General features: G+C 46.2%; 1 protein-coding gene across 1 annotated transcript; it reads right to left on the bottom strand.

Moving 5' to 3' along the window:
• Positions 1-60267: 60267 nt before the first annotated feature.
• Positions 60268-226228, bottom strand: LOC119181007 (GTP-binding protein Di-Ras2). The gene is made up of 4 exons (XM_037432161.2): positions 225860-226228; positions 68371-68528; positions 63985-64164; positions 60268-60696 (listed from the first exon to the last, which is right to left on the bottom strand). Exons 2-4 carry the CDS (start codon positions 68506-68508, stop codon positions 60412-60414), a joined length of 603 nt encoding a protein of 200 aa, XP_037288058.1. The 5' UTR covers positions 68509-68528; positions 225860-226228; the 3' UTR covers positions 60268-60411.
• Positions 226229-252386: the final 26158 nt, after the last annotated feature.

Raw genomic sequence — 252386 nt, 5'->3', positions numbered from 1 at the left:
GGATTGTCATGGAAGAAGTGCTCAACTGCTCACGGAGCTGTAGGCACAGCAGTGCGATTGCTGTAAGGAGTTTCAATCCTCGTTTTTTTTGTCCTTGTTTTGAGAGCTGGCGTAACGTAAGGAAGAGAATAGATTCTCGGAGCATCGTGTTCTTACTACCAAGCACTCTGAATCTAGGCAATGTTTCAAGCTGGCTAATGTTAGCTTGGTCAGAAACCCGGATAATTACCAGTGTACTTTCGCACTACTGATGAGATGTTTGGCGAATGACGTTGCACCATAGTTTTTGCATGACGGCGCTTCATGGTCCGGAGTCTAGCGTTAACAGTTCCTGAACTGGAGTGTGCATTTTTGCGAGGCTTCGCTTTGAGAGCGTTCCTTTCGCAAGGGTGCTACGAGCATCCTACGACTGTCCGCGCTAGAGGCGCTATGCCACAAAGCGTGGCTGACCTTGGCATGTGGGTATATACAGGCTTGTATATACATAGCTATTTTCGGGTTCCTCTTGTGGTGTTTGATCACATTCATGATTTCAGAGTCTGCATGCTTTCTGAATGCCTTTTCCTAGTGGAGTCTTTTTTTTTATATTTTTTTATCAAGCATAAGCACTTTTGCCGTTGCTTGGTTAATAATTCACACCTAGAAGGCTGGTTGCAGAGGCCTCACACGCCAGCTTTACCGATCCGTTAAACTTTCATCACAACCAACATATTCTTGACACCACTTTATTTCTGTGTTATACCCGCAAATCGCTTGCTGCCACCGCCCGTTTGTCGGCTTACGATCTTCATTGACAATGTGTTCGTTGCAATTTGTTGTAGAGGCCTTGTTTTGTGGTGAGAACATTGGGTCATCCCTTACGCGACCAAACATGTTTAAAGTGCAGGTTGGGAGAAGGCAGGGTTGGTCCAGTTAGGAGTGCGTTCCTCGCGTAGGTGTTTTTCACATGCATGGTGGTAATGCCACCGCTCCGCCAATCTTTTTGTGGGTAACAAAGTAGTGCAAGTTTCCCGCTGATCCTGCGTCATTTCTGCAAGAAGGTGAAAGTGATGGCTAAATGTACTGTAATCCTTGCAAAAACGACCTTGTAAGATGTGTTTATAAAGCAGTCTGCTACGGAAAGACAAGAAAGTAAAGAAAGAATGGATGAATCGAATGAGCAAACTCAATGATTTGTGTTTCCTCAGCCTAAAACAGGAATCGCAAATGTAATTTTGTTTGAACACATTTTTTCTTTTTGATGCAGAAAGGCAGAAACATTTTTTATGAGTATGCATGCATTTGCAAAGTGTAGTCACATCCAGGCATTGCATGTAAACGTTCTCTGACAGGTGAGGTCTCCGTCTTCAGAAACGGTGAGATTGCACAACGCGGCTGCAACGTAGCCACATCCAATTTTTCAATGTTAAGCTGAAATTTGCGAGCATGTCTTCGTGGTTCGTTTCGTTCCGCTTCACGAAATTGATGCTGTGAGCCTCTGTCATCTCAGCAGTCTGTTCGGCGAGTCTGGCCCGGTAATGTTCTCGTTGGTTTACTCGTTTGGGCTTACGTTCACCTATTGTTGCTGCTTCTAGTTTGTACTTGAGTCAATTACGCTTAAATCTAATGCTATCACTGAAAGGGGGCATCTGGATTAGGCATGGCTGACTCTGCAGGCATATTCTTTATCTCAAGGGGCATTGCCGGACTTCAGTTCCGTAAAGCTTGGCTATAAAGCTTTTAGCATAACAGTTATTCGAAACATTCGCAAATGTGAGGAGCGCACGGTACTTTTGGAAACTTTTGTAGGTGCTTCGACAACTTTGTGTATATGCTTGAAATGATTCCTAACATGATTGCGTTTTCAACACTGTGAGCAGTGCACCTAGGGGAGCATGAGTGACATTCTTTTTTATGTTGTGCAGTGTTGGTGTGCTGCTTTCTTGTTTCTTCTTTGAGAATAACGGGTCTCCAGCGATAAATTCGCAGATACTTTGAACATCGGGTGTTTTCTTTCATGGTGAGGAGCTTCAGTCTTTCTGGCTGTTGTCGCAATGGAGTGTTCTTGCATTTCGGACGCGCTCGGGCGGACAGAAATCCAAGCTGGCCTTGGAACCGATACTTGTTTCTAGGGGAACGAAGAGTTGGGTGGACACATTGACGATAGCTCGTGCGAATGGTTGCTTTGCAAAAGGTGAAGTGCCGAGCATCGGTTGTCTTGATGGACTAGGTACAGAAGCGCTCACTCATAAATGGATGCAACGGGTACTGTGTCGCAGTGCCCGAAAAACAATGTGCAACTGCAAAAGCTGGCGTTGGAGAAGCGCTTTTGTGTCTCGTCTTGTGTGAAAGCACTGCGATCTGAACATCTCAGAGGGGACTAGAGTCGTATACGCCTAGTGACTCTGCAAGGAGTCGGGCCTGTGCTAGTCTAATGATCTGTTAGCGGAGCTATTCACTCGACAGCATCAAGCCAATGTGGAGCCATAACTGACCCAACATCATGGCACCACTGGCCATGCTGGATTTAGACAAAATATGTTGACCTGCTTTACAAGTGCAGAGACTGTGCACGTTTCTGAAGCAAGGCCTACTTTAGACTTATATTGGGTTTTGTGAAAACAGACATTTGAATACAACAAATTTTTTTTGCTAGACATTGGCATTGTACGAACTAGTGTTGGTCGCCACATTACAGGTACGATTAGTATTGATAGAATATGGCGTTTTAGGTACTTCTTGACAAAAATTAGCTTGCATCTCTAGCATGGCCTTACAATGGACCACTTTGGGTTTTGTTTGTTACATGTCTTACTGTAAGGGCTCGGTGTGTATGCTTAATGCTAGCACTTTGTTGGGCTTGCGTAGGTCCTGGCTAATTGCCGCTCAGAAGATGAGGTGGATCAAGATTGGGCTTGATTTACAGCATATCTTGCATCATGCACTCAAACTGTTTTACATTGCCAATATTGCTGTTACGTGTAACTTACTTTTTTTCTTCCAAGTCCTGCCATTCGAAGTGCGCCGTGTTGAATTACTGTTGAAGCTTTATTTCGGCTGAGAATGTGCTTGTGCGAAATTCTTGCTGTTGCCACTTTACAGACGTCAAGCAAAAAATAGCTAAGTGTGAAGGTCGGATGCTGCTGCGATTTTAGAGCTCGGAATTTTTTCGACATTCGCTTCCGAGGATGTTTCTTTGGTAACTTCCATCTGGAAAAAGAAGAGCTGCTTACAGAATCACAACAAGGCATCGAGAACTTGCATGATTGAAAAATGGAAAAGTTGAGTTTTTGATCGATTGGGTTATTCAGGATCAGCTTAATAATTGATGTCTTGTTCCAGATGATTGGCCCCATTTTGATTGGATAAGTTAGGGGTGTAGTGCAAAAAAAAAATGATTAGGGTAGGAGCCTTATTTTACACACGTACCTGGACACCTTGCCTCCTCGACTGACAGTGTGCCTGTTGCATGATAAGAGGCACAGCTTGCTAATTTTGTTCTTTAATCTTTTTTTTTTTTCGAGTTCTGCCCATGTTCTTGATTCGTCGGGGTAATCCCAAACTACAGTGCAATGCTTTGTTATTGGCACCATCGAGCTGTTATTGATGGTCTTCCCCTTTTCCCACGAGGTGTAATTCAATTTTCAGGCTTGCCTACATTTCACTGTGTGCACGTGAACCCAAGGAGCAGCAGTGCAGCTGTGGAGAGATCGCGAGTCGCGACACCTTTTTTAGGCATAGCTGCACGTTCGAAGCCACCGAGAATCTGTTTGACATGATCAGCATCTTGTTCCGTTGTCACCAGTCCTCCAGATTTGTCATACACTTGGAACTGATATCAGCTTGCGAACCCTGCGCTTGGGAAGTTCGTCGAGATTTTCTTTAATTAAATATTCATGGTAATGCATGCATGCTGTACTGCTCTAGCGGTAGCACGCAAACAGTGTTGGCGAGTCAGTTTTGTTGTGTCACTTGCGTTACGGTTCTTTGCTCACACGAATACTTTACCATCTTCTTTAGAGAGCGGTCGACTTTGGAACCTATCGACTCCTGCGTATCTACAAGCACGCAAAGTCTGTCCCAAAGCTGGAAGCTGTACTGCCTAGGCAAGCAGACAGCTGAGCAAAGTCAAGCAAGTCGCTTGACAAGTGGGTGTAACGATAAAGGCTTTATTGCTGTTACGATAAAGGTTGGAGAAATTCACGAGGCATCTGATGTTCAACTCAAATGCTTTTAATGGGACTATCTTCGGCCTTTGGAAGATGTGACTCTCGAAAAGCGATGCAAATGTGTAGTTACACCCGGCCGCTACCATAAAACTGCACGTTTGTGGCCGGCTTTTAGCTGCCGTGACATACTTTGCGGCACGTCTCATTAACAGTTCTGTGGAACATTGAATTTCTTGTTTAATTGTGGCGAACAAAATTGTTTTTGCTTGCCCTGTACTCCTTGCAAGGTCAGAAAGCAGCACTGTTCATAAAACAGTCAAAAGACTAAGGCAAAAGGAACACACACATGACAGTAGAGGCACGTTATGATGCTTTCAGGTTTGCGTGTTTTATGAACACCATCAAGAAGAACCAACTAACCCGAATCAAGGTGCTGTCACTAGGAACTAAGTCTGACATTCACATATTTTGCCCACTCTCTCCCGAGGCTGCCTCCGACTTTAACCCGAGTTCCAAGTTGTAACGGGCTTTTCGTACTCCATTTGTCTGTATTTCACAATCTCTTACAAGGATGTGTGAAGCTTTGGTCGTTGAATAGTCCATCTGAATTCAGTATAAATTTTTTTGGATTCTGTGGATATCGACAACTGTAGAGGTAAGCTTGTGACAGCTCAATGATTATCCGTCTCTACTGGCATGCTGTGTTAACACTTTATCTCGGCCACTGCTAAGCTCTTTGGCTGGAGCGGGCATATTCAGTGAGTGTTAGAAGAAGCACATTTTTCATTGGTGTCATCAAGATGAAATCTATTGTGTGAGCTTGAACCTCAGTGTTAGGCCCGATTGTGTAATCCGAGAATTTTTTCCTTGCTGACAGAAGGCCGCATTGAAGTTGAAGTTTGTACAGACACATTGAAAAAAACATCAGTGGAGTGTTTTTATGAGATTTTACTTTCACAATTTTTGCCATCTATCGGGGACGCTAGTGTTTGAAGAAGGCTTTGGCATTGTGCAAACATGCCAGGGTGCGTGCATACTTTATGAACAGTAGAATGGCATCTATTATAGCATCACAAATGTGTACCAAAAAGGGTCATCTTGTCATACTTGCCACTATTGCGCATGGAGATGGTATCAATCTGCTGTGGCACCACTTGCTCCGAGAGAAATTGTGTGCACTCTGTTTTTTGTGTTCAGAGGAAATGTATTGCCAATCGCTAGTAGTAGCTGTTATTTCTGTCGTGTCTACAAGTTTTGTACGTCGGAAGGAAGGCATTTTGACATTTTGTGAAGTCTCTAAATTGAAATTGAGTACCGAGTAGCATGCTAAAGCTTCGTACAGGCTGAAAAAAGTGTCTTTCTGGCTTTGTCAGATGGCTGTACAGATGGGACTCCTCAGAGAAGCAAAAACACGAATGTTGTGCATTGTGCTATTATGTTTGCCTAAAGCTTGTTATTTCACCATTTAGTTTCATCTAGTGTCACAACTGAACCTTAGCCAACTTTAGACGTGGTCTTTGCAGTAATTGATTGACTGTTGAAAGTTTCAGCTTTTGCGAAAGTGACGCTAGCGTAATGGTTTCATTAAATGGCTTAGCCCTGTACAGTCTATTCTGGCAATTCAAATAAAAACCCTTCTTCTGCATGTAGAGGATTGCTTGGTTGTGTGACCCAAGCATTGAATGACATCTGCTTTCTGTGTGTGTGGTATGCTGTGTGCATGTGCACGTTTTCTCTCAAGTGCTATTGGTTAGGCACAGTCAAAGTATGCATGTTCATGTTTCTGGGACATCTTTTTAAACTCTGCTGTAAAAATTGTGAGGAAAAAGAAAAAGACATGTGTACACGCTTATATTTCGATTGAACGGCCCACTGAGATGTTTGCTGAAGCTCTTGGAAGGAATACAAATTTTGACATGGGAATTCGTATTTACAAAAGAAAACCTCTGTTCGACAGCTTTTCTTTTTGGTTATTCAGTGCGGTTGACGGGAGGGAAATTAGTGACGACTTTTAGACACATCGGTTAGTTCGTTAAGTAACATTGTGCAAGGGTAGCATTGTAAAACAATAGCTTTCAGGTATATTGACACTTTTTCGAGATTTTGCATGCATCGCTACTGAGCACGCCAGCAAATGCAGCTGCCAACATTTATGACACTGCTGGCAGCACCAACATCATTTATCTACAACAGATTTGGTGCCGATTCCCATTGAATGTCACTGTTGCGATTATGCAAGAATGTTTGAAAGTTGGTTTAGACTGCAAAATTACTCTTGTAAACAAAGCTTCAATGTCCTGCACACATTAAGAACATCCAATGTTATAGTCAAAAAGTAGGTCTTGAAATGATATGATGCGTTGTCTACGATGCCAGATTCACACGCACTACACGGCTTGCTGTTGGGGTGTTAAATCAGCTGGATGTTACGAAAGCATTTTCTCATTCTTAGTGCCGTTCCCAAGCCCTAAAGCTAGAGCAGGGCACATTTAACCAGATGCGACCTAACCGTAAGCTAATATTTTCAATTTATAGGAAGTCACTATGTCTAGATTATGCCACATAATGATTGTGCATAGAGTGCCGTAGTTTTTCTCTTCTACAAACACTGTAACATCGTGATTGCCGTCTACGTAGTGGATCTTTTACAGAGCCCACGAACTACATCTACTCTGCCCATTAACCACGCTGAGTATCTGCACTGCGGATCCCTTTCTAGCATTGGGCGCTATCCTCGCATATATATATTCGTCATAGACTGCACACGTTCATGTTATCGTATTTTGACTGCCCCATACTGACAAAGCTGTACTGTGATATTACAGGAAACTCCAACTTGTGGAGAGCACTGGAGTTCCCCCTAACGTTTAATCCTCTCGAATCCGTCTTGTCGTCACCATGCTGCCGTCCCAATAGCCTCGCCACACGAGCTGAGCACAGCGTCTGTCTGCTGGCATGAGTGGTGCTTACGTGCACACGCTGCAAAACAAATTTTAACGCTGCGTACGTAGAGCCTGTCACAGTGTCGCGTACGCAAGAACACTGTGCTTTGCATAGCACACATGAGCAGAAGTGCACGCACCCTCTGTGCAAAATGTGCCGCTCTTACCGCAGGTTGCTGTTGCGAGCACTACATATGCGTTACTTAAACTTGCTAGTGTTGTGGCGTTTGGAGACGACTTATGGTTGTGCGCCCCGGGCTGTCACAGCTGCCTTACACTCTGGTTTGCGTGCATGGTGTTCTTCTCGAAGCTGTGGCGAGGGTGTTGCGCGACTTTGCTTTTCCCGATGATGAGTATGTGGGGCCCTTGTATGGTGCAGTGTTGACGAACGTAGCAGTGACTGCTGTTGTACATCTTGACTGTGCATTAGGTATAGTTGAACCTTTACGCAACGAATTACTCGACATAACAAATTACCTGACATAAAGAAATAGTCGCAAACCTTTTTGCAGCATCTGCACACAGAGGATGCACACTTATAACAAGTATCACATGTGATTAATGTGATTAAGGTGTACTTGTGTTGTAGGCAAATTTAAAGACGAGGCTTGGCCAATACTAGTTGGTTTTTCCACATTTTATGATGCGGCTCTTATTTTGTATTTGTTAAAGAACTGGTGTGCAAAAGCGATGCCTGTGCAATAGCTTAATAGTATTAACGACCGATGGTCACTTGCTCAGTGGAGGTCAAAATTTTTGCTCTCTTTTATGGTGTACCCTGCTGCATGCACAATGCACACCAAGGCAGTGTCACGACATTATCGATTTTGTAGACATTTTGATCACTTTTTTGATTCTGACTGATTTCACCAGTCATGCCAATAGCGTCGGGTAGATTAAGTTTCAACTAAATACAAGGGCTCTGCTGCTACATCAAGTTTGCGTGTCGCATCGGCAGTATTTTCAGTGGGCTTTCAGATGGTTTCTATCGAATCTTTACTGTCGCATACGATCAGTGTTGCCATTGCATATTTTGAAGCACTCCATCGCGATGCCATCAAGAGCCATGTGTTTAACATTTGACTGGTGTACCTGTCCTGTGCTTATGTGATGTGTTTTGCATGTGTTGTGTGTGTGTGTGTGTGTGTGCTAGGGACTGTAGTGTGCAACTGTAGAGGCATGTGTATGTGACGAAAGCAATGCTGCATGAATTACATCTGTTTCAATGGATGCAAATTCTTCTCATATTGTCACCTTGCATACAATTTGACGTTGACAAATATCAGGTTTCTCGTGAGCCATTTGATATGCTAACCAAGAAGAGGCATTTTTTTAACACTGTTTCTGAACTAATCCACTGGTAAGCACTTTTCTTAATGCTGGAGGCTTGATTAACAAACCTGTTTTGTCACTTGGTCTTAGCGGACTATTGAGCCAAACTTTGTGCACCGAAGATTACATTTTTTTGTGTGTGTGCTGGCATTTTCAACTTCGAGTCATTGTCGGTCCCAATGTAGTATTATTTGTTTATTTTTATTTGTTGACTCGGGTGGTGAATGGAAATGTCTGCAGACAGAATTTAGCAGTATTGCAGGCATTTTTGTGAAGCAACGGCAATAAGAACACCTGTTGCGATGTGATGTTTGCGGCATGAAAACCGCATAGGGACAGATCAAATGTAGGATGGAAGGCCTCACTATGCAAAGCATAGTGATGTACCGCAAAGAAAATTGTTGAATGATATGCCGAGCAACTAGTCAGATGAACTCTGAGCAGTGAAATTAATATGATACGTATCCATCTGCAATTGAAAAAAAAAATGCCCACTGTGCATACTGAAAGTGCTTGAAGTAGCCCGATAGTGCAGTATGTGAGAGTAGGGCCAACACTTATTTGATTATGTAGCAAACAATACCAAAAAGGACATCATAGGAGTTGGCTCTTGGCAGTATTCTAGATTCAAAGACTGCCGTGTTTTGTAGGGACAACTACGTAATTTATTTGACATGCAAATCTGACATGACGAAGTACAAGCTCGATGCAAATACGTTGTCCAGATGGGCTTGAATGGCCTGCGGCAATAAGAATGATCAGAGCAGAGGTGAAATCAAAACTATATACGTCAAAGAAAGTAGGCATCAAAGTTTGTTGAAAGGTCCAATCATATTATATTACGTGTAAGCGCGAATGATTTTCTTTTTGGCTTATCCTGTGCTTTTGCGAACTGTAAGGCACTAATTGGTACAAGAGGGCATGAAAGTTGGTGTTTGTTGCAGAGGTGTTTTGTTGATCCATTAGAAGAACTTGTGTATTTATTTGGGAGTTGGTAGCATTTCCTCGTATTCAGGTCATTTTAAGGCCTCCAGGGCTGCCTTTGAGCTCTACATATTCTAGTTCTTGCTTGTACCTCATAGCCTATTAGTGTAGTGGTGAGCTGTGCGGAAACTATCGATTAATGGCAAGACAGTGTTATTTTGATGAATTGTGGAGCTTTTCCTGGAATCGTCATTGCGTCTTGCAGCTTGGTAAAATCTTTCATTATATGCATGTATCGATTTTTTTTTTTTGTGCTTTGAGTGACAGGCTTGAATGCATGCTAATTACATGCTTGTAGTTCAACGAGTAGTAGTTGGTTTGATGTCCTAACAGCCATGGTGTTTTCGATGACAATGGGAAAAATTATTTTACCTAGTGCAAACCCAATTAATGGCTTGGAGTGCCTGAGTTTTTCTCGGAATGTTGGAATGATTGTTGGGCCACAGCAGAGTACCATGTGACCATGCCCAAGATTTGCTCGTAGTTTGTTGGTTGGCGATTTTCCGACGTGTCGGACTGAAACTAGTTTTTTCAATATCAGTGCATCGTGAAACTCATCTTGCATAAGCCTTGTGGTCTGCAATCTCTGGCTGTAAACAGCAGCGCGCTGCTTCAAATTGACGTGTCATCCCTAATGCTGGGAGCTGTAAGTGCTGTTCATTGTGTGCCGACTGCTTACCTTGTTGTCCATTTTTCCTTTTGTTGGTACAAAATTATTGATAAAAAGTTTTCACATACAAGGGTTTGGTTGCTTCGTGCCTCTTCTACGTCTCGCACTAAAAAAATCAAGCTAGCTCGGTGTTGCTAATAACCTGGCATTGTTCAAGTGTTCTGATGTTTGTCGTGGCGATAAGTTGATTATGTCTTGGCTGCGAAAGTGCTTTCTCATTGAGTAGGCTCTGTGTTGATCAGCAGTGCTTTTCGTACAAGGTTGCTGGAAGGTACGTTTTTGACGCTCACGATGGGGTGGTAATGGCGTCAGAACTCTATGTCTTGGCCTGTGTGGTTCTTTCTGGGCTAAGTACGGTGTTGGGAGTTTTTTTTCTCTGCATATATTTGAACCCACCCGCATGCGGAAAAGCCTGTGCAATCTTATTTTTTTTTGTCATGTGTACTGTTTCAAAGAGATGTGATTGTTACTGTAGTGGAAAAAAAATGTAGGCAGGTATGTTGCTTCAAACTCATTTGGTTGAACCGCATTCTTCTTTTAAAGCTCTTGTCGCGTTGCACGTTCTTTATATAGAGCATGATAGAACTTGATTTTTGGAGCAGGAATGTGTACAGTGGACGCGTCTTCCCTAAAACGGCCGAAGGGGAAACTAGAATATTGTGAAAAAAAAGTGTTACAGTGATGTAGGGGACGTCACTTTTCTGGGGAAACGTCGCATTGCTGTCAAAAAAGCTTTAGGTGCTGGAATTTTGCAGTGGCCACACGCAAATCTAATAGTGACAAGTGCCCACATCAGGCATCATATCGGTCTTGTTATTATGACGAAAAAGAAAATTAAACACGTTCTCGCATCGTGTATACCGACGAAAATGCTCATTCACAAAATATGTCTTAGTTGATGCCTGCTGTCGGCCATTGCGATGCCGGTTGCATTGTGTTTCTAGTACTTGCTACCCTCAATGGCACCTGCTTGCTGGCCAGCCAAGTGAAAAAGCATTATTAACAATAGTTTTGTAAATGTGTCGCCGAATGGTTTCCCCATGAATGTGAGCGTCCCCTGTACACGTTTCAACAACAATAGAACCTCGCGGTGTAAGTGTGCGATTGTGTTTGTTCCGTTGAGAAGCGGGAGAGACTGTACATACAAAAGTTTAGGTGATCGGCAAAATGGGGGAGAGCCAGAGCAGTACTATTGGTCTGTTGTAGTTTTGTCTCGCGCTTCAAATGATAGCATGAAGAAAAAACAAATGTGTCAACGACGGTTAAGCAGGTTTGTGCTTTCTTATTGAATGTTGTTTTTACTGCCTCAGCTGTGAATTGCCAAGACATGTGTTGTTTGTACTAGTAAAGAGTATTTGTGTGTTTATTCTATAGGATGAGCATTGCGGCCTCCCCTACAGGTAGTGGTGAGGTCGGGGGTCGGCCCGCTACAAGAGCAATCAGTTTTCTTGCGAGTTTGTGTCGTTGTGGGCTCCTTCGTTTACGTGTCCGAGGTGTCTTCAGCAGACTCTCGTATGTGCGTTAGTTAGGCAGCACGTGACGAATTCGATTGACAGGGGGAAGAGAAACACTTTAATGCCTCATCTGTAATGTCACCCCCATGACTGAACTTCTTTTCTCGACAGAAGACAAAGTAACGCATTACTCCTTTTTTTTTTACTCCGCAACTCTTTATTTTTTGGGTGCTTGGTACACCACAAGGCGCAATTTGCATTCATCGCTGCTGTGCTCATGGGGAAGTTCCTTTGGGATCATTGCTCCTAATTTTATAGAAACGGCAGAGACACTCGTCGTGCCGACTCTGAAAAAGAAGACAACTGAAAGCGTTGTCAGTTGAGTCGGCTCAGTGCGACACCCTCGCAGGTTGAGGCGACCGTCCAAAAGCTAGCAGGCGACCATTTCTGCAACTGTCTATGTGTTTTACACTGTCGCTTTCAAAAAGGTGGCGCCCCCTCCCACATTAATGGTTGTCAGCTGCAGGTCGACTGGTTGCCTGAAGCCTGTACCAGTGTCGCATGTCCCACCTACCATCGCCAGCGTTTTACACAGGAAAAAAGGACATACTTTTTGCAGTGACTTAACATTTTGCCGCACATGGAGACAAAGAGCCAGCGTTTAAAAAAAATTTGCATGACAGCACAACCTCGGACCAGTTCTGCTCGGTCATTTAGAAAAAAAAGAACGACACTGTTGGATTTCCATAAATAAAGACAAACTTCATTATGCAGCCTCCTGTCTAGTTTCTTAAACTGCCGTGCTGTGCCGCTTAGAGATACGCAATCGTGCTCAATACGAATTGCAACATGGTGCTGCCCATCGTCAAAGTTGCAGGTGGTGGCAACATAGAGAGCCATCTATTACTTGAAGCTGTTTTGACTATAGTTGTATTTGTAATTTCACGCTTAGCGGTGTTTCAGTGCAGGTTCGGTGCTCCTTCAATCATCGCTATCATGGTGCTGCGATATTGAGCACCACTCGTTCATTCAGTGTAGATGCGTTTTCGAAGTATTTTGGAAACCAGACACATTGCAGGAAGCCCTTGTGCAGAAATATGTATTTGCTTCGTATTTGTGATCCAAAATAAGCAGTCCATCATAATGTATTCCAGTAATGCAATTTATATTTGCACCTATAACACTGCTAGTTCACTGTAATAGCTTCACGTTGACCAGATCTTCAGCATTATATTTAATACTCTAAGCAATATATTTTTTTTTCTACATGTTCCTACTTCAAGGATTTAACTTGCTTAAATGCCTTCAGTAAAGATTGTAGAGTTACTCAAGAAAACACACTCAATTAGAAACCAACAGTCTGCTGCACTATTGACGAAACAAAGTTTCTTGGTTCTAGGGACTCAAGTTGACGGAGGTAGTGACACATCATGCTCGATAGGATGAACACTTAGTCACCCTTTGCGAAGTAAAAAGAAAAGCATTGTTCAGTAGTGACAAAAACAACTTCAAGTTTGAGTGCGCTGACAGTGGGAGGTTTTGAGGGGTTTCAACACCCCACACACCCCCCAATAAGAGTTTACATTCGTCGTGTGTATACATAGAAAGAGATGCACAAGCAGCCCCGAACGAGGGTAAATCGGTTCATTCTTGTTCCCACAGGAACATTTTGTCTATTGTTTACATTATACATTCCTTGGCATTGTTGTCTGTTGGATCTCATTAATATTGTGTCAAAACATTGAAAAATGAGCCCTTGGGTACACACTTCTTTCCCTTATTCATTGATGAGGGTCTCGTACTGGCAAACTTGGTGCCGTTTGGTTGTATACGAGGGATATTGGTCTGCTGCCCGCTCGTAACAAGTTCACGTGTTACGTGACGCCACACAGGCTCATAAAAGGGTGTTCCACACTCGCCACTAAGGCTACAGATGGCGCTGTTTGACACTCCCACGTTTAAATTCACATATAAACCCAATAAAGTGGCTGGGGGTATGGTCGCTGTGACAGCTCAGTGGTTAGAGCATCGGACGCATTATTCGAAGGTCGTAGGTTCGTTTCCCGCTCACGGCAAGTTATTTTTCAACCACTTTTCTTTCTTCTTGTTTACATTACATTGGTTCTAATAACTTCCCGTATACATTCCTTGGCATTGTTGTCTGTTGGATCTCATTATTATTGTGTCAAAACATGGAAAAACGAGTTCTTGGGTATACACTTCTTTCGCTTATATATATATATATATATATATGTATGTATGTATGTATATATATATATATATATATATATATATATATATATATATTTATTTATTTCCGACCAGACGACGGCAGTTATGGAACGACGGCTAAGTACAGTAATGGTGACGTTACCTCCGAACTGTTAGTCACCATCGACGACCTCGAGGCTGTTGCGCTGATAGACACTGGGGCAGACTACTCCGTATTCAGTAGCGTCCTCGCAAAGAAGTTGAAAAAGGTGCTGACATAGTGTACCGTACCTCACATACCGCTGGAGGGCACTTGATCCGCCCCGTAAAATTGTGTACAGCAAGAATAAGAGTTAAAAGGATTTGTGTACGCCGGCAGTTTTATTGTCCTCCCGGAGTGTTCCCGTGAACTGGTATGGACTTCTTGCAAGAAAAGAGCGTAATAATTGACTTGCAAGAATTTAAAGTTTCGTTTTCTACAGAAAATGCAGTCGTAACGTGCCATACGTAACAACCAGTCATTTCACCTCTCCTTGTTGTTGACGAAGGTGTGACAGTACTGCCACGTTGCAGTGTGACAGTCCTTCTGAAAAGTGACGTTTTCCGTTGTTATTGTGGGTTAGTGAATGGTGTAAAGGGTAGGAAGGTGGTGATGGCAGGAACGGCAGGTTCTCATTAGGGTAGCTGGCTCCTCGCTGTCGTCCGCATAGCTGATCTTTGCCAGTGAGGAGACGCGTTAGTAGAGGTAGAACGAAGATTTATTGACATTACGGAAGAAAGATAGGAACTGTACAAGGATCCAGAAGATCCCGCAATATGTATAACCGAAAGTCTGTTCATGATTCAGCTCATGATTGCACTCAAGATTCAGCACTATTTACAAAATGCTTCGGCTTTTATAGCCCGCCGTCCAAAGGAGGCGCTGATCATTCTTGCCACAAAGCAGGGGACGAAGTCTTTGTGGTCCACCCAACAGAAAGGGTGCAGATATTGCACCACTCGGCTGGGCGAAACGGTCCGATGGTAACAGGAACGCACCACACAAACAGGCACCTGGCCCACACTTTGAAGGCACCGCAGGGCGAGGAAGTAGAGCCCGGACAGGGAAAGTTGAGCTCCTCCGGGGAGGCCGCTAACCCGACCGTCAGCAGCGGCCCACGCTGCTTTCAGCTTCGGGCAATCCAAACGCTCGATTTCGGTGAACGGCTTCGACGTGTTCCCACGCTTCCGGGCTGTCGGTGCGCTGAGATGGCCTCGCGTAGATGACAAAAGCCGAGTCAAGAGGTTGACTTATAGAGACCCGCCACAGTGGCGCCGTTCACCCGCTCTTCGAGCCCGTTCAACAAAAGGCTTGCCTCGCGAAGCTTCCGTTGAGACCCGACTGTTTCCTGGAACATCTACGAGACAGCGTCTTGCAGCCTGGGCGCCGATTGGTTCGAAAGCCTCCCTAGTAGACCGGCTTACGCACAATGGCGTCTGACCAGACGAATTGCCGGACCAAACGTAACAATGTAAACATCGGACTTCTGATCGAAAAGGGAATATGCGTGGCGCGAGGTCTGGTGAACCTTCGTGACGGATGTGTGAATGTCCTATTGACGAACTTTGGCAATGAAGTACAACACGTGGCGAAGGGGACAGCCATAGCGTCCCTGCACGAATATGTGCAAATAGCCAATGTTTGTGCTCTTGATGAAGTCCCGCCAGCTTCTGCGACAGTCAACACCATCCTTAAATCACTATACCTTGATGAAGAGCTTTCCACGAGAGCAGCTTGAGAACCTGATCGAAGAATTCGCGCAGTGCTTTTCCACTTCATCGAAAGTTGGACGCACTCCCGTGGCGAAACACTGTATTGTAGTTTCAGAAAACGTTAGACCCGTGCATCAGCGTCCATACCGAATAGCCCCAAGAACGGGAAGCGGTTAAGAAACAAGTGCAGGAAATGTTGAAGGACGACGTAACACAGCCATCCAGTATAGTTCGTGGGCATCACCAGTGGTACTGCTCAAGAAGAAGGACAAAAGCCTGCGATTCTGCGTTGACTACAGAAAACTGAACTTAGTCACGAAGCGGGATGTTTATCCACTACCAAGAATCGGCGATACTTTGGATAAGTTACGCAATGCTAATTTGTTTTCAATCGTTGGATTTGAAGAGTGGATAGGGACGAATTGAAGTGGATGAACGAGATCGCGAAAAGACGGCTTTCGTGACATCCGATGGACTCTACGAGTTCATAGTGCTCCCTTTTGGTTTGTGTTCCGCTCGAATTACCTTCCAAAGGATGATGGACACTGTCCTCTCCGGCCTCAATTGGCAGTCATATGCCTCGTCTATCTAGATGATGTAGTAGCTTTTTCTTGCACCTGAGCACGTGCACCGACTGAGAAAAGTAGCGGATGCCATCCGCGCGGCAGCATTGACTACCAAGCCGGAAAAATACCACTTTGGCTTTCGCGAGCTTCGGTTCCTCAGGCATTGTTAGTGCTGAAGGCGTCCGCCCAGATCCGAAAAAAGATTAGAGCAGTTTAAAATTTTTCGAGGCCACAAGACAAAAAAAAAAAAAAACAAACCGTGAGACGATTCCTGGGACTGTGTGCATATTACCGACGCTTCGTCGAAAACTTCGCCAAGATCGCTGAACCGTTGACCCGGCTAACAAAAGAGAGTGTGCCATTCGTATGGCGGGAAGAACAAGACGAAGCTTTCGCAGAGTTGCGACACCGTTTGCAGTTTCTCCCTATGCTTGCACATTTTGAAGAGGACGCTGGCACAGACATCCATACCGACGCGAGTAACGTTGGGCTTGGCGCCATGCTTATTCAGTGGCGAAATGGGCAAGAAAAAGTTATCGCATACGTGAGCCGCACGCTATCTATGCCGAGTTATATTACTCCGCGACGGAAATAGAATGGCTCGCCCTCATATGTCATCAGTAAGCTCCACCCATACTTGTACGGGAGACCGTTTCCAGCAATCGGCGATCATCATTCGTTGTGTTGGCTATATTAAGGACCTTTCAGGAAGGCTAGCTAGATAGAGTCTGCGTCTGCAGGAGCATGATATCACCGTCATCTACAAGTTCGGCCACAAGCACGATTACGCAGATTGCCTATCACGTGCACCGTAAAGTCTTCATCGTCTGATCAAAAACTAGATTACCCCTTTCTTGGAGCTCTTAACGCGTCCGAGATAGCTCGTCTTCAGCGAATAGACCCGGAGTTGCTCCCGCTTATCCGGTACTTCGAGGGTTAGCAGAGTGAGGTACCACGAGTTTTTGTCCGTGAATAAACCTCCTATGTCTTCCGGAATGACGTACTCTACAAGCGTAACTTCGAGCACAGTGGTGAGACGTTCCTACTTTTCGTACCATCACCACTGCGAGCAGAAATCTTGGAAGCGTGTCATGATGACCCGACGGCTGGCCGTTTGAGTATTAGTCGGACTTTGGCAAAAATCCGTCAGATATATTATTGGCCTAAATTAATGGATTTGGTGCACCACTATGTCAAATCATGCCGAGATTGCCAAAGACGCAAAACACCACCATCTAAACCCTGCGGGTTTGTTGAAACCGATAGAGCCACCAAAGGGGCCATTTCAGCAGGTGGGAATGGATTTACTAGGTCCGTTTCCTTTGTAATCATATGGAAACCGCTGGATCATTGTAGCAACAGACTACATGACCCGATATGCTGAGACGTCATCCCTCGCGAAAGGCATGGTAAGTGAAATAGCCCAGTTTTTCGTCACTCAAATCGTACTACGACATGGGGCACGGAAAGTGGTCGTAACTGACACAGGAACAGCATTCACTGCCCGTTTGATAAAGGCTGTAATGAAACTTGCGCATACTGATCATGGGAGGACTACAGCCTATCATCCGCAAACAAAACGATGAACTGAAAGGCTCAATAGAACGCTCGCTGACATGATCACCATGTATGCGGACATCGAAAATCGTACATGGGATATTATTTTGACTCGTGCTACCTTTGCCTACAACACCACAGTGCAAAAGACGATTCATTTCACACAAATCCAACTTGTCTACGGTCGGATGGTAACGACGACACTAGACGCGATGTTACCTGTTGATGATTTGAATGAGAGTGACCAGGACATTAATTTTAAGACCCACCTTTCTGCTCTCCTTGTCTAACTGCGTAATCATGAGTTGAAATTCGTTCCCTGACTTACTCAGCAACAACCTCGGAAGAGAGCAGCGTTTCGAGATAGGTAAAAGTGCACTCAAGTTGGGTGATTCCACGAGAGATCGACACGGGTCCAGAAGTTGATATTTTAGATTTCATTGAGTATTTTATTTTTCGTGCACCTCTCACCAGGTAGCCCGAAAGTTAACTTCGTTTTATGATTAACGGCAGAACTTACGAGAAAACAAATATCAAACTTCACCAACAGGGAGGCACCAATTTCGTCACCTGTCATTTTCGAAAATTGCAGATGCTATAAAAAGACAAATATTTTTGTTTCAAGGAAGATTTTTTTTTTTACCTGAAATGCATGTTTAATGAAGAATGAATTCATACGGTTTCAAGTTTGTAGACCTTAAGAAAATAGCTTTTAAAAATGTCTTATTTTGCAACAGTTTAAAATAAGTTACGTATTCCCCATTTTTTTTCTCCTAAAGTAATGCAAGCAGCGTTTTCAAACTTGACACGTTTTAATGATATAGTGTGTTCATTAGGTGCATAAATTATTGCTGCCGTAGGGCAAATGCAAATTTTTATATATTGCCTCAATGTTCTCATATTGGCAAAAGTGTACTCCAGTGAAATTTGAATAATAAAAAAACCCCATCTTCGGTTTTTCTTAAAATCTCGTAAATAGACAACCAAAAGCCATCATACAGTAATATAGAAAAACATGTTGCATTATTTTGTTTTTAGTGACAATATTCGTGGTACGAATCAGAGATTTTCGAGAATGCGCTCATAAGTTGAGAAATCTAGAAATCGGAACGGAAAAGCGGCAATAAGCTTCAAACGCGAGTAAACGTGACCGCATTTGGAGAAGAAAGGCTGTTTTGGCAGATTTGGAACACGGTATTCTACAGTATCTGGATTCACTCTTATACGTAGAGCACCGAGACTTCTAATATGTGGTGCCTCTCCATTACTGACACACAGATGGAGCTGCTGTGACGGCCATGTGTTTGCAACACGTTAGGTAAGAGAATTGAATGTTGAATGAGTTCATAAACTATTCACAACACATTTTTATCATTTGGGGCACGAAGACTGCCGCATTAGACTGAAGAACACGCTTTAGGGCAAGTTGTAATCCGTCGTCTGCTCTACAAATGAATTGCTGTGCGCCGCATCTCGGAGGCAATGCTTTAGATCATATGGTTCAAAGTAGGGACAAAGATTACGCCTCCCGTAATTTTATCGACAAAAACATTGTGAAATTCATTTTAACGTACTATACTTCAGTTTTGCATTCGCACTGTGGATACTTGCGCTCAAGTATCTCAGTGCGAATGCAAAACTGAAGTATAGTACGTTAAAATGAATTTCACAACGTTTTTGTAGTACGAATAGAACCGTACTACGAAAGATACTGAGTTACTACATGTGCTCTACATGTGCCCTACTCTTCGAAACAGTTAATCCCTCATACGCATCGGGACGATGCGTTTCAGGAAGGGGACTATTGCCACAAGTTGCCTGGCACCTTCTATACTCAGGCCAGTTCCTGTTTTTGTATATTTCGCCCCGCAGCGGGCAAGCAAAGCGCTCACTTAAACGCTAAACTGCGCGTGTCACCATACCACGTGCTGAAGAAGACTGGCGGCTCGTAGAATGACCGGCACGAGACAAAAAGGGTTTAAGAGGACGTCGACGAAGCTTGTACGAGTAAGCGTAGTACTTCTTCGCCAGTTGAGTAGCGGGCACAGGTTCGCTTTAAATAAACAGTTGTTTTAACTGAAGGCGCTGTATTTGTTGGCTACAATATATATTGCCACCTGGCCATGAACTGCGGCGAGCACGAGCCCGCATCCAGGAGAAACAAACAAAGAAGTCGTTTCTGGGACAGTGCGTGCTCTCACCGAGGGTTTTTTGGTTGTGTTGCGTCACTGACCTGCGCCTCTGCGACTACACGGTATTCCTTACCCGATGTCTCTCTTTTTTACACGCGACAATATATAGTAACAATGCACCAGATCTATAATAGATAACACCTCTGATCGATATGTGAGGTTTAACATCCCAAAACCACCATATGATTATGAGAAACGCCGTAGTGGAGGGCTCCGGAAATTTCGACCGGTTCAGCCTTTTCACTTCCATCGAAAATGGAGCCGCCGCAGCCGGGAATCGATCCCGCGATTTGCGGGTCAGCAGCCGAGTACCTTAGCCACTGGACCACCGCGGCGGGGCGATAAAATCTCTGAATCAGATAAAAGCAAGCAGGGTCCCTACATAATCGTCAGACTCTGGAGTTTTCCAGGCATGTAACGCCACCTGTCAAAGCAGTTTTGGGTTGTTCATAGTCCGACTCCCTTTAACAGTTTTCTGGGCAACAGGTGCAACTATAGCGTGTGCGAAACAACGATTGAGTTAAATATTAGGTTCCTTTGCGCCTTGAACACCCAGAAAAAGAGCCACCAATTTCTCTCTGCTAGTAGGACGCACAACCGAACCGCCATGAAGTGCTTGCTGGAGCGCTAAGCTTTTCAGCTCCTTACTTTTTAGGAAACCGCGCCTCAACACCACTCGTTCGTCGTTCGGAGAAGACGAAGAAGTGTGTTTTGAATAGGAGCTGCTTCTGCTAACTCCGGCGTATTTCAGTTGTAATTTAAGTCTGTTGATCAGTTTCCGCTGCTCCCTTGGAGGGGATGGAAGTAGACCACCCCGGGCGCCTGCCGGCACCAGCAGCGTCAGCGGCGACCGCTTCCAGGAAGCGGATGGGACAAGCGAGCGACAGCGACAGTGAAGATACTCATGCTTACTATCTCAGCAGTGAGGACTTCTCAGATGACGGTTTCCAACCTGTGCTGAGCCGCAAGGCGAAGAGAAGGAACATGAGGACATCCTCATCCTAAACCATTCAAACTGTAAGTGAAGCGCCAAAATCGAACACTTATACCATCCTGTTTATGCCTGCGCTTCCTACCGTCAGCATGAAACGCCTTAACAGACAGTCTGTGTCGAGGTCTCTGGAAACGCTCGTGCCAAATGAGATCACGGACATAAGAGTGAACGCCAGAAAGAATATACTGGCTGTGGACGTTTTGCACGCAAGTGCGTTGGGCGTTCTGCGCAGTGTAACTGACTTGGACGGCAACCAGGTGCATGCGCTCTCATGTTCCCTTGGGATGTGATGTAGTAACCGGCGTGATCTACGACATTGATGTCGCTATTTCCAATAAGGACTTACAACTTCTTGTCAAGTCAACAACTGATACTCCAATTGTTGATGTCACCCGGCTAGGCAAGTCTCGCTGTGTGAAGATTGCGTTTAAGAGCACATCACTCCCCTCTCATGTGAAGGTGGGGTACTTCAGACATGCTGTGCGGCCTTTCATTCCAAAGCCTCTCCAGTGCCGTAAATGCATGAAACTTGGACATGTGAGCAGCGTCTGCGAGAATTCGGTGGTATGCCACCGCTGCGCCGAGCACCATGAAGCGGATAAGTGCGTTGCAACTGTCAAGAAATGCTCTAATTGCAATGGATCCCACGAAGCCACATCGAAGGACTGCCCGCGGATTCAGAAGGAAATTGCCATCTTGAAGGAGATGGTGCGCGATCACTCATCTTATCGAGAAGCCGCAGCTAAAGTCAGAAGGCGTCGTTCACGTCGACGTCGGTCTTCGAGGACGCCCGCTACCTCCTCGACACGTTTGCGTGATCCCTCATCAGTACCACCTCCTTTGCCTCCCAGACCACATGCCGTGGGAAAGGCTCTAAAGGACAAAGCCAGTGAGCATACCCTAACTGCGACAGAGTGGCCTGCACTTCAAAGGGAAGCAGCATCAAGCGAACCGAAGGAGCTTCATGACGGCCAGTCCGCGCTCCCGGTTCGAGATCTTTCCAACCAAGACAGGCAAGTGACTGCAAGCGTCCCGGTTCGAGATCTTTCCAACCAAGACAGGCAAGTGGCTGCAATCGTGCAATCATTAATTGCCACGATTCGCACGCTACTGAGCAGCATACAATCTCCGTCTGCTAAGAGTGCACTGCAAATACTGGATGCACTGAATCCAGTTCTTGCTAACTTCGTATACGCACAATGGCTCAACAAAATCTCCACTTCCGCACTGAAGTTAAAAGTGTGTCGATGTTTCAGTGGAATGCCAGAGGCATGAAGTCCCGTATCTCGGACTTTCGCCAATTTGTTCGGGCCAATCAATTCCCTATACTTGTCATATGTGAACCAAACGTATCAACGCCTTATAGATTGTCCGGTTATGAAGCTTTTTGTTCAGCCGCTTGCGAAGAACGAAGCAAAGTAATTGTTTACATTCGCACAGACTTGACTTATATTTCGCACCCAATAAGTTCAAATGACGACAATCAGTACGTGTGTCTTCGTGTGAAGAAGAATGCAGTTTCGTTCACGCTTATTGGTGGATATATATCTCCGTCATCGCGATTTGACTGCGACAGATTAAAAGACATCCTAATGAGAACCGATGGGCCTTGGATCATCACCGGTGACTTCAACGCCCATCACATGCTTTGGGGGAGCATTAGGATGAATGCCAGGGGCCGGAACATTGTTACATTCGCTTCCGATTACGACCTTTCCATCATGAACGATGGTACCCCCACATATCTGCGGGGTCTCACGTATGGCAGTTGCCTTGACCTGACATTGGTGTCACGGGGCTTCTCTCACAAAGTTAAGTGGTTTTGCGATATTGAGACTCATGGGAGTGATCACATACCCACCTACGTGACGATCGATGGTATCATAAAAAATTTCTCTTCTGGTGTTGCAATTGGCACTGACTGGTCGATGTTTACATCGCGTGTTGAGAACGCTTGCCAAGAAGGCCTCGCCTGCAGCCTGGAAAATACCATAGTGGAAGCTATGCAAGCGTCCAAATGTAAATTACCATTTTCGTCTAAAGTAACACAGTTTGACATCGAACTGGAAAAATTACGAGCTATACGAAGGCGTGCTGAACGACGATACAGACGCACAAGATCAATTTAAGATCTGAGGGAAGCAAGGCGGCTCCAGAAAAAGATTCAACGACGCATTTACAAACTGGAGAGCGAACGCTGGAAAGCATTCTGCGAATCTCTAGACCCTCATAAACCGCTGTCATATATCTGGAGAACAGTTCGTGGTCTTCGCTCCTCTCCACAACAACGGCACCCTTTTAAAGCTTTGGCACTCCATCATGGAAAAACAGAACTCGAGGTGGCTGAAGACTTTTGCACGAGAGTTGCCGGGAATATTGTGAACGAGAGCATCGACGCCGTGATCGTTCCTGAGACGCGATTACCAGAAATGGACATTTTGTTCACCATGGAAGAACTGGAAGTTGCGTTAGTCGCTTCTAAGCGCATGTCATCGCCAGGTCCTGATGGTATTACTTATAGTGCGTTGGGACGCCTTGGACAAAAAGCTAGAAAAGAACTTTTAACATGCTTCAACAACTCCTGGCTCAACGGCAGTGTTCCCTGAGAATGGAAAATTAGTCGATTAATACCACTTTTAAAATCGGGAAAATCACCATTGGACTTGACAGCGTATCGCCCTATTTCCCTCGCAAGCTGCCTCGGAAAAGTGATGGAAAGAATGGTTCTATTTCGTCTCGAGTGGTACTTGGAGCGATACACCAAATACCCTTCTTGCATGGCAGGCTTTCGTCGGGGCCGCTCCTCCATTGACTGTGTCCTTGATTTATCGACATTTGTTCAACAAGAAAAGTCGCAAGCGCATATCAGTGGCACTCTTTCTTGACGTGAAGGGTGCATATGATAATGTAGCTCACGATGCCATCCTCACTTCTCTCGCAGCAATGGGCATTGGTGGACGAATGTTTCAATGGATAAAAGATTATATAACTGGCAGGGGTTTCTTTGTACAAACATATGAGGGTACAACTGCCCAACATTACACCTACTGCGGAGTACCTCAGGGAGTTGTTTTAAGCCCCACATTGTTCAATGTTGCCCTCATTGGTCTGGTGAAGGTTCTGCCAAAGTCGGTGTGCCTATCCATATACGCCGATGATATTTGCCTCTGGAGTGCTGCAGTTACTCGCCCTCAGGTGCGTGCACGAATACAGCGGGCAGCAACCCTCACAACAGCCTACCTTCAGAAACAAGGCCTAAATATATCAACTGCGAAGTGCGCGTTGATGGCGTTTACACGCAAACCAATGACGCCATACCCTGTTTACATCAATGGGCAGAGTGTCAAATATGCACGGGCGCATCGTTTCCTGGGCATAATAATCGACAGAAGTCTTTCGTGGAGCCCACATTGTGCGTACTTGAAGAAGAGACTGCTATCTATTGTGCATATCATGAAATTCTTGTGCGGTAAAGCATGGGGAACTTCTGTGGCCTCCATGCTACAGCTGTACAGGGCCCTATTTCTGGGTCTATTGCGCTACAGCTTGCCGGTACTGACTAACACTTGCAAATCGAATACTCATTCATTAAAAAGTTTGCAGGGTCAGGCACTGCGTATCTGCCTAGGACTGCCCCAATGCGCTTCTACTTATGCCACAATCATGCTTGCCAAAGACCATCCGGTCAGGACATATATAGTTGTGGATTGCCTCAGAGCGCACATTCGACATGCTAGCCGTGTCCCCGACCACCACTTGGCACTTCTACCTTCCGGAAGACCACGTGCTACGTTTTCAGACGTCATAGCCAAGCACCTAAACAGCATTCCATCAGGCTATACGCCAGCTGCGAGAACGGCATGCCCTTTGTGGTGCCTTGACCAGCCGCAAGTACGTCTAGAAATTCCTGTAATCAAAAAGAAAAGCAGTCACTCCAGAGTAGCATTGAAGCAAGCAACACTGCTATTATTACATGAGTTGTACTTAGACCGAACGCAGATATACACTGATGGGTCCGTCTCATCCAGCAGCTCATCAGGTGCCGCTGTAATTCCGGCTTCAGAAATGACAATCAAGTTTAAGTTGTCGCATATGACTACATCTACGGCATCAGAGCTTGCTGCTATAAGGGCTGCTTTACAATATCTCGTTCAAGAACGTCCAGGAAAATGGGTCATATTCTGTGATTCGAAGGCAGCGCTTCAGAGTTTGCAGTCTGCCATGCGTAGGAGGAGCCATGACCAACTGGTACAAGAAATAAGACATTGCCATCATGAAGCTCTAGCACGAGGGCATGATATTATATATCAATGGCTGCCTGGACATATCGGTATTACCGGAAATCAATTAGCCGATGATGCAGCCCGCTCAGCCCATGAAGAAACCCGTGTAGTCCCGATTCCTCTATCAAGGAATGATGCAGCAAGACAACTTTACCTGCTGGCTCGAGATCTCACACGCACGTTCTGGTCGTCTACCAGCTTCCAAAGGTGTCAATTTTATGAACTGGATCCTTCGCTCAAGCTAAAGCTACCATCACAACTTTCCCGCTCCGATGCGACACTGTTATGCCGCCTTTGGTTGGGTGTTGCATTCACAAAGGTGTACTCCTTTCGCATTGGTATGGCAGACACTCCTACATGTGACTACTGCGGAGATGAAGAGACCATCGAACACGTCCTGTGCAGCTGCGCTTGCTACGACACACAGCGATGCCAGCTACGGATGGTTTTGAATCGACTTGACCCCGGACCGTTTTGTGTGCAGAAGATACTAGGACCTTGGGCATCTGCCTCAGTTGCGCAGAAAGCAACTAAAGCACTGCTACTTTACCTTAAGTCAACAAACCTGAGCGACCGCCTGTAAACTGTGTGTGCTCCCCGAGTGTGCTCGTGATTGTGTCTACCTTCTCATCTTTCTGCAACCTCTTTTCTCCCCTTTATCCCTTCCCCAGTGCAGGGTAGCAAACCGGATGTGCGTCTGGTTAACCTCCCTGCCTTTCCTTGTATTTTTATCTCTCTCTCTCTCTTGCGCCTCAACACCAACAAATTAAAGAAGGGGGCTCTATACTGTTCTATTGGCCTCGAAATCTGCGAGTGGCGCCCTCTCGCATGTGACGTCAGCGCGGGGATTCCACTCGCAACTACGTTTCAGCAGACGCTGCTCCTGTGCGCGGATCGTCTGCTTCTGCCGGAGACCTTAAAAACGAACAGCCTCGCGAGGGTCAACTGACGCTGGCAACGAATGTTTTGGGGGGGGGGGGCAGTTATGAACTTGTTCTAGTTGCGGCCTCATCAACAGGGCCAAGAAATCTCCCAGATGTCCTACGAGCATGCCGTTGCCTTTGACCGTATTGCTGGTGAGAAAGTGAAACGGTGTGTGAGTGTTCTCGCTCGTCACACACACACACACACACACACACACACACACACACACACACACACACACACACACACACACACACACACACACACACACACACACACACACACACACACACACACACACACACACACACACACACACACACACACACACACACACACACACACACACACATGTAGGCAGGCATGGTGGTTGAGTGGTCGTAGCGTTGCATATAGTTTAGTATTATTGTTGGAGCACCAACAAACTGTGCCTTTAATCCTGATGAAGGCCAGACTCTAGGCCGAAACGTCGAAATAAACCACGTTGTGACCGCTCACGGAGGATCTACTGGACTATATATATATATATATATATATTTATTTATTTTATTTATTTTATTTTCAGATTTACTGCCAGCCTTTAAAAAAGGCCTTTGGCAGGAGCGGGCAGAACAAATAAAAGAATGCGAGAACATACGCAAATACGTCCACAAAACAACCGCAACAATGAGCGGGAACAAAATAAAAACAAAAAATATACAATTACGCAATCAACAAAGTGACCGCAGGTACTTTTAACAACTTGTTAGGTACCAAGCCAGACCTACACTGATAAAAACTATTAATAATATACAAGACATGACTGGAAAGAGCAGGAGAAATCTGGACCGAGGTGCACGGCTAAACAAAACAGAGCTACAATGTGACACACGCAACATCAACAACAAAAAAAGAAAAAAAAACATCAGAACAACATTATTGTTTCACAATCACATATCAGTTTGCAGAAGTCGCGATACTAGGAAAGCGGAGTGACGACCAAGATACCGAAAAAAATTACAGATAATCTGACAATGCTTTAGCAAAAGAATTTAGTGTAGTACAATCAATTACATTGGATGAAAGTCGATTCCATTCACGCGTTGTTCTCGGAAAAAAGGAGTTTTTGAATGTGTCTGTTTTACAGCTAAAATCCTTTATCTTTTTCGTGTGGTGTGATCGCGTCGAGCGCTTACCAACCAGGTCGATAAAATTACTCTTGTCTATTGTCAGCTTATCATGATAAAGGGAGTACAAAAACTTGAGCCGTTCAAGCTGACGTCTCTTTTGCAATGTATCCAGCTCTGATTCTTCCAAGATTGAAGTTACAGATACTTGCCAGCGATAGCAATTATGAACAAACCTGATGCCCTTCCTTTGAACGAGTTCTAGTTTATCAATGTTGTTTTTTGTGTACGGATCCCATATAACTGATGCATATTCGAGGGAGGGCCTAATGAAAGTTTTGTAAGCCAGTAACTTTATTTCCTTGGTTGATTTTCGCAATGACCTTCGAAGGTATCCAAGTTTACGCATGGCTTTATTTGTAATATACGAAATATGTTCATTCCATCTAAGGTCCGAGGTAATAATTACGCCTAAATATTTGTACCTTTCTACAACGGAAAGAGTGTGGTTATCTATGGAATATGGAAAGCTTAGGGGATGCTGTTTACGCGTTATTGACATGGCTACCGTTTTAGCCTTGTTAACACTCATTTGCCACGTTGAACACCAAGTTTGTATTTTCGCTAAAGAAGAATTCAAAAGAACTTGGTCGCAGCGGCTTTGAACTTCATGATAGAGGATGCAGTCATCTGCGAATAGTCTAATTTTTACTGGTATATCCTGTACTATGTCATTAATGAACACAAGAAAGAAAAGTGGCCCAAGCACCGAACCTTGAGGTATACCGGATATAACTGTCTCTGCTGGAGAGCACGTACCATCAATTGTTACACATTGTCGTCTTAAATTTAAGTAATTTTTTATCCATGACAGAAGTGTATCGTTCTTCAGTATGGGTTGAAGTTTTAAGAGCAGCTTTTGGTGCGACACGCGATCGTACGCTTTTTCAAAATCTAGAAAAATAATATCTGTTTGACCTTGCCTGTCAAGGGTTTTGGCGAGTTCATGTACTGTTTCTAATAGTTGTGTTACGGTAGATAGACCTTTTCGGAAGCCGTGTTGCCTGGGGTCAATAAGTTTGTTTTCTTCTAGAAATGTTGATAAGTGCTTGAACATAATATGTTCCAATATTTTTGCACTTGTACACAAGAGGGTGATAGGTCTATATGAAGTAACCAAATGTGGAGTGTTTGATTTAGGTATAGGCGTAATTTTACCGTATTTCCAGTCTTCTGCGATCTTAGATTGGGATAAGGATTTGTTAAATATAAGATGCAGATAATGTGAGCTCCATTCAGCGTACCTCACCAAGAAGTGGTTATCAATACAGTCTATTCCGGGTGTTTTTTTACGATCAATTTGAAGCAAAAGAGAAAGGACACCTTCCTGGGATATCGAAATGTTGCTTATTGGGGGAATGTTCTCGAACTGGTTGACTGAAGGTGTAATTGTGTCATCTTTCGTGAATACTGAACAGAAGAAGTCGTTAAAAGACGTTGCAATGGTGAGTCAGTCAGTGACGGTTTCCCCGTTAACTACAATGTTAGAAATTGACTTCTTATTTGGGGAAAAATAGCGCCAAAATTTTTCAGGAGACGAGAGAAGAAAATTTTTCATAGTTACTTTGTGGTAAAATTCTTTAGCCTTTTTAATGCTTTCTTGAAGGCGTTTGCGCATTGACACAAGTTTTTCACTGTTAGCTAGTGATGGAGACTTGCGATGCTGTTTTCTTAATTTTTTTGTCTTTCGTCCCATACGCACTATTTCTCTTGTAATCCATGGATTAACCCTATGGCTGAAAATTTCTCTGAAGGGCACAAATTGTTCAATGCACGACAAAACAAGTGATTTAAAAAAGTGCCACAAGTCTTCGACAGAGCAATCATTTGACTCGTAAAGGGAACAGAATGTTGGAAACGACATGTCTAGAGCGTCAATAATGTCCACATCTTGAGCACGTGAAAAAACTGAAACCGACCGTCGGTATTTCTCTGTTTTGATGATACGATTTCCAGGGATCGACAAGAAAACCATTTTATGATCTGAAATTCCTCCCATTACTTGTACATCAACGTTTCGACTTGCAATACTCTGGCTAACAATAAAGAGATCCAAGAGTGAGCTCTTGTCTTTCTGAATGCGCGTGGGTTGTTTGACTAATTGCGTTAAATTATGAAAGAGCATAAGGTCCACAATGGGTTCCACCGCACAGACGAGTGGCTGCGGAAAATCACCGGACCAGTCGATGGACGGAACATTAAAGTCTCCAGCTATCAACACATTGCTTGTGTCACATCTGCTAGAACACAGGAATTCATTCAGCTTTTCGAAGAATGTGTGATCACTATTTGGGGGGCGATAGAATGCGCCTACAGACAAATTTAGGTCGTGTAAATAGAGTTTGATAATAACACATTCAACGCCCGGTATATCGGTTTGCCTTATCACTTGCAATGACTGTTTTACCATAATAGCAACGCCACCACCACGCGTGTCTCTATCTTTTCGATAAATCTTGTAGCCAGGTGATGTAACTTCTTCATCGCTTATATCATAATTTAACCACGTTTCGGTGATTATCAGGATGTGAGGGCGATGGGTCATTACAATACTCTCCAAGTGTTCAAGTTTATTCATGACGCTACGAGCATTTAGGTTCAGGCATATGAGGGGTTTGCCATCTTCAATTTTATTTCATTTTTTGCGTACTTGGCTACCCCCGCCCTTCTTTAGGGGAATTCTTTTGATTTCTTGGCTACCCCGGCCCTTCTTTACGGGAATTCTTTTGTTTTCAGTGTTATTCCATTCGAACAGCTCGCCATCAATTTTAATTTTGTCGTATTTCATTGTAACCTTTCCGCCTGCCTTTCTAATTTCAGAAGTGCTTTCCCACAGTTTTTTCGTTTTTCTCTTGTGACTAGGGAAAAATCTTCGGAAACTGATATATCAGTACCTTTAAGCTTAAAGCAGTTAGCCAGCACTTCCTCTTTTTCGCGGTAATCAAACAATTTTAATATGACCGGTTGGTTTTTGTTTGTTTGCTTGCGCCCAAGTCTGTGCATTCGTTCTATTGATCTCAGCTGTACGCCAAGCACATCCTTAACCACACCTTTAACAACAGCATTAGCAAGGGCATCCGCGGTTTCCTTTTCATCCTCAGGTACACCGAACACAATAATATTATTGCGCCTACTGCGGTCTTCTAAGTTAATCACTTTGTGTTCCAAATATTGGACAGTTTTTTCCAGGCTTGACAATTTCACATTTACTTCTTTAATGTCCGAGGCCACAGCTTCTACCTGCTTTAATTTTGTTTCTATCGCCTCAAGCCTAGTTTGAATGTTCCTCTGGCCAGTGAGGAGCTCATCAAGAAGTTCCTCAACCGTAGGGCCTGGGTTGGACTCGATGTCCCCACATAGCATCAGTAAAGACACTACAAAATTCCGAATGACCAAACAAGCCAAAAAGACACTTTGTGGGCACGTCAGCTGAATCAAACAACGATTACTGGTTTTGACAGAATAATACTTGTTACTGACCTGTACAAAAAAGAGAAACGGATTTGGCATGTTGCTCACAGGCCAGCCGACGTGCCCACTGAAGTGGTAGGATGGGGACGGTCTTCTTATATGCTGCTCCGTTGATGTCGATCGCCCAGGGGGCGGTGTCCACCAGCGGTTGTCGGCGAAAGTCGTTCCATGTGCGCATGCGTCTTCAGTCTTCGCTGCCGCGATGACTAAACGTAGTGCATCTTGCTGTGCGCCGGCCTCCGATGATATGCCGAGCAGCAGGAACTGTACAAAAAAGAGAAACGGATTTGGCATGTTGCTCACAGGCCAGCCGACGTGCCCACTGAAGTGGTAGGATGGGGACGGTCTTCTTATATGCTGCTCCGTTGATGTCGATCGCCCAGGGGGCGGTGTCCACCAGCGGTTGTCGGCGAAAGTCGTTCCATGTGCGCATGCGTCTTCAGTCTTCGCTGCCGCGATGACTAAACGTAGTGCATCTTGCTGTGCGCCGGCCTCCGATGATATGCCGAGCAGCAGGAACTGTACAAAAAAGAGAAACGGATTTGGCATGTTGCTCACAGGCCAGCCGACGTGCCCACTGAAGTGGTAGGATGGGGACGGTCTTCTTATATGCTGCTCCGTTGATGTCGATCGCCCAGGGGGCGGTGTCCACCAGCGGTTGTCGGTGAAAGTCGTTCCATGTGCGCATGCGTCTTCAGTCTTCGCTGCCGCGATGACTAAACGTAGTGCATCTTGCTGTGCGCCGGCCTCCGATGATATGCCGAGCAGCAGGAACTGTACAAAAAAGAGAAACGGATTTGGCATGTTGCTCACAGGCCAGCCGACGTGCCCACTGAAGTGGTAGGATGGGGACGGTCTTCTTATATGCTGCTCCGTTGATGTCGATCGCCCAGGGGGCGGTGTCCACCAGCGGTTGTCGGCGAAAGTCGTTCCATGTGCGCATGCGTCTTCAGTCTTCGCTGCCGCGATGACTAAACGTAGTGCATCTTGCTGTGCGCCGGCCTCCGATGATATGCCGAGCAGCAGGAACTGTACAAAAAAGAGAAACGGATTTGGCATGTTGCTCACAAGCCAGCCGACGTGCCCACTATATATATATATATATATATATATATATATATATATATATATATATATATATATATATATATATATATATATATATATATATATATATATATATATATATATATATATATATATATATATATATATATATATATATATATTGTAGTGAAGAGGAATGCCCACTACTGCAGCGACATCGACACGTTGGCGCGAGGCATGAGCTAAGACTGCCTGGTTGCAGCTGCGACGCTGCCCGTATACTCGGCCTGCTCTTGCTGCTTCTGCACCGACGCATTTACATTATATTTTTGGGGAGAGTGCTGCGGTCTTCCCCAGTCCTGGAACTGCGTAGCCGAAAGCTGCCGTCCGTCATGCCTGACGACGCTGTATTCACACCCCCACCGGCTTCGCCACGCAGGGGCTGTCCCGGTGCCCAGCTCTTGCGAAAACCAGACATCTTCAGCGGCACCGATGAGAAAGACGTTGAGGATTGGCTGGAATCTTATGATCGAGCCAGTGCTACTAACAAATGGGACAATCCCGCGAAGCTTGGTACCGTGATGTTTTATTTAACGGATGTTGTCAAGCTATGGTACAGAAACCATGAGGCGGATATCCCCACTTGGATGACCTTCAAAGCCTGCATCGCAGATGCTTTTGGACGCCCTGGTGTGCGGAAACTTCGCGCAGAACAACGTCTACGAAGCCGGTCCCAACAAACTGGTGAGACATTCACCAGCTACCTAGAGAACATCCTCGACCTCTGCCGGCGTGTCGACCCGACGATGGAGGAAACTGACAAGGTACGACACATCATGAAAAGCATTTCCGACGACGCCTTTCAAATGCTGCTCTCGAAGAACCCTGTCACTGTCTCTGAGCTTATCGAGTTGTGTCAGTTTCGACGAGCTCCGACGACAGCGTCTCCTCAGGCGACGCCCTAACGGTCGCGGATGACACTCTCTCAAGCCTAACCACCACCTCTGACCTTGAGTCCCTGCTATCGCAGATCAAGGAGTTTGTTCGTGCTGAAGCCGCTCGTCAGCTATCGCTGCTATCGAGAGTCGGCCAACCCCAGTCACCTCTTCCAGCAAACCTTCGCCAGGCCATCCAGGAGCAAGTTTGCGTGGCTCTGCCATCTGCACGTGACGCTTCATCGTTGCCGACCCCCGTTGCCTGTGCCGAGGTAACTGCACCTCTAAGCTATGCTGATGTGGCCGCTCGACCACCTCTTCAGACTTTTACGTCACTGCCATCACCCATGCCACCACGACCTACTCCTCGGTTCGCTCAGCCAAGGCCCCTCCAGAGTAGTGGACAGTGGCGTACAGTCGACAATCGGCCAATATGCTTTGCCTGTGGCCTACCTGGCCACATAGCGCGATACTGCTGTCGACGCGTCCCTATCTACCACCACCAGAGCTACCACCAGAGCTTCGAACCTACCCCTTATGTGTCACCGCGCCCTTCGTTCGCAGAATTTCAGCCTCCTGACCAGATGTCATCGTACGCCGACCACCGCCCTCCTGTTAACCGTCGCTCGCCATCACCTCGACGCCGCTCGCTATCCCCGATGCGTCGTCGTCCTTCATCGCCGGAACGGGAAAACTGATTGCCGCAGTTCCAGAGGCAGGAAATGCGTCGCCCGCGAAAAGACCAAGGCCTCTCTCTTCCCCAACGAATGTTCTCGACGTATATGTGGACGGCGTCGCTGCACTCGCTCTTGTCAACACTGGTGCCGCAGTTTCAGTGATCAGTGCCAGACTCTGCCGCTTGCTCAAAAAAGTTATGACGCCAATAGCATGTATATCACTTCGTACAGCCAGCGCAGAGCACGTCACGCCAGCCGCTGCCTGTACTGCTCACATCGCGATTAATGGCCTCATCTATGTCGTCGAATTACTAGTTTTAGATTGCTGCTCCCATGATCTCATTTTTGGTTGGGACTTTCTCTCCGCTAATAAGGCCGTCATTGACTGCTCTCGCGCTGAGGTAGAATTTGAAGTGTTTGGCGACGCTCCGTTAAATGATGCTCTTGAAATCGGGGACAAACTATTTGTTGCTGAAGATATCATCATACCGCCGCACTCTTTCGCCCTTACCATGGTATCTTGCAACTCGCTCGCCGAGTCGAGTGCCCTTTTCACGCCATCTGCCCTTTTCGTTCGCCACAAGTGTTCGCCGCTACCTTATGCCCTTCTAGAACTTCATGATGGCGTCAGCAGACTGCTCATCTCGAACCTCTTGTCATGTCCTGTAACACTACTGCGGGGTGAGTGCGTCGGGCGGGTTTACAGCCTCAACCCTTCTGCAATTTTTGACATGTCGACTTGTCCTTCGCCAAACACGAAGTCGCCGGAGTGACTTTTGCCTGTTCGCCGCAGACTACTAGGCCTGACGTACTCAGCAGCCCCATCGCCGACACGTTAACCATTTCGCAACGTGCTCAGCTGCTACGACTGCTGGAGAAGTTCCGTTCTTCCTTTGACTGCCAGCATACTCCCCTCGGCTGCACGTCCGCTGTGTGTCACCGCATCAATGCGGGTACCAATGCGCCATTGCGTCAAAGACCCTATCGGGTGTCCGCAGCCGAGCGCCAGGTTATCGATGACCAAGTAGCTGACATGCTCAAGCGTGGAGTCATCCAGCCTTCGAATAGCCCCATGAGCATTTCCAGTCGTTCTCGTTAAGAAGAAGGACGGGTCAATTCGCTTCTGTGTTGACTACCGTCGTCTTAACAAAATAACTCGAAAAGACGTTTATCCCTTACCGAAAATCGACGATGCCCTTGACTGCCTCCAAGGTGCGGAGTACTTCTCTTCTATTGACCTACGGAGTGGCTACTGGCAAGTCCCTCTGGCCCCTGAAGATCAGCCTAAGACGGCCTTTGTCACACCTGATGGCCTTTACGAATTCTGTGTCATGCCTTTTGGGTCTTTGCAACGCCCCCGCAACATCCGAGCGGATGATGGACAATCTTTTGTGTGGCCTGAAGTGGAAAACATGCTTGTGCTACTTGGATGACGTAGTTATATTTTCACCAGATTTTCCAACGCATCTCTGCAGGCTAGATGAAGTACTGCAGTGCCTAACTGACGCTGGCCTTCAGCTCAACCTGAAGAAATGCCGCTTCGGCGCAAATCAGCTCACCATCCTCGGCCATGTTGTCTCTAAAGACGGTATTCTTCCTGACACCGCCAAGCTTCGGGCAGTTGCAGAGTTTCCTAAACCTGCATCTCTGAAGGATCTGCGCATCTTTCTTGGCCTCTGCTCCTATTTCCGCCGCTTTATTTGGAATTTTGCGATGATCACCGCTCCCTTGACTGAACGTCTGCGCAATGACTCGGAAAGTTACGCTTGGTCACCCGCCTGTGACGATGCTTTTGAAAACTTGCGCCGCCTGTTAACCTCGCCGCCAATCTTGCGTCACTTTGACCCGACTGCTCCGACCTAGGTACACAGCGATGCCAGCGGTGTTGCACTCGGCGCAGTGCTCGCGCAGCGCAAATCAGAATTCGAGGAGTACGTAGTCGCATACGCAAGCCGTACCCTCACCAAAGCGGAGAAGAACTATTCTGTGACTGAGAAGGAGTGTCTGGCAATTATATGGGCTCTAGGTAAATTTAGACCATACCTATATGGTCACCCCTTCGACGTAGCCACCGATCATCATGCGCTTTGCTGGTTATCCACATTGAAAGACCCCTCCGGCCGTTTAGCTCACTGGGCTTTGCGGTTGCAAGAGTTCGACATGCGTGTTGTCTACAGGTCTGGTCGACGTCACATTGATGCCGACGCCCTATCACGTTCACCTGTGTCCTAAAGCTCTGCATGTCTATCTGCCGTGAACGAAATGGTATCGTTCCCAGAAAACTGTGACATGGCGTCTGAGCAACGTAAGGATGACTGGATTAGCACTCTTCTGCGATTCCTTTCTGACCCGTCGACTTCTCCATCTTCTCGAACGTTGCGCGGTCAAGCGGCTCACTTTGAGGTCCGCGATGGCCTCCTTTATCGCAGGAACTACAAGTCCGACGGCCGAAAGTGGTTACTCGTCATACCTCGCCATCTTCGTGCTGAAATATGTTCAGCTTTCCACACTGACCCTCAGTGTGCACATGCGGGCGTCTTCAAAACATACGCTCGGCTTTCCTCCCGGTTTTATTGGCGAGGCATGTACACCTTTGTGTGCAAATACATTCAGTCATGCCCTCAGTGCCAACGATGCTGTGATGGTTGGTGGTTGATGGTTGTCCCGCACCTTCGTCGTCGTCGTTTTTCTCGAATCCTCACAATAACCCCCCCCCCCCCCCCACAAGAAAGTTGTTTCAGTCAAACAACTTTTCTCACAATACACAGTGATGAGGAATGAAAACAGGTGTCCTTTTTCCTCAGCGCTCACCCATGCCAGCAAAGCCTCTCAATTCAGCCCCATCTCCTTCCATAGCTGAACTAGCTTTCTCTTGTCGTCCATTCTCGTCTGCCCCACACAAACAACGTGAGGCTCTCAGATGTAACGCGAGAGCTTAGTCCTGTCGCGGACGCCAGATATTGTGATGGTTACGGACGTTCGTCACTATGTTTGCTTATAGCGGACGAGAAAGGATTAACACGAACAATTTATTTGATGGCACGGGTGGAACGGCTGACGGCGCACGGATACGCTACCGTGTGCAGGGCCGTTGAGTCGGACGTCACGGCCAACCCAGCAGTCAGGGTCGCAACTCCGGAGGTCCAGGATCAGGCCACGGCTCACGAGTACCACACCCGGTAGGTCTCGCCCATGAACCTGCTCCCGGCCACTGCACCCAGGCAGGAGCCGTTCTGCAGGCCCTGTCCTTGGACCTTGTACAGGCCGACGGACTCGATCTCGAACAGACACACCGGGGTTCGACCTGGCCGACACGTACGGGTCCCACGTCCGGCTCAGGAACGCTGCCAGGAACTCGTCCTCTCGAGCGGCGCACCGCTTTGTCTGCCTTCGTGGCCTCAACCCTCAAGCTCTTTTTCCCACGTTCCTTCTTCTTGGCCAGGGCACCGCCAGGTACCCTCGGGTGCACACCGCAGCTCATGAGCTCGCGGCCCGCGTCCGAGTCTGGCGCGTCGCTCGGTATGGCTCGGCACCGCTCGGCGATTCTCGATTCAGCCAGAACTCCCCTGGAACCTGGATCCTCGGCCACCCTGGACCTTGGACGGCTCCGTGGTCCGTGCACACACCCGCGTCTCGCCCGGCAGAACGTCTCGCTCGTCCCTTGCCGATGTGCGACGCTCTGGTGACACCAGCGCTTGATGGCATGTGTGCGGCTACGGAGCAGTCAACCCGCATCGGAGACGCGATGCTCCATGCGGGGAATGGCCAGCCCGTCCAGCGAACAGCTTGCGTCGAGACGCGATGCTCGGCGCAACCGTGACCATTAGCCAGGCCACCTACCTCGCTGTGCCGAACGGCTGACCGTGGAGACGCCTCGCCGAGATCCGCGATGCCCTCGGCAAGGAAGAGAACAGCAGGCCAGGCCGCGCCCCGAGAGGCAGTACTTGTGCCGGCGACGCCGCCCCAGCTGGTAGTTGGACGACAGTAGCGTGGACAGCCGCGTTCCCTGGCCGGAACCTGGATCGCCTGCGTCCGACGCTTCGGCCCGCTGTCTCCCGTCTGCCGCTGCTCCGGCTCGTTCCCAGCCACAAAGCTTACTGCCACGTAATGGTCCCACGTGACCCAATCATGGCACGCCACCTCTATGGGCCACCACAGGTCATCAGCTGATTCGCTGACACTCACGCGCACATTACACGCGCCTTTCCCCGCACTTCCGTCGTTGTCGTTTTCTTCACTCATCACAGACGCAAAGCTCTCCCTCATCACGCATCTGGTCCGATCCAGCCAATCCCTTGCCCAGCCAGGCCTTTCGACCACGTTGGAATTGATCTGTATGGGCCTCTACCATTCACGGCTTCCGGAAACCGTTGGATCGTTGTCGCTGTCGACTACTTGACGCCATACGCGGAAACAGCCGCTTTGCTGCTGCCACAGCACGCGACGTCTCATCTTTTCTCCTGCGGAACTTCATTCTGCGTCACGGCGCACCACGTGAACTTCTCAGCGACAGAGGATGTATTCCTCTCTGAAGTCGTCAACGCACTCCTTGCCGAATGCCGTATCATTCACCGGACTACCACCACCTACCATCCGCAGACGAATGGATTGACGGAAAGATTCAACCGTACCCTAGGGGATATGATATCAAAGTATGTTGCCTCAGACCACTCTGACTGGGACCTCATTCTGCTTTTTGTGACATACGCCTACAATACTGCTCCACAGGCGACGACGGGCTTTTCACCATTTTTCCTGTTATATGGCTGAGACCCTTCCGCCACACTGATACCATTCTGGCCTACCACCCCGATTCCTTCGAGTCTACGCCATCTTTGAAGCTGCCCGCCGCGCCTAGGAATGCCGTAAGCTCGCCCAGTCGTTCACAACCATTGACCAATGGAGACGAAAATCTCGGCGTGACGATAACCACCCGTACCCTAACTTTGTTCCGGACACTCTTGTTTGGCTTTGGGTTCCCGCTGTGCCTACAGGCCTTTCCTCGAAGTTTTTTTCAAAGTACCAGGGACCCTACCGCATTGTCTCGCAGACTTCACCAGTTAACTACATCGTCGAACCCGTTATGCCATCCACAGACCAGCGCTTTCGGGGACGTGAAATTGTTCACGTACAGCGGCTGAAACCTTATTACGACCCGCTCGTACTCTGTTCACCGTGAGTCGCCAGGATGGCTCCTTTTTCGACGGGGGATGAAGTGTAGTGAAGAGGAATGCCCACTACTGCAGCGACATCGGCACGTTGGCACGAAGCACGAGCTAAGACTGCCTGGTTGCTGCTGCGACGCTGCCCGTATACTCGGCCTGCTCTTGCTGCTTCTGTACCGACGCTGCTATACCGCTGTTTACCTTGCATTTACATTATAATATATATATTGTGAGCATTGTTTATGCGTCTCATCTTTTCATCTGTACATACTCATCATCACTAGTCAAGCTTAGGTTGTGGGGCACATACTCGAGTCAATAAAGAAGAGTGTTGAGGGTACTGGACGCCATCTTACAAGTGGTGAAGAGTGCTGCCCGATTCCTGCGTCCTCTCGCGCTCTCGGACAACCCCAGCGTCTTCTAGAACACATCCCTGGAGCTCCGTTCAGGCCGCCGCTTAAACAACCTGGGTTCGGTAATGTCGCAAGCCGACCGGCCCAGCGCAGCAGCTGCGCCACCACTCCCACCGCCAAGAAACCCTTCTCACTTGGTCACCAGCCCTCAAAAGGATCCTCCGCTGTTCGCAGGGCTTGCGGGTTAGGACGTCGAAGACTGGCTAGAGGAGTATGACCGCGTGAGTGCCATCAACAACTGGGATGAGCCTGCGAAACTCACCCACGTTGCATTCTACTTGAGCGGCGTCGCAGAAACGTGGTTTTTAAACCACGCTACAGATGTTTTGACATGGCCCGCCTTTACGCGCCAGCTCCGCCAGATTTTCGTCAACCCGTCGGTGCGCTCGGATATCGCCAAGAAAAGGCTTGGTGCACGTGTTCAACGCCCCGGCGAGTCTTACACTTCTTACATTGAAGATGTTCTCGCCCTTTGCCGCCGCATCGACAACCATAAGGCGGAAAACGACCGTGTGCGCCACCTGCTAAAAGGCATTGCGACTGTCGCTTTTAATGCGCTTGTGGTGCAGAATCCCCAGACCGTAGCCGATGTTGTAGCTACCTGTCAGCGCCTCGAGGAGCTTCAAACCACTCGGATGCAACCTGATATGCCTGATCTCAGCTCGAGTCATGACACATCAGAGCTGCGTGCATTGATCCACTCTATCATCCGCGAGGAACTTCATGCACAGATTTCACCTCACCCCCTTGATATCCGTACGACGCCACCTGCTACTAGTTTACGCGACGTCGTGAGGGAGGAACTGGCATTGATCACAGGCACACCAGTTCCGAGTTCACATCCTGTGCCCATGCCAAGTTATGCACACGTTGCTGCAACGACACCTGCGCCCCAGCAAAGCCTGGCCTCGATGACAATTTCACCAGTTCCGAGCTCATATCCTGTGGCCATGCCAACTTACGCTCAAGTTGCTGCTAGGACACCTGCACCCCAACAAAGCCCAATGCAGCTACCAGCAGCCGAATTGCATGGTTCGCTCAACTCACTCGCACCGCGACCATCTTCTTAGCCCTACAACGACTGGCGCACTTCGCGGCCGACTTGCTTCTATTGCGGAATCCGGGGTCACATTTCAAGGTTTTGCCGACGCCGTCAGTGAGACGAAAGACGAAGCTACGATAACTTTGAACGGGACGACTTCTACCCCACTGGGCCACCCTGTCTCCGACTGTATCAGAACAGCACACGTCGGTCGCCGTCTCCGCAGAACTTTGGTTCAGTTGGCAGTTCCCGTTTCTCACGTCGTCGCTCACCTTCACCGATGCGGTGTTCCTCTTCTCCTCTCCGACCTTCTACTTCAATTCCTGACCGCCAACTGGAAAACTAAACAGTGCAGCTTCGGGAGGGAAAGCTGCATGTTTCGGACTGCGTCAAACTCCTCCGGACCACCCATCGAATGTTTTATTAGTGTAAGATTAAGGTATACAAACAGACAGAGGCAATGGTAGACACCGGCGCATCACTTTCCGTAATTCATGCAGACTTTTGTGCCCGCTTGAAAAAAGTTGGGACGCCATACGATGGCCCTCCCCTTCGTTGCGCAGATGGAGTCCCTATTCAGCCTTCAAGTGTTTGCACAGTCCGCGTTTTCATAGATGGCATACTTCACCACATTCAGTTTCTTGTACTTCCTTGGTGCACTTACACAGTAACTTTAGTATGGGACTTTCTTTCTTTGGCATCAGCTTTCATATCGTGTCGTCAGCGAGTAATTGAAATGTCAGCTACTGAGAGTTCCTCCAATGTCGATCCATACAGCTTCCGTTTCGTTGCTGCCGCTGATTGTTTCATTTCGCCAGAAAATGAACAAATTCTCACGATCACTTCGGATACTATAGTTAACGGTGACGTGTTCATAGCCACATCAGTTCGCTCCAAACCTGCGGGGCTTACCATAGCACCTGGCCTTGTGCGGATTAGCGACAGTAAAGCATTGGTCACCGCCTTGAACCAAACTTATTGCCAGTGATGCTGACCCAAGGCACTGCTGTGAGCTGCTTGGCTGACAGTGAGCCTTTCTCGCTGGTTCCCCTTCACGCAGAATCAACGCCTTTATCTGCTACAACTGATATGAAGGCTACCACTGTTGCTTTAAATGACACCATAAGTCCTCACCTCACTGCAAAGCAAAAGAGAGACCTCTTAGACCTTCTCCAAAAGCACAGCCTTTTGTTTGACGTACATTCCAATGTTCTGGGCCACACCTCCGTTGCAGAGCGTGCACAGCATCAAAACCGAAGGCAGCTCCATTGTACGCCGCCGCCCATACCGTCTGTCTTCGGCGGAACGGCAAATCATTGAGGAAAACGTCACCGGCATGCTCAGACGGGATATTATTAGACCTTCATCCAGCTCTTGGTCGTCTCCTGTGGTGTTGGTCCGGAAAAAGGATGGCTCTGTCCGCTTTTGTGTTGATTACAGAGCGCTCAATAAGATCACGAAAAAAGACGTATATCCGTTGCCACGCATAGATGATGCCCTGGACTCCCTACAAGGCACAGAATATTTCTCCAGCCTCGACCTCCGATCTGGGTACTGGCAAATACCTATACGCGAAGCAGACAAGGAGAAAACAGCGTTTGTGACGCCTGACGGGCTTTACGAATTTAACGTCATGCCTTTTGCCTTATGCAACGCTCCAGGAACATTTGAGCGCATGATAGATACCGTCTTACGTGGTCTCAAATGGAAAATCTGTTTATGTTACTTAGACGACATCGTAATTTATTCTACTTTTCCTCAGCACCTTAAGCGTTTGCGAAGTTCTAACGTGCATTTCGAACGCTGGTCTACCGCTCAATACAAAGAAGTGCCACTTCGCCAGCACAAGCATCAAAGTATTGGTCACCTTGTCAGCAAAGATGGCGTTCGACCCGACCCCGACAAGGTTACTGCCGTAATTAGTTTTCCACGTCCGGGCAATCAAAAACAATTGCGAAGTTTCGTGGGCCTGGCGTCGTACTTCCGCCGCTTCATCCGTCACTTTCCTGCCATTGCGGGGCCGTTACACAAGCTTCTGACGTCAGGAACGGCTTTCACGTGGACTGACGAGTGCGAGTGTGCTTTCCAAGCCCTTAAGCGTGCTCTGACATCAGACCCCGTCCTCCGTCACTTCGATGAGAGTGCACCTACTTTCCTGCACACAGATGCCAGTGGCCACGGAATCGGTGCTGTCCTCCTCCAGCGCGATAAAACATCACATGGGCGAGTAGTTGCGTATGCCAGCCGCGCACTAACACCTGCGGAGCAGAACTACTCGATAACAGAGCAGGAATGTCTCGCTGTCGTTTGGGCCATCCAGAAATTTCGACCTTATCTGTATGGACGCCACTTCACTGTGATCACTGACCACCATGCCCTATGCTGGTTGTCCTCGCTGAAGAATTTGTCTGGGTGCCTCGGTCGCTGGATACTGCGTTTGCAAGAGTACACTTTTGACGTTGTATACAGGTCTGGCAAACAGCATCAGGATGCTGATGCTCTCTCTCGCTGCCCTCTGCCACTTTCATCTCCAACCACGAATCATCAATGCCCTTCAGGTGATCAAGCGGCTTCCTCTTCACCCACATTATCACCCCTGGCAGTTGCTGAGCCACTATCTTTAAACAGCAGCGCCCAGTTTGCCGAGTGCCAACGTGACGACCCCTACTGTAACCGCATCATCGGATACTTGAATGGCTTGTCTTCTTCACCTAATGCCAGAATACGTCGTCAGCTATGCCAGTTCAAGCTAGAGAACAACGTCCTGCAACGCTATACTTACAATGCGGATGGGCATCGGTGGGTGCCAGTACTTCCCCGTTCGCTGCGAAAACAAGTTCTCGAAGCATTGCACGACGACCCATCAGCTGGACACTTAGGATTCCAAAAGACCTACAACCGCGTTAGGAGCCGTTTCCTCTGACCTGGTCTTTCTACCTTTGTGGCTAATTATGTCGCTTCTTGTGCACTGTGTCAATGCCGGAAACGACCAACTTCTGCTCCTGCTGGCCTATTACAACCCATTCCATGTCCCGATACACCTTTTGTCGTTGTCGGAATAGACCTCTTCGGGCCACTTCCCGTAACGCCAGCGGGCCACCGCTGGATCGTCACAGCTGTCGACCACCTCACACGATACGCGGAGACTGCTCCTCTACGCACTAGCTCTGCATCAGACGTTGCCGCCTTCTTTTTAGAAGCCATTGTGTTGCGTCATGGTGCACCTCGCGCGTTGTTGAGTGACCGAGGCAAGGCCTTCCTGTCCACAATTCTCGATGAAATCCTAAAAACTTGTGGCACAGTTCATAAGACCACATCCGCTTACCACCCGCAGACAAATGGCCTGACAGAGCGATTCCACCGGACTCTAATCGACATGATATCTATGTACATCGGACCGAACCACGATAACTGGGACAAAATCTTGCCGTTCGTATCATTTGCACACAACACCGCTGTTCAACGAACCACCGGGTATTCACCTTTCTTCCTCGTCTATGGTCGTGCGCCGACATTCACCATTGACGCCTCTTTCTTCAACGTAACGACAAAAACGTCCACGACTACGCCAGAGCATTTCGTTTCCAGGCTCGCTGAGGCACGGCAACGTGCTCAACTCAACACGGAGGCCAGTCAACAAGGCCGCAAGCAACGCTATGACAGCTTTCGTCGAGACGTCACTTTCCGTCCAGGAGATGAAGTATTACTTTGGACGCCTGTTCGCACACCAGGAGTGTGTGAAAAGTTTCAGTCACGGTTTCTCGGACCTTACGTTATTTCTGAACGGACATCTTCTGTCAATTACCTTGTCACTCCCGTCGAGGGTTCCTCGGACCGTCGTTACCGTGCCTCCGAGATAGTCCACGTTTCACGTCTTAAACCCTTTGTTATATATATATATATATATATATATATATATATATATAACAAAGGACGTCTCCATTCATCCATCCATCCAGAGAACCCACACTGGCTGCCCAACGTGGAGCTCTTCGAACATCGGACGACAGTTTTCGCGGTTCGGTACAGGCTTTTGTTTGAGTCGGGAAAGAGTAGGACTAGGGTGCCTAGGGGGACTGCCATTGCTGCTTTCGGTGGTGCACTTTGTTGAAAGCGAGGAGATCGGTTTTGCGTGACGTGTTTGAACTTGTCGTCCCGATGAATTTTCAATTTTTTCTGCTCGCAAATTGATTTTTTTTGTCGTTGTTGTTGGTTTTCGACAACATTGTTCAGTTTGCACGAGAGCCATGCGTTCGGAATCATGGGGTGAGCAAAGCTTAGAGCACGTGAATTGTAGGCCAAGCCCCAAGCGAGTGAGTATGCAAGCCTCATGGGTGGGCCGATTTTTTGTAATTAGCTTCTTCTATTTCTTTGCACTCAGGTAGTCAGGCGTCGTTGCTGTCATATCTTGCAGATAAACGCCGGGGCGTCGTGACACCGTCCGGGATGGTGAGCGCCGATCGCTCGGTAAGTTGCTTTGTGCGGCGAGCGATAGGGCCACCTTACAGAGTGGACGTCTCCTTGCGGCTGCCTCTTCTGCGCCTAGGCTGGGTGCTGGATGGATGCTGGTTGATGTCGAGCGACTCATTAGGCCTAAGGCTCTGCGCAGCCACCTGTCACACGTGGCACAGATAGGAGGATCGTGGAATTGAGGTGTTGCACTCTGCTTCTCCCACTTTTTCTTTAACTTGCGATGCAGGAGTCAAGAAAATTGACCTTTATTTTATTTTTGAGCTGGGCATCTCGGTCGCCGCCGATGTATTAGCTAGCAGTACTGACCATCGCACCACGTGGGCGAGGATTCTAAGCTACCTTCTCTTTGCCCTACTGCATTGTTCTTTCGAGTGTTTCAAACGTACGCATCGTGAGAGATGTAACCCGTGTCTTCTCTGCACATTGTCAGTGCTGCTGCCTAGGAATGTGGTTGAGACATCGGGCGATGGACATGCCTGGGACCTGCGCAACTGCCTGCAGTCCGGAGCCCTCGTGAGCACTGGTCACAGCCGAAAAACGTGTCGGCGCGAGTGACGGTTCTTCGCGCCGACGACAACGTTGTGGTTGCTGGACCGGTACTGAGGTGAAGTCGTCGAGCCGGGTAGTGCAGCAGTGTCGACCGGTGGCGGTGTTGTGGTGCACGGACATTCTTTAGGTACACGTGTTGTTATTTTTTTTATTAGGGCTTGTGTAGCTGATTTCTTTCATGTTTTTTTTTTTCGGGATATGGTTTGAATTGAGGTTGCGAAATGTGGGGGTGCGGAAAGCCCCTTTCAGGTTGTTTGCGTTACGTGGCGCACGTGTCTTGCGCAGTAGCCATATTTTCGGGTCACAACTATTGAGCGGTATAGGTGGCGTTGTGTTCGCGAGCGTTGATCGCCACTATCATCATCATGATCAGATTGGTAGCACCTGCGGTGACCCCTGGCGGCAGGCCTTGGTGGCGGCACCAGTGAATTGAGGGTCTCTTTTGAGCGTGGCGTTTAGCGTGAACGGTTGTCTCTCGCGATGTGTTCCTGGTGCACGGCACACTGTGCCGTCTGCCGGGGGCCCTCGTGGCGGGTCAAGCGTTCGTGGCCTTGTGTATGTTATGTTGTTGAGTGTATGGTAATATTGTGTAAAGTTGTTTTAGCGTGTTTTAGCGCAGTTGATGTACAATTATTTGGCTGACGATATTGTCGTTATAAAAGAAGTTAAATAAACAGGTGTTCTTTGGTTTGTTCTGACCGCGTCTGCTGTGTCCGTTCACTCGAAGAGCGTGGTGCTCACTCGCCACATCGAGACCCCACAAAGGACGCATTTCACCTCTAGCTCATGCCGTATTATGGCAGGCATGAACACTAGCCACGAAAATGCAGCTCATGGCACCAGCGGGTTGCCGCAAACGAGCTGGCACACCACTAGGCCCGAGCATTCCTTCCCCGGGCGCTGTCTGCCGGCTCCTGAGACCACAGCTTTCAAACCACAATACCGGCCAACACAGATATACTGCAGCTATATCACCTACGAAGACAAACTTTGCGTCATCCCACTAAGAGACTTACTAAAGCCGAGGAGACCCGTCTGCGCAGGCTCCAAACCACGTCCTACAGCAGCAGCCCGGTCATCATGGCCAAAATAGACCCAGAACAATTCAGGGCAATGTGTAAATTCTGCGGTAGCCGCACTGACCTGTTTTACGTGGCCTGCCAGTGTTATAGAAGCATCGCGCAAATGACGCAGCCAACGTAGGAGGAGACTTTGCTGAGCCCAGCTCTCGAGAACCAGTGGAGACTTGTGGAGCGGGCGCGACTTGCAGCGCAATCCAACGGAATCCCGCAATCGGGACCCGGTCAGTCTTCTCTCGAACTACATTTTTGCAATAAATGTTTCATTCGTTCATTCACCGCGTGCAGCCTGCGACATGGCGAAGAGCTTCAGAACGACTCGCACTTCTTCGCTCCGGGCAGCCGACCTGGCTACCCGAGTGAACCCACAATACCGCTTTTCGCGGCACCGACAGATGAAGATGTCCGCAAGAAGTGGGAGTGCAAGCTTCACAAGAAGGATAAAACTTTCACAATTTCTGCGGCTGCATATGTGAACATGATTTTGAACCGCACTTAGTTCCGCACGACCACGTGCACGTTATAAACGGCAACTAAATGTGCATTCCGAGAGGGAAGCCGTCGATTGCTCCGGACGCGGTACCGACGCTCCTTCCAGGATGTCCATCGAATCTTTCCACCGCGACAAAGGCCAGATAGGAAGAGACCTGGGTGACAAGAGTATATCTGGAGAGTGTAGGTGGGGATGAGGGGGTCATCGGTGGCGGTAAGCAGCTCCCTAACTAGGTGCCGCGGAATACCCTGCAAACTTATCTACACTCTCATCGCGTCAAGGATGTTTTATTCACTTAACGTCTACGTTGCAAGAAATAACACCGGTGTAAGTTTCGCAATATCTGGGTCCTCAAAAAGTCATTTTACGTAACACAAAGTTTGTGCGTAACTAACTGATTTACCAACACATATTCACCATATACCAGAAATGTGCAAATAATGAGTAATCGCACGTGTAAGGTTGGTGTGCGTAGATAGCAGCACCGATGATATCGAAACTTGCAGTTAATGCGTGAAAAAAATACGCACAAACCGTAGGCTGGCGAGCCTTGTTAGCATGGATGGATGGATATGGCTGTACCCTTTAGATCGTGCGGTGGCTAGCGCCACCAAGCCGTAATACTTAATGAACCAAAATCTATATTTATTTATTTTTCCTTAAAAAGTGAGTTTGAGGATTCGTACTTTGCAGTGAAGAGTTTAACCTTCACTCGTGCCTTGACTTTAGCCACCAATCAGATAACCTCCTTCTAGTTAAGTCTACCCGCTTAAAGTCTATTTTGCCGTCCCGGTCCCTAAACCCCAGTGCTTTCAAAAATTCTGCGCCATCATCCTGAACTATAGGGTGAAGCCCTTTACAGAACATTACCAAGTGTTCGGCAGTTTCTTCTTCCTCTCCACACGCACTGCATACTGTGTCTACCCCTTCGTATTTAGCCCGATATGTCTTGGTTCGCAGTATATACTCCCGTCCTTGCCTCAAACAGTAGAGAACTACCCCGAGTATTATCATAGATCCTTTCCTTGGCAATTTCCTGCTTAAAAGTTCGATAGATCTCTAGTGCGGACTTCTTAATCATGCCCATTCTCCACATGTCAGTCTCCGTTTCCTTCACTTTCTTTTTAACCGATAGTTCTTTTTGGTTTGGCCACCTGCTGTTTTCTAAGTATTTACCAGTCAACTTCCTGGTTCGCTTCCTCCATTTTGTATCGACATTCTTCATGTACAAGTAGCTGAAAACCTTCCTAGCCCAACGCTCCTCCTTCATTTCTCTCAATCGCTTCTCATGAAAAGTTACATTGGCGCCATCTGATGGCATCCGTGCGAAAATGGGCTGGCTGTGCGAAGCTGTTCGTGCCATTACGTCTCTTATAGTTCACTACAGCCATGGCATAACAAGCTGTTTGCTCTGCCAGCGCCTGTATTTCGTTGAATGTTTTGTTGCGTGCTCAGCTGCTCATGTGCTCGAACTATTTTGTATCACTGAAACAAAATTACCGATTCGCTCCATGCAGCACTTGACGTCACACACACGCCGAGGCAAAATGGTGGTCACCGGTGGCGGGATGGGCTTATAGCCGGCGACATCTACAGGGTTTATTTAGTGCCGAAATATTCTTCTACAGTCCATTTTTTATACAAGTATAGGCACAATAGACGACTTACTTTCGTTTCTTTCTTTTTCTAAATACCCCAAATTCACGACTGAAGCAATGTACTTGTGATGTCGAGTCTCGTATGACCACCCCATATCCTCTTTAAGCGCATTCATTCCTTAAGTAAGTTTCTGCACAATGCCCAATTTTCCCGTATTGAACTTGAGATGCGTACGAGCAAGGAAACGACAACGCAGACGTCAGTTGAAACTGAAATTTGCTTTATTCAGTCTTTATTCAGGAGCAGCAACAACAACAAAAGCAAGAAATAACTGTTCACTATAGAAACGCAACGACACTGCACTGTTTGTTTCTTGTATGTACAGACAAGAATTGTTTGTGCAACTGCTTGATACAACGGGCGAAATCTTGTGTTTTACAGCACTGTACATGTTCAGGTGTTCGCTTGACACGGCAAAAATACAGACCATACGCGGGACAGGATAAAACTTTTTGCTTGGTGAAACACCAGACACAAGAAAATATATATAAATATGTTCTCTGTGTCGCCGTCGATTGGAGCGCCACTTGGATTTCTCTCAGCGTTACTCGTCATTCGATAAGCACCGGAAGTCAGCGCTGCTCTAATACAGCGCTGATCTGTAGTCTCACGCTTAGACCCCAACGAAATCGGTCGTATGAATTCCTTGGTAGTACATCACGTTCCCTCCATTGTGCTTTGTTTTGGAAATCGCCATTAATACCAGGCTTATCCCATGCCAGAAGCTATAACTCAGCACGGTGCTGTGGGCGATGAAAAATGCAAACTGACGAGGTGAATTATTAATTGGCTATGCTTCAAAAACGTGTCTTTTGACTTCGTAGCTGTATTCATCGAATAGTGATAGCTGGAACCTCTGTGCGAAAATTCGTGTTCACGTGTCTTCATTGACGGGAGCCTTATCTGTGCATGTCGATATTAAATGAATCATAACTCAAGAGTGAGTTGATTAGCGAATTCGATGGACCACTTTCCGATGGGTCTATACGCATGTCCGGCAGCGTAGGCGAGGCCTTGCACGTTTTTTTTTTTTTTTTTGCTACAGCGGGACGAAAAGAGCAAATAGAGTGACACCTTGCGTCGCAAGCGCGCAAATAATCCACCCGACAATGAATGTGCAAATTTGGGTCTCCGAGATCGCTTACCGGCGCCGACTTGGGAGGCTAAGTGCCACCGGTTTGAAATTCGGCGATCTACACTGGAGGCGATGTTCGGATCTAAAAAAAAATCCATTTGGCACAAGCTTTGTTATCATAGAGCGAGTGTAGGATGCCCGTTTAGCTGATTGTTCACTCAAGTTCATGTAACTAAGCCGCTGCTGGCATGCGCTAAACTAATTTTGAATGGGTCGTCAGAATCTCAACGGGGCACGAATTCGAAACTATGAACCGGAACGTTTTGTAAGGTAAGTTTGGACAGCTCAGTATCAAGTGCTGCGGGAAACGCCGTGGCGCCCAAACCCCAGCGATCTTGAGAAGTGCTCGCTACACTTCGCCTTGCGTCATTCTCTCTCGTCCTCGGACGAACGGCTTCGTATATCCACCACTGTACTCGTCGCCAGGTCTAACTATACTCGTGAAAACGGCGACGACATTTTCAAGTTATGGCGTTCTATGCATATTGTGGCGTCTAGAATAACGAGAATCCTTTTTTTCTTTTTTTTTTCGGAACTGTACATACTTTGGTGAGATAGCGGATGTTGAATGAAGAGATTGACACAGCCTATACAAAGAGACGTTATGGTCTTGTTTACTCGGAAACTTCGTCAGAAGGACTGATTTCGCAAAGACGCAATGCCATAAGAGCTGCAGATAACATAGTTCAATAATATGAGAAAAAATAACGTAAATATATCCCTTATGCGGAAGTCTCGAACGTAGTTGGCGACCATCTTCGTGTTGTTTTCCTCTTTCACTAGCGCTCAGTTAACAGTGACACTTACAATTGATATTCGTAGGTTCAGGTTTTTGCTTCTTCACTACCCTTAAGCGTGATATGTGTGCATGAGCTATGGCACAATTGTAGTATACATCAATGAAAAAGAAAAACCGAAAAACAAACTCAGAACGTGGTGCAAACCATAATTGGACAAACCTGCACGTAGTCTTTTGTTTTGGTTGACGTCTGCTAAGACAACGAAATTAGACAACGCAAAACTGAATGCACAAGGGACGGAGCGCAAGCAGAAGTAGTCAGGAAGAGCGTAGACTGTATTTATTGACATCCACTTCTGAAAACGAACATGCGCACTAAAGCACTGGCGACAGTATCACACACCATCTTAAAGGCATTTTATCAACCCCGAATGTTCACGATCTTTTTTTTTTATGTAGATAAACAGAATGTCCGCTAACACACTTATCTGGGCCAAGTCCCACAATCACAGACGCTTCCCGTATTTGCTGTCTACTTCTGTCTACTGTCTGTGCACCTCTTCATCTTGCGTTCCGTCCCTGTTTTCAAGTTTCACTGCCCTATATACCAAGTAGAACCCCACACCATCCAAATGCACTTTACTCAAATGCAAACACACATTTGTTTGCCTATACAAGATGTGAGCGACATCATCACATTGGGTGATCCGACACACTGTATCCACTGCAGACAGTGTCCTTTCGAGCATACTAAGTTCACAAATCACGCCTAATTCATTTCGCGAGACAGCAGGCATTGCCAGCGTGACGGCGTCCACGCGGAGCGCGTGTGACACTGCGCATTGACGCCGTCAAACAAGCCGAGTGTGGCAGTGTCGGTCACACTTGACTTGTTTCGAAACAAGCCATTCACACATTGGCGATACTTGGTGTTCGTTACTTACAACGACGGTACATAGAAAAAATGCGACGAAAAAAAAAAAGACATCTATTGCGAGAGTAGAAAAATCCGTGATGAGGACAAGATAACGCAAATATAAGTGATAGTTTCTAGCACGAAAGAATGATCTAATTCGAACAAAATACTGGAATGTCAGCGCTCTTATTATTTTTTTGCTCATACTCGTACTTTTACCTACATCACGAATAAATTAGGCATTTCATCAACACTTTACGCACATACAGCTGTTTGCTGTTTTTTTTTTGGTCGGAAACGGTGAGTAAATGATGACATAAAAATGATGAGCCCAAAGTAGTGATATTAAGGAAGTGTTCGGTCCAGCGAGCGATATTCACTTAGTTTTGAAGGTGAGCGTGATATCTTTGGTTACGCTGCAATTTTACGGCATTTATGCAAAGGACATTTTGTTTGATGACGTATCGAGTGACGTAACGTGTGAGCTGAGCTTTCTGCCGTCAGTTGCTAGAATAACAGCTGAACATGAAAAAAAAAAGCTGAGAACGCGAGATGGGTTTGGTACAGCCTTTGACACGCGTTGGTAGTGGAATTTTTTTCAGATGCCATAGAAATACTTCTCACGTTGGTCAAACTCTTATCGAACGGGTATTTATATACATGGTGGTTCGACCGAAAAACTGTGCAGCTGGACAGTGGATCACGGTGCGCTCATTGAGAACCTCAGGGAAGCAGTACAACTGTTCGGACTCTTTCTACGTCTTTGATCTAAGCGCGATTGAAGATGGATTAAGCTTTCGCGTTAAAGGGACATCGCGTAAAAGTGATCGCGAGTCAAAGCTCGCCATTTGTCTTTTTTTTTGTTTCTGTGTGGTCATTGTACTCGCCGTGATGGTCATCCTCGTTACATAAATGTAAAAAAGAAGAAAAAACAAATAAAGCCTTATTCTGTGTATGCGTCGCCATTGAGACGCCCAGTTCAGCACGACTCCACGCGTTAGCGCGCTCAAGATCACGGCGCCCAACAGTAACTCTGAAGCACTGGCAGCAGCAGAGGGAAAAACCAGAAATTACATGCACGAAACGCGGCGTTGGAACTTCTTTTTTCTGTCGGGATGTGGCCGTCACTTAGCACGATGCTTGCATTCAGTGCGCTGGTCTGTTCGGTCGTACGACCGCATCCTAACGACAGTGGGTCCCTGCTCCTATTTACGGACTGTCCACGCCAGTACGCCCAAACTTCCTCGGAAAAGCAGAAGTGAAAAAAAAAAAAATCAACGTACACTTTTCTGGACACTCTGAAATTCGGCTGTACTTGTCCGCCACTTTCCATGATGGTGGCATCAGATAATGTTTTAACAGGAACGACTGATTTGGGAACCTTTGTTTTCATTCTTTGTGGCGTGTGAAAACGGCTCAAAGTGCGCAAAAAAGCTACGAGTGCGCGCGTCCAAGCAAAGGCGAGCTTTCGTGCACCTAGTGCAGGCCAGAGAGTCACCCGAATATAGACAGCGCCAGTCGCCAAGCAACGTGGCGGCGCTCTCGCGAAAACCGTCTATAGACCAATCGGAGACGTGGCCGACCCTCTGGGGCCCAATCGGAGTTGAGACCTTTGCTCGCTGGGAAATGGTGGCGTGCTTGCGGAGCAGGGGCCTAAATCCGCACGCTGCCTCTCACATTTTACGAGGAGCAACGGAAAGAGCTGAAAGTAACCGCAGGTGTTTCAGAATGCGCGCCTTGCATATATTTCACAAATATAAAAACAAAGTACACAGACGAACATCAGCAGTACGCAGGAAACAGAGCGCGACTGACATCCTTCCTGTTAGCCATGCCGTCGCAGTTGCAGTTCGTATAGCACAACAGTAAGCGGAGACAAGTTGGATCGCGGCTCTATGGGCGACATGACGCTCGAAACAAGAAATGCACAAATAAAGGCGAGTATATTACGACGGAAAGGCCACCGCGTTTGCCAACTCTGGTATACGGGCGAGTTACGGCGTGTTTGCATTAGCCACGGAGCGTGCATCGGAGTATCTGGGACGATGCCGAACAGAAAAAAATGGCACATAAGCGAGTAGTAACTGTCACGAGAAAGCACACACTTGAAGAGCGAAGCGAAACGACAGCTTGCCGCGAGAGACCAACTGGAAGCTTTTCTTCTACTTCTATTAATTTTCTCGACAGAACGTCACAACTGGGTGAACACGGCCCTAGAGTGCAGGGGCCAGTCTCAGCTTCTCTGCTGAAGAACAGGGTGCCTTGACGCGCGTTACGGAAGAAGAATTACTGTATATGCCGCATTTAGGTACACTCTGCGACAGCTTTACCTGGCTGTAATGTGGAAGCTACACAGAACCTAAACCCTTGCCTGCAGGCGTTCCAAGAAGTAGGCACCTATTTTTATTTTCCAATTTTCTTCATAGTTACCTGCCTGATATAAGTAAACCTTTCTAGGTTATAAGGATAGAACAAGTTTGAGAAGCCGTTAGTGGATAATAAATAATTTACACTTCCAATTTTTTTTTTGCTTTCATTTCTTGGTCAGCACTACGTTTTCCGCACGCCTGTTGTATGTACACAAGGCGTCAACGAAGCCGGCAAGACCACGTGCGGCCGTAAACGTACCGCTTCGTTCTCCGGGAAATTTATAACTGGAAATGTGAGAAAAAGTGGTTGTCAAAACAGACCAAGCAAGCTATCTGCAATGTTCGAGCTAGGGATAAGGTGCTGCCAGCCAGAATTGTCGACGAGTACTGCGAGAACGGCGTTCTGCGAGCAAGCAAAACCGAAATCCGACCTGGAATCAGCTGCAAGCTAGCGGAATACTCGCTTAGTATCACAAATGTGCAGTATACCCGCCTCTGTACCCTTCGCTGCAGTTCCAAGATAAGTTGCCAAGTAAAGCAGAGCAGCGCATCTGCCTAACAAACGTCTCTAGCAACCATACGTTAAGAACAAGCAGACTATTGGACCGATTTTTGCATTTTTCGACACCAGCGCCACAGTGAACCGGTTTGTAACTAATCATGGACAGTTCAAGTTATTCACCAGTTTTCGGCTTGATGAACATCGTATATCGGCAACACAGTATGCATGTGACCTGCAAAAACGAAGTGCGACTTTGCCGCATAGCTGTGGCTGATAGCCAGGCCTGGCCACCCATACTCCTTACGTAAATATAGCATATATAGTAACTCTACTTCAGCGCATTTGATGCACCGTAAGAGTTTATAATACGTTCGAGCAACATCGTTGTGTGGGGAAAATTATGGCACACGTTTTAAAAAGGGGCGCCGTTTCTGGTTTTCATCTGTCTGCAGCAGCCCATCTGCTTGCTACAAAGGGGGCGCTGGGGGCAGGACAGAGGCCTACCTGCTGTGTCTTGGTCCACCGATATAAATATGCAGCAGATTCCTGCTTGTGATACAGAAGATGAAATAAAGCTTTTCTTCTTTTCTATTTTCTCGAAACAAGTGCTTGCTTTCATTCTTTCCAGACAACCCTCTTCTCTCTCTCTTTCTCACTTTTTTGTCTTTAGAGCACCTAGATCATCTAGTCGTTGAAAACGTCAAAACAGAGTCGTTCTTCACGCTGTCTTCGATAACTCGGCTCTATGCTGCATTTTTTTCTTTCTGCTGTCTCTTTTTGTGTTCACTTCACGTGTATTTTTCAGCCCAAACGAAACGTTCTTCAGTGAACCCAGGTCTGCAGTAAACCTCCTTCGTCATGCGGCCCGCGCTCTCTTTTTTGTTTTATATTTCTTTCTCCTTCTGCAAAAACAAATACTTAACCAATGTTGCAAGTCTTGAGTACTCAGCTTTCTCTCCTTTCCGACCGACTAAACCAAATGAAGCCCATGAAAAAGGGCCTATGACGAGAACTGCCCTCAGCCCGCAGCGCTGAATATATATGTATAGCTTATACGTCGTCTGCTACGTTGTCGTCTGCTACCAGTTGAAGTCCACATAATAAAAGGAACTGCGCAGTTAGCACTGCTTAAGCACGATGCACACTTTCACTTAGGGACGTGGAACATCTCATTTCGTGTTTTTTTTTCTTTCGAGGAAGCGACGGGGGTTTAAGAACACGTGGAAGTGGTGTGTGGTTGTAGTCTCAGAAAGTAGGCGTGCGCAAGAAGCGTGGACCCAGGCTGTAGCCGCATAACGAGCTCGCAGATATAAGTCATCACGGCCATTGCAGTATGTGCACCGTTTATGGCATCATGAACATTCTGCTTGCCGTACCATGCTATGTAATACAAGAGCTAACCTATATTGCGCCTTTTGTGTTCGCTTAACTGTCTCGCGGGCGGCTGGGCATTCTGAACACCTGCACAAAAACAGCAGGACGGCACTTTGCGCTTGGGATACTTTCTTTTTTTTTTCTCGGTACTATTGGTAGACTTACCGAGTTCCACTGGCCGCTCGGAGCAGGTGCTTTAGTGCGATGTTACGTTGCCGCTTTGGTCAGCTTTACGTAAGAGATGTTTCACATGCGGCGACTACAGCGAAAGACTACCGAATAGTCGTGGATTTTTCAATAGGCCGGATTCATTATGTACGCTCGTTGCCGCTTGAGGCTTAGCGCTGTTCACCACTATACAATACATGCGGGTTCCAGCACTTCCCCATTTAGTCCTGGTTTTGCTGTTTTATGGTTTTGGTTCACGTAATCAAGTTTTACAAACACGCTTGTGACACATCTGCCAGCTGGAAATATCAGAGGAGGCGGTAACAGCGTGCGAAATTGCGCATGCGTTGAGTTTAAAGTGTGACGTGCGTTAATCATACTACATTCGACCCGAACGTTACCACTTGGTCCGTTAGACCTAATTTCTCATCTGATCCACTCTCTAAAGCTCGTGGTCGTTTCAGAAGCTACAAAAATAGACAAAACAGTTGCTATATCCTATAATATCAACACGGTTAGCTCTTGCTTAGTAAGTAGTTAGGGTTAATTTTTTTCAAATGTGCTCAAACCAATCTGCGTTTCTGTATGCAGTATTCCACTCTGTTTTTCTGTGAACTATAGTTACGTTTAGCAATATATAACCAAAACGCTAGCGGCTGCATACCTGGTCTACTCTTCTGGCCTAGTAGATGAGCCCGTGGGGAGAGATGGTTCGAACGGACTCGCTCGTTTGTTTTTTGAGTTTTTGCATTATGTACATTTGCAACAAGACTCCGCGCATACGCGACACGGCTTGGCTTTCATGTGTGTATAATACATACTATATACGCCAGGTTCGGTCATCGTGGACGATCGAACACTGCTGGGGCAGCGCCTAATGTCCCCTCCTTTCAAGTGCGGCCCGACAACGTGCAACTACACATCATGGGTGGCGCGGCCGTCTCGCCATCGTTTACACCAAAGAAACATACTTCGCACAACTCGCCTACTCCCGTTCGCCTCTTCGAAACTCGAATACAGATCGCGATTTGTCAGCACCTGTCATTGGGCACCACGATGGGAAACGTTGTAGCCGGTTTTCCCGTCGTTGAGCGTGCTAAGAAGAGTATTCCGTGCAGCGTAGAGTGTCGTCGATGGCACCAAAACAGCGCTTCCGTCGCCTTCCACGAGGACGAACGGGCGCCAACATCTTGTGTCGACTCTTGTCGACCAATCCATCCGTTTCACTCGGTCGTCCGCGCGCCTCGCAAGCGGCGCCATTTTCGTCTGCTACGAGAGACGCAGTCGTCTGCTTTCAGAGGTGATTCGGCCGGTTCTACCGCAACGGCAGTTGCGGACGGGTCATACCTTGTGCCTAAAACGTCACGGGTGCGGCACATTTCTTTCCTAATGGCCGCCAACTGATGCACTGAAATGAATAACTTGACAACGAGCATGACCTGTTGGAGTCTACTTTTTTTTCCCTTTTTCTGGGGCATCCCAGTCGGCACGTGGCCCGTATGCAGAGCTGACTGACAACCACGAAGTTAAATGTACGCGTAGTGATTTTTCTTACAGTTCCTCTTAATGTGTTTACATACGGGTGCTGCAACGCAACGCATGGAAGCCTTGTAACGCGCAGCACAGAGACCGGTGGGGCACACCGTTGTGAATATGAGACTGCGAGTTCCAGCCTCGCCTTTGATATCGTTATTTATGGTCTGGCGTCTTTATTTACGCAGTTCGACCGGTACTATGGTGAGGAGCCGTTTAGCAAATTCCATCGCTTTGCTCAATCTTATTAGAGGAAGCGAGAGAATGGAAGCAGATTGATCACGCGACCGACTGGGAGAATGGTCGCTCGAGGAAGCCAGTCAAGTGATTTCGACGAATGTGTGGCGGCGCGCGGAATGGTCGAGAAATTTGTCCACTCAAGGTCAACGCAGACTTCGGGGGGGAAAGGGGCTGTCGCCTCATTTATTGTTCAAACATGCCGCAGGGGTTCAAAGTCTGCTTCGCGTAACCGTATACTCGTATAACGCTCTGTAAATATAGTCGTTTCAACGTAACAAAATGAGAAAATATACGTCGTCTATAAATTTCTCCGGGCTATGCGGTACAAAAAAGCACAGGAAAAAATATACGAGCCATCTACGAGCGAAATGCGTGCTGTTATCACACCAGAGGCAAGGGTGAACGGGAAAAACGCCCCCCTTTTGACGTCGAGTCGTGCGGCCGCTTGCCGAGCATGCAGGTAAATAGTTGTAAATAGCACGCGGAGTTTATTTATTTCGACGTCCGCAGAGGGATTATATGTCTTTACTGGATATGGTTTGCTGAGCGCAATGCCATCGCGGTGACGTCACGTCTTCTAACGTGCTACCTTTGGCGACGAAGTTCGAAAAGGCGATAATTCCTTTTGTTTAGACTACAAATGCTTGGGAAATGAATACACCGCGAAAGTGTCTGCGTACCTTCAATCAATATCGAGTTGAGCGATTATTATTATTCTTTTGTACACAGCGAAGGCTTCTTGTTGCGGACGCTTGGTATGCGTGCGTCCACATATTTATGTAACTTACATGTATTTGACCGGAAATGATGGGCCTGTTAAACCAAATAAGGTAGAGTCAATTTTTCCTTAATTTCCAGTTAAATGTAGCTGCGCACTAGTTGTTGGTGTTGCACATGTTGATTGTAACGGTCCGAGAACATTGCCGGCAATTGTATTGATGTGCAGATGTGGTTGACCCGCATGTAAACGCATGTATATGTAACCTCCTAAGAGGAGATACAATCGCACTCACCCCTAATCTGCCGCTCCGGCCCAGCAGTCGTTGACGCAGCTCGCTATAGGTAGCTCTTTCAGAAGATAAGCTTCATGACGTCACCGGCGATGACCGCCCTCTCCCGTTGCCCTTGCCTTCCTTCCCGTATCACTTATTCACCGAGGCACCGCGTAACCGTTGACACACCTCGCATTGTCGCGATAACTCACAGCGAATAAACAATATATCTCAACAGGTAACAATAGTTGTGATCTCGTCAACAAGGTACACACACCGTTGAACACAAACGCAAGTGCAGCAGACGTTTTCAGATCGCGCAGCGGTGCGGCGGCTGAGACGAGCGCCCCGGGGGGGCTCCTCGCCTTTCTCGTTCGTGGGTGCTTTCTTATTTAGAAAAAAACCTGCGAGTACGTTCTGGTCCGTAGCGTGACCAGGTAAGCACAAGGACCGTGTACCAAAAGTGTCAAAATGGAAAATGAAAAACGTTCGCTTCTTGTCTGTGTGTGCGTGTAAGTTTTAGCAAAATGCACGTAGCGTCCGTAACGGCACTGCGTACGCTGTAGCTCACGTACGGCCTCGGAAAAACGGCATTATTATAAGTGCCTTCCATCATGGGACGAGCGAAAACTTTGAGTGCGACGACTGCAATGGACAGCTTGCACGTGACTTCACAGACGCAGGTTCTTAACACACTGGGGCTCCGTCATGACGAGGTTTGACGACGTCGGAATATCGCAATGACGTGGCAGTTAAGCATCTACAATGTATTAACGATGCCGCTGTAACGTTTTCTTCTTGGCTAGTGTGAGTGTATAAATGAAGTCCATGCGTGCAACGTATTGATTACGTCAACAAGACATCGCAAATTTCGCGTCTCATCCTATTAGTACTCCGGCGTATTGGTTCCTGTGACGTCAATGCAAGCCATCTATAAGCATATTCAAACCACAGCACGACATGCCAGTATTTGCGTACGGCGCGAAAGGGGGGGAACGTCGCAATGCATGGACACCATTCTTCTTAGTGTTTTGGAGTATCGCTCTCTTTCTTTCCGGCACTAGTGATACTGGCAGCAGGATGTTGAAATTGTATTTTAAGCATGCCCCGACGCTTCTTAAAGCAGAACGAATACTGATCGCGGTAATTATAGGCCCCTGCGTTCGATCAAACAGCAATTGAAACACGCAGGCAGAACATAGAAAACTGGCATGAGCATCCCGTACATTTTGACTCTATCTCTGAGAACAAATATAAAAAAATGCCTTTCTGGACCTTGCCGTGGAGAAGAATAGGTTATAAAAAGAAAGAAAACTCCGAAATGACCGCCTTTCAAACTAGAATGTGTCGGCTTACGAAGCAAGACTGGTACATCGGAACATCCCATCAGAGCTCGGTAACCATTTGAAGCGTCACCCACATGAAACGTCTTTGCCTGCGTTCTTCGGCGTCGCAATTGCTAAAGCGACTATTTTGTACACATCCTAACTAACCGCTAGGTGAGCATGGTTGCTTCTGTTTGCCGAATGGGAAGGCAGCTCTTAAAGCATGCGCTCACTCAAGTGCTTAGATTTTCTTCCTCCTTTCCTTCAAGTAGCGACAACCAATGAAGCACCGCTGACGAATCTCATCGAGCCACGCTCGTTTCCGGCATCGATGTTCTCCTCTTCGTAACGCTGCTCTAGGCGTTCGCCCTGTAAAGTCCCAGACGCAACCTGGTGAGACAGCAGGAGACAGAAGGGGACGCGCGCGTCACACCTTGTCCATTAAAGCTTCCGTAGAACTGCAAGGTTCAAGGTTAGGAAGAACATGGCGGATATTGACTGCGCTGAAGAGTGGGCCAGGGAAGGAGAAACATTATGTACTGAAACAAAGGGGTGAAAAAATCTAGAAATTTTGGCAATGATAAAAGAGGCGGAGTGGCGATGCCTACAGACTAGGGGCCGTGTTAGCAAAAACCTCTTGAACAAAAAAAATCATAAGAGGATATTTGAGCCAATCACGACCTGACACTAGCAACACCGACCGGTCCATTGAAAAAGGCGCTTACGAAAGAGAAGTTTTGTGATGGAGCGCAGCTTGACGCTCGGGGAAATCCCGTCCATGTGGTTGTGCCCATGTGGTTTCGACAGGTATCCTAATGCCCCGAGGCCGCATGTGAAGGTTGGAACATATATGCGTTCATGTCGGATGAGTGTTTGTGTGGTGTGTTTATCGAGTGGTGGCTTCTTCGTCGGCGTCTCCTCTGGCGTCGGGGGGGTTTCCTCACATGACGAGACACTTGCCCTTGAGTTTTTCCTTGCGAAGCTGCGACTTGGTCTTCTTGGTGTCGAGCTGAAGCGAGACGGAACGGCGCTTCTCCATGTTGAGCAGCTCCTGGAAGAGCTCGCGCACGTTGTGGTTGGTCTTGGCCGACGTCTCGAGGAAGCCACACGACCAGCGCTTCGCCTGCTCCTGGCCGGTCTCGGGCGGCACCTCGCGAGACTCCGCCTCGTCGTACTTGTTGCCCACCAGCATGATCGGGATCCCCTCGGTCTCTCCGCTCTTCACCTGCGAGAGAACCAGTTCAGGGTGAGCACTGTACAGAGGCACCACACCTGAAGAGATACGTTGCACCGTTTCTGTTTTCTCTCCAAGGGACCCCTAGACCAATCGAAGTCCCTTCTTTTCTAACCTTCCTACTGGCGATGTATTCTCCTCGCCACTCATTTCTTCATAAAACACAGGGACAATCTCCTCCACCAAATGATAAGCTTGTCAAGATTTACAACGCTTCCGACAACTATCTTCAAGTTAGGCTTTCGGCTGCATGGGCGAGTTGATTGACATCAAAGGGATACATAACAGAGCAAACTTGGGAAAAAATGCCCCAAAAGCTAGAGGAAACAAAGGTTGGCGGCAGGCCTTTCAGCTTCCTGCTACCTTTTTCTCAAGCACTCGTTTAGGTCGCTTTGTATTCATCAACATCATCATCATCATCATCATCATCATGACTACGCCCACTGCAAAGCAAATACCTCTCTCGCGATCCACCGATCAGGCCGTTCTCGTACTTTCTGCCCCCCCGCTACACCCGCGAACTTTTTAATGTCATCGACCCACCCAACTTTCTGTGTTCCCTTCGTGCGTTTGTCTTCTCTGGAAAACCTGTCACTTACCCTTAATGACCAGCTGTTATCCTGCCTACGCGCTACGTGCCCGGCCCATGCCCATTTCTTCTTCTTGATTTCAGCTATGATATCCTTAACCCCGGTTTGTTACCTGACCCACTCTGCTCTCATCTTGTCTTGTAAGGTTACACCTATTATTTTCCTTTCCATCGCTCGCTGCGTCGTCCTCAATTTAAGCTCAATCCTCTTTGTAAGCCTACAGGTTTCTGCTCCGTAGGTAAGTCCCGGCCAGATGCAGCTGTTATATACGTTCTTCTTGAGGGTTAGTGGCAGATTACCATTCATTATTTGATAATGCTTTCTGAATGTGATCCATCTCATTCCTATTCGTCTAGTTATTTTACTCTCATGGTTCGGCTCCGCCGTTACTACCTGCTCTAAGTAAACATATTCCTTTACAAGTTCCAGCCCCTCTTCACATATCACAAAGCGTTGTTTTCTGCCGGTATTGCTGCACAATAGTTTACTTTGTGCATATTAATTTTGAGACCTACTCTTATGCTTTCTGTGTCCAGTTTAGTAACCAGGAGCCGTAATTCGTCCCCTCATTTACTAATCAAGGCGATGTCATCAGTGAATCGCAGGTTGCTAAGATACTCTCCCATAACTATTATACCTAACTCTTCCCAATTTAGGGCCCTGAAAACTTCCTTTAAACGCATGGTGAATAGCATTGGAGAGATCCTGTCTCCCTGCCTTACGCCCGTCTTTATTGGAATTCTGTCGTTTTCTTTGTGAACAATTATGGCGGCTGTGGATTCACTCTACATTTCTTCCAATAGGATTATGTAGGGTTCGTAGATCACCCGACTCCGTAATGCCTGCATGCATTACTGTCTCGACTGAGTCATACGCCTTCTCGTAATCTGTGAAAACTACGTATAGTGGTTGGTTGTACCGCGCATTTCTCTACCTGATTTCTTCTATGAATATTGTCTGTTCTGGATAGACCGTACGAAATCCGGCTTGGTCCTTCAGTTGATTGAACTCTAATGTCGCCTGATGTCACCGATTGAACTTTAATGGGAAAGCAGGGTGGGACACAATCCGCAACTGATATTCCATCAGGAGCGTGTACTTCCACATGAGGTGACGCGAACGGTTTGACGGCGTCACGAATAGCGCCGGATAGGTGGGACACTCCAGGTGTGAATGAGACGACGCATTCGTATCTTCGGAAGTTCTTAATAGGGCCCCTTAAGAAACAAGGTGGTTTAGGGGTTTTCACCTATGCGCGAGTACCCGCAAGAGAGCGTCAGTCTTCCTTGGAAAGAAACCACTGACACAGTAGGCTGTGCTACGGGCCGATGCGAAGCGCGGTTCGCTGAAACCGAAGTTTTGTTCCCACACGAAGATCATGCGACACGTACCATATGAAGTGTCTAACCTTGCAGCGCTTTCTCTGGACAGTGTGTAGAAATCCCTAAAACTGAATTTTGGGTCTGGATCCGGTCTCCTTCCATCGGTGGGATGAATGCGCAAAGCACTGTTCGATGGAGGAGATTACAACTGTAGGGCCGGTGAAAGTCGAAAACTGAAACTGAATGCGGCCCTTGCAGGCTTCATCAAGTTTATTTTTGTTTATTATTAATAAAACAAATACCTAGTGGCCATTTAAGGCACGCACACACTTCTTTTGTTGTTCTTATGAGCGGCGGCAGACGCCGTACTTGCGTTTCTGCACCGTTCGCAGGCAGGCCTACTGGCAAGCGAACACACGGCAGCGCTATCGGGCGCCTCTTTGAAGGCACGAGAGGAAAAAAAAAGCAAAACTTGCCCCCCGTATTCACAAACGCTCCTCGATTCGACTTCCAGCCTTCACTTGACAGAGTTGAGCACTGCGCCACCGCTCGGCTGAAAATGACACTGCGTTACTCAAAAATCGCAGCAGATTATTAGTGGTATGCAGTGACTTGACGTGCGTAGAGATGGCGCTCCCATTGGGTTTCTCAAGTGAAGGTGAAGCGTTGAGTGAAGGGACGTTCTAGAATACGGGGGTCAATCTCTGACGCTGCCTCTGCCTCAAGTGCGTAAAACACAAGTACAAGCAATACATGTCTGTTTTTAAGCAAAATAGGTCTACTAGCGAGAATTTCTTGCCCTGACAGTAGTTTACCACATCGCTGTTGGGTGACGCTAGTGGTCATTTTTTGTCGACTTTCAATATCAAGTTAAAATTGTAATTTTCTTTTTCACGAGACAAAAGCATGCTCGTTGCCGCCGGCGTGATGAATGATCTTCTCATTTGCGCCACAATCAGTAAAAGTTTCCCGAGCGGTAGAAAGTCCCTCTGATAGGGCTTTCATCTGCAGCCAACTTTGGCCTCATCTACCTAAGAAGAGACATTGCGCAAGGAGAGAAAGTAGTTGGAGAGAGGAGCACATGTCACGTATGTTAAGTGTTTTGCTTTGACCAGCGGTGCGCATGTGCTAGTAATGCGCGAGAATGGGGCTTGGTTATATATTTCCTCTTGAAGCAATGAAGGCCCTCAATCGGGGTCAGCGTCAGTGCTGTGCCCTTTCTTGTGCCTGTCATCCTTGCGCTTGTATTTTGCAAGCATTGGACCTTACAACAGAAAATGACAATGGAAGGGAGACAGAAAGGTAAGCCCTGCTGCACCCGATCCGCTACCCTGCGCGCGGGGAAGGGCGAGCAGCGTGTGAATCACCTCTCGTATGACTTCGAATATGGGCCTGAGCTCCTCCAGGCTCTGGGCCGAGGTGATGGAGTAGACGAGTATGAACGCGTGCCCCCTGGAGATGTTGAGCCTCTGCATGGCGGGAAACTGGTGGCTGCCCGTCGTGTCCGTGATCTGGAGCGTGCACACGTTCTTGTTGCAACTGATCACCTGCAACACAAACGCACAAACACTTCCATCAACACACTTCACACCTTTGTACTTGTTTGCTCGTTGTCCTCGTTAAAACTGTGGAGTGAATTACGCAATTAAAGGGATGCCATTTATACGAAAGATCTGGCTATCGGAGAGGGTTATAAACAGCCGAACGTTTATTAAAAAAAAAATCGGAGAAGTTTGCGCTAAGCAGCGCAAAGTTCGGCACAGGGCACTGGTTGAATTTCGGCTCCTGGTGCTTCACCACAAGAATCCCAACGCCGGCAGCAATTAGATCCAGCTTGCTCGGTCGAAAGATGGAGAGCCATTTAAGAGACGACGACGGGCGGATCAGCAATACACGCAAATCCTGCCAGTCTGAATGAATTGCGATCGCTGTCGCAGAGCCACGGTGTAAGAAACTGTGGCGGTTGCTATGGCAACGGCTAGGCTGCGGGCGCTCCTCAACGCGGAGGCGGCTGTGCTATCTTTAGGAGCGAAGCTCCTTAGGCTTGCACTCCGCCGTCGCCGCCGTCGAAGCTCCCTGCGCCGAACAAAATAACAGGTGCGCCCTGCCGCGGCGGCAGATGGCGCATGCATGCACCGCACGCACACTCGCTCAGTCGTTCCCGCCACTCAGCGAAGCATATGCTCTCCCCTCCCTACCGCCTTCATGAAAGCCAGGAGTGAGATCAGGTCAGATAGTCGTTTGAGTCTCGGTTGTATTCGTACACGGAATTGCCAGTTTTTAGCACACGTGGCGCGAAGCTATGGCAGTGGCTATGGCAAGTGCGCAGCAGAGTTTTTTTTTTTTTTTGTTAACGGATGTCTCACTACCAGCTTTAACAGCTTCGCTCTTAGGACAATAAAGATTTTTTGCTGTTTCTGCGTGCGAAAATGACAATCGCGTTATGAGGCTCAGGTTTATGAGAACACGGGAACTTGGAGAGATGAGAAATTCTCGAACACAGATGGGTGTAACTGGAATCAACGTTACGAATGTCTCTTTCAACAGTAGCTGGCAACCTAGGCGCGTGTATGCGCACGTCGCAGTGTATGAAGTTTACCACTGGCGTGGCAAGGCGAGGGGAGAGAGGAGGGTTCGCCCCCGCCATATTTAAAAAAATGCAAGTGTATAGAAACATGCACTCATACAAACGCACGCACGAACATGCATAAAGCATGGTTGGGACCTCCCCTCCCCAACCCAACTCGCAGAAAAATGTATGGTTGCACGCTATATCGAAGCACAACACATGCACGCGCTGAGGTTGGCAGTTCCATTCTCGAAGAGGACAAGACTCCGTTTTTCAAAACGTCGTCGGCTTGAGTGGCACCCTGTATTCGAGAATTTTTCCTTGGGGTTATGATGCGTGGCATGCATTAACGCAGTCCGAATTATTTTGGTCAGTCGGGGTTCTAAAAAAATAATAGTGTTGCAGCTACCAGAGTTAAGGTCAAATTAAGACGGCTCCATCGTTATTATTTTTTTTTCATGAAATTTTTGACTCAGCCTGCTAAGTGCATTGCGCATTGTGAAAGTGTTTATTAACATTGTCTCAATGTGCAATGCAATTAGCCGAGTGAGTCGAGTAGCACACGTCCATGATTTTGTTACGTTGTTACAAAAGCGCTAATGGCCGAACATTTGCTATACTAAACTATCCAATACTCATAATTATTAGCCAGCAGTACCCAAATTTGGCCAGTCCTGATATAATAACAGTATTTTCAGACACGAACTGTGGAAGATCACGCATTTCGTTTTTAATGAAAACTAACTAGTTCTCAATAATATTGTTTATAAAAAAAAACGAGTCCTACCACATTTTTTTCAGCATTCATTGTTTTAGAGCGTATATCAACTAGATAGAATTGATGGAGAGTTAGTATGTTCAACATTACATGACCGTAGTTTTTTTTTCTTTTCATACTTGCATACTCCCCGAAAGTATACGATATTGGAACATGTTACCAGAAAACTATGTTTCTATATATGATAATCATTATTTTATTTTTGATAGTTTTTAAAGTAAAGCATAATTGTCCTAGTTTTTTTCTTAGCTTTTTGATAGCTTTGAAAACGCCAACCTATTGTTTACTTTGATGTTAACCTTGTTAGATATATTCTTGCTGTTTGCCACGGCAAAACACGTAGAATGTGATACTGAACATGTCTCCTCTACGATATAATACCTGCGAGTAAATGAAGGTATCCTGTAAATAAATAAATACTTTAGGTATAGACATGTGCTTTTTGAGAGGGGCCGAAGAAGAGCTGCTCAAACCTCCGCTTGCTACCCAGAAAACGCTTCGCGCTAAAATAAAGATAATACTAATAAAGAAAGAATAAATAGTGGGTAGGCCTCAAAGTGAAAAAAAGGGGTGCGCGGTCTTCGAGCGGAGTGGAGTCCCACCGTGTTCGAGCGTAGCAGTTTCGATTTCATCCGACAGGCAGCGCCACTTGAGCAAGCGCCGCTACCGCGCCATCATCGGAGGCGAGAAAAAGTTGCGGAACGGAGGTCACCCCGAAGGAGAGGATATACCGGAGGAAGGGGGGTAGAAATATATGCACAAGCTACACATTAGTTAAACTTGCTTAAGTATTACCTAAATGACGAATTGAATGAAGAAAAGGATACACACTATTTGGGGAGAGTAACGCCGCCGTCGGAAGCAAATGCCGTGGCAGCGACGCCGGTCTCGCCGGCAGGGAGCGACTAGGGAAAAAAAGATCGAGCGCCTCCGAAGGTGGGACAGGTTGGCCCCTCCCGTCTGCCCGGACGATGAACTCCATGGCGGCGGCCCCTTGACCGCGAGGTCTAGGTTGTCGACCCTGGCTCGGAGCGCGGAAACGATCAGGCGCCCGCCGAAGTGGACCTTGCGGGAGTGTGTTAAGCGCACCGCTGCGAAGACGAGGACCAAACTGTGCGAACAGCTGTGCAGTTCTGTCCTCACCTTCTAAGCGGTGCGCGATAACGTAGTGATGAATAGTTACCAACTAGCCAAAACAAGCATCCTCCCTAATGCTAATGACCACAGGCACATGGGGGTCAGACGTTCTGTTGGGATAGTCGGTTTGCAGTTTTCAGACGTTATATAACTCTGCGAAAAAAAAAAAGGAGAACGCAAGTAAGACACAGTGCTTCTGGTGTTATGGGTGTTGTTTATTTGTGTCCTCATCTTATCGCGCATTTTAAGAACCTTTAACATCACCGGGGTTCAGCAGCACACATATAAAAAAAGACATGCAGAACGCAAAATAAAAAAAAATAAAAATAAGAACCTAAAATAAGCCAGCTCTCTTCCATGGCCAAAAACCGTATTGAGCCCCGCCATGGTGGTTTAGTGCTTAAGGCACTAGATTGCGGACTCGCAGGTCACGGGATAAAATACCGGCCGTGGCGGCCGCATTCGATGAACGCGGAAACGCTTTGAGGCCCGTATGCTTAAATTTAGGATGACGTCAAAAATACCCAGTGGTCCAAATATCTGGAACCTTCCACTACAGCGTCCCTTACATTCTTATTGCGGTTTTAGGACGTAAAACGCCAGGTATAAGTAGATATGCTACTTAATGAACATTTCAGTGAACTTATACTTTCGCCCACTCACAGTACGACAGACGTTAACAGGTCTGCTATCATGTGTGAAGCCAGCACGAAATGTGAAGGTGTCGCCAGCGCTCATTTCTTATTTTTAATATCTTGCTCCTCCCATGCTATCTTGTAAGCAAACGGTAAAAAACAAAACAATACATTTACAAATTGTTAGACTAAAAAATTCAAAGCCGCCTCACCCTAGCGTGCACTTTAGTGATTTATAGTCTGTCTTTTTTTTAATGTATTACATTGAAATAGCTTTTTTCCTCCTGATTCTGTTTTATTGTCTGGAAGGAGACTATTTCTCGTGGATCAACCCAGCAGAGATCCACAGCGGACATTGAACGGGCTATAGCTCCTTGCTACTGAGCTCGAAAGCACAGATTTATTTCAATTGCTGAGGCAGACGCACTCCACTGACAGGAAAGCGCAAAAAAAACTCAGTAAATTTTTTTTGAATTCATGTAAAGGGCTTTGCTGATTGAAATTAAACGCGTGCCCTGCTCAATAGGGGTCTCTCGGTGCTTCTTTTCGCATGAGGATGTTAAACACTAATCAAATCAATCAATCAATCAAAAATGCATCCTGGCGGAGGCTTTCGAGCAGCAGTGCGACTCACCTGTCTGTAGGTGTCCTCTATGGTGGGGATGTAGCTTTCCCTGAACGTTCCTTTGACGAAGCGTAGCACCAGGGAGCTTTTCCCGACACCGCCGGCTCCAAACACGACGACCCTGTAGTCGTTGCTCTGTTCAGGCATGCTCGGTCTCCTACGATGCTCTAGGTTCGAATCCCGCAAGGGGCAGCGAGGGGTTAGAAAGAAAAACAGGAGCAAAGTTGAAGGCGGAGGTGAAAAGAGGAAATGTTCTCGCAAGAAGCCTGGGAGCGACTCGAAAAAGGGGCTACTACGATCGCACCGGTGAGCAAGCTGGCTAATAATACGGAGGAACCAGCGCTAGCCACTTCCTTTTTGTTCTCTTTTCCCGCGCTTCTAAACTTTGATGTCACGCGCGCGCGCGCGCAACGTCCCCGCTTGCCCCAGAGAACGCGGAAGTGTGAGCTCGCCAAGATGCTGCTCGCCTTTTGACAGGCGTCGTCCTCGCCGGCTGAGCGCGCGCTTTTTTTTCCCGCGCTATCCCCAGTGACCTCCTTTCCACGCGCGTGCGCGTGCTTTCGGGGTTCCCGCGGTCCACACTTCTCCGCGCACCGGCTCCCTATTGAAAAGAACCCCCCCTCCCCTCTAACAGGGCGCGGCAAGCGCGACGACGCGCTCCGAATCTCCCCCTCTTCCCCATTGGTCGAGCCCGGGCAGTGACGTAACCGGCGGGCGCCTATCGGGCTGTTACGTTTCGCTCTAGCGCCCGATCGTCTGCCGGAGCGCTTCTCGAACTATGTTGGTGTCCGTGCGGTCGCTTGGTGTATCGTCGTGTACTCCCGTATTTCGTCGTTTTTATATTTCACCGCGAAAACTTCCGGCCATCGTACTGCTCCTCTCCTCCTACTTTTTTGTGCCTTTATCTTTTTAACCATACACGCGCCTTTTTTATTGGGTACAGCAGCTCTTTCTGTAGAAAATGAGGAGGAAAGAGAATTCTGCACACTCTTGACGACAGGGCTCCGGTTGTTGTGGGTCTGCCTTTTTTTTTTCAGGGCGAAGGCATCCCAGACTGCGCGGCGCCGCCTAGAATCTAATTTGGCGCAGCGCCCGCTATTGCACACGCGACGCTCAGTGCATCGCCAGACGATCGAGGATCGAGTCAAAGTAAAACGTCTGGCAGTTTGCAATCTATCGATTTTGTTATGTTAGAGGCGTGTAAAATAGTTTAAAAATTGGGGGATCCTTGAGCTTCGCCTTTTAGAATTGAACGCAATAGCGACATCCTGTCCTTTCGACGTACTTCAAACACTTAGTGCATGAAATCTTTTCGAACTTGCTATGCACCCACTACGTGGCTTTAAAGGGCCCGAACAGTGATTTTCTTAGACCCACTTTTTTTTTCCGGCGCGACAGAAAGCATACCCTTCGCAGTGTTCGTAGATGCAGTAGTTAATCCCAAAAGCACACAGTTATATTATAAGCAGAATTTTTTTTTATCTAAAAGGCTCTGAACACGGGTGAGCCCTTTCATCCAGCAACACTGAGAATTGATAGCGATGCCGGTAGCTTCTCTGGCGACTTGTACATGCCGTCGTTGTTCTGCTTTCACAGGAGTTCCTGTAACTTTCCTTAGGGCACTTTTATTCTGAGCTTTACGGCTGTTTTTGAAGTTAACAAGCCATTCCAATGAGACGTTGTGGCTTTATACAGCGTCTCTGTAATTGTACCACGTTGCATGCGCCTGTTGCGCCTGTGTTGTGGATGGCTCGTGCCGTCATCGTTACGAGCCAAGCCAATTCACCGATAACGTCACTGCGCACTGCGGACCAGCAGGGCAAGTCTTTTCCGAGACAAACTGCAGGTAGAAAAACCACGTCGCCCCAAAATCTTAGCGGTCCGGAAACTGCGGGCACTGTTTCATGATCACGCAAAAAAGTGAGCACGCAGAGCATGGGATCACTACGTCATGCGAAGGCAGCGCCACTTCAATGCACACTACTAACGCAAGACCCACATGTACATTTTTATGGAGTAATATATTTTACTATAAAGAAGGAAACAATATTTCAATACTAACAGAAAAAAAAACAACACCAGGCCTGTGCGGAAGGCGCAGCACAGTCACAGCGAAAGCTAGAAGAGCGGCCTTTCAGAGCCTTTTATAAACACTCATTGGGTAACTGCTGCAAGCACACTTGCTTGATGCCCACTACGGCATCATAATAAAAATTTTAGGGTAGTAGGCCGGCTTTCGCTATGCTATTTTCATCATTCTTCTATTAACCTCCCTGCCTTTCCTCTCTATTTATCTCTCTCTCTCATCATTCTTTTGAGAAGCGTGGTATCTGCTGAACTATGCGAGGAATTTTGTGCCAATTGTTCATGCAGTGGCTGGCGACGATGGGGAATCACGCCTGAAGTGGGTATGCGCCACAGTTAATAGCTGAACAAAAAGAAGCTGTTGAGATGGGTTCAAGCATTGGACGACCCACTCGTTACGCTATTCGCATTGTGCGACGACTGCTTGTTCTTTCGCTGTTTCAAAACGCTTTATAAGTCGTATTAACGCGATTGTTTTCCCGAGATCAAGCCTGCCTAAGGCAAGTTTGCCAACAAGCCCAAAGCACTGGAATGGCTCTGCGGTACAATGCTAGACTGGTACCCAGCAGACCCGGGCTCGAGTCTTATTGTTTCATTGGTACTAGGTTTTCTTTTTTTTTAATTTCGCGCGATGTGGTTACGGACACCAGCGGACAACTACGGCGCTGCGCGAGACCTGAGTGGTGATCTCACAACAGCTTTCGCTGTAAAATGTTGAACGTGTATATTAGTTTATGGTCACATGACAGGGCACATAGGATAATTGAAGTTTCTGCCACCAGGTGGTGCTACAGGCTATCTTCGGAATCTTCAACGAAGAAATAAAAACAAAACTTCACTCCTCAGAAGAAAAACAACGTTGGTTCCAGTCACTATGAGGGACAATCTTTCCATCCGTGCAGTCGGTTCGTTTCATGTTCGGGGCAGTTGTCAACCGGTCCCTTTAAGGGAATACGCGAAGTAACGCGTTTTCCTTTTGTAGAGGGCAACGTGATTTAAACCAGGAATTCGTTATGATAATCACATGTTCTGACGCCCGGTGGCAATCTACGCTTGTAACGTATTATTACTGTAATACTTCATGTTGTACAGTGAAGCATGCATACAGGACGCGTGTTTGTAAAGCGTGAAAGTTCTTTTCACCGTATTTCGTAGCAGAGGAAGTTATTTTCATTGTTTTCACAAGCAGACGAATGGCTGTGTGGTGGAACACCCGCTTTCTACTCAAGATACTCGGTTTCGATTGCCACTCGGACCCAGGATAGATCAGTATTTATTTTATTTGCATCTTTCTCGATTTTCAGCTACGCACATGATGATGATTTTTGACTCACGACCAACGACGATGTCGGAATTTTCGTGAAACGAGGTCTTCAATGCTATTGGGTTGGTTATTTTTTTTTCATAGACGTTTGACAACGTCTTATGACTTCCTTCTCAGTTTTTGTGCTAGTTCTGTTCTTTTTGCTGCCCTGAGGTATTTTTAAAAACCACGGTATCAGCTTTTCTTAACGCGCTCATGCAAAATGTCGGGACATTTCCGCGGCCTGTCTGCTCACTGGTTCCATTGGTAACACACGAGCTGCCTTTCATACGCTTTTAATACCTGACGTCACCACAACTAGCCAAACCGATGCGTGGAGTCCCCGGAATCGACACTGTTGAATGACGTCATACTAATTTGGATGCCAGTAGGTGAGTCATGCGATAGTTGCCGTTATTCTCGAAATACAATATCTTGTCAGGGTTCCCTAAACCTCATACTTGCTCAGAGCCGTCTGTATACACAGGAGCTTCGTATGGTGGTGTTTTTTCACAGACGTGTGAGAGAGCGTGTTATGACTTTTTCCACAGTTTTTGTGCCATAAAAGAGAAAGCTAATTTCTGACATCACGAAGACGTTCTGGAGCTGAGGCGCAAGCGTAGCGCCTATATATATATATATATATATATATATATATATATATATATATATATATATATTAGGAGGAAGAGGGGATATATGCAACCGGCACCCGCTCGCTCACACACACACACACACACACACACACACACACACACACACACACACACAGACAGACAGACAGACAGACACACACACACACAGACAGACAGACACACACACACACAGACACACACACACACACACACAGACAGACAGACACACACACACACACACACACACACAGACAGACAGACAGACAGGCAGACACACACACACACACACACACACACACACACACACACACACACACACACAGACAGACAGACAGACGCACACACAAGCGCGCGCGCGCAGACACAAGTTTCACGCTCAGCGCTTCTCGGGGAAGCATTTCAAGCTCGGTGCTGTTCGAAGAGCTTGAAGTGCTTCCTTTGTAAAAGGTACTTTGTTGTTACAAAATGCTTTATGCGGATAAAGCAAATGCAAATCAAGTATACTTTCGTGGACTTTGCAACGAATGCCCTCGTTATGTAGGCCAGAAAATGGCCTTAGCTACAAAGCACTTGGTCACCGTACTTTTCATTACGGAAGCGATAGCGGAAATCAGAGTCCGGTGAATTCTACCACTTAGGGTTCCTTAGCATGCATCACTACATCATTTTTGCTTCCATCGAAAATGCAGCCACCGCACATCGAGTAACCTACTGGGCCATTCTATAACTGGGATGTAAAATGCTTGCACTGAGCCCCCCCCCCCCCCCCCCTCTTTTTTAAAGTGGGGCTCACTGTTGACAGCATTGACTCAGATACCGAAGCGGCTTGGGTTTACAGCTGCCAAGTCCGAAGATGCGGGTCAGATTTTTTTTTTCCATACGGGCAGTAGTCGTACAGGAACGAAAGGCATTAAATTAAAAAAACAATAAAAACTAAAGGCTCCATTGTTCTAGTGTTGACACGAGCGAAGCCAGTGTGGAGCTGGGCTACCTTACTGGTTTCTCTTCGGTCTACGTCTTTTTAAGGGGCGAATCTCCTTATGGCGTGACCCGTTCGTCTCCCGTTATCCTTTGTAACCACCGGTGGCACATACCCGAGACAGCAGTCCCTAGAATGTCCACTGGATGGCGGCACTTGTATATAATGAATACATCATGAAAAGGGGTCAGATGGCGGTAGTTCGAGTGTACACTAATTAGACGCACGAACGGATGGACATGCAAATGGGCGGACGGACAGACAGAATGATGAGCGGACGCACGGACGGACGGACAGATAGATAGACAGACAGACGAACGAACGGACGGATGGAAGAAAGGACACCGGACGGACGCACTGACGGTCACACGAATGGACGGACATACAGACGGATGCATGGACGGAAGCAAAAAGGAATGGACAGGCGGAAGCACGGACAAAGTGACAAACACTTCGCCCTACCAATCATCATTCATTCTGTGGATATGCTGTGATGTTTTTTGTCGTTCTCTTGTCCATTTCTGCGGTATTTTTTTCTCCTTTTCTAATTCCCGTTTGCTTCCTGCATGTTTTTTTATGCAATTTTTCCCTTGCCATAGTAGCAGTGTCCGCACTTTATATTGCCGCCGAGAATATGGCGACAACATCAAAGGTTACATCGTGATAATATCATCATCAAGGTGCTCGAAGAACAAGAGGAAGAAGACTTCTCTTTGGGACGAGCGCGCGCTGAAAGTGCTACTATGGCATACGAGGGATTTTTTGCTTTACGACAAGTGACGACGACCGCACATGGCAGTGTACGACAAGTAGGCGCCAGGTAAAAATTGGGCACAACCCTAATACCTGACCAGGGTGTCTCCTTATGGAACAAACATGTCAGCGTTATTTTGTTCTTGCAAGAATTTTAGCACAGTGTTGCCCGATGAGAAATATGAAAAATTGCCATAAATGTGAAAGAAATAGCCAAAAAAGTAGCCAACTTGAGTTAAGGGTCATAAAAGTAACCAGAAGTAGCCACGCAATTGGGGAAAAACTGATTCTGCATTTCGATTGAAATGGTCAAACTGAAACGTATTTCGGCTAAAATAAAAACATGTGCAGCACAAACACTTCAAAATCACATTTGCTGAAATTCCCACACAAACTGTTGACTTAAGCGAGCGATTTATGCATGAAGACGTACTAGAGGAGTTGATATCTGGGTCAGCTGGTTCATGTTAAAGGGGCCAAAAAAAAAAAAAAAAACACTGACTTGCTTTAGATCGAAAAACTGCACTTTGAGAACTCTAATGTCCTATGTTTCACTGTCATAAGTTAATTATTAGCGGAAAAAATCACTGTTGAAGTTTGATTTTTGAGTTTCGCGCCAAAATCTCCGCGCGTGGCGTAGGAAATTTTAAAATGCTCACTCGGTATTCTCGTGACATTGGCTCGGTGAAATATTCTTAAAGCTTGCGTGCGAAGTCTCTCACACCCGCAGATTACAATGTACTTTACTTTTATGGATTGGAAGCTGCGCAGGACCCCCAGTAGACTCCTTCAAAATTTCTGACATCACGGTGGTTGGTGCTCGAATCTCAATTTGGCGTCGCAACCTGCATTTTCTTTTCGCGCGTTTCCTCGCCTACTAACCATCGTGTCACGTTAAAAGTGGTATTTCGAGATTTTGAAATTGCACTTTGGTAACGCGCGAAAAATTGACTTGCTCTTTAGTGTCCCTTTAAAGCAGGTAGCGCGAACAAACAATGACACAAGCAAAAAACAAGTACACGAGAGAAGCGCGGAGCAACACTGCTGTTAATCAGTTCTCTTCTTTTGCAATGCCTGCTTTAACATAGATTCCCCCAAACTAGTCCAGCTGTACGTTCTTGTTAGCAGTTGGAGAGGGGTGTGAGCATGTGCCTCAAGGGGTGTTTCCTTTGTCTCGTGCTTTTGCTGTCTTTTCTTCAAGTGACATTAACACGTAACGTTTCCGCAGTTAAAAAAATCACAGCATAACCACGGAGTGATTGACCATCATCTAAAGTCAGCGAGCACGCACTGCAGCCGTTTTCCGAGCCCTAAGCTCCACCGCTTTGTTTTCGTTGCTCATACTAGAAGCACCCAGACTGGCGGCAAAAGAGGAAGCCCGCCAGGAGCGAACACATTTTAATGCAAGAGCGAACACGGTGTCCTATCACACGGGAGCACGCATCGGAATCGAGCGAGCGCCACAGCACCATCTAGTGTGCAGTCCGAGTACTAACGGTGCGAGCGCAACAGTGCCATCTAGTAAGCGCCGTGAGTACTAGCGGCGGCTACTACAACGCGAGACTTGCCTACGTGTTAAGGATCTTTGCCCCCAAAAGAAATTACGCCATAACCGCAAAGTGAATGATAATGAAGGAGCTCACTCCGGAGCTCGGAAATCTGGTAACCCGTGAATCTTCATACAAAGACGTGCCCTATCAGGGGCAGCGAATGTCCTGTGTCTTGGAATGGTGGCAACTATGGGCATGTCAACGGATGCTGGTTCAGTCGGAACTCATGTTTTGCTTGCATAGCGTCGCTTGCCCAGCATGCCCTCTCATGCAAAAAGAGAGACACGCGCATCGCTTTCCATTCTGACCCTCTCATTTGCTCTGAAAGGAGCAAGGCTACGACGGTGGGATGGATGGGCAAGGCTTGCGAATAAGGAGCAAGCTCCTAAGAACGACTCTTTCAATGCGTTTGCAAGATTTTTCGTTATATAAATAAATGTTGCGACATTAGAGATACGTATGCGACATGATGAGTATGATTGAAATTACAGCTACTGGTAATAATAAGATGGATTTTTTAGCAATTTTCACTATTTATTCAGTGATGACCAATTCAAAATAACAGCTTGTACCTCAGCCTGAAAAATAATGTGAGCGGTTCTTCAATTATCCAGCAAGATTGTTTCATCAGCGAATTTCACGTCATTCTAAAGACAGCTCTAAAAAGCAAGGACTCACAAAGAAAAGCTGGCAACAAAGCACTCACTCGGAACCAATTGTGCGCACGCGCACACAGACAAATGTCAGCGCACACATGCCACAGGCATTTAAAAAAAACAACAACAAAAATCCCGGTGCTCTTCGCAAAGCCTGAAGTGCTTTTCCTGTAAAGGGTACTTTGCCGTTACAACATGCTTCACGCGGAGAAAACAAAACACATCAGCTATACTTTGTTTTCTTTACAAAAAGTACTCTTGTTGCGCTGATCACAAAAATGGCTTTGACTTCAAATCACTTCGTCATCGTACTTTTTGTTGCCAAAGCAATAGCAAAAACCGAAAGTACGTCATTGATGTCATGCTTTGGTGAAAGGTATTGCCGTTCGTTTATATCCTTAAGATTCTTTTTCACACGATCAAGACTATCGAATAATCAAGTGGGCCATTCTAATTGGGACGTGGTATGTTTTAATTAACTGCTTTTAATCGGTGCTTTTGTGGCCGGCTTTGCCTCTTCTCTACTTGCTTTACAGTGATGACTTGAAATACCAGATACCCGGTTTCTAATGTCGATCTGCATAGAACACCCTGTATTCTGAGCGCTTTCAATTGATGTTCACTTGCTATTGTGGCTCAAGGCCACGTCTATAGCAATGGCTGCAAAAAGGAGCCCCGTGCAACTGTTCCCACTGTGTGCCACCAATGTATACACAATGATTTTGTTTTTGTGAACGTGAGACGGTCTTTCATGGGAGGTTATGAAGGTGTATGTTTTATACTTATGAAACGCCTGCTTAGGCCGCTGCACCACGTTTTCCTTTAAAGTTGTCATCTGCGTAATCAAAGTGCCAATTGGAGTTTTAGGATTTGAAAGCTTGCTTTTGCTACTATGTAATGGCGTCGTATACACGAACACCAGCAGCTGAGGCCTTTCCAGGTATACATAAGTTAGCTCGAATGGAGGGAACATGGAAGTAGCCAGAAAGTAGCCAGAAAGTAGCCAAGATAACGTTTCTGCCACCACCAGCCTAAAAATACTAGCAAAACAGGCGCAACGTAGCTAAAACTCGAAACGCCGTTCGATCGCATCGTTTCCCAGTAATTGACACTGTCCCTGTCACGCGGTTGTCGGTGATGTGCCGTTTCTGGCGCGGCAATGTGATACTTTGTCGAGGACACTCGCCACACCACGTTGCGCAACAAGGTTTCCTTGTTGCCTTTACGGGAACGAGTAAGGGTCGTCGTGGCGTGCAGCAAATGAAGCGTTGCGCCTCTAAACACGTGGACGACGGTCCTATTGCAGGCGCGACTGGAAGGAAATGGTACCGTAGGTGCATTGCGCAGTGCAATATAAAGAGTGAAAATGTATAAATAAATGAAGAAAAAAAAGAAAGGAAGAAGGAAAGAAAGAGAGAAAGCAATCAAGAAATAAAGAAAGACTGGCAGTCCTGAAGGCATAGACAAGCTTCGCCTGCACCCATTTTTCCGGTGGTACAAGGGCTTCTAATTTTTTTTTCTCATTTTCGCAACGACGCTGAAATGCCGTAGGGAAGGCGCCTACACAGATCGAGCCAGCGCTAATCGAAATGTAAAGAGAGAAACCAGCAAACAAGCGATGAAACACAGGAGAAAAGGGGACGAGGCCAGGAACTAATTTCGGCAACGGCTCGTTTTCGCCGACACGACGAAAGGCTTCGTCCGCGCCCGATCGCATTGTCAGCTTACGTAAGCGGCGTCTTGGTTGTCGTTTATTTCAGATTGCTAGGAGACGATGTCCCGACGGAAACATCTATTAGTTCCTACGAGGTGGCCGCCTCCCGAAATGTAGGTCTCGAAGACAGCGTTGCACGCTCGCAAACAGAGATTACGTTGTGCATTTTTGCAGCGAGGCTGTTTAGCTCTCTCTTATACCATGTGCCGGTACCAGAACACTATCATCATCATAAACCAGCACGTGACCTCTTAGTCTTTTTTTTTCACGTTCCGCTTCGCTCCGAGGACACGTGCGCCCATTTCTCTGGCGTGGGATGCACTTGCCGTGATGGGTGAGGAAATGAGTATAGAGAGAAAGAGAGGAAAAAAAGAGATAATGAAGAATGACAGAAAAAAGACAGACAGCCAAAGAAAGAGGCAGCGAAAAAACGGGATATAAACAAACAGGCATAAAAAGAAGTAGAAGAAACAGTAAGCGAGCCATGTATAGTACAGCAGGAGTTGCAAAAGGGAAGTGGGGATGAGGGAGTAAGACACTGTAAATTGTTGTTTGACATAGTATATTATAGTGTAGGGTATATCAACAGGTGGTAAAAAATTTGGCAGATTTCCAATACCTGGGAATGGACGTTATGTGGAGCATGCGGAGAGAAGGTGACCATGTTGCACGCACAGACATATATTGAAGAGTTGAAGGTGTTTATATAACCAGTTGTTTGCACTTGCGCAACGATGCCAACTGGCACATGTGTATTAACAACTCTAGAAGCTGATTTAGAAGCGCTGATGCTCACGAAGATATTGGCCCTGGACACCGCCACATAAATCAACTTCAGCGCATGGCAACTAACCACACTTGACGTTAACCCAACGTGGCGGCTGTATTAATGGAGTAGGTATGTAGTGTTTATAAAATTGGGTAGGCAGCACTGCAGCCACTATTCGCGTTGCACGAAGATTAGCTTTAGCGTCTATTTTAAAAGCAGTTGCGAGACATGGCGTAGCTCTGTGGTAAAATGCTTCATTGCCACGCAAAATGCTTGGGTTTTATTTCAGCTGGGACCCTGACATTTATTCTTTGCATTCATCGGGTCGACGCTACTAATGTCGGGTATTTGCTAACGCTTGCGCGTTAAAATTGTCTATGTGTATTCTCGTCGTTCCTGGGTAGATAAATAAGTGTCAATCACCTGTAGCACATATCCGGATACCAGTGGCACATACCCGCCCGTGGGTATGTGCCACCGTCTGGCGGGAAGTGTTTGACGACGTACGCGACGGTACTGTGACATGATTTATGTCTTGACCAGCGCGTCATATTCGTCAAACCACCTTACCCTCCCATGCTAATTTTCGTTCACGCCAACTTAAGGGGGTGCCCACGAGTGCACCCGAACGTAAGCGGCTAGATGGATAAATAGATAGATACGCTCAACGTCGCCAAAGTTCGCTAAAAAATGCTTCGCATTTAAAAGTAGTGTGAGTGAAGGGTATACTGTCCGGTAGCTGGGTCCCGCCAAGCTACGTAAGTAGCTTTTAATCCAACGGAACCATCTAGCATGTATATACTGTGAAATAAGTTGAATCGAACTTAAAAATGAAAGAGAAGGAAAAAAAGGAGGCAACACCGCCAGCTCCACTGCTTACTCAATCTTGTCATCACTAGTGCTTAGCGTTCCCATTGTTTTTTGTTCTATTAGATGTGATGTGAAAATTCTGGCTTTTATTTAAGGGGCTTATGAGTAGGGTTTCCTGGTAAGGCAACATTTTTAGGGCAACAGCAACGACAAAAAAAAAAATGCCTTGGCCACTTGGCTATTTTTTGGCTACTCTCTTGGTCACTCGATTTGAAACAAGTTATCGACACCTTGTTGCGTAACCACCGTGGGCGTTGGAGAGGGCGGTGCTCCCAAAATGGCGTACGGCTATTTCATAACGCAAAAAAGTAAAGCAATTTGAGTTCGCGGATGGCACTCGAAGGAAAAAAAAAATGTTGCATGGGAACTCAGTTTGAAGACCTCTTATGAATGAACGCGGCTTTAGGCCACAGGTGGATGTGATGTAAAGAAAACCGAAAGCACTCTTTATCCGGAACGCTCTGCACTCATGAAGATTAGCAATCAGATGTCTGAAAAAGTGTGTCTTATTTCTTGAAAGTAGGTACGTACATGGCTAGGGAATATTAACTGCTCGCACTGTGGCAACACACGGTAAACGACGTTAAAGTGAGTGCGATTATATATTACATTCATTACACAGAAACTGTGACACGCATTTAGAGCTCATTTTTATTGCCCCCGCTACCATACTGGTAATTTTAGTTCTATTAAGGAAACATACGGAATAAGCGCGAATAGAGTGTTATTTCTCTAACATTGCAACAAACTGAATATTCCTGCACGAAATGACTGCTAAAGTCTACAATTGGTGTTTTAATCACAGCATTTATGATTTTGAAGAGTTCTTACTGTATAGTCACTAATGTTTCCACCAGAATACTCCGACATTTAGTTATGTAAACAAAAACACCACGGCTGTTTTCAAACACACATGTTACATTTGGTTAGGTTTGTTGCCTTTGGCATTAGGTAACTACTTCCTGGCTAGTTTTTGGAATTTCTTGGCAATTTTTGTTTCGGTGCAACCATGTACCCAAACAACCTTCGGAAGCACAAAAAACAAAAAACAAAAAAAAATAACTAGCGCGTCATTTTTTTCTCTAACTTGCTCTCTTTTCGGCACCTTTCGTGACGCCATAAGTCCGTTAACTTGACGTCACGAGAAAACAGGCTCTTGATTGGTACACATGTGGGGGATATGTGTTCGATTGTCTTCTACCCTACTTTGGCATGCAGGCACACGTCCGTGCTGCCTTGTCTCGCTTCAGTATCGTGCACAATAAAGGGACGTCACTTCATTTCGTGCCTTTTCCATTGCGCGCGCGGAGATTATAAAGTGTAGCCAAAGACCGCAAATTTCTGATAGGCTCAACGCTTAGCGCAGACAGTGTCCAAGTGTTTTATGAAGAAACAGGTGGCGACACGAAGGTCGCGCCCTCAGGAAGCGTCGACAAGGCTATAGGAGAAAACAACTTTCTCGTCTGTGTACTCAGAAAGGGTTAGTGGTCCAACAACACCTCTCCCTTTTTAAGGCTTCTTCCGTGTCGAAGTGAAGCGCATGATCGCGTCAAGTCACTTCTCTTAATCGGCACGAGTACTAGCAGCCCTCTCTCTTTTGTTCCAAGCACTTACGTCCGGCTTCTAGAACGAGCGTAATAATAATAATAATAATAATAATAATAATAATAATAATAATAATAATAATAATAATAATAATAATAATAATAATAATAATAATAATAATAATAATAATAATAATAATAATAATAATAATAATAATAATAATAATAATAATAATAATAATAAATAACTTGGAGGACTTGGCCCGGCACATCGGCAAACGAGAGAAAATTTATATATAACGTAGGCTACGTTAAAGCCAGCTATCCCGACATCAAGGCAATGATTTTCAAGGCACACAGGAATATAAGAAAATTATTAAAAATACATTGAGGAACAACAGTCAGAAACACCATGTACCCATGTACAGCTAGTATAGGCCGTATAACGCAAAGGCAAGGTCTATGGGCCTGTCCCGGGCGGAGTAAGTCCCAACCACGCACCCCATTCCACGTGGGATGTGGCATATAGTTTTCTGAAAACTAACCAGAGGAGAGACTGGCGCTTCGATCATTCATCCACCAGCGGAACAATGGGTAGTACACGGATTTGCCTAGTATTCGTGCTTGCAGGCTCCAAACACACTTGTGGCTTTGTTTATTGCTGCGTTATGGGTTTGCTGCCAAAGAAAAACAACAACTGTCTTGAGCTTCGCGACCCGATTTGAATTGTTCAGCCTGAAAAGTTATGATGGTGAAGCACAACTGCTGAATATTTGCCGATTGTCGTTTCATGACAAAGCAACTTCAAGCCACGAAAAGCTTAGCGGACCTGAAAGTAGAAAAAAAAAATAGACAAATCCCTGTACTACCCACCATTGCCGCGCTCGCTGAAGCACCGCGTGTTGAAGCTCCCATAAACCCAGAGTTCCTTTTGGTGTATTTCTAGGAAACTCAGTGGCCACTGGGATCCACTCCTACAGTGCAACGAAACGCAAAGTTGATCCAAATAACACGCCGGACCATACAAACGTCGACATGCGAGTGCTGCTATACCAGACACCGAAGCAAAGGATTAGGGTCGCCTTCACATTTGGTGTCGGGTACGCGAGCAACGAACAAAGGGACCGCCACATACTGCGGCTCTTCAAAAGCGGTCACAAAGCATGCACGAATATTTTCGTTTGTAAGTCCACTGCCCTACTCCCACGTTGGAAACTACACGGTTCGCATGCCTGCTATGCCCTCGATAAAGCCGCGGACTCGCGGTCTGGAATTGTGTCACGCGGGTGGTGTTACTTTGACGTCTCTGCATCACAAGTGGTGCGCACTGGCGAAGAAAGTGCGCACGAGGTGTCTATTGTTTTATGTCACTCCAGTCTTTATTTATATACATATATATATTTTTTTGTAATTCATAGGAATCATAACCTAGCTCGCAAAAGCTTCTTCACTTGCCCTTGCTTTTCTTTAGACATTGCGTTTACGTCTCCGAGTCACTTTCTTGGTTCTGCCGAAAGAAGGCGTACGCGCAGAAGGCCTCTAAAATGAACGTTATGGCATACAATTTGCATACGAAGTGTCCAGTTTGTTCTGGCGAACAGTATACACACGCGCTAGAACAACCCTGTCCCGAAACGCGCGTAACTAGAACTAGGTCAGATGATGTTGTTCTTTTTTTCAAAACATGGCATCGTTTTGTGTTTATTCACTGTAACGGTGAATACTGGCTCGCGTTTCGTCTGCACCTCCACGTATTGCTTTTATTATGCTTTTTAAAGGGAGAGGTCAACTTCTGCGCATAAAGACCCAGGAATCCCCTCCTGTATGAATGTAACCTTTAAACGAACACAAAGTCAAAGCGAGGTGCTCCTTGCGGGCCTTGTGCCAGTGTAGTTCACAAAAAACAGGTCGCTTTACCATGGCAGAAAGGAGGAGTTCCGTAAGCGGAAGAGAGCAGTAATTGATGGGAAGAGTGCATAAGGAAATAAATAAAACAAAACAAACTCCCTTGGCCTGGTTGTGACCCGGGCACTCTCGGTGCGAAGACAAATTACAAATATTGTCTGTTTCACGGCCTGCATAGCGCCGCTGTACGTGTCTTAGAACATGGCTACCCGAGTAGATTATGGCGTCGAGCTGCGCTTCCGCGGTAAGCTGGAAACTCACTGTCGCTGGGGCGCTTTCAAGTGCGGAGAAGCTTAGTGGGTCGGGATGCCATATGGTGTTTGTTATATTGTGTTGTCGTCACTTGGCGCGTTCAGCGTAGCCATCTGTAGCATGCTGGGCGCACGCTCCCACTAGGAAGAAGCCTTCTTGTCCTTGTTTTTCGGGCACCTTCACGGTGATACGGAGGACTTACAGAGGCCCGGTCTGTCGTATGTGTAGTGTAGTATAAAGTAGTAATACCGCGTATAAAGTAGTAAAAGTAGTAAATACCGCGTATAAAGTAGTCAAATAGTAAAATAGGAAACAAGCGAGAAGCAGAAAGAGAGAGACGAAGAAAAATAAACAGAGACAAACACAGAAAAACAAACTGAGATAGACGAAAAAGTACGTAAATAAGAAAGAGAGGAAAGAAAAAGAAAATTGAAGAGAAATCAGAAAGGCTGTCCCGATCCGCACTTGTTTCAGGCGTGGCGCCACCAGCGTGAGGCCGCCTGGATTTTTTAGGGGCAAAGCTCCTTAAGGCGTGGGTCTGTCCATCCCTTGTATGTATGTAGTAGTACGTAGCCACCGGTGGCACATACCCGCTCAAGAGCGGGTATGTGCCACAGGGGATGCGACATGGGAGATGGCGTTACTTAGAGTGTTCACTAGATGGACGCACGGACAGACGGACAGACAGACTAGCAGACGGATGAATGGATGCATAGACGCTGTGGACGTATGGACGAATGGGCGCACGAAAAGACAGATGAATAGATGGATGGACAGACTCACGGATGGACACATGGATGGATGCACGGATGGTCGCAAGGACGGATGGAAGCACGGACGGGCTGATGAACGGTTCACCCCACTCATCATCATTCACTCCGTGGATATGCCGTGGCTTTTTTGTAAACCTGTGGCAGCCACTTCCCGACCTGATGACAGCCCTGAACGCCTTAGCTGTAGTGGCTGTCATCTGCTGTGTCTCCTACGAAGCCCTTTCCGCACAATGGGGTACGCAAATACGGTTAAACCAGAAACACGCTACCATGCGTGGCACCATTCTGAGGAATTCGCAGAGCGTGCGCGCGAATTAAGAAAAAAAATTTAAGGCAGCTTCGACCTAGCGGCGCCACGCCTGAGTGAAGCGCGGAGCTGGGCAGCCTTCGTTCGGTCTTCGCTTGCTTTCGGCCTTTCTTTCTTGTTCCCTTTCCCAGTGTCTCCGCCATTTTTATCTTCACTTTATTTCTGCTTTTCTCCCTATATTTCTTGTTATTTCGTTCTCTGCCTTTCTATTGATCGCTTGCCACGTATTCCGATATTTATACGTAGCATGCGTTGCGGTGTTTCCCTAGGATTTGTGGTAATGACTTCACTTAATAGCCTTTGAGGCACTCAAACAATGATAGGAAGAAAACATCTCTTTGCGCCAGCGCATGCTCAGTATACTGCAGCTGGCTATTGTATATATAGATTTACCTGAGGTAATATCACCATGAAGAACAAGAGGAAAAAGACTTCTGGGCTCGAGCTCACGCTCAATATGCTACAGCTGGCTAACGTACATGTGGTTGTGCTTTCGTTGCGCCAAGAGAATACAACAGTCTCACCTTCTAATGTGCTCCACACTTCAAAGAAAACGAACTGTTCATTGCAGAAATTGAGACACTTTGTAAATTCCAGCGTATTCGGCGAAAGGCTGTGGTCATTTGACTGACTATACGAAATATTTATTTTTGTTTCACACACTTAGGGCACTGCAACAAACCACTTGTTGTGGAATCGCTTGCCAGCGCGCCTGGCCTTCTCTGAAATTTCGGCTTCGGCGTCGTTCATTTGAGCGAAAGCGCGGGAGAGACGCAAATAAAAACAAACATGAAAACCTTCGGCCCGAGTCGTAGAAAGACAAACCTGTCGACGCTTCCGTTTCGTGCACTACATGTTGGTACACGAGACCACGCCGCCACACACGTCGGGGTCGTGGCGGCGTTTCGTAGTTACGGGCACCTTGCCTCCCGTGTTAACGTCACGTTGTGTCACGTGAGCGTTCGAACGCATTCGCAACATTCTCCGCTCGCCTGCTCGGCTTCCCCAGGAAGCCGCAGCGCAAGGGTGTCGTTCCACTCCCGCGAAAAATAAAAAAAAGCGCGGTGGGTCATTGCACGCGAAACGGGAAGGCTAACCTGAGTTACCAGAGGATGCAGGGAGGAGGAGAAGGAAGGAGGTCGATGGGAGAGAAGGAGGAACCACTCGGGCAGGAGGTGACTGGGTCGTCTTTAAAACTGTCATCATATGGGCAGACCAGTACACGCTGGGGTAAGGGGGAATAGGGAATTGCAGGCAGAGGGGCAGTGGGGAGCGTTTTGTTTGGGGGAGGAGGGCAACTCTCCTGGATGGGATGAGGAGAGGAAATGGAATTCAGGCTCTCTTTACTTTACTACGAGCGGCCGCGTGCTGCCGGATGCTCCGTCGTGTTGAGGGACAGAGGTCTGAAGGGAGGAGGGGTTGGTGAAGAAACAAAGCGACGCTTGGGAGCGGAAGTATAGGAAAGAGAACGATCCAGGAAGCAGGGAAGAAATGGGGAAATATAGAAAGAGAGGGAAGAAAAAAAAGGGAATCGAAGCCCCGCCATGACTGGCCCGGGGACCCCCACTTCGGAAAAAAAGAGTCCGCCCTGGATTCCCGGGACCTCGGTCGTTGACCTGGGTAGTGCCGTCGAGTGCTGCGGCGGCGTGCCGGTGCAGGTAACGCGCATCGATTGGATTCGTGCCTCTCCTCTCTTTCCCCATTTCCCGGCAATACATTCTCGCCATTCGGCTTTCGCAACCGAGCACTTTCTTGCTCTCGCGCGTTTTTTCCCCCTCCACGTGTGGTTCCTGAACTTGTCTGAAACGTGGCTTATTTACCGCTCTGCGCTAGACAAAGAGCTCCTATCAAGTGCCATCGGTATATGAGTTCACCGTTCCTCCTGCACCTTATTTCATTGTGCCGGGAGCGTGTTGTCCCGTCACGTGGGAAAATAGTGAACCAGCGTGCCATATTTGCCACTCTATGGCCTACCTTCTCTGACGATCGTGTGGTTCCCCTCTCTGGTTAGTCTTCCTAGGTTAGGTGACCCGATTGATAGGTAGAAGAGTCACAAGGGATCATCGCATTCCCTTCAGGGGAGGGGGGTGCAAAGATTTGTCACAGCACGCCCTCCCTATTATGTCAATGTACGGGGCAGCCTTTTGCCACCTAAAACTCCTCCAAGTCGAAAGGCATATACTGGCGAAGCACTTGGCCTTGCCCGGTGTCCATCGATGTACTGGCGTCCACACGCGCTTCACAACACCTGCTACACAGCTGTAAAAAAAACGAGCTTGCCTGTCCGTCTGTACATCCGTCCGCACGTCCATCATTGAGAGATTTCGGCATCTGATATGATACCAAGATTGGAGGCGCCTGGCCTGATCTCACGTTGCTTCTTAGATCAGGCCATTTTTGACCAAGCTGCGATGTCACGTGATGACATCGTCATGGAACGTGACATCGTGATTACGTCGCAAATTTAGGTAATCTGTGACGTCTTGATGACGACAGATGCTGATGTAACAACGTGATCACTCATCACGCGTCTTTGACGCTACTGGACGCGGACGCAGCCAACGTGGAACGCCGGCACTAGAATTTCTTGTAGGATGAGGCATGCGATGCTTTCGTCGTGAAAGAAGTCGCACAATTCCTTGCACATGTGCATAAGGTGACTTGACGGCGGAAGACATTTTTTATTCTCGATCTCATCTCTTCTATCTCTTTTTCGCACCTATTTCCTTCTATTTATCCGTCTTATGTGTTTCTCTTCCTCTATATCTTTTTATGCCTGTATTCCCTTTTTTTCTCTCCTTTTTCTCTTAATCTATCCTTCCCTCGCTCGTGTCTCTCATAATAATATAGTGGTTTCGGGACGTTAAACCCCGCATATCAATCAATAAATCCTTCTCTCGCTCTCTCTTTAATGTATTCCACGCGCTCCATTTCACCGAGCTGAGCTTTAGTATAAAGCTCGCACTTGACGTACTCAGAAGTGGTCCTGTCCGCCACGGTGGCGTTGCGGTGCTTGGTTTCTGACCCGATGGTCGCGAGTTTGATGCCGAGCGCGGAGCTCACATTTAAATGGAGGCGAAATGTTACAGGTCTGTGTACTGTGCGATGTCCATGGGGCAGGTTAAAGAACGCCAGATGGTCGAAATTTCGGGAGCCCTCCACTACGGCATCTGTTATAATCATATCGTGGTTTTGCAGCATACAATCTCAATAATAATAATAATAATAATAATAATAATAATAATAATAATAATAATAATAATAATAGGAACTATATCTGCATTTTGCCCCGTTTTTACCAATAAACAACAGTTGTGAGTCAGCGCCGTCTTTTCTTTCTCTTTTGCTCCTTCCCTGTCTGTGTTTTCTGGTGCTGCGCTGTAAAGAAGTTCACGATGTATATCTACTGCTTACCACAGGTGATGGGGATCTCGGGGGTTGGGAGGGGGAACTATCGTGTTTTCAGCATTACCAGCAAGATGGCGCAATGAGCGCGCGACGGCGCGTCCTCTCTACCTTCACGCGTAGTTTGCCTCGCAGAGAGAAGAACGTGGGCACTCGCTCGCGCACCCTTATCTCGCGGTTGGGAGGATCGTACGTCTTGGCTAGTCTGTGGCTTTCACCGGAACTATTCTGTTGTAGGTACTGGGCGCACAAAGGTCACTGAAAATTGTTGCACAGTCTACGTTTGCGAAAAGAACGCGCTTTTCAAAGACAGCGAACAGCTGAGACGATTATTCGTGTTCATCTGTGCTTGTACGTTTCGTGCGTTAGTTTTGCGTGATTAACGCGGGGAACGTTCCTATCTCCTTGCCATTCTGCACGTGACGATCCCACCTGTTGCTATCGAGTTAATTGCTTCGCCTTTGCGGCAAAGCTATGACTTTTTTCAAGGCGAACAGCCTTACATTTCTCATCAAACGCGAGACTCACCGGAGTCCTGCGTCGGCATCGCTCGTCGGCGGCTTCAACACGACTGGTGCAAAAATAATCACGCGATGACTTCATCACAACGTGACAGATGCCAAAACTTGTTGCCATTATGACGTTAGAGTGGCGTAATATCATACGATGACTTCATAATATGACGTCGTAGTTTTGTCGAAGGTCGGCCGATCTAGGAGCGTACTTTGCCCAGCGGAGAGAGGGAAGTGGACGCTCACGCGAGCGCTCGCTTATCTCGCGGTTGGGAGAATCGTACGCCTTGGGCTTTCACCGGAACGATTTATTTGTACATAGTTACCGGGCGCACAAAGGTCACGGCAACCATTGAATAGTCTCTGTTTGCGAAAAGGGCGCGGTTTTCAGACACAGCGAAGTAACAACTGAGAGGTTTATCTGTACCTGTGAGTACGTTTCGTGCGTAATTTGTACGTGAGAAACACGGGGTATGTTTCGATCTGCTTGCCATTCTTCGCGTGTCCTTCCAATTTGTTGCTATCGAGTTCATTGCTTCGCCTTTACGGAAAAGCTGTGACTTTCTTTCACTGTCCGTGTTGATGCCGGCGGTCACTTGCCACATTTTATGAGACAGATCAACGGCTCTCAGATCAACGGCATATTTGCTTCGCCTTTACGGAAAAGCTGTGACTTGCTTTCACTGTCCGTGTTGATGCCGGCGGTCACTTGCCACATTTTATGAGACAGATCAACGGCTCTCAGATCAACGGCATATTTGCTTCGCCTTTACGGAAAAGCTGTGACTTGCTTTCACTGTCCGTGTTGATGCCGGCGGTCACTTGCCACATTTTATGAGACAGATCAACGGCTCTCAAATCAACGGCATATTTTGGCTGCTTGCGCAGTACCATCCCTCGAGCATTTTAAATGCATTTTTTAGCGAACTTCTTCGATATTGAGTATCTATCTATCTATCTATCTATCTATCTATCTATCTATCTATCTGTCTATCTGTCTATCTGTCTATCTGTCTATCTATCTATCTATCTATCTATCTATCTATCTATCTATCTATCTATCTATCTGTCTGTCTGTCTGTCTGTCTGTCTGTCTGTCTGTCTGTCTGTCTGTCTGTCTGTCTGTCTATCTATCTGTCTATCTATCTATCTATCTATCTATCTATCTATCTATCTATCTATCTATCTATCTATCTATCTGTCTGTCTGTCTGTCTGTCTGTCTGTCTGTCTGTCTGTCTGTCTGTCTGTCTGTCTGTCTGTCTATCTATCTGTCTATCTATCTATCTATCTATCTATCTATCTATCTATCTATCTATCTATCTATCTATCTATCTATCTATCTATCTATCTATCTATCTATCTATCTATCTATCTATCTATCTATCTATCTATCTATCTATCTATCTATCTATCTATCTATCTGCCTGTCTGTCTGTCTGTCTGTCTGTCTGTCTGTCTGTCTGTCTGTCTGTCTATCTATCTATCTATCTATCTATCTATCTATCTATCTATCTATCTATCTATCTATCTATCTATCTATCTATCTATCTATCTATCTATCTATCTATCTATCTATCTATCTATCTATCTATCTATCTATCTATCTATCTATCTATCTATCTATCTATCTATCTATCTATCTATCTATCTATCTATCTATCTATCTATCTATCTATCTATCTATCTATCTATTTATTTATCCGCTCACTACGCAGTGCTCTTCTGTCCGCATCGTTGACACGATGTATGCCAAAATGGTATGGCGGAATGTGTTATATAAGGGCTCATTTTCTTTGACAGCGCAAATGAGAATTGTTTGTCAGCCCTCTTCAATATAGTTGAATTGGGTAACATAACTGTAGGACGAAAACAAATGGCGGATGATATCAAGGTATTCATTACATACTTGTCATAAACGGTACTATTTAAATGCCACGTCCTTGGTGCATTGACAGCCATTTCGTTATCTTGATATCTACCAAAATTAATTTGGAGGGACATAGGCTACTCTGGTGGAAAGCCTTAAGAGGCAAATCATGACACGCATGTCATGTACACTATTATTGATATGATATGGATTCGGGACATTCGCGGTAGTTCAATTAAATAGATATGTAGCAGAATTGGTACGATGGTACATTTATGTTTATGAAACATAAAACGACAGATTATAAGACGACAAACGGAAATCAAGACATTCATTTCACGATTTTTATGGCATCATATGCCATGATCGTGGTGCCCTCGAGGCCGGTTCGCTAGCTTGATATACACCAAAATCGGTGCTGCGGTACGTGACTACGACGAACACGACTGGAATGGCAGGTGGTGACATGAAAATCATGAACTGCATGTCGTGTGCAGCATTATCATGGTTCGGTCACGGCCTGTTTACGCAGTACCAATCAAGCTAGTGAAGCAAAGTGTGAGACTGGGCTAGTTGGTAACGCATTATTGAACTTCTGAGCGCCAGAACTTCCGACAAGTAGCACAAAAAAAGCCCTCGTCTTTTGTGTTACTTTTCGGAAGTTTTTGCGCTGAGAAGTTCAACAAGTTAGTGATCCGGCCTCTCAAGTGTACCATGGTCTATAATATATATATATATATATATATATATATATATATATATATATATATATATATATATATATATATATATATATATATATATATATATATATATATATATATATATATATAATACTGAAATTTCTACTGCGTGACGCGGCTGTATGATGAACATAAATGACAGCTCCCAGCATTGAAATCACGACATGTCTATTCCCACATGAGTGCGTGGCATCTGCCGTTTCTTTTTTTTCCTCGCTTCACCTATCCCCTCTTTCGTTCGCCTTGCGAGTGTCCTCCTCGCCCGTTGCGCCTGTCGGATTTCGCCGCCGCGACCTCCCGCCGTTCACGCCCACTGACCTCGTGCGCCGCCGTGTGCAAGGCGCTGGACGGCTTCTTCGCGCGTGCGGAAGTAACGGTGGACGGAGGCGTCGAATGGTTTCCCTTTTGGGACACTTTGGTCTCTTCTATGTCTTCTCTTCCGTGTCAGTTACACCATCGCCCAATTATATAAAAAAAAGAAGACACCGGAAATGATCAGTCTGTTCCACGCCATAATAACCTCGGGAGAGACAGACTGAAAGCGCGTGAATGTACTTGAGGGAAAGCTAAGGCAGTCAACCACATTTATCATTAAAGTACAGACAACGGCAGTGAGGGCTAGGCGTAAACTGCAGGCATCACATCGATGGCCTTGTTTTGTCGAAAAATACTAGGCATAAGTGTTTATGAAAAGACTCCCAGGGTCCCTTGCACATTCACCTACTAGGACCTGATGGCGAGGGCCACCTTATTTCTCTTCGCAGTCGATGTATGCAATGGAGCACGGAACACGAGACGTGGCTTCACGTGCCAAGCGCCGTCTTCTTTTTCTTCTCTTAAGGTGGCGCTCTCTCCTCTTTGTTCGCTCTCTAAGGAGCAGGCTGCAACATCATTGTGTGGTGTTACGTCACATGACGTCACATGCTTACTACATCACGTGATTATAACTTCTGTTGGACCAAAACTCCTTAAGCCTGCGCAATGTCCGCAAACCGCCGTCCGACGTCTACAGTAGATGTAGCGCAGGTGAGTGTGAACAAAGCGTAACATCTGTGAACAACAACAACAGAAATTGTGAATAGTTTGTTAATCAAAACAAACAATATAGAAGGCCACAACGCCACAAAAACAGCGGCTTTAACCACCCATCAGCCAGTGCATGTGTTACACAAAACGTTAGAAAGAACGAAAGGAAGTGCTGTGAACCAGAACAATATAAAAGGCCATGATTAACGATCTAATTCGCCCGGCTTCTTCCCATCACTAGCATTCACTTCCTAGATATGCGTGGCCTATGTGCACCCATCGACACCAATGCCGTGAGACGCTCATCGTCAAATTTATGATTTGCCGGTGCATGTGAAGAGATCAAGAATGAAGTTTGTTTCTTCCAGAAGCGGCTGGTAAATACAATACCGCACATAATAATTCTCGTGTAGAGATCTTTGTAAGACCAGCATTAAAATACGCAGCTAAAGTGTGAGATTTATTCCCCATATGAAACATTGCAAAACTAAAAAAATAAATGAGTAAAAAATGTATACAAACAAACAACCGACAGGGTGGCGCGCTCATATAATTGGAAGAATGTTGTAGATTACATAAAGTGCAGGAACATGTGGCAATATTCCTTACTTTCAAAAATTCTCGCAAATAGGTCGCGGGCTCGATGCCAGCCGTGGAAGGCGGATTTCAATGAAGGCGACTTCATAGAGACCCTTCTACTGTGTGGTGACAGCGCACTTCGAAGAACACCAGATGGTCCAAATTTTCCTAGACCTCCACTACGGCGTCTCTCATAATCATTTATGGATTTTCGTGACGTAAAAACCCAAGAATAACGCGTATTGTGAGTGTGTTACATCGGGCGTAACAGCCGTTGTTGCATACATCAGTACATTTATTCTTGATTGCACCAAGCAAATATTAACAAATAGTAGCCCCGTGGCAGTGGTATAGTGGCTAAGGTACTCAGCTGCTGACCCGCAGGTAGCGGGATCGAATCCCGTAGGCGGCGACTGCATTTTTCATGGAGACTAAAACGCTGTAAGCCCGCCTGCTCAGACTTGGGTGCACGTTAAAAAACCCCAGGTGGTCGAAATTTCCGGTAGCCCTCCACTACGGCGTCTCTCATAATCTTATGGTGGTTTTGGGACGTTCAACTCAACATATCAATCAATCAATCAATCAATCAATCAATCAATCAATCAATCAATCAATCAATCAATCAATCAATCAATCAATCAATCAATCAATCAATCAATCAAGGAATTTGTGGATGGGAACCTAACTCTTCCGTACTTTCCTGGCTCGTAGGCGAAAGTGCCTTATAAACATTTCTCTGGTCCCTTCCACCCCGAATGATTCATGCTGTTTTAGAAACTCGCTCCATATCGGCTTAGGCAAGCGCTGTACACTTTCGAGTGTAAGTTAAGCGCAAACTTTCGAAATCGGAGTGATGAACCCGTATGCGTATTCTTTGCTTTCTGTGGGGCCATAGGCGGCGAATGCTTTCACCCCTGTTTCAACTCTTCGCTATCGAGCGCCTCAGGCTTCATATGTTTTTTTTTTGCATTGTGTGTTGTTTGAAAGCTGAAATCGCTAAATGTCAGCGGTTTCGCGTGCTGCTACTAGGAAATCCTCCCAGCAGGCGCGTAAACGTCAGCTGCTGATTTTCCGGCAAAGCTCACATTCGATGCGCCGCTATTCTCAGCGCTGCTATCCGCTTTTGTTCACCTAGCCCGTCATGCGAAAATGTGGCAGCGTATATGAACTCAAAAACGGTGGAATCTCTAACTGTGTGCCAACTTTTGCGCTGTTTACTATAGCAGCTAGGTAGGCGTACTTTCGGTCGCGATGCTTCCCGAGTGCTTCTGAAACGACACGATATATTTACGATACCTATAGGTGAAACCTGCTTGTCCGCCATGTGTTCGTATCACTAAATATAAAGAATGTTGATCTTTCTTGTGTGCAACTCCGAAAACGTGAAGGAAGAAAATGAAATCATTAAGAAACTGATTCGCAGGGTTCGGAACAGTGGCATGGTGAGAGGGTGGCCTGTCAGGCACATGCCACTCCCAGAAATTCATTTTTGCTTAGTGTTCTCTCGGCGGGGTGGGAAGCTGCTCTAAGCAGGTCCCAGCTCGCCAATAAACTCTGCCGGCAGTCGAGTCAGTACGTTAAGCGGCGGAGTGGCAAGGCCTTTGACGTACTGATGTGGGAGTCCTCAGCCCGGGCCATTATTGTGCTGGACAAAAAAAAAAAAGAAGTATTTCCATTGATTGGGACACAGATTACAAAATGACACTGGCCCTCAACTGCCTGCTCGGTACTCATTACGAATGTAAAACGTGATCCCCTTCCCCCAAAAAAGAAGAAAAACTAAGTGAAAATAAATTACTGCCTACGTGTGATACGCTCTGGCAGCATCCTGCTTTACGGCACAAGTCCCTCACCAGCGAACACGATTGAGACAGGGCCGTCTTATTCTTTTCATGAACTTCAAAAGGGCCCACGAAAGAGCGGAGTGGCGTAGCCACCAGATTCTGACGTGGGAGCATTTAGCGGGAAGCGAGGAAAATACATTTTAAAATTCGTGCACGTTCAAATCACGAACTCAGAGACTATAGTAGCCAGGTCGTGGTCAGAAACTGCAGACTGTTTTTTTTTTTTTGATCAGTTGAGGTTCTTTGAGAGAAAGAAAACATCAAGGCTGCTTCACCCTAGTGTGGCCAAGCCTTAAGGAATTTAGGAGGTGGCCAGTTTTTTTTGTTCGGTTTTCTTTTTCTCTTCTTTTGTCTCCATTTCTATTTCTTGGGTCATTCCACGCCAACTGTCCCAATCAGGGCACTCGCCCAAAGTCAGTTTCTATAAATCATTCTGACAAAATTGCGCACACAAATAGGCATTGATTCCACGCGATTTTCCCGATATATTTTGAGCGGCATTTTTGTTTGCAGACGGGACTATTGAATTTCACTAAATGGGCGAAAATCAAGTAAAGAATGATAAATCAACCGTTTAGCACATTTTTTTACACTTGCTTCCTTGCATTTGTTGATCATTGCGCTTTTATTACGGGAAAGTTTCTTATGGCAGCTTTATATTTCTCCCTCCTTAGCTTGTAGGTAAATTTAAGTAAATATAGCATTTTCGCTAAATTTTCGGCAAAGTTAAAATAATAATAAAAAGAATAATTTACCTCTCTCAAACTTTCCACAAAACGTACGGTTTCGCAATATTATTGTTCTGCGTGTGTGCGTGGCGCATAGCCATAAAAACACTTAAATCCTGGCAAAACACCATTTTGGCCCATATTGAGACCTCCGTAGCACCCAGGGTGGTCTACGAAAACATATAGGGAAAAGCACATACTGTTAATAATAATAACAACTTTTTTCTCCGGAAGTTTACTTGAAGTAATTTTTGTATTGGCACAGAAAACTTCTTTTAAAGCGATAGTGTTAAGGAGGCTTCGGTGTCGGCGGCGGTGTCGGCATTGTTGGTTGTGAGAGAAAAATCGTAATCCTAAGTTTTACCGAAAAATTGACAACAATGCAAATAAATAAACGAGAAAAATCTAGGAGCAGAGTGGGGACCGAACTAGGGTTGTTAGGGTCCAAGTGGGGATCGAAGCCGGGTCGTTTGTGTGGCAAGCAGATGTTCTACCACACGGCCACACCTCCGTTTTGAAAACGTATGAAAAGAAGTTTCTCTGCTTGTAAATGCAGTGAAAGTAGCTTTCGTGCTTTACAAACACACGGGTCCTATATCAAGGCTTCACAATGCAACGTGAAATATTGCTTTAATAATGCGTGGTACACAAAGGTACATTGCCAACGGGCGTCAGAATATGCGACTATATCATTCTGGCTCCGTGGTTGAAAGCCGGTACCACACTACAAAAGGCACACACGCCACTGCGCCTATTTCCTTGAGGTCACGTAGTGGGTGCATAGCGAATTCGAATAGGTTTCATGCATTAAGTGTTTGAAGTACGCACTATATGAACAGCATGTCGCTATCGCGTTGAACTCTTAAAGGCGAAGCTTTAGGGTCCCATAATTTTTTTGAGATTTTGTCTTACCATTGCATTTTTATAGGGGCCCTGAAACGATTTTTCAAGTAACCATGAAATGAATTCACTGGAAAAGCTTATTGCCTCAAAAATTCAACGCCACAAATACTTTAAGAATCGATCAAGTGCGAGTGGAGTTACAAAGGTTTGTCGCACGCTGCAATTGCATTATCTGTACTCTCGTCCCGACGAAAGCGCTGGAAGCTAAGAAGGAAGAGAAGGCAGGGCCACATAAAAACGTCACACTCGCATCGTGGCCTTGAGCACTTTTTTTCTTTTTTTTTCTTCGAATGCGCCGCTTTGTCGGTGTGATCGCGCGCGCATGGATGGATGGATGGATGGATATGGCTGTACCCTTTAGATCGGGCGGTGGCTAGCGCCACCAAGCCGTAATACCTAATGAACCAAAAACTATATTTATTTTTTTTCCTTAAAAAGTGAGTTTGAGGATTCGTACTTTGCAGTGAAGAGTTTAATTTTCACTCGTGTCTTGACTTTAGCCACCAATAAGATAACCTCCTTCTGGTTAAGTCTACCCGCTTAAAGTTTATTTTGCCCTCCCGGTTCCTAAACCCCAGTGCTTTGAAAAACTCTGTGCCATCATCCTGAACTATAGGGTGAAGCCCTTTACAGAACATTATCAAGTGTTCGGCAGTTTCTTCTTCCTCTCCACACGCACTGCATACTGTGTCTACCCCTTCGTATTTGGCCCGATATGTCTTGGTTCGCAGTACTCCCGTCCTGGCCTCAAACAGTAGAGAACTACCCCGAGTATTATCATAGATCCTTTCTTTGGCAATTTCCTGCTTAAAAGTTCGATAGACCTCTAGTGCGGCCTTCTTAATCATGCCCATTCTCCACATGTCAGTCTCCGTTTCCTTCACTTCCTTCTTAACCGATAGTTCTTTTTGGTTTGGCCACCTGCTGTTTTCTAAGTATTTACCAGTCAACTTCCTGGTTCGCTTCCTCCATTTTGTATCGACATTCTTCATGTACAAGTAGCTGAAAACCTTCCTAGCCCAGCGCTCTTCCCCCATTTCTCTCAATCGTTTCTCAAATTTTATCTTGCTGCTAGCTTCCCGGCCCTCAAATGATGTCCATCCCATATCACCTTGTACTCCCTGATTTGGTGTATTCCCGTGAGCTCCTAAAGCAAGCCTACCTATTCCACGTTGCTTAATTTCTAATCTTGCTTGAACTTCTGATCTCATGCACAAGACCGAATTGCCGAACGTCAGCCCAGGAACCATGACCCCTCTCCATATTCCTCTCACAACATCATACCTATTGTAATTCCACAGTGCCCTATTTTTCATGACTGCTGCATTCCTGTCACCTTTAGTCGTCACGTATATTTCGTGTTCCCTCAGATACTCGGTCCCATTGCTTATCCATACGCCCAGATATTTGTATTTATCTGTTATCTCTAGCGTGACCTCCTGTATTCTAAGCTCACTACCTTCGTTGTCAATGAAAATCATGACTGCTGATTTTTCCTTACTGAATCTAAAATCTAACCTATCTCCCTCATTACCGCAGATGTCCATCAATCTCTGCAAATCTTCCTTGTTGTTGGCCATTAGCACTATATCATCTGCGTACATTAATGCTGGTAGTGCCTGATCAATAAGCTTTCCTTGTTTGACTAAAGAGAGGTTGAAGCCCAGTCACTTCCCTCTAATTTTGCCTCTAATCCTTGTAGGTACATCATGAATAATAAGGGTGACAGGGGGCACCCCTGCCTAAGCCCCCGTTTTACCTCTGCAGGCTTGGATACCTGTTTTTCCCACTTTATAACTACCTTGTTACCTTTATAGATACCCTTTAAAAGATTAGTGACTACATGTTCCACGCCTAGTGTGTCCAGTATTCCCCACAATTCCTCTTGAACCACGCTATCGTACGCTCCCTTGATATCCAAAAATGCTAGCCACAGGGGCCTGTGTTCCTTTTCTGCTATTTCGATGCACTGCGTCAGTGAGAACAGATTGTCTTCCAACCTCCTGTGTTTCCGAAACCCATTCTGCAGTTCCCCCAGCACCCCCTCATCCTCTATCCACGCCTGCAGTCTTTCCTTTATAATTTGCATCGCCAGCCTGTAGACCACTGATGTCACTGTTATAGGACGGTAGTTGTTTATGTCAGCTTTGTCCCCCTTTCCTTTATAGATCATGCTCATCCTGCTAAGTTTCCATCCATTGGGAACTTCCCCATCGATTATTATTTTGCTCACTGCCTCTCTCAAAGCCTGCTTAGACTTCGGACCTAATGTCTTTATCAGCCTAATTGGAATGCCATCTGGGCCTGTTGATGTACTACCAGGAACCCTTTTCTCAGCCCTTTCCCACTCTTGTTGTGAAAATGGAGCCATTGCACTACTTGATTCGTCCTTGTCTATTGTGGTGCATACAGTACCTCTTTGTTGAAATTTTTCTGTCACCCTTGTTCTTATATATTCAATAGCTTCGTCCCCTTCTAGCCTAGCACCTTGGGATGTAGTTATAAAACTCTGCTCTAGGCTCGTCTCATTTCTTAGGGAGTTTAGATGGTTCCAAAATTTCGCAGCTGCCTTTCTATCTTTTTTATGTACTTCTGCCAGCCACTGAGCTCCATTCCTTCTAATCTTTTCATTGATCAGAAGGAATGCATCCCTTCTACAGCTTAGAAAGGTTGCCCATTTTCTTTCAACATCATCTGTTGGTTCACCCCGCTGCTTAGCATGTCTGTGTTCCCTAGAGGCTTCCTGACGTTTCGCTATAGCTCTCTTAACTTCCTTGTCCCACCAACTTTTGGGTTTGTGTCTTCTTTTCCGGGGTGATTTGTCACGCGTCTTATCAAGCTCTAGCTCAAAGAGCCTAATTAGATTCGTGTATGACCACACTGTCTTATTATCCTCCGTGATTACTTTCACAATTTGTTTAGTGGCTATTTCAATTTGCCTTTCTGGATAAAAATTTTCCTGTAGTTGCTCATCTTGTCTCCTTCCCACTTTCACTGCTCTTCCAAAAGTTTTTTCCACGCGCACGCGTAGACAAATTGCGGCCTCCAGTGGCGATCTCTGTAACGAGCGAGCGCGCCATACTCAAACCAGCCAATGGCCGATAAATGGGTAATTCACGTGTGATTTTTGGGCGTATTCCGTCATTTGTCGAGAGAAGAGAAAGCAATTTTTAGCTGACTTTGATATTTTATTGTGAATTCCAGGCCGCGTGTTGTGCTATAATATTTGGCTCGTGTGTTATCGGGAGCCTCTACTACCGATCGGAGGAGTTTTCTGACCATGCTCAAAAGGGTTGCAGGACCCCTTTAAGCAGCAACCGACTTTACTGCATAAAAATAAGTGGAAGTGTAGACGCAGAATGTGGTCTTAAGTTTTTTTGATAATTACTTCATTTTGTATACTACATATAGAGGGCATTATATCAGAGTTAAAAATATAAGAATGCAATTTCCTGGGATGACACCGTAAGCCCAAAAAGCAATCGCGTTACTTATCGCGAAGCGCGCACAGGAGGCGGTGGCCGAAAATTACGCCAAAAATGAGATTTTTCAATGCAAGAAATAAATTATATTTCGCCTTTATCCTGAATATAATTAGCCCTTCGTTAAGCTTTGATGTCATATGTATCTAATCATATATACTGTTAGCTCGAACACGAACCATAGATTTTGCACGATCTTAATTAAAAGATATTTTTGCAGAATATTAGGCCAACTAGAAGTTAGTGCTCGACCGGAAGGTCTTGAAAGAGACGAGAGGGTGTCACACGTTGCTAGAACAACTAAAAAAAATTGGCAGATCCCAAATACAGTGGGAATCGATTATATGCCAAGCACGAATGAGGAATGTTGATATGTCACTTTGAAATCACCACAACGTTAGAAGGTAATGGTAAATTATGCCGTACATGACTTCCGTGTCATGATTATCATGTTTGGATGTGTCGTTCACCTTCGTCAACTATTCACGCCACACGATGCCAAATTAAGTATATGTGGAGGTAGCGAATTGGCCGCGAGCATGCTATTAGAGTGGTATGTTGTCATAATCTTACATGACACGCATCTCATTATTATCATGTTTGCACCCGTCATATACTTTCGTAATATTGACACGTGCGGTTCTTTTGGTTTACGAAGGAAGACGCTATCACTTTCTGTTAAGCGCAACGCAGGCCGCGTTTATCTTGTATGCCACTCTGGAACGCGTTACGACGCGTGTATAAAAGCCGGCGCAGTGCGCCAATGGGGGTCTTTTTTTTTTCCGTCGGCCGACGACTGTTCACGCCGCTGTTGCTGTGAGTTGTGTTTGGCCCTGTTTTGCTGGGCACAAGTTCGCCCAATAAACAGTTCGCCTGACACCGCCCTGACTCCTGCGTGCTTCCTCTCAAGTGCTGCGTGTATCACAACCTCGTGACATCTGGTGGAGGTGCGGGGTACTGATCAGTCCGGCGAAGAGCTCCTGCTTCACTCCTCGCATAAGCAGGCGAACCTTCTTGTCCTCAGACATGTCGGCGTCGGCGTGGCGGAAAAGTCGCGTCATCTCCTCCGTGAAGATCGTTACGTTTTCGTTGGGGAGCTGCACCCGAGTTTCAAGCAGTGATGCGGCTCTTTCCTTCGTAAACCAAAAGAACCGCACGTGTCAATATATTGCCATCTCATAACACCAAAATTGGTATATGTGGAGCTAGTGAAATGGCCCCGAGTGTATCATGAAGGGCCCAATATACTCCATCGCAACGTTGACGGGCGCGCACGCTAGAAACAGCGACGCTATACGTTAACAAAACGCGAGTACTTTATAGTCTGACGCCAGGCGCAACCAGCGCGACCAGCGTCCATCGGCGTGGCCCAACGGCAACCGGCGCAAAATGCGACATGCTGCATTTGGCGTCGATGCGTTACCATGACAGCACTGCGTCTGCTTCTTTTCGAGACGGAGGGACGCCGGACGCGCAGAAACGCACAAGTGTCAAAGCAACACAGCGCGGCGCGCGCCTGCCAGTATATGGCATGACCCACGCCAGGCGTGGCAGCGCCGGCGTGACGCGACGAAATGAACGTCGGCGAGCATGCGCGCCCGGTCACGTTGAAGTGTATTGCGCCTTGACTGTGGCATGTAGTCATGTTCTCACATGACACGCATCTCATGATTATCGTGTTTTACCAGTCACATACCTTGGTGACTCATTGACGTCACGTAATACCAAATTTTGTATATGCGACGCTAGCGAAATGGCCTCAAGCTCATCATGAATGTGTCATGTAGTCATGTTTTACATGACACGCATCTCATGTTTATCATGTTTGCACCAGTCTCATACCTTCTTCATTCATTAAGTCTCGTAATAGCAAATTTGGTATAAGTGAAACTAGTGAAATGTCTGCCAGCGCATCATGAGCATGGCATGCAGTCAGTTTGCTACATGACATGCATCTCGCGATTATCGTGTTTGCACCAGTTAGATACCTTCGTCATCCATTCATGTACCGTAATACCAGATTTGGTATATGTGACGCTAGCGAAATGGCCGAGAGCGCATCATGAGCGTGGCATGTAGTCATGTTGTTACGATTTTCATGTTAGGGTCTGTCGCTTGTGTTCGCCATGCAATCATGTCATACTATGCCAGTTTTGCAATATGTCATGTGAAAGAAACCACCAATATAGCAGCACGACCACGAAATTGAAATCATGACATTGATGACATACGTGTCATTCTTTTCATGTTATGACTAATCAAATATGCTCGTCATACAGTCATGTTATGCCATACCAAGTTTTGTATTGATACCATTATCCAAACAGCCAGAGAGCTAAAAGTCGTAGGTGGCTAGAAAGATATAAATAGATAGATAGATAGATAGATAGATAGATAGGTAGATAGATAGATAGATAGATAGATAGATAGATAGATAGATAGATAGATAGATAGATAGACACGCTCAAAGTCGCCGAAGTTTGCCAAGAAATGCTTCGCATATAATACTGTTGCGTTTTCGGAAACTTAGAACGTTTACAAAGACCTTATAGGGAAATCCCACAGTGTCATAACCTTTTCTTTTTAGTCCCTGTATAAGTGTTTTTCGATTGACGCTTCGCACAGTGAATGAGTGCAGCGATATCTCGATGTCACGGAGTCTAAAAAGTTACAAAAAAAACAAACTAAACCAATGGTGTCAACATGGTTGATGCACGTACAATATATGTTCTTTCCACTACAGTGTTTTTTTTTTGTATGACACCATTGGACCGGCTTCTTCTGCAATCGTTACACACGCGTGACATTATATCCGCGTACTCGATAATTCACCGGAAGTCTTCTTAATGTCTCGGTTCTCAAGAATTTCACCCTTTCCCACCGAACATACAGGCAGACTCTCGCCGAATGTTCAAGGACCGATGTGGGCAACCTAGAGAGGCACCTGAAGTGCAACCCCTTCTTCATTGAGAAAGCTCTCGTCTCGCTTCCATACTTTTGTTTTCAACGCCAGCATTTAGTGTTGCGAGTTAAAAAAAAAAGAAAAACCTCGGAATCCTCGAAAGGTGATCTCGGTAAACGTTGACTCGCCACTGAAGCCACGTTTCAGGGTCACGCCCACCTCACTGGCGCTTTCGTCTGCCACGTTCCACAAAGCTGGAGTATGTTTTATATTTTGAAGGTGAAGGCGAAGATGCCTTAAGCGCCCCAAGTTGAAAGCAAATGGTTCGACTGTCCAACTTATCCCCTTTTTTTATTACGGTTAAAACAACACGTGCAGCATAGCCCAAAGAAGAAGGTCAGGAAAAAGAAGATTGAAGCTTGCTATGAATAGCGAAAAACGCAATTTTTGCACTCTTTCTGTTTTTTACGTTCCCTTTATCCTTCTTTGTTAGGATTGCGTATCACCTAAAGGACCTTAAATTTCTTATACTCAATTCTTGGGCACTTCCCCTGAGTGGGCAGGAGCCATAGTGGAGACACCGGCAACATCATCATCTATGAATAAATTCGTAAACAGGAGGTGTTTTCTCGAGCGGACGTTTCAAGCGAACTTGTTGCAGTCTCGAAGAAGCTGCAGCCTTGAAGACTACAGGTACACTTGGAAAAATGCCGGCTGGGGGACACAGTTTCTGTTTACCAATTTTTTTCATAGCAGAGGAAGGAGGTGTAGAAAGCGCTAGTGTTGTTCCCGCCGCTTTGATTGCAATGAGCCAATACCGAGTAGCCCAGGTGTGAATTTTGCCACAGTAATATACTTCAAAAAATGAATATCGACCACTGCCCGTACGTAGGACGACGACACAAGAACATTCACATGGAAATTCACATGGATTTCTCAGAAGTCAAGCCTCTTAGTGGTCTAATAATTCATCCTCGTCGCGGGGTCGAACCCGAGACCAACGCCTTTTCGGGACGGTCACTCTACCAATTAAGCTAACCAGGAAGCTAGAACTGCGGAAACGTGAAAAGAAGGCGTGTGACAGAGGCTTTGATAGCTTAAAATCTGTAATTAGCATTAGAAGTTGAGCAATGAGTGCAAAATGCCCGTTCATGGCATGGTGTGAATGGGCACCTCAGACGACTCCCGCCTAAGCATTTCATCGTGCGAAATTCTTTGCATTTCGCAACCATCGAAAGGTGGCTGCTGTCACTGGCAATCAAACCAACACCCTTCAATTGAGCGCCGTGACACCAATCCTAACAGCACCCTTTAGTATATGCGAACGCACTGTACAATTTTTAATTCACCTACAAGATGATTCCGGCTTGTACTGGGTCAGCAACGAACAATATGTTCAACTGCTAGTAGGTCGTTATTAGAAATGAAAAAAAAAATAGCTGACAACGCTCAACAGTAAAGCTAAACAACGACTAGGGATGGCTGGTGTTGCCTGAATGCAGACAAGTGTGCGTTGTCTTCATGATGGCTTTTCGTTGTTATGACGCAAACGTTGTCTTAATCCAATAAGTACTCTTTAATATCTCAAAAGACAGATAACTTGAGGCAACCAATATACTTAACTTAGGTGTGGTACTTGCGCATCGGCACTCGCATGCTCTGGAGCATTTCCGCGGTTAACTTTGAGCTTCAGGCTTGATGATCCCGGAAGCCACGTAGAAGAAAGAGCGTGGCTGAGATAGCCCCACCAGGTGGCGCTACAGTCCCAGTTGCTCGCACGAAAAATGCTGGCTCTTTCTTAAGTAAACTCATTCAAGAAACTCCGCTAATTATCCTCACAGTTCATGAGTGAACTGATGTTCTTAGTATATGTATCGAATATATTGCGTAACTGAAACTCGAACACTGAATTTCACGCCATATTTATCTTTTAATTACTTTTCTTGAATATTAGTGATGCCAGAGGAAGTGCGTGCTTCACAAGTGACGTCATAACCTTTTTCTGCATTTAGCGCGCACCGCACAGCGTCATTGCCGTGTTTCCTTTTACATTAAGTGCCACATTATTTCACCTATCACTATTTTACTGTATTACTTTTATTTTTTCTCTCTTTTTTTGCTTTCCCACTAAAATGTCAGTGTTGGTCTACTTTTTGTAATATTTGTAATGTAATTGTGTCGATATTCTGTAATTTTACTGTTGTTTTATGAATAACCACGATGGCATCATAAAACAATAGGGAACAAGTGCCGATACATCTAGATATTTGTGCTTATCATATAACATATAAATGTAGAAAAATACTACCAAACACCATTGTTGCACTAAAGAAATGTCGACGACTTCAAAAATGCTGTGGACTCGCACTTACTAAAGTGCTCAAGTTAATCTTTCCGCGCCAAGTGTCATAAGCGACTTCATGTTGATTGTACATATTTTGAAAAATGTCAGTGAATTTTGCATTGTTGTCAGTAGTATTTAGGAGACCATCTGTTGTCATTGTGACGTGTCAAGTGTTATGCAATTGACGTACATTGTATCTTTTTATGCATGTAATTGTATTGTCCCTGTTATGAACCTTTATCAGAGTTGAAATTATTGATAAATAAATAAATGATTAAAGTATGAAAGACTGCTTTTCTTGTACGTGTAACCACTTCCCTCTGTAATCTCTCTTTACCTCGATTGTATTATAAAATAAATAAATAAATAAATAAATAAATAACTATGGTACTCGACTTGAAATGACTGCTCATGACACTGATAAATGAACAAGTAAACATAAGAATAGTGTGTTCCTGTGATATTTCTTGTGCCATTTCTTCACGGTCCTGTCAAGTAATGCTAGTGAGGAGGTCTCATTATGCGCGGAGAACGTCGTTGTACGAGCAAACTGTCAAACATGCTGTTGCTAGTCGCCTTCTGAGATGCTTGCTGCTGGAAGAACTGTGGTTTGTCTATCTTATTTGTAAATTGTACGCTCGATAAATCAGGTGAGCGGACCTATAGCTCTGATACACATCTAAAAAAAAAAGAAAGTTTGGCATGCCTCTAAGTTATTCGGCGGAGAAGATTTGACGAAACTGCGCAGTTCTTCACAGCGTGTTCAGTCCCAAACCTTCTCACAACCCTTTGCGACGTAATCGCTGCCCCTCTGAGAAATATGTGCGGGACAGTGTGGCTTAGGCTTTCGTGCGCGTAAAAAAAAAAAAAAAAAACTCTTTGAAGGGCGCTGATCAAAATGCGTCTCATGGGGCTGAACTGACGCGAGTTTCTTAGAAGACCCGTCCGGAAGTTTAAACAGCAGTGCGGATATTGCTGCCCATCGTCAGCTTGGAAATGCGGTAATTTAGAAGCAGTTGCGTGAAATGACTCCGGAAGTGGAACGGCTGCCCAAATGTATAGTGATGGAATGACATCAGACGGCCATTATAAATGTCGGCGATAAAGCAAGAAAAAAAACCAGCGTAAAAAATATACACGCGGGAAATTTCCACGACGTCGCGCAAAGTGGGGCATCATCAAAACTCATTGATCGTCAAGTCTTCACGTTAACGGTGGTTCTGCTCTGTTGTAACTCGCTGTTGCAAAACTTGGCTATGTAGTAACTAGGTTTGGTATGTTCTAAGTAGGCGCTGATATGTTGTAACTAGGTTTTGCTTGAGAATGCACTGTGTTAGCTGTGCCGAGCCGTGCATGACTTAGTGTAAAATTGCCGCATTTTTTTCGCGGATCCCGACAGACATTTTACGCCGAGCTAGCACAGCCCTGCTGCCTTTTTGTACGATACCACACACGGCTATTCTATGTTAATTCTGTCGGCGTGTCTAGATAGCCGAGTGGTTGAGGTGTTAGCCTTCGGACTGCGGGCACACGGGTTCGAGTCTCACCACCTCGTGAGCATATGTTTTCACCAAAATTTCTCTCTCTCTCTTTCTATCACCACTTTGGTTTACGCTGGACGAATCGGTACGCGTGTTCTGAGAGTCAAGCAGCAGATGAGGATGAAGAGACAGCGTGCCGGTTTGTAATGTTGACAGTTTGGTCACGACATTTTACGTCGAGCTACAATGACTTCAGGCAAAAAAGAGAGGAAAGACGCACACACTCTTTCTTCTTGTCCACGTTTTTCTGTGCAGTGTTTGAATGGCGTAGCGGCTAATGTTCTGAGTTAGTCAGGCGTTGTGGACAGACATGACTGGTTGATTGATATGTGGTTTTAAACGTCTCGAAACCACCATATGATTATGAGAGACGCTGTAGTGGAAGGCTTAGGGAATTTCGACCACCTGGGGGTTTTTTAACGGGTACCCATATCTGAGCACACGGGCCTAGAGCCTTTCCGCCTCCATCGGAAATGCAGCAGCCGCAGCCGGGATTCGATCCCGTGGCCTGCGGGTCAGCAGCCGAGTACCTTAGCCACTAGACTACCGCGCCAGGACGCGTTGTGGACAGACAACTCGGTTGGTATGCGCCTAAGGAAGCGTGTGTGTGCCAAGCAGTTAGCAACATAGCATGGTCACGTACTATGATAGTACAGCAAAGGGTTGGGAAATCTAAGTTCAGGTGAAGTGGAAGAAGTGGCATGACCCCGGGCTGGCATACCGAGCCCATGCCCCACTGCCAGAAAGTTTTTCGCTACTATGACATACAGAGCGAAAAATGTCAACATCAAAACAGTGCCCGCCCATCCCCCCGAAATAAAAAATGAATTCGGGCTACGTCATTCGGAGGAATAAAAATATGTTGGGGTTTAATGCCTCCCAAAAAGACCATATGGTTATGAGACACTGTAGTGAGGGCTCTGGTAATTTTGAGGGCTATTTGTCTAATGTGAGCTTTCTGTGGCGAGCCATGAACTATCGATTATTACTTTTTGACATACAGACGATTTACTACAGTTCGTAGATACAAGTTGGAAAATCCCTACGTGCTATTGGAATGAATTTATCCTTGGCAGTGATTATGTCCTTTGGAGCCTCTATTTCTGGGTTCGTCAGTGCGAAAGTTTGCGAGGCAGTGCGGAATTATCTGAATGAAACGAAAAGACTAACAAACTAATATTAGTCTTCTGTGTTTACATAAGCATAACTTCTCTCTCTCTCTCTCTTTAAATTAGGTTTTGATCTAGGTTATTATCTATTACTAATACAAAAACTTTATTGTAGGTACAGATAAGTGATCATCAAAACTTTGTTCAAAAATTTGTAAGCTTATAAGTTCCTTTACTATATATTCGAAAAATACTTTATAATTCATAATGAAAAAATTGGAAGCACAAACCAACGGTACACAAGTACACTTCTCTGAATTAACTGAGTTTCAGTCTGCGCTTGTTTGTCTCTTCTCTTGTGTCCCGTTGGTTTGCGCTTCCAATTTCTTCATTATGAATTCGTACCAACTAGCCCGCCTGTCAACCCATCTGCAATACTTTATAAGACCACCCTTTTATTGGCCGTTCTCTCACGGAGGGTGTGAGCCACAAGTGAAGGTGGACAAGAACAAGAACCTGGGATCCTTCAATGAGCAATGAAATCAAAGCACGTGGGAAGCATTTTCCCCTCTATAGAAAATGCGGCCGCCACGGGCGGGTTATATCACGACCTGCGGTTCAGCAGCCGAGAATCTTAGCCACTAGACCACCATAGTTGTTGTTCCTGGGAGGAAAGTTTGTGGGCTACAAGGAGAGAAAAGAGGACAGAGGCATAAAAAGAAGGAATAAGAATAAGCTGGTTCTAAAATAAGATGAAGAAAAGTCAGTTTGCGTTCGTCAGGTGCAGCCGCTTGCTTGCCAGCTCCGCCGTTCACTCAGATTTACTCAGCGAAGAAGTATTTTGGAAGTCTACCGGTCAGCGAAATTAAGTGAAAACACCCACAGCTCATGGCACAGTGTTGAAGAAAAAGGCAGTTGATGAGCGCATTTGACTGAACCGAAGTTTGTTTGAAAGTCAAGTCCTGAGCAATAATTATATATAGGGGGACGGGGGACGAAGGACGAAGGAAGCAAGAGACAAAATGAAATTGAGAGGAATAAGGAGATCGCATCAGACAGTTTTCTATACCACGTTGAGGAAAAAAATACCATTTCACGTCGAAGAAAACCGGTAAAGTGTCGAAAAAAAAAAAGGCCGGGGATGAAGATGTACAGAAAGTCAAGCAGGCGTAGCTACGAACCAATGAAACTTGAATTCGAAAAAAAAAAAACTTCGTCCTAATTTCAGAATTTAGTAGTCACCTTTATGTCACTGATACAGTCTCGGATTTTACCTCTAAGCTTTTTTTGGTTTCTGCGTTTTGTATGTCTTGGTCACTTTCTCCGATCGAATTTAAGATCGAGTTAGGTATGTTCAACAAGCAACACACTTGAAAAAAAAAAAACGTCAATAAAATGCAATGGTACAGACAGTTTGAAAGTCTTATGGAGTCTCCTCTACTCAAGCAGGGATTAAAAAAACAACAACGAACGAGGCTATTCTCTCTTGACTTCAGAAGAAGTCAGTCAGCGCTGCCTAGTGCCACCGAGAGAAGTGGTGCAGTGAAGCTGACTGCGACGCCATCGCCATCTATTTTGGCTGGGAGTAACTAGAAGGCGGAGCTATCGATTAAGCAGTTTTCATGTTCCGTTTCGATTTCTGTCAATTCCTCATCCTCGTCACCCGCCTCTTTCTGTATTCGTGACGTGTTTCAAGAAACAGCTTCACTCTCTGTCTCTCCTATGGTCGATAGTAGATGGCGCCAGCGCGGTGCTCGTTCGGTTAGCGTTAGAATTCGCAGCGCACAGGCACACGTCTGTTCAAATAACAAGAACCGGGGGCCGCACTGTACTACCTAGCGATCTGCATACGGCTCACGGGCTGGAAGTTGACAATATCTGATGATCAAATAACTTCGGATGACAACGGATGACATATCGCGTAGAATGATAGAAGTGCCTTTTTATATCTGTGTTATCTGGAACCTTTTCTTCTTTGACATGTCTTGACGAATGAGATTTTCACGAATGCTTTTCAATTATTACTTGAAATAGTGAACACGACTGCTGTTCGTTTCATACATAACTTTTTGCCCGCTGTGTACCGAGGGGTGGGAGGCGCTAGTGGAGTTAGAGTACGCGCCTTTTCGCCGCCATCTTTACTGTTAAAGTTGCGTTATGTTCCGTACTCAAGTAGTAAAATAATTGAAAACTCAATGTTTCGTATCCCTGGTTCCTGAAGCTTTGTCAAGTGATTTTTAGTTGAAACAAGGTGTGTCAGGTTGCCACGCGCCACGTCATATTTGACAGCGATCACCGTTATGAAAAATGCCCCGCCGCGGTGGTCTAGTGGCTAAGGTACTCGGCTGCTGACCCGCAGGGCGCGGGTTCGAATCCCGGCTGCGGCGGCTGCATTTCCGATGGAGGCGGAAATGTTGAAGGCCCGTGTGCTCAGATTTGGGTGCACGTTAAAGACCCCAGGTGGTCTAAATTTCCGGAGCCCTCCACTACGGCGTCTCTCATAATCATATAGTGGTTTTGGGACGTTAAACCCCACATATCAATCAATCACCGTTATAAATTCGCCACAGCAACCAATTTGGTGGTGGTGGTGTCCGCCACCACCAAAACACAACAAAACAAGGGAAGCACTGATGAATAAAAGAATAAAAGATATAAGAGCAACCACAAACACCATGTACATATACAATATGTGGCTTTCTCGCATCACATGTGTGTGCTCTGCAGGACACACACACACAAGAGGAAAAGAAAGTTGAGCTTCAAACAAGCAACAAAAAGCAAGGTAGAAAACAAAAAAGCGAGAAAATTAATAAATATCTATGTAAGTACTAAAGCAAATTTCTTTTCACAAATGTGCATGCTTGTTGATGCAACAGTTGAACAAATGTGTTTGTGCGTCCATGCGTGCTTGTATTGAAAGTATATAATACACCATTCGTAATAAAATGCTGTGTATGATGCTTTCCTTTCTCCTGGACAGTAATGATCAATAGCTTGCTTGCCGAGCCCGATTTGTCGACTTAAGCTTTCTCCGCTTTCTCCACATAATAAGTAGAAGAAAGGTGAAGTATCCTTTACAGGAGGAAACCACACGTCCTCGAAGCAGCGCGTCAGTGCGGGACAGGCGCATAGCCAGAAATATTTTTCGGGGGGGGGGGGGGGGGAAGCATCTCTATGATTTGGGTGAGGGCACCCCTTTGAAGTGGTAATTTTTAAAATTCGCGTGCATTTAACAGTCGGGCTGATGTCGGGCAGTCGGCGTTGTCCACGTGCTGGCCTGTGTTATCTCTTTACTTCCATTCCCTCTCCCACAGCAACAGCTGCGCGCGCGCGCGCTTATCCTCGCCTCTAGCAACCGGAGCACGTGGTGCGAGAGAATGTAGAAGAATATAGGTGCAATGCTTTGCTGCTCCTTCTCTCGCCATTTGCTCTGACGAATTATGCCTGTGGCTTTTGTAATGGGTTGGAGCATACAATGACGCACTGGTTACGCAATTCGCATTGTGAGACACCTGGTCGTTACTTTACTGATCTAAAACGCTTTCTTACACACTTTAACGCAATATCCTACCTGAATATTGTTTCATTATTATATTATCACTATTAAATTATTTCTTTAAATTGGTCGTGATGATAGTCACATGTCCTGACACCCAATGGTAATGCTCGTTTGTGCCAAGCAATAATATTGCGGTATTACATGTTATATTGTGAAAAAATGTATACAGAAAGCGTGTGCTTGTAAATCGCGCACATTATTTACCCTGTGTTTACAAGCAGACCCGTGGCTGTGTGGTAGAACCTCTACCTGCCACGCAAACGACCCGAGTACGATCCTCACTAGAACTCAGAAATTTTTACTGTTTATATTGTTTGCCATGTCTTTATTTTCACGCAGCAGTTCACTGAGATATTGCCATCTTTCTCGATTTTTAGGTAACGGAGAAGATGATAATTTCTCGTTTACAACCAACGACGCCGACGCCGGCATTTCTGCGAAACAAGCTCTCCAACACTATCGCGTTAAAAACGCTTTAATGTGCGTCTTTCTTTTACTCGATACGGCGAAGCGAGCTGGTGAAGCAATATGACGAAGCGAGAGATGCGACCATGGTGCCCCAGCTATCTTTATGCAGAGTTTGAAAATACGCCGACACACGCGATAACGACGCGATACAATGAAAGTCGCTGACTGTTGCCTAAAGTGAATCAGACTATTTCTTTTGTTTTAGGATTTATTGCAAATTAGGCCACTTTTATTATGTAACGTCTTAAGCAATAAATTGGTCCAGAAGTTTCAATGAGAAAGTTGCTCAACGGTTTGCAAAACATCCGATTAGATAGCTTCGATCTTTATGTCTGTTAATGTTTAGTGTTTGTCTATTGAATAGAGGTGCCCGCGAAACACACAAACACACACACACACACACACACACACACACACACACACACACACACACACACACACACACACACACACACACACACACACACACACACACACACACACACACACACACACACACACACACACACACACACACACACACACACACACACACACACACACACACACACACACACACACACACACACACACACTGCCCCGCCGCGGTGGTCTAGTGGCTAAAGTACTCGGCTGCTGACCCGCAGGTCGCGGGATCAAATCCCGGCTGCGGCGGCTGCATTTCCGATGGAGGTGGAAATGTTGTAGGCTCATGTGCTCACATTTGGGTGCACGTTAAAGAACCCCAGGTGGTCGAAACTTCCGGAGCCCTCCACTACGGCGTCTCTCATAATCGTACGGTGGTTTTGGGACGTTAAACACCTCCCCCCCCCCCCCCCACACGCACACACTACGTGACACGCCAGCGGTGCGCCTGTGTGCGCGATGATTATAGCAGAGTCCTTCAATGTTTGCCTTCAAAAGTATTGAAGGACTCTGATTATAGTGTTTCCTAACGTTCCACGTACAAGCTACCTTAGCATTTGCCCGATTGTGCTTTCTCGACAGGGGCACGACGATAGTGGTGGTTTTACGATGGACACGTTTTGCTATCGGCCACAAAAGCGATAACCGCTGTTACCACGTATTGCTGTCATGAACCGGTGTGAAGGAAGTGCATTGTTCCTACGCGGAACGTTAGGTAGCACGGGAGTCACGGAGCTGGAAGGTGCACCAGTGGGTTTGCCACGTGGTACTTTTTATCGATATTTGACGGACATTTGTAGTTATAATAGAAACGTTAGAATTACTAGATATCAATTTAGAATTTGTCTAATCAGACATACGTTTGGAAAACGATCTATAACCTTCCCAATACAATTTTTGACACATCTTTGTTCCTTCAAAAGTTAGTTAATTAATGGGGCCGCAGTAAGCCATTATCAGAACACAAAAATTAGTCTGACTGACTCCAGGCAAAGGTCAGCAACATGAATGTGGTTGTGTCGTCATTGCGTGTGTCGGAAAATTTTTAAAATGTGGCTAAAGATAGCTGTGGCACCCCATACATTCCTAAAATTTGAATTGAAGAAACTCAAGAGTTAGTTTCCGCTACTGAAAAGAAACAGTTTAAAAAGAGTTTTAAAAATCTATTGAGCACGGGCTACATCTAGGCCCTACTTGCTTTCTGTTCATTTTCTGTTCTTTGTTTATTTATTGCCTGTGAAAAAGCAATTGCGTCCGTTATTTACTGGTTCGTTGGCATTAAAAAATTATTTAGGGATCATGTAACCACGTCGATGAAACTGGTCATGCCTGGTCTAGTGACACAAGTTTTTGTAGACTAAAATCGGCCAGTTTCTGTATATTACGTGCTATTTCTGGATTTACGGCTACCGTTTTCAAGTACACTCAGGCTTTGGGAGTGTGTTTACTTTGTATATTTTTAAATGTAACTCTCCTGCTGTAATGCCCCATGAGGCGAAGCAGGCATGCAATAAATAAATAAAAGAAATAATTTTCGTATTGCATCTAACAAGGTGGCGGTTTTGGACGCCCGTTTTGAAATTAAGTTGACGTTGCGATTCAAGGAGTCATTTAGTACGCAGCAAATAACTGTGTAAATGGTACCTTCGATTACAAAGTATTACGAACAACTCACCGGTGTTTTTAATATCGCGTCCCATTTCGAACGCTCCAAAGACTACGAAGAAGATTGCTTTAAAATGTAAAAATTTTTCCTTTTGTTGGTAGGTACATGTTTACTTACTTTTATCATTATAGTCAAGAGTACGACGAAATCTCGTCTGGTTGGAAACAAACATGGTGCGAAACAAGAAAAACACCAACCAAGGGGAAATACACAAAAATTTTAAAAAAAGCGTGTCGTGTTTTGTGTGTGTGAATTATGAACAAGGCTCCCATGTGAAGAGCCGAGACATCTTTTCAATTTTTGTGTGTTTTACCTTGGTCGGCGTTTTTGCTATTTTGCACGTTTATTATTACTATAAAAGCAGTAACGTATATAACACGGGCGAACATTCAGTTTTTCTTTTCACTTTTTTTAACGTAAATATAATCAGCTCGCTGACGCCACAGCATGAGCTTGGCCGCGTAGGCGTGAACGTTTGCACCACGTTAGCGCTATTTCCTTAACCCCCGCCATCACGCTAACTCTAAACGTAAACAGTCTCACGACGCAAATGTATGTGTGGTGTGGTGTTGAGTTGAAAAGCTTGAGGAGGCCATAGACCTCGTGCTTGCTTTTTGCGTGCACACCATTTTCCTCTCGGCAAAACATAAAAAAGACCAGTTCTCCACGTCCACCACGACAGTTCCCTGACCGCCACCTGATAAGGTCAGGAGGTCTTTCGTCATCGTAATATGCTTGCTGGCGATGGGACGTCACGTTTTGAACTTTGGTTTCAGGCGTCGTTCGCTCTGGCCGTCTGCTGTTTTTTCTGCGACTGCACCAACGCGTATTGGCATGTACGCACCTAGAATTCAGCCGATAGAATGGGCGCCGAGAGAGTGCTCATTAATATCTAAATAGCGCGTACAAACTGCATGCCGTGGCCGAGATTGCGACAGAGCTGACGCCTAGAGCACGTCGGGCATTTCCTCTACGCCATTCTAGTATCGCACGATGCAGGTCAATTGCGAAAGAGCGAGCAACTCTATGGGCGAAGTTTGCTATAGTTTCAGAGCTGACTGTTCTTGGTTAGCTATTCATTCAGCCAGACAGAAATGCTGCAGGTGCAGAGGTTGCAACTACACCAATTCGCTTCGCTATGGTGCGATACTTTGGAAGCTTTTTTGTTGTGTGTGTGAATTGCCTGACGTTGTGTGGGCGTGACATCGGCATTTCACTCGCGTGGAACACGTGTTCTTGCTCATAGAAACGTGTTCCATTCAGTTAGAGTTCACTTTCGTGCAGAGAGAAAGTCCTAACTTTGTTGTTCCTTCTTTTTTTTTTCTTCGAAGGACGCGATAGGAAAGGTCATTGCTTGCAATAGTTTGCGAAGTTTCTATGTTCGTGATGCATAAAAGATTTTGTAACGGGCGCTCTCTCGCTTTTCAAATAAGTACGTCTAAAAAAATAAAAAAACCTGCTGCGATATTATAAGAAAAGATTTTTTTCTTTCAGGTCTTTTACTGCTTGTGGCATGCGATACCATTTCCGGCGCCACACTAAGACGTATTTGTTACCTTCCATTGCCAGGTGCTCTCGCTACATACAATGTTTGTTTGTTTAATCTGTTTCTTTTTTTTCCCTTTTAAACAGCAGTAGTCCCTTGTCGAGAAATGCGAGTGTTCGGAACTGTCATGTTTGCGAAACTTAGAGATATAGCTTTGAAGTCTGCTGCTTCGATATTGCTACCTGAGCTCGGCTATAAACTTTTTTTCGAAATCGATGCCGCGATGGAATTTCAGGTCGCGACTAAGACGATGCAACATCGGAATTCTTCGAAGTAGTCTGAAACGTGTAACAACTCTTTCGGCACACTTGGGAAAGCATGTATCCATGCATTTTAGGATTTTGTGTTGCTCGCCTTGCGAGTGATGCTTCTCTCTCTTTTTTTCTCTTTCCTCCTCGACTTCTCTCCTTTTCTCTATTCTAGCTTTCTTTTTTTCTCTACCTATTTCTATTTATTTCTATATTGTTTGTCCATTTTCGCCTTCATTTCAATCTCTCTCTATTTTTATTAGGCTTCTTATTTTTCCCCCATTTTGATACGTGGTTCTTCCTGCGTTACGCAAAGGGACCACAGCATATGACAGCGAAGGACCATACAGTGCCCCGCATTTATTGCCATCGTCATCAAGGCACTCGAAGAAGGAGAGGAAGAAGACCTCGCCTTGGCGCAAGCGTGCGCTCATTATGCTACGAAGATCATAGCCCAAATCAAGAAGAAGAAAGGGGCATGAACCGGGCACGTTGCGCGAAGGCAGGATAACTACTGGGAGTTAGGGCAACCGACTGGATTAGCAGAGAAGGCAAACGCACGACCCACCTAACAGGAAGTTAGGTGGGCCGGTCAGACTTGAAAGGTTGGCAGTAATAACGTGGTAGCAGAAAGCACAAGACCCGGTTGATTGGCGGATCATGGGAGAGGTCTTTGCCCAGCAGTGGGCGTAGTCAAGCTGATGATGATGAGTATGACGATGATAATGATGATGACGATGATTATGTTGTACCTTGTTTTGCCAGTGCTACGCCAAGCTACAGGGGACGACGAAAGCTCGTGACAGCGCAGGTACCATAAAGTGATCCGCACTTAAAAGGGAGTGCTTTCAACAAACGGGATGATGTCAAGGACCTGAGCAACTTGGTCTATCTCGGCTACGTGGCATATGACATTCGCAGCGGCAGCGCTATAAATTGGGGGACCCTTAAGCTTTCCGAAAAGAGACGAACGTGTTGTCGATGTCCTCTCCCTATAGCGCATACTTCGACTACTTAATTCATACTATTTAGTGCATCGCGTTACCCGAGAACATTAATCTGTGGATTACTACAGCGTAATTTATAGAATTCAATGTCAGTAAAGCTTTCGCATATGGCTGCATTTTGTGTAATGAGTAGCATGCTCTAAAACCGCGAGAAATTATGCGCGTCAAATGCGTTCGAACTTGCTATGCACCCACTACGTTGTCTTGAGGGAATACTCAGTAACGTGTGTGCCTTTTGTGATGGACGGCCAGTATTAAACCACGAAGTAGTTATGGCAAGCACATTTTCTGACAATCGATCGCTTGTGAGACGCAATAATACTGCGATATAATGTGTTCTATTGCGAAGCCTGCATAGAGAACGCGCGTGTGTGTAAAGCATGAAATGTATTTCCAAGCAGAGGAAGCTATTTTCCCTGTATTTCAAAGCAGACGCCTGGCTGGGCGTTAAAACACTTGCTTGCCACGCGAACGGCTCGGACTCAATCTTCACTCGGGCACAGAAAATTTTATAATATATTTTATTTGCATCTTTCTCGATTTATCGGTCACGGAGAAGGTGATGATTTTTTTTGCTCACAACCAATGACGCCCAAGCCGACGCCAGCATTGCAGCGAAACGATCTTTTTAACGCTACCCAGTTGACGTATAGTTAACGCAAGCAACACAGCAGGGCACACAAAGGCCAACGTGAAAGTACCGCTACCAGACAGCTTCAGTGTCGCCTCCGCAATTCATCTTCTTGCTTATTGACAGTTTAAAACACATATTTAATGTTTAGCAGGTGGTCTGCTATATCGCCCACACTTTAAAATATTCTATAAAAACACAAAGTGGATAATCCAATGTCAGATACGTTCGCCAGACAATGTCTTCCCATTTACCTTGCCACTGAGAAAAGAAAAAGAAAAAAAAAACAAACATGAAATCCACTTGGCACTGAAATGAGCTTTCGTTCGGCGCGTGCAATTTCGTTTGAGCAAGAAGCACGGAAAATGCCGCTCATCAGTGTGTACTTTTTTACTTTTATAGTTCCTTGGCGACGATTTCTCCGGCGAACACGACAAGTTCGGTGGTGGAGGTTGTGTGTGTGTGTGTGTTTTAGACGGTTTGAATTTGGCCATTCGACCTCCACGTGTGATTCTACCGTCGTTTCGCCACGAAGCACGACTTTGCCAAAATCTAATTCGGCGACATCGAGGGTTCTTAAAGCACCGACGTTGACAGCCATAGCTTGTTATACTTTGTCCACAATTTTTGTTTTTGTGTTCTAGTTTTACGACGTGCAGTGATATGTTGTTTTTTGGCGCGCGACCATATACTCCGTGCGTGTTTTTCTACAGTCCACTGTAGTCTTGCGAAATTCCGTTGAACAGCCGCGATATGGGATGTTCTGCCGATCACAATAAAAGCGTAGACGTGAACACTGGCAGAAAAAAAAATAATCGGAAAAAATAAAACACAATTTGGAAGGTTCTGTAAACTGTCTCTCCCAAGTCTTCTTAATTTAGCTCGCCTGTTTACCTTTCTGATCCTGCAGTAGTATTTATGGCGAACGAAAGTTCACCTCTGCTCTAATGAAATTTCTCCATAACACTTTTTTTCAGCATGCAGGCGAATGACTTATGAATAGCATCGTCCGCTAAACAAATATTTTTACTATTATGCTCATTTTTTTGTATTTGTTCAGTCAAGCGTCTGCTGCGTAGATCAGAATAAGCATGTTTCCCGATCGGGTCACTGTAATGCAACGAGCTAGACGTATCATCCAGAATCAAGCTACAGACTCGGAAGCAGGCGATTCTAACGATAGGGTCTCGGCTTGTCGGCCTGTTATACTGTCATGGTTAATCATAGATGGGAATGCGCTACGAAAACGGGTTATGTATTCCAACGCTTACGACCGGTCCATACTACGCATATTATAAGTTAAAGGATCGTCACTACTACCTAAAATGTGTTTGGCTTAGCAGCGTTGCCTGAATTCGCAACCAGATTTACCGAGGCACTCCAGTTTCTCATATGAAAGCAAAAATACGCAAACGTGCGTCCCTACAGCAACGTCACTGATGTGAAACGCCACTTCTCGAAACATACCTGCAAAATGACGATGCGCCAGTGGACCAGTAGCGATTAATGCAGTGAAAAGTAAATATTTTTCTGAGGAGAACACCGGCGCACACCGCACGCTTCGACCATCCCGATGTTTCAAGTCACGCCCTTTCACCACAATTTTATTAACTTCAAACACTTTTTCTTTCTCTTTGCTTTCATGTTTTCTTTCTTGCTCAAATCAGGAATTTTATTCCCACAATAGGAGCGTTAGTACTTTGCGGTTTCATTAGGGCACTGTTTAAATCAAGTTTCATTTCTGTACAAGGCCAGGAACAGGTCTGCCACCTACGTTCAGTAAAAATTTCTTTCTTGATATTTGACTACAGCGTTCACCTTCGTTTTGTTCTTTGCGCAATAAGAAGAAAGCTAGTTTTAAAATTGTCTCTAAGCAGCCTCTGAAAATACAAGAAATGAGCGCGTTATTCAATTATTTTAGAGCGTCTAGAGGGTACGTGAAGAATTATACACTCTTTCTTTTTTTTTCAGTAAAGCGAACAAATTTGCAGAAAGGTTCATGATAGCGCTTTTGCAACTCCATCGACGTAGTCTTCGATGAATGAATTTTCTACATACGCGATCACTTAAGCTGTGGGCGACACCAACAAAGGTCGCTCAACTTTCTTTGTTCCGAAAGCTTATAGACCTTTGCTTAATTGAATCAAAGTGGTGGAGCAGCAAGCTGAAATGTTTAAGTGAACGGCGTATACTGACAACCCCCCATTGTCATTAGCTCGCACTCGAATCCGAACAATATATGAAACAAAGGCAGCCGACGACGAACAATGCCACGGACCACTGCGATCAATGAATGGCGGCGAAGATCCTCGTCTGACAAAGTGGCTGCCGCCGACTTCGGCTTTCGGGTCTCGGTATCGTCTTCGACAGTTGTCGCGGGCGATACAGCTTTTTCTTCTTTTTTTTTTCGCCCGTTCCTTCGGCATTCATTTCATTCGCGGTGTTATTGCCGCTCTAGTAACCTTCCACGGGTGCTCTCGTCTTGGCAGACCCTATGAGGACCTCCCCATTCAATATAGTAAAGTGCCTATTGCGACAAATACGAGGCCGTCGTCTGATGATTCTCTGAGACGAGTCGTCTGCTGCACGATGAGCTCGAGGGAGATGGACAAGTGCGCCAGTAGCTCCATATCGGCTGCAATTGTTCCACGCTCTCTCAATTGTCTGTCTGTGGCATACACGTGACACGCGTGGTCGTCTGCTCTTGGCTGCACCGCCTTCTTTTTTTGTTATGGTAAAAAAGTCGACGTGTCCTTCAACTGCTGGTACACGTTCATCCTCACGCTTTGTTTTATTCCGCTGCTCGAGATTACAATCTCCAGGCTATCCCAATAGGTTTACGAGCCATCGTCGACTGATACGAAAGCATCCCGCGAAAATGTACAGCCTTCTAGCCACTACAAACAGGGTTGAAGGACTTTGTAAGACCCAGCACACCTAGCTCACAAGAGAAGATAGTGGGGTTCCGAAAGCTTCAGACAGGTACATACCCACACACCAGCCTGTTGCACACCGTAGATACCGCAACTTGCTGAAACTAGTGCAAATTCTTTTCTGCGGCGAACAAATACTCTACCATGTGTAATGAGAGACGCAGGCCATCAATACCAGCTATCATTTGACAACGTGGGATTGTCATAGTTCCAGCTTACAAGCTCTAACTTGAATAGCAGTGACGTCTGGTAAACAGGGCAAAGCTGTCAGCTCATGTACACGGCGTCCTGGTCTAGAGACCCCACGCACCTGGAACGACTGTGCCGTCGGCTACCATCGTTGAACAAAGTTTATTAAGGCGAACGCCTTGAATGCCTCGGGAATCAGAAACATTGACCATTGTCGTCGGGGGCCAGTGATACAAAAATTCATGCCGAAGTGACGTTTCCACATGACGTCAAAGATAGCAAAAATGTGTGACCACATTTCGATGTGATCATGATGTCACTGTGATGTCACGTCACGCCACATGACGTCGTCACGTGACGAGGTGGCTAGGTCAATGACGGAGGCAATGCAATACAACGTGAAGTGCAGCAAGCGGTACATCCGCAGGTCGCGGGTTCGAATCCCGGCTGCGGCGACTGCATTTCCGATGGAGGCGGAAATGTAGGCCCGTGTGCTCAGATTTGGGTGTACGTTAAAGAACCGCAGGTGGTCGAAATTTTCGGAGCCCTCCACTACGGCGTCTCTCATAATCATATGGTGGTTTTGGGACGTTAAACCCCACATATCAATCAATCAATCAATCAATCAATCAATCAATCAATCAATCAATCAATCAATCAATCAATCAATCAATCAGCAAGCAGTACATCGGCTAAGAAGGAAAGAATAACAAAACATAACAAGATGATTCTCGCCTTCGAGTCGTCTTAGGTGAATGCAAAAGGGAGCGTGCGAGTTTTTATATACGAAGCATCATATGGTCGAGCTCAATCCGGGGTGAAGCGTCACCACCTTTTCTGCACATGCGCGTCACCTTCCTCTCTCTCTTCTACGCTTCCTCTCTCTCACCTCGCAACACCGATGCAGGGATGATTTGATTGATTTGTAGGGTTTAACGTCCCAAAACCACCATATGATTATGAGAGACGCCATAGTGGAGGGCTCCAGAAATTTCGACCACCTGGGGTTCTTTATCGTGCACCCAAATCTGAGTACACGAGCCTACAACATTTCCGCCTACATCGGAAATGCAGCCGTCACCGCAGGGACTCGATCCCGCGACCTGCGGGTCAGCAGCCGAGTACCTTAGCCACTAGACCAGCGCGGCGGGGCAGAAACAAAAGATTACAGGGTCCCTCGAGCGATTGCGTAAGACGACTCGAAGGCGAGAACGGCCGTCTCGTTCATCTTCTTCATCTTTTTATTCTCCTTTGATGACGATGAGAACGCCTCGAATATGGCTCATCCGGACTGGACTGGGGGGTGGGGGTTCAGCCAAGAATCGATTATGTTAAGTGAGACATTTTCGGTACTGAATATTTGTGCGATAAACAACGTACGTAAAACAAAAAAGAGTGCAATAATTGTTTTTCTCCCGTTCAAACCACACAGTATAGCCGTTATCTTTCTACAAATCAGCGTGATTAAAAAACAATTTAGAAATTTTATTTTTCAATGTGAAACTGACGCTGCACAAATGAGACACAAATAGCCAGTTAAGAATCATTTGTTTACTATCACGAAGGTAAGCACAAACGGCATCAAAAGCTTTATCTTTATTAAAAACACCTACTCATTACGCGATTCTCATGTTTTGACTCCTGATGGAAGTCTAAGCTTTTGCAACACAATATCACGCCTGTTAAAGAGACACCTCCTGCTTCACAATTCTTATATAGTAATAATTTTCCGAAGCAGATTTGAGCCACAGCGTGGCTCTGTTGTAGAGCACCCGCTTGCCCCGCAGAAGGTCTGAATTCAAATCTCAAGCCAATATTTTTATTTATTATTCATTTTATTTGCGTCTTTTGAATAAATTTTTCGCTCCCGAACAACGCTCATTTTTCGCTCACGACCAACGACACTGGCACCGACGCCCACGCCAGAATGTCTACGAAATGCGCTCTTTAGTGCTGTTGTATTGAAATTCACGTGGTAATTCATTCACTTGCTGGAGACAACTCGAATGACATAGCCATCTTTGTTGTTCTTCGCCTTGTCAGCGGATTCTATTGATCGGACCCCTTTCTGCCCCTAGCTTTTCGCACCAAACATCGGCTAGCAGTATTTCGGGATTGGATGCGTTAATAGTTTTGTGCACGTCACGTGGTCTCGCAGTACCTTCAGGATTGGTACACTTTTGACGAAGTGATGACGTCATGCGATGACGTCATATTCAGAATTGTCACGTTGCTTGGCATCTTCGACTCAGTCACAAACTTGGGTGATCTGTGATGTCGTAATTAACGTCACAGGGTGACATCACCACATAGTGGTGAAGATTTACAGCATTCCAGTTGATGCCGAAACCACTGACCGTCACTTCTCGCGTCTCTGATGAGGCGTCTGAAGATTTAATTTTAGCCCTTTCAGTACCGTCAAAAAAGAAAAAAAAAAGATCTCTTGAAAATTACCGATTTCTTTTTCGGTGAATCTGTAGAGATCTCTATAAATGAAATGGGGACATTCTTTCAGTTTGATGGGCGGCCCTTATTTTTTTAATTGCGTAAAAAAGAAAATTTCAAGATGGCTTCTATGTATCCCTGTACAATAAAAATTGCAATAAAATGAATGTCGAGACACATTGGGCTAAACATGAGCAAGTGTAGCCATCTAGCGTCAAGAAACTCAAGCATGACGAGTGTGTTGAGTCATAGGGCTCCATCTAGAACTGATTTCTGTTTAATGAGCAGGGTAACCGTCATCAATCATGACGTATACACTCGTCAATAGCAGCGAAATGGTTTAAAAAACAGTGTTATAAGCTCGCGTCAGTTTAGAGAATAACCGAGCCGGACATATGAAACTCGCGAACACGATAAAACACCAACAAAAACAACAAAGAACGGATATTTGCGATCGAGATGACCCGTCTTTGTTCAGCGGAATGATACGGACGCGTCGAGGGAAACGTACCGCATTTCGTCAGTCTTTCCTCACGTCTTTTGTTGAGATCGGCGCAACACTGAGAACTTGCACGCCCCGATTCGAGCTTGCATACATGTTGTACATTCTTGGACGGCGTCTAAGGGGTATGATTGTCGCTTGCGATCTATTCACTGAGCTGTTATGAATTTTCAGACGTATATGCCGTTATGTTGTCATTGAGTGCATATTAATGCGGACGTAAAATGAATGACACTCAAAGTTGACTATGAAATGGTTCAATTTAAGTGGACTTCGAGTTAGTGGACAGGTGCTAGAATGAACAGACATGGCACCAAAAACCCAGAGAAGCCATCTTCTGACTCGTTCGCACATATTAAACGATACTACACGTTTGTGACGGTAATTTCTTAAGTGACGTTCATGCTCAATCAGCGAACAGGATTTATTCATCAGTCACTGATATGCCATTCACACACATTCACTTGAGCATTCAACTCTAAATGCCAAAATATACGAAGCTATTTGTGCTTCGAAGCACGTTCATTTTTACGACAGAGTTGCTGTAATCTAAATGGAAAGCCTTTATTTATTTCTTTATTGAGAACAAGAGTGAAATCGCCCAAAAAGACACGGTAGAAGGCAAGCATTGCCTGACTGGGCCTTGCCGCCCATAGAACTGCAGCAACAGCAGACTTCCACAACCATAAAAGCATACATGAAAATCAGTTATGACATTTATTTTACGTAGTTTAAAATAATGAATAATTTAGGTGTTCATTCAGGGCCAAATTTTCCCAGAAGGGATGAAAGCCAGGGGGCTCCCAGTTCGAGTGAACCGTTGTAGACACCGACGTCACAGTCATCATGAGGGCCTGGTACGCCAAAGGCGGGACAAAAGCCTGTTTTAAGCTAGTCCAAAAAGAAGATGGCAGCCGACAGATGCAAACATCTAGTGGGATAAGCAGGATGAACAGCGGAAGTGCCTCAGGCAGGCTGGCCAAAGTTTGGACCTATCTTTCTCAAAGTGGCCTTGTCACCCTTGGTGTGATAGTTTTAAAGGGATTTGTGACGTCATCTCCTGTGGCGACGCGTATTCCTGTTTAGAAACGCCGTCTGGAAAGAAAAAAATATCTATAAAGCAGAAGGCTGCAGCCCTCGATTCACGCTTCTCCGGGGAGATGCCTCTGAGGAGGGTTAAGAGAGAGGCCGCCAATAAATCCGGTCGTCGGCTTGCTGTGGTCTCGTTAGAACCGCAAGCTTCCCAATCTCACCTGCTCATCAAACATATTGTCCCTCTTTCGCGCGTTTGCCTTCTTCTGGTTTACAGTCAGTTACCCTTAATGACCAGCTGGTATCTTGACTTTGACTAATATGTCCTCAACGGCCGTATGTTGCCTGATACACTCAGCTTTCTTCTTGTCTTTTTAAAGTTATGCCTATCATTTTGCTTTCTAGTGCTGGCTGCGTTGTCCTCAATTTAAGTTTACTCTTCTTTGCAAGCCACCCTGTTACTGCACCTTAATTTGATTGATCGATTTTTGGGGTTTAACGCCCCAAAACCACCATACGATTCTGAGAGACGCCGTAGTGGAGGGCTCCGGAAATTTAGACCACCTGGGGTTCTTTAACTGGCACCCAAATCTGAGCACACGGGCCTACAACAGTTCCGCCTCCATCGGAAATGCAGTCGCCGCAGCCGGGATTTGATCCCGCGACCTGCGGGTCAGCAGCCGAATACTTTAGCCACTAGACCACCGCGGCAGGGCTGTTATTGCACCTTAGGTAAGTGCCGGTAAGGTGCAGCTGTTACATACCTTTTTCTTGAGGGATACTAGTGAACTACCACACATGTCATGAGAATTGCAATATGCTTTTCCATTTCAATTGTATATTTTCAGACATTGACATACAATGTGAAAAATGTCCTGAAGGTAAGGCAAAATGAGGCTCGTATGTCTCCGGACAAGGCCTTCACCCCAGATTTGAATGTATGACAGCAAGAAGCAAGGCCATTAGAAGCGCGCTGATCACGAGAGAAATCACAGAACTCATTATACCAGTATGCAAACAAGAAAAGACATGAAATAAAATTAACAACTCGAACGTGAACATTAACAAATAAGTCGATAGTATTTCTAACAGAGCAGCCAACAGGTTTGAGACATTGACTATGAAACACCATGGTAATTTTCACTTTTTTATGAGGCATCACGGAAAAGTTACATTAGGTTTGAAGGAGGCGTGAGGAGTGTAGTGTCACTCTTTCTTCGAAACGAGGCGTTCATAAGTTTTCATTTACGAGTTTGATTAAGGATGGGCATGCGCACTACGTAATGAAATAATGTGATTGATGACGTACTTAGACTGCTCGTCAAATCGCTTTTTTTAGCGCTGGTAATGGTCGCGAAACTACGGTACGTTCGCTCGCCTATTTCCGCCGACGCGTAGTGGTCGCGTCCGCAGGGCCGACGCTGTGTTTTCTCTTAATGTGGCGCCTTCCCGAACCTTGGCCTCGTTCGTGTGGACGCAGTGACGTCTCCGCTGGACAGCTTAACAAGGCCGCGACCCGTTGACCAGCATGGAAAACTGGAACGCACTGCTGGAAGCTTTCCAGACACTCTAGTAAGGAAACACATGGCCACCATTCTGCTGCTACGGCGCTTGATTTGGAGATTCGTGTGAAAAATGACGTGAGGGACATAAACGAAAAAAAATGTAAAGCGACCCTGACGTAAGAATTAGGAATCTGAAAGAAGTTTACACTGAATGCTTTGGAAAACCTGTCATTGACACCACTGTCCCAAGCCTAATCAGATCACGATCAGCGTCAATACAGATAAGACTCGACCAGGATCAGGCACTGCTCTACGGTCACCTGCAATTACGATTACGCCCGACCGTGATTAAGACTGCTATGATAAGCGCATCGCGATCTGCCTCCCGATTCGGCTGATGTCTGCGCCAAACTCGTTCCGCATTAGTTCAGACTTTCTAGCAGCGAATATTGTTGATCGCGATTGAAAAGTACAATCTGGACCTGCCCTAATCACAAATCAAAAGCACCCATGTGACAACCGGTATAGCTGTGATCCACATTTCTTTTTTTCTTCTAAAATGTATTGAATCATGTCCCTTTGTTCGCAAGTGGTAGCACTCCTGGCGGCTCCACTTTTTATGAACAGTTTTTAACCTCAATACCATACGTTTCACCCTGTCCTGCTCACTGCACACTGATCTGTGAAAAGAAAACCACGTGAAGGATCTTTCATTCCAGGATCAAGGTTCAGCTGAGACTGTCTATCTTTTCCAACCACCGCAATTGAGAACACACTACACAGGCCGCACCTAACATACACTGTCAAACTGCGCAGGCAACATATGACTGATTTTATTTTTATTTTCGCTATGTATCGCTGATCTCGATAATGCTTTCAAGGCAGGGATACTTTAAAATAAATAAGCGAAGCGATCCAAAGCCAGAGAGAAAGATTTGCGCTTTTGCGTACCTTGCATCTGTTGGATTCCCGAGTCTTGTGTCAATTATTTGAGCTGGAATTTACTAGTGTACACGAGTCATATTGTAACAAGACAATAGGGCCTCCTAAATGTCAGCACATGTTAAACAAATCTGCTTTTTTATCATCAATAGCATGCTAGAATATCCTATCATCATCTGCGGTTAACTGTGAACCGACACAGTCTTTTGTTCAAGAAATCCGCGGTATTTTTTCTTTTAATTAGGGTATTGTCAACATTGTCATTTGTTTTTCTATGAATGAGCACCTGCTTACCACATTCAATGTCTCTAAGTACTTAGGCGTCGTGTTTTGTGCTGATTGTTCATGGATTGCGCACATCAGTGAGACATTTGGTAAGGCTGGACGGGCGATGAACTTTGTTCAACGAAACGTAAGATGTCGCGAATTTGAAATAAAACGGAATCCGTGTACTACATGTGTAAGACCCATACTAGAGTACGCCTGCCAACTGTGGTATCCATCGGAAGCCAGTATCACTTCTCATACAGAAGGTATTAAATATGGAGCAGCCAGGTACGTCCTGGGCAGGTACCACAGAACGGACAGCGTCACAATGATGAAACAAGAATTGAATTGGGAATTGTCTTCGTGACGGTGGAAGTTAAGACTGAAACTGTTTTTTTTTCAAATATATAAGAACAAGGTAGGCATAATTATTAAGTACACCTTTTTATATTTCTATGCGTAATGATCACAAGCACAAAATCCGTGAATACCGGCTCAGGAGGTGCATATATGCGAATTCTTTTTTTCCGAAGTGTTTAGCCAAATGGAAAAAGCTTGCTGAAAAAACAGGATGCTGTGCAAATGAAGACCTATTTGTATCTCTTTTGTAAACCACCCTGCTGTTACGCCCAAGGGCAGTGCGGGGTAATTCTTGAATAAAGAATAATGAGAAAGATTGTATTTTTGCAGTGTGCTCACATGTGATCTGAACAATGTATCTTTGAAACTTTTTAACATGTCACACAGAATTGAACTGTTTCTTTGGAATGTGTTCGTTGCTTTCAACAGAATTGTAAGCGTTTGTGTACCACCACTCCTGCTTGGACTGCGAAAGTTTGCAGTTCATTGAAATAATAAAGGAAATAAATACAACGTTTTCATTTATATGAACACCGGTCGAGAGGCACAATAGAAACATTTTCAAAACGAGAGCTTTAGATGCCTCATCAAACGCGAAATTTGACCAAACCAGATGCCACAATTCTGGTTGACCTCCCTGCCTTTCTCTCATATTCTCTCTCTCTTGACCGGAATAGTCATTCCGTAGCGTCAGGTACGAGCTACGCATGAAATCACCGTGTTATGACGTCCTCATATGACGCGGCAATGACATTACAGATAGCAGAATCTTATGACGTTATCATGACATAATCATAACGTTGCCGAAAGGCCACGTGACATCGCATCGCATCATGACGTCGTCAGAAAACACCGCGACTTGGTAAAGGACAGTCCAATCACGAAGGCCATGCGAAACCACGTAAGCTGCACCCGATGTCGGAGGCGGTGCGAAACTAGGTAAGGTGCAGAAAGTTTTTGAACGGTGGCTGGGCTGCATCAGCGCATTGGCGTTGAAGAAAAAGTCGGTAGCTTACGCGTTCGAGTCATCCTAAGAGAATGCATACGGGAACCATTGAGTTTTTATATTTGGGCTGCAAATTTTTGAACATATGTGCATGCGGATACATCGCGACTTTCCGACGCACAACCCGCGATGCAAACGTGGTGTAAAATCAAGAAGAAAAGGGAGGCCCAAAGAGACAATATATTATTGATTAAGAAATGTCGCTGGAAACAGCGTTTCGGCAATACTGTTTGTAAAGACGTTCGTTCCTGCAAATCGTCATCCTCAAGACTTTTTCGACGTAAATACAGTCAGTTGAAACTTTGTTCATATAGTTGACAAGCAAACTGCTTGGGGAGTTGTGAATCACCTAGATAATTTTCTTGTAGTTTTCATCTAAAGAAAAGTAAGCCAGAAGTGTAGGAACATAAAAACTATATGGTTAATTTCACACAAATTACTGCAATGTAGCTACATAAATTGATATCATAAGAATTAAGGGCGAAACTTTACAGGGTCCCTGAAACACTTTTTCAAGTAACCATGGAATAAATTCAATCGAAAAGTTTATTTTCCCACAAATTCAAGGCCGCAAAAATTTATAGAAATCCTTCCAGTGCGAGTGGAGCTACAAAGGTTTGTCGCATGCTCTAATTACATCCTCTCTTCTCTCGTCTCGACGAAAGCACTGGAAGCTAAGCAGAGAGGAATGGCGCGCCTCGTGACGTTGAGCACTTTTTTGTTGTTTTTCTTCAAAGTCACGGCTTTTTTCAGTGTGATCGCGCGCGCACAAGTGGACAAGCAGTGGCCTCCCGCGGCGACCTCAGTAACGAACAAGTGCGCCATGTTCAAACCAGCCAATGGCTGATAGATGAGTTTGCTACGTGTGGTTTTTGGGCATATTGCGTGATTTGTTGAGTGAGGAGAAAGCAACTTTCAGCTGACTTTGATAATTTATTGTGAATTACAGGCCGCGTGCCGCGCTATAATACTTGGCTCGCGTGTTGTCGGGAGCCTCTACTACCAATCGGCAGCGATTTTCGACCATGCTCAAAAAGTGTTGCAGGGCCCCTTAAACAACATCAAATGACATTCTATTGAATGCGAAGCAGGGGTGCCCCGCATGAAGTGTGAGTCGTGTGAAATACCGCGTTGACAGCTTGTCTCAAACTAAGGAAAAGAATTCACGAGCCCTAACTCAAACGCGAGAATGGAGGTAACAATATTAATGATATGGTTACAATTTTACGTCCCGAAATCAGGATATGGTTTTGAGGAATGCCAAAGAGGAATCCCCTAAATTTCGACTACCCGAAGAAATTTAACGTGTACCTAAGTGTAAGTACACGCACCTCCAGAATTTCGCCTCTGAAGAAGTGCGGCCGCCGCATCCGGGGGGGGGGGGGGGGGCAGAATCCTGTCTATACCTACCAAGCGAAGCTCAGGGTATGCGTGCCTTTCTTTCTTTCCTTCCTTCCTTCCTTCCTTCCTTCCTTCTTTCCTTGTTTCCTTCCTTCTTTCCTTCCTTCCTTCTTTCCTTCTTTCCTTCCTTCTTTCTTTCCTTCTTTCCTTCCTTCCTTCCTTCTTTCCTTCCTTCTTTCCTTCCTTCCTTCCTTCTTTCTTTCTTTCCTTCCTTCCTTCCTTTCTCCCTTCTTTCCTTCCTTCCTTCCTTCCTTTCTCCCTTCCTTCCTTCCTTCCTTCCTTCCTTCCTTCCTTCCTTCCTTCCTTCCTTCCTTCCTTCCTTCCTTCCTTCCTTCCTTCCTTCCTTCTTTCTTTCTTTCTTTTTCATTTAAATATCTATATTGCACTGTGCAACGATCTCTCTGAGCTGTTTCCTTGCTTCGTATGGGGAAGTGGACCTTCATTCCCGTACTTAGCGGCGTTACACTTCACTTCTCGAGGCAACGACGACCATCATGCTTTCATATCCAAGCAACAATAAAACATGGCAACGAGACATGACGAGTGACCTCGATAAATGATCGGATTTCGTAATCGAAAACTGGTGTTGGCCGAGAAAACCACGATCTCGGGAGCATCAATTATTGGTAAAAACGCACAAAAATGCGCACAATACAAGCGCAATTTTGAGGGCAATATTTCACGCAACCAAAGGCGCAGTGTTTCGCGGCTACGCCAGTGAAGCCTGCGAGTCATAACAAGCATCGCTTGAAAGATCGCTGGCCCTTTCATTAGAAGGTGTGATTTGTCTGTTGAAATGTTTCCACATTGCAAGTACTGAAAAGGTGAAGCACCCTTTACAGGAGGAACGTATCAGCATGTTTTCAGCGTGCAGTGCTTGTATTATTGTCGCAGGAAAAAAAAATGTTCAATACAGTGGATAGGGACAAGAATATTTTACGTTTTTCAGCTTCATTATATAGCAACGCCACTGCCAACGTTTTTGCAGTGCATCAGTTTATAATTCGGCCATTTAAACTCGGCGAACCTGCAGATTTTAACACTATATCATCACGACCGTCCTGTACGCCAGATCAAATCGCCACGCCAAAATATCAGATAAAAAATACCAGAAACTACTGATCACCGACAAGCTTGTCATCGAGAGAGTGCGAATTTTTTCCCGCCTCCGCCCGGTTGTTCGCTTGCAATGCCGCCATCACTGTTAACGAAATTTCCAACTCATGGAAACTCCGCTTGGAAAGCTTACGAACGAAAAGTATAGAAACACCACAACAAAGGACACTAAAACTTCACGTGAAATCCCGTTACTCTTGCAGGGAATATCATTTTCCACCTCGGTGGTGTAGCGGTTATGGTGGGTGGCTGGTAGCCCGACGGTCACGGGTTCATTTCTGGCTGAAGTGGTCGCATTTTGGTGGACTAGAAGTTGTAAAGGCTTGAATACTGCATGGTGGCTGTGCAATTAAAGAACATTAGAAGGTCGACAGTTTCGGACCACTCTACTACGGTGTCCCTCACATTCATATCTGGGTTTAGGACGTAAAATATTAAATGCTTTAGTATTACTACTAATATTAGGAAATATTATTAATGCAAAAGCGTAAGTTGGCGGCACAACTAAGAGAAGTACCGGCATATGGTATAATGATTCAAGAACTACCGTCAATGAAATGTATCATTGTAGGGGCAACGAGACTTAAGGGCTCGTGTATCCCCCGGCAGTGTATCTTTACGTCACACGACGAGGCAGTTGACCAGTTTCGGTACGAGCTCTGTGATTTAGACGTTCTATATATATGGCCCGGGTCAGGCAGCCCCATAGGCCATTCAGCCACGCGTCCAACCCGAAAGTAATCGAAAACTGCCGGGCAGCGACCCAGTTTGTGGGACCTTTTCTAGTACTCATATACATTCCGCAACATGGGCCAGATTTATGGCACACTTTGTCCGGAATCTGAAGCATAATTCAGCGCTTCGAATGGGGCGCTTTCATGTATGGTTGGTGAGGCGAGACACAATGGAGGCTGGAAGTCGTGTTGCCCAGAATTGAGGAGGCAGAGTGCAATGACTTTGTGTCTCGGGAAAAAACAATAAAGTCAATGTTGTTCATGTGTTTTCCCAAAAGGACCGGAATATTAAAGCCATCCTTCCTTCTGCAACACGAATGTGTTTTATGTCAGGGTACACCACGGCTCCCTTGACGTACTTCCGTCACGGATATGACGTTGTGAAACATACATTAGCAGATGGCAAAGCAACAGTTCCATAATCGGGAGTTGAACCAACGACCCCTCGCACACGAGCGCGTGGCACGATTCGACTGGGGCCACAGAGCGTAAGTTCTTGAGCTTACTAACGGCGAGCTATTTATATACACCACATACTGCTGGCGGTACTCAGAGCTCGGCGACTTCAGCGTATTCTTGTTATCACTAGCGAGATCGCACGAAGGGCGCGGAGGACGCGATTCAAAGGTCGTCGCCCCACGCGTGCGAAGGTATATTATAGGGTCACCCGTACCCACGCTCTTATCTAATAATATGGGTGGTTCACCGCACGTTTGAGTTGAAGTTACAGAAAGCACGGAGGTCACCTCACCCACTGCGGCAGCCGCGTTCATGAAATGAGTGCGATGCTCATAGACAACAATAAAAAATTGACACAGTCGTTATTTTGCGCTCATCCTGTCTATACCTACCTATTAGTTTCGTGCGTCATCCTTTGTATTCGAGGAGAGCTCTTTAAGTGTCCAGCTGTGACAGTCGTTACTCCATGCTTGTCCTGCAGGCGTGTTTCTTTTCAGTTTCTTGTATTGTTTTTTGCGTCCTCATTGCTCGAGAAGTGCACCGCAAGAGCTGCTTGCCATTTTTCGCGTGACATTACAATTTCTTGAGACAGCCTTCATTCCTTCGCCCTTCCTTCACCCCTGAATAAAGCCCGAAACAAGCTTTATGCATGACTCGAAAGTCATACCTATCGCAAATATGGCCGCTTCGTTTTCGTTATTTTTCGCCCCGTCACAGTGTCTAGTGTCTGTCTGCTTTCTTGACGCATCAGAATCCGGGAGAACCGTTTAGCTTTGTCTTCAACAGTAGGACGCAATAGAGTGAGAAGTCGATGTAATCGTGACACGTTTACATCGCCTTCTCATTCGTTAGCCAAGCGCCGCTTCACAGAGGGCCCCACAACCGTGTCGCCTAAACGCGTAATGTCTAAACTCCAAACGTTGGTTGTTTTAAACTTTCCTTGAATGTAGACTGAAAGCGCTGCTGCGAAGCGCCGAGTACGTCATAATTTATAATTTTACGAATCAGTGAAGCATCTTCACGCATGCGCAAAGCACAAGCGCCCCCACGCAGCTGCACACTTTGCTGATGTTGTGAATCATCACCATGACCAACTATGGCTTGGCTATTTATAAAGGGTGGGCATTTCAACTACCCACATGTTATGCAGTTGACGTATCGGGAAGCATATAACAGCTCTATGCTTTCGTAACGCTAGAGTACAGGTGTTCAAGCGGATCCTCGCACCATGTGAGACCTGTGTAAGGTTTTTCCCTGAAACAGTCCCAGACAGGAGTGAGTATGTGGTCGCACACAGGCATGCCGCGCATAAAGCTTTACATTAATTTAGGCTAAGACCCATTATTTTTTAAGGTGAAAGGTTTAAGTGCCGAACCAAATGCGATAACTTCCCGCTGTCGTCCCGCGTCGGCGCTGTCTACACTAGTTTTGAAAATAAAAGTAATCACGTGATGACATAAAATATAGAGAAAATTTGTGACATGAACACGACGTCACACGGCGTGGCGTCACGTGATTACGTCATCCCATGTCATCGTTGTTTGGGGAGAGCTGAGCCAATCATGCAGGCAATGCAAGAGTAGGTGAAGTGCAGACAGCTTGCCTTGCCTCCGATCTTGGAGGTCGTGAAAATACTTATGTTTCGGGTTTTACGTCCCCAAAACCACGATATGAATTTTAGGGACGCCATAGTAGAGGGTTCCGGAAATTTTGACCATCCGGTTTTCTTTCACGTGCACTGGCATTGCACAGTGCATGGGCTTCTGGCCTTTCGCCTCCAACGAAATGTGAAAGCCGCAGTCGAAATCGAACCCACGGCTTTCGTATCAGCAGCACAGAACCATAACCAATACTTCATCAATGTGGACAGAGCAAAACTACGTTAGGTATCGGAAGCTCTCGGATGGGGGCGTGGGGTGATCAATACATCCATCGGGAGGCCAAAGAAGTCGATGGCATCGGCACTTCGAGCCCTCATTGGAGAAGGCGTATGGGACCCTGTAAGTTTTATTACTTGCACCCGTCGAGAGTATCCACTCACGGTCAAATGCGACTTCATTTCGCAACTAACGACGCCGACATCGATGCCGGTACCGACACCGCAGATTCTGCGAAACGAGCCTTTTAATGCAAGGACGTTGGTGTTATTTTTAAGCTTTAGGAAGAAAGCGTCAGTTGTGGTGTAGACTGTCTCACTGAGGCCGAGTCGACTTACCAACTACGCTTCACCGCGGTGGTCTAGTGGCTAAGGTACACGACAGCTGACTCGCAGGTCGCGGGATCGAGTCTCGGCTGCGGTGGTTGCACTTTCGATGGAGGCGATAATGTTGTAGGCCCGTGTGCTCAGATTTAGGTGCACGTTAAAGAACCCCGGGTGGTCGAAATTTCTGGAGCCCTCCACTACGGCGTCTCTCATAATCATATTCCTGCATCAAGTCTCTCTTCCGTAACAAACGGTCGTTTTGGGACGTTAAAACCCACATAAAAATCTATCAAAACTTATCAACTACGTCTGCAGGAGTAGTGTAATTACTCTTTTTTTATATATATTTGCTCTTTTTCTCGCACTGTCCCGACGAGTGAAATTTGGTGCCTTCAGTATTAGAATTCAAGTATGGATGGATGAAAAACTTTAGCGGGGTCCTAAAGGATTCCACTCCCGTAATATAGGACTTTTTTGTTTTACTTGGTTCAAGCTCTCGAATCAGCCGGCGCTTCATGGGTCGAGCGCAGTGGACCGGAAACTTCGGTATATGAAGCGTGCTCGAATGTAGGCGCCGGGATTCTCAAACTCGCCGGCTTGCCGCCCATTAGGGGGCCATCGCGACGCAGCCGTTCATATTAGGGCCGCCTCTGAATGTATGGCGCCGCGCACTGCGTCTGACGTGGGCGTTATTTAGGTGGTAATATCATCGCGAACCGAGCAAATGGCCTTAGGGAGTCGGGAAAAAAAATAAAAAAAATAAAAAAAATAAGGCTGAGCAGGAGTCGAGCGTGTGTGTACGCGTGCCGTTAACCTTTAAGGCACGAGCTACGAAGGACTGTCTGCAAATGCGTCCAATCTACTAATCAACTACGCAACTCTATTCTGACGCAATCGGTATTCAATATCAACCAAACTATGTATGTACATACTGAAATTATATATATATATATATATATATATATATATATATATATATATATATATATATATATATATATATATATATATATATATATATATATATATATATATATATATATATATATATATATATATATATATAGAATTGTTTCTGTGAATCCAGTGCTGTGCTGTGTACGCGTCGAGAAACGATGGACGAAGGTACGAAAATGCTTATTTCTTCCTCCATACTTGAGTACAGCGGGGGCCCCCAACACCTGCTTAACAATTATCGTCATAGATATAGCATATATTACGTCACTATCAACAAACATAGGCACTTATGTGATATAGTTATTACTTCATGAAAAAGATTCTGTAAGCAAGACCAGTTTTCAACTAAAAGGTCTAGGATAGGGTATTCATGCTTCTACCAAGCTTGCAATGCTTTGTGATTTTGTTTTGTTTAGGCAGCGTAAACATAGATGTATGGTTATCATCTGCTCCATAGGGTATTACAACAATCCTGGATGCTTTCCCGCAAGAAGTATGCCCTTCGAACAAACTCATTCAATTAGATTTATTTATTATCCGGACAGTTTTTTTACCCTTATCTTAAGTGAACTTAATATACCATGTCATATTTATCCAATCTATTTTATCTCTAAAATCTGTAGCTTTTAATCTCTGAACTATTTAATCAAATGTGTCACTCATAGGTCGTGCAACTAAAAATGGGCGCATTCTCGAGTAACCCGAGGAAGTGGCACAAAAAATTCCATTGGGACAGTGTTGCGCAGGTCATCAGAATTTTTACCTTTGCTGCTTGCGAGATCAAAGACGTTGCAAGCTATGTCGCAGCTTATATGGTTTTACGTATTGAATATTGATTATTGAATACGTTGTTTGGAGTGGTATGTTATGTATTGAATGTTACGATGAGCTGTAGATTGTACGTGTTTCAGGTTCATTATGCTTGGAAATTCGGACCTTATGTGCTCTGTGTTAGCTCACTATGGGAACTAATGAGTAGCCGACGGCTTATATGCGTGCCAAAACTTCCTCATTAGTCGAAAAAAAGTAAAAAAAACTTAAACAAAAAAGATAGGTTTACATTGCCTCTGGCATCGACCCACAATTGACCAGGCGTCTATGTCACGTGATAACATTTTTCTATGTAACGTCTTAGGGACGTATAGTTATGACACCACAGTTTTGCCGAAGTGTGCATGCCATTACAATGTCACATGGTGACATGATGACGTGATGATAATTTTTCGCCTGACTAGCGTTGACGCTGATATTGCGTTTGCGCGTTTGCCGAGACGTGTAAAGCTTTGTGCCTTCAAAAAACAAACAAATGTCTAAAGCAAAACGTCATTCAAAACGTGGTTCCCCCACGTTTTTAAGCATCAGGCCCTATACCCACTTACGGTCCACCGTTTTAAAGTAGCGCTGCACCTGCGGTACGCTCTAAAAGACCCTCGACTGAAGCGGCCGTCGCTGTTACAACGCACATACACAAAAGGGGAAGAAGAGGAGAAAATATCGTGAAGATATTTCGGGAGAACGTCGCGTAAGGGCGCCGGGATAGTGATCGTAGCCGCCAAGAAATTGCGCCATCTCACATCGTGCGACGATGAAGCCACACGGAAGCCATCTCCGAGACTGCTTGGATTTTTTGTGGTCCCTTTGTGAGGCGAATCGTTTTCTCTTTCATGCGAAAAAAAAGGAAGAATGGAAGAACTAAACACGAAACTATCTCTCTCTTTGTCTGCATTCTTTCAAGCTATGTTTGTTCTAAAGGAGAACGATGAATACTCTCGCCAACAGATATAGTTATATTCGTGCGATGATCTTTTTTTCCAGTTTTACTTTCTGCTTGTCAGTTTGCCTAGCTGCTCATTTTCGTGCTCTAGTTCACCCCGGTGGCCCGATTTCTCGAGTGCCGGCAGCACCAGATGGGAAGGAGACGATAACGTTACTGAACTTTAACCCGTCAGGGAAGGCCGTGGCCCAGAAATGTTTAGTGATATCACACTGGCGCCGACATTGGCGCCCCATTAGCCTCCTTTCGCAACAAGAAAACGAAGAAACAAAAGAAAGACAAAACACTCTGAGAGAAACTACTGCATGCCTCGCTGTTTTTTTTTTGGAACTATACTTGTGCTATCCAGTACAATCAATGTATAGCATAGGTACTTAATCACTGCTCTTAACAGTACAGATATTTACACCCTTGTCAGTGTCAAAATGGTGTTTGGCTGCGCCTTACGCATTGTTGTTTAATTGGCAAGGGACAGATTTGCAGACATTACAAAAAATAAGTACTCGATTACAGATACAACTACTTGTTTTGAAATTTATTCGATTACAGTGGTCAATTAGAGCGCCAGGATACTTTTGCGGTACTTTCATTTTTTTGCCGTAAAACAACTTAAGTTTCCTCAAACTACAATGAACCACTGGGGCTTGTATGCAACAGATAAAGCTGAAGGATTCGGTGATGACTGAGATGCTCACTGTATCCACGGCGATGTTGTTAGGGTGCTGTGTTTTCAGATTTTATTAGTATTATTATTTCAAAATTCGGTGGGTGCTTTTCGGAGTTTGTTTCTGGGGGAAATTTTGGCGTTTATCGCAGCTTCATTCTGGTAAATTCCGTATTCTCTGCATTTTTTGTGTTTATATTAGTAATATTAGTTTTGCAATATGATTCTATAATTTCAATAATAATGAAAGGTAGTTTAGATGTAGCTAATAATACTGTCCCTCCGGTATTACGCCTCTGCCCTTGGTCTTTATTTGTTCTGTTAGTAGGGCTGGAATGTTCCGCTGTAAACTCGCGAAAGCGTATTTTGCTGAGGCAGGGGCTCACCAAACTGATTCTCAGCTTTTTGTCCCAGCATTCATGAACTTCTATACGAAAAATAAAGGAATTCTTGTTGTTGTTGTTTTTTTTTGTTGTTGTCATATGTATTATTATTCCGAATACTGCTAAGTCTTAGATGAAGCGATATCTGAGCATAAAAACATAAGAGTATATTAAGGGAGTTTTCGATGTATGGAAGGTCTCAAGTTCTGAACGCTCTAACGCGCCGTACATGCTCAAGCACAAATACCCGAATACAAGACACCTACGTTTCTTTGAGCTACAATCTAAAGCTTGTTATTATAGACGCAAGCATAGTCTACGAGGTCACTGCCTCTGATGATGGTACGCTCATTTCTACTGCGGATTCTCAGCTTTGAAAATGTCCCTTGAACGTTGAAAGCGCCCGTCGTTTAAAATCGTTGTTTATCGGATTATTTGCGATTGCTATAAATGCTACCGACCAGTGTTTATCGAATTTTTTTTTCGTTATTATCTGAAAACACGGAGCCCTAGATGCAGCTGTAGCACTCTGAATCACGGTTCAAAAAAAAAAAAAAAACCTAGAACGGTTTAATGACACTTCTACGCCATTATTAGTACTACTTGCTCGTTTTGAGACCGCTCCCCACGACCAGCTATGTCCCAAGTTGTGCGCTAACAGAAGAAGAAAAGTCTACCTCATAGTGTTACACGTCGTTAGCGTACAACAGGAAATGGTTTTTATTGTTGTCGTGTCCCTGATTCATCGTTTTCAGTGCAGCAGCTCATCTCGTTCAGAGGTCAGCTGCTACACGGAACGACACCACCTTAATATGCCCTGGAGGGAAAGAGTGGTATTCTAACGTAGGAACACCTTGAGTCCGTAGTTGCGTAGTTCTTCAATACCAGTGTCCACGTCCTCTGTGGAGCCTCGCGCCGCACGGTTGCTAGCGGATGAATAAGGCATTGCAGGTAAGGACTAGAAAAAGGTAAAAAAAACAGGTTCTGCAGGGGCTCTGTAATCTTTTAAGATTGTAAGAATGTTACAACTTGAAAAAAAAATGTAATTGATTACAGCCAATCAATTAGTTGCGACGCATGATGTACAACTTTAGAAGAAAAAATCGGGGGTAAAAACAAATGCAATTTTTCGCTTACCACATCGTAAGTAAGAGTTACTTTAAATGCAACACACGACGAGAACAAGGCAATACACGTATCATAGCCTTCACTGCCCAGTCTTCGTATCGTGCGTGTCTATGCATTAGGTGGGCATATTTAGCGTGGAGGATTTAACAATTTCGATATTTGAGCTCGATCTTTAGCGCAGTTGGTTTTTCCTATAGCGGTGAGGGAATGCGTATTACGCATGACATCGTGGAACCCCTTTAAGGCTTTAAAATTTGTACCCCTTTTCCACATAGCCGCTCTAAAAAAAACTCGGAAAAACTCAGCGTCCGTTTCGCATTCGCCTGAGAATAGTAAAAAAGGAAAGCCGTCTGGTATATGATTCATGGTAATGATAATAATTATAACAGTAGATTGAGAGGTCAAGTGAGTGCAGCATACGTTGTGATGCTGTGACTGCTGTTGATGTTGATAATGCTGGCTAGCAATAGGTCAGCCCTGTGCACCAGGCTGGCTACCTTCGACCACACCTTACTTACGCAAATACCGTGATATGACGTGTAGCGCGGTTTTGTTTTCCTGCGAGGCAAAATTATACCAGTTAAAGTGAGCACCTCCACGGTGGTCCAGTGGCTAAGGCACTCGGCTGCGGACCTGCAGATCACGGATTGAATCCCGGCCACGGCGGCCTCATTTTAATTGAGGTGAAAATGCTTGAGGCCCGTGTGCTTAGATTTAGGAGCTCTTTAAAATTTAGGAGACTTAGATATAGAAGTCCAGATTTAGCACTTTAGATTTAGGAGCACTCCAGAAATTTCGAGCACCTCAGGTGGCCGAAATTTCCGGAGCCCTCCATTAAGGTGTCTGTCATATCATATCGGGGTTTTGGGAGGTTCAACCCCAACAATTATTATTATAACAATTTTTAGTCAACGTGACAGGTTGCCCGACGTGAAAACTTTATCACAGGAGTCTCAAATGTGCAACCCATGAACCTTTCGTGTACGACTCACGGTCCGCACATCGCTATGTCGATCGCATATTTCTTTCGTAATAAGTACGCTTGTGCGCTACACAGGTATGACTGGTCTAAAGCATTGTTTTCGTGAGACGCCCCACGTGGTCACCATGTGTTGAAGTGCAACTCAGAAACAGTCTCCAGGTTTTACTTATTTTGGAGGTGGGTATTGAGATGTTTTGATCTGATTGATATGTGGTGTTCAACATGCCAAAACCACGATATGATCATGAGAGACGCCATAATGGAGGGCTCCGGAAATTTTGACCACCTGGGGTTCTTTGACGTGCTATACCCAAATCTCAGCACACGAGCCTACAAAATTTCCGCCTCCACCGGAAATGCAGTCGCCGCAGCTGGGATTCGATCCCGCCACCTGCGGGTCAGCAGCCCAGTACCTTAGCCACTAGAGCACCACTGAATTGTGGTATTGACATGTTGCTGGATGAAATCGAGCCTCTAACTCTTAAGGAATCACCTGTATTTTATGCATGAGAAAGGTTTTGTTTTTAATGGTACTGTTCGCTGACAATGTTTACGAACCGTTGAACGTACGGATATGCCGTCCTCATAAGTGCGCCAGTCACCGGCGCGTCACAGGCGCTTCCAACAACTGATGCGTTTTCGATCGTGGTCATGTCGGCGATCAACCACTTCTCGTAGGGCGACGTGATCTTTAATTGTGGCGAGTTCTTACTTGACGTTGCAACAATTGGTCACTGCGTGGATATAGATGAATAACCGTAGTTGTTGGCTTTTGCAACGGAAGCGTTGCGCTGCTAAGCCTCTGAATGTCATTTCAATTCCCGGGGATGATTAGGGGGCTCGGCTATTGACCCTAAGTTCGTATAGGTGTCGTCCCGGCCACCACATTTCAAATGAATGAAACACAAGAGGCTGGTGTGTTGTACGATGTCTGCTTATGTTAAAAACAAGAAAACAGACGGTCCAAATTTTAGGCACTTTCCTCTACCACGTTTCTTATAATCCTAATAGCAATTCGGCCCACAAAAACCGAAACATTTCCATGAAAGCGCATATCCCCGGATAGAGGAAGGAAAAAAAAAACAAGTTAGAAAAGAACACACTGAAATGCGATTAAAAAGAAATGAGCTAAGTTGAAAAAATAAATTTTCACCGTCTGCCGCCAAAGGGGACCATGAGGCGATAAGTGTGGGAGGTGCGCACTGCGTTTGCAATTGGTTTGACTAGCTGTTCCCGTAAATGTTTCCGTTGATGGTGCGTATTTAGTGTTATAGTTTGTATTGTGTTTATGTTCTTATCTTGTTGTTAACGTACACACCGAGTCAAACCAATGCGAATGTGGTGTGCATCCTCCGTGATGCTTCGCATCGCCTCATGGTCCCCTTTGGAGGGTGGAATTTCTTTGGAGTTTTCACCATCGTAGCCCGGGCGTTGAAGTTCTCTAGCAAGGCGTTCTGCACGGGCATTGGCCCACAGCCGGCACGTTGGCTCGACGCTGACGCTTGACTTCGACGTCGGCGTTGCGTACGGCGGGGTTTGGTTGTCAACGCTGCCGTGTGGTGTGTAGAGGCAGCGCTCACGCCATGTCACCTCCCCGCACCACTCAGGCGAGGAGAATGTCCCCCTCCTCGCGTTCATGCGAGAGGGAGGAGAGTTGGCGCATGCGCCGTAAGGGTAGTCACGCCGCACGCGCACCGGATTGAGCTTCACCATAAGCTGCCTCGAATCTAAAATAAAAATATTGAGCCAGCATAGAAGTGACTATGTAATTGAAACTAGGAAGTAGAGTACTTGATGATAAAATGTACGTGGCTGCTGTTTCGTGAGCTTTTTCGCTTTTGCGTAGCAGCATAAGACTGCCGGTGTGTTCACATCTGACGCTGTACGACGGAAACATAAGGGGGAAGGCAGGGTGGTTAAGTGGTACTTAGCTCTTTGCAACAATCACGAGGAACACGCACTTCTTAAAAAAAAAGATATACTTCAATTGCCAACCATTCAATCCATCAAGTAACGAGCGAATGAATCAGCTAATTTGTACATGAATGTGTGAATAAATAAATAAAATAAATAAATAAATAAATAAATAGGGAAGCCATAACGAATGAATAAGCCAGCCAATGACTAAGCCAACAACGAAAGAATGAAGACATACATAAATTATTTTCGCCTGGTATCAATAATTACTGTGATAAATCAATGCATGAAGAAATAAATGAATGAAGGTTGAAATAAAAGAATGAATGAATGAATGAATTTTTTTTCGTGCGTATCACCCTTCATTATGTGGTGTAACAGCAAAATGCCACTCGAGCCTGCCCTTGGCGCTACGCCTCGCGCTGCCTTGCCATTGGAGACCCGTGAAACAGGCTTAGAAACACACGCTCTTTTGAGTACAAGCGAAGCGAAATGAAGCCTTCCTGGCTGAATACCTTCCGTGTTGGATTAAGAAAAATCGATAAGAGTCGGCATCCAAGCATCGCTTGTGCCCACCCATGGCTTCGTTGTCCTTCACCTTGGTTCCGCAAAGATCCCGCGTCATCAAACGTCTTTCCTTTGTCCCCCGTCTTGCTGCTTATTAGCCGAGTTTGAGCGGCGCAATTCTTTCGACAAACTACTCTCTTTCCCCAGCTCTTCCATTTACCGCTTGTCTTTCTCACACTTTTATTTCCTTTTTCCCGTTACCTCCACGAAAATTCTTCGGTGTGAACTTTTGAGGACGCGCGCTCTTGTGATTGAAAGCGAACTGTCGCCATTGCTCCATAATGCTTGAGCGTTAAGTTGAAGGCATTTTTTTTTTTGCAGTTATGCATATAAAGTGATTTGTCCGTTCCTTTTTTTCCGATACGACTTATTTTGTTGTTGTTGTTGCCGTACTTCGAGCATTCATTTGCAGAAAATATTGTTTGCGGTCCCCTTCGAGGTATCGATTCTACCTCTGTCAAGCCGCTTGCGAATTACAGCACCCGTGAACATACGCAACCGTTTCTTTATTTTTTTTTGCTATTTTCACGCTGAAAAAAAAGAAGAGAAAGAAGTTTTGCTCAGTGCAGAAATTAGAAGTAGCAATTCAACGAGAAGTCTTTTTATCCGACGTCGCAGTCGCAAGGAAGCGCTTTTCGCAAACACTGAATGGGCTGGCTTCCACCGTTCCAAGCAGCAAGATTTTTTTTGCCTCTCATCTTTTTCATTATAAAGATATCTCAGCGAAGTAAACGCAAGAAGGAAGATGCACACAACTTGAAGAAGGACTAGAATGCACATCTCTCTGCGCATTGCAAGCTCTTTTCAGGCTTTCCAACGTTTCATGTCAAGATCTTGGGCAGGAGTAATAAAGAGAAAGTTGTAAGAACTGCTGTGTAGATTCCCTTCTGCTTTCCTTGTGTTTATCTGTCATTTTTTTTGCTGTTTTCTGTCATTTTCGCGCGATTATTTTATATCGTATTTTTTTATCTTGGTTGCTTTAAGAAACAAGCACGCAAGCGCTGACGTTCCAAACGTGCCAGCTGGTGAGCTTTTGTGCCTGAACGAGGCATAGAGAGAGAGAGAGAGAGAGAGATAGAGAGAGAGAGATAGAGAGAGAGAAAGAGATGGTATGAAGAGAGGCAGGGAGGTTAACCAGAAAGCAAGTGTCTCGTTTGCTACCCTGCACTAGGGAAGGGGAAATAGGAGACAGAAAAGTAAGGAAAAGGGAATGAGAGAATGAGGGCGGGACAGAAGCGGAAACACACAAACACACTAAAACGTCACAAACGTTCGACGAGGCGGGTCTAACGCAGATACTTCAGGAGGGCTTTCGTCGCTTTTTGGCATGAAGCTCGATCCTTCCGGTATTCCAAAATAATTTTTCGGAAAGTGGCTGATCGTCGAGGTGTTAAAACACTGCCGACAGGAACTGTTTCTGACAGCTGTACTGAGGGCACTGACAGAAAACGAGTTCAATGGTTTCGTCAGCGCCGCAATGATCACACGCAGCACTATTTGCCTATCTGATGCGACAAGCAAAGGCGTTCATAAAAGATACCCCAAGCCACATGCGACAGAGAACATTGTCCGAAAGAAGATCTGGATAACCCAGAAGGAATGGAAAGTCGTAGGTATGGGTCCAGACGGTGACGACGGGTGTGTAGAAATCCGGGCGTGTTCCACAGAAACCTAGTGACATCGTGCGCGATTGTATTAATCTTTGCTGCTGCGTCGCTTCTTGACAGTGGAATGGGATACATCATGCCATTTTCCTGAGCGTTCTTTGCTACAGCGTCGGCATGCTCGTCATGGATGATTCTGCAGTGGCCTGGAAACTATTGAAAAGTTACATCATGTCCTTTATCTAGTACTTCTTAATACGATTGTCTTGTTTCCAGCACCAAATGGTCTTGAGGTACACCACGAGGCGCACTTCGAATACAATACAGAGCTGGTTTCGAATCGGTAAAAATGCACCATTTTAGAGATCCTTCTCGATCAATCCTGCGGAGTGCACAGTGGAGTGTTGCAAGCTCTGCGGCTGTCGATGTTGTTTTGGGAGACGTTCGAAATTGGATGGTTTCGGCTTTTGTTGGGAAGATCACAGCTCCTGCAGATCCCCTAACATTTGTCGAACCATCCGCATAAAGTTTAACGTGGTGTTTGTATCCTTCGTGCAGCATATGTAGACTCAGCTGCTTCAAAGCTGGTGCCAAGATATCCGCCTTTTTGCAAATTCCTGGCACTGTAAAGCGTAAGTTTGGACAGTCTAAACACCAAGGGGGTGTCGGGATACGTTCCGAAGGTCTGTGACCTGCTGGAAGGCACTCACAGTAACTCAATACTCTCTTACAGAAAGAGACACTCGGTCGGTCTTCTGGAAGCAAAGCGAGGTGGTGGGCAGGGGCGTGAGAAGGTACCTAATATTCGCTCGAAACACCTCTAGAGTAATGTGCACTGAGGCCGGATGATCTTTGGCGACTGCAATAGTCTCCGCTGTGAATGTGCAGCGTGGCCAGCCAAGACATACTCTGAGTGCCTGACCCTGGGCGTTTTTGATTGCACGTATGCTACTGTTGCAGCTGCTCGTCAAAACAGGCAAGATGTACCGTAGCTACCCCAGAAACAACGTCCTGTATAGCTGCAACATTGCGTGACTGACGTGCCCAATTTTTTTCCTCCAATGAAGTTCAAAAGTTAGGAGATGGCTGTTAGGCGCTTTTTCAGAGTGGCCAAATGGGGATTCCAGCAGAGATTTCGATCAATGGTGACTCCCAAGATCCTGCGTGTGCAGGTGTAGCATACAATTTGTCCATTGATGGTGATGGTCTTAGAAATCATTGCCTTTCGCGTGAATGCAACTAGCACCAATTTTTCTGGAGAAATCTCAAGGCTTCGCTGTCTAAGGTACGCCAAAATAGAGTTCGCAGCCTTTTGAAATATCGCCCGTATCTGCGGACGTGTTACACCAGATTTCCAAGCACCAATATTGTCTGCATAGATAGATATCTGCACAGATTCTGGTATAATTTTCACGAAGCCGACCTTGACAAGACTGAATAGTGTGGGGCTCAATACACCACCTTGGGGAACACCACGGTGTATGTAATGCTCAGATGTCGGCCCATCATCAGTTTCCATAAACAATGATCTCATATGAAGGTAGCAGCAGATCCAGCGGTACATTCGCCCACCCAAGACAAAGGACTCGAGGGCAACAAGTACGGCTTCACGGGATACATTGTCCTTAAGCTCCTTTTACATCCAAACATAATGCCACGGATGGTCGTTGGCTCATTTTCTGGTGTTGTACGTATGTCGTGAGATCAAGGACGTTGTCAATGAAGCTACGAAGACGACGAAAGTCGGCCATGGCCTCTGGATAGACTTTTTATTGTTCTAAGAACCACTAGAGTCTGGCAAGAACCATTTGCTCCGTCAGCTAGCCGACGCAACTAGCGAGCGCTATTAGTCGGTATGACGCCCTCTCTAGAGGTGATTTTCTAGGTTTGAGAATTGGAACCAAACGGCTTGTTTTCCATTTTCTGGGAAGAGCTTTAGCTCGCCAAGACTAATTAAACTTGTCTAGTAAGGCTGTACGTGCGCGATAACCGAGGTTGCACAATGGGCAGTATGATATACCATCTGGCCCGGGCGACATCGATGACAAGAAGCAAGAGCTTCGTCCAGCTCCTCTATCGAAAAAGGCAGGTCCATGCACGGATCAAGAGAGTGTGGTGCTGTAGCAGCAGTAAGGGCCCCTGTGCAATGTGATGGGCCTGCAATCTTCCTACTAAAATATTCCGCTATATCTGCCATTTATAAGTTGGAAAAGTGCCAGGGATTTAAACGGGAAAACGTTGTACGGGAAATGTGCGTAGGCCTCGCACGGTTCGCCATATTTGAGAGAGTAGTTTGCGAGGGTCTAGAGAATCGCAAAACTTCGCCCACCTTTGGAACTCCAGTTTATTCATACGGCGCTGGATCTTCTTTTGCATGCGCCTTGCTATGCGTAGATCTTCAATGGGCCTTGTGCGCCAATATCTGCGCTCTGCACGCCGACGAATCGCGCGAAGTCGCTCTAACTTTACGTCCATTTCGAAGGGCCTTGAGGAGCACGTCATCGTGCACATCGCGCTCTGCGCTGCTTCTTTGATCGCTAGCTCAATGCCAGAGGATAAGAATTTTGCACATGCGTCTTCTATGTTGGTTGTGAATGCAGACAAATCGATCCTCGGGATGTTTTTTGGCGGTTGTCCACTGGCGAAGCGTTTGATGTTGAGATTACTGGGGATGTGGTCACTACCATGCGTCTCGATGTCTAAAAACTACTTGATGCTTGTGGCGAAGCGACGGGACACACATGTCAAGTCCAAGCAGCTGCAGTATGTGGACCCTCGTAGAAAAGTAGGGCTCCCATCATTAAGTAGAGAAAGTTCATGAGCCGACAGAAATGAAGCCGGTTTCCCGCCTGTGACAATGACATTTGAGCTTCCCCTAATAGGGTGGTGGGCGTTGAAGTCCCCTGTAATTATCCATGGAACCAGTACGCTCGCATGTATGTCATCCAGTCTTTTTCAATCAAAATGAGCTGTAGGGGATAGGTAAAGACACACTAATGTGAAGGCGAGAGTTTTTTGCTTCACGGTCAGGCAACCATACTGGTTTTCGTCATGTGGTCGCACAGGATGAATAATGTAAGTGATCTCGCGACGAATGTACACAAGGACCTTGCTGCTTTTGCTGCAGGTTTGGGACGGAATTGATACGTGTCTTGATAGTCTGATTGGGTCTGTTAAGTTTGGTTCACAAATCACGATGATTAAGAAACGGTTCAAGAACACGTACTGACGAAAATCTGAAATACGTGATCTAAGTCCTCTTGCGCTCCAGTGGATAACTGATGCTTCTCTGACCGCTTCGCAGAACAATTGCTGATTTCCTGCCATGGTTCTACGTGAGGGCGGTGATGAAGGGCTCAACGCGTCCAGCACCTGTAGGCCACCCTGAGCAGTTGGAGTTCCCAAGCTTCTCACGTGGTCTGCAACGACAGCGACCAGTGATTGGAGCATCGGGATAATTTGTCGATCTACCCTTGACACATCCTCAACGGAAGTAGGCTCGGAGGAAGCTGTAGGGCGGGGAGGCCTGAGAGGGGGCTCCTTCGCAGGCTGCGTACGAGGAAGTGTAGGCCAGTCATCCGCAGCTATGGGCTTGTCCACCTCACTTCGCTTCGTACTCACTGTAGTGGCTTGTCCACCTCACTTCACTTCGTACTCACTGTTTAACTGGTGTTAGAATAAGATGGGTTATGCTCGACACCCTGTATTGCACGCCTTCTACGACGGCTGCATCGTCGCCGTACCCTTTCAGCAGCCTCTCTGTGCGATGAATTGCCTCTGAGCGTTATGTGAACCATCACAGTTTCACACTTCAAGCTTGATGCCTGACATGCGTCTGCAGTGAGTGGTTTAGCGCATTGGGGGCATACTGTGGTGTTCCCGCATTCACCCTTGACATGTCTGATTTTCATGCATTTATGGCACTGAAGAGGTGTAGGATCAAATGGCTGAACAGGATGTCGGAAATGGCCCACCTTGACGTGTGACCGAATAGAACCTCTTTTGAACATGATAATTACACAGAGAGTGTTTCCGAGGCGAGTACATTCGTGACGAACACTTCCTCGTTCACTGGTTTTATAAGAATTGGAAGATGCGAGTTTGCGATAGCCAAATCAATGTCATAGATTACTGCCGCCATGCCGGTACCATCCATAGGAATTATCGGTCGGACTTCGATGTCTGCGAACTCCAATAATCTGCGTAGCTTGTCTAAGGCACTGCCAGTCAAAAATATTCTTGCGTGGGTTCAAAAGTACCCTTTTAATTTCGTTTGACGCAGCCATCTCAAAATACATAGAGAGAGCTTGCCCGTTTACTGATCGAAGGCTGATGCAGAGGTCCTCGGGGACAAACAAGATGGTGTGGGGCCAGTGTTTTTTTTATTTCTCAGTTAACGTCCCCGATGACGAAGATGGCTTGACGTTTCTTCGTTTGGCTTCCCTGCTTCTCAAGGTCTCGAAGCTGTCATCCGACGAGTCGTCACCTGAGGCCGAGTACAGTTTCGTGCCCTCACTGGCACTTGAACAGGTGCTCTGTTTCCGCAACAAGCTTGCGTAAGTTGATCTCTGGTCAGTCAGCACCGCAGAAGGATCCGCGTCCGTAGCCATTGGGCAGTGACCATCAGTAGGTCTGGGCAAGGCACGCTCAATTAACGAGCAGCTCGCCATGGCAGACCCCTGACTGGGCGGGCCGGTGGAAGACTCCGCGTCTGTCGCCCTGGAACGGGGAACAGCGTCTCCCGGAAAAAAGCGAAAACTCGATAAAATTGCTAGAAGCAGAAAGAATAAGCATTTTATGAACAGAAGTGAGGCACAGAGAGTTTCCTATAAATACACCAGAGGAAACTCTGGCGCTAGTGCCTATGGGAGCTGCAACGCATAGCGGATCAGCGATCATGGGAACGATGGGTAGTGCATAGATCTGCCTAACTTTCGTACTTTTGGCTCCCGTTGACAACGTGGGGCTTGAAGCTGCTTAGTCATGAAACAACAATCAGCAATAGTCTATCAGTAGCGCTCTACCAACGCCATATTTCAGGCTCACCAATTCCAATCTGGTCACGAAGTTCAAAACGGCATGTTCCTTTATTGGCAACAAACCAAAACGCTGCATTAAAGCTAGGTAAATCGGCGTACTACCCATCACTCCCACGGTCACTGAACAATCACAGCGCCAGGGTCCGCTCTAGTTAATTTTGGGAAACTCTACGGAACGAGGGACCTGGGTGATTTCGACGCGAGACTTAAGGCTGTGCCAACTGCCGACGCTGGCGTTTCACTGCCACGTAAATGCCTCGGGGAGACGAGTTAGCGCCTTTCGACGCGCTACCCGCCCAGCCGCGTGGCACTCCTGTCGCACCGGGGAAGGGGGGGGGGGGGGCAAACCAGCGAATCGGTGACGCTCTTTCATCCTCCGCTTGTGTGTGGCAGGGGCTCCGACACGTGCGTTGCGGCTGTGCGGGTAGCGTGTGGGAAGGCCCCTAGTCCTTCGGCAACACTGGTTTTCATGGGGAAAGCAAGCGCTGCTGTTCCAAACGTGCAGCCTGATCAGCTTATGCGCCTCGAACGAGGGTCCTGCGTGACGTCCACGTAAGACATGAGACGACGGCGAAGTGGTTCCGTAAACTGCTCTTGTTAAAACGGGACACGAGTTTTCGGAAGTATCAAAGAACGGAGCAGTGACTGTTTATGTAGTTTGGTGTCTCAATGAAGGTGTGTGGATGTACAGTGTGTTCGTTCTTCAAGTATTCATGCAATGTTCTTAACACCCTCCCAACAAGTTTCTTACAGTACACAGAAGCGAGCTTTTGGAATTAGATTTTCGAGAAATCAGAATTTTTCGGACAAGTTTAATGCTTGATGTCGCCACCAAAGGTCCTTTTTCTTACTACGAGAAATCGTTTCAACAATGCTTTTGTAGGAAGTATTCTCCTTTTGCTTCTTTTTAAGTTCGCGTTTGCGCCTGCGCCGTCGATACGAGTTGACGGAAAAAATTATCGTCCTCATTCGATGACACCAATTTATGATGTCTTCACGTCATGATGGCGTCACCTTAGGACGCCATCACGTCACGGTGGTGGTCAAGATCATGCCTCTTCTTTAAGTCACCATGACATCAGAGTGCCGAAACACGTGGTTACTATGACGTCATTCAGACATCACAGCACATGATGCCACATGGTGACGTCATAACACCACATAGTCGTTTGGTCGCAAGTAGGTAGATCCCGGAGGCAATGGCAAAACCCTTTGAATGCGAAAAGCCCATGACCAGGATTTGAGTACGTTTGCACCTAGTGCCGACGACAGTGGTGGCCTGCCATAACTGAACTGCAAATAGGGGAAAAAATTGTGTGAGACGAATAAAAAGGTAGTTATCGAAACCTACCTAGTTAAAGAGAGCACAAACTTACTTGAATATTTTGTTAAAGGTACAGCGTCATACTACAAACCACGTGGCTTCCCATGATGTTTAATAAGAGGCCAGACACTTTTTTCTGCGACACTGAAATTTCGCCTAAGTATTCCAGTAGGTGTCTGATGCATACATCCTGAAAAATGTTTTATAACTCGCTTATTTCAAAAGATATGCTTCCTTTTCTCCTCCTTTTCCCCCCTCATTTATGACAAGATGCCGTTGCTGCCACCGAGAGATGACCCCTCAAGGAGATGTGCCCGAATCCTAGAAACGTTCTTGCCGCAACCGATGCAATCGACTGAGAATGAGAACGAAAAGAAGAGTGCCTTCGACTTAGAGACATCTTAGTATACGTATAACGGACCACGAGACTTTCCGAATAACTGGTACGACACATTAATCCAGTTCAGACAAATTGGAATTTCGCACGTGTAAAGAAAGGTGGTGATAGACTAGCCTTCTTCACCCGAGGGCGTGGTTTGGAGTCCCAGCACCAACAAGAAAATTTATTTTCTTCGACACACTCACTCCTTTAGAGCGATGAAAGTCTTACACGACGGACTCGGGGAGACACTGTTCTCCCATTGGGTCCGCAGAGAAACACTCGCTCATTTCATTTGAAACAAGTACGCAAATAACAAGGCCACATAAATGGCTTCGTTTTAGTGAGTTTCGCGGGAGACCGACATGCGGACATGGTCCACGAGAGAACAAAATAGTTCTCGTTTGTAGCGCAAAACTACCCAGGAAGTCAGCAGCGATAATTAAGAAGGACAGTGACTGCTTTCTTTGGGACAAATTCTTGACAATTACTTCTGCAGGAAACTTCCATCCCATAAGGAATTGGCTAACCTCCCTGTCCCTCAACTTATTTCTCCTTATTTCTTTGTTCTATCCGATAATATTGGGGAACTTTTTTCTGACTTCGTGCTACACAGTGTAAAATCTACGCCCGTTCGTTTTTTAAATGCAAGTAAGCTCCTTAAAACTCCTTTTTAGTTAATTTGCGCTATGCTTACACTATTCACGTCGGTGTGGACGATAGCGTCCACTAATCTAGGGTACGCCATGCATAGAGAAAGCAAAGATTTTCTCCTGTCGAAAAAATATGCCTCGTATCTGCATATTTCACTGCAAATGTCATCGAAAGACGATAGTCTTGCGTGTGAAGAGAGTGAAAAAAGCGTTTATTTGATGTTCTGTGCGAGGAAATCGGTGAATTGTATTCTGGAAGCGCTGCGGTAGAGAGTCTCGATTCGTACAGCGAAGGCGAACAAGAGCATCGAGGCACGTTAGAGTTACTCTATATGCGACCTTTAGTAACTATATACATGTCAATACAGTAAAGCACGTTAGACACGAGCGCTATCGGGCAGTTATCTTCGAGAACGAAGGAGAGCGTGCGCGTCCACGGAGAAAGATGCGCGCCTGTCTCGGAGGCGATAAGGTGTAGAACGCAAAACGACAGGCAGACGCCACTACCATGTAATCTTAGCAAAGCGTTGGAAACACTTGCCTTTTTGAGCATCGCGTTGCGCTGTCAGCACAGCGTGATAAACGCTGCGGTCCTTATAATTACTTAAGTGTGCCTCCTATGCTATCAAGACACACACAAAATATCCACGTGTTGTTATGATGCCTCAGATATGCGCAATAATTGCTTTTCAATTGACAATCACGCGAGTATGAACGCTATACCTTGAGCAATATTGGTAGGCGCTGCGGATGGGGTTCGCCTTTTTGGAGTATTGTTTGGTGCTGTTTCGGGTATTGTTACGGCGGACGAACAGAGAAATGTACAGACAGACAGATAGACAGACAAAAACTTTGGCGTCGAAGGTCCCCAACAAAAACTATCGTCTTTAAACGTATACGAGCAAGCGAGCGGGGGCGTGCCCACGCCTGACTTACTATTTTAACGCCATTGCGTCAAAAAGCCCGTTTCGCATAAATCCTGGTGTCGGCATCGGCGTCATTGGTAGTGAGTGAAAATTCAGAGTTGTCCGTAAGTGAAACATCGTGTAATATGCAAATAAGCGAAAAAAGGAGCTTCGCTTCGAGTGAAAATCGAACCCATGCTTTCTCTGAGGCAAGCAGGTATCCTACCTCTGAGAAAGGCCATAGCTTGAAATTGCTTAAAAAAACAAAAAAAAACACCATAAGAACTTCATGTAGTGAGTGTGGTCTCCAACACGCATGTAACGTTTCGTGGCAGAAGCGTAGAATTGCTGCAGGCGTCAGAACACGCGAATGTATCAACGAAAAGGCGCTTTGAAGGTGCACGTATTAGAAAGCACCGAGGCATACTTGATCGTCATCAGTAGCAAAAACATCAACTAAGTAGGTGATTGCGTCTGCACGCGTGTTGCCTTAGGATGCGTAGTGGGTCCTTTGTTGATTCGCACAAGGAATAGTTACGTCGTAGTAGGCACTTTGCAGCTCTACTCGCAGTAGGCATTGAGACAGATTGATATGGCTGATGTTACTCGCACAGACGTTATTTTTCTTGCAGTATGGTTGAGGCATGCAGCAGCAAAACTGAAACCATGGATGGCAATTGAGAAGGCGATGCGTGCGGGGCTAGATTAGATTGACACTTTCCTTGTGCGCAGAACGTTTCGGAAAGTAAGTTCAGAGAGAGCACACTCTGCACTATCTGAGTTCTTTTCCGAAGCGTTCTGCGCACAAGGAGAGTGTATATATTCCTTTAAGAATACAACCCCCACGAGCCTAAGTAGGCACCGTTTCACCGATTAGCCTATCGGGTTCCACTCTTGAAGGCAAAGCTCAAGCGTTTTTCCAGCTTCTTTCTGCTTATCGAACTGCGGAATGCTCCATCCCAGCTTTCTTCTCCCTACATGCCGGCAGTTAGTAGTTCATCCACGTGCTTAGATCCGCAGCACCTTTTTTTAGGGGCGAAGCTGCTTAAGCCCTGGGTCGTGCGTCCGCTGTGTATGTAGTAGTAGTAGTAGTAGTAGTAGTAGTAGTAGTAGTAGTAGTACTAGTAGTAGTAGTAGTAGTAGTAGTAGCAGTGGTAGTAGCAGCAGTAGTAGCAGTGGTAGTAGGTAGCCACTTCCACGGCCGGACTAGAGGAGAGGCACGCGCGCACTCTGGAAATCCGCGCACGTTAATCATAAATAAAAAAAGATAGTTGTCTTCGGTGAAACAACCTACAGAGACGAGTATCGGTGACTTAATCTCCAGTAAAGTTAAAGTTTGAGCGCTATCTGACCTGAACAGGGTTGCCACGTTAAACTCACTGGGCGTAACTTGCTTGGTTTTAGCAAGGTTTAGCAAGCGTTGGCGCCGCAGTGACTCGAACTAGCGGCGGCGAAAGGTGGGAACTTGACCCGAAGCGCAGGCCATAAAAGAGTGCGCGCCTGCCGCTCCTCTAGCCCGGCCTTGCCACCTCTCTCGTTTAGTCCTTGGAATCTCCGTTGGACGACGGTGCTTCTATATGATGAAAACATGAGAGATGGTGGTACTGAGAGTGTTTACTAGATAGACGGACGGACATACAGGTGCACGGACGGATAGATGCACCGACGTACGCTCTTACGAACACAGGGACAGACGCATGGACGGATGGATGGTCGCACAGACAGACGCCCGGACGGGCGAAAGCAAGAACGAATGGAAGGACAGAAGCGTGGACAGACTGATAGATGCTTCGCCCCACTAGTGATTGTGCACTACGTGAATATTCTGTGATTTTTTTTTGGCAACAAACAAAGACGAACATGCGCGAAACAATGCACTGCAACAACAAATTGTGGCAATGTGAACTGACAAGTGCTTCTATGAAAGATCAGATCGCCGTGATAAATACGACTGACCACCGACAAGCTCAACATTGAGAAAGCATTAACTGATGGAAAATGGCACAAACTGATACACATGTACCCAGCGCTACCTTTTTGGCTGAGCTTGGACACGCGCAAAATTTCGTACCTTCACGAGCGCTGGGGTTTAATTATATGTGTTGCCGTTGTTGAAAGCATGCAGGTAACATGGGCGGCTGCAGTTGCAAAGCCCGTTGTGTCAACGAGGCACGTTAGTCTTCTTATGGGTTAACAGGACTCTCTAAAGAGAGCATAATAACTCTTCAAAAAGAGTAGACGAGCCTCTTTAAAGAGACTACATAAAAGGCCATAACTCCCAAATCAGAGTCAAAGGGGCTCTTTATTTTTACTTAGAGTGAACAGGATACAAGTTTACTTCCTGCTGCCAAACCTGCCTGCCCATGTTTGTGCAAACAAGCGTACCACGGTCGTGGTGTGCTTGCTCAATTGCTTCCATTCTGTGCTTTAGCAACATAAAAAAAAAGTGAGGTTTGGCATTTTTCGCAACCATTGAAGGGGAATGCTTTCCCCGTTAAGGGGTTTCTTGCGTGCTCGGCTCCTCCTAATCGCTGCAACGTCGTTTCCTGCTGGGCCCTTGTCACTTCCCTCGCAATAGGTGTGATTCGTTCGCCAGCCTTCGTTTATTTTTCCTCACTCTTTTCCTGCCGTTCGGAAAAAACCAATTTGCTCCGCCATTCGCGCGTGGCTTCTCCTACACACGCTACTAACTCGCTGTGAAGCCCGCTTGCGGGTGGCACTGCTGCCAAATGACGTGCGACAGCCGCAAAGTAGCGATACAGATGCAAGCGTAGCTTCTTTCTTTCTTTCTTTCTTTCTTTCTTTCTTTCTTTCTTTCTTTCTTTCTTTCTTTCTTTCTTTCTTTCTTTCTTTCTTTCTTTCTTTCTTTCTTTCTTTCTTTCTTTCTTTCTTTCTTTCTTTCTTTCTTTCTTTCTTTCTTTCTTTCTTTCTTTCTTTCTTTCTTTCTTTCTTTCTTTCAATAATATTCTCAAAAGAACAGTCAGTGCTCAGTGTCTGCGTTTAGGCGTACTCTGGCCCCACCGCGGCAGTCCAGTGGTTAAGGTTCTCGGCTGCTGATCCGCATGTCGCGGGCTCACATGCCGGCTGCAGCGGCTGCATTTCCGATGAAGGCGGAAATGTTGTACGGCCGTGTGCTCAGATTTGGGTGCACGTTAAAGAACCCCAGGTGGCCGAAATTTCCGGAGCCCTCCACTACGGCGTCTCTCATAATCATATGGTGGCTTTGGGACGTTAAACCCCACATATCAATCAATAAATAGGCGTACTCTGACAGTTATCAATCAATCAATCAATCAATCAATCAATCAATCAATCAATCAATCAATCAATCAACCAATCAATCAATCAATCAATCAATTATATAATTTGGAAAAAAAAACACGATGACCTGGGCGCACACTGAAACCCGGATGTCCTGCACACTTTTAAAGTATTTTGCGTCGTGAGAGCATGTGTGCATCCGCCCGCCAACAAGATAGCAACGCCGCACCATTGTTTACTTCGGCCGGCGGTCATCATGCGCTCAAGAGGACTTCGGCCTCTTCCTACGTACTTTTCAGGCTTCGTTATAAATATATTTTTATTTCGACTCTTCTCTTAGCCTTTCTACGCTAGCCTTTTTATACTGGTTCCGACCCACGCCGTGAATTGTTGTCCCCATCTCACTAAGCCGCTGTGGGCGCCGCAATTTCCCGCTCTTTGGACGTTCACGCGGCGACCGCTGGAGGCGCCAGCAGAGCCAGAGGTGGCAATCGATGGCGGCGTGCACACCAGGGAAGGCCCCTGCTGTGGCACTTTCCTCCTTTTCTCTACGCAGCCGGAGAGAATAAATGAAATAGAGCAAAGCAAAGAACACAAAGAAAAAAAACAACCTTCGTTCAGTAAAGCAGAAATGAATGAATGCGCATCTTCCTCATTCTTCTGCACTCTAGCTGAGGACTTTGTTCTTTCGCTCCCTCAACCCCTTCTGAACAAAGACCACTCCTTTCGCCGTTCCCCACAACCGTGGCTTCTTTTACGGTTGTCGATATTTCTTTCTTTCCCTCTCTCTTGCGCTGGCCAGCTTTATGTTTCTACATTTTCTTCTCATATTCATTGGCACTGTTGGTGCAGGAAACCCAAAGCCAGGATGGGCGCGGAAGGCCGCGGCAATTTCATTTTCTGCAGTGGGTCCGTGTTCCCACGAGGAAAAGCCTTTTTTAAAGTAGTCAGTTCGTTAGGCGTGCTTTTCTGATTCGCCTCATTGACTCGCTTCGTGTGTACGGTGGCGTTGTGTTCTTTCCGCATCATTTCGCTCTCTCACGCTGTTTCCTCCATTCCTATCTCTCCCTCTTTTTTTTCTTTAAAGTGGAGAGTTGTTGTCTCCAGCTGCTTTGTCGTCTCCTCCAAGTCCGCCCTTTCCGGAACCACCACACGCTCTGCACGAGAAATCCTCTGCTTAAGGCCTCGTGCGATTTCACAAAAAAGAAAACAAAAGCAGATTCAAAGCCACATTCAAGGACAGATTCAAGGCAATCATTCTGCCGTCGCTCGAATCGTGGTGCCGCCTTGTAGATAGAATTGTCGTTAACCGAAAATATCATTCCTAAACGCTGTGGCGCGGTGTTTTTTCCTCGTCTATAACGTGAATGTGCAATCGTTTTTTTTTTTCTGTGTGTGATAGCGCTAATGTCTAAATGTTTTTTCTGTTTTTTTGCTGTCGAAATGCGTAGACTACTCGCTGACGGATGTTTAATTTTGAAAGAAATATCTGCGGATGTATTGCGATTTGTGGATGTTGAAATGTTGTCCACTGAAGCCCCGTACGCCACAGAAAAAAGCAAGTGTGCGACAGCACCGCTTATCGGGCAGTTTTCTATTGAAGATGTTGAGGCTTGTGACAATTGATAACGAAGAGATTCTCTAGAAGTATGCATCAGTAAGAGAAGCACTTGGTTGGCACAAGTGAAATCGCTTATCGCAACCGTTTTGAAACTGCGCATGCTTCGCTGGACGCTACGTTGTCACTGTATTTCTGGACTAAGCCTATGACGTCACGTCTCCTACGAACTCCGTGACGTCATCATCAGTGTTTTTTGTGCGTGTTTTCTCTCTTATCCAGATACTTCTAGGGGCTAGAGTGATGCATTGTACATTATCTTCACCGTTCGTCTTTATCAAAATCAGTATATTTCACGGCTAAAGCGAAATGAAGCCCCCCTTCTTCTCCCCCCCTCATCGCCCTGAATCGCCATGGTACAGCGCGACCTCCTCTGTAGGTTTTGTGCCTGCGAAAATCTCAGTTTTATCACAATCTTTTCTATAGAGTACGAGGGGAGTGACTTCAAAGTAGCAAGAACAGCGAAAGCCTTGACATTTAAAATTCCTTTGCAGTAACCAAAAGGGTTCTACCCTAGCCAACCGTGAAAGAACACATTGTTTTACTTTTCTAATTAAGCAAAAGACATTTTTACTTCATTATACAATGTTCCTGGTTTTCTATTTGGGTCACACTAATATCCAGCGATACGAGAATTGCATATGCTGTGCAAGCTAAGCGTTATGTTCGTTCAAATGGTTATATGATAATCTGTCTTCATTGTCCATTGCTAGGTAGCTCTTTCCATGCGTGTTCAATGAAAATTATTTTTGGATTGTCCTCTACAAGACGTCCCCAAGTACATCCTCCCAATGTTGTCGAACCACGTGATCATGGCTTCCAGGTTCGTTTCACTTTGAGATTGACGGCAAATGTTTGCTAGCATTTTTGTCGTGGCTTGCAATATAACTCTTTTTTTCCTCGCATGTATGATGTAAAGGCGGAATTAATTTTAAAAAATGAAGAAAATCTTACACCTCATACAAAGGTTAATAATAATAGTTGTTGGGGTTTAACGTCCGAAAACCGCGATAGGATTCTGAGGGACGTTGTAGGGGAGGACTCCAAAAATTTAGACCACCCGAGGTCACTTACTATGCCCCGAAATTCATTTATACGGGCCCGGAGCACGTCAGTTCGAGCGATACTAAGACAAGGTTATGATCCAGTGACCATCGGGTCAGCAATCCAGCCCCATGCATAACCACTAGAACACTCTGATGCGCTACGTGAAATATCGTTCTCTAGTTTTAAATAATTGAACTTTCGCTTCGTATTGTTTTATTTTGGACAGAGTGGCAGCCTACTTTGGAGGCCTTGGGAAGGAGTGGGGCCACAAATGTGCATCACTACACAAGCTCGAAGTAATGAATAGCGTTGAACGCAAAACAAAAAGAACACCAAGTAACATTTCTGGGGGGGGGGGGGGGGGGGTGCTGGCACCTTTGTAAAGCTGTTTACGCCAGGTAGCGCATTTGTCTCGCGCAGAAGCCGTCTTTCGGGGTCACAACTATTATTGAGCGGTAGGTGTGTTCGCGAGCATTGATCACTACTATCATCATCATGGTTAGATCGGTAGCACCGGCGGTGACCCCTGGCGGCAAGCCTTGGTGGCGGCACGAGAGTTTGAGCGACTCGTTTTGGCTGGGAGTGTTTGACGCGAACGGTTGTCTCTCGCAGTGGGACCCGGTGCAGGGCACCGCGGGCCCTCTGCCCGTGTGGTGAGTAAAGCGTTGGCGGAGCCGCCCTGAGTGTGTTCTTGTGTTTGTTTTGCCATGCTGAATTCGATGTAATATTCTGTAAGGTTGTTTAGCGTGTATATCACACTTGAATTTTTAATGATTCGGCTGACGATATCATCATTCCAAAACAGTTAAATGAATGTGTGCTGTTTGCTTTGTTCCAACCACGTCTGCTGTTTCCGTTCACTCCAAGAGCTTGGCGCTCGCCACTCGAGATCCCACACATTCTGTGAAGCAATCACGCTGCTGAAGTCTACACAGAGAGGAAAGAAATTCTACGGCAGTTACTACCCACATCCCCTGTACAAAAAGGGGGAAATGAGAATTATCACCATTTACGTTCTATGTTATCGTACACAAGAATGGTTTAAAAGATGTGTGGAGGGAAAACAACATGAAAAATATTTATTAATCATACTCCTTAACATTTGTACATGTTAAACTTTTAAATCGGCAACTTAGACTGTCGAACGGGAAACCATGCGCCCAGCGACACCACACAGAGACAACACAAACACAGCTTTATGGATCGTGAGTTACTGAACGCGAATCACGCGCACACAACCAATTAGCTTTGGCAAACTGTATTCGCGAGCCATCCTTTTAAATTTCAAGTGCTTCGCGCAAGTATGCTTTGCATGTCCCATCGGCCTAATTAGCTTAATTACTTGGCTGAATACGAAGCACGAAGTGGATCGTCGATACTTCGGATCATTCGCGCTAACAAGCCCTAGTTGCCCGGAAGTTCGAATTTCCACGGCTTCGTTAAAACCTAACTGGAACTTACCTGCCGAAAGGATTCGCGCGTCAGTTTCGCGTAAGTGGGCGCTTTGCACGTGCATTTGAGTTATGGCGCACTTTAATTACGACGGAAAGCTCGCTAAATGTAAACATTAACCAGCTGTGATTCTTGTTATGATAGGCCCGTGTGCTGTGAAATATCAATGCATAAAAGAAAATACAGATGGTGGAAATTTCGTGTGTCGTCCCCTTCTCCCCCACTCTACCACTGCTACGTAACTCCTAATCTTATCGTGGCTTTGGCTCGTAAAATATCAATTATTATTATTATTATTATTATTAGAGTGAAATCCATAAATGTCCCATCAAACACAAAATTTGAGCGTCGTCGTACCAAGGCATCGGAGGCGAGGGACCAAGAAATTATCAAACGAAGATGACATCGCTGTGTGACGTCAACATAACGCCACTGTGACGTCATATGATCTAAGGTCGTGAGGCGGAGACATCACAAGAAATCGTAGCCCGGTCAGAGGTGTTCCAATCTCTGAGGCAACGTGAAATACGGTAACCTCGGAGGCAGCGCTACAGCCTGTTAGGTGTGAATTGAATTCGAAGGATGGTGGGGCAAAATCAGGGCATCGACGGGGAAGAGAAACAAGATGGCGGCTCTCGCCTTTAAGTCGTCTTAAGTGAATGCATAAGAATTCTTATTTTCAGTATTTTTATTCTTAGTAGTAGTAGTAGCAGTAGTAATTGTACGTTATCAGACTAATCATAAAATAGCACTAAGTGCTGAGACGATGAAAACAGATACGAGAAGAGAAGAATTGTGTTCTGTCTAGTTCAATTTACTGAAAAAAAAGCACAATGGATGCACCGTGGGGAGTTGGGCATATTGTTGAAGGCTCGAATACGTATTACCAAAAAAAAACAAAGAACAATCACCCAAACCCAAACTAAGGATAACATTTCGCGCTAAGCAAGTCGGGACCCCCATTTTCCTGATTAAAAATAGAAATGCTAACTGAAATTTGTCGTAACTTAGGCTAACTGGCGTGTCTAGTACAGTGCACTGGCTTTTAAGATGGTGCCCCACGAGCTTTGTGGGGTGGTTATTCGAGCCACAAAACGAAAGAAGTATGAAAATAATGTTGAGCGATTTAGAGCACTTTGTACTTTACTATGGGAGAGCATAAAGCCATCGCAGTGTGCACCAGATGTGTAAGCCTGGTTTAAGCGAATTTTATGTACAGCTTACATAGCTTATTTAAACATAGATAGACAATGAAGATAAACAACGAATGATAGACAGAAAGATAGACAATGAAGATCCTACGCATGTACAGTGCAAGCTGCTATGTACAGCGAAAATAACTTGTTTGTATATGCAGTGATGTACAATGCAAAAATTGTACAACAAAGACGGGACATTCATGAACTTCGAGATGTATAAACATATGCAAACAGTAAGGCTAAATGCACAAACAACGAGGTCATTCACAGTGTAAGGTGATGTTTTTGCATGCACCTGTGAGGACAGTCTGCTCTCGTGCTCAAGAACAACATTTCACAAAAGGACACGTTTGTTTGTTTGAAACAAACTCGGCAGATCCCACGTACCTGGTTGTCAACGTTATGCGAAGCATGCGGAGGGAAGGTGACCAGGTTGCAATTGTTTTATTGAGCGACACGTCATGAAATGACGCCAGATATATGTACAAATGTTGCACGCACAGACATATGTTGAAGAGTTGCAGATGTTTATATAACCAGTTGTTCGCACTTGCGCAACGATGCCAACTGGAACATGCGTATTAGCAACACCAGAAGCTGATATGAACCGCTGATGCTCGCGAGATGCTGGCCCTGGGCACTGCTACATAAATCAACTTCAGCGCATGGCAACTAACGACAATTGACGTTAACCCGACGTGACAGCTGTATCAAATGAGTAAATACGTAATGTTTATAAAATTGTGTAGGCAGCAGTATCCCCACGACTGATGTTTCACGAAGATTATCGTCTATTTGAAAAGTAGTTCCGAGACCTGGCATAGCTTTGTGGTAAAATGCTTCATTGCCACGCAGAATGCTTGGGTTCGGTTCCAGCTGGCACCCTTACATTTATTCTTTGCATTTGTCGGGTCGACGCTACCGATGTCGGGCATTTCTTAACCATCGCACATTAAATTGCTCATGTGTCTTCTCGTCCTTCCTAGGGTCAAATCCCTGTGGCACATACCCGCATACCGGCGGCACATACTCACCCGTGGGTATATGCCACTAGTCTGACGGTGTTTGATGACGTACGCCATGGGATTGTGACATATTGATGTCTTGACCAGTGCATTATATTCGTCAAAGCATCTTACCCTCCCGTGTTAGTTTTGGTTCACGCCAAGTTAAGGGGGTGACCACGAGATCACCCAAACGTAAGCGGCTAGATAGATAGATAGATAAATAGATTCGCTCAAAGTCGCCGAAGTTCGCTAAGAAATGTTTCGCATTAAAAAAAAAGGCAGATCCTTCGTACAGTGGGAATCGATGATATGCGAAGCACGATCCAGAAACCTTGATATATGCCACTTTAAGATCAGCACAACGCTACGAGGTCGAGGTAAATTATGCCGTACATGACTTCCGTGTCATGATTATCATGTTTGGATGTGTCGTTTACCTTCGTCATCTATTCACGTCACGTGATACCAAATTTAGTATATGTGGAGACAGCGAAACGGCCGCGAGCCCGCCATGAGCGTGGTAAGTTGTCATGTTCTTACATGACACGCGTGTCAGGATTATCATGTTTGCACCAGTCATATTTTTCATTATCCATTAACACCACGTAACACCAAATTTGGTATATGTGGAGCTAGAAAAATGGCCGCGAGCACATCATGAAGGGCCCAACATACTCCAATGTAGCGTTGACGTGCTCGGACGCTGGGCACAGTGACGCCACGTTAGCAAAACGCAAGCACTCTACCATCCGACGCCAGGCGCGACTAGCGTCCGTCGGCCCGGCCCGACGGCAACAAGCGCGAAATGCGACATGCTGCATTTCGTACCAATGCGTTACCCAGACAACACTGCGTCTACCTATTTTCGTGGAGGAGGGATGCAGGACACGCTGAAACACGCATGCGTCAAAGCAGCGCAGCACGGCGCGCACCTGCGAGTATATGTTAGGACCGGTGCCTGACGTGGCAACGCCTGTGTGACCCGAGAAAATGAACGCCGGCAAGTGCGCGCACCGCGTCACGTCGAAATGTATTGGCACCTTGACTGCAGCATGTAGTTATCTTCTCACATGACACGCATCTCATTATTATCATGTTTGCACCAGTGACATACCTTCGTCATCCATTAATGTCACGTCATATCAAATTTGGCATATGTGAAGCTAGCGAAGCGGGCGCAAGCGCATCATCAGTGTGACATATAGTCTTGTTGTTACATGACACGCAAGTAGTGATTATCATGTTTGGATGTGTCATTTACCTATGTCGTCAGTTCGCGTCACGTAATATCAAGTTTGGTACTTGTGAAGCTAGCGAAATGGCCGCGAGCGTAGCAGGTAGTCATGTTGTTACATGACACGCATTTCATTTTTATTATGTTTGCACCAGTATCATACCTTCGTCATCCATTCACGTCCCGTAATACCAAATTTGGTATATGTGACGCTAGCGAAACAGCCGCAAGCACATCATGAGCGTGGCATGTAGTCATGTTGTTACATGACACGCATATCATGATTTTCATGTAAGGGTCTGTCACTTGTGTTGCCATGCAATCATGCCATACCCTACCAGTTATGCAACATGCCGTGTGAACGATACCACTGCAAGAGCTCCAGGACCATGAAGTGTATATCATGACATTCATGACATACACGTCATAATTTCTAGTCAAATATGTTCTTCATACAGTCATGTTATGCTATTCGAAATTTGGTATCGATACCATTATCAAAACGGCCAAGAGAGATAAAAGTCGTAGGCGGATAGATAGATAGATAGATAGATAGATAGATAGATAGATAGATAGATAGATAGATAGATAGATTACGCTCAAAGTCGCCGAAGTTCGCTAACAAATGCTTCGCATTAAAAATGTTTAACGATTCTAAGTACTTGATACTCAACTCTGGGAGAGCAGTAAGCTGTCTCTGTGTGTGTGTTTAGAAGTGTTAAACGCTTTAGGGCTCTGTGTACTCTACTATGGGAGAGCAAAAATCCGTCCCACCTAAAGTCAAATATTTCACAAAGCACCGTTTCTGTGTGTTTAGAAAAAGTGGTTAACGATTTAGAGTACTAGGTACTATACTATGGGAGAGCGTATAGCCATCGCGTAGGCCTGTTTCTCAAACGAGAGAGAAGCCGATTCTAATAAAGCAGCCTGTTTAGAAAAAAAATTATGTACAGTACGTACAGAACACAAAGGCTTCATTACATTCCAGTAACATGGCACATATACTTCGGCACATCTATGTATCATGACCAACATCACTACGTTGCAGTGAAGACATTAGCTCTAATATACATGACAATGTTGGAATACACGTAAACAAGAACTCAATGCGATATCATGATACACTGGGGTTTAGAAAAAGTCGTAAACGATTTTGAGTACTAGGTACTCTACTACGGGTGTTTAGAAAAAGTTGTTAACGATTTAGAATACTTGGTACTCTTCTATGGGAGAGCATGAAGCCGTCCCGTGCGCTTAATTTTAGCTGTTCATAGTAAAAAATGAATGATGTTCATGGTGCAAACCTAACAGTGCACACATAGCTTGAGTCACGCTGTAAGGCCTCCATTCTTGAACCCGTTGAAACGGTGAGCTTTGCTACACATAAAAACTTCTGCACTTGCAACCTAAACGTCAAAAAGTATTCCGGACCTCGAACGACGTTTACGTTTAATCCTTTAAACAAAGAACTGTTAGGTTTTGACAATGCCTGCACTGCCTACAATCAGAATCTACTAGAAAGTTCTTAAGCAAGCAAAGGGCAATATGAATAAAAATATCACAGTATATCTACGTAGTGAATGATGACGAGTGGGGCCAAGCGTCCGTAAGTCCCACCGCGCTTCCGCCCATCCATTCTTTCTTGCTTCCGTCCGTCCGTGCACCCATCGGTGCGACCATCCATGCATACGTCCGCCCGTCCATCCGTGCGTCCGTACGTGCGGCATCCGTTCGTGCAACCATCCATGCACCCGTCCGTCCAACCGTGTGTCTGCCCGCCCGTCCATCCATCTGATGAGCACTCCGAGTACCACCATCTCGCATCTTTTCATCATATATTTATCATTTGAAAGTACCGCCATTCCACGCATATTCCAAGGACTGAATGAGAGGTTGCTACCTACAACAACAACAGCTACTACTACTACATATATCGTGGAGGCATGACGCACGGTTTAAGGAGCTTCGCTCCTAAATCAGATCTAAGAGACGCGTGACAATTGAGAGGGTCGGCGTGACTCAGCGAGAGCGGCGATGTAGTCTGCCGAGACGCACGTGTGACACGAGCAGTCGCACACTGTATGTGGCCCCGATAGCTCCCTGAACTATGGCGGACCAACGGTTTCAATTGGGATTCAAGTATTTGCACTGGCATTGAAAAAGGCAAACAAACAGGGGAGGTGTTAGATGAGGCAATTCAGGACAGGGGCGAGGATGTATGCTAACAGCATCGGCTTTTGCGATGCGCTTACGGTAGCGTCAGATTACAGCGATCACACGACACAACGTTACCAGAACGAGTGGGACACTGGGTATTTTGTTATTTGTGATTTGTCTGTACCGTAAGTGCATCGCAAAAGCCAACATGAACCAACTATCCCGTTTCGCTGCATCACTCGACTTCCCTACAGTACTGTCCGGAGGAAACATTGACGCTGTCATCGATCAGTCATCATTGGAATGATGGGCAGTACATAGGTTTGATTATCTTTCCTGTCCCCCTTCTTCAGTGCAGGGTAGCCTACCGGGGCTCAGCCCTGGTTAACCTCCCCGCCTTTCCCCTTGTGTTCTCTCTCTCTCTCGTAAAAAGCTTGCTGCTCCAAAAAAAACTTGTGGCTTTTTTAGTACAGCGCATTGGCTTTTTAAAAATGAATGGATCGTTGTAAGCTTCTACAGCCTATTTGAATCGGTGAGCGTTGAAGGCGGTGAAGTGGAACTGCTGCATGTTTGCTAAACTCCCGTCTTGCAATAAAGTGGGTCACACGGAGCCTAACAGAGCCGGAAGGACGAAGTTTAGACAAATCCACGCACTGCCCATCATCTCTATGATGGCTGAAGCACCACGAGTTGTAGCTACCGTAGATATTAGCGCCAGATTTTTCTCTAGTGCATCGTTCGGAAAGGATGACTTACAGGAACCGTAAGCAGTGGCGGGACTATAGTGTACTAAAGCTCCAGGTGCGACGACGCTGTAGAGAAAGGGACAAGCCGCCATGCCGGCGGCGAAGCCTCTCAATTCACTTTTTATTCGAACATGCAAATTGATTGATTGATTGATCTTTCTTTTATCCACCCTGATGTCTGTTCAAAGTCGTCCAGCCTTTACCCTCTTCCCCCCTCCCTCAATACCCATCTTCTTCGTCCACTGACCTGCGATATACCAGTGTCTTCGTCTTCATGTCGGTGCCGCGCACATTCTCCAACATACGCGGTATAGACACACTATATCTTTGATATATCGTGAAGGACGCGCCGAAGGCTAGCATGCGACGGGCGTTCGCCGATCGGAAGCGATGTTCGGCGCTGCTGAAAAAGCGCGCGCATTTCAGGCCTTTTACTAAGGCGCGTCATTTCTTCCGGCGAGAAATCCGTTCTCCCGGGCTGACGTGACAACTTCGCGAACGCTGGAGCCGGTACTCGTGCACACAAATCGATAGGCAGGTACGTAGCTCAGCGCCAGCGCTTTGCCGAGTGCGCCCGGCGCTTGAAGTGAGTTGTGCATGCTCACTTATTTATGCGCGCCAGTTGCCGTGCCCAGAATATGTGGCCGGCGAGTGTCCGCGCGGTTCAGACGCTTAGCTCGCTCCAAAACATCTGCCTCATTCGATCCAAGCACATTGCGTGCGTTCTTGCCTGGTGGTAATTTCGCACTCACGTTCAACTCGCTGCGGCGCAATGGCGCGCCGATCCACGTTCCAATGCGTTTTGAGGTGGCGAGCTGTCACTGCGTCTGTTTCGAGACGAGCAGTTTTACGGGGCGCCATTTGTGGTCAATTACACCTGAGCAATAAACAAAAGCTGGTGTTTCGAATGATGACCGTGTTCGAATAATAACTGTGCGTACCATTTGCTTTAACAGCCTAGATAGAAATTTGGGAGTAGCATTCATCACAAGCTCCTTCAGTGAGTCGTCAGAATAGCTGAATGACGACGAGCGCTCATTTGAAATCGAAGACGCCATTTAGACTGTGAGGTTCGCATAAAATGTGACGTTTGCAAACGTGCAAGGACACCAAATGACATCGCACAAGGTTAAACAAGAAAGGATACCTCGTCGGTGCATGCTACCTATTTATAAACAGTATCCCGTAAAAAATGAAGTAATGTTGATTTTTTTCTGATTTTCACAGAGAAAACACAGACGCCATTTTGGGTCTATATCCTTCACCGGTGGCCCACACCCACTTGGGTTCCATGGCCTTCCTTTCGTTGCCAAGGAAAGTTGTTCGCGAGTGTGGCAGCTTAACCGTTCAACCTAAATAATGGTCTTAGGTGAGTAGATGGTCGGCACTACTTCTTGCAGTACGGTTCAATATTGAGAGGCAGAATCAGGCACGATTCTAACGTGATTTTTTTTAGAAGCAGCACGTTGAGATAAGTCCTCGACTGAACGTGATAAGACGGACAGGTAACCAATGGTCATTTGGAACCACAGAATAAATATCAGGGGACTGTACACACAGCTGAGGACGAAACTATGAAGGAAGGAATTAAAAAAAATGCTGGCATAAAAAGAATCCCCCTTCTCGCAAAAGAGGGCGGTTTGGTGACCATTGGGCAAGCCTCGTTGTTAGTTTTGTGATGTCTCCTACAGACAAAGTACAATGTACTAGCGAAATATTACTTTTTTGAATATATTAGTCACTTCAACACATTTTCCTACATTTCTTTGTTTTCAGTGTTCGCGCGCATTATGTCAAAATTATTGTCGGCTAAGCAGTACACATGTCCATCGTCCTCCGCGACAGCTATTTCACTCACTAGGTCTGTTCCGCAAACGTACTTCACGTCTTTCAGTGTTTCCTTGTGTCCTTGATTGTGGCTACTGCAACCATATTTATAAGTGTAAGTATGACAAGGGAAATCATCAAAGAAAATGAACGAGGTATGAAAAAGGAGCAGATACGTAGCGTGTGGAAATCGCTAGGCAATGCCGAGCGCTCAACATAGGAAACAGTGCAGACGACACGTTTTTGCAGACGACATCCCGAACGTGTCGTCAGCAGAACATTTCTCTCTTCTGCACACACGGTTTACGCAAGGGCCCTTTATCACCGACGCTTCCGGCTAAACGCAGTTAATGGCTCGACGAGACGATTTCGCAGTCTGTTGGACAGTGTCCGGACACTATAGCCCGATATCGCCGTCTAAATAGCCGTGCCTGCTGTATGTAATTTGGGCTTTCGGTCGCAAGGGCTGCAGTACCACAATGTGTTACATCACACGATGTGTATTACTAGTATCAGCAGACGACACCAAATGACAGGACCAGAACAGTGGCCTTTTCAGCCCAGCATACGTCATTACGTTTGACGTCGTGTACGAGACACGACATTCTTATCAAGGAAGGCCCCGTGGGTGCCGCCATTACTGGGCTGATGTAAATGCTTCAACGAAAAAAGACGATTGAGCTTCGCCTTCAAGAGTGGAACGTGATGCGTAAGCGGGCCCTGTGCACCTCGCCTTCTCAAATGCTAGCCTAGCACCGAAAACGAACCGCTATATGCGTAACATCGACCACTTACATTAATCCAAAAATGCCTACTGCAAGTACAGTTGCAGAATTTTTAAGACTTTCTTAATATAACAGGGTCAGATACTGGTATTAAAATAATTTAAATGATAGGGAATACACTAACGAGGCTGATATACATAACGCTTTCCGTGATTATTTTTCCACATGCCAAAATACATCTTCTTCTGGAGTTCCACCCCATCTTACACGTAGCTCTCGGTCTTTCTTCCTTCGTCCTGTTTCATCAGAAAAAGTGTGTAATGTATTTCTTCTGTAACAGTTACGGCACCAGGGCTGGATTTTATCCAGCCTTCTAGAATAAAACTACTTGCTGCGGGTATACCCATGGTTGTGGCAGATATGGCTAACAAAATCTTCAAAACAGGTAAATTTTCCGAGTTGTTGAAACGTGGTAAAGTGATCCCGGTATTCAAAAAAGGGACTCGTGATAACATTAACTACCGCCCCACTTTGTATTTTGCCATTTTTTTACTAAAGTCATTGAAAAGCTTCTGTAAACTTGTTTGATGAACTATCTAAATACATTTCAAATCTCTCCCCACGCCAGTTTGGTTTTAGGAATGGTTATCCAAGAAAACTGGCCTTAATTAATTTCACGGACAGCATTAAACAATTTATTGATGAAGGGTTTGTCGTAGGAGCCATATTCATTGACCTAACAAAATTATTTCACACACTAGTACATTCCATTGTTCTCGATAAGCTGCAGTCTTTCGGTAACACTGGTCCACAATTAAACTTACTTCGCAGCTTCTTGTGTGACAGGCCACAAGTAGTCTATATTATTGGCCAATTTTCAACAAGTAAATAAATAACTGCGGCGTTCTCCAAGGCTCTATATTAGGCCCTTTGTTGTTTCTCCTATTCAATAATGACTTACTCAATACGCTTACATCTTTCTAACTGTTCGCTGTGTGCTGATGACACGACCGTTTATTCACCACATAAATCAGTCACCGCGCTTCGGGACATACATACTACAGATCTTAAAAACGTTCAATCATGGTGTATAAATAACCAACTTAAAATTAATCCTGCTAAAACAACTTCTGTGCCTTTTCATAGCCCCTAAACAGTGATTACTTCTTCCATGCTTGTCTCATTGAATAATCGTGATATACCGGCATCTGATAATGTTAAATTTCTGGGTATTACTCTGAATAACCACCATAAACATATTATTCATGCCAACTCGCTCATCAAAAAAGTATCTTTTGGTATCCGCATTACAAATAAAACACGTTCATTCTTTAAAACTTATATTTTTATCTCGCTTTATCATGCCTATATTAACTGCCATTTATCATATTTCCTATAATAATGGGTAATACATATGCCATTCATCTCCAACCGCTTTCGAGCGCCTTCAACGCTAGGCGATAAAACTAATTACATTTAGCCCATTCCGTTCCCATTCTATACCCATATATCAACAGCTGCGTGTTCTACCAAGACAAGAGTTGTTTTATAACAGATTATGCCTCATCACATACCGTCTTATTTATCGTGAAATATTATTAGATAGTATTCCTCACCATGCCTTTGTTAATAACCATAATACTAGGTTTTCAGAGGGAACAAACTTCCTTTTACCCAAAATAAGATAAAAGTATGGTAGATTTACAGCTCGCTTCTATGGCATTCATCTTTGGAATAGCATACCTCTTCACACTAAATCAATATATATATATATATATATATATATATATATATATATATGAAACTATACGCCACAACTCTTCTGCGAATCAGTGAAGGGCCTACTGCGAGTGCGTAAGGCCACACGCGAACGTAAGCAGCTGCTCACTTAGTCTTTGCTGATTTTGATGATTAAATACGCCTGAGCGCTTAGCAGCAGGTGGGGCTTAAAAACGTCTTCTACTATATAACATTTATATAGAGTAGTCATTCTTGGGGTACTTCGACGCAAAATTTTTGTTTGTCTGTCCGCCGATACAATAATTGAAGCAGCTAAAATTCAACTTTATCCGTAGTGACCACCAGTAATGCCCACGTTTCAGCGTTCATACCTGTGCGATTGCCATTCCAAGAGTAATTATTGCACATATCAGAGGCACAATAATAACCCTTCAATTATCTGTGGTGTGTCTTTTTATACTAGAGAAGGCATGCATAAGTAATTCAAAAGACTGTAGCGTTTATCTGGCTGCACTGAGAATGCAACGCTATGCACAAAAAGGCAAGTGTTTCCAACGCTTTCCTATAAGACGACAGGGTGGTGGCACCTACCCGTCGCCTTGCGCTCTACACCTTATCGCCTCCGAGACAGGCGCGCACGCCATCCTTCGTTTTAGAAGATAACTGCCAGATAGCGCTCATGTCTCACGTGCGTCGATGCGCTCGTTCGCCTCCGCTGCACGCATCGAGGCACTCTAACGCTGCGCATACAGATTACCATTCACCGATTTTCTCGCGGAGAACACCAAATAAACGTTTAGTTCACTCTCTTCGTTTGCATGTTTCACTGCAAATGTCCTTCGACGACATTTGCAGTGAAACATGCACATACGGGACACATTTTTCGTTCTTTGAAGCACTCAAGCTATAGCTTTCTCACTCGAACAGATAACGTTCATTATTTATTTCATTGGCATCTATCTCAATTTTTCATTGGCGGACGGACAAAGCTGATTTTTCCTCACAGCCAATGATGATGACCCTGCAATATCTGCAAAACGAGTCCGTTAACGTATTGCAGTAAAACAGATAGCTGGGCGAGTTGGTATGCATCGATGATATAACTTTTCTAGCGCGCTCAAAAAAAAAAAAACAGGACAAGAAACAGACAGACGAACGCTGATAGCGCTCGTCTGTCTGTTTCTTCTCTTGTTTTTTGTGTGCGCTAAAAAGTTATATAATGAGTGCGTTGACGCTATGACATTAAAGCACTCCAGAAAAGGGAAAAGTATATTACACATTTTTGACGAAGAGAAGAAAAACCTCCTTACTCAACTGTCGCACCGGAGTACTAAGGCCGACGCGAATGCCTCGGCAAACCACTTTAGTGAGGGGGGGTAAAGGCACGCATATTTGCAACAGCCCTCTGGGAATTATGACGGCATAGGCGTACGCACGAGGGAGGGGATAAAAGGGAGGATGCACTGGGGGCATGAACCATTAACAATGAACGCACGTTCACCCTAGGTGCCTCTATTTTCCCCTTCGAGCTGTTGCGAATAAGCGTCACTATCCATCCTCCACCGCCTCGCTACATGTGCGCTGTGAAGTACAAATATATCGCCTCAAGAAGCTCCGTGGAGGACCTATTGAAGCATTTTGAACACGCTATGTTGTAGTTTCATGGCTGTTACGCTAGTGATCACGTTTCTAATACATTAACCCATTTTATAATAACTGTTTTCTAGTATTCATGACACTTCAATGTATTGTTTTCAAACTGCCCTTTGCAAAGCAGAAGAAATACCGCGCATACAGTTTGGAGTTTCCTTCAAGAGGAGCTGTTTGTGGCGTCATGTACGGCGACTTGCGGGTCGACGAGCTTTGGTCAGCTACAACATAGTGACAACACAGCCGACTTGCTTTCGCACGCGCCAGTGACGCGTAGAAGCCCTAACCACACGTGCGCGTTTTACAACGCGTCGGCGCGTGGCGTGTAGCACCACGACCTCTCCCTGGGAGAGAGAGGGCGCGTGGCTTCATGAAACTGCGCACCCTCGTACTCCTTAGGCAGACGGCATGGCACCGAGTCTATACACGCCACGCACTGACACGTTGTAAAGCGTACGCGTGTTTGGATTTTTACGGAGACATTTAACGGCACTCAAGAGAGTGGCCACAAACGAGGATGCTGCCAATTAGCAGGCTCTTGCTGTAAGCTGAACTAGGCTCGCAGCGAATACTAACATCGAGCTACTCACCGATTCCGACGCCGGCTATTGAAGCGACTGTGATACGAAGAAATACCTTCAGGGCGAAAGGCACGGATGCTTCATCGAACTCAAAAAGCGACCGTCGCCGTGAGTGTAGGTGGTGCAAAAAATAATCATAGTGTGATGGCTTCATGCTGTGTCGTCAACATGACGGCACTATAACACCACGTCACGATGTCGCCATATCATATCATTGCTTGATGAAAGGTGAGCCGATTTCGGAGGTAGTGCAAAAGCTTTTTGGGAGCACAAAGCGTTAAAATCGGTGGGAGGGAGGGGGTGATTATTACGATAGCAAGCGCACTGCAAGTAGTGCACTTACCAGCGAGAGAAGGAAATAACCCAGAAGCACAAGAAGCGAACGACAAAAGAAACAATGGAAGCATTTCAAATTAGGAAAGGAGGTGATAAGTGCGCCATCCAGGCGTCTGCTTTGCCAACAGATTCGGAATTTGACTTTTTGAACGTAACATGACTCGGTGTTTTTCTTTTCTTCTTGTTTTTTGTTCCGGGGGGGGGGGGAGTGGAGGCTAACACGTGTTTACCTGCTGCATGCCATCGCTTATAGTAGCGGTTTTTCATAGATTCCCACTGCTTGTGATGATAGGGGTGGATGGGGGTAGTGAGGTTCATTCGTGTTATGCAGGTATAACAGTGTTCAACCCGAAATAAAAATTTTCATTTGCTAGTTATCGCTCCCTCTGTGTCCTTTGTAAATCTTCATACATTTTGTCACTTGTTTCATCATGAAATAACTGAACCAATTGAGAAGTAAGAGAAGAAGAAGATGGATTTCACCATCGAATTGACCTAGGTGAACACATATGGGACTATGTTGCCCTAATGACGGACGTAATGAAACCAGTGTGATGAAAAATGCGCTAAACTTTAGAGACCAAGGCAAGTTTGATATACGTTACAGGCTTCAGAAGTGGGCCATAAAGTAGGTATCTGCGCTATCCAGACTGGAACAAATATACTTGAGAATGGGACTCAGCAGGAGGCTCAGAGCAGGCCTTCCACGCAGTTCCTTCCCCTTTCACGGTAACAATTGTTTGTTTTCGTACCGTGATCGCTAAAATGAATGTTATCGCGCTAATAACGATAAAAAGTGCCTGGGACATTATTCCTCAGCGTGAAATGACACAGAGCGATGGCTTATTTCGACATTTATTTGTTGTTGTCAGCGCAGTAAGCGAGTAACAAGCACAAGTTCCGATTGAAGTAGGTGAGGTCGCGTCTGCCTGGATGTTGCCATGTAGACTTGTACCCACATATGCCGGTGGTTACCGATACAACACATAAGATGTAAATACGAAGAAAACAATCAGCTATCGATGCGAGGTAGTACGTGCGATAGAAGCGCCAAACAAGTGCTTCATTAAGCTCCAATGTCTGAACCGTGCCAACACTAAGGGGGGCGGGCAAGGCAAGGACAACAAGAGAGAAGGCAGGGAGGTTAACGAGGCACATGCCTGGTTTGCTACCCTACGCTGGAGGAACGGGAAGGGGGGCTATAAAGGTAAGAGAGAGAGCGAGGAAAGAGAAAAGAAAAAGACATTTTTTGTTTTTTTTTTGTGCCAAGACTGAAGTACTCAATATCTCGTTCTATGTTGAGCTGTCAAAGATTGCGGATTGCTCAAACCTCGAAGCTTTTGCAGTGCTGAGCGGTTATAGTGAGATGGATTGTAGTTGGCATTGATATCCGCAGCTGAAAGCAGCACGAAATAAAGAAAGTTATATTCATTTTATTCTGCAAGGCCGGGGTGCACCTGATATTTTCGAAAGGTTTTTCACGTATTACCAAGAGCCTGTTTGGCATCGCAAGCTACCGATTGCGTTGACTGAAAAACTGGCGGTACAGACACGCGGCCAACGTAATTGCAGCACTTCCTTCCGAGGTTTATCGTAAAGCAGTCGCGTATTGACGTCTGCGTGGCTGACAGAGTGCGAAATCTCCTTTTACACTCTTCTTTAGTGTATCCGCGGATGCAAAAGTACATTCGGCAACCACAATGCTATACGTCACACAGCTGATGAAGAAAGATGACACAAACTAAAAAAAATGCAATGAATAGATATGCAGAAAGTAAAGAGAGAAAGAAGGCTCGATGCGAGTGGTCTGTCAACTATCTCTAGCTCCTTGACGGCGTCGCACTGATCCCTTTTCGTATATGCAAATCAGATGCGTGCCCGTTAAAATGGATCGCATGCGAAACGAGCCCAGGAGAAGGTCGTCGAGAAGCCGATTGGTCGCACGGAGTGAGTTGTGTTACGCGCGGCGCCACTATAATCTCGCACAGACGTCGCCTTCTTGCAGCGCCAAGCGGGCGCTCTTCTCACGCCAGCGAAACAATGTACTCAAACGGTGGCACGAAAGAAAAAACAACCGCACGAGAAAGACGCCCTCTTCCGTGCAGCAACCTTCTGACACGTTCCGCCGCAGCTGTACGCTGCCGTGCGGCAAAGCCGTCAACTCTGCTGCCCGCACGCTACGCTGTCCCGCTTTTACGACGGCTGGCTTTGGGCTCCGAACGACCTTGTTTTACGACGACCGTCGCTGGAGCATTTTCGGAGTTGCTGACCAGAGTGTGACGCTTCCTCGGTTCTCTAGAGCAGAGTGCCAGTGGTAGTGAATTCGCGCCATTTGTTTGCACGGCTTGGGACTATAGTACGATGGCTCCAAGGAGTACGTGACGAGTGGCTCGTAGTTTCACTGTACACAATCATTCCCGCACTGTAAGCATGTACACGTACGGCATCAAAGCTTGCCACGAAAAAGCACGCCCACTTTTATCTCTTTCATTAGTTTAGTAGTGAGGCGAAAGCCTAGGGTGCCTTGTCAAAGGAGCAAATGGACCACTGGTGGCATCGACGGCGTCGACGCGAGGGATGCAAAAAACAATCACGCGACGACATCACCGCAAGGTGTCATAATGATGCCCGAAAATCGTCAAAACCGGTGACGTTCTCACGACGCCATTTAAGATGACGTCACGAAATGACGTCGTCCTATGTGGTGCTAGCGTCGCTCAGTCAAACGGGTAGCGATAGAGGGCAAGATCACGTCTAGTGCAGAATTCTTTTATTCGTAGGTGAGCGGAGGGGGGAGGTCCGTGCACCGAGAGAAATAAAAAAGAAGACCAAAATGGCAGTCCCCTTCGCGTCATACTTGGCGAATGCAGAAGTGATCGTGTGACAATAATTAGCTGACAGACTAAAGCGACGGCAATTGTAACAAGTATAGTCCTAAACACGAAATCGTCTGTACCTGCCCATCGGATTTTAGCGTGGTTCTACGTTGCCGACAACATGAGAGCACTGTTTGAGACGCCGAGGAAAGTAAAACGAAGGAGAGGTGGTGCACGTCAAGTTGTCAATTGAACCTTTTCATTGGCTGTATGCTGCAATCATGGATGAGTTCTAACTTACCCGATTAACCACGGAGTTTCCTAATAAATGCACTAGAATACAGAGTCCATGGTTGCTGCAACGTGTGGCGCTTCAGCCAGCAAGGTAATGACGGGTAGTGCACCGGATTTGTCTAAACTTCATTATTTCGGCTCCGTTTGGCTCCGTGGGGCACCGCAGCCACTTTGCCGTAGTTCAGCAAACGTGCCGAAGTTCCACTTTACCATACTAACCTTTTAGGACTCACCAATTTAAATCGGTCAATGAAGTTCAAGACGATCCATTCTTTGACCCAAAACAAACGTGAAAAGTCTACAATAAACAAATCAACAAGAGCGCTCAAAGTCGCAAGCGCGAAGATTCGGCAAATTTGTATACTACAGATCATTCTCACGGTGGCTGAGCGATCGCAGCGCCAGAGTTCCCTCTATAGTAAATAATGTACAGAACTCCGTGCGATTCGCCACGCTTCGGTTTTTGATTGTGTGGTGGCTTTTCAATTATCTTTGGGGGGATGTTCACCCCAAATACGTGTGCATATGCTGTTCACTATGTTACGAAGGGGATCGTCTTTGTTTGTTACCCATTTACAACGTTTCGATAACTGTTTTGGTGACGAGTTTTTTACTACTACTACTACTGGTGCTACGAATTCTGTCTCTTTGAAGTATAGAGTTCATACCTTTTTTTCCCTCTCGCAGTGTATAGTTTAGAACTATTTGACTGAGGACTTGTTGACCCACGTGATGAGTTTGAAACAGTTTCAGTGTGCTCTCTATCCGCTTACTAGTCTGAAAAACTGGAGAACAAAAAAAAAAAAAATACACGCTATCGCTATGCACTTGGTCGGATGACTTAAAGGCGAAAGGCTGCTCTGTTAACAGCGGAGATCTTAATACCGGCCGTCAAAAACTTGGTGTCCGTAGTAGTAGTAGTAGTAGTACAAAACTTTATTATATACATAATCCAGACAGGCTTGAACTCCATTGCCCCGAAGAATATACGGGGTGGAGAGCGAAGTCTGTCCGGCAGGGTGGTGCCCCTATTCCAGGGCCCCACTGGCGCGAGCCATCCGTTCAGCTCTTTGGATCAGTCGCAGCTGATCCACTAGGGCTGGGCTAGACAGCAGCGCCTCCCATTCCTCCCACGTGCCAGTGGTGTCGTGCTCTTCGTCGTGCTCTGCACACCCCCACGTGATGTGAAAGAGTGTTGGGGTGGCTCCACACCACGGGCATATATCTCTGTACGCCGTGGGGTAGATCAGGTGAAGAGTGTGCAGATTCATGTAAGTGTTAGTCTGTATTTTTCTTAGCGCTGTTGCCTCCGCAGTGCTGAGCTTGCTGTGAGGACGTGGATACAGCTGCCTATTTTCTCTGTAGTACTTTAAAATTGTTGCGAAGCTAGGGTCCAGGGGTGTAGGGTCATCACTTGCATTGGCTTGAGTGGCTCGGTGATTTGTGAAGCCTCGAGCCGCCTCATCCGCGCGCAGGTTCCCTGTCACACCCTCGTGCCCCGGTGCCCAAGTCACAGCCTGTACGTATTTCACTGTGGGGTCCCATCCTGTCCGAACCAATATACGGAGCGCTTGTGCTCCAATTTTGCCCTTTAGATAGTTTCTGCAAGCTTTTTGCGAACTTGAAATGATTGTTAATGGAGCGTTTCGCGTCCATCCCTCTTTTATTGCGAGTGCTATGGCAACTTCTTCTGCTTGTGTTGTCGACGCCTGATCTATTGAAGCGCAGGCTGTAATTTTCCCTCTATGGTCGGTGGCTACACACACATATCTCTTTGCATTGGTCTGATAAGGCGCGGCGTCAGTGAATCTGGCCGTGTTCAAAAATCTCGTCTTTTTGTCTATGTAGTCAGCCCTTGCCTTTCTTCTTCCAGCATGCAGAGTAGGATCCATGTTGCTTGGTATTGGTAATACGGTGTACCATTTTCTGAATTCGCTTAGTACTTCTTTAGTTTCTTGGTGTGTTTGTAATAAAGTATCGCGCCCTAGTTTTGTTAGGACTGCTCTGCCCGTTCCTGTCTGGAGAAGGCGATTTTCTTGCGCTAGTAACTGGGCCTCGGATAATTCTTCAATTGTGTTATGAAGACCAAGCGCCAGCAGCTTGTCGTTTGAAGTATTCCGCGATAATCTCAGGGCTGTCTTGTAGGCCATTCCAATTATTTGGTTTGCTTTTTCCTTCTCTTCCCTGTTCATAATTTGATATGGAAGCGAGTATGTAATGCGACTGATGACGAGGCTTTTGACGAATTTTAGGGTATCTTGTTCTCTCATGCCTTTATGGTTGTTTGTTATTCGCGAGATCATGCGTGAGATCTGCTGTATTGATGTTTTGAGTTGATTTAGTGTGTGCAGACATCTCTGATTAGCTTGAAGCCACATTCCTAGTATGCGTACGGTATCTTTCTCCGGAATGATATTTCCGTCGAGCTTAACTTCCAGCTTTAGATTCGGGTCGATCCTCCGTGCTTTTCTCTTCGTGAAGCGAATGAGCTCTGACTTTTCGGCTGAGCACTGAAGACCCCGTATCCTTGCGTACTCTTCTATGGTGTTAGCTGCCTGTTGTAACATATCTTCTTTCTCTGCTAGGCTGCCTGTGGTTGTCCATACCGTAATATCATCTGCATATATCGCATGTTGTAGACCGGCAATATCTTTGAGTTTTCCTGCAAGGCCTGTCATGGCGACATTGAAAAGTGTCGGTGAAATGACCGCTCCTTGGGGTGTTCCTTTGTTTGGAGGTTTAATGATGTCGGATTCGTAATCTCCCAGCTTGATTGTTGCAGTCCTGTTACTAAGAAAACTTTTGACGTAGTCGAACATTCGTTCTCCACAGATAGCTTCCTCCAGACCTTCTAGTATTGCTTTGTGATTGATGTTATCAAAGGCTCCCTTCATGTCAACTGCCATAACGACGTTTTCCCCAACCTTAGAGATGTCCATTAATACTTGTTCTTTTAAAAGTAGTAGAACATCGTGCGTAGAAAGGTGTGAGCGAAAGCCAAACATAGTTTCGGGCATGAGGTTGTTCTTCTCGAGATGGTTGAGGAGCTTGGTGTTCACCAGTTTTTCAAAGATTTTTCCTAAGCAGGACGTGAGCGAGATAGGTCTCGTGTTCTCAATGGCAAGTTTTTTTCCTGGTTTAGGCACCATGACCACAATCGCATGTTTCCATTCTGGTGGGACAGTTCCAGTCAGCTAATGTTTGTTTATGTATTTAGTGAGAGCTTCAATAGCTTCGTCATTTAGGTTCCTGATCATACCATTGGTGATTTTATCTGCACCCGCGGCTGTGTTCTTCTTGTTACTAAATATGGCTGCCCTTATCTCAGCGTCCGTAAAAGGCTTGTCTAAATCAGGTTGCGGTGATCCTTTATACCTTCCTTGATATGAAGGCGTCGCTCCGTCTTCCCCAAAGCATTTTTTATGCATGGCTTGAATGAGGTCCTCTTTTGTACATGGGTATAAGTGCAGCAATCGTTCAACGGCTTTACTGTTTTCATTTTTTGTCTTCGTGGGGTCTATCATGGCTTTCAGTATGTTCCATGTTTTGGCCGTACTCAGCGTTCCATTGAGTGAATCGCAGAAATTGGCCCAATTAGTTGCAGCTAGTTGATTGGCGTAATCCTCTGCGCGCTGTGTGATATCTTTGATTTTTTCTTTCAATTTACGGTTACGTTTCAGTTTTTTACATCTTTTCGTAAGGCTTCTTCTTGCTTCCCAAAGATGTAGTAGGTGTGAGTCGACCTCAGGGGCATTGCTTGATCGCGTTATTTCTTTACTGTACCTTTCTTTTTGACGCCTTATTTCGTCACACCAATCACTCAAGTTTGTTATATCTGAGGCAGTCAACCTTTGTTCCAGTGATTTTCTGAACGCATGCCAATTAGTTATTTTGGCAACGCCAATCTTTTTACGTATCTGAACTGTGTGTATAGTGGTGCATATTATGTAATGATCACTGCCTAGATTTTCTAGAGTGTTGTGCCATTCCACCTCTTGACAATTTTTGCACATAGTTAGGTCCGGTGTCGTGTCTCTGGAGTTACTGTTTCCTAGTCTTGTTGGCATTGCTGGATCCGTCAGGAGTGTCATACCTGTAATTTCAATTTGCAGGGCTATGTTTCTGCCCTTGGCATCCTGGGTGAGGTATCCCCAGCTTGGGTCTTTTGCATTGAAGTCCCCCAAGACTATGAGCGTGTTCTGCTTCACTAGTTTTGCTGAATCTTCAAATAGTTTGTCGAAAGTTGCCTTTCTTTGTCTAGGTGGGCTATAAATGTTCAGGATGAAAATGCTTTTCTTTTTCTTCTCTTTATATAGGATTTCCGTAATGATATGTGGGATTTCGATTCCTTCTATTGGCTTATGCTGTATTGCGGTTATGGATTTGTGAACCAATGTCGCCACTCTCCATTCGTTGTTGTTATTCACAGCTTCACCATGAGTGTCATAACTCTGCATGCTTGGCCTTATTCCCACCTCTCGCAGAGCTATCACAGCAGGTGGCCTCGGCTGCATGGCCACCAGCTGTGAAAGCTGTTCCTTTTTTCGTCGGAATCCCTGGCAGTTCCACTGCCATATGTCACACTCTTCCGTAGTTTTTCTTAGTCGCTTATGCATTGTCAGTCTCTTCTTGTGTCATATTAAGTAGGCCCGGCCTGTTGTATGCCTTCTCTGCCTTTTCCCTTATGTGGCTGCCATTGGTATGCTTTCTCAACGCCTTCGTGACTTCTATCTGTTGCGCTTGAATTCTTCTTTCCAACACGTCGAGTTTTCTGTCTACCTGCCCCATGACCTGTTGAACGATGGAGGGAACTATTTCTTTTACGGCTTCTTTCAGAACAGCTATCGTCACCACAGTGTCGCCGTTCAATATTGATACGCTTTGTTGCTGTTGCTGCTGCTGTCCTGTCGAGGAAGATTGAGTGGGTTTCTCTTGTGGTTGTTGCTGCTGCTGTTTTTGTTGGCTTCTAAGTTGCCTATTTTCTCTTTCTAAATCCCCCATTCTTACACGCATTAACTCTAGCTCTCGCTCGAGTCGCGCGAGCTGTGTGTGTGTTGATTGCGCTTGGTTTGGAGGAGGTTGGGAGGCTGCCGCTGCCCAGCTTACCCTTAATTTCTGGTGGTGGTGGTGGTGGTGGTGGTGGTGGTGCTGCTGCTGCTGTTGTTGTTGTTGTTGTTGCTGCTGCTGCGGCTGCTGCTGTTGGTGGTGGTGGTGCTGCTGCTGTTGCTGCGATGTCTTCTTGAGCTTCTTGTTCTTGTTCGTCTTGCTTTCTTCTTGGTGATTGCCTTTGGGGCTGTAGTGGTCTCGGGAATTTGACCTGGACCTTGATCTCGAGCGGGAACTGGATCGAGATCCGGAGCGTGATCCCGCGTCGGACCCCTCCGGTAAATCCATATCCTGCCTTTCGGTGCTGAACCACCGACGCTTCAGTATTCCTGGAGATCGTTGTCCATTTTCGTGTCTAAGCTGTTGTACCTGTTCTTTTCCCCGTTGGGGACTTTCTTAAGCCTTTTAGTGCATTATTTTGCCGCCGTTGGATGATCCCCGCCACATAGTGCACACTTGGGAACGCACTCGTGGTCGTTTGGAGGGTCTTTAAGCCTGCAGCCGCCACACACATTCACAGTGGGTGTTGGACAGACGTCCATCCTGTGGCCTTGGCTTTTACACAGTTTACAGTATTGTCTTGTGGGTTGGTATGGTAGACATGGCATCTCACCACCAAAGTAATACACAAAACGCGGCACAATGGGTCCATCAAAGGTTATCATTGCCGTCTCAGATTTTCCCAACATGCGTGCTTGCACGATTGTGACGCCCTGTGTGCGTACTCTAAGGTTGTTGAGAAGTTCTTCTTCCGGTGTTTCACGTTCCAGTCCATGCACAACTCCCTTGAGAAACCCCTCGGGTGTAGAAATGTAGGTATTCACGAGATGTCTGGTGTTCTTGAGGTCGAGCGCCTTGATTTTCAAAATTTGCTCGGCGACGTGCTCGTGCGGAGTACTTGCAATGATAATGTTGGATCCATTTCGGAGGCGCAGCAGGAATTGGTCACCTCTGCCTATTTCCGCGTCTCCACATGCACGTGCAATCGCTCCTGCCACTTCATATGTTTTTAAGTCTCTCACCACGAGCCCTGGTTTGGGTCGTATAATAATTTTCATGTCATTCTTGGGTAGAGGCGTCGCACGTGAGCGTCGGCGGCCTCTCATGGCACCCGACGCGTCGCGTCTACTCCCGTGCGCCCGCTCAAGCGTTCCGTAACTGCCACCCGCGTTCCTCTCGCTGTCTCTGAAGCTGCTGTCTGCCAGAGACGCTAAGTCATTGGTTGTTCTTTTCGTAAGATTTAGTGAAGTTTGCTGAAAATCACCAACTTGCCTGGGATCTTCCATGGCCCGCGCTTGCTTCCTTAGTCTCTTACGTTCGCGTAATTAAAGAGCAAGCTGCCACTGACCGTCTTTCGCCTCGTCGTCAGCTCCCTTTGATGCTTCATGGTGTTCGCTCGCGTCGCCGCTGGCTGACTCCACTTGTATCGCCTCGTCAGACGATGGGGAGTATTTGACGAAATCTTCTGCAGAGCCCAGTTCTGTGCTCAAATCTTGATCGTCCGTGTCCATGGCTTCCTTTGCCGTTACCTGGTCGTCGTCCGTTGGGTTATTGGCTGCTGCATTGGCACGCCCAGGAGAGTTGCTGGTAGTCGATGCACTGCTCCCCGGTCCGCCGCTAGTCCTAGCCTGGCGGCCGGGCATGCCAGGTCCTTGGTCACTTCAGAAGGGAAGAAATCGGTGTCGTTGTCCCAATAACTTGGTGTCAAAATGATCACGTCTTACTTCCAGACACACTCTGCGTTTGCTTTGAAGAAGCCACGAAGTTTAACGCAAAAACAGGCAAAATTTTGAGGAGCCGAGACGAACGCGTCCGATCCGCTCGACGCCACCTAGCGTCTCCTTGGTGTCCGTAGAAAACCGCAGGTGGTGTGCGCAGTGTCCACCTGCGTAATTGGGCAGGCCCAGTTCTGAGTGCAGAAGACGTGAGCAGTAAAGGAATACTCTGCTCGGTGAAGTGGTTACACGTGAAAAAGAGTGACAAACAAAGAGATGAAAAGGTAAGGAGAATAGAAAAAATAAAAAAAAGAAAGTGGTTCGAGGGGGGATAAAAACAGAAGAAAATAAAAGGAATGACCACATAAAGAGACAGAAAGACATAGAAAGAAAGAATAAGAGATGTAAAAACAGACACGAAAAATACATAGAAGAAAATTATGGCAAGACAAAAAGAAAAATAAACGAAGGAAAACAAAGAAAGATAAGCAAAGAACAGCAAGAAAGAGATAGAGCGACGGAAATATAAAGCAATTATTATAAAAGTAGATAAAAGAGAGAAAGAAAGGAAAAAATAAAGAGAAAAAGAAATGTGAAAAGAGACAAGGGAGACCATCCAACTCCACGCTTCGTTTTATGGTTGGCGTCGTTTGCGTGAAGTTGCCAATTTTTTTTTCTTAGTAACGTATGTACTGTATCGGTACGCTTTTTCTCTCTACCCCTTCCCCTCTCCGCGATCTACATCAACTTGGAGCTTTTTTTCTGCACCTCACGCGGTGTTGCACTGCCTCAGGCATATATAGTTTTTTTATAGATACACTAGAGGAATTTGCTTGAATGACCATAGCAGTCACAATACTCATCATTAACATCTCAGTGATAAAACTCCTAGCATTGGCTTCGACGGGGAGGCAGTGAAGCATGATGTGAAAAGCCGAATTATGGCTTGTGATGAGAAAAAAAAAACGCGTGAAACGTGCCTCAATAACGTCTATTCACGGGTTATAAGTAACTATCTTTAATAAAATACCTGGGGCTTAAATTGCCCAAACCACGTTTTGATTTTGAGGGACATTATAGTGCAGGGCTCCAGAAATTCCAACCACCTGGTGTTCTTTAACGTGCACTTTCATTGCATAACACATGGGCGTATAGAATTTTGCATCCATCAATATGCGACCATCGAGACTGGAATTGAACCCGCGCCTTCGAGTCCAATAAAGCGGGCTCTTGATCTTCCGATCTCTACATCCAACAGCCGTCTCAAGGCATTGGGTGTGATTAATTCATACCAAGAGCTGAAGGAAGCCCATCTTTTAAACCAGTACACACGGCTAGCCCAAACCAACTCTGGCCAACGCCTGCTTGCACGTCTGCACATAAGACATGATTTCGAACAACAGGAACGGGTCAAAGTGCCAGAACTGTGGCGCACAGCCCTTCTGGTCCGACCTCTACCCACTAAAATGGACAGAGATGAACACACAGCGCGACGTGACGCACGCGCTCGGGCGCTGGAACGACAATTTGGACAGAAGCCAGGTGTGTACTACGTGGACGTTGCTGGCCCCACCTCCAAGGGGTGGTACACGGCGGCTGCTATTCACGAGGGCACACAGGTGGATGGGCTAACCTTTAGGGCGTATTCTGTAACACAGGCTGAGGAGGTCGCCATTGCCCTTGCGGCCTCTCACAGTAATTCCCGGTATATTATCACGGATTCGCGCCGAGCGTGTCGTAATTATACAGCCGGGTACATATCACCGTTAGCCGAGACAATACTGCGCAACTGCATAAGAGACACGGACCCTCATCCGAAACGCATTATATGGACACCGGGCCATCAGGGATTGCGGGGAAATGAGGCTGCAGATGCGGCTGCCCGAGCGCTCATTTCCGGGCTACCTTCGTCAATGCCGATGGAGACCGATGAGGAGGGTTACCCTCTCCTCCGATATAAGGAAATTCTTTATTATTATCGGGAAAGTCATCGCCGCTACCCTCCCCCCGCACGGGGGTTGAAGAAAGCAGAGGAGCGCATTTTGCTTCGCCTCCAGACGAATACATTGCTATGTCCTGCCATAGTCAAACATTTCGACCCTACGGTCACAGGACAGTGCCAGCACTGTGGGGAGGTGGCAGACACCTACCACATGGTGTGGGCCTGCCAAGCTAACGCAGCCATTACTCCTAACCCAAACCCTAGGCGAGAGGACTGGGAGGCGGCCCTGCTCGGCTGCTCAGACCTTCAGGCCCAGCAGGCCTTGGTCCAGAGAGCCAAGACGGCGGCTTTAACCAATGGGGTCCCGGAATAGAGACTCCACCTAGTCTGTAGGGGCCTCTACAGAGGTCCTACACCTCTCTTTTGTAAATAAATGTTTTTCACCACCACCACCTTCGAGTCGGCAGCCGACCACCGTAACCGTTGCACCACTGCGGTGGACAGAAAAAACAACAACTGCGTTTATCTGCCCTATGATCATATAATCCTTTCCCTGCGTTAAGAAGCTTCAAATTAATCAACAAGAAGATCAGTAACAGGCGAAAGATTGGTAAAATGGAGAGGGGCAGCCACGGCTGTGTGGGTAGTGGCATGAACTCCACTTACTTTTTTTATATCTTTAAACAAAAACAACGACGTTGCTCAGAAACGAAAAGGTCTGTCGGCGAATGCCAGTTTTCATGCTGATTCACAACATTAGCTGTTCCCCTCGATATTGTACACTTTCTTGCGCGTCAGCTCAAATTGCGGCTATAGCCCTTGTGTGCTTTTTTAAAGGCACACTAAAATGAAACACTGTATCAGTTTAGGTCGATAAAGTGTACTGGGAGAACTATAATGTCACCCGTTTTACGATCATACGTGCGGAGGAAAAAAACAAGGTCACAGTCTCAATTGTAAATTTTGCGTCTAAATCTGAGCGTGTGGTGTCAGTGGATTTCCAAACGCGCTTGTCTAAGTCTGATGACATTGGCTCAATAAGCTGGCCCCCTCAGAGGTCAATACACTGCATGTTTACGGGTAAGAGCTACGTAAGCCACCAAAATTTGTACGTTAAGTCGATGGCCCAGTCTGGAGACATTGGCTTAATGATGAGCTGGCGCCCTCAGAGGTCAATGCACTGCATCTTTACGGATAAGAGCTACGTAGGCCACCGAAATTTGTACGTTAAGTCGATGGCCCAATCAGAGGCCAATGCACTACATTTTACTGATAAAAAGTACAGATGGACACGGTAGATGCCGTTAAAATCTATGTCGTCATGGCATTTTGTGCGGGCATTAGAAGGTTTTGCCTTTGCGGGTTTTCCCGCCTACCAAGCATCTTCTCACGGCTAGCGTGGTGATTCCGGAGTTGTGAAACAGTATTTTCCACTGGAAAAATTTTTTACTCTCTCTTTCGTGTAATTTAGAGACTACTGTCTTCAGTGAAGGCCCTTGCCAGAAACGTACGAGAACATTTACTGATCATTTACTTCTTTCCTACCACCCGCTGTAATCTTTTAAAACTTAAGCTGTTGTTAGTAGAACCATCTAATGTCCGCTGTCATCGTAGATCGTAAACGAGTATGTGCTACAGCCAGTGTTTAAATACCACTACGGATAAGTGCTACTAATCCTCCCACCACTCCCACTATTGCACCCGCCTACCATTACACCCGCCACTCCTTCCACGTCACTCGCCCACTTCATTACAACTTCATTCATACTTCACCCAAACCTCACTTTATTCGTATCCCACTTCATTAAACCAGCTGAAATAAATCGCGAAGCGAATGTTTCGTTGTAAGCTACCAGCTTCGCCTTTTCATCAGTGTCCGCCAAGTATAGCTGCCTGAATTTTTGTTGACTTCTCTTTCTCATTTCTTCTGCAGCGTAGTGTGCCCAACCGAACATGTGTCCAGGTAACACCGCTCCCTTCCCCCGTTTGTTTTCTTTTACAGGTGAAGCCCTTTACCGTTGAGGCTGTCGGGGTTGTGCGCCGTAGCGCCGCCGATGACGAAGGTTATGCTGATGACAATGAAGAACAAGCGCGTTCCAGACACACATTATCTCTCTGCCTTTACAGCACAGCACATGCATGGTGCCCATTGTACGTCATGACGATGACACCGATGATGATGACAATGATGATCGCGGGTTACGGCCAGCTTGCGCAATAGATGACGTCAGCATTTGCTCTACGATGCATTTCGTATGACTGGAAACAACCAACGACTATTAGAGGAACGTGCCCAGACCTCGTCCTTGCCAACTTCATGTTAGATCCGATACCACAAAGGAGTAATAACGAAAGTGGAACGAGATTCACTACTCAACACAACATACCAGTAATGACCAAAAAACAGCGTACATAACTGCCCACCACTTGGCACTGATTTACGTGCGCGAGTGGTTAACTTCACGGGTGATTTATGGTAACACCGGACGATCCCACTGCTTCGCCCACTCATCATAATTCACTTCATGGATATGCCGTGATTTTGTTTTACCTTCAACAGCACTGAGCTCACAATCGGCATGCCAGACTTTTACCGCACTTAGAGGCAATCTGGACAAACACGAGCATGAATAAATAACACAGAGGAAGAAGCTATTCCATAAAATAGGTTCTAATAAACCGCACTACTACGTACTCGTAATGTCACTATCTTTTTGCAAGGTACCTACCACAAGTTAAGGCCCCAGAGGCTCGCACCCAGCGATCCACAAAAGTAAGCAGATTGGATTCGGTTTCTGGCGTGAAAGCACAGCACTTCCAACCCCGACAGTTTTAGTGAATCACGTCTTTCGAGAGCACGTGCGCCATCTGGATTTTGTTTTTAGTCGAGCAGAAAAACTTAGCGGTCCCTGCTTTTGGGAGAGCCAGGTTTTGCTGCTGGACTTGGTGTAGCACGTCTGCACACGGCCGCCAGGCGGTGCTTTGGTTGTGATTACCAGACGGTCAATATTAATAAGATTGCTAATATTCACACGCTTTCGAGCCCATTGCGTCAGTTCTTCAATTACGTCAGATATTAAGTTGGCGTTCTCGAGGCATCTTTGCCGTCGCCGTCGGTGTTGCCGTGAGGCTCTGTGTAAAGTTCACATGGATAACATGGACCCGCGCCTCGCTTGTATGATGTGCGAGGGCAGCCGATGATCGCTGTTCAAGAAAAAATGAAGTTCGCTGGCCGTCTATATCGTGCAAATGGCTCATAGGAAGGCATTTTATTCACACTAGACCCGACTTACCAATTGAAAAAAGGGCTTGACCACCCATTTTTGTTTGCTGTTAACACTTTTTTGGTAGAACAGAAAAGCGTTCTGTGAAGTAGCGCTTGGTACATACGTTTTTCTAGAAAGTTTCATCATCCCGTCGCAGCATTTATTACATCGAGTCCAGCGTTCCAGGCGCCTTGGCACGCACCTAATTCACCTTTTGTTCACGCGCCAGTGGCGTGCTTCTGTTCGGTGGGTGGACCCCAAGGACGGTTGACCCCACATGGGAATGGGGCATCAAATTGCCAACATTGTATAAAAATCGTCTTCCTTTCGGACAGTATCATATAGGTTTATAGGGTAACCATTTTAGGAGTGACGTATTTTAAAGGGCTATAGATTTGTCACAAATGATCCAGTCTTAATGTGGTTTGCACCCGAACAATGAGGAAAGATGAATATGTAATGACCATCTCACTTATTGACCTACAATGCTGAAAAAACAACAACAAATAAGAAACAACTTAAACCATGGATATCATATTAAGCATTCAAAAGCGAGAAGGCAGAGAGTTTAACCAGAAAGACACCCGGTTTGCTACCCTAACTGGGGGATTAGGGAAGGGCACAAGAAAGATGAGAAAGAGTGAAGAGAAGGAAAAGAAAAAAAAAACGAGAGACTGACAATAATTTTACTTCAGCGTGTAGAACTCCACCGCATGTCCACCGCAGGGAAATCGAGGACAGTGGCACAGCAGGTGTTAAATATTTTCACCGGTGCTGCAAAAAACGCATACAGCGCTGTCCGTTATTCCAATTAACGTGGTATAAGCTTTTGTGAAAGCAACTCCCAACCAAAGGCGATAAGCGGTAGAACAGCGAAGCTTCACGTCGATGTAGGCCGGGTGGAGGCCGAAGTTGTAGTGAAGGGCAAAGCTCGTGCAGCCTTGTAGGTCGTATGTTTGGTGTGTTCCACTAAGTAAGTGTGAGACTGTGGGCCAGTTGACTAATCTGCCTCGCCGCACCCGCTCTTGAAAGCGGCATCGGAATGCTGTTTGTTGCTTCATGTGACGTGCGAGCAGCATGATCTGCAGAATCATTTCCGCTTATACCACAATGCCCAGGTAACCATTGAAAGACGATGTCTTGGCCTTTCTGTATTAAGAAGCGGTGAAGTTTCACAGTTTCGTAGGTCAACTGGTCGTGGCATCCGCGTCGGAGAACTGACAGCAGGCACTCTAACGCTGGCTTTGAGTCAGAAAACATAGCCGATTTACTGGGTCTTTCTCCAGAATTGATGAGTTCCAGTGCACTACGCAGAGCCTCGAGTTCTGCCGCCGTAAACCTTGTCGCATGTGAAGTCTCAAAACGCCGAGTTTCCCCTTGTGAAGTCTCAAAACGCCGAGTTACCCACTGTTCCACCTGAGTTAGATGGCATAGTCGAGCCATACGTGTAAATGTGCACGTGGTTACTGTGAAATTCGGAGAAATGCCATTCTGTTGAAGTCCAGACAGTATGATGTTTAGGGTGGTTATTTAAGCCTGTGCTGTAGGGTGCTGTATAGGGAGCAGAAACCTGGAGACTTACAAAGAGGGTTCAGCTTAAATTAAGTACGACGCAGCGAGCAATGGAAAGAAAAATGACAGGTGTAACCTTAAGAGACAAGAAGAGAGCAGAGTGGATTAGGGGACAAGCGGGGGTTAAGGATATCACAGTTGAAATAAAGAAGAAGAAATGGACATGGGCTGGGCATGTAGCGCGTAGACAGGATAACCGCTGATCATTAAGGGTAACAAACTGGATTCCTAGAGAAGGGAAGCGGGTTAGGGGGAAACAGAAGGTTAGGTGGGCAGGTGAGACTAAGAAGCGTGCGGGTATAAATTGGCAGCAGCAAGCACAGGACTGGGTTAACTGGCGGAACATGGGAGAGGCCTTTGTCCTGCAGTGGACGTAGTCAGGCTGATGATGATGATGTAGGGTAAGAAATTTAAAACCTTTCACAAATATTTACAATAGTCCTAGTAAGTACGCCGCACGGCCGTCGGTATTTTTAACGTTTCATGAACGCAAGTGCTAAGCGTTTCGTGGTTTTCATTATTTCTTATTTATTACTTTTTTCTGTGTTTTATAATCAATGAGACGGCATGGCGCAATAAATTTTTGTCGTTCCTGAATGTTTTCGCGCAAAGGACATCAAAACCGCATACTTTAATAAAAATGTGGCCTGATGACATAAGTCATTAAAAAAAAACATCACAGCATATCCACGGAGTGAATGATGAAACCGCAGGTGGTGTGTGCATGTTTATCGTGTTTGCACCAGTATCATACATACGTCATCCATTCACGAACCATAATACCAAATTTGGTAGAAGTGAAGTTAGCGAAACGGCAGCGACAAATGATGAGCGTGGCATGTAGTCATGTTTTTACATAACACGCATCTCATGATTATAATGTTTGCACCAGTCACATACCTTCGTCATCCATTCACATACTCTAATACCAAATTCGGTATATGTGACGCTAGCGAAACAGCCGCGAGCGCATCATGTGCATGGCATGTAGTCATGTAGCTACATGTCACGCATGTTATGATTTTCTTGTTAGGGCCTAACGCTTGTGTTCGTCATGCAATCATGCCATACCATACCAGTTTTGCAACATGCCACGTGAACGAAACCACCGCAAGAGCTGCAGGACCAATGAAATGTAAATCATGACATTCATGACATACATGTCATGATTTTCTTGTTATGATTTGTCAAATATGTTCTTTATACAGTCACGTTATCCATTACCAAGTTTGGTATCGATACCATTATTGAAACGGCCAGGAGAGCTAAAAGTTGTTGGCGGCTAGATAGAAAGATACGCTCAAAGTCACCGAAGTTCGCTAAGAAATGCTTCGCATTTAAAACCGTCTGCTCCCGCTGCACAATCGCAATGCTCCGCATCCTCCGCATCACCCCATGGTCCCCTTCGGAGAGATGGTGTGATTTTTTTCCGCGAACCAAGCCACCACCGCTGCCGAAATTTATAGCTAGTTGAATTTTCACTCCAAAAGCAATTCCCCACTGCAGGGTTCTCCATGGAGAGCTTCCGCGGAGCGGCACCAGGTGCTTATGTAGTATAAAGGAAGCGGCATTCGCGTGACTCTTAGTCGACTCATTAGTCGACTCATGAGTCGACTCATTCGAACTCGCTCATGTTCAGATTGAGCCGTGAGTATAGTCTGAGTAGATTCTGGCGAGCAATATTTTAGTGAGTTAGAGTCAGGATTAGTCCAGTTGCGCTTGCGAAAAAAAAAAAAAACATTTAGTGAGCCCAAGTCCGAGTGAAGCGTAAGTGTGATTGCTTCAGTGATTCTGAGTGAGAGATTTTTGGCTGACCTATGCCTGTTGTATGGTAAGCCGAATGAAGCATGCAACACCAGATAAAGCTCAACGAACGCAAAATGAGGGACGACGAGCCAAACGGATCGTAAATTCTGCGTGACACTTACCTTTTTAATACATTGACACTGAGGCTTGCTCATTCGATACAGCTCAGCGATAGTATAACAGACCCTCGCAATCGTTTCTTCTTTTCCTACTACATACGGTGCCCGTGTTAAACAACTCCCAGCCCGATTTCCACCGCCAGTGCGAGCTGCTATCGCAGCCGCCATGATGCCACCAGCGGCGCAGGGTTACGTATTGATCATTGCTCCCGGAACCGGTCTGGTATTGAGTGCGCCGTTGAATAACAAATTGCGATAAACAAACGATAAACAAACGGGAAACAGATGGGACCGCTCTTCGTACATTTTCATTTCGTATGAGGTGATGTTTCTTAACGCGATCTTGACACGTACGTTGATTTGCATTGTTTAATGTTGTTTCTGTATTCTTTTTCCTTTCTATACGCTGCTTCTATCCTTATCTAAGCTGCACCTGCTACATGCGCTTCTGTGGCCAGTTTACCGATGCGTTACGCTTGCGCTTGTTTTGTATGAAATGCCATAAGCTCCCCCCCCCCCCCCCCCCGATTCTATTCCGCCTTTTCTACACTTAATGTTTCCTGCTGCATTTACGAGAGGGAACTGTGGCAATACGATTGCAGAGCCGCCACGAGAATGATGAATTTAGTCAGAGTTGATAGGTGCTACCGAGGTAACAAAGCATCACCACGAGAGGCAAAAAACGGCAATGTAATGAATTGTTTATATTCCCGAAAATATTTTAGGTTATAACAAAACGAATGTCACTAGGGCATGAAAGAAAGTTGAAAAAAAATTACCTTAACTACCTTGCTCCGCAAAAATATCCGCAACTACGACAGAAGGCGCTTATTTACTCTTAACCATGACTAGATTTGCTTGAATGCATGTTTACCTGCCCGTGGTTAACGCTTTTTCTTGCTTCATCTAACATATGTTCGTCTTGAACACTCATCTTCACAATGTCACCGACCAACGGGCTATTATAGAGTACGCGATCATCCCTTAAGTACATATATCTCGTAAAAATGCAAAGAACCCCCCCCCCCCCAAAAAAAAAAAACAAGATAAGCAACTGATAATTTTTCAAGCAACTCGGCAAACGAAAGACGCTCAAATTCGCATCCTTTGAACGGAACTGGCCACTCTGCTTCAACTGTAGATGAATTTGCCCTATCTACGTGCTTACGGCTTCAAAAGCCCTTATGCCCTTGTTCCTTTTTCTGTTTTCGCTTTTGTTTCGCATAGACGAACGACTCGTTGCAAAATTCATGAGCTCATTTCAATTGGTCAGACTAAAACGGTGTAAGTTGTTAATGACATGGGCTGTCTGATTCTTCAATGCAGTCTCGTGCTCTAATTCAGCACATTTTTTCAATCATCCTTATCTTCTGTATCCTCATCCGTCCGTCCGCCCGTCCGTCCGTCCGTCTGTCTGTCTGCCCGATCCTACTGAGAGAGTCATTGAACTAGACGGTCACGAACCCCGAAGAGCTATAGGAGGGACAGAACCCATGGCTTAAGGAGCTTCGCTCCTGATAAAATTTAGTTGCTGTCACTGCAACAGAAGTTGCGCACGTTTATTGTTGTGTTTGTGTAAACCCGTCTGGTGTAATTGCGGTTCGTCAGCAAAGTTGACAGGTATTTCGCATTTTGAACACGACTGCAGCTTCTCTCTCCATGATGACCACGGGACAGTGGAGAACTGAGCTGCACGTGTAGTGGTACCAACCGACCGACCAACCGACCGACCGACCGACCGACCAAACAAACAAACAAACAAACAAACAAACAAACAAACAAACAAACAAACAAACAAACAAACAAACAAACAAACAAACAAACAAACAAACAAAAGGAAAGGCACAGAACAAGCACAGAAACAAACATAAAGTATACAGACATGTTGAGAAATAGAAAGAGAGACAGAAAAAAGCAGTTATAAGGCAAGGAAAGAGAAAAGAGTGAAATCAAAAGACATGCAGAAAGAGCAGGCAAAACAAACAGCACCAGAACAAACCAAGCCTTTATGCAAGAAGGCAAAAAAAAAAGGCCACATAAAGACAAATAGACACAAGCACACACAACTAAACAAGCAAACTTAGAGCACATTGGTGACAGATGCTCCCGCATGCAGCAGACGACAAAACAGAAGACAGTACGGAACAGTCAGAGTGGATATACGACACCAGGAATCACCGGGTGTGAAGAGGAGTGGTCGAACTGGGGAACACGCGCACGAAGACGCTAATTACCTCACGACCCCGAGTTGCCTAATTAGCTTTCCAATTGGGTAACTAATCACACACGTCGTCCCGGCCTGGCGGAGAGCATCGGATCGACAAAAGAGGGGCACGTGCTGTGAAAAGATCGCTGCAAGCTTCGTCGGCCACTTTGTGTTTAACGCTTTGCGAGGCGCCCCGAAACGCTTTTTCAGCATGGTCGATCGGAAAGCACTGCCGATCGGTGCTCGAGGCTCCTCAGAACCCGGCTGAGAACCGAAATGACGGCGCCACATATACCGATGTCACTGCCATTGAGTGTTTTTGGCATTTTTTTTCTTTTGTAAGACTACAGCTATATTTTATTCAAGTCAATCAATCATAAATGAGTTACAGGGTACACACTGACATGTAAGGAACACAGTAGACAAAAAGAAAAATCAATGCCTGACAAAATGCCGCACTCCATCCCCAGTCAATAAAACACATAAGCCACAGTAATGTACATGCGTTCAAAGACTAATAAACAAACAAACAAGAAGCGACAGTTTCACACTTTTTCGTAACAGTTCACAAAACATCGATAGAAAAACACTGATGCCTCGAGACCTGTCTGTGAGACTTAATTGGTGGTAATCGTGTAGCGTAATATTTTTAAGACAATAAAGAGAAGAAATGTGTAGAAATACACAGACGTCTTAAATAACAACATGCTATTCCAAGTCACTAAATTAAAATGGAAGAGGTATTTATACACGCAATTTTAACAAAAACAAACCTGTGTGATTTCATAGGGAGAGGAAAATTATTTTTGAATCATTACTAGATATGTGTGTATTTTCTTTTTAATCGCAATTACTGAGCGGCTCTCTTTCACTGTAGTACACGGTAATTGCGGGATGTGAATTCAAGAGTTCAGAGATCATATGCTGTAGTCTTTGTGTACCGTAGATTGTTCGTATTCTTTCGCTGCAGCATGTGATGCGTCTAATGCTGTATGTATTCTGTATTCGAGAATATGCATCGTGAAATGTGACAGCGTTAGATTTCAATTTATCGTATATGCTCATCAATATTTTGTGTGAATTTTATAGTTACCGCAGCCGCCGCGGGAGGCCGCCACGAGCCCTCTCGCGTGCTCACGATCGCACTGACAGTGTAGCCACGTGTTTAAAGAGAGAAAAAACAACATGGTTAATTCTACCTTTATAGGAATTAACGCAACACGGAAGTAAAACGCCTCCATACAGAGGTAGTTTAATGTTTGCTGGGCACTGATATAAGAGAACTTTCACAACGTCTATTGGTGTTTGGCAGCCATAACACCATCCGTAACGCATTGTGCAATTAAAAAGAAAGAATGAAGGAAAAAGAAAAAAACAAAGAAACGTCAAACAAAGAAAAAAAGAAAGAAAGAAAGAAATTTATTATAAGTCAGGCAAGCAGTCGCCAAGCTTGGCTTGCCGCCATTTTCCCGACAGGGTAAGAGTTGCGATGTTTTCTTTCTTTTTTTTTTCAGGGGGAGGAATAATAGTGGTCGTGGCTTCATGCGCTTGAAACTGAAGTTCACACCTATGTCATTTCACCTCTCGGCCTATATTAAACATACGGATGTGATAGAGAGCTGCTCTTTGGAGACAAAGTCGAGTATTTCGTCAACGGTTTCCAACCTCCCTTTTTTGTTTACATCAATGCCCGATGCTCGCTCTTGTCGCAAGGAGTCAACGTCAAGAAACAACTCAATCTACCTATTTTTTGAGCTCGGTTGTTTGGGTATGTCTTCGTTAAGCGCACACACATGATTTCACACCATGGAGGGAAGTAGTTTCAAACTCTCAAATTCTCCCGGCTTCAAACTTTTTAACAGTAGTAGTAGAAAGTAGGAGTAAGTTAACTGTTGGAATTTAGCGCTTGGTGCAAACGCGCCAGGTATCGCTTTCCCAAACAATTCTCGCCACAGCGAAGCGAACATTTTCGTCCGTTATTTAATTTTAAGGCCTTAGAAGCGTTATCAAAGGTGAAAACTGACGATCGGCGGCGCGAACGATGCACGAACGATTTTTTTCTGCCCAGGAGGCGAATAAGGTTAGTTTTCATATTTGACCCAGAGAGAAAATCGGCGCCTTTGTGCGGGGATCAATTTTGCAGCATGGTCGGCTCGTATTCCCGAGCTGTCGTTCACAGCTGACGCTTGCGCTGTCGAGAGTAATAATGCGAGGATGACGGAAAAAAAAACAAAAACAAATAAGAGTGCTTCACATAAAATTTAAGGCAACTCGAACGCTTTGTCCTGGTTTGTGATGAATGGCCCGGTGTTTGAGGCAGGTAAATGCGCGAGTTAACTCGAACTAAATGCAGCACACACACAAAAAAGAGGAGATTCCGAGAGGGACAAGAACCAGCCTAAAAACAGACAGAAGCATCAGAACGTATTATTAAACGAGGTTCTTGAGAAGCCCGGACATGATTATTCTTTCTGTTGGCTTCGCTCCACGACTTAATTCTTTGTACCGCATTAGTGAAAAGTTCTTTCTTTAATTGTATTTTGTATGTATGTATGTATGTATGTATGTATGTATGTATGTATGTATGTATGTATGTATGTATGTATGTATGTATGTATGTATGTATGTATGTATGTATGTATGTATGTATGTATGTATGTATGTATGTATGTATGTATGTATGTATGTATGTATGTATGTATGTATGTATGTATGTATGTATGTATGTATGTATGTATGTATGTATGTATGTATGTATGTATGTATGTATGTATGTATGTATGTATGTATGTATGTATGTATGTATGTATGTATGTATTGCACTCATACTTATGCATGCGTTTGCGTAGGCGTGCATACGCGGACACATATGCACATGTATGTACGTACCCTCGAATATAAATATGTGTATGTAATATGTCTTAGCAATTACTTCACAAACGCCTTAATATTCCACATTTTGCGGATAATGTCGAGGCCGGACTGCACGACCTTTCTTGAGAGTACTTATAATTCTTGCCATGGCTGTGGCGCCTCTGGTAGAACACATGTAGCGTACCTGTGTGCCCTAAGCTAACAATAATGAAATAAAGGCACCAATGCTTTGCAGTCGCTTATGTCAACACATCAGGTGGTCTGCCACACGACGACGCCAGCACTTGAGGATGCTTCGGGAAAATGCGTTCCTTAGAACTAGGAGTCGTTGATATCGCGTAGCTGTGACTTGTAATCACACCAGGTGTCCCACCATCTGGAGCTCTCTCGGGTCAACATACGAGTTACGAGTTCCGTAGCCGGTGAGCTAATGAGGCGATAGGTGGCCGGAATCAATCGCACAGTGGAGCGATGCGGAAAAACATGGTCACTAGAGAACCCAAGAACATTAACACCTTTGCGTAAGTTTTTTTTCTGTTTTCTATCACAGTTTGCTTGATATCTTCCCACATAAACATAATTGTGTATGAAATTGTGGTATGCCTAACAACAAGCTTTAAAAATTAGAAACAAAGCGAAGACAATAGTTACACCATAGTTAACAGATTGCGGCACGATTGTTGTTGGTACATCGTGTAACTTTTCTAAAGCGATCGCCCAACTCCTTTCGCTACAAACCCAGGAAGCGTGACAGCGCATGATTTTGGCTTCGCAGCTGAGCTTACTCGCACGCGCGTCGTCATAGCAACGCACATGCGCTCTGTCGATTCACTTTCCTCTACCGCACACCCACTTCCGTCAGTTGGCCGAGAGCCAGTGAGCGTGCGCGCCTCTAGGCCAAAAAAACGTTGCCTGGAGGCGTCAGCCTCCGTCACATGACTTGTGGAGGGAAATGTAACAGCATGCCGCTTCTTGCCTCGTGGCTCGACGTCTCGATACAGTTGCTGTTTTTGTTTGACAATCTAGGTTTAAAGGCTCGTACACGCCTTCGGCTAGCACTGGCTAGCGACGATTTTTGCGACTGACGACCGAAACGTGACGCGAGGCCACCGATGTTCGCACCCGCTTGTGACTTGTACTAGTGGCCACAAAGAAATCACGTGTATTTACCATGTAATTGAAATTTCATTGTAAACTAAACCAACGTTTTACTCCTGGGCGTGTAATTGGTTAAGAAGTTCGCGAGTAAAACCGAGCAGTGAGCGACCTATTCAAAGCAGTCGCAGGGCGACCAAATCGGTCCTTTGCGACCAGTATCTTTGCGGGCTCACTTGTTCTTCCTGAATAAAAAAACACTCACTTGTGCCGAGAACCCTAGAAACAGTATTTTGGTGCCTATTGAATGTACTTTTCACGCAACTGTATACCTTAAAGAAGCACAGTGGGTTTCAATATCGAGACAGTGGCTTCTGAGTGACGTGTCATCGCAGTCTGACGTCACATGTGGAGAGCAACTCGCGGCGTACTAGCGACATATCCGTTATTTGCTAGTGGTGAACGTACACAATGTATTGAATTGTCGCTCATTGACCCCGACGGCAATATCTGTGACATAGGCGGCGTGCAGGGGCGCAGAATTCACAAACTCATTGGAAAAGTGTTGATTCGTCTAGATAACGTCCATAGCTGTGCGGCTGATTTGGTAATGCTCAGTTATGAAAACGTTGAAATCAGTCTAAAATATTTTGTACGTGTTGTCTGACTCTCATGAGTGGAGAACGTTAACGATGCATATGCATTTTCGTTTCGCTGCATAAGGTACTGATAATGAGTAGCCGAAGCAATCGACCTCAACCTCTCCACAGCAAAGCAGTTGGAACAGAACCAAGGAACCGAAAAGTGTTGCTTTTACGATATCTGAAAATCACGCCAGTTCTCCTTTAAGCTCGTTCAACGATGGTACACTTATTTTTAATTTACTAGCTTCACTTCATAAAAATTCCCACTAAGCTCGTAAAGCTAATGCCCTGAAAAGGGAAAATAAATACAGATACCGGTAATGCATTAGAATAATTGCACCACTAAGCCGCAAAAGAGATTGCTCGAGAGAAGCGCTCGCACGTTCTTTTATCCGACCCGGCAGCGAGAGTTATTAGCGCGGAATAATTTATGAGCGGTCGTTTCGCGAGCGGCCATGCTCCTGGATCAAGTTGCACGCGCGTTTTCGCGCACACACACCGACTCGCGCATTGTGTGTACGTGTATCTCAGCGCAGCTCGCATCGAAGTACTCCCCTCTCCCACATCCCCTATTTTGCGCGAGGCTCCCCTGGGGACGCAACAACACAGTGGTACCCGAACGCGACTTTCCGTGATCGCCGCACTCTATGCATACACACTGTTTCGGTATCTCAGTCGAAGTGCTTTGGCATCGCCCATGCGTCTATTTGCTGCAGTTAAATAGTCATTGGTCTCTGCGTATGTAAACGCAGTCACGTCGTGTTGTGTAAACAATGTCACGCAGCCGTCTGCTATCGCGCACGCCGATTCCTCTGCTTTTTCGTCTGCAACATCGTTTTGCCCCGCTATAGAACGTCGTCTGCTACGTGCGTGGTGTGTACCGCGTTGCGACCACGACCACGTAAGAACAGGCTCCAAACCAATCGTCTTGATTGCATGCAAGCCTCACAGGCGCGGCGCAACGCCCCCGCGAGAGTTGCGATGTAGAATGGCGCAGATTGCCGGAGGGCATTTCGAGTCAAGGCTAATGCCGATTCGAGGCCCTTTTTTGTGTCTTTCTTTAACGGCGTTACAATGATTTCGACGCAAATTCTGGTTTCTCTTTCACCCCATTTTTTTTGGTACAAAATGAAGAGGTCGATATCTCTAGGGGGAAGGGGAGGGAAAGTTTTACGAAAGCATCCCACCAGCTCCTCCGTCACCGAGCGCTTACTGATTTATTTATTTATTTGCTTTGCATACACGGATATACGAGGACACAGAAAAAAAGAGAAAGAGAGGAAGCTGGCAACTGCCACCTGGAGGGGCACAGCACCTGCTCACTCTTTCGGGAAAAAGGAAAAGATACAGAGAAAAAGAACATAGCAGGAGAGAAAGAGAAAAAAAGAGACGCAAAGAAAAAATGCCGAAGAGTTAAACAAGCGTAAACACGAAAACAAAACAGTTTAGAAATAGGTGACCAAGTCTGTTTGGTCCATAAACTCAGTAGAGCTCTCGGAAAGAGGTAATCATCTAGGGTCGTGCTCTTAAAGGGACACCAAAGTCAAGACGATAGTTATAGCGCGAGAACAGAACGACGACACAGAGACAAGAAGGACACGAAGGACACTTCTTGTCTTTGTGTCATCGTTCTGTTCTCGCGCTATAACTATCGTCATGTCATACCAACTAGCCCAAGCTGCCACACTAAAGTCAAATAACAATTTACGTCAGAATGAAAGCTCAATGTATGACAACATCTAAAACGACACTATTATCAACAACAGTGCCCTACTTACCGAGAAATCAAGGTAAATGCACATAAACATAAGCGCCGCAGAAGGACATTTTCAAAATGATCCCAATGAAATCAGATGGGCCGCCTTCAAATAATCACTAATAATCGATCTAGCTGCACTAAATAAATAACCTTCTGTGCATCAAAAGACGCAATAAAATGTGTCTTGTTCGTTTCTGTTTGATTCATGGAAAAAAGAACCACCGGACGTTGCTATGGGAAATGGCACGAGTGGTTCAAAAACTCAATTTTCGCGTTGTTACACGGGACATGTGGTGCCATCTAGCGGGACAGAGTAGAAACAAGAAAGGTCGGCAATCTCGGAGCTAATGGCAGGAAATTGATCAGTAACCTTTGTTGCTGCTGTGGCTGCCGCTGCTTTCGAACTGCTGCTACTAGCGAAGTAAAGCCGGGCAACGTTGTGCACGGAAACAGTGACGTGAGCGGGTCCGGTGAGTACGCTTTTTGAGGCGGGTAAATTGAAGTGCGCTAACCCGACGCGGACCACTAAAACGTGATTTTATTTCAAAATAGGTCTTTTGTTGGCACAAAAGAAACACTGTGAGGTTTCTGGACCGCCATTTCAACAATCAACGTCGACTTAATAGTTGCCTTTAGTGCCCCTTTAAGCCGCAGGAATTTCTATTCCTGTTTAAGGAAAAAATTGCAAAATAGCATGGAAAAATTACAAATAAAATGACGCGATGGTGTGTTACTCCGAACGGCCTCTCATTGACTCTTATAGAGCAAGAGAGAGAGAGAGAGAGGACTTCATTTAATTATCCAGTGGACGACTATCCCAGCCTCGCGAGGGAAGGGTCATCACGATGCAGCCACACATCAAAGATTATTGATTTTGAATTTCTGCCATGAAATGTTCCCTGTAAACAGTACTTGAACTGCAACACCGGGGGTATTCATTGGCCACTACGGAAGGAAGTGACTCTACTTGTTCCTAGCACAAGACTAATTTTTTTTTTCAGCTGAGCGCGTGATGAGTTGCCTTCCTTCGCACTAGAGGTATAATGCTTGCCTACGTGAACACGAGAAAAAAAAAAGATGCTGTTAAAGAGCGACATTTTTGGTAGCTCTCTCGTTCCAAAGTCATATGACGGTCTTGTCCCGTTACCAGGCGGCTTCATTAAAGCTTCCTTTCGGCTCATGCTTAGAACTCTCTCTCGCCACTTTTTTCTTTTATTTTGGCCTGTTAGTTGCCTCGTTCACTTCTCGACGCATAAAAAAAAAAAAAGCCCGTTCATTCTGTTATCCCGACTCGCTTCATGGCGTGCCAACTTTACTTTCCTGCCGCTCGGTGACACTGCTGGCCGCTGCAATATAGCTGCCGTTGGCAACGGCTCTCTCTCTTTCTCTCTTTTTCTTTATTGCATCCATGGGATGAGGACGCCATTTATTTAGACGGCGGCTTTCCATTCAAGGACGACCATCATACGACTATGGCGCCCTCTTCGCAAGCTGCTCGACGTTAGCTTTCTCATTTTCCTTTTATTTTTCTCATTTCTTCTCGTCTTGCATTTCGAGCTATACAGCCTGCCATTGCATGGTGCTCGTCTGCGTTCGTAGCATACGACACCCACGCATCTACTAGCAGACGGAGAGTCCATAATTTTGACGCTGTAATTTTAGTGCTTGTCCATCTGCGTTTCGACAGAACGAGCACATCCAAAGAGAATGTATTGCTGCACACGAGATCGTCTGCTCTGGCAAGTGACATGCGTCAAAGTGAAAGACTTCTAACGCACTTACTTTAAAGATATATACGTATATTTGATTTTCGGGCTGCCCGGACAAAAACACGTAAAAGTTTAATGCAAACACAATCCCAGGGCGGAATAAATTTCAACCCTTATGCAGCTGAATGCCTTAACGTTAAACGGGAGTTCGTTCAAGGGTATCGTCTGCTGAAGGACTGAGCACACAGCTTAGCGTGCTTTTTTGAACAGCAAAAACGATATGGGGTGCTTTTTTGGTGCATGTAGCTGAGAAATGCTCGTTAACCTGGCTTCACGGGTGTCAACTCTGTAAAGGGTCGCCAAAAAAATAGAAAAAAAGTGACAAAAGGACATTGATCGTTCACTAAGGTGACTGGACTGCTCAGCAAACAGAACACTTCGTAGATTTTTAAAAATGTGGCACCTATTTGGATGCATGTACAAGCCTGACAACACGCACACGCTGCAGAGCGTCAGTGCGTGGCCTGCCTACACAGATCCACGCCATCTCCCTATAGAAACAGAGAAAGAGAGAGAGAGAGAGCGAGGCTACACAAAGCTGCGCGCCCACTCTTTCCACAGAGAAAGGGCGCGACGCCGCGTCAAAAGGCCCGGCGCTGACGCGCTGCAGCGCGTACATGTGGTCAGGCCTTAAGACGGAAGCAGGGTGGAAGCCTTCTCTTACGTCAGCTTCCCTTTCTCAACCTGTCCCTTACACCTTACTCTCTTCCACAAGAGCTCGGACACCTGCCACACTTGGGCGCATTGTCGGCTGCCTAGCCAAGACAGTGGTCCTTTCGAATGCAGGCACCAGCGGCCGTAGCAGTGGGCAGCAAGAAACACACCTCACTCCTGAAAAATCGGCGCACGTGCTCTTGGAGTGAAGCAGCAGACAAAGATGGGTACGGAGAAGAAGAGGTCGTATAGAGAGCGTGTGCCGGTTCAAGATGATGCTTTAGCTTCCGTTACCGTTACGGAACAACATCGAGATTAAAAAGTGGCACTGTTGAATAGTCATGTTAGCTCTCGTTCATTCATCTCCGACGACCAAGAGACGAAAAGCATCTTTTTTCACTCGACGCCAAACAAACGAGCGCTAAGAAGGGGAGATAGATGTGAGGGTACACATCTATCCCCCGATACAACGACGAGATTACGACAGACGCGGTGTAGTTGATAGCTCCGGGAATATCCACGACCTGGGATTTCCGAACGTGCTCCCGAGTCTCAAGCATTTTCGCCTTCATCGAAAATGTGACCTGCGCGGCTAGCGTTGGATCCCGCAACCTCCTGGTCAGGGTTCGAGCACCGTCACCGCACATCTCCGCCATGTCGGGTTTAAGAAACGGCGACTAAAAGAAGAGACACACAGAATAGTTGTTCGAATTTCAACTGAAAGTTCAAATTATGAACCAATTTACCCAAACTGGGCCCGTAGCAAGAAAAGGTACCATAGCCACCCCTTCCCCGGCTCCACGAAATTCGGATGAAACGGGTGTTTTACAGCGGACAAATAATGAAAAAATTAAGCGATCCTTGATTGATTGATATGTGGGGTTTAACGTTCTAAAACCACCATGTGATTATGAGAGATGCCGTAGTGGAGGGCTCCGGAAATTTCAACCACCTGGGATTCATTAAGGTGCGCCCAAATCTGAGTACACGGGCCTACAACATTTTCGCCTCCTTCGGAAATGCAGCCGCCGCAGCCGGGATTCGATCCCGCGACCTGCGGAAATTAAGGCGATCTTAAAGTTTCGCCTTTGAGAGCTGTACGCGATAGCGATCTTCTGTTCCTAGTGCGTACTTCAAACACCCAGTGCGTGAAACCTTTTCGAACTTGCTGTGCACCCACAACGTTTCCTTAAGGAAACAGGTGCGCGTGTGCCTTTTGTAGTGAGTTACCAGCTTGAAATCACGAAGTCTATATGATAATCCAATGTGCTTAAGCCCGATTGAAATGGGCGCTTGTACCACTCACTGTAGGTAAAATATTTTGTGTTTTATTGTTAAGCATGTATACAGGACGCATGTTTTTGCAAAGCATGTGTCATTTTCAGTCTATTTACAAACAGAGGAAGTTATTTTTGTTCCCTTACAAGCAGACGCGGGGCCGTGTGTTGGAACATCCGCTTGCCACGTGAACAACCCGGGATCATTCCCTACACTGACCTAAGATTTTCTGAATTTTTTTTGCATCGTTCTTGAATTTTCAGTCACGCATAAGTTGATAATTTTTAGCTTATAACGGAAAACAGCGACACCAAAATTACTGTGAAATGAACTTTTTAACACTATCGCGTTGATAGGTGTTTCCCAAAGACTAAGACAAGTGCCCCCCCCCCCCCCCCGCTTCTCCGTTCCAACTTTGGTAATTTTTCCTGGGTAAAAGCCCGGCCTAAACACATTTATGCTGTTTACTCTCATCTACTTTGTCTTTTTCTGCGCAGTCGAGGGTACCTAACGAGAATGATAGCAATCTGCCGCGCGAGTGACAATGAGTTGGGAATGAGTACTGCAGATTCTGCCAAACTCCTCTATAACTCTCTGCACGTCACGTAGTTTCGTCCTGCCTTAGGGATCATCTTAGCCTTATATACGCGAGGATTTCAGCCGGCAACGTGGTCATGTGACGTGACAATACCGCCATTGGCGGTTTCATGCCATATTGTACTCATATAACTTTTAGTACACCGACGTCACGCCTTCGTCCTCTCAAGCTACACGTTGGTGATATCGGCATTTGTTACTTAGTTTTGCTTTGTGATTCGTGAAAACTCGTGAAGTAAGATCATGTCTCATCTCATCCCTCAAAGATCATTCTCGCCTGTTTTCATAAGACAGCCGCGGTTTCTGACTAAATAAAAATTACAAACGACACCATCTCTATTGTTTCCTTGAAGTCTTGATCTGGTAATTTCACAGCGTTGTGTCTAACCTAAATAGGCCCATCGATGGAATTCTCATCTTCTGCTCAACACAGAAAAACAACAACAACAACAAAACAGGTGTTTTAAACTGACCAGTTCCCACTGTTCTTTATTCGACAAAGTTCTTCATCGACTATTAGCAGAGCCTTGAAAGGGAGACGGTGAATGTCACCGATCGCCGTCTGCCAATGACAGCGACGCGGCTCAGAGACGCCAAGATTAAGTTTTTTTTTGTTTCCCTCTTCGATCCAAGCCAATCCGTTGAAAGTCGACGCGCACTCGCCTTTGCGACATCCGCGTGCAAGGTCGACGTGACAAGCTTATTTGGACGGTGACGGCTCGAAACAACAAGGACGAAAAAATAAACAAAATCCACATGGGTTTTATTTTTTCTTCATTGGCGGTCCGTCGTGCAAACCTCCACGTTTCGGGGTGGAATCCCGAATACAAGAACGCACCAAACCCATGAGGATTTGTCAGTAGAAACCAATTTTCGCGAGTCAATTTGTCTGAAGAAGTCTAACCGGGTGCCGTGCTTTAGCGATTGGCCAAGAAGGGAGAAGGCGTGACGTATAATATGATTTTCCGAGCGCTTTCCAAACGTGCTGAAACACCGCCATCTTGGACTGATAACATTGCAGTGTTGCACCCGTATCAAATGAACCAACAGTAGTATACGGTGAACTTTCGCCTATGCCCATGTTTCACAGATGAACTTGCAGTTATAAAAGATTTCTTATGTGTATTTTGAGATGTGCTGTGAAATGATACGTGTTCTAGTAGAAAATATTCCTTCTTCTGCATTTTTCTTCATGCACAATTCCGTTCAAATATGAAAATATTTCCGTTCAAACGTGAAAATGCTCATGGAACCGCTTCTCAGCCCAAGGTGGCGGCGCGCGTGAAGGGAAAATAAAACAATGTATAAAATGTGTTAATAAAAGTAAAACTGATGAATTCTTGGAAGCGTGAATGATCAGCATAGGTGTGCCTACAGTTATTCGTACGATCAAATGACCCGTCGGAATACAGCAAGTTTGGAAACAAATTGTCTATTTATTTATTTATTTTTCCTTAGTTGCATTACTTTGCTTCTTTCGTTTACATACTAACTTTATTATACTCTACTTACTTACTTACTAACAACACTGCTAGTCTCCTATAGGGACTATAGCACTGACAGTTGGGCATGTTGGGGTGGGTTCATATAGTTCATATACTGCCTACCCGAAAACCCCGTTTGGCGTCATTGATCGGCTCTTGCGAGCAACAGCCCCTCTCATCCGAGCACACTATAAAGCATGAAAGACTGGTGTAATGACACTGGGTGCGCGATTTGGACGCACTCACACTGCGTAGGAATGAATGGCGCTGCAGCTATGGATGCAGAGCAAAGGGTGAAAAGTCAACGCTACTGAACCGCGTGCTTCCCTCTCTCTCGCCGCCGTTTCAATTTTCGTACTGGAGTCGTTGCTTTAAAGGTTTCGAAATGCGCTTCATGCCAAGGCGCCTTTTGATCCTTAAGTAAACCGGTTTTTACTCCAAGCCTCCTTCGTCGAATGAAAAACAAGAGCGCTTTATTGCGTGTTTTTTTGGGACTCCTTCAACGAAGCCAAGCTTGCCGTTTGTCCTCGGGGATGCGTTGCGAAAAGACGCATTTCGAACTGATAAGACTTTCTCGGCGAATAAGGTGAAAAAAGACCAAGTCCGGTTTACTTCTTAGTTTTTCCAGTTTTCTTTTTTTCCCCTCGTCCGTCTGTTCAACTCTCTCCCTAAGCTTCTGCTAATCTTCTGAGAGCTTTTACGTACGAAGTGAGAAGCAGCTTTCAAGTACTTTTCCTAACATGCCTTCTTGCGTGGTTTCGCGCAGGAAGCCACTCCTTGATATTACAGCCGAGTGACCAATCATATGAGCCATACGAGTGAGGTGTTTCTCTAGAACAACCGTAAAGCACTTTAGGTGATGGCTGTTTGCGTCACAGACGACACACTTGGATTGGAAAGGAACGCCCGGTGTAAGTGAAGTTGGTGTTATAAAACTTGATGTTTAGGTACAAAAACGAAAGGGGAGTTGATACAGGGCTGCCTCTTTTTCTTCGATAGAACATGCGAAAACCAACAGACAGCTAAGTCGAGCACACGATAAGGGGCATTATATGTAGTCCTTAATTGGAGTAATGTGATAAAAATTATGATGCAAGTGTAAAATATTAAGGTAGGCAAAAAGAAAACTTGCTGCCGCTAGGCACTGAACCTACTATCTTCGCACAATGCGTCCGATGCCATAGAGCTACAATGGCGGTCATCCACTCATGAACTTCATTGGATATTTTTGTTCCCCTGGTGGGGTGTTAGCCATCGCTACTCGTAATAATGGCGACGTGAACGGGAAGAGGACCGCCACTCTATAAAAAATTGATGAAATGAATGATTCAGTGTGTACACAGCTTACATGGTCTTCCATCAGCACATAGGAGAATGGCTCGCAAATTTTAAGTGTGTAGCCCGTCAGAGGATCGGGACGTCATATTAGGTCGTCTCGTGGCGTCATGCTCAAAGTAAACAAAATAGGCCAAGAAAGATGGCATAACAGGTAAACTGTAGATAAATACGTCAAGAAAGGGCGTCACTGCCTCACAAAGAAAGATTTCCGTCATGAAGAAAACAACGTAAATTATACAATGGTACCATTTTATTCTGGAAAAAAAAATCTATGTGTTTAGAAACAGTGGGTAACAATTTAGGGTAGCAGGCACTCTACTATGGGAGAGCGTAAAGCCGTACCGTGGGCCTCGCACTTCTTGAGACCCTGTTTACAAAAAATACGCCGTAAACGAGTTCACGACAAACAAGCTTCGAATAGCGTTGCTCCCGTGTTTAGCGAAAAAAAGCCTTTATCTGCGTAGTATTCTAATGGCGTAAATCAATGTCGAGACGAGGATTTGTACCGTAACAATGTATTCACACATTCATCAGCAGGTGAACGGTCGACAGTCTGGCACGCGCTTCACTCCATTTATACGTACGAACGAGCGAACGAGAGAGTGCACACAGGGAGGAGAGAAGCACTGCGAGAGAAGCACAGCACCTACCCTCATCTACACTGCCACCAGGCCCACCACACATGCGGGAGTTCCACCGAGCTACCTGCTACCACGATGCGAGCGCCCTCACATGCCAGAGTGCGCTCCTCCTCTCCACTCACTCTCCGCTACGTTCTCCCGCAGAACCTGCTCCGGTTGCTAAGAGCGAGGATAAGCGCGCGCGCCCGAAGCTGTAACTATGGGAAAGGGTGTGAGAGCGGAGAGATAACACTTGCCCACGTGCGGACGCCTGACATAGCCCGACTAAGAATTGCACTCGCATTTAAGCGCTGTTAACAATTTACAGTACGAGGTATTCTTCTATGAGAGAGCACAAAGCCGTCCTGCTGGCCTCAAACTTACGAGGACAGCCGAAGAATCTCTGTGTGTGTGTGTTTAGAAAAAGTTTCAACGATTTGGTGTACTTCATTCCCTATTAGAGCAGAAAGCCGTCCCAAAAAGATTGCCCACAGCTTCCCTCGGGGGAACACCGAGGAGGATGCGGAGCATATAATTGGTTAACGGGGTGTTAAAGTGCGACTTACTTGGGTCGATGGCTAAATTGGTTAACGTGGTTGTGAAATGGGGTGTTAAATTGCGACTTACTTGGGTCGATGGCTAAATTGGTTAACGTGGTTGTAGGAGGGGGTGTTAAATGAGTGAACACGTACACACGTATGCGAAAGGGCGGCGCTGGTCGAAGGGACGTCGATCATTGTGTTTGTGGATTCGTTGGCATTCATTTCACCGCGACCTTGGACGTCGACGCGCCGTACAAACCAACCGACGAGCGGCAACTGAGCGAGCGAGCGCCGACCTTGAGTATATATACAGCGTGACGGCGCATGCACTGTCAGCTGTTGAATGTTCTCGAAGCGCGACGGCGCATGCGCGTCCACTGGAGAATCAGGAGAATTGTAGAATGTTCTCGAAGGGGAGAAGTGCGCGCGGCACAGATGGTGGGTGACGGCGCATGCGCGCGTCAGCTGTCGAATGTTCGAGAAGGGGGAGAAGCGCAACGGCTCATGCGCGCGCGTCAGCTGCCAATGTTCTCGAAGCGCGACGGCGCATGCGCGCGCGTCAGCTGCCGATGTTCTCGAAGCGTGACGGCGCATGCGCGCTACATTATACAGCTAGCGAATGTTCGTGAAGAGGAGAAGCGCACGCGGTTTGGAGAGGAGGAAGGGTGCACAGATGGTGGAGGAGAGAAGCGCGCGCGGTGTGTAGAGGAGGAAGGGATGCACAGATGGTGGAAGGAGGAGGAGGAAGCTTGCGGACGGCGCCGCATTACAAGCCTCGAGTATTAGATGCTCCGCATCTAAAAAACGAACACAATAAATGAAAGCAATGGGTATGTTTAGAATAAATGGCTGATGATTTAGAATACCGGGTACTCTATTATGAGAGCATGAAACTGTCCCGCGGCACTCGAGCAAAACCAAGCATTAACAATTTGTTTCATCTACGAAACAATTGTTGCTGATTGGCGAAAAAGTGTGCCGGGGATCATAAATTATTACGTTCTATTGTGTTCTGGTTAGCAGCCTTTTATATTGTTATTGTTAATCTTTTGTTCTGTCACATGATTTATTAGATGGGTGGTTATTTTCGGTGTTTTTACGATGTTGTGGCCTTTTATTAAGTTTGTTACAGTTAAAAGCTTCTCGCTGTGTTCAGAATAAATTGTGAACGATTTCGAGCTCTACATGCACTCTACCATGGGAGACCCGTGAGCTGTCCCAGTTATGCACGGGTTGACATGATTAAGTTTTCTACGTTTCACGCAAGGTCCTTGGTTTCACCACTTCTGTCGATGGAACCTTTTAGGAGCTTTCTCGCGAAGCCTTTTCGGGGCGAAGCTCCTCTTAGTCTAACGTTGTGCTGCGTCAGGCGTAACCGACAGTATCTCCCGAACAGTATAAAGTGTGAATACACTTTATAAGCGACCCCAAACTATCCACCGCCGTCAGTGGCGTCCGCAGTCTTCTCTCTATCTTTAAAAGAAAGGGGACTTGGCGGGCCGCAGCGCGACGCTCTACCGAATAAGCCACGGACGCGACGCTGATATCGGTGTCAGTAACGCACCTTATACCCCCTCCCCCTTCACTCACTCCTCCACTCTACTCGCTCGCTTCAGCTGCGCGCGCACCTCTCTCTCTCTTGCGCACCCGCCTTCTCTCACAGTCTCCCGTCGAGAGCGAGTCGTGAGGGGGAGTAAAGTTAAAATCCGTTGGCATTCGCCAGTGAGTTAACGTAAACTACCCCGTGTGATCAAATTGCGATTCCCAGGAACCATTACACCATAAAGGCACCATAGTGTCATTAATAAATATAATAGGGCGAATTAATAAATACCCCTCATAGCATCACTCCGTGTATTCGCACTTAACCATGTTCACCCTCGGGGAAATGCTTGGGAGTTTTAATAGACTGCGCTGTCTCATCGTCAGTTCTCGTCTCATTTCATGGATGGCGTTGGTCCAGCGTGTGTGCTATAGGACGGACGGACGGACGGACGGACGGACGCAGAAGTGTGTGCAATGGGACGGACAGAGGGACACACGAATGGACGGACGGAAGCACATACGAACGCAAGGACGGACGGATGCATGGACGTGCGGATGGACGGGCGTGTGGATGCACGAATGGACAGGCAAACGGATGCACGAACGGACACAGGCACGGATGGATTCACGGTCAGACGAATGCATGGACGCACGGACAGACGCTTAACCACATGCAATCATTATCATGCACTCCGTGGATATGCTGTGAATTTTTTATGCTCCTCAGGGCAAGTCTCTTGGCGTGTACAAAGTGCAATGTACCTACTACACGCCCATTAGAGCTTTCGCGAAGTAGGAAAGCACCAACTATGTCCCTATGCCATTCATAATTCTGCTGATAAGCAAGGTACTCGCCACACATATGTAAAGTCCACTTTGTGCTTAGAATAAGGCTCGTCGACAGGCGGGCTGCCAAGTGAGAGCCCGCGAAGGAGAGGCGGTACGCAACCGGCGGCAAGGAAAACCTGGAATTGGGATCTGCTTTCTCCAACTTTCCCCCGCAACCTCTAATTCCAGATCCTCTCACTACCTACTTCACCGACCACAAGATCATAATCTTCAAAATAAAACGCGTTACACAGCTTTGTACTCAGTAACGTATTCCTTGAGTATGATCACATCGTTATGTAAGTGATTACATCACCATGAGTGTGTACAAGTGTATATACTATCAACGATATGGAAAAAGATTTTACATATAAGTGTACATACAATCACCTCCAAAGAGAGGTGCCACGTCTATATATGGTAGTAGAGGACTTGTACGGATGACTCACGGCTTCTCCCGATCAGTTCCCAGCAAACTCCTCGATCGTCATTCACTTCGTGGTGATTGCGGGGTTTTTTGTTGTTCACCGATTTTTGGTTTGTTCCCATGCTGTTGGCGTTGCCACTTTGCCGCTTTTATGATTTCGTGGCCTTATATTTTGTTCTGGTTAAGAGCCTTCTATTTTGTCATTGTTGTCATTTTGCTCTGGGATGTAGACGCATTCCTTGTTTGTAAACACAGGTAGGCTGATGTCGACATTACGGCTAAAATTATAGCGACGTCCACACATAAATTCTGCCATAAGCGCTGAAGGCTCCGATTTGCGCCAACAAAACGACGTTGTGAGACGTCATAAGCATTGTGAAAGCCATAAGTGCTCAGGGCTGCGATGTGCGCCAACAAACAAAACTAAGTTGTGAGCCGCGACTCACATCGAACCGCGACGCAACTAGTCGGCGTACCGTTTTTTTTTTCGTTGCTTGACGGAGAACACCGCATGCACCATTGAAAGCCCAGCAGAAACAGTGGTAGGCAGAGCGACTTTTGCCTACCGAGACAGCGCCATCGAATTTTCGTGACGTAAGTTTGGTGGAATTTGTCTATACATCGACTGATTGGAGGAGAGTGGTTCAATGGCAGTGTTTTTACGGTGTCGTGGCCTTTTATTTTTTTTTTCAAACTATATACACGCTCTATAGACGGTTTCAAGATCGCAGGCGTTGTACCCCAGAAATCTTCTGGTCACCTTATTTACCTGCTCCTGACTTCGAGAATGAAAGCACGTTTTGAAGTTACTTTTAAATGTAAACAACGTATTTCATTGGTTTTTCAGGTAAACGGGACATGCACGAAGTTCAAAGAAATCTGTTATTCATTTTATGTAGCTCAAAAGAACATTCGATTGAATATATTCAGCCTTATAAAGGAAGGAAACTATAGAAAATGAGCGGGCTACTTTATAAAGCGAAGCTTTTCTTGCCCACCGATATTATTCCGACAGATCAGTTGAAAAAACCGAATGTCATCAAGTCGGGAATGCCCATGGGATGGCTTTATGCTCTCCCATAGTAGAGTAGCAAGTACTCTATATCGTTAACAACCTTTTCAAAACACACATAATCATGTTTTATTTGTGTCTCTTGTTTACCTTGAAATATTTTTTGTGGTTGTGTTTGTGTGAACCATCGTATGTACATGTTCTTTCAACGTCATCTCATATCCATGTTCATGTAAATGACGTCTGTTTTGTCATTATCGTTAGAGTATGTCTAAGAAGGAAATGTTCTGTTGAGTGTTTTGACGTTTGTGACAATAATTTTTTTCTAAACAGGGTCTGTGTCTGTGCAAAAATGGCAGCATATCCACGGGGGGAATGATGGTGAGTGGGGCGAAGCATCTGTCCGTCCATTTGTTCTTGCTTCCGCCCGTCTATGCGTCCGTCTGTGTGACCATCCATGCGTCCATCCGCCCGTCCGTGCGTGCTTCTGTTCGTGCGTCCGCACGTCCATCCGTGCGTCCGTCCCTGCGTTCGTCCATGCATCCGCCACTGCGTTCATCCATGTGTCTATCCATCCACGAAGCCTTCTGTGCGTCCGTCCATTCATCTGTCTGGTGTCCGTTCGTCCATCTAGTCAACACAAGTACCACCATTTCGTATCTTTTCATCATATATTCCGCATATAGAAGCACCGCCATCCAACGGACATTCCAAGGACTGAACGAGAGGATGCACACGCAGACTTTCTTACGGCTTGCGCTTCGTGTCTACTTCCCACCTCTAACCACCTTGAGTTCACGGTATATACTAGTTCACTGTATTCATGGCACTGCGGCTCAACGCTCGCTAAATCTTTCTAAAACTAAGGAGGTTACGCCCAGCGTGTATAACGTAGCAACCCTTTCTTGTAAGATGGTGCTCAATGCACATGCCAATGGCTGCTAATGGGAAATAAGAGACAGGAGACTTCGGCTTTTAGGTAACGCGCATGCTGCCAATTTTTTTTTTATTGTTCAACAACACACAGGAGAAATCTCCCATTGGCACCACCTTGCAGGTCAAAGCGTAAGACTGGTTACGCACTACGACTACGACGAGAGACGAACGGGTGCCGCTGTAAGGAGCTTCGCCCCGAAAAAGCATCAGATCACATAAACGGCGCCATACCCAATGCCGGATGTAGAAGTTTGCTTACAGCGAGGGTTGGGGCCAGCTTTTAGCGGGACGGCTCAGTGCTCTCCCATCGTTGAGCACGAAGTACTTGAAATCGTTAAACATTTTTTCTAAACAAGCGGTGTTCTTTCGCAGTATGTATTCTGCGTGGGAAGCCCACGGAACGGCTGTATGCTTTGCCATAGTAGTGTACCTCGTACTCTAGATCGTTAAGAAATTTTTCTGAACACACTAACGGTGAAAGGGTTTATATGCTCTGTGGACGGTTTTGCGCACAAATGTTTTGCGTCTCTGCGTCGATGATGCACGGAGCCCACATCAATTGAAGCCAGCTGCACATCGTAATGGCTGAAGGAGCTCCGTTCCTTAAAATAAGATAAAACGTTTGGTTTATTTGGCACGTTTTAATGAGGACACTCCGCACCAATATTATCACGCAGAACACCTCCTAAGGGCTTGATTTCTCCTTTCTTTCTCACCACGGACGCCAATGAGGTTTGAAACGCCAGCGTCGCTGAAGAATTAGTTCCACTGAGCGAGCCATATAAGCGATAACGAAATCCAGCTCCAGAAGCGGATCTTAAGACGAAAGAAGCAGAGGCAAAGCGCCAACGAGGTAACCCTCAGCTACAGAACACTAAGACGCAAGCCGAGCGCCACCTACGATATGCGAACCCATTGCTTCAACTTGAACAAACGTAAGCCAAGCGTGAACACAGACAGGAGGATCCTTAGCTCTGCAGTTCCTGTGGGTTTCATGCTGTTGAACTGGTGCGGTGTCCTCAATTGCTTTCGCCAACGTTTGAGAAGTTATGGCTTTCATGGTCGTTCCAGCAGGTTGCATTTAGTATTTCTGCCCCCTTTTCTTTTACTAACAGCCCAAACATGACTTTTATGTGTATGTTTTCCTGTCGCTATCTAGCTCCCTTAGATCTTTGGTTACCATTTGCAAGCGCAGACGTCATCAGATATCGTATATAAATACTAAAAAAATAAGATAGATGGTGACTGAACTCGTCAGCAACAAAGAGTGGTCCGACACGGCACCATCGAAGACTGTACTCGCACCGTGTGTGCTTTTTGACGCTGGTCACACTTGTCAGTGTTGGACCATTCGTGTATGAGGCTTCATTTTATTGCCATTTTTCATTCTGCTACCATTTGAAGAAGTCACCTTCTAGTTACCATCTTTCAGCAATTAGTGAATTAAGGAAACCCCACGCAATAAATGAAACGGTGCTATGTTATTATTTAAAAAAACAAAAGCGGAACAAGTTGAGAACAACACCAAAAAAATTTACGGCAATTATGGCAAATTTTTATTTCTTTTCTTAAGGTAGCAAAAGCGTTAGTACGAAATGGCGCATGTGGTATCGGAGGAAACTTTGCCCACGAAATCAGGGTTGCGAACTTCTGACATCACGCGTCAGCTAACGAGAGCCACCTCGACAGCTGTCGATATCGATGCAGCGTGCTGGTGAAGGACATCCGGCTACTCTTACCGCGTCCTCATAGGTTGCTCCCGACTTCATCGCAGACTGAAAGGTCGATAAGCTTGTCAGATTCAATCAATGTCTCTGGAGTGGGTGCCCCGATCAGAAGTTGTCGACAAAATTGGAGGCGACCGTAATCTTTGACTTGAGTGCCTGGTGTATGGCACTCGCACGGCGGTGCTCTCGCGCCGCGCTGTTTGTCGAGTCAATTGTTTCATCGCGCCAGTGATGCAGATCTCATTATGACGAGATGACGTAACTGAGTATCGCACTCATGAGTTCACAGGGCTAGAAAAATGGTACAAAAACAGTCGGAATGGGTATGTGACATTTTCGTCATATATAATACCACTGGAGAATCTGTTGAAGGAACAAAAAACACAACAGCTTACGGACGTGTACACACACAAGAAGAGAATACGGTAGACACACAACGTGCGTCTGCCGTTTTCTCTTCGCTCGTACGCGTCCTTAAGCTGATTGTCTCGTTTCTGAGAAAGAAGAACTTGAGGGCTAACATCGGTAGCAGTTGCACGAGAACGTAGCAGAATGCGACAGAAATATGTAAAGTGATGTTTTTTTTTCAGAGGTACGAAAAAAGAAATATTACAGCAGTAGGGTAGAGTGGGGTAAAATGAGACACGGGGCGAAACGTGACATTTTGACTTTGCCAACCTCTGCAGCTAATAAAAAGGTATATTTTCTACATTTATTTTTGAGCGAAAAGTGCTGGTACTTGTTTACCTTGTCATGTGTAAAGGTTGATTGCTTTCAGCGCTCGCGTGGGGAAAAATTACACGGCTAGTGTCAGTGTGTTAATGACCCATCAAAAAAGGGCGCAATTATGCTTAACCATATTTAAGGATCCATTCATGTAGCTACCCTGGCATAAATACAATGAGAGAAGTATATATTTGTTGCAATGTATTTACAACTAGTGCTAAGGCGTTTATTAGCCGGCACACAGCGAGCATGCACAATGGCGACAGTAACGGCCAAGCACGGGCTCTCAGCGCGAGCGGCATCCCTTTTGGGTAGACCCACTAGAAGGCACCTGAGAGTTCGACCAATCTCAGTGTTCGGAAGCTTTTCTACAATTACCCCGGGGTCGAAGAGGGAGCCGCCTGCCAACACAACACTCCGCAACCTGGATGACAAATTGATCACTCGCATCACGGAGTACTTCAACCAGTGTTGGAAGGAAGGAACGCTTCCCCAGTCCTGGCGTCACGCGAAAGTAATGTTCATACCGAAGCCCAACAAACCACTTACACTCCAAAACCTTCGCCCAATCTCATTAACTTCGTGTTTGGGCAAGCTTTTCGAACATGTTGTACTGGCGAGGCTTTCATAGCATATGACAGACCGTGACTTATACCCTCACAGCATGGTTGGCTTTCGCCCCCATTTGTCTACTCAAGATGCCATGCTACAAATCACTCACGACATCTTCAACCCGCTCATTCCGGGCCACACAAAGGCAGTGCGGGCTCTGGACTTATCCAAAGCCTTTGATCGCGATTAGCATCATACGATCCTGACAGCACTTTCTCCACTGAACGTGGGTACACGTACGTACACTTACATTCAGGCCTTTCTCACAGCACGCACGGCCGAACTTCAGTTCGGCCCGCTCACCCACCCAACATACACACTAAAGAGTGTCGGCACCCCTCAAGGGTCCGTCCTCTCACCTTTCTTGTTTAATATCACCCTCATCCCCCTAGCTCGACAATTGGCAACTGTTCCTCATCTGAAACATACCCTATACGCAGACGACATCACGCTCTGGTCTACCCATGGCAGTGACGGTGACATACAGGACACCATCCAAACAGCCGCCAACCTAACGCGAAATTATGCAGTTAGCGTAGGACTAACCTGTTCTCCAGAGAAGTCCGGACTGCTCTGCATCCGCCCCAAAAGCCGCAACTCCCCCTCCCCACCCATCGTCATCGAACTGGATGGCAGATCGGTACCAGAGGTCGACACCCTCCGGATACTGGGCATGCATATCCAGAGTGATGGGAAGAACACAAACACAATCCGGAGACTCAAGCAGGGTGCAGGGGCGATCTCGCACCTCATCCGCCGGGTCTCAGGCCGTTACCGAGGCATGAAGGAGGGCGACCTATGTCGCCTTATTCATGCCTTTGTACTCAGCCGTGTGCTCTACTGCACCCCCTACCTCCAACTCTCTCGCCGCGACACTGAAACATTGGACGCCCTCATCCGTCGGGCATACAAAGTAGTCCTCCACCTTCCCATAATTACACCTACCGATCGACTTCTCAAGTTAGGCCTTCACAACACCATCGGGGAACTTATAGACGCGCACCGCCAAGCACAATACCTTCGTCTCACACAAACCGACACTGGTCGGCATATTCTACGTTCTCTTGGAATCCAGATACTGATCCCACATTACTCCCCATACCAAGACCCCTGCACCGCGAACTCCTCATTACACCACTTCCCCGTAACATGCACCCCGACCACCACGATAAACGTCGCAGAGCTCGCGCTAAAACTCTACACCTATGTTACGGCACCGAACCAGACGCCGCATGGGTAGACGCAGCCTGCGTGGGTGATGAAGCGGTCGCTGCCGTGGTGGATCACAATCTCTCTCCCATAGGTACACACACACTCCCTCCAGACACGTCCCCCGAAGCTGCAGAGGAAGCTGCCATTGCCTTAGCAATCGTAAACACAGAAGCACGGTACGTCTTATCAGATTCCAAAACCGCAATCTTAAATTTTGCACGAGGCCGAGTTCACGTCCCTGCTTTTTGCATACTGGATTCGCCCGCTGCAACCCCGCCCCGTCAAGTGGAGTTGATTTGGGTGCCCGCGCACTGCGGGAATCCTGGAAACGAGGCCGCCAACCTCTTAGCCCGAGGTTCTTTAAACCGGGCTCCCGCGGCCTCCGATCTGGGATTCACGAAGGACCGCGCGCACACTTTCAGCGAGCTGACTCAGGCCTATAGGGCAGCACGTCAGCTATATCCCCCACCGCACAAGTCCCTGAGCAACCGACAGGCAACCCTCTGGCGCCAGCTACAAACTCACACTCTTCCCTCTCCTCTCATTCTATCGCACTATCACCCCCTTTTCCTCACCTCAGCCTGTACCCTTTGCCCTGAACCTCATGCTTCTGCTATACACATCCTTTCTCACTGCCCGGCGGATCCTCCCCCGCGGGCCCTAGAGCACCTAAAGACTTAGGAGGATTGGGAGACCCTACTGCGCTCAGAGGACCCGGTTGAGCAGACCATGGCGGCCGACCGGGCTGCCAGCGTCATGGACCACCACCAAATGAACGCTTGAGCGCAAAGGGGTCGTGCGGGGGCCCGGGAGCCTGCGTGCTCCAAACTCCTCTGTTGAATAAAGTTTTTCTCCTCCTCCTGGCGACCTATCAGCTTGTCACTATGAGCGGGTCATAGTAAGCCTTCAGGCGCTCCACATTGACTATGTCGCGCCCGCGGCGGCGCATGTCCGAAGTTTGTTCAATTGGTTTGATCGGATAGTTGACCGGAGATGTGCGCTCGATGACACGGTAGGGGCCTTCGTATTTCGGGAGTAGTTTGGAAGAAAGGCCAGCTACAGAGGTCGGGATTGAGAGCCATACAAGAGAACCAGGAAGGAACGTGGGCTCAGAAGTGGCGGAGCCATCACGAATACTCTTCTGCCGCTCTTGCGCATGCGTCGTAAACGTCTTGGAAAGCTCTTGACACTATTCAGCAAGCCTGGCTGTCTCAGAAATAGGTGCACACTCAGATGGATCCGGCGTGTACGGGAGTATAGTGTCGATAGTGTGTGACGGGTGCCTTCCGTACAGCAAGAAGAAAGGTGAAAACCCGGTTGTGCTCTGAGGGGCGGTGTTGTAGGCGTATGTGACGAAGGGCAGTATAGTATCCCAATTCGTGTGGTTGGCGGCGACTTACATCGAAAGCACGTCGCCGAGGGTGCGGTTAAAGCGTTCGGTGAGACCATTCGTCTGCGGGTGGTAAGCAGTAGTTTTGCGGTGGACAGAATGGCACTCCGTGAGAATGGCTTCGACGACTTCTGACAAAAAGACACGGCCTCGATCGCTGAGAAGCTCCTGAGGTGGACCGTGGCGCAATATGAATCGATGCAGTAAGAAGGACGCAACATCACGCGCAGTAGCCGCAAGGATAGCGGCGGTTTCGGCGTATCGCGTTAAATGATCTACGGTGACGATGGCCCAGTGGTTACCAGCCGACGTCAGAGGAAGTGGTCCATACAAATCGATACCTATGCGCCCAAACGGACGCTCAGGGCAAGGTAACGGTTGCATGGTAATGTAGCTGGGAAATGGTTGCGGACTGGCTGGCGACGTGTGTGCTGACGGTTTGCGGCGTTGGTAAGCGAGGCAGGAGCGAACGAACTGCTGCACGTAGCGGTACATCCCGCGCCAGAAGTAGCATTGTCGAATGCGATGTTAGGTTTTGAATACCCCAGAGTGCGCGAATTGCCGATCAGAATGGAAGGATTCACATATCTCTGACCGCAGACTGCGGGGTATCACGAGTAACCACTGCAGGCCATCGGCGTCGTAATTGCGTCGGTGTGGAAGGCCGTCACGGATGGCGAAATGGCGAGCTCGACGACGCAAGGCACGCGTGGATGGCGTTGCGGATGGATCAGAGAGCAAGTCGATCAGCGGGCCGATCCAATTATCCTTTCGCTGTTCGGTAGCGATGATGTTAATGTCAATGGCAGAAACAGCAGCCGAGAATACTGAGCAGAGCACATCACCTTCAGGCAGAGGGGAGCGCGAGAGGGCGTCGGCGTCAGAATGCTGGCGTCCGTTGCGGTACAGCACGCGGATGTCGTAGTCTTGTAAGCGAAGAGCCCAACGGGCGAGACGGCCTGAGGGATCCTTCAATGATGAAAGCCAGCATAGTGCATGATGGTCGGTGACGACATCGAATGGGCGACCATACAAATACGGTCGAAACTTTGTAAGAACCCAGACGATCGCCAGACACTCTTTCTCCGTGACGGTGTAGTTTGTCTCGGCTCTCGTGAGCGTACGGCTTGCATATGCTACGACATATTCAGGGAAACCGGGTTAGCGCTGCGCCAGGACAGCGCTGAGGCCTACACCGCTGGCGTCTGTGTGCACCTCCGTCGGGGCCGTAGGGTCGTAGTGGCGTAGAATGGGAGGAGACGTAAACAAATGGCGGAGCTTCGCGAACGCGTCGTCGCACTCAGACGACCACGAATTGAGGGGCCCGTTACTTCCAAGGAGCTTCGTCAGCAGTGATATGATCCCGGCAAAGTTTCGTATGAAGCGTCGGAAGTATGAGCACAGGCCCACGAAATTACGCAGTTCTTTGACGGACGCAGGTTTGGGGAATTCGGCCACGGCTCGAAGCTTGGCTGGGTCAGGAAGAATGCCATCATTGAACACGACGTACCCAAGGATGGTGAGTTGCCGTGCTGCAAAGCGACACTTCTTCAGATTTAGTTGCAAGCCGGCATTGCTGACACGTGAAAAAACTTCTTTCAGACGTTGGATGCGTGGAGAAATCTGGAGCGAACACAACAACGCCATCGAGGTAACACAAGCACGTGTGCCATTTCAAGTTGCGCAGAAAGGTGTCCATCATGCACTCAAAGGTCGCAGGTGCATTACATAGACCAAAAGGCATGACGTTGAATTCGTACAAGCCATCGGGTGTGATGAACGCAGTCTTCGGTCGAGTGTCATCAGCTTTGGGTACTTGCCAGTACCCCGAGCGCAGATCGAGAGAAGAAAAAAATTCGGCTCCATGAAGGCTGTCAATTGCGTCATCGATGCGCGGCAGTGGGTAAACATCCTTGCGAGTGATCTTATTAAGCCGTCTGTAGTCCACACAGAACATCACAGAACCATCTTTCTTCGCAACAAGAACAACAGGAGACGCCCATGGACTGTCCGAGGGCCGAATAACGTCACGTCTGAGCATATCATCAACCTGCTCGTTAATTTCCCGACGTTCAGCAGGCGACACGCGGTAGGGACGTTGCCGTAATGGCGGATGGACACCAGTGTCGATACGATGCGTAACAGTGGACGCACGGCCGAGAGAACTTCGCCCGACATCGAAAGAAGAACGATATTCTCGCAACAGGTCCGGAAGCTGGGAACGCTGTACCGACGTAAGGTTGTCATCAATGTAGGGGCCAAATACATCAGGAGATGATGAATCAGAAGTGGAAACAGCACTGATGGTACACAAATTGGGACAACGCGAGTCATCAGGTACGTCCAGGACTTGTGCGTTGTCCACTGGTTCCACTCTGCCGAGACATTCCCTTCGAACCAAGGTAACAGTGTACGGGATGGGTGATTTGCACGGTCGCGAAAGGTATTAGCAACCCTCTCCTTCGGCAAGCCCGGTCGGATGGTGAAACGAGTGCAATTGTGTCGGAGAGTCCAGCGCAGTAGACAGATACACCCATCGTGGAGCTTGGAGGCACTATGGTATCGTCTTTCACGAGAATCTTGCTCAGTTTTGAAGAACTGTCTTTCGGTGTCAAATGCGAGAAGGGGGAGAGTTCAATTTCGGCGGCAGCACAATGAATGACGGCGTCGTTGCGGGAGAGAAAATTTCACCGCAGGATGACGTCATGAGAGCATGCAGGAATGATGAATTGGCCGACATACAGAACGTCCTGAACGACAACGCGAGCTGTGCACCCTGCTGTAGGATGGATACGATGCGAACCGGCGGTACGAAGGGACAACCCAGAAATCGGCGTCGTCACTTTCCGAAGCAAGCGGCAAAAGTTTTTGTCCTTAACGGATACTGCAGCTCCCGTGTCAATAAGAGCAGATGCATGAACACCGTCCACAAGCACGTCAATGACATTAGATGGGCGGCTCTGAGGGCTTTCACAATGCGGTAGCGTCGCAGCCCTTGCCTCGGGGACTGCGACGACTAGTTTTCCCGATCGTGAGCAGCTGAACCTGGCCGCATGGGGGACGGGGAACGACGTCGTGAAGATGGTGACCTACAAGAAGATGAAGCTAGGCGAGTTGGCGATTGCATAGACGGCGTTTCCTCGTGATAGGTACGCCTGATTTGGCCAGCAACAGGCGACGAGATATGGGGCGTTTGTACGCGAGTGCAATAACGTGCTACGTGGCCGGCGTAACCGCAGGCAAAGCAAATGGGCCGGTTGTCGGGTGTGCGCCATCGGTTCGCCGGGGTAGGTCTTGTCCATGACGCAAGAGCCGATGGACGGAACGGTGGATGGAAAGGCTGCAGGGGGGGGGGGGGGTTGAGCTGAGTCTGAGAGGTCACGTCAACATACGTAGCCGGCATACCCGCTGCAAAGGATGGAGGTCGTGCGGCAGCTTCGGCGTAAGTCAGTGGGGCGGGCGCTTGAACGACTGGAGGCGGCCTGGCGACCACTTAAGCGTAACTTGGGGGTACAGGGACCGGAAGCTGTTGTGGGTGGTACGCAGGCATGACTTCCGCTATTTCCTGCTCAATTGCTTGGCGGATGGGTGGAAAAATGGTAGTGGCCGATTGTTGAGCAGCCGGTGGGTGGGCAAAAGGCAGGAGAGAGAACTGCCACGCGATTTCCTCACGTATGGAGGACTTGAGGTCCGCAAGCAGTGCCACCTGATCACAGCTCGCCTCCAAGCCAGCAAGCCCTGCATCTCGTGGTGTGGAGTGACGGGTCATCGAACGCTGCCGGCGGAGCTCCTCGCAGCTCTGCCACAGCGTGATGACCTCAGCTACTGTACCTGGGTTTTTGGCAAGCAGCATCGTGAAGACATCATCGTCAATGCTCTTCATGACGTTCCGGATCTTGTCTGATTCAGACATGCTGTCGTTGGATTTCCTGCACAGGTCCAGAACATCTTCAATGTAACTGGTGAATGATTCACCGGCCTGCTGAGCGCGTTCGCGTAAGCGCTGCTTGGCTTGCAGCTTACGAACGGCAGGGCGGCCAAAAACGTTGGTGATAGCGATCTTGAAATCGGATCAGGTTGCGAAATCGGATGCGTGGTTGTTATACCACATGCCTGCCACACCCGGGAGGTAGAAAACCAGGTTGCCGAGTTTACCTGCCTCGTCCCAATGATTGGGGACGCTGACGCGTTCGTACATGGCGAGCCAATCCTCGATGTCGGTGCCATCCGCGCCGGTGAAAACAGGAGGGTCGCGGATGCGGGGGACACCGGAACATGGCGTCGGCGCAGGAGGAAGCGTTTGCTGAGCGGCGTCTTGGTGCATGGTAGAAGGCACGGTACGGGATCTAAGCCCCAAGGGCATCGAATGTGAACCGAAGGTGTTTGAAGGGCACATAATTCTCCAGCAAAATGTGAAGGCGTTTATTAGCCGGTACACAGCGAGCATGCACAATGGCGACAGTAACGGCCAAGCACGGGCTCTCAGCGCGAGCGGCATTTCTTTTGGGTAGACCCACTAGAAGGCACCTGATAGTTCCACCAATTTCAGTGTTCTGAAGCTTCTCTACACTACTTATGACAAAAGCTTAGTTTATTTGGTGCCCGGGGCCATGTGGATCTTTTTTTTTCTATTCGGGCATGCCAGAGGGGCAGAACACGACAAAAATGCTTTAAGTTGCTTTAGAGACTGTAATATTAAGTGAACCGTTTACTTACACTGAAAGTATAATATAAATATTTGTTTACGAGGGTTCGGACGTACAAGAGACTATGATGTACAGCTTCCTGGCAAGAAAACAACATGAAAAAGCACTAATTGATGTTGACGACAGAAGTCCCTCCATTCGCGCTGCGTTGAAGTTTTTCCGCGTTTCCAAGGATGTTCGCAAGAGGCACATGAAAAATCGAAATATTCTTAAGCCGTTCACAAACACGTCTACGAAGTGAGTTTCGAAGAAGTTTTTTCATAGCGATGTTTTAAAATAATAAGCAATAGAAAATTCGAAATTCGTCGCCTCAGAAAGTCTAATTGACGATATTTAAAGCCAAGAATTGCTCGTTTGGTTCTGCAAAATGAAGTGAAGAAGAGGTGTCAAAACGTATTTATAGATTTTATCGCTAAATATTTTGATGAAATATAAGCGTTCAAAGAAGAGAACATTAGCAAAAAGAAAGACTGACGGTGTTTGATTTACAAGGAGTTTCAGAGCAACAGAGGGCCAGTGTCCGTCTGCATTCAATGCTTGGAGTGCATAAACAGGGCTTGTGAGGACTGCGTGAGGGCCCACGGGAGGAAATTCAAGTGCTTTTACATGAACAACTTAAGAGATGAAATTTTCTTCACATTGCCTCGTTTTGCTTCACAGACTGGGACGAAATGGGACACGTGTTTCCGTTTTTGTTAGATTTCATAATAAACTTTCGAACTGTGGGAACACGGGTATATCGAAGTAGCACATGCCTTATAACGAGAGAAAAGCTTCTGCATCGGCGTTGAATCGTAACGAGTGAGTGTAGCAAAATATATATTCACTATATAAAACTTTTGTCTCCTTTTAATCCAACGTACACAAAGTCGTGAGTTCAATATCGCCTGCGGCAGTCGCATTTTGATAGCAGCCAAATGGCAGAGATCTTTGCACGGTGCGACGTGGCTGCACGCTCAGCAACATCATACAGGTGGCCGAAATTTTTGAAGCCCTCCACTGCGGTGTCCCCCATAATCATATCGAGAACTTGGTTCATAAACCCCATATATTTTTATTCCACTGCTAACAAATCAAGAGGACAGCGAAGAAATCGACAACCCTGCCATGTTTTTTTCGTTAGCGGTCAAGATATGAAGCAACAAGCTCCAACTAGGCCAGACTGAAGTTCTGCACCTTGCCGCCAATCGCCTTGCCGGGAAGTCTTCATCAGTATCAGGCACAACGTCCATGCGTGTCATTATAGCTGAAAGTATAACGGTGCACAAAACGCGGCCTACCGCTCACCAGCCGCATGTTACCGTATATACTCGTTTAATAGCCCAACCAACAACAGTGTTAAAGAATTGACCAGAAATATACTTAATGGATGCCTGTGCGTCACCCACGCCCTTAATTTTTGAGAAGTTTAATAGAGCGTTATCCGCTCTGTGGCTCGGAGAACTTTAATGCTTTTTTACCCCTCTGGTTGTAACAAGTCAGCCATGGCGAATTGTCTGTGAACCACAGCCGTCAAGATGTAGCGAATGCCTCCGAAATTACTCCAAGGTGCGGCCTTTAACCAAACAAACACCGAATAAATGGCTGAATATGGCATCTCAGGCTGATGTATGCCACTGGATTCTGGAAGCGTGGGGTAAGGTATCGTTCAAGACGGCCCAGAGAAGCGTCTGAGTTACGGGAACCTCGAACCAATTAGCGAGTTCGAGGATGGAGCGAGTTAGGAAGATCAGGGCGAAAAATAAATAACACCTTTGCAAGTGCGTGAAAGTCACGAACGTTGCTTCCTTACGCTTCTCCCAGTACTGCCGATTACTGAGATTCAATAAAGATGGGTAACACCAAAAAGGTGCCAGAAAAAAAAAGAGCTGCCCCCCCCCTCCGTATATTGGCCGCACTCAGTGCCCCCCCCCCCCTTCCCGAATGTCGGAGTATAAAAAGCCGCGGCTATTAGACGGGTATACGCGGTATTCGAGTCATGCGTCGGCGCGAAGCTGCACGTCACTCCTTCCACGGCGCCGTTCGAAAGAGAAGCGCTGCGTCCTTGAACTTGAAAAAACGCACCGCGCGCTTCGCGAGAGCCACGCTCAATATGTCGGCGCTCGCGAAAACCGGAGTCCGTCAGCTGAGATGGCGCCCCCCCAAGATTATATGAGTCACACGCGAAGGCGTATGTCGATGTAATCTCTTCGACACGACTGACGTCTCAAACTTGGCCCAAGCCCATTCTACCCTTCGGTCTTTTCCGGTCCCTGTCGAATCGCTCCCAGTTGGCCTCAAGCGAGCCTAAGAAAGAGGAATTGTTCAGCAACTCACCTGAGGAGTGGGCTCAGGCGTTCCTTCTCACTGACAGCTCGTGGGGCGCACGATTAAAAGGTTGTCGACGAAAGAGGCACTACCCGTCAAGGTGGTTGCACCTGTCCGCCGTGGTGGTGGTGGTGGCGGACGACCATTTTCTCGGCTTCGTAAGGCAAGCGCACAAGGCGACAAGACAAAAGGGTCGAAGGTCGTTTTCTGCGTGATGTCCCCCACCCGATGTTCAAAGCTCGTCGTGCCTTTCTCTTGTCGTTCACACCAGCTGTCCTCGCGTTCCAGCCACTGGACACTGTCTCTGAGACCACCCGACGCTCGCAGCTGACCACCGCCCGTTCGGCGTAGTATACTCGAGGGTGAGGTGGTGCTGCGCTGTTTCCTACAGCTGTTAGGCTGTCGTCATCATTGACGCCCGCAGCGCTGACGCTGTTGTCGTCGCCTCGGTCGTCCTCGTCGTCTTCAGCAGCGTCGTCCGAGCAGGCATCCGTTGTTTACCACCGCCGACAACGTCGACGAAGCGATCCCGCCGAGTGGCAGAAGCCGCGCAGAGCGGGAGTGAAAGGTGGAGCGAGGGAAAAGCGCGCCTGCCTTTTCCCTTCTTCCACGGGGCACTCTGGCGGCCGGAACACGTCGCTGTCGGCTGCGGCCCGAGCCAAATGTCGGCGGGTATTCCAGCGCCGCGCGTTCAACCTTCGCGGTGGGCTCCACAGATGGCGCAGTCGGGCGAATGCTGCAGAAATAAATAAAAAAAAGCGCACTCCGCTCCGAACGGTGAATGAAAGGCGAGGAGATGCATTTTCCTTCACCCCTTTCGCGGCTTACGTCGTATCTCCTTCCAAGCGCCGCCACCTCCCTCGGTTTTCCCCCTTTTACGGAAAGAAAGGCGTAGCAGGGGCAGGTTGGTGACGTCATGAGCTCCGTTGCCGTGGCAACGGAGTAGTGCGCAGCGTAGTGGTAAAGGCGCAGGGTGAGCGGTGGTGGCAGCGCGGATGCTAGCCTGGGGCTCGTCTCCTGCGGCCCAGTCTTGTCGCTGTGTAGCAGTGTCGCTGTTGGCCGCTCTCCCCGGCTCGCTGGCGCGCGTTCTGTATCGACCGGGCTGGGAAAGGAAACTACGGCGAACGGAGAGCAGAGGAGAAACATAAGAAGTGCCGCGGAGGCGGCGAGTAAATTCCACGAAAACGTGCCCTTGGTCTCTCTCTTCAGCCCTTCGCTATTTGCCGATGGTGGAAGGGAAGACTGGCCATCCCGTTTCTACAGTTCCCGGCTTCTCGACGGCCTCCGCGAACGACCAGCTCTTTCCCTTATTCCATTTCATTCTCCCTGTCATCATTACTAGTATCCTGTCTATCCTGTCCCTAGTCTGTTTCCCGCATACCGCGACGTCCCATTGCGTCTACTAGCACTCTACATTTAAAATATGATATTATGCGACTGCCGACCTTCCTAATTTCTTGTAGGCGTGACCTTCGGGAAACCTCCCCAACTAGTGTGGAATGGGTGTTCCTATATTCTCGCTCCATCCTTTAGCTTCAACGCTTCCCAATAACCCTCTCTCTTTTCGCGCACCAAGGAGAAGGTCACCATTGATGTGTGTGGGAGAATCGATAGCTACTACGCGAGGGTCCAAGAGGAGGGGGACACAACATTCTTCCCTGGTCTATGTTTTCGTTCATTTTTACTTATTATTTTGGCCTCTCTGTCTCAATATTTTTGGCGAGTGTGGGTACTGGCACGCGCCCGCGTTCCCGGTTCCTTTCCCTAAATTCAGCTTGCTTGTTTCTGTTGAAGCTGCTTTTACTTGGTAAGTTCCCTATCTGCAGCCACCGCTGGCTCAAGGGCAGGCGTGGCTCCCTCCCTGTTTCGACAGGTGCTATTTCCTTCACTCTGGCTGCCCGTCGATGGTCAGCTGGAAGTCGTCGTTCTTTCTATTCTTATCAATCCTCAACTCCACCACCTCTATCTCCGCATGCTCCCCCCGTCTCGCTTGTTGTTGGATGCTTCTGTTGTGGCATCTGCGTTACGAGATTATCTGGTCACCGTTTGCACCCCCCCCCCTTTGTTCTGCGCCTCCTTCCCGAATGCTGTTTCTCCACCTCCTCGAACGCAAAGTGAATCTTTGATTTCGCTCTACCAATCACCCATACTGATTAAAAACAGCCTGCTTCCCTAGGTAGCATAACGCTCTCCCGTTTCTTAGTTCGAGAAGAAGCACAGTTTCCTTTTTCTTATGTTTTTACTACCCTTTTTTGCCGGATTCCCTCGTCCTTTCTTTTAAGCCGGGGATGCCATTGAGCGCGAGAAGTGGTTGTCGGCGCAACACAAACAATGCAAAAAGTAAGTTTTTTCTAGATGACTTCGTCTGTGACATCATGACGTCACAGATTCCCGAAATACTGGACGCCGTCATGAGGTGACTTGACGTGACGCCGTTATCAAAGGACATTGCTTCAACAGATTTCTCAGGAATTTATTCAGTTTTTTTATAAGAAAAGTCTCTCGTAGTGAACGAACTCATTTTCACCCAGGCATTGAGTCCTCAGCCAGTTAACGCTCTCCTTGGGTGTTCGCATTACCAACAGAGCTAACAAGGTACAATGAGGGAGGTGGGATACCACAGGGCATTTTTATCCATCTCGGTTTTATTTTTTGATATTGACATGATGTAAGGGATGTTGGCGTACAGATAAGGTGCCGGCTACTTCTTAGTTTTTTTAGATATCTAGCACAGAGCACATAGGATCCTAGTCTCTAAGCGAAGGAAGTCAACAGACAGTGCACAGAATACACTCTTAAAATGAAGTTTTTGGGGAGCAGTTCTGCTACAAAACAATAATCATGATCTGGCTTGCTCGCATTTCCTTGCTTGAAAATTCGGCGCTGGCCACTTTCCTGTCAGGAATGCTATGTCACACTGATAATACGCACGCCGTTCGCGACTGCGAACTACCGAAACCATGGTGATATCGCCAAGAAAGTACTCGAAGTACATGACGATTATTCTTGCGTGGCAAAAGCTACCCAAATACTCCATTCTTTCAGAGAGAGGTAACGGAGGTTGCTCACGTCTCTACATATCTGGTGTGACGTCATTAAAACTTACACTGCCCATAGAGTTTCCTAATTTGCACTAGAGGAAACTCAAGCGCTAGTGTCTATGGGAGTTGCAACGCACAGCGCTTCAGCGAGCTTGGGGATGAAGGGTAGTACACACATTTTTCTAATCTTCGTACTTCTGGCCTCTCAGTGTGTGTTCGTGTGGATTGGAGCTGTTTTTTCACGAAACAAACATCAGCAAATGTTCAGCGGTTGTGCTTCACCACATTATTTTCTAGGCTCACCTTTTCGACTCGGGTTCAAAAAGGTCCGTTCTTTCCTTCGAAAAAAAAAAAACTAAACTAAACTAAACACAGTAATAAACGAAGCCGTAAGTGCGATTCGCCACTCGCAAGTACGAAAACTAGGCAAATCTGTGTATACACTACCCATCATTGCCATGGTCACTGAATGATCGCAGCGCCAGAGTTCCCTATAGTTAATTTTAGGAAACTATGTCACTGCCCTTCCTACGGAACTACGTCAGTGTTCGATGCGCTAACGATGGGGCTCAAGTGAGAGAATGAGCATTTAGGTACACTGTGGAAGTCAATTATAATATATTCCAAAAGCCCTTTCAGTCGGTTTCGACAATGCGAAAGCAGCATCACGTGTTGCTTCCAAAAAAAAAAAAAAACTTTGCGTCACTTCAGTTATCAATTTCTAACACCGAACTAAAATGAAAGTTTCTGAGGTTATGCTACAGTAAGGAAATATTTATTTTGTACTGTTTAGTAAAAAAGAAGGCCCTTGAAGTAAGGGACTAACTACTAGAGTCTTCTGTGTAGCTTAAGAGAAAGTGTATTTGAAATTTTCGGGCTAAACATAAAAAAAGTATTGAAAGTGAGGAGGCAACATGCCAAGGCTTTTGTTTAACGCCAATGCTACCGCGCTACGTCAAAACCCAAAGCTACCCAGGACCTCAGAGGTCGAAATTTGATGGCGCCACCCTTTTGAAGAACCAGTAAACAATTATACCGCTTAATATACAGACATGCGGCGAGCGTGTCACAAAGGCGAAAACTAGAGATGCCTCATCAAACGTGAAAAGTTACTGTCGACGTCAGTGGCGTCATCGGGAGTGACACTAAAGATCCCGCTCATCTGACGACATCATGACATGACGCCCTCATGATACCCCATTTTTGTCAACTTCTGTGATGTCCTCGAGAAGTCAAGTTTGAGCGCAAGTGATGACGTCATCATATGATCACCTGTCATGGTGGAGCAATGGCTTTGGTGCTGAGCTGCAGCCCCGAAGGTTTCAGTCGCAATTGGATGGAAGTAAACTACTAAGACTCCTGTGCTGTGCGATGCGAGTGCGCGTGAGAGGACCCGAGATGGTCGAAATTTCCCGAGTCCTCCACTAGGGCGTCCCTCATAAAGATATCGTGCTTTTGGCACGTAAAGCCCCAGAGGAACGTGTGGTGTGGGACTAGTTAAATGATAACTGATTTATTATATTGATTGCTCTTTCCCCCAAGAGCAAAGCGAATGCTCCATTATTAATTATTACCATACATCGAGGATAACAGCTTAATCATGGAATTTAACTTCTTTCTTGGGTAAACAAGCTTCACTCACACTGAAATAACGCGATACGGCTCTGATGAGTGTGTCAGCGCTGCTTCCTTACACCTGTACGAGAAAGAGATTGAACTTCCTAATTGTCATGATGTTATCCACGATGTATGGTTATGTTTGATGAATAAACATGCTCTTTATTGTTGTAAAAAAGAGGCTTCATTCAAAGAAAGTAGTCTGCAGTGGTCCCGTCCACTTTGTCTTGTTTCTAGTAGTACTATAGTTTAATGTTCTCCAAAACTAGATATTTTCGTATTACGATCACGTTATATTGCCGCTGAGTAAATGGTTGGTTGTCCAGTCGCGGAGGAACTTCAAAAAGTCGTGAAGTGCAGATGCCCCCCGATTCCTTTGACATCGGAGGCAGTACAAAATTACGTTGGGTGGGAAAATATTTTGGGCGGGATCAACCCAATGTATTAAGAAGAAAAGCGAAGAAATCACCACATGGCCTTCCAGTCGTTTCAGGCGAATCCACAAGAGACGACGTGACTTTTATCTCCGGGCTTTTTCCTTTCTCCCAGCTCAATTCATGACGTCAGCAGTCTTTTCACGTGACGTAATGGGGCTACAAGCTTTAGATTGGTCCATTCACGAAGATATCAGCTGCGAATTGACTCCCACACTATCTGCTTTGCCATCAGGTCACACACTCGTGACGCCTTATCACACGTGGCTATCGTGCGCGATAGTGATGCGGGACAAGGCAGCATGGGCTAGCTTTGCTCCGCTCAATTTTTAGTTAGTTTTGGGCGTTTTCAACTGCTCAAGTTAATATCGTGAAGTCCTCAGTGGATTAGGCCTATAAGGGACATTGCCCACGTCTTTTATGAATACGTAGTGAGGAGGCGATATCACATGTAGTAACAGAAGACAAGGTGAAAAAGAAACCACTTTTTCATCTTTGAACTCGGAGTGCTTTAGGGGCTCCTTGAAATACAGAGTAATACTCTAACATATGCGCATATTGGCAATGATGTGCATAAATATGGGACATACAAACTTGGCGACAACTGTTCTCGGCAGTACAGTGAAGGCTACGGAGGCACAGCATCCACACATCTGTAATACTACAGAAGTAGTCTGGTAGCTTGCAGCACATTTTGTTCGTGTTTCGATTTTGCTTGCTGTCAGCATTCATTGGCGCTTCCGACTGATGGCACCTCATCCCAGCATAGACGTGGCAGATAGCTTGCATCGTTTGTTTTGGCAGCCACTTTTCGTCACATTTCGAGTAGGCCTTCATTGGAGAACGAAAAGAGCATTCGCTGTGGCACGTGGGTAAGCCAGCACTGAGGACGCCATGTGTACTGCTAGAATAGGCTTATGAAGAACATGGTGCTGTCCGAGAAATAAAATCACAGCAAATCCACGGAGTGAATGATGATAAGTGGGGTGAAGCGTCCGCCCGTCAATACATCAGTGTGTCCATCCGTCCACGCATGCATCCATGCGTCCGACTGCGTTTGAGAATGCAGACGGCGTGCGGGTAACACCGACGAGTCACACGCCAAGGAAGCCGAGCGCAAGCATCTTCAATGCGCCCGCCGCTCTGCTAGGTCCATGTATCACCAACGATGCGCCACGTATGGCGACTATCCAGGAGACTCAGAGAGGCACTCGTTCTCCGCATACCCAGGCGCAGCCCGCGTAGCAGCTAATCGGAGAGTAGCGGTACAGTGCCATATAGAATATCCTCACTCAACTGCAGTTTGTCTGTACTTCTATAAGGCAGCGCCCTGCGTCAAAAAGCGGCAGCCCTGCGTGGAATGCGCAGCCGAGTCAAAGCGAAAGCGGGAAGAGCAGTGCTTTAGAGCCATTCTTAAACACTCCTTGGGTAACTGCTACAAGCACAGTTGCAGGGTACTCACTATGCCATAAATCAGCATTTTTTTGTAGTAGGGAGACATCCACTATGCGTCTTCTCTGGACCAAAATAACGTTTTTATCATCATCATCATCATCCTCCTCCTCCTCATCATCATCATCATTATCATCATCATGTCATTAGTCGTCATTTTTGGGAGAAGTGTGGCACGCACTGCACCGTTGTATGGTATTATGTGCCTTTTGTTAATGCTGTGGCTGACGGTGATGAGAAATATATACCTGAGGCTTTTGTAATGGTTTGTCGACCAACGTTATTCGACAACCCACTCGTAACGCAATTCGAATTGTGTGGTGCCTGGTTATTTCTTCGCTGTTAAATAAACGCGTTATTGTATGTATCAACGTAATTTCTTACTCGACATGAAGCCTGCCTATAGGGTCAGCTTGCAACAGAGTTTCAAAACCTCCCCATCTTTGGCAGAGAGAAAGCATGCAAGCCTGCTTCTGGTAACAATAATATTCTACGTACTGGAAATCATTTGTTGCTCGAAGTTTTTATATAGAGAAGTTTATCACATATTTGCTAGCTTTATTTGGTCATCAGCCTATGAACCAATGAGGCGAGACAATACTCTTACAGCAGTTTGCGCAGGTGATTTTAGGTTGGTACACATTTTTATTCGACAACCGGTGTCATGTTTTTTCAAATTTCGGTGCTGCGCTCACTGACTGCTTTGGACATTCTTGCAAGTGAATTTCGTGGATGTTTTACCAAACTTAGGGGTACCTACTAATTTTGCATTGCCTCCCTACTTACAAGGATTCGTGCGTGAGGTCAATGAATCAGTGAGTTTTCTGACATATACATTCTCCAATGATTATTTCTTTTATCGCGCAAGAAAAGATCTGTAGTGTGATGTATTAGTGTCACAGAACGAGCGCTAAACAAGAGCGCGCCGCCAAATCCTTGCGACAACGGGCGGCAGAAACGCCGCGAGGTAAAAAGAAAAAAAAAGAAAGCAAACATCCAGGGCCCCCGGGCGCGCGCTCTCCCCGCAGAAGCACGGCTTCGCAGACGATCCTCCTCACCCCACATCGGCACATCGGCGGCCCAGCAAGGCCGCGATTTTTCTAGAACGAAGGAGGCGGGGTCAGACCGAGTGAATCATCCTCCGGAGAGGGCAGTCGAACCGTCTCGTGCCTCTCCCCAGCCTTCGCTGCGTATCGCGCCGACGAAATGACGAGAAACATCTGAAAAGTCGCGCGCAAGGTATTTAACCGAGCAGCCGAGACGAGAAATCAGGAGGAGACGGAAGTTAGCGCCAGAGCGCGTAGGAATTCCGCCGTGTAGTCGGCGAAGGTTCTGCCCATAGTGACAGAACAGGAGGAGACGGAAGTGAGCGCCAGAGTGCGTAGAGATTCCGCCGTGTAGTCGGCGAAGTTTTGGTCCGTAGGGACGGCTCGAGCTACAGGCAAGAGCGTGGGTTTACCGCTATCGAGCGAAGACGCGGGCACCAGCTGCGTGGGTGAAGCCGACGGATTTCCGGCGAAGAAGCTTGAAGCTTGGAGAGTGGCCATTTGAGGACGCGAGGTTTCCTGGAAGAGAAACTTCGAGAGCTACGGAACGACAACAACGCTGGACTTTGAGTGAGTGATTCTCGGAAGAGTACCATTCAGACTTTTGTTCCAAGGACTTTGGACTGAATAGGTTTTCTATCTCTTTAGTCCTTAAGTGTCTTGGTTGTTCAATGCATGCGACTGCATTGTAGTGCGTATTGTTGTCTGTGTCCGTTGTTTTGAGTGTGGCTGATTGTATTGTGTAGTACGTTGATTGATTGGTTTGATTGGTGACATATTGTATGCAACTATTGTGGAGTGTGCATTTTTGTGTATTGTTTTCGATCTGCCATTATTGAGAATATAATTTGTTTGTTTATCAACTCTCGGCTCTGTCTTGTTCTTTGGGCCACAGCCGGCGTCCGCTGGCGCGCCAAAAAGGACCACTTCTAAATTGTCCACGCTTTCGTGGTGCGGTTCGGGGAGCCGATACTTCGGCTCTTAGAATTAGCCCGGCGATCGCCTCCCTAATAAACGGGACCTGTGTGACAATTAATCTGGCGTCCGCGACAGGACCTTTTGGTGCACAGTGTGTCCAAAGTAGTGAGAAAGAGCCTCGAGTTGTTGATAGTGCTATCGGAACGATTTTGCGTGTTGTTCAGTGTTCTCGTTAACGAGTGCAGGAGAGTGTTCCGATAGACTGATTTAGGCAGATACTTTTTGCACGCGGCAAGGTTTTAGTTGCGAGTTGCGAGACACAATGGATCTCGAAAAGTTAGTTGCTCTTGGTGAAAAGATGGGTCTTTCTGGCGCCGAACTACAGAAGTGGGTCACCCAGAAGGAAAAAGAAGAAAAAGAGAGAGCCAAAGAAGAAAAAGCAGCCGAGCTGGAAAGAGAGAGGTTGGCGGCAGAGAGGGCCAAGGAAGAAAAGGCAGCTGAGTTGGAGAGAGAAAGGCTGGCCGCTGAAAGGGCGAGACAAGAAAGAGAAGCAAAGGAGCGACAGCTGAAAGAAGAAAGAGAGGCAAAAGAGCGACAGCTGAAGGAAGAACGAGAGCAGCAATTGAAGTTGGAGCTGGAGAGAGAAAAGTTGGCAGCCGAAAGGGCGAGAGAAGAAAGAGAGGCAAAAGAGCGACAGCTGAAGGAAGAAAGAGAGCAGCAATTGAAGTTGGAGCTGGAGAGAGAAAAGTTGGCAGCCGAAAGGGCGAGAGAAGAAAGAGAAGCGGAGATGGCTGAAAGGGAACGGCAGCGGCAGCACGAAATTGAACTCGAGCGGCTCCGTTTGCAACAGCGAAACGAAACTCCCGTCCAAGCTAGAGTTGAAAGCAGCGAACGGGAAGACCATGGCTTCCGCTTGAACCCAAGCAAGCTGCTCGTAGCTTTTGATGAAAGGAAGGACGACCTTGACGCGTACCTTCACCGATTTGAGACGATTGCGAAGAGCCAGAATTGGCCGGAACAGCAATGGGCAACTGCTTTAAGTACTTGCTTGAGTGGTGAAGCGCTCAGTGTGTACGGTAGGCTGACGCCGACCGATGCAGCCAACTACGCAAGGGTGAAAGCTGCTTTGTTGAAGCGATTTAGATTCACTGTAGAAGGATTCCGGGATAGATTTCGGACAGGAAAGCCAGCTGACGGTGAGACGGCTACGCAGTATGCCGCCCGACTTTGCCATTATTTCGACAGATGGATTGAACTTTCAGGGACAGCGCAGGAGTACGATGAGCTTAGAGAGCTGCTAATTAGAGAACAATTTCTTACTAGTTGCCACCCAAGCCTGTCACTGTACTTAAAAGAGAGGAAGGCTGACTCACTTGAAGACATGCTTGAATTGGCTGATCAATTCTTGGAAGCGCAAGGTGGCACTAATTTGGCCAAGGTAAAGAAGGAGTGCCCCGACGATTCGAAGAAATTGGCTCCCGAAGAAAAGAAGCGTGCACCAGAGAGCATTCCGCGATGTTTTCTGTGCAACCGAGTGGGTCATCGCGCGAAAAACTGTCGAACGATCTTTACGAGCCCTACGGTTGTAAAATGTTTTAAGTGTGGTCAGACTGGGCACAAAGCAGACGCTTGTCGGAACGGAGTGAGTCAAACTCACCAGGTATCTTGTGTGCAAGCGGCACCGAAATCTGATAATAATGCCGTCACTGATGGATTCGTAGAGTTGAAGAATGGGGAGAAAATTCCTATTGTGGGTGCTGTAATGTCAAAACAGCCAACCGGTGTTACGAAGGGAATGCCAACGCTTCCTGGAAAGATTGCAGGCAAGAAGATTACGGTTCTAAGAGACACCGGTAGCTCCACGGTTATCGTGAGGAGAAATTTGGTACGGGAAAGAGAGTTGACAGGCAGAACGAAACCGGTTTGCCTAATTGACCGTACGGTCCGGATGCTTCCCGAAGCAGAAATTGAGGTTGAAACCCCGTACTTCAGCGGGAAGGTTACTGCGTTATGCATGACGACCCCCCTGTATGACCTTGTCATCGGAAACATCGACGGGGCGCGAGGGCCAAGTGATCCAGAATGTTTGGGAGAAGACCCGAAGATAGAGCCCTCGCCAACACAGCGGCCGCGAGATACAGTGGAGGAGCATCCCGTGACGGGTCTCACTAGAGCCCAAGGAGAAGCTGCGGCGCAAGAGACAGCGAAGGAGAAGACGATCGTGTCGAATAAGTTCACAGGCCGAGCAACCGGACTTACGTCGGCACGACCTCAACCGACCGACAGTGTAAAGGAGACGGTGTTGGCCAGCCGGGCAAAATGTAGAGGCATTATCAAGCGGGTAAATAAACAGACAGGACCCGTCGAATGTAATGACGCATTAACGGTGACGGAAGAGACAACGATGGCTGAGACGACGCCTCAGATATCGTCGTTGGAAAGGGCTCGCCGAAAAAGAACGTGGAAGCACAAGAAGAGATCGAGCGAGCACCGCAAAAAGGGGCGCAAGCGCAGCTCAAAATACACAGGATAAGTGCTGAGGTCAGAGCAGAATGTGTTTGGCAGTGTTGAGTGCCATATGTTGTGTTAACGTTGTGTTATCCTGTGTCACAAGTGTCAAAGTGTTGTGCTGTGATGTGATGTATAGTATTGGACCATTGTTGTAATGAGAGAACTTTGTACATTTGTATCATTGGGAATGTGTGGTGCAGTGTTGTACTCATGTGCTTGTGGTTGTGTTTTCGCGTGTGGTGTAATTGAATTACAATGTACAATTGTATTAAGTGATCTATTGTGAATGTGAAGTGTTATGAGCGACTGATGGTGTTACAGTCTGTGAGAATGTGTGGTGACTGGTCGCGCTCGTTTGTGTGGTTTTGAATATTATGAGATAATATTCTTAAAGTGGGGGGCAGTGTCACAGAACGAGCGCTAAACAAGAGCGCGCCGCCAAATCCTTGCGACAACGGGCGGCAGAAACGCCGCGAGGTAAAAAGAAAAAAAAAGAAAGCAAACATCCAGGGCCCCCGGGCGCGCGCTCTCCCCGCAGAAGCACGGCTTCGCAGACGATCCTCCTCACCCCACATCGGCACATCGGCGGCCCAGCAAGGCCGCGATTTTTCTAGAACGAAGGAGGCGGGGTCAGACCGAGTGAATCATCCTCCGGAGAGGGCAGTCGAACCGTCTCGTGCCTCTCCCCAGCCTTCGCTGCGTATCGCGCCGACGAAATGACGAGAAACATCTGAAAAGTCGCGCGCAAGGTATTTAACCGAGCAGCCGAGACGAGAAATCAGGAGGAGACGGAAGTTAGCGCCAGAGCGCGTAGGAATTCCGCCGTGTAGTCGGCGAAGGTTCTGCCCGTAGTGACAGAACAGGAGGAGACGGAAGTGAGCGCCAGAGTGCGTAGAGATTCCGCCGTGTAGTCGGCGAAGTTTTGGTCCATAGGGACGGCTCGAGCTACAGGCAAGAGCGTGGGTTTACCGCTATCGAGCGAAGACGCGGGCAACAGCTGCGTGGGTGAAGCCGACGGATTTCCGGCGAAGAAGCTTGAAGCTTGGAGAGTGGCCATTTGAGGACGCGAGGTTTCCTGGAAGAGAAACTTCGAGAGCTACGGAACGACAACAACGCTGGACTTTGAGTGAGTGATTCTCGGAAGAGTACCATTCAGACTTTTGTTTCAAGGACTTTGGACTGAATAGGTTTTCTATCTCTTTAGTCCTTAAGTGTCTTGGCTGTTCAATGCATGCGACTGCATTGTAGTGCGTATTGTTGTCTGTGTCCGTTGTTTTGAGTGTGGCTGATTGTATTGTGTAGTACGTTGATTGATTGGTTTGATTGGTGACATATTGTATGCAACTATTGTGGAGTGTGCATTTTTGTGTATTGTTTTCGATCTGCCATTATTGAGAATATAATTTGTTTGTTTATCAACTCTCGGCTCTGTCTTGTTCTTTGGGCCACAGCCGGCGTCCGCTGGCGCGCCAAAAAGGACCACTTCTAAATTGTCCACGCTTTCGTGGTGCGGTTCGGGGAGCCGATACTTCGGCTCTTAGAATTAGCCCGGCGATCGCCTCCCTAATAAACGGGACCTGTGTGACAATTAGATATAGTACTTCCGGCCCCATTGTACCGCTCTCTATATATCAAATGATCTTGTGATGATGTGCTAGTACGTGTGAGGAAAATGCCTATTTCACCAATAACCAAAACATTGTTCTACAAGGTGCATAGATAAACAAATTACCTCTAAAAGCCTGCTTAAACACCAAAGGTACCTTGACATCCTCAACAAATTGCCGCCTCTGCGAAGTGGAAGAAACGACAGAACATTGTTTTATTTGTTGTCAAGACGCCATCCTCTTTTGGAATGTCTCGCAGAAGCCTTTAAAAAAACCAACTGGATTTAATTCTCGTAGCCTGCGTTATCTTGTACCACCCAAATGCAATCATATACCGGTTGGCATGCTATTGTTGATTGAATGATTGATATGTGGGGTTTAACGTCCCAAAACCACCATATGATTATGAGAGACACTGAAGTGGAAGGCTGTGAAAATTTCGACCACCTGGGGTATTTCAATGTGCACCCAAATCTCAGCACATAGGCCTGCAACATTACTGCCTCCATCGAAAATGCAGCCGCCGCAGCCGGTATTCAATGCTACGACCCTCGGGTTAGCAGCCGAGCACCTTTGCCACTAGACCACCGCGGCGGGGCGGCATACTCTCGTTAACGGGCATGCATAGTTTATGGAAAAATCGCATGTTAGACGGGCATGCGGAACCAATTGTGTCTTCGCTATCCCACTTTGTACAAAAGACTGTGCAGCTAAAATACTTTTGTGGACAACTGCTGTTTTTGATGAAGGCGAAAATATTGTAGGCCCGTATACTCAGATTTGGGCGCATGGTAAAGAACCCCAGGTGGTCAAAACTTCCGGAGACCTCCACTACGGCGTCTCTGATAATGATATGGTGGTTTTGGGAAGTCAAACCCCACATATCAGTCATTCATTGGATTCGTTTAGTAATGCTTATTGTACATCTGTCGTAGCGGTCTCAAGTATATTGTACGCTATGTATATACGTAAACCACATTTGTAATAAATACCGTGTAATGGAATAAAAACTAAACTGGTGTGGCTTAATGGTAGAATACTGGGGCTGGCACGCAGGGGGCCTGGGTTAAAACCGCACTTTCTCAGTGGTATTTTTCTTACTTACTTGTTTATTTCGCGCGATAGTGATTATGGACACCGGCGGCGACACATTTACATCGTGAGGTATTCCGTGCACCCATTTGGGTCACATTCCCAACCTCTTACAACAACGGGGCCCCTCTAACGTTATTTCAAACATGAATCTCGTTTGAGCGCGTAATCACGACTGCAAGAGTACTTTCAGAGTTGCAAAGGTATATGGTGCCTGCGAGTGCCAGGGAGGTGGGCGGGAGCTATTTCAAAACAGAGGGAGCAGGAACAACCAGCAAAGTTTGTGAAGAGAGCTGCTTCGTGTATCTCACGAAAAATTGTTGCATTGCACGCAAACAATCCCGTGTCTTATCATTCGAGTTTATTTTAATGTTTCTTCAAGTTTGCTACCTTGTAAGTTCGAATCAGTTTTTTTCTTTCCGCAAAGTCTCGTCTCGTTCAATTTCAGAAATAAAACGACCTTCACATAAACAGAAAGAAGCAATGACAACAGTAGCAGTCGGAGGGGAATGCGTCAGGCATGGACTCGCTAGAAAACGCGAACGTCTTTTAGCGAAAAGCGCGCTATTACTCAAGTGTGGCTTTCGATATTTCTTCCTAGAAAACGAATGCCTTTTTACCCCCCCCCCCCCCCCCTCTATAATTTGGTTAGCCACTTGTCCAGGAAAAAGAACAGAAAAAGAAATGAAGGAAGCCTGAAGGGGCGTTGCCCGAAACGTTCCAATTGAATTTTGTATTCGCATATCCGTTGACCTTTAAAATACTACTCGAATGAGGCCGTTTCCTTTTTTGTTACTTCGGAGATTCCTCTAAATTTCTCTGTGCTCACTCCCTTCAGAAGTAGTAACGCGAGATAGACCACTGAGGTACGAAAATGTGAAATAAATAAATAAAAAAATCGAGTGGTTTTTCATACGAATACAACCGGTGAGCGAAAAGCTCCTTAGAAACGGGACGCAGACGACCATGCTCCTTTTCTCGCTGCTGAATTTCATGACGCCGGTAGGGTGGGCAGCAGGCGGGGGGAGCGTTTGCTACTCTCAATGGCGGGTACGGCTGATCGAGTGAGCGTGCAGCGCACGCGGCGCAGCGCGAGCCTCCCGCTTAGGGTTCCTCTATGCGTGCGCAAAGCGGCGGAGGGGGGCGCGTGCATTGAGGAACCCTACTCCCGTTGAACCGTGAGCGGGCGTCTGTGTTTGCTAGGGGCGCTTGTCCGGTGCAGGGAGCTTCGATGGCGACAACGGGGTGTGGGCTCAAGGAGCTTCGCTCCTAAAGAAGTCTCCCTGTAGTCCATATTTCTTCTAGCGTTTAATTTACATGAGGATCATACCCACATTTTATTCTGCTTTGATGTTTTACCTGATTAACTGACGTTTACCACGATCTTAAATGTAAAAAGTAAAGGACGTGCGGTTGGATAGGAGCATAGAATGGCGCGAAATTTGGAGCTTATTGGGACTCCCTCAAGAAACATAAAACCGGAGCTCTACAATATACCTTTCAATCATGTAGCTTCAAATATGAGTTATCAGTGATTTCGATCGAATAGAGACAATGTTATGAAGTACGTCACCCATTCGAGGTGTTCTTATGAAGTGCTTTTTATGAAAGTATTAGCGGGATAGAGGAACTCATGGAACCCCCTCGGGAGGGCGACGAGCCTTGACCTTCCCCAGCGAGACCTTTCACGGTAATTCTGAAGAAAATATCTCGTGAATCACATCTTTAATGAAAAATCTCCCTACTGAATTCCAACCAATCATACCTTATATTTAAATGTACGATACCAGAAGGTACCTAATGAAGCACCGTTGATGCGAGGTATTGTCGTTAAAGAGAATTTAAAAGAGCATTCTAAACTTAGTCTAAAATGTTATATGTACGCTAACAGAATCATGAGTCGAGTCACTCAGGCTAAGATTGAGCCGCGATTTTGAATGTGAGCGAGTTTCGAGTGAACGATGTGATGGTGAATTTGAGTTCGAGTGAGTTCGGTAAAAAAAAAAAATGAGTGAGTGTGGGTCCGAGTGCACCCACGTGATAATAATTTTGATGAGCGTAAGTCTGAGTGAGTGCTAGGGGCAAAATATATTTCATGAGTGAGTCTGAATGAGCTTTACACTGTTTGCAGGCCTATGTCCTTCACATCGAAAAACTTTTTTACTGCTGCGCCTCTAATACACAGCGACCAATAGGAAACCTTCTATTCCGATTTATCTATATTTCTTGAGCCTCTTGACATATTCATCGTCAAATCTTTCAAAGCGAAACTTTACCTTCTAAAGGGAAAGGAAAACCCAGTGGTTCTTTGTGCGCAAAAAAAAAAAAAAACTGTCATAATTATCTGCGAGAATGTTACCTTCGAAAAAAAAGCTGATAAGCAGTTTCGATCGTTCGCGAGCAGCGCTGTTTCCCTGTTATTCGTCCTTTGGCTGGTCTGGGGCGTCTAGATTTTCTTTGAAAGCACTCAAGGTTATGCACCAACTATAGCGCAACAACAACTTCTTCTAATGGGCATGTTACCACGGAAATTCGGCAAGCTCTACTACTCTCTGCTGGTACAGCAAAAAAAAAAAAAAAGTCTGCTACGGTTTCTTTGCGATAAGAATTTTACGGACACTGCAGGCGCGTTACAGCCGTTGCATCGACGGCAGATACGCGCCAGGCGTGAAAAGGAAAAAATGGAGAAGGAGAGAACAAGTTATAAGAAAGAAGAAAGGAGGAAGCCAGAATACAAGAAACAACGGGTAGAAAGACAGAAGGCGAAAGAACGGCGACAGAAAGAGAAATCACCAAAAGCAACCGAAAAAATAGACGGAAAGAAAGACATAAGAAGAGAAAGATATAAAAAAATGCGATAAAGAATAGAAATAAAAAGAAAAGGTATAGAAACACAGAAAACGAAACAGACATAATATCTTTTTGCACTGGGACCAATCCAGCGGAATCAGGGTAATTTCTTTAGGCGTAGAAGCGGGCCTGACTCTGCTGGAACTGACCATGTGCGGTGAAATAACAAAAGGATCACATTTAGGCAAAAAAAGTTTATCCCCCCCCCCCCTCTTGCAGACCTAAACAGAGCACAAAGCACAACACCAAGGTAACTTCAAACACAATCGCACATTTAACCGGTTCAAATCAGGGAGCGGTATGGAGCGGAAGAAATAGAAATTACATGCAAAGCTAGCAAAACGTATATATGCACGTTAGAACACACTTCCTGAGGCTATAGTTCCCTCGGGCCCTGTAATGAGCGGAACTACTTCAAAATAGAGAGACTATACCTCCTCTCACCCCCACTTCAGTGCTCGCCACGTGGCAAGAAACAACGCACACGTTTTTTTTTTCTTTAGTGAACAACCGTTCACCGGTCACCCCGTATATACAAAGGTACTGGGCCTTTACTTGCAATGTATTGCTGGAGGGATATTAATTTTGCGTAAATGAACAATGAGGATTCGCAGCATGCGCGTTAACTAAAGGCGGACTGCATTCTTGGCGCTTCTCCAGCTTTCACGTTAGTGCAGCTTTTTTTTTTATTTCGCTCTCGCTGTTAACTCTGCAGCCACGCAAGGGTTTATTTAATCATTGACGGTGAACTTTAGTCAGTGCAATAAAAAAGTCACAGCTTCGCCACAAAGGTGAAGCAATAAACGCGATAGCAACAAATTGGAAGGCTACGCGCAGAATGGCAAGCAGATCAAAGTGTGCCCCGCGTTTCTCATGCACAAATGATGCACGAAAAGTACTCACAGGTACTGATTAACGTGAATAGGCGTCTGAGTTGTTACTTCGCTGTGTCTGAAAAGTGCAGCGTTTTCGCAAACGGAGGCTGTGCAATGATTGATTTATTAATATGCGAGGTTTAACGTCCCAAAACCACCATATGATTATAAAAGACGCAGTAGTGGAGGGCTCCGGAAATTTCGACCATCCGGGGTTCTTTAACGTGCGTCCGAATCTGAGCACACGGGCCTGCAACATTTCGGCCTCCATCGGAAATGCAGCCGCTGCAGCCGGGATTCGATCCCGTGACCTGCGGGTTAGCAGCCGAGTACTCTAGCCGCTAGACCACCGTGGCGGGTCGCTGTGCAACGATTGTAGTGACCTTTGTGCGCCCCGTAACTACAACAAAATCGTCGAAGTGCAAGCCCAACGCCAGCCAAGACATATGATCCTCCCTACCGAGAGATAAGGGCACGCGAGATATCGTCCACTCCCTTCCCCTTCTCTCTCCGCGGGCTAAAGTGGTGACATAGTGGTTAACGCATAGCATCAACGATGCGGAAGTCCCACGTTCGATTCCGCACGCAGGAGTCTTTGCCCTGCGTATTTTTTTCTGGCGTTCTCGTACACACACACACACACACACACACACACACACACACACACACACACACACACACACACACACACACACACACACACACACACACACACACACACACACACACACATATATATATATATATATATATATATATATATATATATATATATAGAGAGAGAGAGAGAGAGAGAGAGTGACACGTATACATATATGGTCCATGACACCGACGCCGGTGGTCATGCACCATATATCACAAACACAAAGATCATATTGATTATTATCCGGACCAACAGCGTGCAAGGCAAATGCCATAGAGTTTTCTAAAATTAACTAGAGGGGACTTAGGTGCTGCGATTGTTCTGTGACCATAAGAATTATGGGTATGACGTGGATTTGCCTAGTCTTCATGCTTTTGGGTGAAGAATCGTACTTGTGGCTTCATTTATTGCTGCTTTTATGTTTTGTTTCGAATAAAAGAACAAACCATTTTGAAGTTCGTGTACTGATTTGAATTGGTGGTCCTAAAAGGCGAATGTGGTGAAACGCAAATGGCAAACATTTGCTGATTGTTGTTTCGTGACGAAGCAACTTCAAGCCACGCGAAGCTAGAATCAACGTAAAGTAAGAAGACTAGGCCAATTCATGTGCTACCCAGAATTCTCATGCTCGCTGAAGCGCCCTGCGTTGCAGCTCCCATAAACACTAGCGCGTGAGTTCTCTGTAGTGTATTCTAGGAAAGTCTATGGGGAAGGCAAAGCTTTTTTTTTTTTTTGGTCAGTCAAGCCAGTCAGGAGTTCTTTCGGTGGCTACACCACAAACTTCTTATCCTTATCTGTTCACTTGATTTTTACACCGGCTCCCCCGCCACCCCAATCTCCCTCGCACGCTTGCCTTCTCTTAGAATGTAGCTCGTTAGTCTTACTGACCAGTGGTTCTCTTGCTTCAGAGCTACATGTCTAGTTAATGACTAATTCTTCTATATTTCCACTAAGATGGCCTTTACATGCATTCGGAATAGTTCTCCATAAAGACCAGCTGCCACAAATAAGCGCATAAACGCTTTCGCCGCCTCACGCGCAGGGTAAGGTCTCCGGAGGTGTTCCAGGAGCCACTCTTAACGAAATGAGTTTATCGAGTCACCTAAAGCACTTGAAGAGCTATTCCATGACCACTGGGAAACGCGGACAGTTACGAAAAAGATTTTCAGAGGTACAACTGTTGCATGCGGGGTTGTTTACCATTCTGATCCGTAATGAATACGTTTTTTGAAGGCGTGTTCAAGCCGCAAATGGTACTGATATTTCACCTTAGGCAGATATGTTCCTGATAGGGTGGTGCGAATATTCGAGTTCCGAAGTGGAATCGAATAATATCTGATTGAATCGAATTGCTCTTCCATGACGTTACTGCACATTCATATGTATTAGGATATCTGCAATTACATGCTTTGATTGATTTGTGGGGTTTAACGTCCCAAAACCACCATATGATTATGAGAGACGCCGTAGTGGAGGGCTCCGGAAATTTTTGACCACCTGGGGTTCTCTAACGTGCCCCCAAATCTGAGTACACGGGCCTACAACATTTCCGCCTCCATCGCAAATGCAGCCGCCGCAGCCGGGAATCGAACCCACGACCTGCGGGTCAGCAGCCGAGTACCTTAGCCAGTAGACCACCGCGGCGGGGCTGCAATTACATGCTACGCACTGTAATATTTTAAAAAATTATGGCGTTCTAAACTGTGTTCATATAGCATGTTATGTGCATAATATATTGTGAAGATGGTCAGTGTCTTGTATATATGTTACCCAATTATGTGGCTTTAGTCTCAAACCAGTAGAAACCATGTAATTAAATGAATAAATAAATAAATAAATAGGTCAATTACACTAATTGACAGTATTTGAAGTTTCGCATAAAGCGACAGGAGAAATATGCAAAACGCGACTAAGGCCATTGGTGCAACTTGGCAAAGGAGGAGCTGAGTAAAATTAACTGTCACTTCATAACAGTGGTGCTTTCGTTAAAATTTTCGCGAATATAATGGTTCAAAAGGCAGCTTACATTATGAAAGGGGACAGCTCACTTTATGAAATGCAAAACATTTGATAAATGCCCTCACATGGTAACTTGCAATATAGCAAAACTGGTATAGCCGGAGATCAGTGTGAGATGATCAGGATTCACAGGTCACGACATAAATAAATGAAACGCCTATCGCTTGCATAATGCGATCCTTTCACTCGATAACGCGTGGCACATACCTGAGCGCAGTTATTGTTAGGTGGGTATCCGCCACAGGTGATTCAAAGTTTCAATCAACAAAGCAACTGCCCACACACGTATTGAAAATTACGGCAGATTCTACGCACTGTGAGAACCGATAGGGAGGACTTCATTGATTTCTTCTAACCAACATCCACAATTTTTAACAGCACTCTCCCTGCACCTCTCATCGCCGCGATCACGAAATGATCTGATAACGAGTCCTGTCAAGCTAATGGTACTCACTGATCACGTTGATGATCTGGTTTCAGAACTGTCAAGAAACCCACCCACACACGCACGCGGGCTCATGAAGCGTGCGTGTTTTCTCTGTCATAATGGACAAGTATAAGCACTACTGATCAGCTTACTGCTTCTGGTGCTGGTAATGAACACGTCACCATTGGCATACTTACGCAACTATACACAACTGGTCAATAACACACAAAAGTCTCTTCAACATATTAGTGTTTATACAACTTTTTCACATATCTTTAGCGTCATTTCGTAAGGTCTCGATCAATAAAAAAAAATTGTGCCACAGTCATCTTCCAGCCGCGTGCTTCGCATAACATCAATGTTTACGGTACGTCGAATTTGCTCAATTTTTTTTTCAACTAGATCGTCCTTTCCGTGAGTAATGGCTCCCACAAGAAAGGCCAGGGAATAGTCTGGGAGACTTTCGAACTGCTAGCGTGAAAATATAACCAACACTGCTATAGGTCTTTTCTCATCGTTTTAAGTTCAGGAGGTCCAAATCCGACTACAGAACCTCCTTCTGAATACTGAGTTGTGATAACTTGATTTCAATAAATGAAAGAATGAGCTTTATTTAAATACCGGCAGATGTGGAAAAAAATGTCTGATCATAATCGATGGAGGGTGGGATGGGACAGCGATTAATCCCCTCTCCCCCCACCTCACCCGAAAGAACTTGACTGACTTTAAATGAAGTCTACTCATTCATTCTGATTCTAGGCACAACGAGCGCCATAGTCAAAAGGTTCAAAAATACTTCATTGAGCTCCTAATCCAATATAAAGGATGATCCTTTAAAATACCGGAAATAGCATGGCGCTGCACTTATCCAGGTGTCACCAAAATCCCTTTGTGGCGCCTTGCCACCCTATTATTGAGGTGCGCAGGCAGCCCCTGTTTTTACGTGCAGGAAACAACCTAACATCATGGAGAGAGTCTGAAGTAAGGTCACGTGGAACAGCTTGTGTTTCTGCATAATAATCTGCAGCTGTTCGTTAATGTTGAGTCAACGTGTCATGTGCGTGACGACCTGAGTAGATTTGCATTCTTTGTTCAATAAAAGATTTTATTATTCGACATTCCATGCGTCATTTAATCTTTATGGCCACCATTCTATACCGATTCGACCCCAGATAAAATCACATCATTGTGCACTAATATTTCGTGCCGGAAGGCGCACATTGATGGCAAATGGAAGGCGGATGGGCATTGAAAAATTCCGTCAAGTTCCACGGTGGCTGGGTGAGTTCACTAGTTCACTTGCTAGTCAACGAAGCCTTGCAGCTGTGTCCGTTCCGGAAAGCGTCAAGTCGAATCTCAATTAACGGATTATAGCCACAGGGCTACCAAACAGCTCATTACATTTGATATTCGTTGTAACAGCCGAGATAAAAAAAAAAAAAAAAACGGGCTCTTAGAATATGGCGATCTGGCACGCGCGAGAATCCTATACACCAGAATAATTCGTTCCAGGCTTCAACTAAATTCACCAGAGCATTGAATGATATGTGGGGTATAATACAGAAACAACCATATGATCATGAGAGACGTCGTAGTGGAGGGCCCCGAAATTTCGACCACCTGGAGTTATTTACTGTGCACCCAAATCGGAGCAGATGGGCCTACACCATTTTCGCCTCCATAAAAAATGCAGCCGCCGAAGCCGGGATTTGATCCAGCGACCCCGTGGGTCCGCAGCCGAGTACCTTAGCCACTAGACCACCGAGCATCAGAAAGTGAGATTGCTACAAAACAAGGTTGTCTTGGGAAGGATGGCAAGCGTTCACCTTGATTTGAAGAAGGATGTGGTCTTCATTTGGAGGCTTTTCGGAGAGAATCATAACCACGTTGTAACGATAAAACCGGCAGGGAATTTCCCTTTCGCGCTAAGCGAAATCCTTGATGTTGACGGCCCATTAACATTGGAAATGAACGGGACAATCATGTGCAAAGAGGACTGTCTTCCAATCAGTTTTAGCTAACTTCCTGTAGGTCAGCGCTATTGGCCTCTGTTTGAGCCGCCTCTTTCCAGACTTTTTACGCATTGGTAACATCTCGCAATACATTCATACAAACTTGCCCAAGTGTCAAAATACCTTTCAAACACTTTAAAGGGACACTAAAGAGCTCAAAATGATTGTTCGCGAATCAGTAAAGTACGATTTCGTAATCACAAAAACACCCCTCTTAGCGCGAGACTACGCTCGGTAAGCGAGACAATGCGTGAAAAGAAAAGATGGGTGGAGACGCCACCTGGAGATTCCTGCACAAAACACGGTGACGTCATAGTTCTGAAAGCGTCTACTGTTCCGTACGCTGCTTCTAATATGAATGACATACATTGTCATCTGTGGGCACCTTAGGCATATCTTACGAAGTTTCAGAAAACTTCATCGAGCCAATGTCACAGAAATATAAAAACAGACATTTAGAAATTTTTTTTTGTAATTGAGAAATTCATAAATGAAACCTTGACTTTCTCCGCCTATAATAACCCTATGATAATAAAACAAACGTCATTATAATTATCAGGGTGCAATTTGTCCATATAAATTAGGTCTTTCTCTATCTTAAGTGCCTCTTAAAGATATATGTTAAAGAATATTCCCTCAGCAGTTGCGACGTCTCTGAGCGTTGCGCACCTTCGTTGACATTCAATTTCGCCGGGCCCTGAGTCAACTTTTTCATTACGCAGAGCTGCGCTTACTCTCAACTATGGATAGTTTATTGTGCAAGAGAAGGAGTAATTCTGTACGTACGCTGGAAGAATAGGGCGGAATCAAGCGCACCAACCAAACAAGATCGCTTAAAAGAAGCCACCTTGCCAGCAAATTGTTTTCGCGTCGCCTATTGCTCTCCCCTGCAGTGCTTTTAACCGGCATCACGCTCACGCTACTGATTCTGTGATAGTATGACGCAAGAAGCCAGAGAGCAAAGATGCCAAGGGGAAAAAAGAGGGGGGGATGGGGACGGGAAGGATAAAACCAATGAGTCGCTGCCGATAAGCGGCCAAAAGTGGTTGCCAAAAAAGGTCCCGCCCGAAGATGTCTGGCTTCTTTTGTGGATCCTGTCATTGTCGTCGACAAATCAAGACAGTAGCAAGCGTCCCTATCTGCCACTTGAGTCACTCGCACAAAAGAAAGGCACCGGGAAGAAGTGGTTGATCTTGATAGAAAACGACTCCGCGTGCCTTTTGTTCGTCGCGATTCACTCTCGCAACTCTTCTTCGGCTCTGCCCCAGTCGTGGCTGTGAAGCCGACAAAACAGCACCCCCTCCCCGACCCTCTGCATTCAACTTTTCTCGACATCTCAGTATGCGGTAAGCGACGGTGTGCCGCTTCGCTGACCGTTTCTTGCGTGGGCGTGCTTTCAGTGCGAAGCACTTTCTGGCTTGTCGGCGTCTAATGTCACCTACAGAATAGAGAACCGATTTAGAAAAGGGAAACTGTTGTCTTGACAATGGTACGAAAGATAAGCAGCGGTAGCACACAAAACTGCCGAGGGCACCCAAAAGACAGGGCTGCGCAAACAGGAAGCGGAAAAAAAAATGGTCCTTTTTGTTTTTTTTAGTAGAAAAAAAAGCAAATGGCCACTATTTTTATTCCGCAACAGGAGCGCATGCGCATACACGAGTTCCTCGGCTGGTTCTTCATTTGATGAATATCTTGTTAAAACAGAAGTAAACGAAACAGGCCGCGACTGATATTTGGGGTTTAACGTCCCAAAACCACCATATGATTATGAGGGACGCCGTAGTGGAGGGCTCCGGAAATTTCAACCACATGGGGTTCTTTAACGTGCACCCAAATTTGGGCACATGGGCCTACAATATTTTAACCTATAGCAGTGAAAATTCAGTGGTCACAGCCGGAATTCGATCGCGCGACCTGCGGGCCAGCAGCCGAGTACCTTAGCCACTAGAAAGAACGCCGCGGCGGGGCAAAAAGACCGGAACTCGCGTAGGGCTACGGGTGTATCGTTTTCTTCCGCCCACATGTTTTAAGCGCGTTGATGCGTCCAGCAAGCAGCACGCGAACGCACATTTCGGGACGCAGTACCTGTGCATACAAAGGTTACTTAGAACACAAAGGCATCTTATATTGACAGCTGGCACCAGTAAACACAATTCGCGTCTGAGTGCGGGGAACAATACTTATTGACAGCAATCATGTGTAAATGCCAAAAATCATCTATCGTGTTAGAAGCATTATCGAGAGTTCGCAAATGGCACACCTTCATGTTTACGCAATAATTTTTTGCAGACTAGTTGGTTCATACTTGAAATATTGAATTGCTGCACAAACTTGAAGAAAAACAAGGGAGACAGGAAAGAGCGCAGTTTCCCGTCTGCGCTCTTTCCTGTCTCCCTTGTTTTTCTTCAAGTTTGTGCAGCAATTCAATTTTTCATGTTTACAGGTGAAATGAACAAAAAAGCGTGTGCCGCTTGTACAGGAACTATCATTACAAAACAAATGTAAAAATCGCCATTAGGTGCGCAGCGACTGTTTCAAAATTTAGCTCTTGCTTTCGCCGAGCATGGATGAACACTTTCCTTTATATTGCATTACGACATGGAGTAGTCAAGCTGAGGACAAAGGAACGTGGGGGTTTTTGCAAGAAAACCATGTTGGAGCGAACTTTGAGAGAAGCGCGAGCATTCGAACATGCGTAGGAACAGTTTGCACGTATGCGTAACACTTACAGCGTTAACAAGGTTTCAGAGTGAAATCACCGACAAAATATAACAGATATGCGCTCATTGACAAAACTTATCTGCCTGTCATTGCCGTGTAACTTGAAAAAATTGATGCCTTGCCGGTACGACAGTCCCTGTGGCACCATACAGTGGTACAGCAACTACCTACTGCTGCAGTAACTTAAGTAAGCGAATAAGAAAATCATAGGAAGAAAACGAAATGACGACGACCACGCAAGACATCGAATGTAAACTAATGGCGCATACGCGCATCACCTGCTCCGACTGAACTGTGGCGGCGCAGGTTTTCAGCCTCGTCACTGTCACCGATAAGAGAGTTCAGAGTAGAAGTCAGATGGCAGAGTGATGTCGAATGTGTGATTGTATTTAAAGTGATGTCTAAACAAGTTTAGTGCTCACACGTGCTGCACGAAACGCCCAATTAAAATGTTAACTTTTGGCTGTGTAGAAAAAAGCAGTTTTCTTGCGAAAATGGGGGTTTTCTTTGCTTTAAATTATGTGCTTACTACGGTGCCTCTAGCGCAGTTTTTGGCATCCATGCCGACAGTTTTGTACGCAGCTACTATCGTTTTGGTTTAGCTGCGACGGGGTCGATTTTTTTCGCCCCTCTTCGGTGAGGGGTGCAATTGAAGCTTTCGAGGCCCGATGTCACCACGATGTGTGATGCAGTCACAGTCCATCATGAACGGGCGTGCACCACGAATATTTCGGTATATATCACTACTCGCCAGTGGCCCACAAAATATAAAGAAGGGAGCAGTTAGTGCAGCAAAGAGCTTATGCCGTTTCTGCAGCTGATATACTCTTCCCTACATGTCGTAAGAAACTGTAACTCAGCATGTAACAGAAAATAAAAAAAAGAGAAGGCGGAAACGTTCCATTAGAGTGAGTTATATTCCTAAGAAATGTTTGGAAGACTTCAGAGGAACATAAACGCCCTTTCCTACCCGCTTTACGCATCCCCAGTTTCTTCTTAGTCTTCAATGAGGCAAACTAATTGCCTACGCACTAAAAGGCCAAGGTGGGGAGGCAGTGCCTTTCTCCCCCCCCCCCCCCGCCTTGTGACTTAAAGAAGTACGAACATGGTCTTTCGGCATCGCACAACTTTTTCTTCTTTCTTTAGCCTGTTGTGTTGACGCGCTTCACACACTGGAGCCTGGGAACACGTATGAAATATAGTTGAATATTGAAGTCTTCGTCGCTCAACATCTGCTAAAAAATCCCACCACGAAGGACATTATCATGACA

The sequence above is a fragment of the Rhipicephalus microplus genome, unplaced genomic scaffold (genome assembly GCF_043290135.1).
Source record: "Rhipicephalus microplus isolate Deutch F79 unplaced genomic scaffold, USDA_Rmic scaffold_24, whole genome shotgun sequence".
Taxonomy (NCBI): domain Eukaryota; kingdom Metazoa; phylum Arthropoda; class Arachnida; order Ixodida; family Ixodidae; genus Rhipicephalus; species Rhipicephalus microplus.
This window is presented reverse-complemented; position numbering and strand designations above follow the sequence as displayed.

Bases quoted from the DNA above. Each gene is read 5' to 3' on its own strand.
- LOC119181007 (XM_037432161.2), bottom strand. From the start codon at position 68,508: ATGCCTGAACAGAGCAACGACTACAGGGTCGTCGTGTTTGGAGCCGGC. The intron at 64,165-68,370 runs GTGAGTCGCACT...TTTGTGTTGCAG, and splicing joins TAGAGGACACCTACAGACAG to GTGATCAGTTGCAACAAGAA. The intron at 60,697-63,984 runs GTGATTCACACG...GTTCTCTCGCAG, and splicing joins TATTCGAAGTCATACGAGAG to GTGAAGAGCGGAGAGACCGA.